This window comes from Syzygium oleosum, unplaced genomic scaffold (assembly GCF_021117445.2).
Source record: "Syzygium oleosum isolate NSW1041296 unplaced genomic scaffold, Sole_v2.1 Sole_v2.03, whole genome shotgun sequence".
Taxonomy (NCBI): Eukaryota; Viridiplantae; Streptophyta; class Magnoliopsida; order Myrtales; family Myrtaceae; genus Syzygium; species Syzygium oleosum.
Genome location: NW_026607487.1, coordinates 19,870,281 through 20,118,643, shown reverse-complemented (window position 1 = coordinate 20,118,643; position 248,363 = coordinate 19,870,281). Strand labels below are relative to the sequence as shown.

General features: G+C 41.7%; 38 protein-coding genes, 2 long non-coding RNA genes and 3 other non-coding genes across 68 annotated transcripts; 23 read left to right on the top strand and 20 right to left on the bottom strand.

Moving 5' to 3' along the window:
- Positions 1-7,941: 7,941 nt before the first annotated feature.
- On the top strand, positions 7,942-8,937 carry LOC115683770 (uncharacterized). Its single transcript, XM_030608377.2, has one exon. It carries the CDS (start codon positions 7,942-7,944, stop codon positions 8,935-8,937), a length of 996 nt encoding a protein of 331 aa, XP_030464237.2.
- Positions 8,938-17,847: 8,910 nt separating this feature from the next.
- Positions 17,848-33,256, top strand: LOC115683831 (uncharacterized). 6 transcript variants are annotated; one of them, XR_008816212.1, is made up of 10 exons: positions 17,848-18,050; positions 18,243-18,308; positions 20,676-20,926; positions 21,007-21,222; positions 21,306-24,860; positions 25,006-25,193; positions 25,296-25,386; positions 25,463-25,614; positions 31,143-31,203; positions 32,997-33,256. XR_008816212.1 is itself a non-coding variant. In XM_030608462.2 (8 exons), exons 3-8 carry the CDS (start codon positions 20,720-20,722, stop codon positions 25,487-25,489), a joined length of 4,284 nt encoding a protein of 1,427 aa, XP_030464322.2. In that variant the 5' UTR covers positions 17,848-18,050; positions 18,243-18,308; positions 20,676-20,719; the 3' UTR covers positions 25,490-25,717. The 6 variants fall into 6 exon arrangements, 1 of the variants encoding a protein (XP_030464322.2); XR_008816211.1 differs by having other exon boundaries at positions 32,915-33,256; XR_008816213.1 differs by adding an exon at positions 20,205-20,483 and having other exon boundaries at positions 31,143-33,256.
- A 1,105-nt stretch (positions 33,257-34,361) lies between these two features.
- On the top strand, positions 34,362-36,508 carry LOC115683832 (tubulin beta-9 chain). The gene is made up of 3 exons (XM_030608466.2): positions 34,362-34,865; positions 35,007-35,276; positions 35,565-36,508. Exons 1-3 carry the CDS (start codon positions 34,472-34,474, stop codon positions 36,245-36,247), a joined length of 1,347 nt encoding a protein of 448 aa, XP_030464326.1. The 5' UTR covers positions 34,362-34,471; the 3' UTR covers positions 36,248-36,508.
- A 136-nt stretch (positions 36,509-36,644) lies between these two features.
- LOC115683932 (uncharacterized) lies at positions 36,645-38,751 on the top strand. 2 transcript variants are annotated; one of them, XM_030608595.2, is made up of 3 exons: positions 36,645-37,850; positions 37,949-38,278; positions 38,379-38,751. In XM_030608595.2, the coding sequence occupies exons 1-3, from the start codon at positions 37,799-37,801 to the stop codon at positions 38,558-38,560; spliced, it is 564 nt and encodes a 187-aa protein (XP_030464455.1). In that variant the 5' UTR covers positions 36,645-37,798; the 3' UTR covers positions 38,561-38,751. The 2 variants fall into 2 exon arrangements, with proteins under 2 accessions (XP_030464455.1, XP_056165972.1); XM_056309997.1 differs by having other exon boundaries at positions 36,645-37,862.
- Positions 38,752-39,799: 1,048 nt separating this feature from the next.
- On the top strand, positions 39,800-42,811 carry LOC115683855 (mitochondrial import inner membrane translocase subunit TIM10). The gene is made up of 6 exons (XM_030608490.2): positions 39,800-40,003; positions 40,267-40,317; positions 40,467-40,519; positions 41,385-41,423; positions 41,618-41,687; positions 42,424-42,811. Exons 2-6 carry the CDS (start codon positions 40,273-40,275, stop codon positions 42,472-42,474), a joined length of 258 nt encoding a protein of 85 aa, XP_030464350.1. The 5' UTR covers positions 39,800-40,003; positions 40,267-40,272; the 3' UTR covers positions 42,475-42,811.
- Positions 42,812-43,481: 670 nt separating this feature from the next.
- On the top strand, positions 43,482-43,970 carry LOC115683769 (18.1 kDa class I heat shock protein-like). Its single transcript, XM_030608376.2, has one exon. The coding sequence runs from the start codon at positions 43,482-43,484 to the stop codon at positions 43,968-43,970; it is 489 nt and encodes a 162-aa protein (XP_030464236.2).
- Positions 43,971-44,301: 331 nt separating this feature from the next.
- Positions 44,302-46,458, bottom strand: LOC115683853 (UDP-glycosyltransferase 76E1-like). The gene is made up of 2 exons (XM_030608489.2): positions 45,416-46,458; positions 44,302-45,292 (listed from the first exon to the last, which is right to left on the bottom strand). Exons 1-2 carry the CDS (start codon positions 45,900-45,902, stop codon positions 44,421-44,423), a joined length of 1,359 nt encoding a protein of 452 aa, XP_030464349.2. The 5' UTR covers positions 45,903-46,458; the 3' UTR covers positions 44,302-44,420.
- Positions 46,459-46,603: 145 nt separating this feature from the next.
- On the bottom strand, positions 46,604-49,614 carry LOC115683852 (UDP-glucose iridoid glucosyltransferase-like). The gene is made up of 3 exons (XM_056309998.1): positions 49,222-49,614; positions 47,779-48,126; positions 46,604-47,680 (listed from the first exon to the last, which is right to left on the bottom strand). The coding sequence occupies exons 1-3, from the start codon at positions 49,376-49,378 to the stop codon at positions 46,776-46,778; spliced, it is 1,410 nt and encodes a 469-aa protein (XP_056165973.1). The 5' UTR covers positions 49,379-49,614; the 3' UTR covers positions 46,604-46,775.
- Positions 49,615-51,895: 2,281 nt separating this feature from the next.
- Positions 51,896-53,104, bottom strand: LOC115683804 (uncharacterized). Its single transcript, XM_030608418.2, has 3 exons — positions 52,945-53,104; positions 52,337-52,469; positions 51,896-52,160 (listed from the first exon to the last, which is right to left on the bottom strand). Exons 1-3 carry the CDS (start codon positions 53,015-53,017, stop codon positions 52,124-52,126), a joined length of 243 nt encoding a protein of 80 aa, XP_030464278.2. The 5' UTR covers positions 53,018-53,104; the 3' UTR covers positions 51,896-52,123.
- A 1,600-nt stretch (positions 53,105-54,704) lies between these two features.
- LOC115683803 (universal stress protein PHOS32-like) lies at positions 54,705-55,949 on the top strand. Its single transcript, XM_030608417.2, has 4 exons — positions 54,705-55,039; positions 55,154-55,263; positions 55,367-55,485; positions 55,668-55,949. The coding sequence occupies exons 1-4, from the start codon at positions 54,865-54,867 to the stop codon at positions 55,756-55,758; spliced, it is 495 nt and encodes a 164-aa protein (XP_030464277.1). The 5' UTR covers positions 54,705-54,864; the 3' UTR covers positions 55,759-55,949.
- Positions 55,950-57,613: 1,664 nt separating this feature from the next.
- On the top strand, positions 57,614-57,685 carry TRNAD-GUC (transfer RNA aspartic acid (anticodon GUC)). Its single transcript has one exon. It is a non-coding gene; the product is annotated as a tRNA-Asp (tRNA).
- A 103-nt stretch (positions 57,686-57,788) lies between these two features.
- On the top strand, positions 57,789-59,796 carry LOC115683796 (uncharacterized). Its single transcript, XM_030608403.2, has one exon. The coding sequence runs from the start codon at positions 58,168-58,170 to the stop codon at positions 59,641-59,643; it is 1,476 nt and encodes a 491-aa protein (XP_030464263.1). The 5' UTR covers positions 57,789-58,167; the 3' UTR covers positions 59,644-59,796.
- A 555-nt stretch (positions 59,797-60,351) lies between these two features.
- Positions 60,352-63,818, bottom strand: LOC115683805 (uncharacterized). Of its 3 annotated transcripts, none has more exons than XM_056309994.1 (6): positions 62,699-63,818; positions 62,400-62,610; positions 61,816-61,909; positions 61,353-61,513; positions 61,102-61,259; positions 60,352-60,764 (listed from the first exon to the last, which is right to left on the bottom strand). In XM_056309994.1, the coding sequence occupies exons 2-6, from the start codon at positions 62,523-62,525 to the stop codon at positions 60,716-60,718; spliced, it is 588 nt and encodes a 195-aa protein (XP_056165969.1). In that variant the 5' UTR covers positions 62,526-62,610; positions 62,699-63,818; the 3' UTR covers positions 60,352-60,715. The 3 variants fall into 3 exon arrangements, with proteins under 3 accessions (XP_056165969.1, XP_030464279.1, XP_056165971.1); XM_030608419.2 differs by lacking the exon at positions 62,699-63,818 and adding an exon at positions 61,039-61,101 and having other exon boundaries at positions 61,181-61,259; positions 62,400-62,692; XM_056309996.1 differs by lacking the exon at positions 62,699-63,818 and having other exon boundaries at positions 61,039-61,259; positions 62,400-62,692.
- A 271-nt stretch (positions 63,819-64,089) lies between these two features.
- On the bottom strand, positions 64,090-64,171 carry TRNAS-AGA (transfer RNA serine (anticodon AGA)). The gene has a single exon. It is a non-coding gene; the product is annotated as a tRNA-Ser (tRNA).
- Positions 64,172-64,663: 492 nt separating this feature from the next.
- On the bottom strand, positions 64,664-67,428 carry LOC115683801 (protein THYLAKOID ASSEMBLY 8-like, chloroplastic). 2 transcript variants are annotated; one of them, XR_008816216.1, is made up of 4 exons: positions 66,939-67,428; positions 65,806-66,196; positions 65,132-65,188; positions 64,664-65,043 (listed from the first exon to the last, which is right to left on the bottom strand). XR_008816216.1 is itself a non-coding variant. In XM_030608410.2 (3 exons), the coding sequence occupies exons 1-2, from the start codon at positions 67,314-67,316 to the stop codon at positions 65,807-65,809; spliced, it is 768 nt and encodes a 255-aa protein (XP_030464270.2). In that variant the 5' UTR covers positions 67,317-67,428; the 3' UTR covers positions 64,664-65,043; position 65,806. The 2 variants fall into 2 exon arrangements, 1 of the variants encoding a protein (XP_030464270.2); XM_030608410.2 differs by lacking the exon at positions 65,132-65,188.
- A 2,051-nt stretch (positions 67,429-69,479) lies between these two features.
- LOC115683802 (ras-related protein Rab2BV) lies at positions 69,480-72,265 on the top strand. Its single transcript, XM_030608413.2, has 3 exons — positions 69,480-69,785; positions 69,877-70,050; positions 71,567-72,265. The coding sequence occupies exons 2-3, from the start codon at positions 69,886-69,888 to the stop codon at positions 72,050-72,052; spliced, it is 651 nt and encodes a 216-aa protein (XP_030464273.1). The 5' UTR covers positions 69,480-69,785; positions 69,877-69,885; the 3' UTR covers positions 72,053-72,265.
- Positions 72,266-72,796: 531 nt separating this feature from the next.
- Positions 72,797-75,258, bottom strand: LOC115683799 (metal tolerance protein B). The gene is made up of 2 exons (XM_030608406.2): positions 75,066-75,258; positions 72,797-73,939 (listed from the first exon to the last, which is right to left on the bottom strand). Exon 2 carries the CDS (start codon positions 73,937-73,939, stop codon positions 72,806-72,808), a length of 1,134 nt encoding a protein of 377 aa, XP_030464266.2. The 5' UTR covers positions 75,066-75,258; the 3' UTR covers positions 72,797-72,805.
- Positions 75,259-80,044: 4,786 nt separating this feature from the next.
- On the top strand, positions 80,045-84,340 carry LOC115683800 (serine/threonine-protein phosphatase PP1 isozyme 2). The gene is made up of 4 exons (XM_030608408.2): positions 80,045-80,449; positions 81,171-81,730; positions 81,811-82,029; positions 83,942-84,340. The coding sequence occupies exons 1-3, from the start codon at positions 80,245-80,247 to the stop codon at positions 81,982-81,984; spliced, it is 939 nt and encodes a 312-aa protein (XP_030464268.1). The 5' UTR covers positions 80,045-80,244; the 3' UTR covers positions 81,985-82,029; positions 83,942-84,340.
- A 502-nt stretch (positions 84,341-84,842) lies between these two features.
- Positions 84,843-90,051, bottom strand: LOC115683797 (uncharacterized). Its single transcript, XM_030608404.2, has 15 exons — positions 89,893-90,051; positions 89,665-89,755; positions 89,517-89,563; positions 89,190-89,279; positions 89,019-89,072; positions 88,626-88,703; positions 88,472-88,540; positions 88,243-88,398; positions 88,030-88,156; positions 87,868-87,908; positions 87,568-87,657; positions 87,367-87,471; positions 85,742-85,930; positions 85,384-85,493; positions 84,843-85,257 (listed from the first exon to the last, which is right to left on the bottom strand). Exons 1-15 carry the CDS (start codon positions 89,941-89,943, stop codon positions 85,182-85,184), a joined length of 1,374 nt encoding a protein of 457 aa, XP_030464264.1. The 5' UTR covers positions 89,944-90,051; the 3' UTR covers positions 84,843-85,181.
- An 81-nt stretch (positions 90,052-90,132) lies between these two features.
- TRNAV-CAC (transfer RNA valine (anticodon CAC)) lies at positions 90,133-90,206 on the top strand. The gene has a single exon. It is a non-coding gene; the product is annotated as a tRNA-Val (tRNA).
- Positions 90,207-92,791: 2,585 nt separating this feature from the next.
- Positions 92,792-94,765, bottom strand: LOC115683935 (tropinone reductase homolog At5g06060-like). Of its 2 annotated transcripts, none has more exons than XM_030608602.2 (5): positions 94,388-94,765; positions 94,091-94,298; positions 93,618-93,915; positions 93,409-93,515; positions 92,792-93,174 (listed from the first exon to the last, which is right to left on the bottom strand). In XM_030608602.2, exons 1-5 carry the CDS (start codon positions 94,714-94,716, stop codon positions 92,986-92,988), a joined length of 1,131 nt encoding a protein of 376 aa, XP_030464462.1. In that variant the 5' UTR covers positions 94,717-94,765; the 3' UTR covers positions 92,792-92,985. The 2 variants fall into 2 exon arrangements, with proteins under 2 accessions (XP_030464462.1, XP_030464463.1); XM_030608603.2 differs by having other exon boundaries at positions 93,618-93,834; positions 94,388-94,759.
- A 2,804-nt stretch (positions 94,766-97,569) lies between these two features.
- LOC115683768 (transcriptional regulator TAC1-like) lies at positions 97,570-98,130 on the top strand. Its single transcript, XM_030608375.1, has one exon. It carries the CDS (start codon positions 97,570-97,572, stop codon positions 98,128-98,130), a length of 561 nt encoding a protein of 186 aa, XP_030464235.1.
- A 3,436-nt stretch (positions 98,131-101,566) lies between these two features.
- On the bottom strand, positions 101,567-104,538 carry LOC115683934 (protein PLASTID TRANSCRIPTIONALLY ACTIVE 16, chloroplastic). Its single transcript, XM_030608601.2, has 5 exons — positions 103,916-104,538; positions 103,163-103,612; positions 102,936-103,004; positions 102,695-102,753; positions 101,567-102,247 (listed from the first exon to the last, which is right to left on the bottom strand). The coding sequence occupies exons 1-5, from the start codon at positions 104,369-104,371 to the stop codon at positions 101,698-101,700; spliced, it is 1,584 nt and encodes a 527-aa protein (XP_030464461.1). The 5' UTR covers positions 104,372-104,538; the 3' UTR covers positions 101,567-101,697.
- Positions 104,539-105,936: 1,398 nt separating this feature from the next.
- On the bottom strand, positions 105,937-113,597 carry LOC115683933 (uncharacterized). Of its 4 annotated transcripts, none has more exons than XR_008816265.1 (16): positions 113,406-113,593; positions 113,174-113,263; positions 112,802-112,924; positions 112,384-112,551; positions 112,210-112,296; positions 111,943-112,073; positions 110,839-110,886; positions 110,680-110,736; positions 109,620-110,513; positions 109,093-109,152; positions 108,843-108,992; positions 108,451-108,651; positions 107,743-108,371; positions 107,505-107,577; positions 107,116-107,190; positions 105,937-106,297 (listed from the first exon to the last, which is right to left on the bottom strand). XR_008816265.1 is itself a non-coding variant. In XM_030608598.2 (13 exons), the coding sequence occupies exons 1-13, from the start codon at positions 113,424-113,426 to the stop codon at positions 107,735-107,737; spliced, it is 2,667 nt and encodes an 888-aa protein (XP_030464458.1). In that variant the 5' UTR covers positions 113,427-113,593; the 3' UTR covers positions 107,599-107,734. The 4 variants fall into 4 exon arrangements, 1 of the variants encoding a protein (XP_030464458.1); XR_008816266.1 differs by having other exon boundaries at positions 105,937-106,110; XR_008816267.1 differs by lacking the exon at positions 108,843-108,992 and having other exon boundaries at positions 113,406-113,597.
- A 4,697-nt stretch (positions 113,598-118,294) lies between these two features.
- Positions 118,295-122,313, top strand: LOC115683781 (D-xylose-proton symporter-like 3, chloroplastic). Its single transcript, XM_030608388.2, has 14 exons — positions 118,295-118,718; positions 118,851-118,951; positions 119,353-119,431; positions 119,549-119,608; positions 119,701-119,767; positions 119,857-119,981; positions 120,073-120,174; positions 120,251-120,628; positions 120,755-120,802; positions 120,890-120,952; positions 121,053-121,133; positions 121,259-121,357; positions 121,693-121,830; positions 121,916-122,313. Exons 1-14 carry the CDS (start codon positions 118,311-118,313, stop codon positions 122,048-122,050), a joined length of 1,884 nt encoding a protein of 627 aa, XP_030464248.2. The 5' UTR covers positions 118,295-118,310; the 3' UTR covers positions 122,051-122,313.
- Positions 122,314-123,130: 817 nt separating this feature from the next.
- LOC115683782 (ribulose bisphosphate carboxylase/oxygenase activase, chloroplastic) lies at positions 123,131-130,844 on the top strand. The gene is made up of 6 exons (XM_030608389.2): positions 123,131-123,298; positions 123,758-124,074; positions 124,202-124,307; positions 129,376-129,461; positions 129,579-130,051; positions 130,326-130,844. The coding sequence occupies exons 1-6, from the start codon at positions 123,260-123,262 to the stop codon at positions 130,610-130,612; spliced, it is 1,308 nt and encodes a 435-aa protein (XP_030464249.2). The 5' UTR covers positions 123,131-123,259; the 3' UTR covers positions 130,613-130,844.
- Positions 130,845-130,922: 78 nt separating this feature from the next.
- On the bottom strand, positions 130,923-133,301 carry LOC115683784 (uncharacterized). Its single transcript, XM_030608391.2, has 4 exons — positions 132,876-133,301; positions 132,473-132,730; positions 131,523-132,221; positions 130,923-131,167 (listed from the first exon to the last, which is right to left on the bottom strand). The coding sequence occupies exons 1-4, from the start codon at positions 132,970-132,972 to the stop codon at positions 131,124-131,126; spliced, it is 1,098 nt and encodes a 365-aa protein (XP_030464251.1). The 5' UTR covers positions 132,973-133,301; the 3' UTR covers positions 130,923-131,123.
- A 1,006-nt stretch (positions 133,302-134,307) lies between these two features.
- On the top strand, positions 134,308-138,516 carry LOC115683780 (protein TOC75-3, chloroplastic). Its single transcript, XM_056309724.1, has 7 exons — positions 134,308-135,598; positions 135,898-136,119; positions 136,203-136,310; positions 136,408-136,599; positions 136,699-136,947; positions 137,659-137,913; positions 138,018-138,516. Exons 1-7 carry the CDS (start codon positions 134,402-134,404, stop codon positions 138,255-138,257), a joined length of 2,463 nt encoding a protein of 820 aa, XP_056165699.1. The 5' UTR covers positions 134,308-134,401; the 3' UTR covers positions 138,258-138,516.
- Positions 138,517-143,517: 5,001 nt separating this feature from the next.
- On the bottom strand, positions 143,518-148,313 carry LOC115683936 (transcription factor BOA-like). Of its 5 annotated transcripts, none has more exons than XR_008816180.1 (3): positions 147,208-148,313; positions 145,168-145,594; positions 143,518-143,823 (listed from the first exon to the last, which is right to left on the bottom strand). XR_008816180.1 is itself a non-coding variant. In XM_056309914.1 (2 exons), the coding sequence occupies exon 1, from the start codon at positions 148,208-148,210 to the stop codon at positions 147,233-147,235; it is 978 nt and encodes a 325-aa protein (XP_056165889.1). In that variant the 5' UTR covers positions 148,211-148,312; the 3' UTR covers positions 143,518-143,823; positions 147,208-147,232. The 5 variants fall into 5 exon arrangements, 2 of the variants coding, with proteins under 2 accessions (XP_056165889.1, XP_030464465.2); XR_008816182.1 differs by lacking the exon at positions 147,208-148,313 and adding an exon at positions 146,723-147,195; XR_008816181.1 differs by lacking the exon at positions 143,518-143,823 and adding an exon at positions 143,953-144,487.
- Positions 148,314-149,413: 1,100 nt separating this feature from the next.
- LOC115683837 (pumilio homolog 2-like) lies at positions 149,414-156,438 on the bottom strand. Its single transcript, XM_030608474.2, has 9 exons — positions 155,259-156,438; positions 152,991-154,522; positions 152,755-152,896; positions 152,531-152,638; positions 151,962-152,174; positions 151,767-151,877; positions 151,040-151,234; positions 150,058-150,232; positions 149,414-149,911 (listed from the first exon to the last, which is right to left on the bottom strand). Exons 1-9 carry the CDS (start codon positions 155,862-155,864, stop codon positions 149,877-149,879), a joined length of 3,117 nt encoding a protein of 1,038 aa, XP_030464334.1. The 5' UTR covers positions 155,865-156,438; the 3' UTR covers positions 149,414-149,876.
- A 5,507-nt stretch (positions 156,439-161,945) lies between these two features.
- On the top strand, positions 161,946-163,837 carry LOC115683846 (zinc transporter 1). Its single transcript, XM_030608481.2, has 2 exons — positions 161,946-162,671; positions 163,214-163,837. The coding sequence occupies exons 1-2, from the start codon at positions 162,026-162,028 to the stop codon at positions 163,603-163,605; spliced, it is 1,038 nt and encodes a 345-aa protein (XP_030464341.2). The 5' UTR covers positions 161,946-162,025; the 3' UTR covers positions 163,606-163,837.
- Positions 163,838-167,586: 3,749 nt separating this feature from the next.
- Positions 167,587-170,282, top strand: LOC115683841 (laccase-17-like). The gene is made up of 6 exons (XM_030608478.2): positions 167,587-167,746; positions 167,878-168,029; positions 168,124-168,368; positions 168,497-168,622; positions 168,753-169,715; positions 169,809-170,282. Exons 1-6 carry the CDS (start codon positions 167,648-167,650, stop codon positions 169,937-169,939), a joined length of 1,716 nt encoding a protein of 571 aa, XP_030464338.2. The 5' UTR covers positions 167,587-167,647; the 3' UTR covers positions 169,940-170,282.
- Positions 170,283-172,945: 2,663 nt separating this feature from the next.
- Positions 172,946-173,695, bottom strand: LOC115683849 (small polypeptide DEVIL 13-like). 2 transcript variants are annotated; one of them, XM_056309952.1, is made up of 2 exons: positions 173,284-173,695; positions 172,946-173,215 (listed from the first exon to the last, which is right to left on the bottom strand). In XM_056309952.1, the coding sequence occupies exons 1-2, from the start codon at positions 173,613-173,615 to the stop codon at positions 173,185-173,187; spliced, it is 363 nt and encodes a 120-aa protein (XP_056165927.1). In that variant the 5' UTR covers positions 173,616-173,695; the 3' UTR covers positions 172,946-173,184. The 2 variants fall into 2 exon arrangements, with proteins under 2 accessions (XP_056165927.1, XP_056165926.1); XM_056309951.1 differs by having other exon boundaries at positions 172,946-172,987; positions 173,077-173,694.
- A 16,943-nt stretch (positions 173,696-190,638) lies between these two features.
- On the top strand, positions 190,639-195,773 carry LOC115683843 (abscisic acid 8'-hydroxylase 2). 2 transcript variants are annotated; one of them, XR_008816110.1, is made up of 9 exons: positions 190,639-191,072; positions 191,177-191,498; positions 191,678-191,827; positions 192,115-192,369; positions 192,858-192,947; positions 193,091-193,276; positions 193,457-193,713; positions 194,027-194,145; positions 195,375-195,441. XR_008816110.1 is itself a non-coding variant. In XM_030608479.2 (8 exons), the coding sequence occupies exons 1-8, from the start codon at positions 190,783-190,785 to the stop codon at positions 195,481-195,483; spliced, it is 1,521 nt and encodes a 506-aa protein (XP_030464339.1). In that variant the 5' UTR covers positions 190,646-190,782; the 3' UTR covers positions 195,484-195,773. The 2 variants fall into 2 exon arrangements, 1 of the variants encoding a protein (XP_030464339.1); XM_030608479.2 differs by lacking the exon at positions 193,457-193,713 and having other exon boundaries at positions 190,646-191,072; positions 195,375-195,773.
- A 3,051-nt stretch (positions 195,774-198,824) lies between these two features.
- On the bottom strand, positions 198,825-200,343 carry LOC115683845 (uncharacterized). The gene has a single exon (XM_030608480.2). It carries the CDS (start codon positions 200,139-200,141, stop codon positions 198,936-198,938), a length of 1,206 nt encoding a protein of 401 aa, XP_030464340.2. The 5' UTR covers positions 200,142-200,343; the 3' UTR covers positions 198,825-198,935.
- Positions 200,344-201,172: 829 nt separating this feature from the next.
- On the top strand, positions 201,173-206,537 carry LOC115683838 (ATP-dependent zinc metalloprotease FTSH 10, mitochondrial-like). The gene is made up of 8 exons (XM_030608475.2): positions 201,173-201,476; positions 201,578-201,821; positions 202,021-202,092; positions 203,132-203,256; positions 203,504-203,983; positions 204,107-204,874; positions 205,482-205,709; positions 205,887-206,537. Exons 1-8 carry the CDS (start codon positions 201,426-201,428, stop codon positions 206,364-206,366), a joined length of 2,448 nt encoding a protein of 815 aa, XP_030464335.2. The 5' UTR covers positions 201,173-201,425; the 3' UTR covers positions 206,367-206,537.
- Positions 206,538-207,807: 1,270 nt separating this feature from the next.
- On the top strand, positions 207,808-210,537 carry LOC115683847 (uncharacterized protein C24B11.05). 2 transcript variants are annotated; one of them, XM_030608482.2, is made up of 9 exons: positions 207,808-208,055; positions 208,606-208,693; positions 208,832-208,897; positions 208,989-209,086; positions 209,187-209,224; positions 209,328-209,415; positions 209,520-209,816; positions 210,032-210,097; positions 210,238-210,537. In XM_030608482.2, exons 2-9 carry the CDS (start codon positions 208,633-208,635, stop codon positions 210,391-210,393), a joined length of 870 nt encoding a protein of 289 aa, XP_030464342.1. In that variant the 5' UTR covers positions 207,808-208,055; positions 208,606-208,632; the 3' UTR covers positions 210,394-210,537. The 2 variants fall into 2 exon arrangements, with proteins under 2 accessions (XP_030464342.1, XP_030464344.1); XM_030608484.2 differs by lacking the exon at positions 207,808-208,055 and adding an exon at positions 208,070-208,200.
- Positions 210,112-211,984, bottom strand: LOC130137831 (uncharacterized). The gene is made up of 2 exons (XR_008816286.1): positions 211,882-211,984; positions 210,112-210,943 (listed from the first exon to the last, which is right to left on the bottom strand). It is a non-coding gene; the product is annotated as an uncharacterized LOC130137831 (long non-coding RNA).
- Positions 211,983-214,679, top strand: LOC115683848 (uncharacterized). The gene is made up of 5 exons (XM_030608485.2): positions 211,983-212,232; positions 212,363-212,463; positions 213,168-213,249; positions 213,337-213,422; positions 214,123-214,679. The coding sequence occupies exons 1-5, from the start codon at positions 212,191-212,193 to the stop codon at positions 214,373-214,375; spliced, it is 564 nt and encodes a 187-aa protein (XP_030464345.1). The 5' UTR covers positions 211,983-212,190; the 3' UTR covers positions 214,376-214,679.
- Positions 214,680-215,639: 960 nt separating this feature from the next.
- LOC115683840 (scarecrow-like protein 30) lies at positions 215,640-218,749 on the bottom strand. Its single transcript, XM_030608477.2, has 2 exons — positions 218,457-218,749; positions 215,640-218,151 (listed from the first exon to the last, which is right to left on the bottom strand). Exon 2 carries the CDS (start codon positions 217,987-217,989, stop codon positions 215,857-215,859), a length of 2,133 nt encoding a protein of 710 aa, XP_030464337.1. The 5' UTR covers positions 217,990-218,151; positions 218,457-218,749; the 3' UTR covers positions 215,640-215,856.
- Positions 218,750-221,518: 2,769 nt separating this feature from the next.
- On the bottom strand, positions 221,519-225,083 carry LOC115683765 (scarecrow-like protein 34). Of its 4 annotated transcripts, none has more exons than XM_056309979.1 (3): positions 224,948-225,083; positions 222,064-224,686; positions 221,519-221,933 (listed from the first exon to the last, which is right to left on the bottom strand). In XM_056309979.1, exon 2 carries the CDS (start codon positions 224,489-224,491, stop codon positions 222,131-222,133), a length of 2,361 nt encoding a protein of 786 aa, XP_056165954.1. In that variant the 5' UTR covers positions 224,492-224,686; positions 224,948-225,083; the 3' UTR covers positions 221,519-221,933; positions 222,064-222,130. The 4 variants fall into 4 exon arrangements, with proteins under 4 accessions (XP_056165954.1, XP_056165955.1, XP_056165956.1 ...); XM_056309980.1 differs by having other exon boundaries at positions 222,064-224,529; positions 224,948-225,046; XM_056309981.1 differs by lacking the exon at positions 224,948-225,083 and having other exon boundaries at positions 222,036-224,941.
- A 3,031-nt stretch (positions 225,084-228,114) lies between these two features.
- Positions 228,115-234,617, bottom strand: LOC115667968 (scarecrow-like protein 34). 3 transcript variants are annotated; one of them, XM_056309051.1, is made up of 3 exons: positions 234,324-234,617; positions 231,447-234,081; positions 228,115-228,538 (listed from the first exon to the last, which is right to left on the bottom strand). In XM_056309051.1, the coding sequence occupies exon 2, from the start codon at positions 233,900-233,902 to the stop codon at positions 231,542-231,544; it is 2,361 nt and encodes a 786-aa protein (XP_056165026.1). In that variant the 5' UTR covers positions 233,903-234,081; positions 234,324-234,617; the 3' UTR covers positions 228,115-228,538; positions 231,447-231,541. The 3 variants fall into 3 exon arrangements, with proteins under 3 accessions (XP_056165026.1, XP_056165027.1, XP_056165025.1); XM_056309052.1 differs by having other exon boundaries at positions 231,447-233,757; positions 233,938-234,615; XM_056309050.1 differs by having other exon boundaries at positions 231,447-234,617.
- Positions 234,618-241,475: 6,858 nt separating this feature from the next.
- Positions 241,476-242,194, top strand: LOC130137827 (uncharacterized). The gene is made up of 2 exons (XR_008816282.1): positions 241,476-241,952; positions 242,001-242,194. It is a non-coding gene; the product is annotated as an uncharacterized LOC130137827 (long non-coding RNA).
- The last annotated feature ends 6,169 nt before the right edge of the window (positions 242,195-248,363 follow it).

Here is a 248,363-nt window from a genome sequence, read left to right as displayed (position 1 = left end):
TAAGAGCCTGAAGTGACCATATCAGTCTCAAAAAATTGCCTAATCTCATCAGCTGGTCAATGACATATTCATCCTTGACTCTTTTTTTTTCTTTTTCTGTTTTTTATTTCCTTTTCGTTGGTGGCCAATCTCAAGTGATGGTTGGCAATACCCGAAGACGGCCGGGTGAGGCCGCCCTCAAAAGCCACAGGCGAGAACCAACTCACTTAGGTGACCCTTGCTAGATCCGTAAGGATCGCCTCATAGCCAACAAGGACTTGGGCAAGGCGACCCTCATTAGTGGCCGGTGAGGGCTTGCAGGCCCCTAAGTAACACTAACACTGACACACGACACAACACGACACGCCGATCGTCATTTCTCAAAAAATAAGAATTCCGACACATTGGAACATGTTGTATATTAAATTTATATTTTTATATATACATGATAAATTATCATTTTTATGATTATTGCAATCAAATTAATTTGATTCTAATCCACAAATAAATAAATAATAAAAAAAAGAGTGTCGGACGAGTGTCGGTGTCCGACACGTTCGACATGTGTCTGACACGACATGGAGGCCCCCGGAGAGTGTTCGTGCTTCCTAGGCAGTCCCTTGCCAAGGATCCAAATTCCGCTAACTTGGTCCAATTTGATTAATGGAAAATGCTAACGTGAGTTTTTTTTAAAATGCTAAAATGACGTCATTTTGATCCAAATACTAATTTTTACACAAAATCTTAATTAAATTAAGTTAAAAAATCTAAAAAATTTTCCATAAAAAGACAAAATAAAAAAAAGAAAAAAACTAAAGAAAAACACACGCACAAAAAAACCCAGGCGGGAAGGCTGGCTCATCGTGAGTGAGGCGTCGGCGAGGGCCGGAAAGTCTCGCAAATTCCACAAATACTCTTGCGCACTTCTAGTAATATATTCTGCAATAGATTCTATTTATGGAGGGACAATAAAAAAAAAGTAGAAAACATTGAAAAGTATAAAGGAAAAGGAATGGTTAATACCACGAAAAACCCCAAGCTGGTACACCTGTGACAATTTCACCCCAAACTAATTTTTTGACAACGAAAAACCTCAAACTGGTACATCTGTGATAAATTTACCCCAAACTAATTTTTTAACCACCAAAAATCCCGAACTGATACATTTGTGATAAATTTACCCTCCATTAGTTTCCATTAAATTGAATTAATATCACAAAAAATCATAAACTGGTACATCTGTGATAAACGGAGGGTAAAATATAAATTGGTACATCCGTCAATTGTCGCATGTCATTTAACAAAGCAATTTGATTGTAAAATTTAACAGAAATAAACTGAGGGTAAATTTATCACAGATGTACCAGTTTTGGGTTTTTCGTGGTCAAAAAATTAGTTTGGAGTAAAATCGTCACAGGCGTACCAGTTTTGGATTTTTCGCGGTATTAGCCAGAAAAAGAATAACAATATGCTGCATGACCGTTTTCGTATAAGCTTTTGCAAAAGTGAAAAAATAATTGTTTGTTTTCTTGTTAAAATTTAAAGTATTATCCAAATTTTAAGAAATTATGAAAACTATATATATATATTATAAATCAAAAATCATATGTCATGAAAGTCTCATGAGCAACGAATTAAACAAAAAGTAAAAATGCACGAGCTTTGGATGATTTGCCATCCAATGTTTCTGTTTTTCCTCATTAGATATAAATTATAATAATAACTACGAATTTTAGCAATCTAATGTCAGAGGAGATGGACCTACGTATGTTGTTCATGTGTATGATGTACAAGATTGTAGTGTACAATGCTGCTGAAAAGCATAACCATAAGCATATATCAAATGATTGCATAGTTGTTAGAAGCCGAGAACATTCAGATAAGCTTGACCACCTCATTAACAGTAACGACTTGAATTGTGTAGAACAACTTAGGATGGATAGACATACATATACTCTATAATGTGAGTAGGGACGCACAATTGTGATAGAGAAAAAAGGAACATTTTTTTCCTAATTTTTTCTTCAATTGAAGGCAGCTTTTTACATCTTGATCGATAACGGTTTTCTAATAATTAATATGCAAATTTTTTGAAGCGGTACGAATTTCAAATTTTTTTTTCCTCTTTCTTTGCTCGGGAGGTAATGATGACAAAATATGGTATTTTTCATGGGCAACATATAAGGACATATTTGTAAATGACATCGATACGTAGTAATCCTTGAATTTAATATATTATCTTATCGAGTCTTATCATGACTAGAAATTCAAATAACTAAAGATGGCCTATGGACACCATGGGAAGAAGTTGAAGAAATTTTGTAACTTACTTTAGTTAGCCACTCAAGATAACTTGGTGGTTAACTTTGATTATCACAGAACAATTAACTTAGGTGAAGATTATTAATGAGTCTCACCATCCTATCATCCGTCACCGTGTTCTTTATTGCCTCTGGAGTGGAATTATCAGTCGTCACGTACTTTTTGAGAAAGTAATTTCTGTGCGAATACGTTAATTAACTCGATGAAGTATGTACTTCTCAAAAACTCGATCGTTGCATTGCATGCAAGTATTGCTTGAGGAGGGAGACTCCCATACTCTGGGTGCCCTCTTTATGTTGGGGCAACAGAGAAATGTTAGCTTGGCAAAACGCTAATGAAATCTTATGGGAACTGTTCATATTCAGTTTATTCTTTAGAACCATATCACATCCCGGATGCGATGAAATATAATGAACTAAGACGGTGTTTTGTAAATACGTAATTAACTATTTTTAAATTTTTTATCGCCTGAAGGACCAAATAAACATCTTGTTCTTTGTTCTACAATTTCTTATCTCTAATTGACTTCGCATAAGGATTCAAACCCCTGTGAAATTCTAACCATCTGTTGGAGAAAAAAGAAAGAATGGCTGGCTCTTGTAGGATTCACGAGAAATTCTTCGATTTCTTCTGGATCATATGATTCTTCATTTCCTTCTCACGTTCCGCGGATAGCCGGGAAATTGAGGTATATCCAGAAAAAACATTTAGAGAATTGATTTGATTCTAATTCTATTAATTCCATTTGAAGAAATGAATGACCCCATAGAATCGATCTTTCTTTTAGTTGTTGAATTTCTCTTTGATTGATCAATATTTTTTGGGGTTAATGTTGATTCTCGAGAAACAATATTAACTTAGCGAAATTTGTATCCTTTAGCAAGTATCATCCGTGACCGTTGGTCCTTATTGCCTTAGGATTGGAATTGTCGGTTGTCACCCACTTTCAAAAGAGTAATTTATGTGCGTATATATTTATTAACTCGGTGAAGTATGTCCTTTTCAAAATATTGATCGTTGCATTGCATGCAAGTATTGCTTGAGGAGACGGACTTCCATGCCGTGGTTGCCTCCCGCGACGGCAACATGACCCCAAAGAAACGTTTGTTGAATATAAGGATTCAGTCGCAAATCTTTACTAAATACAACTTTTTACATAATTTCACCACGAGACACAAAAGGTTAAACGAAGAAGAGTTTCACTAATGCAATATTGAATGTGCGAGAATTAAGGACATCAAAGCACTACTCTATTTGAATCGAAAAATGTTAGGAGCACACGGTGCCTTTTGCTTGGGGAGATCACCAAGAGGGAGCTTAAGTCCGAGTCTATTAATATATCCAGTTGGATCCACCTTCACTCAAAAGTTTAAGCCAATGAGTTATGGGCCAACTGGAATATATTAACTGCTCTACATTACACCAAATCATCGATTTAGGATTTTCTTTAACGCAACTCATACGTGCATTCTAACAAAAAAATCATCAAAATGATCAAGAGTTAGACCTTACAACAAAGAAAATGATCATTGCATGCAAGCATTAATTCGGTTGCAATTCTCCACATAAAATACCCTTTTCTCGGTGCAAATTAATGAAATCTAGGAGAGAAGATACATCACCGTTCTTCTTCGTCACTGCATCACGCAATTACGTTCTTAAAATATCACAGGCCCATTTCAATTTTCATATTCATCGAAGTGATCAAGGAAACAATAATTTTAAATTACCGCGATCCAGAGTTGATTTTGAAGCTATTTCCGTAATGTCACGAGAAACAATTTTCACCAAAGGAAGGTAGGTTTCAATATTATGAGGGCCTCTGTGGCCTGTCCGCATCCTGTGGGGTAGGCTCCACGAATGCATTCTCTTTTTTAATGTGTTGGTGTCTGCATGTCTTGCACCCCCAATTTCCCATGTATTTTTGTTTTCTCCATCGAGAGGGAATACCTTTGGAAGTTTTATATCCCGATGATCCTGAGGTCCAGACGAGGATCGAGATTAGGGGTAAGCGGTTCCAGGTTTTGTATAGGTACTACCTAAAACCTAGAACGTACCCGTTGAAACATGTTCCTCATTTTTTGGAATCTAGAACCTACCCTGCATATCTTGAAACTTGGGACCTACCCTGTCACATGTTTTAAGGTCTACCTAAGTTCCACTTGTATTATTAATTGAACGATTGCAGTAGATTATCACATTTAATGACCCTCACTTACTGATACAATCCACTAACCGCAATTTATATTTAGACAGATGAAGAATATGAAACATTAACCAATTAAAGTCATAATCAATGGAAGCTCAGACTAGTGATTCCAGATTATGCACTTATTATCGGACACCATGGAATATTGCATGATCAAGTAAAGATATTGTGACATCCCGAAATTTCGTAATAATATGTATGTGACGTTGAAAATTTTCTATGTTCGATAATGATACTTAGATTATAAGCTAAGTATTATTTATTTTAGTATTTGTGCAGACGCGTAGAAAACATTGTTGGACCGTATATTGTGAGGCGCGGATGCGGGAACGTAATTGTTCCGAGCTCAACATAAACGTTGTTGTGTATGTTAATGGTAGTGCGGTATTCATTAAATTACCGTCATCTTAGTAATTAATGGGTAATATTATTAGATTAAACTTTGGCTAATTAATGATAATTATTATTTTCTAATTTGCCGTTAAAGGGGGGAAGATATTCTATTTTTCTTCTTAATTCCTCACCAAAATCTCTCTTCAGACACCTTACTCTCACGTGGCCTATAAAGGATTAAACATGTCACATGCCCTCTTAGGATAAGCTTCTTGTACTAGCTTGACACCTAGTCATAGATAATCATTTTCCTTAGCCATTATTCATTCCTAATAAACTTTAATTTCTTACACCTGGCCATGGATGGAATGAGGAAGTACCACCTGTGAGTGCAAGTACTTATCCATATCACAATCTACCCCTCTGTTTTATTTTCATCTAGGTAACACCGAAGGAAATTTTTATCCCAAAACGTAACTCTCTTCTTCACCGTCAATCTTCAAAGAGAATTTACTTCATCAACACTCGATCAAAAATCTACAAGCTAGTTTTGGGCGTTCAGATTTTAGGCGAGGTAAGTGAAGACTTTAGATTTAAGCTAAGTAAATCTACTTGACACTTTTTAACTTGGTTGCTTGAGAAATGCTATTCAGATGTGTGATAATAGTGAAGATATGGTGATGGTTGGATCTGCTTTGCTAGTTCTGTACATATTCAAATGGATGTGTTTTGTTTCTTTAAAGTGTGTTGAAAATCGGCAAGTGCAATGGTTAAATCTGAACGTGTAAATTTCATCTCTGTGGTGATTATGGAAATTGTCTTGCTGGTTTTATGTATGTTTTAAAAGGGTAGAAAATCGTTTTACTTAAAGCAGAGTATATTAGATGAGTGTAAATGATGATTATGTTTACTTCTGAGCTGAGCAGATTTTAACCTCAAATTCTAATTATGTTTACTTCTAAGTTGAACAGATTTTAACTTCAAATTCGAGTCGTTTATTTCTAAAATTGAAGACTTTATTGTCGAACTGACAAGCTCTGAACTTATTTTAAATGGACTTGTATTTTCCCGAGTAGACTTTATTTTCAAAGTGTGGACATATGTATTTTGAACCCGAGTAGACTTTATTTCCAAAGTCTGGACATATGTATTTTGAACCCGAGTAGACTTTATTTCCAAAGTCTGGACATATGTATTTTGAACCCGAGTAGACTTTATTTCCAATGTCTGGACATATGTATTTTGAACTCGAGTAGACTTTACTTTCAAAGTCTGGATAATTGTATTTTCTAAACCGAGGAAGTTTTATCTCAAAATCTGGATATGTGTACTTTCTGAACTTGAGTAGACTTTAGCCTTTTGAGTCTGAATCCATGTTGCTTCATACTTATTTGCTTGAATGATGCATCATTGCTTTAAAGAGCATGTGATGTACATAAGGTGAGTATATGCATACAAATACTTTGTTGTCATAGCTTGCGTGGGAATAATATAAATTCCGTCACCCGTAAAATTCAACGGTGACGATACCCCATGTGTCGGGATGCACCATTGGTCGGGATGCCCCAGAGGGTGTACCAGGATGCCTTGGAATTGGGATGGCCCATTAGTCGGGATGCCCCGGGAGTGTTCGGGACGAAGAAGTAATGAACCTAATGCATGAGCATGAATGATTTACATTACATACTTGCGTCTGAGTAAAAATATTGTGAAATGTTGAATTGCTCAGATTTTGTGGCATATCCAGATGGAAAGAGGTATAACATTTCTTCAAATTCTATGCATACTATTTGTTATGCATGCATGTTGTTTGTATCAGGTGAAGTGGTAAGCTGATTTTCCTAACTTAAAACTAGAGATTTCATTTACCGGGCCTCAGCTCATTCCTTTATTTTTCAAACATATAGGATGGATGTTCCACAGCCTCTACATTTTGGAGTTTCCGTATATCATGAAGCTATCTATGAAAATGTGTTTGTGCCTGAGTCTGAAGCAGTATATACTAAATGTAGCTCAACTGTCTGGATTGACGTGGATTTGGCAGAATGGGTTCCTTATCTTTTTATTGCATGGTACTTTAACTTTGATGGCGAGTTAGTTGGCCCGTTGAAGGGCTTCGACTTAGATGATGGTGGTTCCGCAACGAAGGGTGAAGTCATCGATCCATGACGTCACCAGACTTTTGTTCAGACAGACTTTTAGAGTAAAAATCTAGTATGGAGATAGGCAGACTAGACCTACCCAGTCTTTTGTTTTTTTGTACTTATATGATGTTTGTCTGGACTTGTAAATCTGATAAGTGATATTAGTAAGAAGCAAAAGTATTTTGACTAAACTTGTGTGATATTCATGTTTAGAACTTGTTCGATATTCATGTTTAAAACTTGTTCATACTTTGACTTCCGCTAGCTAAATTATTAATAATATTAAAAGACACGTGTCGCGCGTGACGTTATGGGGCATTACGGCCTGTTTGGTATCAGAGCAGGTTTTACCCATGGAGTAATAAGGTGCGCTTAAAATTTGAAGTAATAGACTTGACTTAGACAGCACGAGTGTAGAAAATCAAGTGTATGTATTTGCTCTTGATAAATTTTGTGCTACAAGTAACTTTTGTTACTCATTAGCTAGTGGCTAAGTTAAGCAATATGTGTAGGTATTGCAAGATGAGTTCGGATAGTAACTCAGAAAAGGATCCTCGAGTGGAAGGAATTATTCAAGTGCTTGCCAATGTAGGAAGCCTAATGGAGAAGCATGAATTACAACGAGCTGTCTCTAACTCGGGGAATGGCGAACGTCGTTTGCAAAATCTGATCGAGCAATTTTTGAAGCTGAAACCACCACGGTTTGCTCGAGTTGGAAATCCTAAAAAGGCAGAATCGTGGATCGACGAGGTGGAGAAGATATTCAATATGCTAGATTGTAATGACGTTGACAAAATAGCCCTAGCAGAATATCAACTCCAAGGAAATGCCAGACACTGGTGGAAGGCATTCAAGGAAACTGTGTTTCCAACTGGCACTAATGGAACTTAGGGCGTTTTTGTCAAGGCATTTTTCAGGAAATATTTCTTGGATTGTGCCCGGGATAAGAAGGTGATGGAGTTTATGCAATTGAAACAGAATGACCTGACTGTGGATCAGTATGAAGCCAAGTTTGTAGAACTTTCAAGATTCGCCCCCAGGTTGGTTAAAGACAAGGATGATAATGCTAAGAGACTTCGAGATGGCTTGAGGCTAAATATAAGAAGTAAGCTAGTGCCCTTGAATCTGAAAGATTATAATGAGTTGTACGAACACGCACAACTTGTGGAAAAAGATTTGGCGGAGTTAGCAGAGACAACACTAACTTTCCAGGCACGACCTAATCGCCAAACTTTCCAACCTAATTTTCGTCGTGACAAGAGGCCTATGCAAACTAGAAAGCGGCCAATTGTCCCAAATAAAAGGAACAATGTTGGAGGTTTTGGATTCACACAGAACAACCGACCGGCGATGCATACGCAATCTCCTAACAATGTCTATCACACTTGTGGCAAGCAACATGGAGGTACGCCATACTCGGTTTTAAAGGAGTGTTATTGGTGTGGACAGCGAGGTCACATATTAGGAGAGTGTCCAGTGATGAAGCAACAACGTATCACACCTCCACAACAACTGCAACAGTTATCACAAAACAAGGCCCCGCAACAGGGAAATTTCCAAAGACTACCAGCACAAGGTCGAGTTTATACAGTCACACATGAGGAAGCTGAAGCCTCCAAGACAGTTATATCAGGTATCATCTATGTGTGCAACAAGAATGCTTACGCATTATTTGATACGGGTGCTACACATTCATTCATATCTGCACGATTCGTGAAATTGATTAGATTAAGTCCTAGACCGCTTGAAATATCCCTTTGTGTTTCTACACCGCTAAGAGATACAATTACGTCTACACTGATATGTAAAGACTGTAAGATCACTATAAGTGGACATGATCAAATAGTAGATTTGATCGTACTGACTATGTACGACTTCGATGTTATTCTGGGAATGGATTGGCTTCGTAAGCAACGAGCCAACGTGGACTGCTATCGGAAGATAATCTAGTTCAATCCCCCTAATTGTCCTAGTTTCGAATTCTTCGAAAATGGAGCAAATCCTTCAATGCCGCTCATCTTTGCACTCGAGGCACATCGTCTTCTTGACAACGGTTGTCAAGGATACTTGGCGTTTGTAGCGGGATCAGTCAAGGGGAGAAATGAAGCTTGAAGAAATCCCCGTAGTTCAAGAATTTCCTGATGTATTCCCAGAAGAATTACCAGGGTTACCACCAAAGCGTGAAATCGAATTTGTCATTTAGCTAGCCCCTGGAACAGATCCTATTTCCAAAACTCCTTATCGAATGGCATTAATGGAGCTAAAGGAATTAAAAGTGCAGCTAAGAGAATTACTCGACAAAGGTTTTATTCAACCTAGTGCATCGCCTTGGGGTGCACCAGTATTGTTTGTAAAGAAGAAAGATGAGTCAATGTGCTTTTGCATTGATTATCGACAATTAAATCAAGTCACTATTAAGAATAAGTATCCGCTGCCTAGGATCGATGACTTATTTGATTAGCTGCAAGGGGCGTCAGTATTCTCCAAGATTGATTTAAGGTCGGGGTATCATCAATTGCGGATTAAGAAGGAAGATATTCCTAAGATGGCTTTTCAAACTCGATATGGACATTATGAGTTCTTAGTTATGCCTTTTGGTTTAACTAATGCACCAGAAGCATTCATGGATCCAATGAATAGAGTATTTAAGCTATTTCTGGATCAATTCGTGATAGTGTTCATCAATGATATCTTTATATACTCAAGGGAACGAGAGGAGCATGAGCAACATCTTAGACTTGTGCTTCAAACACTTCACGAACACAAGTTATATGCAAAGTTTAGCAAGTGTGAATTATGGCTGGATCGTGTAGTAATTTTGGGTCATGTAGTAACTGGTGAAGGGATATCTGTAGACCCATCGAAGGTTGAGTCGGTAATAAATTATCCAAGATCGACAACGATAACGGAGATTCGGAGTTTCTTGGGTCTAGCTGGATATTATCGAAGATTTGTCGAGGGATTTTCTCACCTTGCGGCTCCATTAACTCAATTGACGAGGAAGGAGGTGAAGTTTGAATGGTCAGAATAATGTGAGCAAAGTTTTCAAGAACTTAAAAGAAGATTGACTAAGGCTCCAATATTGACGATACCGGCAGGATCTGGAGGTTTTGTAATTTATAGTGACGCATCTCATAAGGGGCTTGGTTGTGTTTTGATGCAACATGAAATGATGGTTGCTTATGCATCAAGCCAGTTGAAGTCGTATGAGTTGAATTATCCGACCCACGACTTAGAACTTGCCGCAATTGTATTCGCTCTAAAGATATTGAGACATTATTTATATGGAGAGAAGTTTGAAATCTATACAGACCCCAAGAGTCTGAAATACCTATTCTCCCAAAAAGAATTGAATATGAGGTAGAGACGTTGGATAGAGTTGTTAAAGGATTTTGATTATGAGATTTTGTATAATCCCAAAAAGGCGAATAAAGTTGCGGATGCCCTCAGTCGAAAGTCTATCCAAATGGTTGCTCAGATGTTGGTCAAGGAATGGACCTTAGCGGCTCGAGATTTTGAATTTAGATTTGATAGAAGTAGTCTTTCAAATGTAATATCTACTCTTAGAATTGAACCGGAGATTATACAAAGAATCAAGATCCTACAACAAACAGATCTTGAAATTTCAAAAGTCCGGGAGGAGACTTTAGAAGGAAAAAGGCTAGACTTTTAGGTATAGAAGATGGAGTTCTCAAACTTCATGGATGACTTTGTGTGCCTAATGACATCGACTTAAGGAACGAATTTTGTCAGAAGCACATCGAAGTAATTACAGTGTACATCCAGGAAGCATGAAAATGTATCAGAATCTCCGTCAACATTATTGGTGGAATGGAATGAAGGTTGATATCGCTAAACATGTCTCAAAATGTTTGACATGTCAACAAGTGAAAGCAAAATATCGTAAGCCGGGTGGAATGTTGAAATCGTCAGAAATACTTGAGTGGATATGGGAGCACGTGACGATGGACTTTGTTCAAGGTTTGCCAAGGACATCGAAAAGCCACAATTCCATTTAGGTGATAGTTGATCGTCTGACTAAGTCTGCTCATTTCCTTGCGGTGCGAGTAGACTATACATTGGAGAAGTATGCGGAACTGTATGTCTAACAAATAGTTTGACTGTATGGAGTACCTGTAACTATCACGTCAGATTGAGACCCAAGGTTCACTGCGAACTTTTGACAAGTCTCCAAACTGCATTGGGAACTAAATCCAATATAGTATTGCCTTTCATCCTCAAACATATGGTCAATCAGAAAGAACTATTCAGACGTTGGAGGATATGCTGCGAGCTTGTATAATTGACTTTAAAGGCAGTTGAGATGAACACTTGCATTTGGTGGAGTTCGCATACAATAATAGTTTCTAGCAAAGTATTGGCATGGCTCCCTTCGAAGCATTGTATGGAAGAGCCTGCAGAACTCCTATCTGTTGGAGTGAAGTTGGCGAAAGGAAATTAATGGACCGGAGTTAGTACGAATTACTTCAGATGCTGTAAAAGTGATTCGGGATCGATTTAAAACTGCCCAAAGTCTACAAAAAAGTTATGCGGATAAACGTCGAAGACTATTGGAATTCAACGTTGGTGCCTTGTATTTTTTAAAGTATCACTGATGTAAGGTGTATCGCGATTTGGAAAGAAAGGCAAATATGAGTCCAAGGTTTATAGGGCCTTTTGAAATTCTTGAGAAGATTGGTAACTTGGCCTATCGATTGGCATTGCCACCTAGACTTTCCAATATTCACAATGTTTTTCATGTGTCTATGTTAAGGAAATATGAGCTAGACCCTACTGTATTGGATTTTGAGACGATCAAGGTAGACGAAAGAATAACTTTTGTGGAGAAACCAATACAGATTCTGAGTCGAAGGGAACAAGTCCTTAGAAACAAAACCATTCCGTTGGTCAAGATTTTGTGGCAATATCATGACGTGGAAGAAGCAACATGGGAGAGTGAAGAGGATATGAGACGCAAATATCCACATCTCTTTGAGTGATCATGCACTTTTGAATTTCGAGGACAAAATTTCTTAAGGGGGAAGAGTTGTGACATCCGGAAATTTTGTAATAATATATATGTGACATTGGAAATTTTCTATGTTCGATAATGATACTTAGATTATAAGCTCAGTATTATTTAGCTTAGTATTTGTGCGGACGCGTAGAAAACGTTGTTGGACCGTATATTGTGAGACATAAATGAGGGAACGAAATCGTTCCGAGCTCGATGTAAACGTTGTTGTGTATGTTAATGGTAGTGCGGTATTAATTAAATTACCTTTGTCTTAGTAATTAATGGGTAATATTAAACTTTGGATAATTAATGATAATCATTATTTTCTAATTTGCCGTTAAAGGGGGGGAGACATTATGTTTTTCTTCTTAATTCCTCTCCAAAATCACTCTTCAGACACCTTACTCTCACGTGGCCTATAAAGGATTAAACATGCCACATGCCCTCTTAGGATAAGCTTCTTGTACTAGGTTGACACCTAGTCATAGATAATCATTTTCCTTAGCCATTACTCATTCCTACTAAGCTTTGATTTCGTACACGTGGCCGTGGATGGAAAGAGGAAGTGCCACCTATGAGTGCATGTACTTATCCATATCACAATCTACCCTTCTGTTTCATTTTCATCTGGATAACACCGAAGGAAATTTTTACCCCAAATCGTAACTCTCTTCTTCACCGTCAATCTTCAAAGATAATTTACTTCGTCAACACCCAATCCAAAATCTTCAAAGCTGGTTTTGGGTGTTCAGATTTTAGGCGAGCTAAGTGAAGACTCTAGATTTAAGCTAAATAAATATACTTGACACTTTTTAATTTGGTTGCTTAAGAAATGCTATTATGATGTGTGATAATAGTGAAGATATGATGGTGGTTGGATCTGCTTTACCGGTTCTGTACATGTTCAAATGGATGTGTTTTGTTTCTTTAAAGTGGGTTGAAAATCGGCAAGTGCAATGGTTAAATCTGAACGTGTAAATGTCATCTTTGTGGTGATTGTGAAAATTGTCTTGCTGGTTTTCTGTACGTTTTAAAAGGGTAGAAAATCGTTTTACTCAAAGTGGAGTATATTAGATGAGTGTAAATGATGATTCTGTTTACTACGGAGCTGAGTAGATTTTAACCTCAAATTCTAATTCTGTTTACTTATGAGTTGAACAGATTTTAACTTCAAATTATGATTCTGTTTACTTTTGAAATTGAACAAACTTTATTATAAGAATTTGGACAAGGATATTTTTAAAACTGTCCATAATTTATTTTCAAAGTCTGGACATATGTATTTTGAACCCGAATAGACTTTATTTCCAAAGTTTGGACATATGTATTTTGAACCCGAGTAGACTTTATTTCCAAAGTCTCGATATATGTATTTTGAACCCAAGTAGACTTTATTTCCAAAGTCTTGACATATGTATTTTGAACTCGAGTAGACGTTTCTTTCAAAGTTTAGATAAATGTATTTTCTAAACCGAGAAAGTTTATCTTAAAATCTGGGGGTGAAGAACACTAGAAGTGCCAAAACTTGTGTACGGCGCTCACTTTAATGCCAAAAGTTTGTTTCGGATCAATTAAGTGTCACTTGTTTGAAAAAACGATCACTTAAGTGCCAACTCTAATTTGGGTCGCCGGAAATCTGACGTGGCCATATTTTATTAATTTCTCAATCCTACGTGGCACGTCCGCGCTGACGAGGACAATATTTAATAATATTTTAATAATTTTAAATTTTTTTCTGATTTTTTTTTTCTGTTTTTTCCTTTTTTCTTTTTTTCTTTTCTTTCTTCTTCTTCGTTTGGCCGGTGATCGAACACCGGCCACCGGCCATGGCCGGCCGCCTAGCCTCGCCTGGATGAGGCCGCCGTCGCCCGCCACGGGCGAGGTGAGGCCGCCGTGGCCTGGGCGAGGGCCGGCCTCGCCTCACCACCTGTAACTCTACATCTTCTGAGCATAAAGCTCCATCGCGAGGCAGTCCTGCAACCTGGCAACAACGCATTTCTCTCTCTAACTCGTCTCTTCTCTCTCTCTCTCTCTCTCTCTCTCTCTCTCTCTCTCTCTCTCTCTCTCTCTCTCTCTCTCTCTCTCTCTCTCTCTCTCTATTTCTGCAACTCTCCTCTTCTTCTTATTCCTCGTCTTCGTCGTCGTCACTCGAATCCTTACTTTTTTCTGCTTGCTCATCTTCATCTCTTTGTATCGTCTCTTCCCATCAATCGATTCCCGAAGCGGCCGGCGTGAAGCTCCTCGAATCCGATCGAAGACCCACGAAATCTGACGGCCCCCCCACTACAATGCGAAACCCCTGATTCCGAGCGAATGCATCGGCAGCGGCATTGATAGATTGAGTGCAGCTTCTTGCTCTTGTTCTTTCTGGGGAAGATGAAGGTGACCCAGAAGGATTTGGGAGCGATTGGCCTTCTGGGACCAGATGAGGGTGCCGCCGTCCGGAGTCCGACCGCCATGCCCGCATCGGCGGCTCGCAAGCTCCTGGCGCCGCCTAAGCCGATGGTGTGGCTCATCCTCTTCGTGTCCGTCACCTACGTCGTCTACACACCGAAGCTCGTCTCCTCCTCTCGTGCCTGCGGCGACGACGAGCCCTTCTCCACCTTCCACCACCTCACCTCCTCCTCCTCCTCCTCCTCCTCCTCCTCCTCCTCGTCGGCCACCACCACTGCCACCGCCGCCAACTTAACCCTCCCCTCCTCCTTGCTACTGGCTCGCAGCGACACGGCCCTCGCCGAATCGGAGCAGAGGACGGAGCTCCGGCACATCATGTTCGGAATCGCCCGAGGGAAGGCGACCCCCGGCGAGGCCGCCGTGGCCTGGGCGAGGGCCGGCCTCGCCTCCCCGGGGCTCGCCCTTGCCCGGGCGAGGCGAGCGGCCCTCGCCGAGGACCGGCTCGCCGGCGTCGCCGGGAAGGCCCCCGGCGCCGCGGGGCAGGGCGAGGCGGCCTCGCCTCGCGGGCCTCGCCCTTGCCGGGCAAGGCGAGGCCGACCCCGCCGGGGCTCGCCCGGGCGAAGGTCGGCCGGGCCTCGCCCGTGGAGGGCAACGGCGGCCTCGTCCGGGCGAGGCCAGGCGGCCGGCCATGGCCAGTGGCCAGTGTCCGGTCACCGGCCAAACAAAGAAGAAGAAGAAAAAAACGAAAAAGAAGGAAAAAATAGAAAAAAAAATCAAAAAAATAATTAAAAATTTGAAATTTACACATGAAAATGCCACGTAGGACTGAGAAATTCGAAATATGCACGTGGAAATGCCACGTAGATTAAAATTTTAAATAAAAAAGCCACGTATTAATTTGGCTGGAATTTCTCGCCGTTGGCACTTAAGTGATCGTTTTTCTCCGATTTTGGCACTTAAGTGATCCGAAACAAACTTTTGGCACTAAAGTGAGCGTCTTACACAAGTTTTGGCACTTCTAGTGCTCTTCACCCTAAAATCTGGATATGTGTAGTTTCTGAACTTGAGTAGACTTTAGCTTTTTGAGTCTGAACCCGTATTGCTTCTTACTTATTTGTTTGAATGATGCATTTCATTGCTTTAAAGAACGTGTGATATACAGAAGGTGAGTATATGCATGCAAATGCTTGGCTGTTATCGATCCATGACGTCACCAAACTTTTGTTGAGACAGACTTTTAGAGTAAAAATCTAGTATGGAGATAGGCAGACTAGACCTATCCAGTCTTTTGTTTTTTTGTACTTATAAGATGTTTGTTTGGACTTGTAAATCTGATAAGTGATATTAGTAAGAAGCAAAAGTATTTTGACTAAACTTGTGTGATATTCATGTTTTAAACTTGTTGAGACTTTGACTTCTGTTGGCCAAATTATTAATAATATTAAAAGACTCGTATCGCACGTGACGTTTTGGGGCATGGCAGATATAGAATAAGAAAACAACAAAAACTTGTTTAAGGTTCTAGTTTACCTACCCATAACCTGAAAACTACCCATCGAAATAGATTCTTCAATTTTGGGAACTTGGAATAGTTCGATTCCATCAGTCTAGTTCTCCGGTTCTAGCTTCTACCCTGAAACTACGCTCACCTTTAATCGAGATGGAGTTTTTTAAGGACCTGCTCATGTCCTCTTTCCGTAATGTCATGTCAAACAATTTTATCACCAAAAAAAAAAAGAAAGAACAGAAGAATAAGGGCCTATTTAGTAACATTTCTATTTCTCTATTTTTCTGTTCTTTTGTTCCCCGGAACAAAAGAAAAAATAGAAATTCGTTTAGTAATGTCAATTAGTTTTTTTATTCCCCGAAACAGAAAAGTGGTATGGGAATAGATTTGGAACAGAAATAAGAAGTAAAAAAATCTACTTTTCTGTTTTTGGAACAAAAAAAAAAGAAACAATAGAGAAACAACATCAGATCTCTCTTTTTCACAAGATATTCTCATACTAAACCCTAAAACCCTAAACCTTAACCCTCAAACCCTAAACCTCAAAATCCTAAACCTTAACTCTAAACCCCAAAACCTTAAATCTCAATACCCAAATCCTAAAACCCATAACACTAAAATGAAAAACCTGAAACCCTAAACTCTAAAACCATTAAAACCCAAATCCCTAAAACCCTAAACCTTCTAAACCCCAAATCCTAAACCCAAAAACCCAAATCCAAAACCTGAAACACTAAACTCCAAAACTGAAACCTTAAAACGTAAGCCCTAAAATCGTAATTCCAAACCCTAAATCCTAAAACGTTAAATCGCAAAACCCCGAATCCTAAATCATAAACCCAAAACCATAAATTGTAAACCCTAAACTCTATACCCAAAACCCTAATCCCTAAAACCATAAACCCTCAACCATTAAACCCCAAACCTTAATCCCAAACCCTGAAACCCGAAACCTGAAACGCTAAACTTAAAACCCCAAACCCAAAACTCTAAAACCTAAACCCCAAACCCAAAATCATAAAATCCAAAATCTAAAACCGAAAGCCGAAAACCTTAAACCTCAAAATCGAAATCCTAAAACCTTAACCCCTAACCCCAAATCCTAAAATCCTACTCCCTAAGTTGCAATTTCTTCTATGACCACTCAATATTTGATTTGTCTATAAGGAGTAATTTTCTTTATAATTGCATTAAGGTCATCCAATTCTATATCATAATATATTATTATTCTATTTCTAGTCTAATTTTATCCAAACATGAATTGTTAAGTCCCCTAAACTACAATTTCCTCGACTATCACTCGGTATTTGCTTTGTCTATAAGGAGTAAATTTCTTTATGGTTGCATTAAGGTCATCAAATTCTATATCATAATATATTATTATTCTATTTCTAGTTCAAGTTTATCCAAACATGAATTGTTAAGTCCCCTAAACTACAATTTCCTCGATCATCACCCGGTATTTGCTTTGTCTATAAGGAGTAATTTTCTTTATGATTGTATTAAGGTCATCAAATTCTATATCATAATATATTATTATTTTATTTCTAATCCAATTTTATCCAAACATGAATTGTTAAGTCTCCATCGATAATTTTATAACTAAATAAAAAAATTGGGAGTAAAAATTTTTTTTGTGTCCTACCAAACGCATTTTTGTTTCTTTTCTACTCCGGGAATATGAATTTTGTACGGTTACTAAACGCGTGTTTTTTACTCCGAAACTTGTGTAGGGAATAGAAATAGAAAAAATTATTTCTGAATAAAAATTATTTATAGGAACAGAAACGTTACTAAGCATATTCTAAATAGATCAATGGGGCTTGGCTAAGAAAATCGGATTGCATTAGAGGAAAAAAACGAAATCCAATTGAGACAGCAGTCCACTCCTTTTCAAACTCGGTTCTTCATCATCAGTATATAAGCCCCCTCTGGCGTTCAACGTCCGGTCGCTTGCTTGGGCACTAGGGCATTTCTCTCGCGTAGACGCCGTTTGTCACTTTGCTCGCAAATTCGGGGGGAAATCTGTTCCCCTTTTCACTGGCATTTACAGCGCTCGAGCTCGCTCGAGAAGCACCGATTCTCTGGCGTTCTTGCTTCGCTTCGGATTCCTCCGCCTGCCTCGATCATTTCCCCCTTGGAAGGGTATGGATCTCTGGTTCTCTACTGTTCGGTTTTGGCTTCGGTTTGCGATGATGATGGATCTTTCTTCTTGTTGAAACGCGAACCCTAGGTTCCTAGGCGTTTTTGTTTGATCTATCTGGTATCTGGGTAGCCCCTGCGGCCTCTATCTGCTTTGGTTTCCATTGATCGGGTCCGTGTTGTTGGTTTTTGCAGGTGCACCGAGTCAGGCTACAAGGTTTTTTGTCTGAAAATCGAGTTCGACGGCTTCCTTCTTGCGAGGTATGGGTTTGTGATCAGTAGCGGAAGGCGGAAATTTTCCTTCTTGTTTAGATATTTGAATTCTTGCATGTGGCTTTTCGTTGATGGGTTCCTTGTTTCCGAAGTTCCGACGTTAACTGTTGCATCGTGTCGGGCTATAGTTTTCTTTTCTCCCTGGAAAATCAAGCTTTGTCAGCTTCTTTTTCTTACGGATTCACTGTGTGCAGCTAAAAGGCGGAAACTTTCATGATCGTTTAGAACTTTGATACTTGGTTGGAGAGATTACTAGCGGCAATGGAAGTGGGTTTTAACATCATGCCTGTGGGTTTTAAAACTGAACGAGAAAAAAGAGTGGAAACAAGCACTGTTTTGACTTATCATAATGGTTGCTGAACTTAGGTTTTGTAAGTTAGCTTGTGTTTAGTGCTCTCTCACGATAAAGGATCTATTTTGTTCCCCTTGGACGTATTGTTTGAACTTGTTATTGTTCGGTTGGCGGATGTGGTCCTTTAGCCAGGCGTTTGTTCATATGTGCTTGCGTTGATTTGTTATCTTTATGGTATTTCGGGACTACTCACAATCCATAACCTCACCCTTCACGCACCTAGTGGCATGCTGATTTGTAAGTTGGTGACCCTTGAGGTCATCCTTTTATTTGCTCGTGCTTCGAAGGAGTTTGGTGTTGCATTCGTTGAACAATCTGGATTTTTTCTTGGTAGCATAGTGCTTTGACACAGTGGCTTCTTCGGTATTAACAGGTTTCGCTTTTATCATCATTCTCATGAGTTTGATTGCAAATATTTACTAATCCACTGCATGGATCGGCCTTTTGAATTGAAGCTGACGTGCATGGGGTGTAATATAGCGTTTTAAATTTACACGTGTGACTTGTGCCTATGATCGTCACTGTTTGAACACGTGTGATGGGTAAACCAAGTTTTCAATGGTTCTGCATTTAATTTGCGGCTTACTGTCTTAGGCGGAGAAATTGTTTTCTGATTGTGTGCATCATAATTATGACGGTTTCTCTTTATTAAGTAAGCACCAGGGGATGGTGCATCCGCATGTTTGAGAGACATAGATACGGAAAATAAAACCTGAATTAATTCCAGAACCACATGATGTGGAATATTACATCAATTGTCAAACCAAGATAAAATTGAGGCAAGTGAAATCTCAGATGGTGTTGACCACTCTGCAGTAAATTTCTGTGTGGAGCATGAAATTGGGTATGTGTTTTTGTATGTACATGTGCTATGTAATTCGCATGACAAAACCACGAGAAAGTACCAGATTAGTTTGCCATGCAGAGTGAAGTTTCTGGTGAATATATCTCATTTTAGATGCATTTTGTTCCTGGTTTTTGTCATGCAATATTAACCACGCAGATCAATCTCCAATTGTTTTCACCAGATCAGAATAAAGAATGGAATGCGTTCTGAAAGATGTCGCCATTTGGAAACTCTGCATTTAATTCATCCATGTAAATGGAATTATCTTTTCTCAAAGAATAATTGTGAAGAGATTTGCATCTATGAAGATTGTTTCTATACTTGAAAGGATTTATCTTGCTGGATAAGGTAGATAGCATTTGCTTTTCAATATGATGAAATGAAGTCTAGGACAATTGTACTTGGCTTTATAAGGTACTTTAACTTTCTTTACTGGTGGGAAAGATTTGCGTTTTGTTGATGTGCTTTTATTGGCGGAAGAAGTGGAATGATCTTTGTGAGTGGCTTAATCGTGTCCGATCACCAGATGAACTAGCGACACAATTCAATTTCCGACCTTTTAGAAGACAATATGTATCAATCCCTCTTGGTTTTCCTTTTGTATTAAGACTGTCCATCTTGCACTCACGAATCAGTGAAATCCTGATTGTCGGCTCATATTTTAATTTATGTGTAGATCTTGCAGCTGGACGGTGGGATGAATATGTCTTTCTCAGTGCATTTCTTTTCTTGAGTTTGCAGCCATACTTGCCATACTTGATGATGCCTTTTTCGTTTGGTTTAAGGGAAAGTATCTTAAGGAATCTTTGGATTTTCATTTATCATTGTAAACATTATGTCCGCTTAATTTGCTAAAAAGAGAACGATCGATTGAGAAAGGTAATGCAGTTTTGAATGAGCTGAGCTAGGTGGCAGAAGAGAGTATCAGTCTATTTGGTGGGGAGATCATTCTACATAAAATTAGGTAGCCAACTCTGTGCATTCTTGTTCAAAATTCTTTCGAAGAGTTCGATCTATTTTGTTTTCTAGTTTGGTTTGATTTGAGGTTATACTGTTCTTATGTGGCCTAATAAGCTTTTTGCTGTTTATAATAGCTATTACATGGGATTTCCCTATTCTTTTGCATTAACAGCTCCTTTATATTTTGTGCCTTCAGGCAGATTATGAAAATCTGACTGTAGGTTGATTACCTCAGTTAACATGGGGTTTGACAACGAATGCATTTTGAACATCCAATCTCTAGCTGGAGAGTACTTCTGCCCTGTTTGTCGTTTGCTTGTATACCCAAATGAAGCTCTGCAGTCACAGTGTACTCACCTGTACTGTAAACCATGTCTGGCATACATCGCCAGCAGTACTAAAGCTTGTCCTTATGATGGCTATCTGGTTACTGAGGCAGATTCAAAGGTTTGCATCCTGGTGTTGTATTAACAACCATTGTTTTTATATTTTAAGCTGGGATTTTTAGGGTTTTTCATTTGTTGCAGCTGCTCATAGATTCAAATAAAGCATTGGCTGAGACTATCAGCAAAATACCAGTGCATTGTCTCTATCACAGGAGTGGATGCACATGGCAAGGTCCACTTTCTGAGTGTGTCACTCATTGTGCTGGATGTGCTTTTGGCAATTCTCCTGTTGTGTGCAACAGGTGTGGAATTCAGATTGTGCATCGTCAAGTCCAGGAACATGCACAGAGTTGCCCTGTGAGTACCAGACATCCTTAAATTTTAGATAGTTATTGTAAATTAGGCATGAATTGTTTATGACCAATCAATTGTGATGGCAGGGTGTGCATCCTCAAGTGCAGCCAGCAGAGGGTTCTCAAGAGGCTCCTGGTACAAATACTACTACTGCTGGCCAGGGCCAGAGTACTAATCAGGCTGGGACCGCAAGTTCTCAGGCTTCTGAGGCTCAGACTTCTCAAACTGCTACACCTGCAACATCAGCACAACAGGTCCAAAGTGTCGATCAGGCTGCTATTCTGACTCCAGAGCAATGGTATCAGCACCAACAGCAACATTATAATCAGTATTATCAACAGTATATCGGATTTGATCCATATCAACAGCAGTATCAGCAGTACTATCCATATCAGCAGCCGGCCATCCTGCAACCCCAGCCGTATGCCCAGCCCCCGGCCCAGCCCCAGCCCCCACCCCAGCCCCAGTCCCAATCCCAACCACAGGCCCTGCCCCAACCGCAGGTCCAGCCCCAGCCCCAACCCCTACCTCAGCCTCATACACAGCCCAAGGGTCAGCCTCAGGCCCAAACTCAAGTCCAGCCTCAGGTCTATGGACAGCTGCAGCTGCAACTGCAACCACATGCCCAATCTGCTGCAGTTGCCCAATCTCAGAATCCGCAGCAGCAACTTCAACCAAACATGCCATTGCAATCACAAGTTCAGGCTCAGGTTCAGCCATCTCAGGCTTTGCTGTATCCTCAATCCCAATCCCAACCACAACCCCAATACCCCATTCTATCTCATTCACAGCCACATGCGCAGGTGCCTCAGCATCAGCAACCGCAAGTGCAGGCACAGTATCCCCATCCACAGACTCAACCTCAGGCGCCTCCCCAGCTCCAGCTTCAACATAGACCTGTTGCTCAAGTTCAACAGCATTTACCAACTCAACCTGGGTCACTGGTTCCACCTCCTTCCCAGGCTCACCCCCATCCTCAGGTAATTCAGGGGCAGTCTCAAACACAGCATCCATCGGTTCAGGCGGTAACTGGTTATCAGTCTTATCCACAAACTCAGCCTCTACCACAAGCTCCCCAGCAGCACATCATGAATGTTCGTCCTCACCAACAGGCTCAGCAGTTTAATCAAATGCAGGGTCAGTTTCCTCAACCTTCTCCCCATATGAATCCAGCTCCTCAAGTTGCAGCTCCAAACCAACAGCAACAACCAGCTCTGTTGCCTTCACCTGCTCAAAACTTGAGCATTCCTCCTGGTCAGCAGCAGCAGGGCATTTACTCCCATACTCAACAACCAGGACATCCAGTCCCACAGCGAGCAGTCATCCCACCGTTTCAACCGCTGATGCCTCAACAATATCCAACTCAGCAGCCTTCTTCTGGAGGACAACCTGGATCCGCACATCAAGGTACTTTTGTTCAGCAGCAGCAGGTGCAGTCGCACTTGCGCCCTCATGGTCCTCTTCATTCATTTCAACCACAGTTCCCAACCCATCCGCAGCCACAGCAGAGTGTTGGGAGGCCAACCTTTCCAAATCAGGGGATCCCATCACAATTCTATCCTCAGTCGGGTGTTCCAGACCAGGTTAAGTCAACACAGGCTGGTTTCAACCACAATAACTTGGTTAGTACCCATAATCAAGTGCAATTCTCTTTGGAGCAACAGCCTGGGGCAAGTGTGAGCGAGCAGCGACCTGATCTACTGCCTCGGACGGGTGGTAAAAAGGATGTAGTGTCATCTTCTGGAACTGATTCTAGTGAGATGAAGATGGTGAGATCTGAAACTGAGGCAAAGCATCTGGATAATGATCACAAGGCTATAGGGGAACCTGGTGAGTCTAACTATGCAGATACATCCACTCATGAGATTCTATCTGAAGCGCCAGCATCAAATGATGCAGAGCATTCTGTAAAGCGGAAGGTGAAGGGAGAAACCACAGAAAATATGATGGAGCCTTCCCATGGAAAAGGTGCGATTTTTGTGGGAGATCAGAAAGACGGTTCTGGTATTGGCTTCATATCAGGGGAGAATGTGGCACGAGAAGAAAAGGGAAATGTGGATAGCTCATCAAGGAGAAATTCTCTGGTGCAAGAAACTGGTTTGCAGAAGAACTCCAACTTGGTGCTACAACGTTCCGGCAGCGATGGAAAAATTGTACCACAGTCTGGTCTGCAAGACAGAAACTTGCCTCAGCCTCATGTTACTGCTTTTGCTCATGGGCATGATGGTCCTCGAGGTTTCCCTCCTCCTGGAAATGTTCAGACTGGCGGTAGTTTGCAGTCTTCTCATCCAAATCAGGTTGTTGATCAACGTAGGCATCAAGCTCCACTGCCCCCTCATGGATCATCCTTTCAACATAGGCCTTCTGCACCTCCGATGTTGCAACAGCCTCCACTTGGACCTCCACAACACCCACCAATGCCAGGGCACTCTGTATCTCATCATGGCCCTCCCAGCTTTGGTAATTTACCGCCTGGTCAAGGCCCTATAGCATCCTTTGGAAGAGGTCAAGGGCAATTTGGCGCCCAGTCAGTTCTTCCACAAGGTATTTATAATCAAGGCCCTCCTGGCTTTGGACCTGCAGGTGGAATAGCTCATAAGCAACCTAACAATTTACTTGAGGCTGAAAACTATCCAAACCAGAGGCCTGTCTTCATGGATGGTAGACAAACTGACAGTAATCTTCCGAGGAACATGGAACGTGTATTTGGACATCCTTCAGAAATCCAATCAAACTTGTCGAGAATGGGCCATCCTTCTGGATTTGACTCTGCATTGAAGTCCTTGCCTGATGAACGGTTCAATCCCCCATCTATGGATCCATCTCGTCGTGGTTTTGACCGTGGACCTTTTGAAGAAGATACTAGGGGATTTCGTGGACCATATCATCCGGATGCTGAGGCTGTGCAAAAATATGGGGGGCGCTTTTCCTCTGGAAGTCCTTTTAATAAAGATCCTCTTGACAAAGAATTTCATGGATTTAATCCTGACAATGCACCGAAGTATGCAGCTGCCTCATCAAGGAACTTCCAATCATATGATCGTACTGGTGTACTTGGTGAAAGAGCATTAGGTCATCCTGAAGATAACCCTGGGAGATTAGGTTCTTCTTTTGGTCGTGAAGTTTATGAATCACTGCCAAGTTACAGTCAACGTCATAAGGATGGTTTGACCCATCGAAGCCCCGGTGGAGAATATTCTGGCATCCCTTCACGTGGATTTGAAGGCCTTCCAGGTGTCCAACGAAATCCTCCTGATGACAATGGTAGAAGGGAGCCACGTTTATATGGTGCTGGCAGTTCATTCCCGGAAGGTAGGTTTCCAGCTTTGCCAAACCAGTTTCATAAGAGTCAGTTTGAGGACACAAGGAATCTAAGGATGGGCGAGCATTTGAGGAATGGCGGTCTGGGTGGTGATGATTTTATACGCAAAGGCGATACTTTTGGCTCTCATGACCTGCCTATGCAAATGCGGATGGGTGAGCCTGGTGGTTTGGGCACCTTCCACAGCCATACTCGTGTAGGAGAACCAGTTGGGCTTGAGTCAATTCGAGGCAGCAGGTTTGGTCATCCAAGATTTGGTGAGACTGGATTCAGAAGCAGCTTTCCCCTCCAAGGACACCCTAATGATGGAAAGTATACAGTTGAGTAGCGCTGATGTTTAAATGCATATTTTCATGAATTATTCCTTCTTCGATCATTCTCTTTTTTTGGTTAACATGTGGTATATTCTTTCTATCCCTGAGGACCAATTGTTCGTAATTTCCTTGTTGATATTTTGTATGAAGGGTGACTTGGAGTCTTTTGAAAACTCAAGAAAGAGAAAGGCAGCAAGTATGGGCTGGTGTCGGATTTGTAAAGTGGATTGTGAAACAGTTGAAGGTCTGGACCTGCATTCACAAACAAGGGAGCACCAGAAAATAGCTATGGACATGGTTCGAAGCATTAAGCAGCAGAATGCCAAGAAACAGAAAATGTGAACATTTATTTTAGTATCGTGGGTGTTTCCTTTTCTCTTATTTGATTCAAACCCTTTTGATTTGTTAGTTTTATCATGTCCTTTTTTGTGATTTCGTAGAAGTTCCAGTGATCGATCCTCAGTCGACGATTCAAGCAAGTTGAAGAATGCCAATATTGAGGGTCAAGAAAACAAGCATAAAAAAGAACATGTAAATATTTGTTTTAGTATTGTGACTGTTGATCTTTTTTTCCTTGTTTAATTTGATCTTTTTGTTGACTGTGCAGCCAATTCAGGGGACTAATTTCAGCTGAAGATGCTAGCAAGATGAAAAATGCTGGTTTTGAGGATGGAGAGAACAAGCATTAAATTTGGCTGTGCGCTGCACTGTTGATTGCCATGACCTGTTTTTCTTGGTATCTATGACTTAGAAATCTAGGTATTACCTTGCATGTCTCTTTTATGCTTTCGGGACAGTTTATGTTACTTTTACTAAGATTGTCAGCTATGATCCTGAACCTATATATTGTGTTTTTCCTGTACTCTTGTGTTGCTCCAACTCCAAACTTAGTAGCTTTCCTATTTTTTCTTTTATGGCTATCATCAATTGCTTTTCGTATGGATTGTTAGCTTCCGTCATTTAAGCTGAAAACGGGAAAAATCCATATGCAAAATACATTATTGACTTCTCCAAGAAATTATATTTTTCTCGAGATATTATGGAGACATTTCTCTCAGGTTTTGATGTTTATGCATGTTTTCTGTGGAGAAAAGAAAATATTGTGGTTGGGCAAGTAAAACAAGAATCCTCTCTAGGTTTTATCGTTGGGAGGCCCTCCCAAATATGGAATATTAGCCTAATTTTGAGAAGTTTCATTGTGTCTTTGCCGTGTCTTTACTGATGACTCTTCTGGGAGGAATGCAATTTTTCGCTGGGTGTAGCCAATGGCATTAGGGGTACTTTAAAGAAAATCCCTTTTAGAACTATTACTATGAGATCGAGACTTCAAGGTGCCTACGTATTTTATCCATTTGAAAGGCAAAAAGCCAGAAAATAGTTACGCCCTATTGCATGCAACTTCAAGTAGTTAATTATTTGAATTACATAGGTACGAGCTAGAGTGCTAGTCGACATATTATAATGCAAGATTCGCTTTAAGGCATCATTAAATGCTACTAAGTTCTGTGCCTACTTGCATGAGAAAGGATAGGATGGTAGTCATGTAATAGCGACCGGTATTTGGGAAAAAATTTTCAGTTGGCTCAGCAACAGTGGTCCATGATTTTCCCAGATACGCTCTATAGTTTGGACCTGATGAAAATAATTGTATACATGTTAGGCATATCTCATAGATACATGAGAGAGAGAGAGAGAGAGAGAGAGAGAGAGAGAGAGAGAGAGAGAGAGAGAGAGAGAGAGAGAGAGAGAGAGAGAGAGAGAGGGTAGCAGAATTTTAAAATGTTGTGGGCTGATGGAGAGGTAGGTTTTGTTACCTTGGAGGTGTTCAGATTCATGTTGTTATATTCCTTTGGAGAACCGTATCTACTCTACAAGTCAACTAGCTAGCTTTCTTACTGCCAAAACAAAAAACTGCATGACAACGTTTTAGATTATCTACTGGATCTGCTCCTGTTGCATCATGCAATCATACTAAGTTTTCTCGAGGATGATTCTTAGGTTTGATTTTTTTTTTTTGGGTTTCTGGTGAAATTCCTTCTTATAATAGATCTTTTCAATTCGACCTGTGTTTTTTCGGAGAAGCTGACAAAGAAAGGCCGAAACTTTGTGGAAAGGTTTACTGCACATATTTTGATGTGGTAAGATCGATATTGACGTAGATTTTTTCAGAAGTAAAATCTTTCAATATTCATGAGTAGGTCTTGTTTTGGTAATATTGTCATTGGCTTTCTCACTTTCAGAATTTTTTCACTTGTCCTAGTATGGCTTGTGTAAGATTGATCCAACCATGAAATTCAATATTGAAGATTGTGTATTTCCGAGTTCAAAAAATTTATTGATGTATCGTCAATAAGCATTATTATTTTAATCTATAGAAGTAATCGTGTAATGGAAGATGATAAATGGTTCTTAAATCACCTGATCAGATGCTATTGTCATCTCCTATCATTTCCTAGTAACAATTGTGTAGTAAAATTCTTTTGTTATATTGCGATTGGCATATTGTCACGTCCCAATAAATTAACAAGATCGTAGATATGAGAACATATAAATGTCCCAAATGGTTGGCAAACGAACACTAGGCCTATGTTTGGCAGTTGTTTGTTTGTAGTTATGGCTTGCCTAATTGGCTTTACTTAGTATTCGTAAAGTTACGTAAGATGTTTGGAAATACATTTATAACAGGGATGATACAAAAGGTAAAGAATTTTGGAAATACTATTTGAATATTAACTCAGATTGGTATGTTCTTTATCTTGCAAAATTCATTCATTGATAGTATTCATAAAGTTACGTAAGATGTTTGGAAACACATTTATAATGGGGGAAAATGACACAAACAGTCCCTGAACTTTGTCCCAATGTGCAATGTGGTCCCTGAATTTTTTGTTTGTTCAATGTAGTCTTTGAACTTTAGCCTAATGTTCAATGTGGTCCATGAGCTTTTAATTTGTTCAATGTGGTCCCTAGACTTTTGGTATATGATCAATGTAGTCCCTGAACTATATTAAAATATTCAATGTAGTCCCTGAACTTGAATTCAATTAATGGAAGGACTATATTAAGCATTTTCATATAACTCAGGGACTAAATTGAACATGTACCAAAAATTCAGGGATGACATTGAACAAATTAATAGTTCAGGGACCACATTGCCTATAGGGCCAAAGTTCAGGGACTGTTTGTGTCATTATCCCTTATAATGGAGATAATATAGAGGAGATTGGTATATGCTTCTTAGCTTGCAAAAGTCATACTTTGAGGGTAATGCATAGAATCCGAATGTGGAAAAAATAACGGTAAGGTAAGAGGGAGAAAAAAAAAATGAAGGGAAAATGTGATAGAAAAGAGAAGTGAGGAAGAGCTTGATATATGGAATTACCATATTGACTAACAAATTGCATTTTACACTGTGTGGTGGAATAGTTGAACTTTTTTGAATAGAAGTTGGAGGATGGCAAAGATGAAGCCTCGAGGGGCGACAATACTATATGGAATTAGGAAATTTGGAATGGTTGTTGCTGATCATTGGCCCGATTGGCCTGGTCATTCCATTTTTATATCCATGTTCATCTAACCCATGGCTTTCTTTCATACATCTTTTTAATGGTCATGATATGTCTTCCCACCTTGATCCATCCTTCAGGTCAACCTTACTAGATTTAATATTGTACAAGTGTTACAGTATTTAAGTGAATGTGCTGGAAAAGTTCCTATTTCTTGTTGGGTGATTAATAACTGTTAAAGGTTAAAATATGTGATTAAACTAGTTTCTCAAATCATCTTAATTAGCTTCTGCACCGAAAATGGACTAGTGGACTGGCTTTCAAAGTAAATAGTGGATCATCTGCACCTTTAAGTTGTAAAATCTTACATGGATTTTAAGGTGAGAGTAGTAAATAAATAGTGGTTCATTTTGAATTGGTTCTTCGTGGATGCACATAAAGAAGTTTTTGGAGATGTGGCAAAGATGGGGAATCACTGATATAGTGATGTAGTTAAGATCATAAATTCTTCCCATTTGTTAGACAGTTTTCATGGTTAGAATACATGGGCTGATGTAGCAAAAGTAGTTCGTTCTCTTGGTTGAGTTGGATTTGATAGGTGGGAAATAGAGAAGGGAAAGAAAATAATTAGTTAATATGATAATGACTATGCATTTTCAATTGTTAAAGGAAAGAAACGACAAGTAGTTGTTGTCACATTCACCTTATTTATGGTATGTATGTATGTTAACAATGGTGGGCAAGCTGAATGTCGTGGCTGTGCAATTAGTGTGAAGTAACATAGCTATGGATTGGACACATATAGTGATTTTGCTATTGGAGCAGTTTAATTAATGATCCAACTAATTATGAAATGGGGTTAGATAGGATTGGAGAGTTTACGCAGTCGGATTTTGCCATGTCAGCACTCAGCAGTGCATTAATCGAGTGACTTGAACCTTCATCACATCCCTTATATGATGTTTGTGATCTGGATTACGGGAGAATTCCAGTGTTTCCTACATGACTAAGCGTTACAAAAAACAATCAATTGTTAGTATGATAAAATAATTACTATGCATCTTCAATTGTTAAAGGAGAGAAACAACAAGTGGTAGGTGTCACATTCACCTTATTTATGGTATGTATTTATGTTAATAATGGTTGGCAAATTTGAATGTCGTGGCTGTGCAATTAGTGTGAAGTAACATAGCTATGGATTGGACACATATGATTTTGCTATTTGAGCAGTTTAATTAATGATCCAACTAAGTGTGAAATGAGGTTGGATATGTGGATTGGAGAGTTTACACAGTCAAATTTTGCTATGTGAGCAGTGCAATAAATGAGTGACTCGAACCTTTTTCTTATTTCTTATATGATATATGTGATCTGGGATAACGGAGAATTCAGGGATTTCCTACATGACTAAGCGTTACCAGAAACAATGAAAAGCAAAACCATAGCTCAAATTAGGATCTTGGACAAATGTAACGAGTTCCTTCCACTGTTACAATATACATTAAGCCAAATAAGCTGTTAAATAATTGTAGAATGATCCTACTATGGATCTTCCTATCCTATGGTTTATAGGAAAAATCGAAGTCTATACATGTCGCTCTAAGTCTAAGTAGAATATTGAATTATCAATTATGAATAATTGGAACAGCAATCGAATTTGTTTCAGAAGAATACTTACTTAACAAAGAATCTGTTGCGAGCACTTGTGTTGAATCTAATAAATGTGATGATATTAATATCTTATAAGTCTAACAAAACATTATAAGCTATAAGCTCTTAAAGAAAGTAAGTTCATAACATTCATCCTGCAAAACTACTAAAACAAATGTTTATGTGGTTTTAAGGCTATAGGCAAATGAGATATATGATAATTACAATGTGAGAGTGGGAATTCGACGTCATGAATGTCAATGATGCAAAAATTTTTTATACCTATGCATGATGCTACGCCTGATGCTTTATAAATAAACCTCCATTTGATTCATGTGCTACAAATAGAATTATGCATAATGAGGCATGGCAATGACATCCTTTTTTATGGTAAGTGGAAAAACTTACATCTTTCTTAAGGTCTACAAACTGCTGTGAGATATGTTATAAAAGTATTCAACTTGTTTGACAAGTGAAAAGGAAATCGATTGACATCAATTATGTCTTTTCTGAAAATGGATGAGCTCTCTATGTTGACTTATAGAATTTATGCTCATACCAAGTTATACTGTTTTAGTTTGATGAAGAAAAGTATATTGTGCTTTGCAAACCTGAGTTGGACCTACGGCTAAACCCCCATTTGATCAGTATCCATTAGAAATAGACGCATGAATTATGCAGCATGTTTGTTATCTTAAAAAAGTAATGTCAATTAATTTCTAAGATTCGTAAACTGCTCCGATATCTCACAGAAGTATTCGATTAGTTCTTTGAAAGCTGTTTGACTGTATATACTTGCTTGTCTGTTATATTGGAATTTTCTATTCGAATCAGCAGCTGCAAGCTTCTGATATATCGAGACTGACACATAGCAACATTCCTTTAAAAAAACAGAATTGTCAAGATTTCGTGAAGCCATGTGTGAGACTTTTATTGTATGCTTACAATGCTGAGTTAATTACTCATGATTGGTGCATTTGGAAAAAAACTATCATGTGTCCACAAAGCTCTGCTTGACTTGTAGTTGTGAATTATGAAACCCTCTTAAATTACTATACTTTGTATAGTCATTTGTAATTTTTTACTGACAAAGTTGTCCGTGTCTTCTTGATATGATTGGCTATGGGGCGGTTTTCTTTCTATGGGCTATTGTGGACTTGAAATTCTGCTTCTTCCTTGTGTTTTTGACCAGGTTCGTGTTTCCCCTGAATTTTGCAAGAACATTCTGATTATTCTTTTTTATATCAAATCTATATTTGCACTAGCCATTTCTTTTTATCATCTAAGTGTTTTGATATCGCTATAAACAAATAAATTTTCTTGCTGAGTGCTAACAGCTCACCAAATGGCATGCTTAGTCCATCCAGTAAGAGAGTGTCTTGTGATTGATAAGAACCATGTTAGCTCATAGATTTGGTTGTCATATCATTTTTGTACTGGACTGGAGGGCTCCTGAGTTTTCTTCATCTTGATGATTATTCTACCAATTAGTAGTTTAGAGGGCTATTAGGTGAGAGTTGGATTTGTTATTAAGCTAGGGGCGCACTTTTATGTGATAGTTTAATCATAGTGGTGGTACGCTTTAGAACTTTAGTGGACTTGGCCAAATATGTGAAATTATTTCCCGTGGTTTTTGTTGTTCAGATGTCTTTATGGTCGTTCTCAGTAAATTTAATTACCTTTTTAACTACTACTTGTATTGGCATTGTTGTTTTGCGCTGAGGATGCAATACCTGCAGCCATGTGTTAAGTGCTTATTTTTCTTGCTTTGGAAGAGTTGGTGCCATACACAATCTGGTGATTTCTGGTTTGATTAGAACTGAATGCTTTTAGAAATTCTGGGTCCATTCTGAGGGACAATCAAGGAAATTTTGGGGCTAGAATGCAACCGGCTAGGAAGTTGGAGGCACATGTCTGGCGCACCTATTAGTTCTTCGGACTTATTGGACTTTTATCGAGGGAAACTTGTCAAGGACCACTTTGTTATCTTGAGGTCTTTCTTTTGTTTACTGTAGTTCAATTTGTATTTGACCTTGGTATGCATGTATAGATTTTTTATTTGATATCCTTTTGCCTGAGCATTTCCTTGTGTGAAAAACTGTGGCTCTAGTTGAGGTGCGACTCAACTTTAAGCAATCCCGCCACCCTTTTTGATTTTTGTGAGCAAGAATAGGAAGATCATGGACTAAATTGAGGACTTAAACGCAGGTATCAGAATGTAGTTTTTTGTGGGTTCGGTATTATTGTAGAGTATAAAAGGATATCACTAATATGCAGTGGACTCGATCTATCTCCATTTGACAGCCTTAGATAAGCCATCTAGTCATCGTATATATGTATATTAGACATGGAGGAATGATTTGGCTGTGGAGGGAGAGTGCCAGTCATACTGCTTTCGGTTTCCTAAGGCATTGCTAAGGCACAGAGTGTGCAAAGTTTGGATTTTCCTTATCGTGTCTTGATTTTGGTTGAATCTTCCTCTTTTGGATGGTATTTCCTCACAAGAAGTTTTGGGCCCTTTCACGTGGATGGATTGGAAAGTAGTCCGAAATACGAAGAAAATTCACACCAAAGGATCTGACGTCTTTACATTGCTTGCATTTCTCAATTATCCTGACCCATGCTAAAAGAGACGCCTGAATTTCCTTTGTAGGTAGCTTATTTAACGTGAACATTATGCTCTCTTCTGTTTTCCCTAGCTGATGCGATCGTAAAGGTTTTCTACTTTTTCAAGGAATGCTTCTAAAATTTCGATGTTGAGCGAAAGCTTTTTACACCCTTTACTGTCTGTTAGGTTGGTTTTTCACTCTTGGATAATGATCCCCTTTTCGGTTTTGCATTAATTCTCTTTTTCTTTTGTTGATTGTCCTTTTCATTACTTTGGGTGTCATGTTGTGAAATAGATTCTGTCTTTACCCTTTCTATTGAGCTTGAGATGTTCTGAGGTTTCCATCCTGTGGCGATCTGCGCGTGACCCAAAGCCAGTCTCCACTGCCAAGGTGGGAGCAAGGAAAAGAAGATGATGAGCACCGACAGCGCGATGAAGGAAAGGAGGACAAGGAAGAAAGAATGTGAATTAAGGGAATAGTGTTACTTTCACTGTTGGGAATAGTGTTAATTTCACTGTTAAATCGTTCCATTGTTGAGCCCTATGAGCATGATAGACTGGACATGCCAAGGAATATTAAAATGTCGAATGCTTCGAGTTCGATACCAGTGTGAAGTGCTCAATGCTTTTTGTACCATTCGGTGTTTTGATTTGTTGATGTTGATAAGGCAGGCGTCGGTCCCGATCATTTAAGTTGACGGGGATGCGGGATCAAAGTAGGTTTCTTCCTGCTGGGTTAATTTGTGTGGAAACCATTCTGCATGTTTAGATGTTCAAAATGAACGTTTTGAAAGTGCTGGATGGCAATTTCAGTGCAAGGGAGAGGAGAGAATTTCAGAAGGCTGGGTGTATTTCTCTGGAAATTTAGCCCATGGGGTTAATTTTACACGAACCCAGTAAGATCAAAGGCACTGTAGACATGGAAGTATGTATGGCTTTAAGCGTTTCGTATCCGACCCTTAAATGATGAACATTTATTATCGAATTTGTCTTTATTCATTCAATACTTTTTGAAAAAAATTAGCTTTTTCACTTTTTATATGGGACCTTTTGAAATATGTGGCCTATCACTTTCTCCTTTTTCCTGTACCTCGTTCATCATAACTTGGTGCATCTTCTTGTCCGCATAGTGACTTTTACAACACGGCAGGTCCTTTCCGAAAGAGATTGTGAACTCGGATCTTCAAATGCCCTTCATATATATCTTCAATCCCCTTCGATTCTGATTGTACCCTAATCTTAAAACCTTCTTTGAGCACCCTTCATGAAATTGCTCACTTGGACAGCACAAGGCTTTGAAAATTTATTTTTTTCAACGGTAGAAATGAGAGCAAAATCGAATTTAAAAATGAAAATAAACGGCTAGACATCGCAATCTCCTCTCTCTCTCTCTCTCTCTTCATTTTGCCTCAAAAAAATGTCGAAGTGAAATTACGAGGGCGCCCCCTTCGGGAGACGAGACCGAGCCGTTCCACCGTTTCTCCCGCCCAAAGCTTCAAATTTGAATTTTCAAAAAGGCGGGCGTACACAGCGCACGACTCTCGTGTCAACCGTTGGATTTCTATCCGTTGAGGGGCCCTCGAAGTGGCGGCCACCTGGCCCATCGATTCTCCCCCACTCGTTTCTCCAACAAATTTTTTTAAAAGAAGAAAAACAAAAAAAAATCTCTCTCAACCGTTTGAATTTCGAAGCCCTAATTTCTCTCTCTCTCTCTCCATATAAATACGGACAAACCTCACCATCCTCCATTATTCCTCTCCTCCATTTCTCTCTCTCTCTCTCTCTCTAGATCTCATCTCGCCTTTCGAATCCTCCCTCCCTTTTCCCCCTTCGATCGTTCGAGAAGGCGAAGATGCGTGAGATCCTGCACATCCAGGGGGGCCAGTGCGGCAACCAGATCGGCGCCAAGTTCTGGGAGGTCGTCTGCGCCGAGCACGGCATCGATGCCACCGGTCGCTACCACGGCGACTCCGAGCTCCAGCTGGAGCGGGTCAACGTGTACTACAACGAGGCCAGCTGCGGTCGCTTCGTCCCCCGCGCCGTCCTCATGGACCTCGAGCCCGGCACCATGGACAGCCTCCGCTCCGGCCCCTACGGCCAGATCTTCCGCCCCGACAACTTCGTCTTCGGTCAGTCCGGCGCCGGCAACAACTGGGCGAAGGGCCACTACACGGAGGGCGCCGAGCTGATCGACTCGGTCCTCGACGTGGTCCGGAAGGAGGCGGAGAACTGCGACTGCCTGCAGGGTACGAGACGCGTTCTCTCTTCTCCTCCGGTCTCGATTTATGATGGTTTTCTAATTTTTTATATATTTTTTCTGCTTGCGATTAGGGTTTTTGGTTTCGCGCTTTGGAACTGATTTTTCCGCTTGTGAATTTCGAGGGCAGGGTTTCAGGTGTGCCATTCGTTGGGCGGAGGTACTGGTTCGGGGATGGGGACGCTGTTGATCTCGAAGATCAGGGAAGAGTATCCCGATAGGATGATGCTCACTTTCTCCGTCTTCCCGTCTCCCAAGGTGTCTGATACCGTTGTGGAACCCTACAACGCCACGCTCTCCGTGCACCAGCTCGTCGAGAATGCCGATGAGTGTATGGTTCTCGATAACGAGGCCTTGTACGACATTTGCTTCCGAACGCTCAAGCTCACCACTCCTAGCTGTGAGTTCCCTCTTTTCCTTCTCTTTTAACATTATGATGTGTTTGTTGGTGTGTAGTTCTGTTTAAAATAGATCGTTCTTTTTAGATAATAAGAACGCAAAAAAATCTGTTAGTGGATAGTTGAGTATAATGTTTATGTGATGGATCCAAATTGATTAGATGGTAGAATATATTTTGGGAGATCTACTGGCTGTGATTGCTGAAGAAATACTTGGGGCAGGTGTATTCTTGTCCTGCGTTTGGGCTTACTTGTGAACTGAGCAAATCATGTCTGTTCGGTTGTTGCAGTTGGAGATTTGAATCACTTGATATCTGCAACAATGTCCGGAGTTACCTGCTGCTTGAGGTTTCCGGGGCAACTCAACTCTGACCTAAGGAAACTTGCCGTGAACCTCATACCCTTTCCTCGTCTTCACTTCTTCATGGTGGGGTTTGCTCCGCTTACCTCTCGTGGGTCGCAGCAGTACAGTGCCCTCACGGTCCCCGAACTAACTCAACAAATGTGGGATGCCAAGAACATGATGTGCGCAGCGGACCCGCGTCACGGGCGTTATCTCACCGCATCTGCCATGTTCCGTGGGAAGATGAGCACCAAGGAAGTGGATGAGCAGATGCTCAATGTGCAGAATAAGAACTCTTCCTACTTTGTTGAGTGGATCCCCAACAACGTGAAGTCGACTGTATGTGACATTCCGCCCACTGGCCTCAAGATGGCGTCAACATTCATCGGTAACTCGACTTCAATTCAGGAAATGTTCAGGAGGGTGAGTGAGCAATTCACTGCCATGTTCAGGAGGAAGGCTTTCCTGCATTGGTATACTGGGGAAGGGATGGATGAGATGGAGTTTACTGAGGCTGAGAGCAACATGAACGACTTGGTCTCGGAATACCAGCAGTATCAGGATGCGACTGCCGATGATGAGGAGTACGAGGAAGAGGAGGGTGATTATCAGGAGGAGGAGGATATGTAGTGAGGGACATCTGATTGGTTGTTGAATTCAGATGGAGAAGTTGCTATCATGATCTAGCAGCCATTCTTTCTAACCTCAACTTCCAGTTGCTGGTTTGTAGGATGTGAAGTTGGTTGATGAGGGGGGGGAAAATTAAGGACAATATTTTAGATTTTTCTGTAACCTGCAGTTTTACTGCTATATGTTTAGACAAGATCCTTCAAATTCCTATTATCTTTTATAAACTGATATTGCATTCAGTAAGACTAGATTTTGTGGCAATTTTCATTTTCTTGATTCCCTAGCAAGTTCTCGATCCTTTGCTTGCTGAATTACGGTGAAGTTGTGAACGCCGTAATGTGAGTAGTTTCAGTGGGTCGCTCATCAACCTTTGAATTCCTGTCGTGTTGGCCGATAGGTGCTAATCTATGATTAGCATGCATATATATATAGATGGGGTATGTCGATTGTGCATAGATCACAAAAGTCAAGCCTCGAGTACAAGAATGTCTCCGAATGTATATGAATTTGTTTACAAGATGGTAAGTTTCGTGAATCCTGCAGTCTTTTTGTACTGTTTCACAATGTATGAGCTAATCTATGATTAGCATGCATAGATGGGGTATGTCGATGTGCATAGATCATGAAAGTCGAGACTTGAGATCAAGAATGGACTCGAGATCAAGAATGTCTCCGAACGTATATGAATTTGTTTACAAGATGGTAAGTTTTGCGAATCTTGTGCAGTCTTTATGTCGATTGTGCATACATCACAAAAGTCGAGCCTCGAGTACAAGAATGCCCCCGAATGTATATGAATTTGTTTACAAGATGGTAAGTTTCGTGAATCCTGCAGTCTTTTTGTGCTGTTTCACAATGTAGGAGCTAATCTATGTTTAGCATGCATAGATGGCTATGTCGATGTGCGTACATAGATCATGAAAGTCGAGACTCGAGATCAAGAATGTCTCCGGACGTATATGAATTTGTTTTACAAGATGGTAAGTTTTGCGAATCTTGCAGTCTTTATGTGCTGTTTCACAATGTACGAGGAGCCGCACATAGTGATCATGCCACTTGATAGCGAAAGTCTCGCTTTGAAAGGATCGCAGCTAGACGGGGGGGCTGCCAAAACATAAGTCCTAGGCTAAACGTCAAAATGGTTCTGAGATGCTTGAAGGCTCCGGCACCATCTTTTTTCAATCCAATCTCTTGAGAAGCTTCCATGTGGCACATTGGAGAGGCCGAAACGATCCAAAATTTGTTGATTTCGTTACCACTAAACTAGACTTCCCCTATGGTTGTCTCATGGAGGGTCATCGAATTACGGTACAGAAACGAGAAGCCCTTCGCTAGCTTGCACTTTTATATTCATACCGAAGGTTCTTCGTTACAACAGGGTCCTCAACACCTCGTGCTATATAAACTAGCATCCTCCAGAGAGATTCATCACCAGCAAAAGAGAAGTTGCTACAAACCAAAGCACAACAAGCAGGACACCGAGATCTCTCAATTGTGCTTTGGTTCGTAGCAACGTTGTCTGAGAAACAGGCTTCCTCTTCTTCTCCCAAAATGGCCTTGATCCTCTTCCTCGCCTTCTCGCTCTTCCTCCAAGGAGCTCTGGGTATAACCCATGGTTGTTCTTCGCCGCAGCGCAACTGTGACAAGCTATTTGATTTCTCGATTGACCCGTCTCTTTTAACTTGTGTTTTCCGTTGTCAGGTGACATTGTATGCGAGCAGTTGCCTACACATCTCTGCTCGTTCTCTATCGCGTCTAATGGAAGGCGGTGTGTCCTGGAGAACTACGTGAGCCCGATGGATAGGAAGACGGAATACGAATGCAAGACCTCTCAGGTGGCTGTGGATATCATGCAAGAGTGGATCGAGACCGATGATTGCATCCGTGCCTGTGGAGTGGATAGGCAGTCCGTTGGCATATCTTCAGATGCTCTCCTTCAGCCTCACTTCACTGCCAAGCTCTGCTCACCGGCATGTTACCACAACTGCCCCAACATTGTTGATCTTTACTTCAACTTGGCCCTCGGAGAAGGTAATTCCCGACCGCGAATCAATCCGTGCCATCTGCTTTGAAGCAACATTGTCCTCCTCAAATCTTCGCTATCACTGACTCTGCCATCGATCTTTAACAGGTGTCTATTTGTCGGATCTCTGTGATGTGCAACGGAGCAACCCGAAGCGGGCGATGAGAGAGTTTCGAAGCAACGGCGCAGCATCCGGTCCCATGGGCGCCGCGCCTATGGGGAGTCTCTCTGCTGGTGAACACTACTATGAGATTGGATATGCCCCTGCTGAAGCTCCCATGTATTACTAGGGGGTCATACTTACATATGTCTGTGTTTGCGGTTGTATCTGTCTAATTGCCTAATAGATATGAGAATTGTAAGGTGCTATGTCACCTAAAACTTGTATGGTACTGTGCTATTCTGGCAAATGAAGGAAGAACATTGTAAGGTATTTGGCAAATACAGATTTTGCCAAAGCAGTGACATGATCATTATACCATTAATGATTCTTGAACAAAACTAAAGTTCAGATATTAATTTGTGAAATAATTAAAAAAACTAGGAATCAACGAAGACATTGACCACAAAACATACATCTTAATCTCAAGCCCCCATCATCATCCTGATAATATATACTCATATTTCTCTATAACTCCTCAATGGTTGCCACCCTGTAATTGCTGTGAAAACTGCCACTCCACCATTGATGCTAACTCAAGGTGTATTTTGATGCTAACATGCACAATATTCGCTATTTGTATTTTGTTTTCTAAAAAAGAGTGCCCAATTGGGTTTGGGCCTAATCAGAGAAGTTGGAGGAAAATGGAATGAGTAAGTACTTGAGTGGCATCGTCGGTTAAAGTTTTAAATTTCGTGAACCAAGATATTGATCCATTGTAAAAATTTGAGTTTATGTGCTACACCTATTAAAGTGTTATCTCATATCTTACGATTATGAATGTGAGATTTCGTTAGATTATTATGACTACATATAATTTCCCTTTACATAATGAAATCGCACCTTAGACATGGGAATTAGAGTGGTGTTAAAGTGTTAATAGCATCGTTTGATTACGATGCCTGTTGCATTGTTTTATTTTGTTACGAAGATAAACTTTGGCATTATTAGCTATATCTCAATCAGAATTCTCAAAAAAATCGTACGATTTTTCTTTAAATAATACCGCCGCATGAAATTTCATGCGTATGCCTTGAAATAAAAAAGGTCAAGAGCAATTTTCAGTCTCATTTTTACTCATCAAAATTTCAAATTATTGAAACTCCATAAGAGTATCGTAAAATTCGACCCCAAAAAAATGAGTATTGTAAAACTTTGCGCAACTGTACGTGTGTGTGGTGGGTATATAAGTGCATTTTTTGAAGTTCTCGAGTTGGATGGTGTATTTTAATTTATATAACAAAAAGTTCCAAAAAATTGGAAAAGAAAGAGGGCAAAAAATAAAAGGAAAAAAATACGTGAATCAACATGGGGAAATTCTTTTTTTTTATTTTTCAATTTTTCCCGCAGCCACGTAAGTGCGGGGAAGACAGGGGCAGGCTAATGCTAAACTGCTCCTTCGGTCCCTAGGGTTTTGCAGGTGACTTCGAAATACAACCTTGCTCCTGCTTCAATCGAAGTCGATCTCCATCGCCACCGTCTCCTCCGCTTCACCCGAGCGCACGCTCGAGCACGCCGACTCCGCATCGTCTTCTTCACCGGCGACCAGCCAAAACCTCTCGCTCACGGCCAGGTACACTCTCTCTCTCTCTCTCTCTCTCTCTCTCTCTCTCGTCACGTGCATTTTCATCTAGCACAGGAACTTGCGAGACGGATTCTAGAGCTAGCGAACCTCCCTGCAGTTACTGGATTTCGTAGGATTGCAAATGCTTGTCGTGTTCTTTCGTCAATCTCTTCTACGCATCTTTCCTTCATTCGTCCTCCTCCTTTCTTTGCCTTCTTGATCGTCAGTTGCTGTTGAATTGGTTTGATTTTGGTCATTTTGTTGCTTTTCAGGTTGTCATGGCGGCCGCTAATAACGTTCCGACTGGTCTGGACAAGGAACAGGTGATTAGCTGTGTTTTCTTGGATGGTTGGGTTTTTTTTGGGGAAAGTGATTTGATGCCCTTGTTATGTTCAGTGGACTTAAGCAATTTTTTCAGCTTGTTGTTCTCGTTGAAATTGTGCATTGCACTTATGAGTCTTTGCTCCGGCAGATTTTTGGCATGGCAGAGAAGGAGATGGAATACCGGGTGGAACTTTTTAACAAGTGGGTCCTCTTGTCTGTATCTCCCATTGCTTATTTCACCAAAGCAATAATCTTTTCTTTGTCGGTATGGAGTAGCTCATGGATCATCGATGTGAACCAGATTATTGGTGTAGCCAGTGTCCTTTCTTGTAGTTTATTTTATATATGCGCTCCTGTTTTTCATCTCGGGCTTAAAGAGTATGCCTTCAATTCCTGTACCAATGCGTTGTGACTAGTGCCTTCCTTTCTGGGGAAGACGAGTCAAGGATGAATGTGCTTTTATAGCTTATGGACCATCAATAATAGGCTGTTTTTAACTTGCAGTTCAATGTCACTCTTTGCTCATATCATGTTGTTCATGATCCTGGTGGTGAGGTTAAGAGTGGCATGGGACGCGATTTTTACTCAAGCATCCTTGACGATAATGGCATTGAGGAACTTTTTTAAGATTTCTGAAAAGTGATCCTAGTGGAATGAATTTTCATAAAACCTCTGATCTAAAAGCCAATTTATGGATAGTTATTCTTAATTTTTCTCTTGTTCGTTCCCATCAATCTTAGGGGATGTTTTTAACAGAAAATGACTAATATTTGGGACAACCTGGGGATCTAATCCTTGGAACCCTCTTTTCTTAGTGAGAACAGAGAAAGGAGCGTTACAATGCTTGTGTCTGGCTTCTTCCAAGCTTAGCTCTCTTATTCATCATAATTTGTTGGGAAGTTTTTGTGATACTTTTCTTTGCCGAGCAGTCTGATCATGCGGAGTGTCATTGAATGGGACTGCAGTGTTCTTAGTTATTCAATCATAGAAATAATGGAGTACTTTCTGTTTCTAGCGGCCACTTTCCCTGTTATCACATCATCAATTCTTTCGTTCCTTGGTGCAGGCTTACGAACACATGTTTTAACAAGTGCGTCGAGAAAAAGTAAGTGAAGTCTTATGTTCCTGTACTTTTAGCACTAAGCTTTCCTTATACTTTTGGCTGTGGAAGAAGAACGTTCTAGCTGACCTTTATGATAATGAGCTGCATATTGGTGCATTTATCAATTACTCTTGAGACATTGTAAGAGATTTTAATTGATCATGCGCTTTTCTTAATGTTATTCCTTACTTTCTCAGGTATAAAGAATCGGAGCTAAATATGGGTGAAAATAGTTGCATTGATCGATGTGTTTCAAAGTATTGGCAGGTAAGGCTTGGAGTGATATATTTTTTCTCACTGAGCTCAGTGATTACGTCATGAACATAATTTTAACTTTGTGATATGCTTTCTAAACAGCTGCTGCAACTGTTCTTATCTTTGTGCTTGGAATTCCCAGTTATATTGATGTTTTCGTTTTTCAGAAGTTTAAACAATTTATCTTTTTCATGGGGAGCTCTTTTGGTCCATCTTTTTTTTCTTCACTTGATTAGAGTCATTACTTATGAAAAAGAACATTTACAGTCAATGTTTCTGCTGTCATATCTAATTTGGGTAGTTGTGCTATGTTGATCATTGTTATTACTAATGTATTTGCACACTGGAAAATTTTAGGCTGTATTATGTAATGAAAGGAGGTTTTCTTCATGAGTACACATGAATATGCATTGTTGGTCTTTTGTCCAACACAAAAATAGTTCTTCAAGTTTGTGTTGATGGGGTCAGCTAGTAGGCAAATTAGCTGTTCCAGTTTTCATTCTATTACGGAAAAGCTGTCAGACAAAGCATTCTTCATTTTTTAACTAACTAGTTCTTACTCTTGGAATTATCAATTTCCTCAACTGGTAAAAAGCAGCGAATTCCGAGAACTTACCGTACTTTATAGTTTTCTTTGGTAATCTTGAGGTGTATCTTCCTGTGTAGCTATATGATTGCATTAGCAGGACATTTGTTCGTTGGGATAATTTTTAAGTCTTCTTTTCTTTCTCTTAAAAACTTATCGCAGGTGAATAGTCTAATAGGCCAGTTGCTTGGATCTGGTCGTCCGCCAATGTAGAATATGCTGGTGCAGCTGATCCGTGTCATCCTAGAGTAGATGCCCAGTCGGATTTTTGAGGAAAGCCAGGAACTGCTGATATTATAGTCCTTTTTTTCTGTGTGTCTTATGAGTTTACGAGGTCCTCTGCTTATTGTTTAGTTTGGACTTTGTGGCAGTGGCAGCGGCGGTCCTGAATGCTCGCTGTCCACAGTTATTGGGAAGACTTGTATTCTTAAATAAATAGCAGCGTTAATCTCAGTTGAATTGGAATTCTGAGATGGGGTTCTTACTGAAGAGCAAAGCACGATCAGACACCTGGCTGTTGAATATTTTATGAAGTCTTGATTGTTGTTCACAGGTGTTTGATGAAATTATAAGGCCGGAGGGACGTGTGTGTTGCCATTGGAGAAGTTATTATATGGTCTCTTCACCATGCGGATCAATATCATTTTAACCATTAATTATGTAGGCCTTATCGTGTTTGTTGTAGTAGCACCGTCGTCATTACTATCATCGCTGAGTTAGTTCAAGTTTGTCAGGTATCATAAAAATTTCCATTTCCCAGAAATGGAAAACGGACTGCACGTTGCAAGTTACGGACAGTTTTCAGTGTCGGGAGTATTTTGTTCACCTTTGAGATTGAAGGTGTTCTCATCGTTGTCGGGTCAGGAATTAGGCCTAGGGAAAATGCGCCTATCCAATACTAACACTAGGTTCCATACTATTCATCATGGCTGGTGATTTGGGGGTGGGGTCGGGAGAGTATCAGGTCCCGGATTTGATCCTGACATGTTCATGGCAGGGTTCATCGTAGGGAGAAAAGAAACGTATCCGAGAAGGCTCGGGAACTTGGTGGATAAAGTTAACCCGACCCGATAGGTCCACCGGAGTCCACCGAATTTACTAGAAGCTCGGGGCAATTTCTGAAACGTGTGGATTCTCTTTCTGCCATCGTCATCACTTTCCCATATACACACTCGGTATTGCTGCAGCTGAACGCGAACTAGCTTAGCTCAGGGAGAAAAATGTCGATCATCCCGGTCACCGACCGACGGCGGGTCGCCGGCGACGACGACCCATTCTCCCCGGACGCCGTTTGGGACTCCTTGATGAACCTGAGAAACGACCTCTTCCCGTCCCTCGATCTCTGGGACCCGTTCGCCGCCTCCCCTTTCTCTTCCTCATCCCTCTCCTCTCGCTTCCCGGACTTCTTCGCCGGCGCCCTCGCGCCGGTCCGTACCCGGGTCGACTGGAGGGAGACCCGCGAAGCCCATCTCTTCAAGGGCTGTTTCCCGGGTCTCGGTAGCGACGACGTCGTCATCGAGGTCGGCGCCGATAGAGTGCTCAAGATCAGCGGACACGAGTGCTCGAGCAGCTTCGTGTTGCCGGGGGACGCGAGGTTGGACCTGGTCACGGCCGATATGAAGGATGGGTTTCTCGTCGTTACTGTTCCGAAGGTCGTGGAAGAAGCTCCGAGGCGAGACAATGTCAGGGTCGTTGAGATCACTGGCTGACCTAGTATGGTGCTTAAATTTGGCCGTTGGCCTTTGCTGTGTGCTTTTGGATTGTGTAGTAATAATTCAGGAGCAGTGTCCGTGTGTGTATGTGACACAGAGAGAGAGAGAGAGAGAGAGAATGGATGGGATTGTGGGATTTTGGGTGTGTGAGGAAGTGTTTGATGAAATGTCAGTGCTCGAGTTATCTGCTATCTTACTGCTGTAACAACTGGTTCTGACAATGATAACTTATTACGCTACATTGCCTCTGTTCTTGATCTGTTACCAAAGCTTGTGACGTAATCTTCGACTTCTCGACAGTAACGAGAGCCAAGCTAACCATTTCTCAGAACACACCAACAATTCTTTCCCATATAAGGAGCTTGTGGTTACATGGAGGTGGCTCAAGAAGAACTCAAAATGCTGGCGAAAAAATAGGAAACTATCAATTGCACCTTCACAAGTCATCTATAATGCGTTGATGTACTTGACCAGTTCGTGCAGGGAATTGTAAGAAGAGCCACCTTCTTTGATACTATGCATCACTTCGTGCTTCAAGTCCGTCATCCTCTGCCGCACGATCTCTCCTTCGTTGCTGGCCATAAGCTTCTTTATAGCTCTTTCGATCTCTCCTCTTTCCATGTCTTCCAGCGACAGGCCTACCCTCCAAACATGGCTCAGGTACCTGGCGTTCACTCTCTGGTCCCCGAAGCACGGTGTGCATATCATTGGGACTCCTTCGGAGATGCTCTCGAGGGACGAATTCCAGCCGCAATGGCTCCAAAACGCCCCGACCGACTCATGCGCCAAGACTTTCTGCTGTGGTGCCCATTTTATGACACGGCCCCTCTCGCCCACAATTTCTGCGAAGCCGTCGGGGAGCAGGTCAATCGCTTCCGACCCGTGAACCAACCCAGGACGTACGACCCACAGGAAGGGGTGCTCGCAGTTTGCGAGTCCCCAAGCCATTTCGATGAGCTCTTTCTCGTTAATGGACACTATGCTTCCCAGGCTCACATAGAGGGTTGAATTCTTGGCTTGCTTGTTCAGCCACGCGATGCAACTCTCGTCCTCTTCAATTAGGCTGCTGGAGAGAGGTGGAGCAATCTTGTTTAGAGGTCCTATGGTGAAAAAGGGAACCGGGTATTCCTGTCTAAGCTTCATCAATGGTGACTGTTCAAGGCATTCGATGGTGTTCAGGACGAATGCGACCGAAGTTCCTATTTCATTAGATCTCTTGAGCAGTAGTAACAATTTTTCGAGGCCTTCGAACTTGTATATGGGAAGATCCTTGAATCTGAGGGGATGAAGCCGTGGTACGAGCTCCAGTGGCTTTGAATCTGCAAAGTGATAAAGATGAATGCAAAGTTTATGCAGTTCAGGGGTATATTGTTCATGGTCAAATTAAGCTACGCCTGATGAGTGATGTCTAGTCTAGATATGTGGCATAGAGGTTTACTTACCAAGCAATGGAATGAAGCCTTCTTCCTGGAGTCGAGGGTACTCGTTGTAGGTCAAAGTATTGGCGGCGCTACAGGCGCGGAATATGATACATGGGACTTTCAGCTCTCGAGCTACTTCTTCTGCAAAATACATGAGTGAATCATAGATTATGCAGGCAATCTCGTCTTGGCAATCTGTTTGTTCTCTTAATCTCGTTAAGGATTGCTGGAACGAGGTCTTGCAGTTGAAATTGAGCTTCAAGATGGTTGATATAAAACTTCTAGAGGACGTGTCAGCATCGGATAAGCTGTCTGCTACGGGAAGAAAATCGAACTGAGGGTGGTTAGATTGGTTAGGGAAGTGGAACTCGGTGTGAGCTACTGTGACGGAAAAAGAGCCGGTCGATTGAAGAGCCGCTCCGAGCTGAAGCATCGGATTCAGGTGACCTTGGTAAGGACAAGGCACTAGCACCAAAAGGCGCTGCCTCCTATCTCCGGCCGTTGCCATTAGGTGCGAGGCCAAAACTCACTTGAGTGGTCTTTCATTATGCAATCTGTGGTCTATCATTAAGCAATCGGCGGTTCATTTCTTCATATTTAAAAGGGCATGAAAGGGACGGGCACAATCATTCAGTGATGGATACTCATTTGTTAAATGCTGCAGGACGGTCAAAAGAGCGAAGAGTTCTCTAAAGACGGCTCACATGATAATGACTGAGTCAGATAATTGTATTTGGGAGTTGGACACGGCGCGTTGGGGCCAATGCTGCAGAAATTAACAATAGGGTTGAAGTTGCTGAGCAGGTTCAGCACGACTCGCGTGCATCCTCTTTCATTGGTGCATCAAGTGTCAAATTATCCGTTGCATCCATCCACTAAATGGCAAGAAATCTTTTGGAGATATAAAACAAAGTAAAAGACACTATTGGAAAACAGTGTTCAGCCGGCACGCTTCTTTCCTCTACCGTATGAGACTGTTGGATAAAAAATTCCCATAAACAAATTGTACGAAATGCATTTCGTGTTTTTCTGCCAGAAATGCTTCTGCTCTGTGAGAAATCTTTTCCTGTCGGCCTCTGTTAACATTGTATTTAGAGTTACGTATGCCATTTTTGCGATCTTGGCTCTAGGTTACTCTTTGATTTTCATGCAACTGATCGTATTGAATCGCGCCTATGAAACTGTTTTAAAAGGGGGGAGAAACATACGTATGCGAAATTGTGAAATTGCAATACAAAAGTTTTGATATCGAAACACCCGAAAACTGAAATATGATGCTGATCTCCAATCTGCCGCTGGACTTTCTGGTGCGAGCAAAATGTCCACTCGATAAATGGTATTTGAGTGCATAAACAGATACTCCGGTGGCAGTTGGAAACGGTTAATCCGATGTTACGTGTTGAGGTTGGAATGACAGGATCAGTTCCACCAATTCATTCAATGCAGTGTTGGTGGAACCGCCCATGTCGAGACTCCGTTCAGCTCTCTCTTTGAATGCCTGGGCCTGTTGTCTAATCTCCTCCCCTTCTTCCTCTACCATTAGTCGTCTGATGGCTCCCGCAATCTTCCCTCGTTCTAGCTTCGCTTCCAACTCCAGTCCGATCTTCCATACGTGGCTTATATACTTCGCATCCAGACCTTGATCGCCAAACACCGGCCAGCAGAGCATGGGAACGCCTTCGCAGATGCTTTCCAGGGTCGAGTTCCATCCGCAGTGAGTCCAAAATCCTCCTACTGCACCATGAGCCAAAACTTCCTTCTGCGGTGCCCATTTCACAATACAACCTCTTTGTCCAATTATTTCTTGGAGTCCCTTTGGCAAGAGCTCGAGCCACTCCGTGCAGCCCACCGAACTGGGTCGTACCACCCACAAGAAAGGCCTCTCACTCATGGCCAATCCCATGGCAGTTTCGAGCAGTTGTTCCTCGTTCATGCTAGCCACGCTGCCGAAGCTCACGTACAAGACTGATCTGCTAGCTTGTTTGTCGAGCCATGAAATGCACCCGGTATCTTCCTTCAGTAATGAGCTAGAGGAAGAAGGGGCTAACTTGTGAAAAGGGCCAATGGCATATATCGGTGCATGGAAATATTCTTGAATCTTCGGGAGCATTTCTTCTTCGAGGAAATGTATTGTGTTCACGATGGCTGCACAAGAATTTCTCGTCGCACTAGTCGTGGCTGCCCGAAGCTCTAGAACGGTGTCCGAGGGATTCTCCCCCATGGTAATGAGAAGGTCCCTGATGTTGAGGGACTGCAACTTGAGGGATTCATCCTGAATTAAAGAATCTGCCAAATCAGAAGCAATTCTAGCATTAGTTTCTGATTTTGGATAGTAGATGTTCCATGTGTGAATCGTTTAGATAAACTTCCCAATTCAAACTTGCCTGTGAAAGTTATATAGCCTTGCTCGTTGGCCCGGGGAAGGGCGGCAAAAGCCAACATAGAAGCAGCTGCACTGGTTCGAACATTAATACTCGGCAGATTCAATTGAGCAGCCACCTCTTGAGCAAAGTGCATCAGCGCATCATAGATGATGCATGCAACCCGGCCCTGTGGATCATTCTGTTCCAACATCTGTTGAATAAATCTTCGAAGGGGTTCCCGGCAGTTCCTGTGAATAGCAAGCATCGTCGAGTGGAAGTCCTGAACAGTAAGGCTGCTTTTAGACAAGCCATCTGGTATTGGTAAGAAGGTGAAATTCGGATAGTTGGAAGGATTGGGCGAGTTGAATTTGATGTAGCTAGCAAGGATCACCTAGAGGGGGGTGAATAGGTGATCTAAAACAATTTTAGAAAATTTATGCGGAAACAAAGTAAATCACAGAAGAGTCTGAATAAAATTCAGATTCAAGACGAGATTATATAGACGCTGCTCTTGATGTGCGGTATGTAAAGTAAGAGTTAAGGGATAGAAAACTGCACACAAGTTTATAGTGGTTCGGCATAGCAAGCCTCGTCCACTCTCCCACGCTTACGGTCTCGGGTGGATTTCACTATGTAATCAAGAGGAATTACAACTTCGAGAGTCAATACTCTTGTGTATGATAGGACTCTCTATCTCACACAATCACTCTTACAAAGTATCCCTCAAGATCTTAATGTTTTGCTCGAACGACAAGAGAAATGATTGGAGTATGCTCGACTTTGGACTTGTTGATTCTTGATTCTGTTCTTCCTTACGCTGCTCGTTGATCTCCTTAAATACTCCTCTACTTCCAAACTAGCCGTTGGACGACTTTGAGAGGATCATCTTCCAATCTTCACCTTGGACAGATTTGTATAAGGATTGAGTAGCCGTTGGTTGACAGATTCTAAATCCCGCTGATTCTGCTCGCCCATACAATCAGAATCTTGGTTTCCATAAGTAGAGTTTTGTCCGTTGTAATGCATTCTTGTCGTGATGTTTGATTTGTCAATCAATCTGATTCAGATTGAGACAATCGAACATTCCTTCATGAAATCCATGCCGGATTACTAGCTGTTGTGATATGTTACGAATTCGCGTCGAAGAAATTCAAGCGTGCGCCTCGAAGAATTTCAGCGTCCGTCCGAAGAATTTCGTCCGAATAATTTCTTCGTCGCATTTGCATCGAAAAACTTCTACTATACGCATACGCATCGAATAACTTCAGCGTGCGAATCTCGGAACCTAGATTATGTGGGTCTTCAAAAACATACTTGACGGTTTGTAAAGTCTGAATAACTTTCTTCTAAGCTTCCAGAATATACAGACCTGGAATAAAATTGTTCAGAACAAGTATCAGATTTACAAAAATATAGAAGGTTTTGTCAACTTCAAAATCAATAGGAGTTTTCCTCAACAGAATTCAGGATGAGCAATAGTTATTGAGAAGCCCCTCGAGTTCAGTATGGTGGCTAGCTGAAGCATGGGATTAATGTGGCCCTGCGAGGGGAAGAGCACCAACACCAAGCGGCATGTTTCACTTTCAAGCATGGCGACGGGATGACCGATCTCGAACTCCATAACTCTGGAATCTGAAACTGAGACTGCACGAATGATTGCCGTATGAATAGCAACCCAGGTTAGTATTTAAGGACGTATAGGACCCTTTGAAGAGTCTGCGAAACCAGTGAGATACTTCTGCCCTGTTCAACTTCTGTTTTCAAAAGGAACCCACATGGAAACTTCACCGTTCTGACTAAAAATGCATTAATGAAGCAATTCAAACAAGCACCTGATATAGACTCAATAAAAGCCAAGTGAAATCTGTACTAGGCGAATCGTTTTTTTGGTGTCTTCGGCTGATTGAGTATTAAATTGTGGCGTTTCAAATGAGTCATATTTTATCCGACCAAAAAAAGAAAAAAACCGAGTCATACCAGTCAGAAGAGACATCCTGCACTGCATTGCCGAGGACTTTTTCAAAGTTCCAATTTCCCACTCTATGCAATTCAGGAAGACTCGTCTGATGTGATCAGGTGCCTTTGCGTTTTTACATCTACCAGTCTAACAGGACACGCAACATCCGATTTACCTAAATATCCTAATCCTAATTCTAGCGACGATTAAATGGACTATTATAATATGACCTAATTTTAATTACAGGCAAAAATCATTACTGAATTAATTTAATATGACACACAATTCCATGAACCTAATTAACATACGATTGCTAAATGACACGCAAGCAATGACGAATGAAAAGTTATGAACGACGTGGCAAGATGACATACAAGCGTGAAACAATTAATCTATATGACATGTTCATGTTTATTTTTAATTTTTGTAGTTTTTATGAAATCCGAAGTTAATTAAATTCCCTAATTTAAACATGCAATTTATCCTAAAAATAATCTACTTCAATTGTAGCTAATCTCTTTTTTGGATTTGTTTTTAAAAAAGCAGAATCAATTCAAATCAAACAAATACAGAAAGAAATCAAATCCACATCAAATACGACATCGAATCACAAGAAATATTATCTATATCCATTTAAATTTAGAAACAATAGATTTGCAAATCATATCTCAATTCTAAGGTATACAGGGTAGGTTTCAAGTTCAGGGTAGGTTCCAAATTCTAGGCAAGTAAGAACTTGGAACCTAAAATTTGAAACCTTAGTAGACAGTGTTCCATAATGTTAAATAATGAGTGTATAATCTGAAATCACTAGTCTGAGCTTTCATCTTGTGACTTGTTAATGTTTCATATTCTTCGTGTGTCTAAATATAAGTTGTGGTCAAAGGATCATAGAAGCAAGTGGTGGTCATAAATGTGATCAGATTCCAAAGTATGTAAAGTAAGTTTCAAGTTCCAAAAAATGAGGAATGGGTAGGTTTTAGGTTTGAGATGGAACCTGTGCAGAACCTGAAATCGCTCACTCCGACTTTCAATGAAAAGGCTAACATCTACTTTCCTTCTTGTAAAATCTAAATTTGGATTTGTAAAATCCAAATTCCCTTTGCTTCTCTCCCTCATTTGTTATTTTCTTTCCCTTTCTTTAATTTCACGTGTGCAAAAATCGATTTTCTTTCCTTCTCACCCCTTTTTAACCGAATATGATGGCTTCACAATCTTCCCATGTATCGCGGAAACGTGAATAAAAATAACTCACTTTCCTATTTTTCTTCCTTTGTTCCTCTGCCCACGAATCTACCCAAATCCACTTTGCTCTTTCCCTATACTAGTTCTTTCGAATAACCCATGTGACCAAAAGATTTTCATGACATTGTCTCAATATCCCGTAATTTGATGTATCGCATGCGCAATGCACGTGCCAATCTCGACCACTCTAGGGAATAACGGGTTTAACCGAATCTTTAATTCGCATGAGCTTGATCTAATTAATTCTGTTAAGTTCAAAATTTCTGCACTTGAGTCCATTAACTCCAGTCCAATTAAATTCTGTTAAGTCCGTCTGCCACCGATCCAATTAAATGCAATGGATAAACTATATGCTCCGAAAAACTATATGCGCAATTATATTATTTTTTGTTAGGGGCTAAGCTTTAGCCCCTAATTTTACTATACAATTATGAGTAGTCAGAATTTAGGTGTCAACAATTGTCAATGACTTTTTCAGAGTTCTAATTTCACACTTTTTGTTCTCAACAATTCAAGAAGACTTGTCTGATGTGATCACGTGCCTTTGCGATTTCACATCTACTAGTCATGAAATGTAGCAACTTAGCTCGGATTTGGTCCTATAGTAATGGATGGGCGTCATCAAATGTTTATTGCAAAATCTCACGCCTTTCAATGTCCTAGACTTTGGGATGTGACAATTGCGATGCCCCAAAATTAAGACTCCACCTGACAAGTCTTTAATCTATTCTTTCTTTGAATTACGGCGAAAAGCTTTCTTTATTCTTTTGCCAGACATCGCGGAATGTGTCAATGCCTTGGTAGATTCTCACAAAGTTTGATAAAGCAATAGGAATCGTCATCCGAGAGATTTCTTAGATACTTTTCAGACAAAATGAAAGACTAGATCAGATCGAGGAACCTAAAACATCCTTACATAACTAGTGTGCAGGGAAATAGACAAAAGGAAGGGCCAAAAAAGCTCTTTCCCGTGTCCTTTTATTCTCCAGTTAATTATATTTCTCTGTTTATTGTGCCATTACAGTAAATCATGGAAAGCTCAATGATTAGCAAAGCAAAAGCCGAAAATCAAAATTTGGGCAACAATTTATTCAGAAATTCAGAAGAGGATAAGGGCACAGCATACTCCTGAGGGAGACATGTCTCCCGAATCATGTAGTACTGCTACCATCTGGGTTTCGCGCTCTTGCCATCAGAGATTCTGCATACAAGTGGAACAAAGAGGTGCCATTCAATTCAACACAGAAATTGGCCAAAGAAGTGATCATCATCAAAAACATATATCAGTGCGATAACGAAACAAAGTCACTGGAGGTGGTGTGTGATTGGGAGTTAGTACGATGCTGCTTGTCTACTTAACATTCGGTTCGAGTTTACCTTTTTGGCAAGAAAATAGCTGGTTGCATAGGAAAACCACCGACGGCACCAGGATCAAACTGCGAGCTGATCCTGTCAAAGTGGAGTCTCAAGGCTTGTGCTACTCCTGCGGGTATAAGTACAGTCGAACACCCTGTGATCCAAAACCCCATAATTATCAAATTGAAACGACAAGTTCTATTCCAACTTACTGCCCATCTGGTTTCGAGGAGAAAGAGGAGAAAACTTCACCTGCACTAAACTAAACAGTACTCAAAGTGGATAGGGTATGCCCAAGCTTGTCTTGAACTGGGATTGAGCTTGAAAAATTAAATTTGAGCTCAACTCAGCAAAGTATTATACATACAAGCTTGTCTCAACTTGATTTGATGGCAGTTGGCCCAAAAAAGAAGAAGAACGTTGACTTGGTTATTGAAATGCGAACTTACATTATGATGAAAAGCTTTCATTATATAGTTTGACCCGGGATTTCGAAACAGACTATATATCAAAAGACCAGAGCAACTCGAACTCAATTAGAATGGCATACAGGTCGAGTATCGACTGGTTGACCTTCGAGTGAATTCACAAACATGAAAACTATTTCTACAATCGTAAGGGAGAAGTACCGGATTGATGGCCTGTTCCACAGGGCAAGAAAACGCCCGTCCCACCCGACCCGCCAAGGAAAAAGGCTTTCATGCCCGAACCAGCACCTTGATGGCGATGGACCTTTCTCGGCCGTGGCAGGGCACTAACCTGAGAAAGCTGCCTCTTCAGTACATCATGCTCTTGCTGCGGAGTGCGGAACCAAACACAAGTCAAACCAAAGCCAAGAAGCTTTTGTTCGATCATTTAAAAGCAGAGAGAGAAGAGCCTACAAAGGCAGCTTGGCCTCTCCGGACATCATCACCATCCTCTTCTCGGGCCATGATGTAGCGAGCACAGATACGAAGCAAGAGAAGAATGGATAAAGAAAATGAAGTCGAGCCCGCATGAAGGAATCTCCAATGCCAATCAGTGGAGGTCATACCAGACACAAATTTGCAAAACTCAGCATCTTCCCAAAGTGCTTAAACTTAAAGTATTCACAAGTGCGCGATAATAATCTGTCTGAAGAAAAGCATTAAACATATGAAAGTTAGCATCGAATTCGACGCTGAAAGAGGCCTGCCTTTTGCTTTCCTCTCTCTCTCTCTCTCTGAGGTTGTGGCTTTCATGGGCCAACAATAGCTTAGCTCCATGGTGAAGCTAAACATGTTGGATGAACGACAAAAAGCCCAAGCTCGGATCCATTCCCGGTACTCTGTACACAGCCTGATCACTGCTTACGAATCATGAAAACTGCACAGTTGACTTTTCCTTGACCCAATTATAGAGAGAGTACCCTTTTTTGGTTTACTCTCGGGTGTGGACGTGTGTCTTAACAAGAATCCAAGTAAAATAGCAAAATAAGGATGATACTCTAGAAACTCAGGATGCATTTAATATCAACCAAGAAGCTCCAAGTCCCGGAATCATCTACGTTATTGAAATATTTAATTTTAGTTATCATTTTTTTTGTGCTTATAGACTCATCACTCATTTATTGTAAAGTACTCTAATGAATTAGATAAGACACGATTCAAAAAATGATTCGGACATGTATTTTTGCATTTGTGAGGTGGAAAATTGCACCTATAGTATAGGTCCGGTTCAAACGCAAGATTTCCTTTGACGAGAGCGCGAATTTCTACTATAGAAGAAGCAATAAAGCATTTCTTTCGCAATTATGGTATTTGTGAACAGGGCCCAAGGACGCTTATCGACAAAGAACCTTTTAATTGAATTGGGGAAAAATTTTTATAACTGAGAAACTTTTATGGAGCAATATCTCTCTCTGTGTCGCTTCATGAGATTCATCTGTTTCTTCAGCTTTTCTTGCTCCTTGTTCTCCCGTCAAGTCAAACATTTGTCATCCAAATCCATTGACCAATCGTTATGACTGTTAGATATCTCTCTCTCTCTCTCTCTCTCTCTCACAGAAAAAATAATGGCAATCTAACCAAAATGCATAGACATAATAACGTTGTGGCCCGTACCTATAATCTATAGAATTGCCAAATGCCACTGATGTACGTTTCAGGCACTTTGACCCATTAAACCAGCTAACGAATCGCAATTAAAATAACTGCAAATCTCTCCTCTTATCCGCCTCCCTTCACTCGTATCCATCTCATTGAATTTGCCCACGATGTGAAGCTTCAAGACTAAGCAAAAAGTTGACCTTAATCTCCTCAGCTAAAAGCGACTGCAGACCCCGTTTTTTTCTTTTTTAAAATGACTTGGTTAGTTTGTGGTTTTGCATCATCGTCATCTCCATCGTAATAAAGCCTTATCAAAAGGTCACGAACCCTTCCATATATCACTTCGGTTTCTGCCTTATCTTTCTATCTCCTCCGGGTCCCACTCCTTCCTCTCCTAGTCCTCTCTAGAGAGACAGAGAGATCTTCGAAGCTGTTTCTTTCTTGCTCTTCTTTGATCGGGATCGAGTAGGAGGGTCGACCAGCATGACCAAGGACAGGAAGATCGGAGTGGCCGTCGACTTCTCCAGGGGAAGCAAACTGGCCCTGAAATGGGCCATCGATAACCTCATCGACAAAGGCGACACTCTCTACATGATCCACATCAAGCCCTTCGTCGGGGACGAGTCTCGCAACCTCCTCTGGTCCGCCACCGGCTCTCGTACGTCCCCTAAACAAGATCGATCGCTCTTGCCTATCTTGCTGAGTTTGAATTATTCTATAACTATGGTGATAATTGGTAGCACTAGCGTTCTGATTATTTCAATATATGCAGCTCTGATACCCCTATCGGAGTTCCGGGAGAAGGAGATCGCCCAGAAATACGATGTCGAGCTTGATCCCGAGGTCCTCGACATGCTCGACACCGGTTGCCGCCAGAAACATGTACTCTATTACTCTTCCTAGCATATACCCAAATTTTTTTCTGTCAGATTGTTTATTTAATTATTAATCGAAATAAACATGTGAATTGATCGATATGGATTAGGTGACTGTGGTGGTGAAGATATACTGGGGCGATGCAAGGGACAAGCTATGCGCGGCGGTCGGCGATCTCAAGCTCGATTGCTTGGTCATGGGTAGCAGAGGCCTCGGCACCATTCAAAGGTACATTAAATTCTTAAAATAGCGGATGTCCATCTTGAAGGAATCCGGGTTGTTTCAATTGGTTTGGTTCCCAAGAGCAGAAACTATAGAACGAATGAGATAATTACAAATTGGATCATGAATTATTGTTTCCCTAAGTTGGTCTTATTGGAGTGAATAAATGTGTTGTGATCTACAAACAGGGTGGTCCTTGGGAGCGTGACCAGTCATGTGATGGCGACCGCGACTTGTCCGGTGACCATTGTCAAGGATCCGGCTTCTCATGGTTTCTGATCGATCTGGACTTTGCCAAGGGACGACTGATTGTTTCGTTTATAGTGTTTGTACTTCCGATGTTGGAATGCGCTGCATAAGCTTTCGCTCTTTGTTTGCTGCTTTCTGTAACTGGAGTTTGATGGACTAGTTTGTATTTCAGCTCTTGCGGGTATCTCCCTAATTCTATTTCCTTATGGATGATTTGATTATCACTTATTGGACCACCCCATCAGAATTGACCCTTCAGTGGTAAGATACCGTGATGATTTTTTTATACTAGTTCAACTAAGTCTAAACCATAAGCCACGCCTTGGGAGGCGGAGGACATCGGCAACTCTCACAGCTAGACATAATGCTTCAAAGAGGCATATCTTGAATTATTTTCTGAGTAACATGGCACAACTTAAATGAATGTTTGGAACGGATTAAAATGTCTTGATACCCGTATGCTAGAATGTCTAGTAAATCAGAAGTTCGTTTGCCATTTCAATATACTCAGCATTATCCATCTTACCAAGAACAGATCAAGACTGTCACCGTCTTTCCTCCGGTAATATAATACTAGGTATATTTCAGATCAGAAAGCCCCACTGTCCCCTTTGTGAGAGCTCTGAGGAGACGCCTCTCCATCTAATTAGAGACTGGCCAGTAACTCGAGTAGTTTGGTGACAAACCTGTCGGGGTTTGGCTGTTCTTCGGTTCAGTGGTATGGATGTACATGGTGTACTCTCGGAGTTGCTATTCCCATCAACAGGTATCCATCCTTTTCGCTTTCGATGTGAGGTGGGCATGATACATTGGCGTCTCTAGGAATATCGAAACCAAATTGTGGACTCTCATGTCCAGATGGACGGCCAATTGGTCCTGTGACGCATTATGACATCCTTCCAAAAACTGTCGCGAGAAAGATTCGTCCCAGCAAAATCAACGCATTATAACATCCTCCCGCGCTTGGGTGTGTTAAAACTCAATGTCGATGCAGCGGTGAACACTACACAGGTCTCCATAGCTACACTGGCTCGAGAACGCAGAGATCATGTGCTCCACAACTCCTTATCGGGGAACTCACGCCCTCTCTGCTCTCGAAGCCGAAGGGGAAGCTCTAGAGCTCGGCACACAAGCCGCATCTTGACAAGGCTGGGATCGGGTGCTCTTTGAGAGTGACTCTGTGTCTCTGATAAGTGCTATAAACACTGAAAACAGCACCCATTGTTGGCAGATTTCGGGTTTGGTCCAAGATTGCTGTGCTTCTCTCAGGAACCGGTGGTGGAGTATTTCCTGGACACGGCGCTCGAACAATAGAGCTGCTCACAAGTTGGCCAAATTAGCATCGCGAATAGCCCTTCCTCGACCCTTTATATTTCACTGCTAACTGAACTCAATCCAGTCGATTTTGTAATATGTATCAGGTTCTGCTTATTAATAGATAAGTTTAATACTGATTTAAAAAAAAAAAATGGGAGAAATGCATTGGAAGTCCTAAAACTTGTTATGAAAGTGTAATGAAGTCCTAAAATTTTCAAAATAATGAAATCAAGTCCTATAACTTGTTGCAAAAGTACAATCAAATCCTAAAAATTTTAAAAAGTGCGATTAAGTCCTAAAAATTGTTACAAAAGTGTGATCGAGTCTTAAAAATTTCAAAAAGTGCAATCAACGAAATGACATAATTGGGCCAATTTGACAAGTTTGAAAATTTTAGGACCCGGTTGCATTTTTGTGATAAGTTTTAGGATTCTATTACATCCTCTTGAAATTTTTAGGATTCAATTGCACATTCACGATAAGTTTTAGGATTTCCAATGAAATTATTCCAAAAATAAAATTAATATTAACTCTAAAATTATTATTAAGAGCCATTAATCTCAACGAAGTCGTTGTAGTATAGTGGTGAGTATTCCCGCCTGTCACGCGGGTGACCCGGGTTCGATCCCCGGCAACGGCGATTCTTTTTGTTTTGGACCTTTTTGATTTATGGGTTCACTTATCAAACACGTAGAAAAACAATGAATCTGCTAGCATCCACTAAACATGGCACCATGCGCCCATCGAAATGACCTCTTCATCTTTCTTTCAGTCTGCAAATGGACAAATTTTTTTTAGGGAAATCCGCATCGGTAATGGCAAACGCTTGGAATTCTTAAATAGGTGCGGAAATTTGGTACCCAAGTCAACGGAGTTGTTGCTGCTTAGCTAAGCCTCACCCCATTAAACTTCGTAATAAAACTCTAAATGCTCACATCTCAAGCTGTGTTCCAATCCCAAATTTGTCAGTCCATGTGCAGCAGCCACTTCAAACATATGAGCTACCAGACAGCACTGTAGATTCATCAGTAAGTTTCATGTTCCATTGGATATTTTGTTTTTTTCTTTTCCTTCAGAATCATCTGTTTTTGATCTGGTTCAACCATTAGGACTTTAGTTTCAATGGCCAGGGATCACAAGTCTGTAGTCTTGAGCTTTCGTTGTCTATGCTCCATCATCTTCATCCTCTCCGGGTTTTCGATCGCTTCATTCCTCTGTTGGTTTCACTGCACCAGTACTAGTCCATGCCATAAGCAAACTCAAATACCAGGCCGCTATGAAGATCGACCTATCGACCTCCTCACATTTGCTTCTGCGTGGAACTACCTTGATTTCACCCCGGGGCGGCCTCCGAAACTCCTCAAGATTGCCGTCTTCGTCAAGAAATGGCCTCACAGATCTCACGCAGGCGGACTTGAGAGGCATGCCTCGACCCTTCACATAGCGCTCGCCAAAAGAGGCCACGAGCTCCACATATTCACAACTTCTCCTCCGAACTCGTCCTTCCCGAAATACCCGATAAGCAGTTTGTACTTTCATCTCTCTAAGCCAACCGCTGCCGGTTATCTGGACCAAGCACTGGTGTGGAAGCAGTTCCAATCTCAGAATTCCACCGGTAGACCATTCGATGTGATCCACACAGAGAGTGTCGGTCTGATGCACACTCGGTCGCGAAACATAACCAACGTAGCTGTAAGCTGGCATGGAATAGCTTATGAGACCATACATTCCGACGTCATTCAGGAACTTGTTCGTTCTCCTGATGAGCCGCAGTCGTACTCATTGACCGAAAGAGTGATGAGGGTGGTCGAAGAGGTGAAGTTTTTTCCGAGTTATGCTCACCACGTTGCCACCAGTGATCACGCTGGAGATGTACTGAAAAGAGTTTACATGATCCCTGAGGAACGAGTCCACGTGATCCTTAACGGCGTGGATGAAAATGTTTTCAGGCCAGATATCATCAGCGGTGGGGATTTTAGATTGAAGTTTGGGATTCCGGATTCTAAAAACCTGGTCATAGGATTGGCAGGTAGGTTGGTTAAAGATAAAGGACACCCGTTAGTGTTCGAAGCCCTAAAGCAGCTACTCAAGGAAAACAAAAAGTTCAGAGAAGACGTCCTTGTTCTGGTTGCCGGAGACGGTCCCTGGGGTACCAGATATAGAGATCTAGGTTCTAATGTTCTGGTTTTGGGGCCTCTAGAACAGGCTCAAATTGCAAGATTCTATAATGCAATTGATATCTTTGCAAACCCAACTCTTCGAGCTCAAGGATTGGATCATACTCTGTTAGAAGCAATGCTTTCTGGTAAGCCGGTCCTTGCCACGAGGCTTGCCAGTATAACTGGGTCTGTCATTGTTAATGCAGATGTGGGATACACATTTCCACCCACGGTGGAATCGCTAAAGAAAGCTCTCTACAAGGTTTGGGGTGATGGCAGAATCATTTTGGAGAAAAAAGGGCAAGTTGCCCGGCATAGAGGCTTGCATTTGTTTGCCGCCACCAAGATGGCTGCTGCCTATGAAAGGTTGTTTTTGTGTATGTCGAACGATTCGGCAAAAGGAGAAAATTTTTGTAAATACGAGGATCCACTACCCTAAAGCTTGCAAATGGTAACGAAGATTACCCAAGCAACTTGAGAGGTGCAGCGCTTTCTGAGGCTGAGAGGATTCCCAAGAACAAATGCGTTGTGAATAAATCAGCAGTGCTAGAGCGAGGTGTTTTGAGAACTGAGGAAACACGGACAGACTGGATACAGCCATCCATGCTTATAGTGGAAAGTTTTAGCAGAGACAAAGCATCATCCTTCGAACACTCTTGATATGCTGCTTTTCTGCAATGGGAAGACAAAGTAACTTCGGCTGGAGACCGAAGTTACTTCGTCGGCAGGAAGGGGTATTGCTGTTCCTGGACTATTAGCCGGTAGCTTTCAAGCCAAAATCGTTTTACTGCCTGCACAAGGGTGCAAGTATTTTATTCTAGCATGTCCTGTACTTCTCTTGACTCTCAAATGGTTTGCTTAATGTAGCAGTGGGCAGTTCGTGATGCTTCCTGTGCATGCAACTTGAAGATAATGCCTGGTTAGTGAATTTGTGAGGATGCATACGAATATGTAATCTTGGAAGTTAAACTCATAGATGCGGTTAGACTCATGGATGTGGTTTTATTGTGGCTTCTAACTGGATAATGGTCAACTTGAAAGTAAGCAGATTGTCCATCTGCTGCATGCTTTTTTTCTAGTATACCGAATTAGAATATTTCTGCAAATTGCTTTTATTCTATGAAAGAAGAAAAATTCCTTCTAGGGCACTTGAAAGAGATTCTGGGATTGAAATATCTAAGATGGTCTGGCTGGTCGACCAATAAAAGAGAGTTACAAGCAAAGCAATATAACTACATAGGTTGTAGACAATGAACTGTTATATAAAAACCTCACATTCTTAGAAGAGCAAAGAACTACATCACTTTTGACCCAAAAAAAAAAAAAAAAAGAACTACATCACTTTACCAAATCTATGGAGGTAAACCAGGCAGTGAGTGGGTTATCAAGACATTCTCGTAACAAGGCTAACAAATGCCTTGAAAAGGCTTACATGGAGGCAAGACTTTAGGTCATCTACTATTTACAGAAGGGAACATAACAAAATGCTTCTGATTCTTGTTACAGATAAACTAGTTATACAGCTGCCGCATCTCATTTACTGCCCAGGCTTCTGAATTCCTGCAAAACACACGTGATATTAAGAGCACTTGCAAGTGAGGTTATGACCCAACACCAAGCAGATAAATGAGGATGCTAGATAAAGGAAAACGTGAACATTGTGATTTTGTTGAGGCAGAGACTCAGGTAGGACAAGGCGGCGATTATCTTTGGAAAACAAGGAACAACTTGGGATTACTACTTGATAAGATGAGATTTGTGCAGCCCTTGTAATATATTATTCTGAAGTTAAGAAATAAAGCTCAAGCAAGAGAAACGGGTGATTGTACTTTACCTTTAAAATAGTCTTAAGAGTTCTCATGCCTTGAGAAGGCAAGATCCTAGTAATAAAGCGAACCTGCAGAAGTAAGAACCATTACTTGAGAGATGAGCAATTACAGCTTCTCTAGATTCAGCGTCTTCATTGACATTCATACCTTGCCACCAGTTCCCTCTAGAGGCACCACTGACAGAATTAGCTCCATTCTGGTCATCTTCTCCTCCATCTTTCTTTAACTGGAACATTGACACGGCAGACAAAGAGCAGTCAATTTCGTGCATCACTCACTTCCCTAGAAAGATATTCTCATGTTACTGGTAGAAACTCACTATTGGGTTGGAGGCAGAGGTTTGGGCACCAGGAGACAGGGAATAGACATCTCGCCCACCGTAATAAATTGATGAACTCAGATGGCACGGCTCTCCTCTTTCTTCTCGGAAGATCGAACCATCCTTGTTGGTTGTGTTGCAACTTGCACGTTCAGGACTCACTGTAATATATTGACAAAACACGTAGTTTGAGAATATAGTCCGCTACTTATTGAATTTTCAAATCTCATGTAACTGTAAACATGCGAATTTTCATGCGGGTGGCTATCACAGGCAATGAAACTATTGACTACGGCATGTTACAAAGCAATTCACTCGAGATCAAGTGCGCCTTTATTACTCCTCATAAGAAAACGAAAGTCCTTTTAGTATGAAGTGTAATAAATCCCCCATAAGCTTGAGATGAATTTTAAGATTGACGAGTGTGGAAATAAGTAGTCACCACACAATCGTGATCACCAACCTGGATTATCCTGTTTGCTGTTCCACACTTGATTTTCATTGTGGTGCTTCTGCCTATATCCTATGACCTCAGAGCTTGACTTACTCCCTACTACCTGAGATCATGAAGGAGGAGTATTTCAGTAAAACAGATTCGCCTTCATTAGAAACATATATGACGTAAATGGATTCAATCTAAGAAAACGAAAAATAGGATTGAGAGGTATGACTGGCCAATACCATTTTAGAACAGTGGAAAAAACAAAAGGAGATTTAACTTCTCTTCTCCTGAAACAAAGACCAGACTACAATTCACGGTTACGCTACAAGGTGGACTCATTACAGAAGTCAGGGACTCAGGGCTGTAAGTGAGAATTCTTAAGAGTTCTTGACATGTTATTACCACATAGTGATATCTTATATAAGCATAAAATTAGAATCTTAGTCGGATCCTTAAGAAATCCTGCATCAACACAATAAAGCTTCTCTCTTTCCTATGTAACACTTCTATCCACATCCTATGTCACGCAGGCCAGACTATCATGAGAAAAAAAAAACTGCTAATGAGCAAATCCACGCAGCACAGAAATCAGCGAATGTGCGTACCGACTGAGGTGGTGGGAAAATAGACGCGAACACTCCGGTTGAAGATGACGACGGAGGCAATTCCTTGTCTCCAAAAATGTCAGCCGTGAACGAGGAAGACGACCTGCCTTGCTTCTTGAACTCCATGATGATCTTTCTCTTTTCGGGTGCTCGAAAAAACAAAGCCGAACCCGAAACTTTTCGAGAAAAACTATCTGAACACTGGAATTCCCTGACAACTACCAGCCAAATGAAAACCGGAAAGCAGACAGTAACTCAGGAGCTCAGAGAGAGAGAGAGAGAGAGAGCGAAGATCTCACAACGTTTGAGCACAAGACTCAAAGACCTCTAGACCTCGAATTTATAGTCACATAAAGACGGCACTTGGCGTGCCGCCCATGTGCCATCAGGTACATAACAAAAGGAAAGAAAAGTGGTGATCCTGTGCTAATCTTAGATTCTAAATATGGCTAAAGATATATCTGCTCTCTTTCCCTCTATTTTAACCAAAGATTTGTAGAAGTTTCTCTTGGAGTTCCTCCCAACATGGGGCAGCAGTGCTATTCGATTCTCCGCCTCCAATATAATATCATCAAGCTCCAACGGATAAGTGTCGCGCAGGGTCCATGCTCGATCCAAGTGGACATACCGCCTGGCCCCACGTGCCCCTCACCGGATAATCACTCGCTCTCGGAACTCTGGAAGAGTTACTTCATCATGCTGATGATCCCTTGCTCACCCTGGTCACACACTCAAGATTGCATATGTTCCTGATGTTTATCTGACCCTTTGCTCTCTTCCCTGGCCAGTGACCTTTCCTGGGGGCCAGATTTCTCTAGGATGGGAGATAGCAGCACAAGTAGAAGAAAAAAAAAGAAAAGAAAAGAGAAGGAGATGACTCTAGAGAGGGAAAGGATCAGATTGTGAAGAAGATATCGTAAAACGTTGTGATTGCGACAAGAGGATAACAAGATAAGGTTGTCTTTTCTATTCGAATATGCCTAACAGTAAAATTTCACAGCACCACCAAACAACTTGGGCGTACTAAAGGCAGTTGACTCCCATTTTCGTGAGATATCTCGAAGCGTGCAGAGATGCTAAGATACCATGAATTGAACAAATCATCTACCATTTGGACTTTCGGTCAAACAACCAAATCGTTTTTGCAATACGTGGGTCTGTGGCTGGCATTGAAAAGACAATGATCGACAGAATAGCACAACCAGAAATCACTGCTGACCCACGTTCTTCACAGAGTTTTTTTACGAGGTAAACGAAAAGGGGTCGAAGAAAGTAACAGAAAAATGATGACTTTGTATGGCGAATCGATCCTGGAAGCTGAAAATCGATGCTGTGCGATGGAAGACCGTGAAACAGTGAACAGTAGCCATGGAGGGTCAATGGGAGGAGGGAGATAGGGGGGTGGCGGCTTTCGTTTTGGGTGGACCGAGCATCTGAAAGAACAAAGGAATATCATTTATTTTCAAGCCGGAAGAATACAAAAGGAAGGGCGGAATCAACGAATTATAGCGTCAGATAATGGGACAAAAAAATCAAATCAGAGAGAGAGAGAATCAGAAAACAGGAAAGGAGACGTGGGCCGACACGAACAGAATCCAAAGACTGGCTCACATTCACCCCCCAATTGAACTTTTGATTCTTCAAGGAAATGATTAACAATGATGAGAAAAAGAAAAAAGAGACAGAGAAGCGTGAGCGGCAGGATTCGAACCTGCGCGGGCAGAGCCCACATGATTTCTAGTCATGCCCGATAACCACTCCGGCACGCCCACCCGTTGGTCTTAAATTCACAACATAATAATATTTATACAACATAATTGAAGGACATACTAAAATGAATACGTATCACTCCTCTATAATTCTGACTAATCTTTTACGTGGCCGCTCCTGGTTTGTTCACCGTGAAACTAAAAACTTGTTCATTGCCCTATTAATAATTATATTAGATTGATGGTTATGATTCTCCAAAAATCGTAGCATGAGGGGAAAGCCCGAAAGCACATCCCCAATGGATGGAACGCTCCTCTCAATTTGATTGGACTGCCTCTCAACTGGTTCCTTTTATATTCTAAACGGCAAGCCTGAAGCCTCCCCTCTTTTCCCTTTCTTTGCGGACTCATCATTATGACGATATGATTCTAGCGCACGATCGTTAATCCTTCCATCCAACAGACAATGATGACAGGAAGGTTTCGGGCCCTCTCGATCAAATTTTAAAAAAAAATGAAACATGAAACAGAGAGAGAAGGAGAAGAGACAGACAATAATGCCAAATGCGATTTTTATCAATATCAACCACATCCCAGATCGACCCTCAGTGCTCAGGCAGCCACCAAGAAAAGTTCCTTTCCACTAATCATTAGAGACTCCACTAGTTGGAAGTTCAAACGAAGGCGGACTTGATAACACTAGTTTTACATCATAATTTCTGCAAAACATAAAGAGGCAGCATGGGAGATCTGGCACGAATGGCTTCACTGTTCTGTTCTCTGTAAATTTGTTCTGTTTTTATCCAGAGTCTTGCCGAAACACTTGTAATAACCGAATGCTACCTTGCCCAAAAATGCAGCAGTGAATATCGACATGCTGACAGCCCTTGCTCATATAATGTAGATTAAGAAACTACGCCATAAGTGAAGCGTTCCTGCATGAAGTGTAAAAGCAAAATTAATCCAAAAGGGGAAGACAAGAGAAGATGCTACTCATCATGCATTCGCCTCAATCTTAATTACTGAATCAGAGGACCAGGAGTAGCTAATTGCACATCGCCCGACACATTATGTTCACACCTATTCCAGAAAAAAATGGTTTGAACTTAAGCAGCATAATATCCAATAAGTATTAAGTATTAAGCAGCAGCCACCCATTCCACGGTAAATTTAACACAAGAATGCAAAAACACACTTCCCGACTTTGTCGGCAAAAACAAGTGTTAGAGATATACATAATTCCTCCAGCATGACAGTGGCTAGTACTAATATGCAGGTCCATTCTCTACTTTAACTTGGAAACTTTTACCGAGTGTTTCATGTAATGTATCTTCCCCAGTATCAAATATGCAAATTCAATCATCATCAATGTTATAAAAATACGATCTATTAACAGATTAAACATTCCAATTTGTTTTAGTTTTCGAAGTACTCTAACAATCAACATTATGAAAAAGAAGCAGCCAGAATCAATTCCATTTCTTGAACTTTTCTCAAATTCCTCACATCGTTTCTCTATATAAACTTGCATCGTACGTTGCTTTGTCCAATTTCCATCATTGACAGCTAAGAGAAATCCCATCTCATACTGAAGTACAAAATCTATATTTTCAGCCAGCACCTTCTAAACCAACGCTGAAGTTCATATGCTTCAGCCAGTAAAATGATATTGAGAAAGAACATAATCAGTGACTAACCTTAACGAACACCAAATATCTCTTCAGGAGGATCATAAACATGCCGCTCTGGAAAGAGCTCCTCAAAATCCTGCTTGACTCTGTTCCTCAAAAGGGGATGAGGTATGAGTCCCTTCAACATAATCCTGAATGGCAGCTCGTCCGGTGGATCTGGAGACAGCTTCATGTCCTCATATATATTCATTGCATCTGCTGGAGATCCATACCTCAAAAAGCCCCTGATGACTTCAGTGTACGTTTGAGAATCAGGGAATAACTCCTCCTTCCTCATAGTCTCCCACAATTGCATGGCCTCATCCATCTTTTTACATCTTGCCAATGCAATAATCAAGTCCTTATAAAGAAACACATCAGGCTTATACCAGTCTTGCTTCTGAATGACCCCAAACATCTGCAATTTGGACAAGGTGCTTTTGAGCCACGACAGATAAATGCCATAGTAGTGCTGGAAAGGTTGGAAAATCAAACAAACAATGGAAGTTTCTGACTATTGAGCTTCCCGTTCAAAAATTTATAAAATGAACCCATGCTGCAATTAGCAACCTGGCTACTCATTAAAGGAACCTGATTTCTAACAACTTCACAGGGAAGAGAAACAGTTAAACTCTAGGTACAGTATAAACTCATTGTCCTCTCAAACAGTTTCAGTTGAGGAAAACAAACCAACACGTAAAAAGAAAGAGTTATGTTTAGGCATATCAATCTTCAGCCTTTGGAGTGCAACAATAATCCCAATCACAAGCTTTAAGCATAAAGTATCAATATTTTATCAGTTATAAACCTTAAACATTGTCTAATCTCAGTTCCAGGAGAAATATATCATTCGAGAATTTCATCAACCATGTAATAGGCAACAGTCCCCGAACTTCTCCTCCTACATACCCTGCTTTTCTATACGGTTTGACAGTCTCTATATTGAAGAAAATCAAAGCTACTTGGGCAAAACATTTCGTTGCCCGAGTGCGAGAAGCATACAATGCAATCACTTAGCAATAGAAACAGCATCAACAAGAACTTACGGACCAAAAAACTTGTACGATGTAAGTGTAGCAGCTGATACAGAACATCCTGACCAAACCGAAATTACCAAAGAACCGAAGAGCGAACGCTCAAAGAGGAAAGTATGCCAAGACCTTAACAGCCAGAGAGACCTCCTCCTGGCGCTCGAGCTCGCTGAGAACGGCGATCATGTCTAGCTTCAAGAGCCTCGAGACGTGGGTCTTGATGAACTTCTCGAGCTTCTCTCCGTCGTCTTTGAACCGCTTCAATCCCGAGATTGCGAAAAGCGCCTCCTTCCCGATGAGCTTCTTGCCTCTCCAAAGGGGCCCCCTCGGCCTCCCGTCATGGAACCGCCTCGCCCAAGGAACGCCTTCGGCCGGACATTGCTCCAAGAATTGAGCTCGTGGCTTCAGAAGCAGGGAAGATTCCTGAAGAGCAGATGGGCTGACGTTTCGGAGGAGAGAAGAGACGAAAAATCGGAACTTTGATTTCGAGAACAGTCGACCCGCCATTGAAGTTCTAGCGAGAAGAAACGACAATGGTCCACCTTCAGCTGACCGTAGAGCAGATTTGACGAGCAGAAGGAAAGGGGGATTAGAAAACCACCAGCACTTGTCTAAACCCTCCCGCTCGCCAGAATCTAGTAAGTTTATCTCCACAAATGGTACACGAATTTTAATCTAATTTATAACGCGATCTCTGATCTAAAATTTATTCAATTTGATTCCTTGAACTATAGCAAAATACGCAATACGGTCTCTAAATTTTTAATCTATTCCATATAATCCTTGCACTTTTGGTATATATTCAATTTAATCTATGAATTATATAAAAATATTTAATATTGCTCCTGAACTTAAGTTGAATGGCAACATTAAATATTTTCATGTAGTTCACGAACTGAATTGAATATGTATCAAAAATTCAAGGATCACGTTGAACAAAATTACATTACACATTTTACCAAATTTTAAGAATCGTTTTTGTCATTGTCTCTTCCATCTTCCGTTTATTAGTGGGTTTTTATATATTGATGACGATCATACAGTGTCTTGAAAAGACTGGCTTCTCATGAATTTTTAATTTTTCGATCATTATTCGAAGTGGAGTTTTTAATTTGAAAGTATTGTGGGTCGTCCAAAGTGGACTTTGAGATTTAATTTGTTCCGGGGTTCCTAAAACCCGAAGGTTGTGAATTACATTGGAAAAAAGGTCGATATATCTATTTATATATTGTGCAATGTGGAAAGCAATATCTTGGATTTCATCGTTTTGTTCCTCATCTAACATCTAATTTGGTCTACCAAAAATATGAATATGTAGATATACTGCTGGACATGCTCAGCTTCCTGACGGCTTGCTCCTGTTGCGTTGGTCCAGATGTTTCGATGAGTGGGGATCTTTTGATACGTCAAATCAAAAAATCCTTTATCAATCGCACTTAACAAATGCAGTTCGAGCAACGAGGAAGGATACAGATAAATCTAGTCACGAGGATCCCACTGCTTCATACTGCACATGTTTCCTTATTCTTGGCGGACTTGATCTCATCGAGTGTTTCATATTATTGCGTCTCATATGCTCGAGAGGTGGACTGGTTGAGGTATGCGGAAGCTGGACCAAACATCACTTGACCTGCACAAAAAAGAAATATATCGCAAAATGTGATCCGAATTTTCCCATTCGAGTCATCATACGCCGAAAATGTGAAAAACATTCTTGTTGGTTGTTTCTATATTGGATTTACCCCATTTCAACTTGACTCGCATGCTCTTTATGTATATGTAGCGTCCCAATCAATCAATCAGTTGAGCTTGATCGAGCTTTTATGCAAAATTAGATGACCATTTAGTTATATCCAATATATTCGAAACTCTTTAAACATCCGACTAATCTCCCATCTCAAATAATCTGAATAACTATCAAATTCGCAAGCACGCATACCGGCACATGCGCTTTTAAAGATAGTTCTCATAAGGAATAATGACATAAACAGTCCCTGAACTTCTTGAACTTTGATTCAATGTACAATTTAGTCCCAAAACTTTTAATTAATGTTTAATGTGGTCCCTGAACTTTCAATTTATTCAATATGGTCCATGAACTTTATGTACATGTTCAATTTAGTCCATGAACTATATGAAAATGTACAATATAATCCCTAAACTTGAATTAATGGAAGGACTACATTGAACATTTTTATAAAGTTCAGGGACTATATTGAATATGTACCAAAAGTTCAGGGATCATATTGAACAAATTGAAAGCTCATGGACCACATTGAACATTGGGTTAAAGTTCATTGACTACATTAAACAAATTAAAAGTTCAGGGATCAAATTACACATTGAGTCAAAATTTAGAGACTGTTTAAGTCATTTTCCCTTCTCAGAAATTGCATGAGTGCGATGATTCGAATCCCGATTTTAAATGAGGAAAACGAATACGTTTCAAATCGAGTAATAAAATTGCATGGCGTGGCGAACACTAACCTTCCCCCCGGGCACCCACTTCGGCCAGCCGAGCCTGCCCCCGTCATTTCTCTCCAACCTCTCTCGCTCGTCACATGTTGATCACTCGATTGGTTGACGGATTCGAGTCCTCCCCCACCCCCCACAACGACGCCGTTCGCGCCCCCCCCCCTCCCTCCTTCCAGAAAGAAACTCCAAAGAAATCATACGAATCTCTCCCCGCATTTTGCCCTTGGCCCGTTTCAAAAAGCCCCGTCGTCATCGCCTCCTCCTTCTCCTCCTCCCACCCTCTTCCTCCGTCGTCGATCGGCGAACGCCCCCGTCCCCGATCCTCTGCTCCTCGAGCCTCGTCGAATCGCGCCTCCCCCTTCCCGCTCCCTCGCGTATCGAGCTCCCGCGGCGCAATCTCCGCCGCCCTCCTCTCGATCCGGAGCGAGCTCGTTCGATCCGATTCTCGGGGCCCGCCGATCTGTCGCCTTCCGGTCGCCGCTCGACTTTCATCTCCTCCGCGTATGTGTGCCTGGGTTTTGTTCGCGCGTCGGGATTTCGGTCGCGTTTGTTTGTTTCCGGTGTTGAATTCTGTTAGGTTTTTTTTTGGAAGGCGTCGGGAATGGCGAATCGAGTGGATCATGAGTACGATTACCTGTTTAAGATCGTCTTGATCGGGGACTCCGGCGTGGGCAAATCGAACATCCTCTCGAGGTTCACGAGGAACGAGTTCTGCCTGGAATCCAAGTCCACCATCGGCGTCGAGTTCGCGACGAGAACTCTGCAGGTGAACTTGTCGTCACGCTCTGATTTCCTACTCTCTCTGCTCTGGTCGTCGTCATATCATCCTGGCTAGCTGTGTTGTCCGATCATTTGGTTGACTTCCTTTGGCGCATTGAAAATAGATCTAGCTAATGCTTCTTCTTCTTCTTCTATTTGCACTACCTATTGATTTTAGTTCCTGCTTCGTTTTGATTGCCCTTTTGAATTATTAAATTAACAGTTAATAATTTATACGGAAGAAAATGGTTTCTTGCTATTATTAAATTAAATGGAAGTAATCTAAGCAGATTTATCTCGAGTATATAATTGTTTGCTGTCATTCTGTGAATTGCTGGCTATTGCAGCAATATTTAAGATCTTACTTGTGCTTGTATATCGATATAGCACCATGTGCTGGAGACATGGCTGAAATGTGAAATTTTTCGTGTTTACCAACTGAAGGAATTCTGCTTTTCCGGGTTTTTTATTCTAGATCTAGATCATGATGATTGGCAAACAAATTTTGGTCACCATTTATTTATCGAATTACTGCGACCTGAAATTTGTTGATTCCTCAGGCAGGGCTCGGGTGAAAAATTAGAAACTTTTCTTTTGGTGGGGGTGTGGTGGGGTAGTCTTGGGGTTATTTAATCTTATAACTTTTCTTTTTGGTTTTTTGTGTGTGTGTTGTTGTCTGAGGAAGGGGGGAGAGGCAAAAGGAGGTGGATGACTTTATATATATTGCGATAAAGTGTTATGGTATTTGGTTATTTAACAGGAACATTTCATTCCATTCCTTCAAGTTAACCTAAAACGTGTGGGCCTACCTGAGAATAGAAAGGTTATTTTCTGATTTGAAAATTAGGTTCTCTTTCTATATAGTTGAAGAAGAAATCTGGTTCTTCTCGTTACCCAATCTTGTTTGATTGATCTTGCGACTTAGAACTGGTGGGTGTGTCCTCGCCTTCTTTCTGTACGTGATGGCCAACTGTTGGGATCTGCAGTTATTGGGAACTTGGGAGTTACTATGTTGTACATGTTGGTAAAAGTTAGTTGATGTTTACTTCTAAAATTGTAGCGATGTTTCGAACTCCTCTTCTACCCTCCAGGTGTTGCTTTCAGATTTCTGTCATCTTGTTATGGCATTGAAGTTAATTAGCTGATTTTATATGAAAGAATTCACTTCTGTAGCTTTGATTGAGGGCTCTCTTGAATGTAAATGCATTTACGCTGCTGAACAACGTCTTAAGTGGGGTAGAAATATGTTTTGGATGAGGAGCAGGGTTAGTTGATGACTGGGTACTCTCTTTGTTTGGCAGTCACGGCTGCCGATCAGACTCTGTGTCAAATGGTAATGATTATAATTTGTAAGTAAAAAACGATTGCTTTATGTGTAGTTAATACTTACTGCCTCCGACACTGTACTTGATGGCCCTAAAAATAATCATCAATGTCAATATGGTTTTGTAAAGTGTGATGTATGAGCCTTGGATTGTCTATATAATTCTAGTGCAATAGATTAAGTATGCCTTTCAATTCAGGTAGAGGGAAAGACCGTCAAGGCACAAATATGGGACACTGCTGGTCAGGAGCGATATCGAGCCATTACCAGTGCCTACTACAGGGGAGCAGTGGGCGCTCTGCTAGTTTATGACATAACAAAGAGGCAAACCTTCGACAATGTCCAGAGGTGGCTTCGGGAACTGAGGGACCATGCAGATTCGAACATAGTCATTATGATGGCCGGGAACAAGTCTGATTTGAACCACCTAAGAGCTGTACAGGGGGATGATGGTCAATCCTTGGCTGAGAAGGAGGGTCTTTCATTTCTTGAGACTTCAGCATTGGACGCAACAAACATTGAGAAGGCGTTTCAGACAATTTTGACAGAGATCTACCACATCATAAGCAAAAAGGCATTGGCAGCTCAGGAAGCTGCTGCTACTACCCTTCCTGGTCAAGGAACCACAATCAATGTCGCTGATGCCTCGGGGAATGCCAACAAGAGAGGCTGCTGTTCTACTTAAGGCGACAGTGTGATACAGGAGACAAAATTCGAGTGGTAATTAACCCAAAGCAGCTTAGATATGAGCCCATTTCCTTTTGGGTCGACGAGACATTTGTAGAATATTTGTGTTGTTCTTTTCTCTTCCCCGATTTTTTTTCTTTTTACTTTGTTGAGGTGTGACCAGACCTGATGAACGGTATTTTTAGCTTCTGAAGAGGCGATACTTTGTTTATTCTTTTTGTCATTTTCAGTGAGACCAAAATACAGCAATATGGTTAGGTGGAGACTGTTTCCAACGGGGGGCACGACATAGAGTTGTTCGGACGTGATTATTGGTTATACATACTAGTGCGTCCCGTTCGGCCTCGTTGACTTTCTTCCGGGGTTTCAAATCTCCACAATAAAAGTGCTTCCACTCTCTTGCCATTCTCTATTTAAATTGCATTTATCAGCATCTGTCGTGTCATTATGGTCGGCTAAGTGTTCCACAACTTATTGGTGCTGATACTTCTATGGACAATAATTACGTTCACGTCCCTTTCTTGGAATAAAAGCAAAATCAAAGCAAGAAGGTAGGTTATTGCTGACGAGTAATGGCAATGACTTGCCATATACAGGTGAATTATTCAAGATCAAATGTCTTTCTTTCTGGGGCTTGAGGTCATAACTCTTCAATTATAGCGAACCAGGTGAATGATCAAAGTAAAACTCTCAACGGAGAAGATCGTATGACATATGAGAGAGAGAGAGAGAGAGAGAGATGTGGCAAATACTATTCCACCTGTACAGTGACATGATGAATACTGTAAGTTCTTTCACAGTACAACCTGATATTGTGAACTATCTCACCAGAGCTAACCCCAGACTCGGCCACAACATGGCAAGACAAGGCGACCTTGTCAAGTGTTATGGCCCAAACATGTAGGTCATGAACCTGATGAACTCCTTTCATACGCTTCAAACCATCTGCGAGACTCTCAACATCAATTCCCCCGGGCGTTCCCTCCATTAAAATACAAAATACATTCTTAAGCAAGGACAGAGTAGTGCTAAGAACAAGAACAGAGAAAATGAGAGTGGACATCAAATCCACCATGTACCATTGTGGTGCCACCCATATGATGGCTCCCGCGATCATCACCCCGACCGATTGAATGAGATCAGCCATGACGTGCAAGTAGGCCCCCTGAAGGTTTATATTGAGAATCTTGGCCTTTGCTGAGGGAGTGGAGACTGGAAGATTTGTTTCGTGGTCCTCTTTAGCAGTTAGTGCACACATTTCCTCTTCCTCGACCTCACCATCATGTTCATGATCATGATGAGCATGATCACATCCATGATGCGAATGATCATGTCCAATCCACGTGACCATGATAAAGTTTACTATAAATCCAAATGCTGCAATATAGAACATGAGCTTTCCATTCACCGTCTTAGGTTTGTGAATTCTGTCGACTGCTTCGTATAGTAGGAGACCAGACACCAGCCAGATAAGTTGCACCGAAAGAAGTGCACCCAAAACTTCTAGGCGGTTGAATGCAAAAGTATACTGTGATGTCGCCTTCCAATTAGACGCCCACACTGCAAAAAGAGAGACTGATAACCCGACGATATCAGTGAGGAGGTGACCTGCATCGGCGAGAACTGCAAGACTGTTGGCTTTGATGCCACCAACAACTTCGACTAACATAACTATCATGTATAGAATCATTAGCCCACAAAGTTTTGTTAATGACTTTGATCGGCGATTATATGCTTCTTCATCATTTTCTAGCTTGGAAAAGGCACAGACAAGATCACAAGGTCGCGGAGGAGTTGGATGGTCATGAACAGCTCCAGAAACATGTGAAATCTCAATTTCCACTTGGTTAGCATTTCCCTTGACAGGATCTGCCGGGTCCTCCATCTGCTTTTGTTAATCAAACCGTCATTACTTGAAGCACAGGGAAGATTTTAAAGAACTTTATACAAGAACGCGACAATGATCAGATGCAATTGAAGGAAATCATCTGCAAATTGTCGTGAGTTGCTATAAATTTTGGCGCTCATTTTATCCCATTGATCATTTACTCATAAAACCATGTAAATTGGAAAGAGGACAACTACAAGCACGCCCTTCTTCTGACCAGTTATTCACTGAACACATAAGCCAAGAACAGGGAAATGCGATCTAAGTGGACGGAATTTGTGACAGCACAGCAAAAGCTCCAATTCAATCAGATACCTCTGATGAACATGAGGCCAGCAAAGGCTATTACCAGTTATAATACACAAAATCTAAGAGATCATTTTCATATTCCACACCATACCATGGATTGCTCTTCCACACCACAAAGTTATGAATTTTTTTCTCCACTGCAATATCCCGAGTAATGTCACTAGCAGCCTCGCACAACAGAACGATGTCTGGTTTATTCCCCTCCACACGTTTCTCCAGACTCCATCGACCATCTTTGCAACAATTTCCACTCAATCTTCCCGTGTACCACATATCACAATCCAACAAACGCACAAAGTTTAACACCCTTCACATAGATATTCTGTCTCAAAGAGAGAGAGAGATACGCCAACGGTGGTAGACAAATCTGAGTCATTTCCAAAACCATATTAGACCCAAAGTCCTCTTCCACCATTTGCTTGTGCTCGATGCACTTAGCAACCAATTGACGCTATAAACACGCGGCCATGTCGCTAAAGTCGGCATCTTTCCGTGTCCGATTGTTAATGACTCGACCTCCACTCGACCCTCAAACGAGCCCACTCGAAATCCTAAACACCATCGGACCTAAATTTCACTGGGGCACGATGATCTCAGCAAATGGTCATCTTTGACCGGATCGAGACGAGCCTCTAGATACAGAGAATGCAGAATTGGAGCAAAAAAAAAAAAAACACAAAGAGGAAACAAGAGCGCAAGATCAACCCAATCAAGAGCTCCGAACAACACCGTACAGACAATCAAAAAGCGGAAGGACAGCGAAACGATCTGCAGTTTCAGCCAGGCGGTGACAAAGGGTGACGAAGAATTTGACCTGGTATAGATGCAGACGAAGAAGGAGGCGGCAGCGCGAATTGATTGCCTAGGGTTTTGGACGACACTTCTTCGCGATTCCAGATCATGTCAAAACGGGTCGCTATAAACACACGAACGACCAACGCGATGGCGACGTTATACATGGAAAGACGATGAATGCGTCGAACATTTCCATATCATGAACCCCGCCGAAAAGATTCCTGCACGGACAACTCAAAACATTTTTTAAAAAAATATTATTTCTCGAAAAATAATTACCTGTGCCGCTTAAGAAAAGTGAACGGAAAATATTTTTACCGCCCGGGAAAATAGTTGGGTGTAAATTATCGTTCGTGATGAAATTTTTTTTTTCCGTTGAATGGAACTGATAATCTTTTGGGAAATGCTTTTTTAAATCTTTAATTTTTCTTTTTCGTGAAATAAAGGCACCGTAAAGCATTTCGCTTTTTATGTGAGGAAAATATCCATCAAATGACTATTTGGTTCCCTATCACTACGAAAATGAAATTGAAAGAGATTTTCATAATTTTTAACGAAAAAGATCTACAACTTACCGAGAGGAGTTAGTATTATAAAAGATTAATACCACGAAAAATCCTAAACTTATACACTTAAGATAAATTTACTCAAAATTGATTTTTTAACCACCAAAAACCCCAAATTGGTACGACTGTGACAATATTATTCTTCGTTAGTTTCCGTTAAATTTTACGGTCAAATTTCTGAGTTGGATGACACGTGGCAGATGACGGGTATACCAGTTTGAGGTTTTACCCTCTGTTTATCATATGTGTACCGGTTTGTGATTTTTCGTGGTATTAATCCAATTTAACGGAGGGTAATTTGTCACAAATGTATTAGTTTTACATTTTTGGTAGTCAAAAAATTACTTTGAAGTAAAATTGTCACACATGTATAAATTTGAGATTTTTCATGATATTAATCCTATTATAAATTACTAGCTATCGGGACATGGACGGACTTGTATTTTTAAAGTAGTCCAATGTCTCTCTCTCAGCTTTCAAATTTGAATTCTAGTTCAAATATCTCTCTCGGCTTTATCGTTGGTTGGATTGAGTTTTTGCCAAGGATTTTGCATTTGTGCAAAGGACTTTCGTCGTAAAGGGATTTCATGAAAAGCAAATACTATTGTAAAATGCTTATTATAAAGCAACTTTTAACATAATAAAGAAAATGAGAACAGATAAGGTTTAGGCGACGGAGGACAGCTGAGGCGATGGAGGAAAGCTCAGACGACGGGCCACCGACGATGTCACACCATCTCGGGCGAGGACCCCACGCAAAGGTAACATTGGTGTCAGATCTAATCTAAGCTCAATTGCTTGTCTGATCTCATTAGCAACGTCGCCCAACGCGATCTGCATAGGAAAGTGGAATTGATGATTAATCTAGAATTTACGATGAGTGCAAAATTGGAAGGAAAAAAAAAATCACTAACCCCTATAGTAGCACTTCGAAAATGCTCAAATCCAAAGCTGGATGGGGGGGGTTGTCTTGAGTTTTAGGCATTTTTCAAAGTCAAACTTTGCATCAAAGAATCTCGAGATCATGTTATCAAATATCAAAACTTTGGTTCAAAGGTATCTGAAAGCCCAAAATTAATTGCAAAAGATGAATTCTATATTTTATATAAAAAAATTCGAAAAATGATCGTATATATTACTTACAAAAGTGAATGAATGAAAAGTATTTTTATTACCTGCGAAAATAGTTAGGCATAAATTATTGTAGATAATGAAAATATTTTCCGTTGACTAATTTTTTTAAGGGATATAATCAATCACTTTTTGGAACATGTCTTTGGAATCTCGAGCTTCCCACGAAACATAAGCACCCGTTCTTACACACTCTTATTCTTTTTCTCTATTGCCTTTTTGCGTGATGAGGTGGATATGCATAATGCTAAACCCGGGCAAGATAGGAATGGATCATGGCATCAAAGTCAAACCCGGGCACCCGGCCGAAAAAGAGAAAATTCCTTTCCATAACTTTACTTTGCTTAGATGATTCCATCGCCATAGTACAAAACACATACCAACTAAACGTGGCTGTTCTTCGTCATCAAGGAACGAGCGGGGATGATAGATTGGTCAGTCCGATGGCGTTCTTGGGTCAATTGCTGCACGAAGGAAGGAGACGGAGGAGGACCGAAAGAAAGAGTCTTTGGTTCTTTGATAACGAAGATGATGAGCACATCGTGGCGTGGCCGACCATTAGAAAAAGAAATGGATTTGCCATTGGCAGAAATCTCCAAAGAGTGGATTCACATCACATCACATCTCTCTCTATCTCTCTCTCTTTCTCTTGTGTGCATACATGTAATCCATGACTCATATCATCATAGATTGTGATAAATAGAACCATATTTGAAGCCTATAGGTGAATTTGATTTGATTCCAATAGGCCTTCTCTTCAAGTATGGGGCAAAAAAAAAAAAAAGCAGCTGAAAGCAATATTTGGCTCCCCAGAAAAGAAAATATCTCGAGCAATAAGCAAAGTCTTATTAAGAATCGATACTTTTATGACCGTAATGGTTGCCGGGAAAAAAATCGAACTTTTGCCAAGCGAAAATATATTGCCCTAGTGCGCGGAAATGCGAGCCCATTCACAACAATGAACTGGGGATTTGTAGATAAATTTAATTTTATAAAAACAAAATTATAGATGGATAGAAGTGATTCAGATATGGCGGTTCGAAAAATAGTAATGAATTGAGTATATAAAACTACGTGAGAACGCCTCTTGCTAAAAAGAATTATTTGAGCTATCGAACAAGCTAAATCTCATTAAGAGAATGAAGCTCAATTGGAGATACCAAACGAGTTATGAGCGTAATTTCAATATGTGGTGGGGGAGTGTGATTTTCTATATTACAACCTTTCTTTTTTATAATTTTTATGAAATCTAGGGTGCAAATGATAAACATTTTGTTTCTCTGTTTTTTTTATTTTTCTGTTACTGGGAATAGGATTGAAATAGAAATCCGTTTGGTAACACAATTTCGTTTTTTATTTCCGAGATAAATTTTTATGTCGGAAATAGGTTTGGATAAAAAATGAGGAGTATAAATTTTCTATTTTTCTATTTATGGAACAATAATAGAAATAACAATTTTTCTAAGAGCACGAATGATAACTATTCCGTTTCCCTATTTTTCTATTCTCGAGAACGGATTTGAAACAGAAATTCGTTTGGCAACACAACTTTATTTTTTTATTTTCGAGACAAATCTTTAGCCCAAAAACAGGTTTAAAACAGAAATGAGAAGTAGAATTTTTTTTACCTAGAAATAATAATTTTCTTATCGCTCGCCATTGCCGCCCGCCACCTGTCGTTGCCCCCCACCACCATCGACCAGCCCCCACCACCGCTTGCTAGTGGCCGCCCATTGCCGGCTGTCCGCCCACCCCCACCGTTGCTGCTCGCTTCGGCCTCTCGCCGTCAGCCCTCGCCGGTCGGTTGGTCGCTGCCTGACCATTGCCGGGAACAAAAATTTAAGAATAGCTTATCAAATGAATTTCTATTCCGGGAACAAATATTTTGTGTCGTTATCAAACCGTACTTTCTACTCTGAAATTTGTTAGAGGAATAGAAATAGGGTTTTTCTATATCTAGCCAGAAATAGGGCTGAGGAAGAGAATGATTTTCATTCGCGCCCTAAGAGCTCACTCTCGCCGCCCTCGCTTCCTGCGGCCATCGCCCGTCAGTAGGAGTGAACGGTTCCAAGTTTCTTATAGGTTCCACTAGAAACCTGTAACCAACCTTCGGATATAAATTCTTCATTTTTTTGAACCTGAAACTTGCCCATCCGAAACATGGAATCTACCCTGTCACAGGTTTCATGGTCGGTTTCAGGGTCTAACTAGGTTCCACACGTATTATTAATTGAACAATTGCAGTGAATCATCATCTTTAATGGCCACCACTTGTTGTTACAATCTATTGACCATAACTTATATTTAGACACATGAAGAATACGAAATATTAACAAGTCATAAAAATAAAAGCTCAAATTAGTGGTTCCAAATTATACACTCATTATCTAACGTCATTGAATATCGTAGAATCACGCGAAGATATAGATCAAGAAAAAACACAAAAAAACTTGTTTAAAGTTTCGGTTTCTAGGTTTCAAGTTCCATCTACCTAGAACGTGAAATCTACCTGTTTCAGGTTCCCCAATTTTTGGAATCAGGAACCTACCATGCATACCTTAGAACGTGGAACCTATAAGTTCCCATCAGTCAAGTTCTTAGATTCTAAGTTCTACCCTGGGACCATGCTCACCCATACCCCCGGTCGTCACTCGCTGCATATGAATTCTACATCGATCCTATCAAACAAATTTTTATTCTATGAATAGAAATTTTATGTCGTTATCAAACGTAGCTTTCTACTTAAAAACTTGTTTAGAGAATAGAAATAGAAAGATTTATTTTCTTGCTGGAAATTATTTTCGAGGACAGAACGGTCATATATTCGCTCCCCTGGTGTCCCGCGCATATAATTTGTTTTGGGGATTTGGAGCCTCCCAAAAGGCCGTTCACCAAAGTCCCCCCACAACCCACCCAAAAAAACAAAAACAAGAAGAAAAGGAAAGGAAATATAATCGAAATACAAAACAAAAAAGCAGCAACTATTAATGTTATCCACTCAATTCAGAATCACGCAACAACGGAGGTAGAGAGAGAGAGAGAGAGAGAGAGAGAGAGAGAGAGAGAGAGCGAGAGAGAGGTGGGAGGGAGGGGCAATTCCGAAATAAGACGCGAACTCGTAGGGCAATCTCCGAAGCAGAGTGCGGATTTATCGTCTCCAAACGAAAACAATTTTTCATAGGTATAGGGGCGTCCGCCGCATCGGAGTTGCAGAGGCCCTTCCCCTTTCTCTCTCTACTCCTCCTCCTCCTCCTCCTCCTCTCCTCTTCTTCTTCTTCTTCATCTTCATCTGCATCGTCTCTGTTCCTTTTCCCTAATCGGTAGCAATCGCGCGTCCCGTTCGGTAATCTGCGCAACCCTAATTGCGTCTCGTCTCTCCCTCTCTCTCCGTCCTTGGAAGGGGTCGCCTCGTGTTTTGCGCTCGCCGGCGATAGGTGCGACAGCGACGATAGAAAGGGAGCGAGGAGGGGGGAACCGCTGGGTTAGGGATTTGATAGTTGAATGGCAAAGCAAGGTCAAGGGGCGGGGTTGGAGATGGCGGCGTTGGACGACATCATAAAGAGGTTGTTGGATTTCAGGAACACCCGGGCGTGCAAGCAGGTCCAGCTCACCGAGCCCGAGATCCGCCAGCTCTGTACGGCCTCCCGCGACATCTTCCTCTCCCAGCCCAATCTTCTCGAGCTCGAAGCTCCCATCAAGATCTGCGGTAATCTATTAATGATCTTATCTTATCTATAATCTAATCTTTGTCCTTCTGTGCGTCTCTGGGATGTGGTGGCACGAAGCTCTTGATTTTGGATTTTGGATTTTGGCGGTGATTGGTTCGTCTGCGTTGTTGCTGTGGTGCTTTTGGTTTTGGTTGAAGTTTAGATTTTTTTTGCCGGAGGATTGTTTTTGGTGACCTGGACTATGAAAGTTTGGACCTTTTGATTGGTTTGAGGGATAATTAGGTCTTGAGATCCGCTCTTGGAACTCGCCGAGGGAACTTGAATGACGTTTGATTTGGATTTGGGTTAGCGGAGGTCTCTCCTTGATGGCTGATTAGAATGTGATGTGATGTTTGTCGAGTGAGACTTTTTTGTCAGAGAAGAAAAAATCTCTAATCCTTCTGCAACTTTAAGCTGATCGCCTTTCCCAATCGTTTCCCAATGTATGAGGTCTGCTGGGGATGGGGCATATAAAAGCTTCAATGGCAGCAACCTCAGGGTTAGCTATATATATTCATCTTTCTTTTTCCATATAAATAGAAACATTCACAATTTTTCAAGCCTTTTCTAACTGAAGTGAACAATGACTGTTGGATGAAGCTTTTATATTGTGCACGAGACGTTTTAATTCCGCATTATAATTCTGTCTCGCCAACCGTATTTCGCAAGTGTCTTTTTTGTCGATCGAGTCATTTACCTCGTACTCTCTTTTTTTTGCAGGTGACATTCATGGGCAGTATTCTGATCTTTTGAGGCTTTTTGAATATGGAGGTTTCCCTCCTCATGCCAACTATCTATTTCTAGGAGATTACGTGGATCGTGGGAAGCAAAGTCTGGAGACAATCTGCCTTCTGCTTGCCTACAAAATTAAGTACCCTGAGAATTTCTTCCTTTTACGAGGAAATCACGAGTGTGCATCTATTAATCGGATATATGGGTTTTATGATGAATGTAAACGCCGCTTCAATGTTAAACTTTGGAGGACGTTTACCGATTGTTTCAACTGTCTTCCAGTAGCCGCTCTTATAGACGACAAGATATTATGCATGCATGGTGGCCTTTCCCCCGATTTAACAAATTTAGATCAAATTAGAAACTTGCCACGCCCGACTGATGTTCCAGATTCGGGTCTACTCTGCGATTTGCTTTGGTCAGATCCTGATAGAGATGTCAAAGGCTGGGGAATGAATGATCGAGGCGTCTCATATACCTTTGGCCCAGATAGAGTGTCCGAATTCTTGACAAAGCATGATATGGACCTTGTTTGTCGTGCCCATCAGGTTAATGACGCGTTAATGCTTTCTTCTTTTGGTGCCTTTATCCTCAGAAACAGCAGCATTAATAATGCTGCTTGTGACAGGTTGTTGAGGATGGGTATGAATTCTTTGCTGATAGACAACTGGTGACCATATTCTCTGCTCCCAATTATTGTGGTGAATTTGACAACGCCGGTGCAATGATGAGCGTGGATGAAAGCTTAATGTGCTCATTTCAAATTCTTAAACCTGCCGATAAAAAAGCTAAATTCATCTGAACAATGGTGCAATGATTGCTGCTGGAGCACCTCCAAAATTGCAATGTAAGTGATGCTCTTTGTTTTTTCTCATTCACCATGTGTATGGGTTTGCAGTTTGCACTTACCCCCTTAGTCACCAATGAAAAGGACCAATTATGATATTACCAGAAGTCAACTATTCTTTGATATGCATCAGTTACTTCACTGCTTAGGCCCGTCTGAGATGGCATGAACACTTATGTATGATCCTTTTCGCCATTAACATTTTTGCCCATGTAACTTCAATCTCATCTTGGTTGTTATTATGGAAATTACCCGCTTGGTCTTTTTTGCAATTTTTTGGCTTATGTTCTCTTTCTCTCTTTGAAGATCTTATGAAGATCAAGATCTTCTGTAATATTACCAAAACTAAAAAAGATCTACAATTGGTCCCTTATTCTAATTTAACGATGCATATGAAACTTTGCGCTCATTCACATTTTTTTTTGCCTTCATTCACATTTTGTTTGACTTTTAGTTGCATCTCTGTTCGCAATGACGGTAGCTCTTTATGATGAGTTGGAGCAATTGACCCTAATCAACTTCAAAAGAGTTTTATTAATACTTGTACATATTTTAAGTTTTTATCTATTTGACATCATTGTTTTAAGCTTTCTCCACTCAATTCTTAAAACATACCCCTTATAGAAGTCAACAAGCCCAAACTTTGACAAAAAAGTTAAAACTTTAATCACACTCAACTATGTAATTGCTTAAACAGAAAAATGAAAATAGAGGTTTCTAGTGCATGTTGCCATTTTTGTTTGATAGTCTTTTAACTCCCATTTCCATCGATTTGTTCTTGGCCAAACATTTCCATTTAAGTACAATTGCCTTTCTGCATAGGACCTAAATCTCAAAGATAGTTTGGGTAACTATTTGGATTGTCAATATTGACTTTGTAATTATGTTGTGATTCGGTATTGTCAATAGCAAGAATTTTGCTATGATTTTTGCACAATTTCAACTTTCTAACACTTATTTGCGTTTTATATCCGTTACAAGAGGTCTTAATTGATTACTTGTGGACTTTTTTCTTTGATATTTTTTGACTGCGACTGGCTTAACTTGGTCAGTTGCAAGAATTGCGAGCTGTGTTTGATGAAAGCTTGATAATGGACCAATATTCCAAATAGAAGTCTAGGGTCGAATATCTCATTTTTTAAAGGTCGATGGCCAATTCGGAGCAGTTATTGACCCTCGATTTCATGGATGTAATTTTTGTTGCGTTAAAATAATTTTACCTTCTCTGTGTTGCCCCACTGGGATAAACTCCTGGCCTCGCCACTGTTTTCTCTCTGCCAGCAATTCAATAATTCATCATTTTCTGGTTTGTATACGTTCGGATTTCCCATTCCAATTGTGTCCTGACATAGCTAGTAATTGGCCAATCATTGGCATTCTGATACCAAATAATTGCAGTTTACTGATTGTTTCAAGAGGCGCAGTTAAAAAATGATCAAAATTACTATCCAGTTTTTTGTTCTTAACACCATAGTTTGCTTGTGGGCATATAATGCCTCCTATATTATATGGGGGATTTTACATAATAACATATGGACCCTTGCCTTCATTTTTCGGCTATACTTATAATAAAAATAAATTTTCCGTCTTCATACATCCGGTAGTAATGGTGGCAAGTATGTCAATTTGTTAAGGTTGTCACTGTGCAAAAAAGAAGGTTGTATCTATTATGATATATTCTTCATAGTGTAAGGTGTTTAAATGTGTCAAGTCCTGCCAGTTCCAAGTTGTGTTTGTCATGCAAAATCCAAATATCTAAATTTTGCTTGTTCCGTCTCGTGCTTCTATTTCATCTAATAGTGCCAACCCTACCTAGGTGTCTCTTTGATTCCATGAACTTACATGAATTATTTGTGAGAGTGCATGTGGCTAAATCTTTTGTGGTTTACTAAGCACAAACTTTACCTTGCAGAGCTCGCATCATTTGGTGACTTGGGCACGTAACTTGGAATTGGAGGATAGAAACGACTGCTGGTATTGAAGCTCCCGTGGCACATATCTTGTCTGTTTTATCATGATTTACGTTTGGGGTCTTCGAAATGGTGATCAAAAGGGGAGGAATGCTACGTGGGAGCTTTAGCTTGTTAGTGGCAGCATGAAAAAGATTTGAGTTTCCTTTTTGCGATTATAACTTACTGGATTGTGGTGCCCGATCTTAAAACGTGTGATTGTAAATGACATTACAATTGTAGATTGTGGACGCCTGTAGAAGAATTTTTCATCTCACTTCCTAGATGTAAACCTTTGTTTTGCTCATAAAAGGGCCAGGCAATTGTGATTTCTTTCTAGTCCTAATGGTTTGGATACAAAATACGTTGTTCTCTTTTCTGCTTTTCAATATTAGGTTGTGATTTTTATGCTGTAGTGTGATAAGCTGTTTGCTCATGGATGTTCAAGTGGCAATTTGTGTTTGTTTCGGAGACAGGATGATTCGTATTTAGGATGATTGCAGTAATCTGTGTCTGTGGGTTAAGAAGGACGTCAAGGTCAGGTTTGTCTTGCTGGTGCTCAATCTTTCAGCAGTAGAATCCGCGGTTCATTCGGATTTTAGCTGTCGTTTCCTTTTAAAGAAGCAACTGTCGGTCCTGAGTGAAGGACTTGGTTTTTAGCAGATTTTCTTGTTTCAATCTCAAGAAACACCAATTAAGAACGCGGTTCCATGTAATTTTGACGATTTGTTCGTCTTGCAGTTTAAGAATGAAAAATGTAGGCCGTTTTTTCGATTATAATAAAATGTCCAATTTCTGCGTTTTTAACTGGCATGCAATTGTGCACATCCTACCACCCATCCCAAGAGCCTTATCTCTCATGCGTACCACAAAAACGCAGTCGAATTTGCACATATACATTTCAATATGTTTGAAGGTTAGGTCACACTTCCGACCCAAATAAAAGAGGTTACGTCACACTGTTCTCAGAAGCAAAGCAGGAAACCAGCATAGAAGTCAAAGGAAAACAAATACCTAAAAACTAGACTCTTTCAGCTGCCGGGGTTCAAACTTCCACTCTTGGGAAGGGAAAAAAACTAGTCAATAAAGATATTAAAAAAAAAAAAAATGAAACCAATTACATGTAAGCTTGATCAATGAGCTGCTACTTGGCACTTTCAACAAAATTTGAACTTAAGTACACTGAATATTCGTTTTCGCTTCTCACTGCACAGTCACAGAGCCCTCTTGCTTCATTTTGATGAGGCCGCTCTCAATGTTCCGCAGGACTGGTTTATAGCTGCAATGATATTTTGAAAATCAGTCAACAACTTATCCGAGAATTAGGCGGGAAAAATGCATCATGTAGCTTGCAGAGTATAATGGCAAATGTGATTTCAAGAGAACAAGGGAGGGAAAATCTCACAGGCGTGCAAGACCATTGTATGCTTGTGTAGCTTGCTGAAGTCGTGCAGAGAGCTGCAAGATCTCCGCCGATAGTGCTTCTGCTCTTGTCTGCTCTTTTGCAAGTTGGCCCTAGGGAAATAGAATGACATTTCACTTATTAACAAGATGCTCCAAGGTAGTGTATTTAAAACTACGTGACAGAAGTCAAGGAAGTTATGCCTGAGCATGTTCATAAAACGCAAGTCTCAACTTCCAAGGCCATTGATTTACAAGAATAGTGAGCATCTTTAGTTAAATTGGAGAGTCCAACAAGTCACCAAGAGTTCAATTCTAGTCATGGCGGTGTACAATATACAAAACTATAGACAAGGACAAACCTTTAGAGAGAGAATTTCGGACATATATGCCGGTGGCTGCGAACTTATCTCATTGACCCTATCTCCATGAGATTCCGTGGTATATCTTAGCGCCTCCCTCTCATTAACAGACAGTAAACTAGCCTGATCTGCTCTTAATCTATCTATAACACCTCGGAGCTCCTCATTTTGCTTAAGACAATCTTTCACCTGCAAGTAAACTTATTAGGGGCACTTACAGATACAAAAGAAACATCAAAACAATATTACTATATGCAGTATCTCTGTCAGATTCCAGGAAAAAATATAGTATGTGGTAACTAGTAGCTAAGCAGATCTTTAGCCTGGGCTATAACTTCAATGGTGAAAATCCAATAAGCAGAGCCAATAACAGCCATAGGCAAAAAGCAGAAGGGCATCCAGGAGTTAGGAGACTTTACTGGAAATAAAAATATACACTACACAGTCACCTTGCAAATCCGCAACCATAGTTGTTAAATCAAGATTTGTATCGTAAATCATAATCTTATATTAGTGAATTGTGCATCGAGAATCGAATCAAATCGAATTGAAAGTTTCGGTGATGTACCGAAACATTTGTATTTCATGTCATTGGCATTTATAAACTATGTGCATAAAAATTAGAATATATGAAATATGGGTAAGATTTATGATACATAATAAAGAAATATTACTCAAGAATACTTATGTCGTATCCTAATAATAACGAGATATGATTTCCTTTTGTTTCATTGACACTTGGATTGCATTCAAACATAAGAAACAAATCTTTATACATCATTCTATTATTGCATTATATTTACTTTAACTATACTATAACTATCCAAATATCGTGTACATCATAGTATACTATGAACATTACATCATTTAATAGGCAAACATAAAAAAATTCAACCGCTTGAATTGGCACATACGTTTTGACCAAAAAAAAAAAAAATGGCACGTACGTATCGAATAGATTCGCTAGTGAATAGATAGCTTTACTTGGATTTAAGAGATCACTGATTCAGATTAGGTACGTATCTCTTGGACCCAAATCGATTCAACGGATTCTGATAATTACATTCGCAACATCTTTAAAATCCAAATTCTCTATATTGTAATTGTAAAATGATACGCATCACTAACAGTCGGGATAAACTTTGACTTATCAAAAGCAAAAAGAAAAATAAAAGACTATCTTGCAACAAAACATGCCAAAATAATTGCAGATCAAGCAATAAAAACTTGAACACGTTGAACTTCATATTGCATTTAAAATTATTGCACATCAGGCAATAAGAACTTGAACACGTGGAACTTCATATCGCATTTGCCATGACCAAGTGGTGCATGAAATCCAATAACTCCAAGGAGAGAGAAAATTGGTCGTTCATGACAACGTAGTAAGACATAGCTCCATCGTGACTTCTTGATGAAGAGATGACTCATTAAGATCAAGTAATACAGCTAATAACTCCTCGTCCACTCAGCAAACAAACATACAGAAAAAAAGAGACACAAAGATCATAGCTGCATAACATTTGAGAAAATCACATCCCACTAATTTGGAAATCTAGAATAACTCCTCTTTGCCACATTCCAAATCAGTATTTCCCTTTTAGGCAAAATCTATTAATAATTACCTGACTTTCCCAGAGCACTACTGCACTCATTGCCTCTTGATAAGACGAGGTAAGATTGGAATTCTCCTCAAAGAGTCTTTCTATCTCTGAAGATTGGGAATCAATCTGCACCAAAATTTATGGAGAAACCGTGTATTAAGCCATCAAGTGCCAAAATATACCCAATGATGATTTGGGAGAAAGAAACAGAAGCAAGCTTACCTCTAATAGAAGTTTCTGCCTACTATTTTCCAGCCTCTCAACTGCCACAGCCATATTGTGCAACTGCTTTTCTAATTTCTCTTTATCCTCCTGCAAAATATACCGAACAAGGAATAAAATCCCTGTTATATGACGCGATGATCAACTTATATAGTCACCTGTTGCCGACCATAAAAAAGTTGCAAAACAAATACCAGCAAGCACTTTAAAATCAACAGCAAATGCCATTCAAATTCAGATTCCATGAAGGACAACATATCAGAAAACATTTAAACAAAATTATCTGGCAGAAATTATTACCACTGACAGTGCTTCACGAACCACGTTCTCTGGAGCTTTCTCTGAAATGCAGTGCCAGGACAAATGGTGAGAAAAAAGTTCAAGCTTTTAATTGTTAAAGACAGCATAAGGCAGCAAAATTACTTTTTGTCCCCACCAGACACTATTATAAAAATCTCATACCAGAAGGTCCTTTGGACAGAGCAGCCAATCTCTCTTCTAAAGCTTGCTTTTCAGACAGGAGCGCAGAAGTTCGAGCTTGCTCATCCACGAATCTTTGCCTCTCTAATTGCCTCAATGTAGATTCTTGCTATGTACATAAGCCCAACACAAACTAGTAAAAAGAACGGACGAAACAGAGGGGTGTGACCAAATATTACTATACAAAGAACCAACCTGGAGTTCATCTTTTAGCCTACTCAGCTCCTTTTCCAAGGCCTGCAACTGGTTAAAAGAGTTGTCCATAAAGGCTATTCCACCAAACTGATCCCCATTTGCTTGTTGCTGTATTGAGTTGAGTTCTGCTCTCAAAGCTGCTGCATCTTCCTCCGCCTATGGCAACAGACAGATAAAGATAGGAAATTCGAAATGCTTTCACATATTCAAAAACAATTTGTCTGCTTACTCGATACTGCTCTTCTTCGGCTTCCTTCAGACGTTTCTTAAGCGTGCGAAGCTGGGTTGAAAGATCCTCCTACACTAGATCACAATTGAAACATGAAAAATATAGACAGCAAAAGACGCAATTTGTAGAATGAAGAGATAGCAAGTTAAAATACCCGTGCAACAACTGCTGCATCCTTCTCCATAGCGACATCCCTGAGAGCTTTTCTCAAAGAAGGTACTGTGTTCTGTTCCTGAAAATTTTTGAAAAGATGCGCGAAAGGATCAGACATGAATCTTTGCGAATATTTGGCATTAAGGGCAGACGGAGGATAGTGAAAACTTCGAAAGAAAAGCATATAGTATTACGAAAAGATTTTTGGGGTGAAAGTTTTGTGGTTCACAATGTTCTAAAAAATGCAAACTTTTTACATGTCAATGAGCGTAGTCACTTCAGGTAGAGAAGATAGAAGCAGTACAGCTCAGATGACCAACTTCACATCAAAATGTAAATCAAATTTGCAGGCATTGTTAGCTAACACAAAAACCAGGTAATGTCTACTTCTTACCAGATCATTTAGACGCTTAAGCAGCGTAGTGTTCTCAACTTCCTTTGCTTGAAGCTGGGAAGAAAAACACAGAAATAAAAACAACACTCGCGTCAGAATTCGAGTTACCCTCCTCTTTTGCTCACATTAAGGGTCAAGCAATCACCAAGGAAAAGAACAGGATTAGCGCACCTGCGACGCCAATCTTCTGTTTTCTTCCTCCAATTCTAGATTCATTTTCTGAAAGTCGTTCAGCTGAGAAACTAAGCTGCTAACGTCGGACTGCCCTTGCAGTTTACAATAAACATGAGGTCTTTCAGTAATAGCAAACCCAAACATATAGAACCACTCGAATTTATCCTAACTGGTACAAAAACAAAAGTGCCCAATTTCGCTTTACATCTCATAATTTCAAAGCTCAATCATTCGCCAAAGCAAAAGGCGTTGAGCGGACTCGATATGCAAATGGGACTTTAAAGAAACGATAAAAGACCTAGAAAGCAGTGATAATAGCCTGACCTCCGAGAGTCGATTACCACTCTCCGATTTCCTCATCCCTTCAGTACCTACGGCAGATAGAACACACGGATTAGATCACCGCCAAGCAAGCGATCGATCCGCGATTGGAAAAAAAGGGCGGAAAACGAAGAACGATCGATCAACCAACCATTGGAGCCGGAAGAAGCTTTGGCGAGATCCGGACCCGAGGGAGCCCTGCTCAATCTCTCCGCCGCTCGTTTCTGGCGAATCTCCTCCAGCTGCGACGATCCCGAGTTCGAAAACGCAACGATTAGGAAGGTAATCAGGTCACCATACCAAACGGAAAACATCGAAACGAAGGAAACGGAATTGTCAGGACAGGACGGCGGGGGGAGGGAATCCGAGGATGCCGTACCGTTCGTCGGCCGAGAGAAGCATGGCGCGCGTCCGTGTTGGAGGAAGACATTCGACTCCTAGTAGCTCGAACTGCAGAATTGCCCCCCTTCGTGCTTCCTCTGCTACCGCGATGGATCGACGCGAGCGATTTTGAATTCGAAATTCAGAAGAAGAGAGAAGCTAAAGAAGAAACGATGTGACATTGAATGGCGGTGGCATGAATTATAAGATTAGAAGGTGGCAAAAATGGGACATGAACGTCTGGGTGGTGTAGTCGGTTATCACGCTAGTCTCACACACTAGAGGTCCCCGGTTCGAACCCGGGCTCAGACATTTTTTTCTGTCTCTCTCTGACTTGATGTGATTCCTGAACTTTTAATTTGTTTAATGTGGTCCCTGAACTCCATCTCAATATGCAATGCGGTATCTGAACTTTTAATTTGTTCAATATGGTCCAAAGACTTTTGATATATGTTTAGTTTAGTCCATACACTTTATGAAAATATTCAATATTGTCCTTTCATTAAACATGTATCAATATGGTCCAAAGACTTTTGATACATGTTTAGTTTAGTCCATGCACTTTATGAAAATATTCAATATTGTCCTTTCATTAAACATGTATTGTGCTCCCTGAACTCCACCTCAATGTGCAATGTGGTCTTTGAATTTTTAATTTGCTCAATATGGTCCAAAGACTTTTGATACATGTTCAATTTAGTCCCTGCAACTTATGAAAATGTTCAATGTTGTCCTTCCATTAAACGTGTACCAAAAGCTCATTGACCAAATTGAACAAATTAAAAATTCAAGGACCATTGCACATTGAGGTAGTTCAAGAATCACATAGCACATTGAGATAGAATTTAGGGAACACATTGAACAAATTAAACGTTCAGGGATCACATTGCACATTGGGCCAAAATTCGGAAACTATTTCTATCATTATCCCTTTTATTTTAACTTATCTCCATCTTCCTTCTTTTTTATCAGGAAAAAAAGGAAAAATTCCAAAAAAGGGCCCGAAGTGGAGTTATTTTTTCAAATAACAGCTTGAAGTGGATATTATTCAAATAAAGGCCTAAAGTGGCCAAATCGTCTCAAATAAGGGCCTTTGGTCGATCGGTGATTATTCCGTCACTGGAGAAGGGGTATTTTAGTAAAAAAATTATAAGTATATATATTTTTATTTCTTTTCCTTTTTCTTTTTTCTTCTTCCCTCCCCAACCGTCGTTGCGCCTAGCCAACAACCTCTGCTGGCGTCGGGCGAGGGTCGCCTCGCTTGGGCTGGGTGGGCGAGGGGCGGCCCTCGCCCGGCACCGGCGAGGGCGGCCACCTTTGCCGGACCAGGCAATGGCCGGCAGGGGAAGAGAGGAAAAAAAAAAGAAAAGGAAAAGAAAAAAATAGAAAATGGAAAACAGAAAGAAAAAAATTTAAAAAATTCGAAAAAGTAAAAGACAAAAAAATACCCTTTGATAGGTGAGGTCAGGTCTTTATTTGAGATTGATATGGCCAATTCAGGCCCTTATTTGAGATAAGATTCACTTTAGCCTCTTATTTGAGACAATGACAACTTCAGACCCTTATTTGAAAAAATGACTCCACTTCGAGCCATTTTTTGGAATTTTTAAAAAAAAAATTTCTCTTTTTGATGTCTTTATGGCAAAAATAAAAGGTTTGGGGTGAAAGTTGCTGACTGTAACACGGGAATCCTCCCCCGTGATTCATGCGATTTTTCTTGTCGTCTCATTGATTGATTTATCATAATCATGCGACACTTGACTGGTGTTGTAATGTGACCACTTTCTTTCGTAGGAAGGAATCGCCCTCGAGGAAAAAGCCAGTTCCATTACTCCTCCCTCCGCCTGTTCCTGCCTTTCGATCGCACCTTTTCAGTAAAGAAAACGTGTGAAGGGGATTATGAAAAGGTTTAAGGAACGAGGCACAATAATTGGAGCAGAACAGAATCCACCCTTTTTTTCTTACCTATTAAGACGGCTTGCCAGACCCAATGGAGGTGGGAGAGCAAGGCTAAGTCCCAAGGCCAAAGAGCACAGGCATTAGGCCACTGTCATCTTCTTTTGCTTTTGATGAGGTTGAGGAAACTGTGTTTCTGCATAGCAGATCCTAGGGATGGAGAGGACGGGCACGGGGAGTCGCGCGACAAGCCTCTCCGTCCAAAGGCTTGCCGTGGAGTTAAAAGCCGAGGGCTTGCCAATAAGGCACCTAATGAGCAGGGTGCCCATGGCCATGGATCCAGCACCAATGACGGCGGCACCAATGACGGCGGCGGGGCCGCTTTGATGGTGGGTGTGGCCTATGCCTCCTCGACCTTGGTCAGTAGTGAAGGCAGCAGTTCTCACGGTCATGGAGGTGACGGTGGCGGCGATGGCGGCGATGGCGGCGGATGACAGGCTTTAGTGTGTGACTTGGTTGTTTCCGCATGATCTCTACGGTTGTCTACTCATTTCCAGAGAATTTGGGAGTTCGGATGCACTCACTTGCCAAGACTCCATTAGTACGATAATGGCAAGTTGTGCATTTCACTTGTCTATACTTGGGTATTGTTTTTCACTTTTGTCTCTGTGAGCCGTCTATCAGGACTTTTATCATCACTAAGGATTGTTGGTATTGCCTTTCCTCCTTCGTTATTATTGTATTGATGCTCGATACTTTGTGCTCTCCTTCGAATTGCCATCCTTTCGCCCTATACTACCGTTATTTAACTGGCGGTATCATTATCAAAATGTTGAGAGCCCGGTTCTTTCAGCGAGTTTCCATATCTGATACAATTGGGTTTTTCCTACACCGGTTCGACCAGCTTGTATGTCCAAATTGTCATAATCATCAGTTAATGGTGTCTAGTTCTAGTACATATATCTGATTTAAGAGCTGTGAACAGATGATAACATGAAAGAGGCAATTGAATCAACGATCTATCATAGGCAAAACCTCAAGCTTGGCTCTAAGACTAATGAAGCTCATCAGATCACTTCTAAACAAAGGATTGTAAGTTTTTGGTGGGTGGAGTAAGCGCACACGTTAAAAAAGAGGAGTAACTGAGACAGAGGACGATAACTGTCACACAGCACGACATGTGAACTCTTTGGATCTACTCGTGTCTTGGGTAGAATCCGTTCACAGACATCCCCCCGTCCACGCAAATAATCTGGCCGGTAATGTATGACGATGCAGGCAAGCAAAGAAATGCCACCAGAGATGACACGTCCTTTGGATCTCCCAGGCGACGGAGTGGTGTACAAGAGTACACCTCTTCCAGATAATCCTTATTGCTGAGCACCTTCCACAAATAAAAGCCGAATCCAATCAAGAAATACTATAGTATAGTGCAGAAGCTGTGTTCTAACTACAACATTGGAGCATTGATGTAGAGATCTCAATTTATGCATATGCACAAGACAACTGGATCCTAGCTTTCAACCATAATTACAATTTGCAAGACAAAAAATAGCACAATCTTTAGTGGAGGTACGCGATAGGTGAATCAAAGGAATAACAGAGAAAGAGATCTTACTTGCTCCACCATAGAAGTTTTGATGTACCAAGGTGCAACAGCATTGCTCCTTATGTTGTCTACAGCCCACTCACAAGCCAGACTTTTGGTAAGTTGATTAATAGCCCCTGAAAGTGCACAGCATGTATCATTGCATAAAAGCCACAATAAACTTCATGGTCGCAACTTGAGATGAAAAACGCTCTAAATTCAAGCTGTGGCGTGGTAACCTTTCGTTGCCCCATGAACAGACATGGATTTCAAAGAAACGAACCCAGAAACAGAGGACGTGAAGACAACACTACCCAGCCCCGATGCCTTTAGCAATGGATGAGCAAGTTGGCACATATGGAACATGGACTCAAAATTCGTAGCCATCAGAAGAGAAAATTCTTCAGTCGTGAAGTCCACAGCTGGTTTCCTTATGTTGGTGCCCACATTGTTTACCTGTAAACCTCCATCAAGAGCACAAACTTCAATATTTTCAGTGGCATCGCCAAATCTTGATAATTCAGTGAATCTCAGCATCTTAAACTGACTCAAGTTTCTGGACTGGAAACTTTCGCTCGTTCTAAACAAGCTTCAGTTGCAAAAGACTTAAAACATTCAAAGCAATCTTGAAGCTTTCAAATGAATTTTAAATGCGGAGCGAATTATGAGAAGAAAAGGAACAAGAATCGGAACAACGGGGAAAGACGATTACAAGAATGTTGAGCTTCCCGTCAAACACAGAAGAGACCGTGCCCATCAGTTTCTCCCTCTCTTCCCTGACGGACACATCGCGAACCGACCCAGTAACTTCATACCCACCGTCGACCCACTCTTCCAAGCGTCTCTCGAGCTCATCCCCGTCTCGAGAACAAGTGTGCACTCTCGCCCCAAAGCCCACCAGTTCCGTCACAACCGCATTCCTGAACATCCAAATTCCCGTTCGAATTTCAAACCAGAAAACTCGTCGAAACGTTTCGAAATGTATCGCCATTCAAAAGCAAAAACTTACCCAATACCGCGAGTCCCGCCGGTCACGAGGGCGGTCATTCCTCGAAGAGACCATCTGTCGTCGTGTCCCGGGCCAGTGGTGGTATCGGCGCCGGGGAGCGAGTTAGCTATGGAGCGAGCTTTACGGGAACGACCCAGCGAGCTTATGTGGACGGTGGTTTGAGGGGGAAACAGAGTGGGTTTGAGAGAGAGTTGGGGTTGGGGACAGAGAGGGAGTGAAGGAGGAGGAGAGTGTCGACCAAGTGTTTGAAACATGTCCGAGCTGAGTCCAAGATGGATATGCTCACTGCTCTCGCTTGCGTGGATTCTCATTGAGCTTTCTACTTGCATGGGACAGACACCGTTAGCCTTATGAAGAGCGCTGTGGCCTCAGGCGACGCTTAGGTCACGCGACCCGGGTCTCTGCCTAAGCTCGCCAGTTGCTTACACCTTCGCATGCAAGTTAGGGTTTCGAGGATATTTCCGAAATTATGAAAGTTGAGAAAGGGCAAAGTTGGAAAGAAAAAAAGAGTTTATTTACATTTCGAGAATTCTACTTTTCAAAAAGTAACTCAAGACTTGCCTTGGGATAAATGTCTTTGTTGCATTTCCCCAAAATTCTCTTGAACAAGAACCAAACTCATTTACATTTGGCCAAGAGTCTTTAAAACCCCAAAACCCATTCTAAATGCTACACCAAACGAAGCATTAGACCAAAACTTTTTGATAATTTACCAATGTAGTCATTCTAGAAAAAAATCGTTGACGTGGACGTTGCAATTCCTATGTGGCACGGTCAGCACTCGTCTTCAACGCTGACTTGAATAATTTTTACAATTTTTTTTTAATTTTCTGAATTTTTTATATTAAAATTTAAAATTTATTAATTTTCTCTTTTCACTTCTTTCTTTTCTTTTTTACTGTTAAGGGCAAGCAGGGGCCCGAGGCCCATGACCCATGCCATTGCAACCCTCGCTCAAATCAACCCTCATCCATTGCTAGCGAGGGCTCATAGGCCCTTGCTTAGTTGTCGACTGGGATTGCTGGGCCTCGGCTATTAGTAGGGGTGTGCAAAACGGACCGCTAAAATCGAGAACCGCCCGTACCGGATCGGATCGACTACATATACTTTTTTTTTGTGATTATGTGTAGTCTACATGGGAAATACAATTTCAATTTTAGAACATATGTGTAGTCGGCACAGGGAACACAATTCGTCATCGCATTGGCTCGAATTGCATGCTTATTTTTGTGATTATATGCAGTTGGTATGGGGAACACAATTCTAGTTTCAAAATATATGGCATCAAGTAGTGGGAAAAAAGGGTGACAGATTCTATTGGATCGGACCGGGAACCGATCACCTCTAGCTAGTAGCCGGCCCTTAATCAATAAAAAAAGAAATAAAAGAAAATAAGAAAAAAGATTACAGATAAAAATAAAATAATTAATTAAAAAATTTAGAAAATTCAAAAAAAAAATTGTCCACTTAGGACAGACGGTGCTACGCAAGACAGCTGGCGTCTATATTAGCGATTCTTGGTTAATATTGGCCTAAAGGACTATATTAACAAATTGTCAAAAAATTCAAGACTAAGTTGGGACAATCGAAAAATGTTGGACTGAATTGATTGCCATACAATAGGTTTATAACTTTTTGAAACATTTTCCCCGTCTAGATTCATCCAACACAAACTCGAAATTCTTGCTTTGATTTACGAAAACCAATTAATGGTAAGATACAAAGTGCAAAGCGGTGATAGAAGGAGAGCCAATCAATTAGAAATAATTTATCGTTACGGTCAACCTAAAAGCTTAATCTCATAGTTCTATTTGATTCAATACCGGCAATGACTAATTTAATGTGCTTAAGGTTCGTATTCATCTTATCTTTAGAGGAGAACATATGTAAACAAACCCTAGCTATAGGGAATCAAGCTCATTTATGCGCATTACATGTTGGTGATTTATATCCATAAGTGTGTGAATAATGCATATGCAGTCCATCGTCAATCTCTATATGGTTAAGTAGTTTAATATGATGCAGATAGTTATAGGGTCTATTTTTGGGAGATGTTTCTTGACCTTCCATTTGGAAAAGGGCCCGTGCCTCTTGTGCTTCATGAGGAAACGGATTAACCTTGCCAGCTTCGATTATTTTATAATATATTACGTAATAAAGCTTAGGATTATATACATAAAATAATCCTATGACTTGGTCTGTGACATAGTGTTTACAGCGTTAATCCAGGTAAAAAGGCCATTAATGGGTTGTGCGGGTGTGCTAATGCGGGGATCATTTCATGGGGGGGTACAGCTAATAAGGACGGCCGATCAACCGTGACCATAGGACTTTGATTTTCCCTTTCATTTTATTCTTCTCTTTCTGGAAGGACGAATGTTCTAATTTCGTCTTATTTCTTGTTTTGCCTCGGAAATCACTTCGGAAAATATGCCACATCTTGTCTATGAATAGAAATTTTAGGGTTCCTGGTTTTACTCCCCATTGTCCTTGCACTGAACCCATGTTGTGTACTAAATCCATGAGTTCGAGCATATGTGTTATGCCGAATGATCGAGCTAGTATCTTTCCAAGTGGATTAAGCAACAACCATAGGATCATGGAAAAGTCGAAGTTAGATTTGATATGTTCTAAACTTATCGAACTTGTGATTATGTATTCATACTAATAGCATACTCATCATAGCATTTCGCTTTAAAACACAAATAACTCTATGTAAATTATTATGTACGAGTTTCCTAAACATTCCATGATCCAACTCATTCTGAACTTAGATGTTTCCAAATTCTAACACTTGCCCATCAGCGCAAGAGAACAGTTGTTCTTGGCCTGTACCCACAAGTTCTAGAAATTAGGCATGGTGCTTGATTAATTCCTAATAGAAAAAGGTATAATAAGCTAGTCAGTCCAGAACTACCTTGGACCTTTTTCCTCAGTGTTACCCTACCAAGACTATATAAAAGATAACAATCCTTTAGCATTGATTTAATTACTTCTAAGGCATCAAAAGATCGCTCTCCAAAAAGCCCAGAAAAAAAAAAACGAAAAGATCAAACCTTGATCCTCTCACTCCTCAAGAACAACAACGATTACACAATTTCTCTCTCTCTCTGTCTCTCTTTCTCTCTCTGTAGCAGCCTGCAGTTGACCACCCTCTTCTCTCTCTCTCTCTCTCTGATACTATGGACAGTGATCACCATGAGCCTACACAAGAAGATTCTGAGAAAGCGATTTCCAAGAACACAGAACAGCAAGGCCCGAGCCAAGTTAGATCGTATGAGTGCATATTCTGCAAGAGGGGCTTCTCAAATGCTCAAGCCCTAGGAGGTCACATGAACATCCACCGAAAAGACAAAGCCAAGCTCAAGCAATCCTCCACAACTTCGTCGTACTCTGCGAGTTCAACTGTCCGGCCACTGCCGCAGACACCATATTTGGATGCTAAGTTCACTGGGAGTTCAGATACGAGCAAAGTATCTTGGCCTTGGATTCTTCGGCAAGAAGGCGTGGAGGAGAGTAACAAGAAGGATGATTATTCCCATGTTGGTGGAGTTAGGCAATTACCCTTGTTTTCCGAAATACCGTCCTCGACAAAGGATCATGATCAAGAACAAAATATTCAAACTTCGAAGAAGGGTAAACCGATCAGTGATAGCTCCTCCAGGTCTACTTCAGAACTAGACCTCGAGCTCAGGCTGGGACCAGAACCTCAAGAACCAAAGGGTACTAAGAAGTTCTTTTGAATAATCAGATACTAAGATTAATTGCGAAGTCCTTTTTATCCTCCTTCATCTTGAATCTGATTGTGTTTTACGTGATTTCCTTGATTTTGAATATCGTGTAACGTAGCCAGCTGTATATGCAGACTTCTACTGATTGTTTTACCACTATTGTCGGTGATCGAATTTCGTTAGAACCTTATGCGACTTGGTGTTTCATTTAGTGTGAACGAGAAATATTCTTTAATTGGTTTATATTTCTTTTGGGCTTCTTCCATAAACCGTTTCTCTTTGCATGCACTCTCCATTCTATCTTCTTCGATGGTTTTATTTTCTGGCTTGAAATGTTTTAGATGATCAGGATTAATTTTCTTCCAGCCAACCTAGTGAAACTAATCATTAACAAGAAATATTTCTTAATTCTTTCCATTCCAATAATAACAAGGAGTTTAATATCGAAAGTGCTTTCTCTGCTGTATGAAGACAAACTTGTTCTTAGGGTTTATCAACGTGCCATGTAAACATAGAAAATCATGCATTGCTTTTGGCTCCGATGGTATTTCAAATCAATGATGCAAAATTGGCCACCTAGTGTGTACTCCTTTGAGTTTTACTGATTAGATACCTGAGCATGACTTTTTTTTTTGGTTGAATTGTATATCTTATTTGAACTTAGATTATTCGTCATTTATCAAGAAGTATTGCCATTCTAGTAGTTTCCTTTGTAAGACTAATTGTTCCAAAATCATAGTAATCATCATTCCCCTCACACACAGAAGAAGCACATGCATGAATTGGCCTGCATTGTCGTGCAATAATTATTCGACATCCAATTATCTGATTCTCCTATCTTGAAGATCAAAAAAATGTTGGCTGTATCTTTGAAGTCTTTCTTTAGGTAATGTCATACTTTCGAAATTGAGTCCAATTAAGTTTGAACGATTTCTTTTGCTTATAGTAACTGGCTTTTAAGTTTTCATGATTGAAAAAAGAATAGCAAAGATTCATTTGAAATGCATATTTCATTTAAAATGAGAGTATAATAGATACGACTCTCTAAATTATACAAAGTTACTTTTCGCCGAATGGTACAAAGAAGAATGAGAGGTAGTGACTTGATGAGATCTATATATACAGTTGATTTATTTTTCCTTATTGTAACCTTTTCATTCATTGAAATTCATCATGTCAATAAGAAAACTCCCTATTGATTACACATTCAACTTGAATATATCATAGCGCGATTACTTGTTTTGGTGTTTATGTGTTTTCTTACATTCTACAAGCATGCGTGTATCGGATGATGTGATTTATTTGAACATTCAAAATGAATATGAAAGCAATGATAAGAAAGAAATAGCCAACCTCATTGATCTAAAGGAAATGTTTTGTTCTTGCACATTTTAAGTATGTTTTTAGGGAAGTTTCTCTAAAGCTTTATCTGTATGTATGTGTTAAGATATGTTATGTAGTCCTAGTATCACATGAACTTCCTCCCTTTCTCTACTTATCAGGTAATTATCAGTTGTAAACCATGCTTTAAATCCCAACCATTTGCTTTGAGATCATAGTTTTCTTGTATTATTTTGCTTCTAGTCACCAAAAAAAGAAGCGGAGATGTCATTATGTTGAATGGCTTTCCTAATGTATCAATAGCCAATGACTGATTTTTCACATCAGAAACATGATGAAGATGTGTGTTTATATTTAGCATAATTATTTATCTCCAACATTTTTCCTTCAACTCCTCTCTTTTGGCCAAGCACGATTTTTCTCAGCCTTAAACATATGAGAATGAGGGTTGTTACCGTGAAGTATAGCATAATTTAATTAATTTGTTTTAGCTCACAATGAATGGAAATCATTAGCAATGTATACAGTTTAACAGCTGTAATAGTAAATTCCATTAATAACTCTTCCTGTGGAACCTTGATTTTTAATGGTAGTGTACGGAGTAGAGGTCCAAACTCAACTCCACAATGTTTTAAATACATTCATATATATTCAAGTTGTACAACATGAATCTTCTTTTGTTTTTTCACAGCATTATTAGCATTATTTCCTATCGATGAAAGAGTGTAATCGTGGCGAAAAGGCTTACTAATTCATGTCGGAGATTTTGAACTCATGGACATTATTTGCTTTAGCCCAGGCTCACGTGAGGTCAACCAACTAAAATGTCTTTTTAAATAGATTGCACTCAACAAGCCTTTTAGATTCTTATACTTATAAGTTCATCAGGTCAGTTCAAAATACATTACATTATTGATCTTACACGAACTATCAGATTAAAAACTGAGAAGCACCATGAGTCCATTACAATGTGATTGCATTTTTGTGTGACGATCTCGTCAATCTAGCTTTGTTGCTTAGAATGGTTGAGTCTCTTCAGTTAGCTCCCTCTCATGAGTTCAGTGTGCTTATTACTGCCTCTGTGCAATTCGACATGGAAAAGGAAAGAACCCGAAATGAACGAGAAAGAAACATATAGTTGATTTAAGAAATCAAATCATCGTTCTATAAATAAACCACCACTTATGAGAAAGGATGCTGTGAAGAAGTATCTGGTAGTTTTGTTGGATCTCAGCACTATCAACAAAAGTTCCGCTTTTGACAACGTAACTGTCTCTAGTCAAAATCTGTCTGAGATAAAATTATGCTCCAACTCGTGCGAGAATTTGATTGAAGAAAGGACGTGAAAGATTACCTTCGCATCCGACATAGAAAAATTTCCAAGATGCAGACACAGAAACTTGATTTAAATTTTTCTGAAGAAAGTGACAGAAATCGATGAGTCACGCATATATACAGTTGATGAGTGTGCGGTGGTGCGTATCGTTTGTCTCCTTATTTGATGTACACTGAACTTCTGATCAAGATTTCGCGGGAAGAGAAGACGAAAATTCTTATTTCCCTTAGCATATTATTTCCTGGAACCATGCGAAAAATCATACTAGGGTTTCAAGTGGTAATTACGGTTAACTTATGCCCAGTTTGATAGACTCATGGCACCTTACTGACAGTTTGGAAATTCAGAAGACGTCCGACACTTAAGCCCACGCATAGAGTTAGAGCATAAATTCATATGTTCATTTGACTGTTCTTCGTTGAGCCTGTGAAGTCCACTGGACGGTTTACCCGATTTCCTATTTCCCCTGGACTTTTGCCACGACTGTGAGGTTGATCTTTCATCCGTTTGTCGTTTTCTTCATGGAGGTATTCGTTTGTTCTTGTCCATCTCTCTCTCATTCAAGATTTGACCCTGCAATAGACTATTAGTGTTGGTTTTGCAGTCATGTATAATAGAAAATCGGTCCAATTGGCAAATGATTGGGTCCATATTCATGAATATATATACAGAGAAGAGTCTCCTTTTCCAATGAAAATGTAGGTTGTTACCGGCTATTGCGGGGACGTTATTTAACTTCCATGAGCATGTGAAAAATATTGCGTCGAAGCATTCCACAAAATACTACTTTGTTTTATTCAACTCATGAATCTCTTAATTACACGTTCAAATTCAACCGCGATAAACAAATGCTAGATAACGACATACTATACGCAAAACCAATAAGACCGATCTTCTTTTTCTCAGTCATCATCGATGTAGATGGTCTCTTGCTGAAACAGTCCACCAAACACCTTCCTCACTTCCTTCTTAGTCTCGGCCTGCTGTTTCGGCTCCTCCTTTGCCACTTTTGGACTCGAAGCAGGAGCAGGCTTCGGTTTCGGGGTGGGACGAGGCTGCTTGATCAGCGCTTTCTGTGGAGTTAAGATCCGAGCCCTGGCCTGCCCTCTCACTGTAGCAATCTGCACATTCGGCTTCTCCACCGAACTCTGCATAGAGTTCGCAAGGTCAGAGCCAAGCTTGTCAAAGTTTAGACCCGCTCTGAAGTCCTTGGCTTTGCCGAGTAGGCCGTCCATCGAAATCCCAGCAGCCTCCGCCTTCTCTTTGGCTTCTTCTGCGAGACTCGCGGCCTTGGCCTCCTGCTCCGAGAGCTTCTTCACTTCTACCTCGAGCTTCTTTGCAGCCTCAGCCGCTTCCTGGGCTTTCTCAGCAGCTATTTGGGCCTCTTCCTCGGCTTTTGCTTTCGCAAGCACCGCTTTGTACTCTTTCCTTCTTCCATCCTCAGGAATGGCACTAGAACAAATCCGACGTGCAAAAATCAGGTTTATCTCGGGTGGAAGGCATCTATGTGTAATATACAAGAAATTGGAACTAGTCCGTGTATCTCTTTAAGGTCACTAAATTTAGTATATCCATGAGAGTAGCAGCATTCTCAAGCTAGAAAATATCGAGGACGAAAGTGACAACCTATGCAAAAGTTAGGCGGAGAACGACAAAAGGGACAGAGGAAATGCAAAGGAAAATGTCTATATTGTCTATGTTCTTCGTCTATATTGCCCAGGTTAAGGGAACATCTTACCTGTTACATGACAGACATGTTCAAACAAGAACTATGTATACTCACGATGAAAGAGATGTGCAAGTTTCTCTTTTTGTATATATTCTGTCTGGTGATCACTACACGTGTTCGCTTGCACATATGCTTTGATCACAGGGGCTCTTGCGAAAAGAAATTATTACCTGAAGAGCTCATCTATAGGCCGTGAAGGAGCTGATGGATCCGTCGAAACTTCCACCACCTGCATTTGATTAACTTATATGGTTCACTTACTATGCATAATTAAGCATGAATGCGACAACCTTCCATTGGAAAAATGCATGAATGTGACAACATTCCATCAGAAAAGCAACACAAGAAAGAAGCGGAAATCCATCATAACAGTGTAAATAAGTGGAGTACATAACTACATATGCATACTACCTTGTTCTCTGCCACAGCTGTGTTGGAGAAAACACCGGCGACCAGCACTGCTATCTGAGACTTTGCAACCTAATGAAAGAGATTCGAAGTTCGTAGATTTATTTGTTAATATGCAGTTATGATAATGTCAAGGTTGATGATTAATGTAATAAGACAGCAAATATAAGTGAATGGTGATGGGAGAAATGGGAACAACGGAAAAGATTCTATTGCATACATTACATTACTTTGTAGTTGTTTGCACCACCTCTTCTCTCTTCCGCCACCACAATGCTATAGGAACTCTCCGGTGAGTAATCCTCGGTCAAACTCGTCTTGATGAGCGTGAAGCTCACGTCGACTTCCGCTAGCTTCTGTAAGAACTCGGGCATCGTCAGCGGCTGCGACCGTGAGAAGAAGCTGTTGAAGAACGAGGAGATGCCGTCCAGCACATTGTATGTGGACGTGGCCGTGTTCCCGTCGTAGACGATCGCCACGTGACCGACTCCCGCCAACTTGGCAGCTTGGACCACCTGCAAGGCATCCACGGTGGTGACTTCCGTGGTGGGGCCATACTCGGCGGGTCCGATGGTGACCACCACTTTGCTCGCATTTCCAATGGCTTTCGCGATCGATTCCGCGTCTTGGAAGGTGGATTCAACAGCGTTCAGGCGTTTCAATTCTTCATTTGATATTATCTGACCATACGTTGATGCAAATTATCAGTCCCGGCTAAATGACTACATTTACTAACTTCTCGTGAATATAAGAAACTTTGTCTTTAATATCATGTTTTAAACACCATTCTTGTTTCAAAGAATCTATCAAATATAATCACATGAATTATCATGTCATTTTTAAGCAAGGATCAAACAATTAATGCATCTACCATTCTAAGCAACTCATAATCAGACAGTGTTAGAATGATAAATATCGCCGAGAGATTTTTCATATGTTAAGTGAGTACGTTCCTCAAAGTGATTGTATTGCTGAGTGCCAACCTTGTATTGGGCGGCCAGGCGAGCCAACTCCTGGGCAGCGCCGAGCTCTGGCACACCTGCCCTCACGCTGAAACCTTCCCTCAGCAACTGCTGCGCAATGCGGATACCAGCTTGGCCCGTTGCCCCCGCCACAAACACCATCCCAGGGTCCTTCCTCCTGGTGTTCCCAAACGACAACCCCGAAGACTTGTTGCTCACGACGGGGACCGGCGACTTCACATCCGGGATCTTCGCGAAGTTGAACCGGAACGGATTGAAATTGGCCGGACCATCGTCCCCATTCTCCCTGGACGTCGGTTCTTCCGCCTCCAAGGCCTTGCCGAGCCGAAACGGAGGGAACGGACCGGGACCGGACTTCTTGGCAAAGACGGTGAGCCTGGAATTCTTGAGGGGGTTGAGCTTAGAGCGTGGAGGAGTTGTGAGGAGGAATGAGTTGGAGGTGAGAGTGGGAGCCATGGGGAGACCGACCCTCCCTTCTTTTTTCCCTGGTGAATCAACAAGAGAAGGGCTTTACTCAATGTCCATGGCTTCGTTGAGCGGACGCATTGAGAATCAGATATTGTTCGGTCATATGGCCGATGGATGTGGTCGCTCGAAATGATACCGATACCAATGTTTCTTGATCTTTTTCGAGGATTATCTAGATCGAATGGTGCGCCGTGCGGCATACTGAGCAAATGGGAGGAGCCCACGTGGAACTCGTTTTATCTGCTCACCCAATGTTGGACACCAGACGTTTTTTGGATAGGAAGAGAGAAAGGTAAGTTGATGAAAAAGCCCGTCAAGCCACTATCAAAGCGAAAGACGGGACCTCTTCCCGATTGCCGTTCATGGAACCCGATTTGACATCGGCAGAGCCGCAGAGACTCCGCTCAGAAGCGCTAAGAACTTTAGATGTCGATTGCCGGCCTAGAAGAGTTCAATATTATGACCCTAATTATAAAACCGAATTTGAATAGGAGGAATTGAATATTGACCGTCACTAGATTATTTTTCCTACGGTAAGACTTACATCAGTACGAGGCATGAGAATTCTGCAACCAAGGACCAAACCAACCAAACAATATCGAGTAAATCAGTTCAACTAGGCATTTTTTTATCCCTCGAGCTTTGCTTCAAGAAAGAGTCTACTCTAGGCTCAATTTCAAAGAGGCTGCAGCAAATTTAGTTTGTGCTTAGGAGCTTGTCACGTTAATGGACTCGTAATCTCACAATGAAGAGAAGTCATGACACTCCGAATGATACTCGTTGTTGAAGGCCATCGCTATCAAAGTCGGCAGCTACTTCTCGAGCTTATTATCTATAGGGAGTCTCTCTCTTTCAGACTTTCAGAGTTCAACACCGAAAGCAACGCCAATCGTGTCCATACAAGCAATTAACTCCCCCCAAGGTTAACCAGCGAGGATATCTCGCATGCAGCTTTTCTGTTGAACCCACACCAAACATATTTTGCAGCCATTTGACAATGCAATTAGATATTTCAATGCCACAATGGATCAGGGTCGATGGATAGCAATAGAAAGTCCCGTCTGGGGTTTAACCTGGACGGTTTTGAGGCTAGTCGGACACCCCACATAAAGAACCTGGACAGTCTCAAGGCTAGTCCGACACCCCACATAAAGCCACTTCGAGTGCACATTGGAAAGCAGTTCATCTACAAATTTGTTGCTAGGGCGATATTTGGACGCGAGAGACATCAATGGCCTCCTACAGATCAGTTCAGCTCAAGTTGTCCCCATTATCGGTCTGAGGCTAATGCCCTCAGCCAGTACAAAGTCAACCTGACCCTCAAATCTTCCTAAGGATCAATGCGTTGGTAAGCTAATGAAGATACGAGTTAACCAAAGAGAGCGAAATACGAGTATACAAACGATGGTAACCCTCCCAAACACAGAGCGATGATGATAGGGGCAGATCTGTGAGACTTAAGGGTATAAAATATAGAGAAGTATGGATGCTGGGCGAAAGCACTTTCGGACTTTTTCTGAAGGAGCATTTACCATAAGGACGAGCTGGCAAACACGAAACTTTTGGCCACGTATAAATGCTTTTAGCCAATTTTGATCAGTATATATGGGAAGAAACAGAAGGGGAACCACAATCCGACACTCACAATAGCCCCTTGACTGCACCAATACCATCTAAAGCAACAAGGCCAGGTACAGTTACACTCGAGACCAAGTAGCAATTCGCATCTGCGATGGGGCTCAAAGCATTACGATAGTCATGTGTTTGCCATCTAGGGTAATATATGCAGAAAGCTCAATAAGTACAAAAAGAGCGGAAAAAAGAAACCCCCCTTTTTCTATAAGAAATCGCCAAGACTACGGTAACGCAAAGACAAATCTGGATTTGTGAACATCCCATCGTCAAAGATAAAACCTGAAGCAAAACTCCACGAATGAGATCCAGAACACTAATAGAAGTAAGGAAAAAGAGAAGGTTCATCCTAGCTGCAAAAGGGCACTCATCCATTGTTTACTGAACTCTATTTCAATCTACTAAATATCCACCCAGAAAAAATGATAGAACCCACATTACAAATCATTACCTCCATTTACACATAGCTAAAGGGAGCGAAGGTAGTAAGGCATACCAATATTGTTGCACTAGATTATGTAAGCTGCTTCTACAAACTTTAAACGAAATGCTTCAGAGTCGCCATGAATGGATGCCCACATCCAAGCTCATGAAGAAATGAAATAAGACCAAGTAGTTAATAGTTTGATAACTTGATATGGAATTGTCGCAACACTAATTGCAATATTAACACAATTTCTCCTTTCATACACCTCCGAGAACAATAATTTTATCAAGAGCACAGTTCGACACTTACAGACTATATTATGACCAACGAGAACAGTAAAACTTTTTGTATCGGTAGAAAACTGCTTGAAATATATGTCAGGTTTTAAGAACTTAGCATATCCTCGGTTAATTGGGGTATCTCCAGACTCAACACCTTCCTATTGTAGGCCACACCAAAGAAAAAAACAGAGTTCTCAGGTACCTAGACATCCTAGATGGCATGATGTGGATCTATCATCCAATATCCACCTCAATACAGGCAGGTGGATAAGAAACATAATCTACAAAAAACTCTCCACCAACCATAAGAGAAGTGGGCATCTAAATATATGAACTTCTCAGTGTCGAAAGAAACATCCTAAATGAACCCGAGAAAGATGTAAATACATCACCTGAGTTGATGTTTAGAATGATGATCTGCGCAATGTTCTGCTCAACCAAGTCATCAAAGTTGATTTTTTTTTCATCTACCAATTGATGAGAAATCCAATTTAGCACCAACTTCAAGTTAGCAGAACCGACAAAAAACCTTTACTTGATCTAGTCTCCAAAACACATTAAGCAGCCATCACTAGAAGCTACATGCATCGTTATTTGAATATTTCATACCATATTTCATTCGGAATAGAATAAGAAGAAGACAAACTAATCCTGGCAATTACAATGGAATCACAATCACATGAATAAGCATGCATGAAGGCAAGGAGTTGTCCTCTCCAATCTATGATAACCTGTAAAGCAATTAATTCTACATTCCCTACGAGGGGAAAACAATGATTACCAGAAAATCTAGCAGCAATGCCTGATTAAAGTCGCATCAACAGAATAGCTGAGGAACCTCATTTATCGATTAACTGCCAGCAATAAAGACAGACTAATTAAATATCTATCAACATATCAAAATATTTAAATCACAACACGAAATTCAAAGCAATTTCAATGAAAGTGAGATGCTCATCAATATGATAAAACAAGCCAAAATAGTTCACAATTCCGACACTAGAAGCAAATTCAGTGACCTATGCCCTTCTTTGCCTTAAACGACTCGAGAGCCTTCATTCGTAGCTCAATCTCCAGTTTCTTTTGCTTAGTTTCCGCTTCTTCATCATACGAACGATACTCCTTTCTGTCCACATCTTCATCGTCCAAGGAGGATGCATCTCTGGAATGCTTTCCATAATCAGGTGAGACAATATCCTCTTTCTTTGTTCTCATCTTTTCTGCACGCCGTTCTTCCCGTCTGCGGCGTCTCTCCTCTCGACGTCGACGTCTCTCCTCCTTCCTCATTTTCTTCTCTTCTTTCCGCCTCCTTTTGGTCTCCTTCCGATCCTCTATCTCAGAATCAGAGCTATTATCATCTGAATCTTTTCCTCGCTTATCTAATCTTTTGTGCCTTTTCTTCTCCTTGCGTTCATTAATGTGCTTATCACTTTCCTCAGAACCCGTTTCAGACAAGCTGCTGTGTTTACTATGATCAACCTTCTCCACAGATCTTTGTGTGACTTCAGATCTATGCCGTCGAATACCATCTCGAGAACGATTCTTATCATCAGATTTTCTACCTTCAACGGAGTGAGATGTCTGTAGCTTCTCACCAGATTCTTTGTTCAGTGAGGGTGACAACACTCCCTTTCCAGAGGGCTTTTCCCTGCCAATGACGACATTACACTATTAGACAGCATGAAATACAAAAAAGTAGCTGGAGAAATTCTAGGGAGAGCCCACACCTCATTCTCTCCTGGTTTTTGTTTCGAACATCCAAGCCATCAGAACGGCCCTTAGAGCCAATAGAACGATCTCCACCTGCTCTCTCAGGAGGAGAAATGTCCTTATCATGCACCTTCATTGGCGAGTCTCCCTGTTTACTGAAAGAAGATGAGTTCATAGATCTTTTATCTCTAGGCTTGAGAGCACGATCCCTACTTTCCCTACAAACAATAAGATTAACAGAAATTAAAACCTTTTAGAAGATTTGACAATTCTACCTCACCTACAAACAACCAAACAAATAGAATCAAACCTCTCAGAATATTTGACTATTCATTTTACAATACTAGCCAATGAGAGAGAGAGAGAGAGAGAGAGAGAGAACCAATTATCTAGAGATTTGGAATCTAACCGAGTGTTGTTATTGATTCCCCTCTCATCACTTTTATCTGGGCTTTCTTGATGCGACCTACGTTCTCTCAATTGCAGTGAAGTAGAACCGTCGTCATTATTCACCAGATTATTAACTTGCTTTAATGGACTCCTGTGTGGGCTAGATGACCTTTCAGCAGCAAAACAGACAATCAACAGGATAAACAAAATGACAAAAAAAGATACTAGATATGTTATCAACTTAATCAAGGAAGGGACTCGGGGTATACCTGCTTCGTCTCCGGACATTCCTAGCTTGCTTTACAGGACTCTCATATGGGCTCGGTGACCTTGTATCAGAAGACACACGCATGCATAAGTCCCCATGAATTGCATGTAGTTTGAGGGTAAAGTGAGTATGAACTCGATCTGCAAATCCTACTTTCAATACTATTTATCTCTTCAAACTTGAGAGAGCGAGAGAGAGGATATTTTGCCAATGTGATCAATAATGCTAAGCAACTCCCTAGAGGAGTCAGACCGACACATTGTATTTTGTGTAAGTATAAATGTGCCCCAGTTAACAATTTCTGTAAGCTCACAAATAAACGTATGCATAGGAAGAAACAACCATCATGGCCAATATATCATTTTGAAAAGGAAAGAACAGGCCGATGATTTGATAAACAAAACTCATTCCTCTCCTTGCTAGAATGTGGATCAATCATATACGAACAGCATCCTCAGCAAACAAAAAGAAAACACCAATACTAAATGAACCTAGAACGTGTAAACAAGTCATCTATGAAGGATATACCTCATTCTTTCCCTAGAAGATCCAGCAGGTGATCTTCCATATGGAGGAGATCTCTTCCGCAAGGGTGAAGATCTACGACCAATCGGAGATGCAGAGTTTGACTCATGAGATGTCCTCCGGGGTAGAGGGGTTGTTGATTTCCTGCGGACAGATAAGGGCGATCTTCGTCGCCATGGAGATGAAGACCTTTGCCCTGAAATTGATTGAGATCTCCGTAGCTGCTCTTGTACAGGGGATGGGGTCCCATGGCGTACAGGAGATGATGATTTGGGCTGCATAGGTGAAGTTGATAAATGACGGACAGGTGATGATGACCTGCGAGACACGGGTGAAGGTGATATACGATGCCTGGGAGATGGAAATCTGTGTCGTTTTGGAAATGGCGACCTCCTTCGAACAGGAGAGGGTGACCTCCTCCGTGCAGGAGAGGGTGGCCTCCTCCTCGCAGGAGAGGGTGACCTCCTTCGTACTGGAGAGGGTGATCTGCGTCGGACAAGGGAAGATCTACGTCGCACCGGAGGCGGTGATCGTCGTCTCTCAAAAGGGGAGCCACGCCGAACAGGAGATGGAGATCTACGACGCCGGACAGGAGACGGAGATCTTCGACGGCGTACAGGGGTCAGTGATCTACGCTTAATTGGAGAGCGTGATCTATGTCGAGCAGGCGAATGCAACCTACGCCTTACAGGAGATGGTGATCTGCGATGCGGAGGAGATATAGATCTTCGCCTGTAATAAGGTGCTCCTCGTCTTGGAGATCGGGATCTCCTAGGAGAATACCTCCGACGAGGTGTCACAGACCTTCTTTGAGGAGAACGATGCCCCTTACCAGAAGAAATTGAACGGCTTCGTCTTTCTCGTGATGCGGAGATACTCCTGGACCTGCTTCTTTCACTAAAGGACATATGTCAACAATATAAATAATCTTAGAACTATTGAGGTACAGCAAAAAAGAACTAACAGGATAAACAATTGTATTGTTTGCCTCAATCCCAAAACAATTTAAGAGCTGTATTAATGCCAAATAATCTACTGTAGCAGGAGAAGTATGGTTACATACTCTGAATGACTCCTGGATTTAGAAAATGACTTGCTGATTGACCTAGAAGGTGAAGCTCTGAACAATAATTCACATATACTTCTTAGGACATCATCCAACAAATAAAGATCAACCGATAAGTCAAAATTCAAATCACACAAAACTTCAGTAGATGCTCACCGAGGGGGTGAGGAGGAATGGTCCGCTGATCGAGGAGATCTAGAAACTCTGCAGGAGATAAGTAAGTCAGTATTTAAGAGTCAAATTGGCAGCTTGCAGAAATCTCAAATAATCATTTGCCATATCCTACAATCATGCTTGCACAAAATTTTCAAAGATATACAAATAAAAGCTGGATGCTGACTTTTTTTCCAAAGGACAGAAGTATCCAAATAAACTCTAGAATCCAACAAAGGGAGACTAGGAATGTCAAGCCCAAACCCAACCAAATAAGAAGGAAGAAGATATGAAGCAGGAAGATAGATCAAACAATATCAAAAGATCGGGTATAAAAAGACAAATACAATGGCCGGTGTCTGGGGAACGAAGCTGTTCCTTACTACTTCACCATTACAGAACCATGAGTGAAATAAAAGTGAAAAAAACTAAAATAAAATCAGGCATATTTCTTTACCATCTTATGCATTCTCAAGGAAAACCTATTAACTAAGCATTTCAGAAGTTATATCTTAATAAGACCATAGACGTGATGCTTTAGCCAATATAAGGAAGTATCAAGCAAAGAATAAGGTACCATATGCACATAGTTAGTGATTTCTGGATGATTTCCACAAATTGTAACATCCAAAATAAAAGTGGCAAAATAAGAGGAGAAAAGGCAACAGCAAAAGAAAAAAAAAAATCCTTGTTGATCATATAAGTTCTGTTATGCTACTTTACTAAATGATAGAGAAATTTTCCAGGGTTTTAGGTAGTTTACTGTAATCCCAATCAACTTTTAAAAGTTCAATGATAATATCACCCTACAATAACATATTAAACAAAATATACGCGTCTATGTCATGCCAATTCCCCAAGGAAACTTGAAGATAAATCTGAACACTATCTCAGCCTTCAAAGGTGAAGAGAAGCTTCTTTAATCCAAATAGGGAGATGTCTCTTTCGCTGTTAGAATCGAATGTCTAATGCATCTTGACCTCATATCCGAATAGCTTAAATCAACTATGCAAGGTAAGTGCAACAGCAGATACATGATCTAGATGTTTAAAATACTCAAAGGATTGAAAAGAATGCAGATGACAGGCATCACATATAATCCCTTACTCATGGCTTCTTCTCGAAGCACTCCTCCTTCCATTATCATTTTTATCATCCCGACGTGCATTTGAGGCCCTTGAAGATATGAAGTCCTTCTCTAGGGCATCATTTGAAGCCTTCGTCTCTACCACACCATCCTACAGTAGTTTGAGGTAAAGGACATGAACCCAAATAATTGCAGAAGCTAGCTGAATGCATAGAAACACAAACAAAAGTTAAAAGTGCAACGCAGCTTTAGTCAACATAACTCCAGCCTGAACAAAATAGTATTACCATCCTCTTCGATTTCTCCTGTTCGAATTCTCTACTTTCCTCGTCTCTTTTCTTCCGAATTTCGTCAGCAACACGGTCGGCTTCAACCTGAATAATCATGAAAAAGAAAAATCGCTTAGAACGTACAATCCGATATTCAGTCACAAGCTCATCGCAGAATGATAGAAATAAGACCTTCTTCTTCCGAGTTTCTTCCTCTTTGGCATCTAAGAACTGCTGAGGTACGCCGCTTGCATTTTTCTGCGCACTGAGAAGAAGAGTCCAGAGTTCTTTCATAAACTTGCCAGTATTTTTCTCCATAAATCCTGTGAGTTGTATCTGAACTTCCTTTCCATTAATCTCCTGCACCACAAAAACAAAACACGGCTTGACTTTTGTAGGTGATTTGCAAAGAGTTTGCATACCGAAAACAGCCGCAGCAGGCAATTCAGCATTCATAAAAAAAAACCAAGCAGTCTACGACGCGCCCCTCGAAACATCCTCATGTGACTTGAACCCAAGAGAGGTACAAATGAAGTTGCAAGCGAATACCCAATAAAACACTGACCCGAGAACTTCTTTCCCGAGAATCTAGAAAGACAGAGCACGATACCTTCCCATCCAGAAGACCGTATATGAAGTTGATGAGAACTTCATCTTCAAACCCTAGAAGCTCGGTCACCCGCGTGGCAATCCAAGGTTTCATGACATCCATCTTCACTTTCGTCATGTCCACCTGAAACACGAAACTCGTACGGTCAAGACATTTCCTTAGACACGTCAAGCAATAACCTCTTCCCATCAAGTCATCTCCGACTGCGACTGTAACATCGGAACGCGTGTACTTAGATTGTCTCGGCAGCTTTCCTACACTCACGACACACTCAATCAGCAGTTCTACAGGCATTCGAGCACGGAGCCAAAACCTAAGGACGCGTCAAAGCGAGAAAAGAAATCTCGACCAGCTCGGAGCGAAGAATCTAACCAGGTACTCCAGCTCCGCGGCGAACTTCTGCGTCTTGAGGAGCTTCGCCTGCTTGTTCGAGAACCGCGTGTCCTGATCCGCCGAGGTGCCCTGAAAAAACGACGCGCGCGCGAGATCGCGCATCGCGCCCGCGACCGTGTTCAGAACCGACGGGACAGAAAGAGGGAGATCGAGATGGAAAACCACAGCGCAGAAAGCGAACAGATCCCGACGGATTCGAGCAGGAGCTTACTCGGAAGAACCCTCCCGACATTGCTAGGGTTTTGGGAGCGGAGCGGAGCGGGGCGGAGGAGGATGGGATTTTGTTCCTAGGCGAGGGTGGAAGAGGATAGGAGGAGGAGGAGGAGGAGGAGGAGAAAGAGAATTCGCTGTCGCTGCTGGGGCGCGCGAGATAGATAGAGGGAGGAGGGGAGGGACGGGGCGTGCTGGTCGGTGCCCTTCGGCTTTTGGATCGGATCCAAGAGACCTTGTTGATTCGGCCCAAATCAAGAAGGAATCCGGGTCAGCCCTAGTCCCTCAATCTCATGCGCATTTGAATTTGGTGGGATTTGAAGTTGAGGAGGAGGAAGAAGAAGATAGTTGTAGGAGAGGGGTAGAAGGGGAGAGAGGGGGAAGAGAGAGACCAAAAAAAAAAAAAAAATCCATGTCAGTGCATTCCGCCATTAGACCGATCCATCCAAGGATGATCGACGTCAGCCACACTGTTTACAAAGCAGGAGAGGGGGAAAAGAGAGACGAGAAAATTTCATGTCAGCGTAATCCGCCATTAAATTGATCCAAGAATGATCGGCGCCGGCAGCACTGTTTGCAGAGTAGATCGACGGTTTTGAACCAAAAATAGTAAAGGGACGGTTTTGATTTTTGGGTAAAAGTATAAAGACTACCGGTGACGTCAATCCTAAAGAGGCAAAGTAGCGATACTTGCATATTTAAGAAGTATGCGCTTTAATTTTGTTCTCGTCCGATTGCTCGAAAATGCCTTTCATGACCAAAATGAAGACGATATTCATTTTCGATTGAGCCGAAGTTGGAATACTTTTGAATCACGAAAATTAGATATACAAAACGAAGAACGGACAACGGCATAAAAAATTGTGCATCACTTTGATTAAACTACCCTATAATGAGAGAATCATTAAAAGCCGAAATGTCTAACATATTTGGTAATTCTGGTAATCGCAAAAGAAACTGCATGAGAAAATACATCTAACGTTGGAGATGCTCAAAACAAATTGTGCTCTATCCGGGATGTATTAGTGTGTTTTGAAACGAGAAAGTGAAGGGAAATTTATGAAAATATAAGAGTATATTTGTTTCGCAAAAAATAAATAATTTGGAAAGTATTATTCTAAAATAATCGCATGTATCACTTTAAAATTTGTGCAAATAAAAAATATTTTTATCATCCATGAAAAAGTTTAAACATGATCTGCTGTCGATGATGAAAATATTTTTCATCAACTAGTTATTTCAAGCGATCACTTTTAAGATAACGTTTTTCAAATCATTTTCTCTACCTCATCGGCCGCTAGTGAGCTCGACCTCGCCGGCAACTAGCGTTTTGTCATTATTTGGGCGAAAGTTTACAAAGAATACGATGTGTGTATTTAAAACCCACTTAAAGCATTTACTCACAAATAAACGGTCATCAAGTTCGAATCTATCAATAATTTAATTACAGTTATTGACAAGCACTTTCCAAGATTTTAGGCACGATCCTTCGTGCTTTGATAATCATTATATAAAAGGAGAGAGAACTTTCGAGACTATCGAGATAACCAACAACAATCAAGTATGTAATCAATCCATACTCTTTGTCTTCGAGTACTTAGCAAAATTCGTAATAACCAGCTATCGATGAACTTTGTCGAATTGGTAAAAGGTTTTGTCAATAACTTCTATTATATATGATGTCCATGACTTCATTGATGAGTTATCGACTCTCTTCAAGTTAATTGTCTCGTTCATTAATGACTTCTTCAACCAACTAGGTTCTTGTCAATCGAGCTCGCTACTTATCGGTAATAAAAGTTAGTCATTTTTTTTATTTTAATTGTAATACTTCTTTTACACATTGGTAGAGCATGCCATGTTATTCTTAACATTATAATAATTTGTGGTGGTCCCGGTGATTGATGGGTTAATTGGGAAAATTGTGCAAAAAGTTCGAAATCTACTTTTATCAATTAAGTCCTAAACCTCTTAATTTTGTCAATTGAGTCTTAAACTTTTTTACGTTTTGCCAATTGAGTTGGCCGAAAATCGTTGATGTGGATGCCAACCGTGCCACGTACGACAGCCACGGCCATTGCTGATGTGAATAATTTTTAATAATATTTTAATAATTTAGGTTAATACCACAGAAAACCCTAAACTGGTACACCTGTGACAAATTTACCTTAAACTAATTTTTTGACCACTAAAAGCCCCAAACTGGTACATTTGTGTCAAATTTACTCTCCGTTAAATTGGATTAGTACCACAAAAAATCATAAACTAGTACACATGTGACAAACAGAGGGTAAAACTTTAAACTGGTACACCCGTCAACTGTCACGTGTCATCTAACTCAGAAATTTGACAATAAAATTTAATGAAAACTAATGGAGGGTAAAATAGTTATAGGTGTATCAGTTTGGAGTTTTTTGTGATCAAAAAATTTATTCGAGGTAAATTTGTCATATATGTACAAGTTTGAGGTTTTTCATAGTACTAACCCTAATATTTTTTCTCTTTTCCTTCTTTTCTTTTTATTTTCTTTGCTTTTCCTTTCTTCTTCTTTCTTTTGTTTTTCTTTTTCCCTTTTTCCTTCAGCCGGCCACCGCCGGGCCTCGTCAATGGCCAGCGACCCGACAGTGGCCAGCAAAGGGAAAAGGGAAAAAAGAAAAGAAAAGAAGAGAAAAGAAGAAAAGCAAAGAAAAGAAGGAAAATAGAAGAAAAGAAAAAAATAAAAGAAAAATAATAAAATATACAATATTATTAAAAATTATCAACGCAAGCACCTCAATTTCACGTAGGACGACCGATGTCCACGTTATCGATTTCTGATTAAAATTGATCGGATGGACTCAATTAGTAAATTATTAAAAGGTTCATGGCTCAATTAGCAAAATTGAAAAGTTTAGAACTGATTTGGCGAAAATGTAATGGATATTGGATTTTTGGACAATCTTTCCCAAGATGATTGGGTTCTGATTTTTTGACCACCTCCGTTTTTTTTTTTTGGCACCTTCTGAGAATCACACACGTGGGAGTCAAAAGAGGATATATGCAAACAAAGTGTAATTCTAGGTTGGGTGGACAGATCCGTCGTTTCCAATCCAAGTAACCTGTCTCGTTTTTACACGATAGCGACAAAAGGGTCATTGCAAACAAGTGTAATTCTTTCACTCGAATTTTACATGATAGCGATCACAAGATTTAAGATCAGACATTTGAAAAGGGTTTAGGACCTGCAATTAATCTCGCAAAGGAAGTAACCCGTCTCGATTCCGATCTCGCCCGTTCCGATTCATCGATCGCCATTTTCAACACAGATTCATGGATGATCATTCTGAGCTTGCGAGATTGGAATTCACGGAACTTGCTAGAGAAACCCACGTCTTCTACTTCATTGATAGCTTTATTTATGGAAGGCTTTACACTCGCACTTCCTTACATGATGCAGAAGAACAGAACACTCGACCATCATGCATCTACAGAAGGTCAATAATCTAATCCAACGGACTTCGCGATGCCGAAACAACTGCGCTCCTAACTCGCCTTAGCCGACTTTGTGCGTGCATCGGCGCGACATCTCTAAAGAACGCATCGTGATTGGAAGATGGCGCGCAAGGGAGGGGTCGCCATTCTGGTTGGAGAGGCTGGTGCTCCTCGGCTAGCTCTCTTGCCGTCTTTATCGTTGGTCGGGCGTGGCAATGGAAAGTCCTCGCTCCCGGGCAATGGAGGCGCGCATATAATCACCGGCGACAGCAATGGGATCACCGCGGGCTTAAAGGGTCCCGCCATCGCGTCCTCGCCATTGACGATGCGATCGAGTCGAAGAGACGTGGGGGCGCGCTCTTGGAGCCGGGTTTGGCGCTTCTTCTTTCCCTCGGCTCGGGAACTGAAGCCTTTCTCCATCGTCGAGCGACGAAAAGGGTCGATCCCGCCGACGGCTCTTTTATCGTTTTCGTGAAGGAGGAAGGGGAGAAACGCGAGAGGGAAGCGTCTGGCGGTGCATGATGCCTTAAGGCTTGAAGAGCCGGGGATTCAAAGTTGGCGAGCACTTGGTGTTGCGAAGAAGTCGAGACGGAAATGATGGATCGAGGTTGCCTTTTGGGCGAGCAGAGAGAGACGCCATTTTGAGTGAATTTTCCGAGAATTGACGAGAGATTTTGCCCGCAAATTCCATGGCCGATAGCATTTCGAGGAGCTCCTAGTCAAATACCATTTTAAATTTCCCCTGTAAGAAGCCGACTTTTTTGGGACAAAAAAAAAACCCATTTTTTCTCCTAAAATAATGGTTGGACATATTTGGCGAATTATTCTTTTTGTAATTTGAAGTGATATTTAGTGTATAATCACGTTCCCGAAACACGTGTTAGAGTCCCACACGGACATGGTGCTAGAAAGCTGTTTATTTACCAACGTGGTATGGTCATAATTGTGTCTCCCCTCGTTCTGATGGTCATGAATCTGTTCCTCTCAATTTGCAAATTTTTTCGTGAATGGCATAACATGCTAGAAAGGGCCCAATCAAGGGAGAATTTCGCATGGACTCGCGACAAATTTCATGAACCCGATTTGTATGAATATAGTTTCAGCCGAGTGATCGATTTCAGGGTAGATTGATTTCCATGCTAAAATCTAAAATCGGACTGGGTATGGTCGGTTGCTAATTTATGGAACCCGGCCCACCCAATTTCGGAATTGATGATTTTTTTTTGTTCTTCTTTTTTGGTTTCTTCTATTTTCTACGAGTAGGAGTTTCCTAACATTTAAAGAAAAAATGATTTTACTAATTAGCCTCGGGCCGATTGATCCCGAGAGCTAGACCGATCTCCTCTGAAAACCAACCAAAATTGGCAGATTGGGTCCGATTCGGTCCGGTTCCCGGATGGGACCGGGACCGATGCACGCCGACAGCTCCAGCTGAATGGTTCCCCAATCAAGGGTCCACGCCGAGCCACGTGGCGAAATAGAAAAGTCAACCGAATATCATCCGAAGGAGACCGCAGAAATGCCAGCCGAACGCGACGGAGAGGATAGAATAATAAAAAGCGGGAAGAATCAATCGAAGCTCTGTCCGATCTTCTTCTCGATGGCTGGCACTTGCAGTTGCGGCATCTTGGCTCAGCAACCCCTGTTCGAGCTCAAGCTCTCGCGAGCCCGCCCTCCTCCGTTCCCTCGACCCAAGATGCAGCAGCGCCACATTTCGGCGCGCACCCATCGCCACGTTCAACGTCCCTGCCAGAATTTGAGCCTCCCCAAGGGCCGTCTCGAATCCGGGAATGCCGAGTTTCCTAGTCTGCCCATGTTGCCAAGTTCGAAGCTCGAGTTCACTGTGAGGGATCAGTGGCTGATATGGCTTCTTTGACTTTTTTTCTTTGGGGGGGTGTTCCTCCACTTTGGATTTTGGTATTCTGAGAAGTGAGTTTCTTTTGGTTTTCTCGTGGTCGTGATTTTTTCTGGGCAGGTTGGTGCACGGAGGGAGTATGGTTCTACAGCTGGAGATGCTGAGTCGCTCATCTCCGACCCAAACAAAGAGGAGTTTTCTTGGTCTTCCGTTATTCTTCCGTACGATTTCTCTCTCTCTCTCTCTCTCTCTCTGTTTTGCACTGCTCTTGTTTTTGTCCTTCGAATGGCTACCTTGTTCATGGGGGACTGATGGGCATTGTTTGTAATTCCACACAATTCAGCATTCCATGCGACAGTGCTTCGGATCGAGGAAACGTGAGATTAACATCAAATTTGAGACCTGCATTGGTCTCCTTTCCTCTCTTTTGGAGAGCATTTTTTTATCACAATGTGCTAATTGCGAGAAACTATATGTCAATCGCTAGGTATAGAAGTCACGGGAGTAAATAAATCGTCTAAGAGCATGCTGTATACCGTCTTTCGGATGTCTATATGGTCTGTTGGTATTAGATAGCCAGGAAATTACTGCCTTCAATAAATCTAAGGAATGAATCTTCCAGGTTCTTGTTCCCAGCACTCGGGGGATTGTTATTTGGTTATGATATTGGTGCCACTTCGGGTGCAACCATCTCGTTGCAGGTGAAAAGACACAATCATGTTTTATTATTTTCTGTTGATCAAATTTAAGTATGGGAAGATCCCGTGAAAGTGGTCTATTGTTTGACACTTGAGTTTGTCATTTTGCCACGCTTTCAGTCTCCTCTGCTTAGTGGCACTACTTGGTACGACCTCTCAGCTGTTCAGCTTGGTCTTGTGGTATGGTTCACATATCAAATCTCATATTCATAGCATTTTCATTTCTGTACAATGTGTGCACCAATTGAAATATCTGTTTCGATTGATCATAGGTTAGCGGTTCTCTTTATGGAGCTCTTCTAGGTTCCCTTCTTGTGTATCCAATTGCAGATTTTCTTGGTACTCTCTTCGTTTTCATTTGTCTTTTCTTTTATAATTCAAATAGCCGGCTTCTTAGACACTCTAAATTTTTTTTTTTGACTTTAAAGGGAGGAGGCGAGAACTTATTACAGCAGCTGTACTCTATCTCTTCGGTTGTGTTATCACATCTTTTGCCCCTGGTCTTGGTGTTCTCTTATTAGGAAGACTACTCTATGGCCTAGGCATTGGGCTGGTAAGCTAATTGAACACTTGCACACTCTTTGTTGTTCTCGTGAATTCTCATCTTGTTCTTGGCCATATGCTTCAATACACGATTTCCACAGGCTATGCGTGGAGCTCCTCTATATATTGCGGAAACGTGCCCGTCTCAGATTCGTGGAACCCTGATATCTTTGAAGGAACTCTTCATAGTTCTTGGGATTCTGGTAATTCTTAGAAAATGCGTATCTCTGAGAAAGCATGCATTACTTTTCTTGAAAACAAAAATGATCCTTTTGGCAGTTGGGTTATTTTGTGGGAAGCTTTCAGATTGGAGTCGTTGGGGGGTGGCGATACATGTATGGAGTGGGTGCCCCTATTGCATTAGTAATGGGACTGGGCATGTGGAGTCTTCCTCCATCTCCTCGCTGGTTGCTTCTAAGGGCTGTCCAAGGTAAAGGGCCTTTACAAGACTACAAAGAAAAAGCAGTTGCTGCCCTGAGCAGATTAAGGGGACGGCCCGCTGGTGACAAGGTGTCTGAAAGACAGATAGAAGACACTCTCGTCCCCCTGAAATCTGCCTATGCAGACGAGGGACCCGAAGGAAGTTTTCTGGAGGTATTCCAGGGGCCTAGCCTAAAAGCCTTCATCATCGCTGGCGGTTTAGTCCTTTTCCAACAGGTAAATTTACTGATATGCCAAAAGTGGCATATTCTTTTCTTGCTCCTTTCTTCTATCATATGGCATTTACTGGAGATGGGTAAAGGCCATGGCTGGTTAAGCAATTTGGCACCTGGTTTTTGGCAGATCACTGGGCAGCCGAGTGTTCTCTATTATGCAGGCCCAATTCTCCAGGTACATGACAGCTTCCAGCACTTCTATCATTTCAAGTTCAATCAATAATGACTCCACCTGATCAAACTTTTGTTGTTGATGCTCAAGAGTGCTGGCTTCTCTGCTGCTGCTGATGCTACCCGAGTTTCAGTTGTAATTGGCCTTTTCAAGGTATGATTAATTCTTTATAACAGCCTATCACGTGTTTTTCTGTTCCTTAGGCTTCCCTTCTTCAGTGACCAAATTTTCCTTTCCAATGATACTTCTTCAGTTACTGGTGACATGGATAGCTGTTCTAAAAGTTGATGACCTTGGAAGAAGACCCCTGCTGATTGGAGGTGTTGCTGGGATTGTATGTATCTTGTCCTGCTTTTCTTTCCACCGAAAAATCTTCCCACTCTCTCCATTACTCTCTAATGTCAAGGATGTCCCAGAAAATTATAATGGACTGTTTCATTCTCCTTTTTATGTGTTCAGGTTATCTCTTTACTCCTCCTCTCTTCTTATTACAAATTTCTCGGAGGATTCCCTCTCGTTGCTGTTGCTTCTTTGCTCCTCTATGTGGGTTGCTATCAGGTGACTAATATGTCTTCCACAAACGGCCATTCCTGGCTTCTTCATTTTCTGCTGTTCAACTCAAAAATTCAATTGAAATAATCTATCATAATTTGAATGCAATCTAATAATTTTTTTTCCATTCTACCTCTCTCAAAATTCTATAGTTATTTTTCTGCCTCAAAATTGAAATTAACACTAGAAATCATCATTGGATTCTTGCAAATTGATGTTATATGCATAATTAGCCCGTCATTTTTAACATTTCTATTTACACACATGCCCTCGTTACTTATTGCCTAATACGTGAGTAGTGAACCATTGTTAAGAGCATAGTTCTTCGTGGTGGTTGTCAGATATCATTTGGACCCATCAGCTGGCTCATGGTGTCAGAAATATTTCCACTGCGCACCCGAGGGCGGGGAATCAGTCTTGCAGTACTGACAAACTTTGGATCAAATGCCATTGTGACCTTCGCCTTCGCGCCTTTAAAGGTAGTCAATCTTAAGTGATCTGGATCTGCTTGTCCTGTATTTTACTTCTTTAGGGTGATTGAAAACAGTGTCTTTTGTTTTGCAGGAGTTGCTAGGAGCTGAAAATGTTTTCCTCCTTTTTGGGGCTATTGCTTTGCTATCGCTCTTGTTTGTAGTCCTCCTTGTCCCAGAGACCAAAGGTTTGAGCTTGGAAGAAATCGAGTCCAAAATACTCAAGTGAAGGCAGTCACACCATATCAATTTGTTGAAAGCTCTACAACAAGAAGAACCTTGACGAACCTGCTGATGCATGTCTCTTCCCAGCTGTGCAAATTAGCAGGACTACTCAAATGCTCCTTTTCACTCCCAAGTCCTAATACTGTTAACAGAACAAGCAAGTACTCTCAGTTGATGACATTTGCACAGTGATATCCTTGTGGTTGATACGACAATTTGCAAAATTGACCTGATCAAGAGATGCAATGGAAATCGAACATTTTGCCAGATGATCATGTCTGCACAAGTGACTGTTGTGAAGCTGTAGAGCTACTTGTTTCTCATGTATATGTAAGAACTCGGATGTAGACTCTTGTACATGTAAATTGTCTCAGTGAAGCCGATGCACGTTTAGTCACTTAAGCTTTTTCGCAGTATCATCTGAGCTCTCCTATTTCTTTATTCACCTTTTAGCTGCGAACCGGAAGAAGCTGGCTCTTGATTAGCATCCTGTGGCTGTCGAAGCAGAAGAAGAGCTCTAAAAGCGCACGGCATTAGTCTGGTACTTCCCACAATTTTCCTATGGTCGTAAATCGACTTTCATCAACAGAGGCCATGAAAAATTTCAGGACATCTTTTATTAGGAAAAAATTGCAGGCTCATTTCTTATTGGAGGATAGGGTGTTGAACACGAGCCACTAATATGGAAGAACTCTAGTAGCTTCCTGTAAGGGAACTAAAGCACCACTCCACCTCAGAAATCAATTCTAATTTGTCGCGTACAGAGATTTTTTTTGGAGTCGATTGGGCTTTATCCACATGTTATCGCCATTTCAAACCTATCACCATTCGCAAAATTTCTACTGTTGGTTTTTTCCAGAATAAAAGAGAATAATAGGAAAAAAAGAAAAGCGCACCAGTTTTTTTAGTGGTGAAGAGAAGAGCAATGACCTCAGCCTCAATTGTCACTCCGATTCAGGAAAACTGAAACACCCTACCTTGTCCTACATGGCAAACGGTGGCCTCGAGTTGGTGCCACGTGTCGGCCGAGCGATCCGGATGGTCTGGCCACTGAGTGCTTATAAAACCCCGCCGGTCCTCTTATTTCTCTGCGCTTAGGGGCATGTTCGCTTGTTCAAACCAAGTCACACAGACACACTACACACACAAGCTTCAAGCACTTGTCTAAGTAAGTAGCTTGTCGTTTGATCAAGTCCCAAGTAGACATTAGCCCATGGCTGCCACAGTTTCAACCGTTGGAACTGTTAACCCGGTAATTTCCCGCCATTTTTCCAACTCGATGATCTCGTAATTTTGTGTCGATTCTGGAAGCAAGTGGGTGTGTGTGCTTATAATGTTCGACAGTTTACACTATGCTGTCACTAAGAAAGTGACTATATGCTATTTTCATTCATGCATTGGTTTGAAGTTCACCTTTTTTATTTCCGTGGGAAGTTCGAAATTTTCCTGTAGCTTATGGAGGGGTCATGCACGAGATCAAGTGTACTTGATCATGTTCTTGATTTTGCCTTTCGGGTTTTCTAGATTTTGGAAGATTGAACTAAAACTTGTACTTGATTTCTGTTCTTCACCCATTCAGGTAATGGGTCAAAACTAAAAACCATGCTTCTCTAAACGTTCCAACCACGTTCATTTTAGTTTGTTTACATACTGTTTAACGCTTTAATCACAATGACTGCATGCTCATCAAAAGAATCTTGTGTTGATCCAGTTGAGCTTGAACAACTCGAGCTCTGGAGGCTCAGTCCCCAGTTCGGTCTTCATGGGAAGCAGCCTAAAGAAGGTGAACTCCAGATTCGCCTCCCTGAAGGTTTCATCCAGAAGCTTCAAGGTTGTCGCTGAAGTTGATGAGGATCAGCAGACCAACAAGGACAAATGGAGAGGCCTTGCCTTCGATACTTCTGATGACCAACAGGACATCACCAGAGGAAAGGGGATGGTTGATTCGCTCTTCCAGGCTCCCATGGGGACCGGAACTCATTATGCCGTCATGAGCTCATACGAATACCTTAGTACTGGCCTTCGCCAGTAAGTGTAAACATATTGACCAGTAAGTGTAAACATATTGATCATCCGAGACAAGTGCTTGCGATTTCCTATTACGAGATGGTCGATGTGACTAGTGCTCATACTGCAAATTCGTCTTGTGTTTCAGATACAACCTGGACAACAACATGGATGGTTTCTACATTGCTCCTGCTTTCATGGACAAGCTTGTAGTTCACATCACCAAGAACTTCATGACCCTGCCTAACATCAAGGTGAGTAGCTGAACTTCCCGATTCTGATGAGGCCGAGGAGTAATTTGCTTTTCGATGTTTGATCTTGTTAAAGGGTAGTTTAGTCTTTTCATTGTTAGTGAGCCCTAATACTCGCACTATATATATTGATGTAATCCGTAATTATAATATAGATTGAACTTTTTCCTTTTCACATGGTATCAGAGCGGGTTTTTAACCCTAGTTGAAGAAGCGACGACTCGCCGCCATCGACCCCTTGCCGGAATAGCTTGCCTGTCTCTTCCTCTCGTGCATCGCCTCTCTCGCGTCTTCCTCGCGCGGGTCGCGCACCCTCTTTGCGCGAGTCCCGCCTCATGCTAGGTCGCATCAAAACTGTCGTACTTGATATGCACATCCAATGGTAAAGTTCTCTTTCTTGCATTAGAGTGTATTGTTTGTGTTAATTGTGATCCAAGGCCGTAGGAATTGACTTGGTAGTCAATGGGGAGAGAGAGCAGATTCTGAATTGAAGCTGATTTTGGAAATTGGAGAAGGAATCGAAGTTGCTTTTGGGAAAATAGGCAGATTTCGAATTCTCGAGGAAAATTCATGGGCGTTGTTGTCTTCTGCAATTCGTAGGGAATTCTCGAGGCAAATTCGTTGGCATTGTTCCGTTTTGTTGGTGGAGTTCTGTTCAGTTGTTTTTAGATTAAATGGGAAACTTCGTGATTTTGGAAAAAGAGTCAGACAAAGGTTGTCACTAGACCCCGAAATACACGCACTAACCTTTAAATCTCTCTGGCCCTTCGAACATCGACATGCTATCAAGCTCTTTCTTTGTCCTGAGTGAATATGGTGCAGACGTGCAACAGTCGGCTAGGATCTCTTCCTGACATGCATCTGCGAATTTGATGGTCTGGTGTATTAGTGCCCCACTCATGCACAGCCACATATATATGATAGTGTTTTCAATTTTCCACTAAATTTTCGCATGGCTAGAAACCCCGAATCAAATATGAGTATGGATACCAGTCTTACTAATCAAGTTGAGTTCTGTCAAGCTAGATGGGACCAATTACCCTTCTTGGTCTATGGCGGTTGAGACGTATTTGTTGGCTACCAAGCGTTAAGTTATCCGACTTCACCTCCACCTTCGGATAAAGCAAAGCGGATGATTGGCGCTCGGCGATGCTGCCATTCGGACATTATTGTGGAATACTATGGATTCCAAGATTAGTCCTCGTTATGCGATGTACATCACCAAAGCCATTTGGGACAAGTGTGCTCTTATGTTTTCGGAAGAGATAACATGACCCGTGTTTGTGATGTCTGGGAGGAGTTATTTGATCTACTTGCAGGGGATATGTCTATACCCGATTACTATTCAAGGTTTACCACTCTTTGCGAGAGACTAGACACTTATTTCTGGTTTTTCTCCGGTCGTGGCCGAGATGGTGGTAGAGTACCGGAAGTTCACGTTATTGCAACCATTGTCAACGAGCTGGCCATACCGAGAATTATTGCTACACTCTACATCCCGAACTTCGTCCACAAGCCGCTTATGCTGATGTAGGTGAGTCTCCAAAGCAAAAGGTTCCCGATCACCACGAAACCGCCTAACACCATTATGTTGTCTCGTGCCGAGTATGAGTCCTTAGTACGTTCCCACCAGGTGGAGGATTCCTCGCCTCCTACTCTACTTTGGCACGTACTTCTTCAGTAGTTCGTCTTGTTTACTCTCTTCCGCGCCACTTCATGGGTCGTAGACTCAGTGCTACAAATCATATGACCGGTAATTCTAACTTATTATCCGGTATCACCTCTATGTCACTTAGTTCTCGTTACACTTGCCGATGGTTCACAATCCCACATTACCGGCCAAGGGAATGTAACCTTGGGTCCCTCTCTTTCTTTTCATCCGTTTACCATTTACCAACTTTTCCATATAACTTGCTTTCCGTTAGTTCCCTTACCAAAGATTTGAATTGCTCTGTGACATTTACCTCCACCGGTTGTGTCTTTCAGATCTCGAGGACCTGGACGGATGATTGGTGGAGGGCATGAGTCCAATGGGCTGTACTACCTAAACAAAGATCTTATTGCTTCCAAAAGAGTACCACTATTCGAAGAGTACCGCCTCGACTTCTTTAAGATGCATTGTCGTATGGGTCATCCACCGCCCGACATACTTCGTCATTTTTCTAATGTTTCATCGTTTAGAGTCCTATCCAGTGTGATGCTTGTCAATTTGGCAAACATCATCGAGTATCTTTCCCTTCCCGTGTCCGTAGTCGTGTGTCAAGTCCTTTTGAGTTGGTCCATTCGATGTTTGGGGACCATGTCGTGTCGTTGATATATCCGGTTATAAGTATTTTGTTACATTCGTAGATGATTATTCTCGTGTAACATGGTTATATTTAATAAAAGATCGAACTCAAGTTTTTTCTAGTTTTCGTATGTTTTACTTTGAAATTCTCAATCAGTATCATGTTTCGTTAAATGTTTGCGCTCCGATAATGCCAAAGAATATATGGTCTGTTTCCTCCGGTTTTCAACCATTTCTTACATCTCATGGAATTCTCGCATCGACCTCTTGTCCCTATACTCCCCAGCGAATGGGGTGGCGAACGAAAAATCGCCATCTCTTGGATGTTGCTCGCTGTCTACTTTTTCATATGAACCTCCCAAAATGTTCGGGGGCATGCTATTCTTACATCATGCTATCTCATAAATCGTCTCCCATCCTCTCGTGCTTCGTGGAGGGATACCTTTCTCTACTCTCCATCCCGTGAGTCCACTTTTTCTTTACCGCTACGTGTGTTTGGTTGTGTTTGTTTTGTGCATCATCTTGCTCCCGGTCATGATAAGCTCGATCCACGGGCTGACACAAGTGTGTATTTCTTGGATACTCTCGAACTCGAAAAGGGTACAAGTGTTATAATCCGGTTAGTCGGCGGTTGTATGTCTCGGCAGATGTAACCTTTTTTGAGGATCAATCATATTACTCTTCTTCTACTCAACCGATGTCTCCTTATGAAGATACATTGTCCTCGGACATAGTCCCCCTACCACCTATCCCCTTGTCTAGCATACCTAGAACGTCGCCAGATTTTCGCCTTGCCGACAAGACTTATCAACGGCGTCGCATCTTCAACGTGAGGTAGTACACATCGCCCGCCTTGGATATGCATGATTCTCCACCAATTTATGCCTCGGCCTCCGATCCGCCGTTTCTTCCGAGCCTAATCCTACTACCGATATTCCTATTGCATTGCGCAAAGGTACGCGTTCTTGTGTTGGTCAACCTAATTCCCGGTTTGCCCCTATACTCGGTTTGTCTTGTCATACACATACTCGTCACCCTCTTTCTCAGGTTTTATCCTACGATTATCTTTCTCCTACATATTCCTCTTTCGTTGCTTCTTTATCTCGAAGTGTCTGTGCCAAGTATCATTGCAGAGGCTCTTGCTCATCCAGGTTGGCGGCTATGGAGGATGAAATGCAAGCGCTACAAAGATAATGGGACATGGCATCTTACACCGTTACCGCCGGCAAACAAAGTTGTAGGGTGTCGTTGGGTTTTCACAAGGAAGTTTCAACCGGATGGTTCTATTGAGCGTCCGAAGGCCCGTTTGGTGCCAAAGGTTACACTCGACTTATGGAATTGATTATGATGACACGTTTTCTCCCGTTGCAAAGATACCTTCCGTTCGTGTTTTCATTTCTCTTGCTGTCCGATATGGCTGGACTCTCCATCGCTTGATGTCAAGAATGCCTTTCTTCATGGCGACTTGGCGAGAGGAGGTATATGGAGCAACCTCCGGGTTTGTTGCTCAGGGGGAGTCTACTAGTGTTTGTCGCCTACGCAAGGCATTATATGGGTTGAAACAGTCTCCTCGTGCTTGGTTTGGTCGTTTCAGATGCGTTATTCGGTTTGGTTTGCGGCGTTGCACTCGTGGATCATTCTGTGTTTAGTTCCACTTCTTCCCGGGGTGTGTTCTCCTAGTTGTGTATGTGGACGATATTATCATCACCGGTAGTGATTCTCTAGGCATACAAAAGTTGAAACAGTTTTTACAGGCAGAGTTCAATACAAAAGATATGGGTTGTCTACGGTATTTCTTGGGCATTGAGGTGGCCTACTCACGTGATGGTATCTCATTATCACAAATAAAATATGTTCGGATATCCTCAGTGAAGTTGGTTTTCGGGAGCTAAGCCTGTCGATACTCCAATGGATCCTAATGTGAAACTTGATGCAGAACATGGGGACCTTCTTCATGACCCCAGTAGGTATCGAAGGTTAGTGGGTAAGCTCAACTATTTAACTGTCACTCGACCAGATATTTCTTTTGCCGTTAGCGTGATTAGTCAATTTATGAGTGCTCCTCGTACTACACATTGGGAGGCAGTGCTACGTGTTGTTAAGTACTTAAAGGGAGCACCAGGTAAAGGGATCCTGTTCAAGAATCATGGACATCTCAATGTTACTGGCTACTCTGATGCTGATTGGGCCGGATGTCCTACTGATAGGAGATCAACTTCTGGCTATTGTGTGTTCTTGGGAGGCAATCTTGTGAGTTGGAAAAGTAAGAAGCAACAGGTAGTGTCTCGATCAAGTGCAGAGGCAGAATATCGGGCCATGGCTCATGTAACTAGTGAGTTGCTTTGGTTGAGGATGTTGTTATCCGAACTTAGCATGCCATCTTCAACTTCCTCAATTCTCGTGTTGTGATAATCAATCGCTATGCATATCGCTTCAAATCCAGTTTTCATGAGCGCACGAAGCACATCGAAGTGGATTGCCATTTTGTGCGAGAAAAGATTCCGAACAAGGACATAACACTTCAATACACACCTGGACCAAGACCAACTTGCCGATCTTTTCACTAAGTCATTGCGGGGTAGTAGAGTGATTACTTTATGTAACAAGTTGGGGCTCTTTGATATTTATGCCCCAACTTGAGGGGGAGTGTTAAAGGGTAGTTTAGTCTTTTCATTGTTAGTGAGCCCTAATACTCGCACTATATATATTGATGTAATCCGTAATTATAATATAGATTGAACTTTTTCCTTTTCACAGATCTTTGTCGTGGTCTTTCCGTTTCAGGTTCCTCTGATTTTGGGTATCTGGGGAGGCAAAGGTCAGGGCAAATCCTTCCCGTGTGAACTTGTCTTTGCCAAGATGGGAATCAAGTGAGTTCTTCATGAACTAATGAGAAGTTTTTGGAAGGATTAAAAGGGAAATCTAACCTATAAAAAGAACACATGCTTATGCTTTTATCATCTAATTGGTTGATCGTGCAATATCAGCCCCATTATGATGAGTGCTGGAGAACTGGAAAGTGGAAACGCTGGTGAGCCCGCAAAATTGATCAGGCAAAGGTATCGTGAGGCGGCCGATATCATCAAGAAGGGCAAGATGTGCTGCCTCTTCATCAATGATCTCGATGCCGGTGCCGGTAGACTTGGTGGGACCACTCAATACACCGTGAACAACCAGATGGTGAACGCTACCCTCATGAACATCGCTGATAACCCGACCAATGTCCTGCTCCCTGGTATGTACAACAAGGAGGAGAACCCCCGAGTCCCCATCATCGTCACTGGTAACGACTTCTCCACATTGTATGCCCCTCTTATCCGTGACGGTCGTATGGAGAAATTCTACTGGGCACCAACTCGCGAAGACCGCATTGGTGTTTGCAAAGGTATCTTTAGGTCCGACAATGTCCCCGACGAAAACATTGTCAAACTCGTCGACAACTTCCCTGGCCAATCTATTGGTAAGTATAAACATAGAATTTTCTGTTGGCAATTGTTCTCTCCAAATTTTCCAAAGGGGATCATGTTTCAAATACCTCTATGAATGATTGTAATAATTGCAATTAATACGGTGGTTATGGATAAAATCTCCTTTGAGAATGCGGGAGTTCAAAAATGGAATCCAAAAACCAACTTGAGAATCAATGTAAATCGAGTGAGAAAGTTTTAGTAGAATTCCAACAACCATTTTGAGGAGATGTCGTCATTCATGAGCTTGCTTGCTCCTGCTTGCAGACTTCTTTGGTGCCCTGCGTGCTCGTGTCTACGATGATGAAGTGAGGAAGTGGATCTCCGGTGTTGGAGTTGAGAGCGTTGGAAAGAAGCTCGTGAACTCGAAGGAGGGTCCCCCGACTTTCGAGCAGCCCAAGATGACCCTTGAGAAGCTCCTTGAGTACGGAGGCATGCTTGTGCAGGAACAGGAGAATGTGAAGAGAGTCCAGTTGGCTGACAAGTACTTGAGCGATGCTGCTCTCGGTGATGCCAACAAGGATGCCATCGAGAGTGGAACCTTCTTCAACTAGAATGCTCGCTCTGGAAGTTTGATGGTTTGGTGTGTTCATCTGTTAGTGGTAGTAAAATGAGGAGTCGTAAGCTCATAGTAATGAATGCAAGCAAGCAACGGATTCCTTTCTCATGATAAGACTTCGTTGCAACTGCCAGAATTGAGAGCTGTAGTTGCAATCACCGAGACATACTGTCTTTGTTGTTTCTTGTTTGTACTATATCAAAAAAGTTTTGTTGATGTTTGGCCAATCCTTTCAGTCTCGCACTTGCTTCAATGTTTGCAGAGAACAAAAGCACAACCTAATGCTGATCCTAGTGAAGTCAATATGCTGAATAGTAGTCGGTTGTAATTTACAGTAAAATATCCTTTTTATTTCTTGTACATACTACATATTTCGCTGCAGAAAACGATTGCTGCACTGATACAACATAATTAACATTTGTTAATCCACAATATACATGACAAATCGAGAAAAACAAAATTCTATTATCGACAGCGGAGGGGATGTCCGTTCCACTTTCAGTCTTTCAGTTGGTTTGGAGTATTCTCCCATAATTCTCTTCTTCCATGGCTACAATGCAAGAGAAAGCACGCAGTAAGATTCGCAGAAGATAGAAGCCTTGGGACAATGCTCAATGCAGTTGTACACATGGATTCTCATGGTTACTCTAATTTCCTCAATACTACTGTGACTCGTCTCTATCCACCATTTTCACTACACCCTTCAAAAGGCTAAACAACATACTTTACCAGGGGTTTGCGAAAAAACCTCCCATGAAATTTTACTTCCTGGTCTACTAGAATGGTTTGTCCTTGTTCTCGGTCTCTGATTTGCAGTTGCTAATCAACTAAAACTAGTGCATTTATTTGTTTTAATCTCAGAAAGAATGTTACAATTGGCATGGAATGGAAAAATCGGAATTTACCTGCATAGGCATTGGTTGATACCGGGATATGCGTAGAAGAATTTGTAGCAGAATGAAAAGCAGTAGTGGACGATGCCTCTTGGTTTCGAAGCAAATTACTGACGGCCTCCCTGACCTTCTCAACCACACCTGCATCAGCAGGACCTTTCCGAGGACTTATTGCCTCGGATATCACTTGAGACAGTGCCCTGTCATCTTCCCCGGGTTCAAACTTTTGCATTATATATTCCTTCACCGACACTCCCTTATCCAACTTCTGCTCGGCAGGAGTATCCCGCTCGTGCCCGCTAACGGCAGTTTTAGCAGGCCCGCCAGCTGCCAAACCTGCTGCCGGAGAACCGACCGAAAGGTTCTGGATCTTTGAAGCAACAGCATGAGTTGCATCTGTCGCATAAGCCGGCGCATTCTGAATCTTTGAAGCGATAACATAAGTTGCATCAGTTGCATAAGCAGGCGCGTTTTGGATTTTGGAAGTGATCGCCAGAGTTGCATCAGAGACCATGGCATATGCCGGTGCCAGTTTCTCCGTCATGGTTTCAGTCATTGTCTTGTTAGGACTTAGAGGGTTTCCTTTACTGAGTTCGGTTTCATGATTGATACTGTTTGGCAAAAGATGCTTCTCCGATATGACCGGGTTTGCTCTCGGATGCTGCCTCGCATTCTCCTTGCAGTCTTCAGGTGCCAGCTCCGACTCATACACTGAAAAGCGAAAAACAGAAAATGATTCCTCAAAGCTTTATATCTCCAGGGTCACATTTCTAACGATTTGATTCCAACTAGAAGATTATTCCTTGGGAAACTCCATGCTTACGCCGAGCTCGGTACAGAATGCTTTCCTTTTTTCCAGAGGAAATTGCAGAAAGAGAAGTCGGGAAGTGATCCAATATCTTCTCTGTATAGACTTTTCGGTACTACTAAACAGTAGAGCATGAAAAAGGGGATGACATTACTTGGGGCTCCGAGGTATTCAGCGTCTTCTTCAGCATCATCTTCATCCAGGCTGACCCCCCACGACGGTGTGGTGTTACCATCATCGGCATTTCTTTTCTTGCCGAGGCCGAGGCGCCATCTTCTAGCCCTTTCTTTCACTTTGGCAAGAACAGACTTCTTGTTGTTGGGGTACGTGTGGAAGTGGTCGTCTTCCAGATCGTGGCCCCTCATAAACGTCGGGGAGCTCGAGGACCACCTGGAACTTTCGCCTGGTCCGTCTGCGATGCAGTTAGAATACAAAGAGCATGTGACTCACATGGCCATTGGGCATCGGTGTTTAATCATACCAACAAGAATGAACCAGAACGAGCGACGATTGAGGAATGCCAATGCGCCGTAGGTGTTTCAGTGTCCATCTCATACCATAAAGGAGCTGCTCGACCGTCGGGGTGGTCGGGGTTCGAGGACTCGGGGAGTTGCTGTTGCTGTATCTCTGCCTCCCATCGAATCGCTGAGCCATCTAGTTTCACCGGACTATTCGACAGATCTCAAAACAATCCCTTGACGTGCTTTCTGTTTCTCTGCGGCCTTCCCTTCTTCAAGATCACTTTCAAGAGGCCATCATCCCAAAGGGTCCCAGAGCTTTAACAAACTGGGGAGCGACGGTCGCGCATCGTTTTGCGGGGCGAAAGCGCGGACGAAGGAATGCGGGAGATCAGTACCATCGGATTGGAAGGGACTATATAAAGCTTGTGGGCGTATGAGATTACACTTGTCCGAAAAGAAATGGGAGAATATTCGTGCATGGCACAAGCAATTCAGATGCCTTAAAATCCCATATCCTCGGAACCCAACAGCCAGCTGTTTTTATCCCTGAACAGCCGCTGATGATCTGGAGATACAAGCGCAAAGCCGGTGGCTTGTGTTGACCCCTAGGAATCAGGAGAGCATTGTCACGGATAATGTCATTGATTCCTGAAACTCACGGCGTAATTCTTGAACTTTAAATTCGTTTAACGTGGACCCTGAACTTTAGCTCGATGTCCAATGTGGTCCGTGAACTTTTAATTCGTTCGATGTGAAAGCCTGGACTTCTGGTACAGGTTTAATTTAGTCCCCATACTGTGTGAAAATTTTCAATATTACCTTTCCATTAATTCAAGTTCAGGGATAATATTGAACATTTTCATACAATTCAGAGATTAAATTAAACATGAAACAAAAGTTCGGGGACCACATTGATACACATTAGGCTAAAGTTTAGAATAGGGAAACTGACACAAATAGTTGTTGAAGTTTGGCCCAATGTACAATGTGGTTCATGAGCTTTTTATTTTATTCAATATAATCCATAAACCGTAACCCAATATGCAACGTGATCCTTGAATTTTCAATTTGTTCAGTGTGATTATTAGACTTTTGGAAAATGTTCAGTTTGGTCCTTGTACTAAGTAAAACTATTTAATATTGTCCCTGAACTTGAATCAATGGAAAGACAACATTGAATATTTCTGTATAGTTTAGGGACTAAGTTGAACATCTACCAAAACTCCATGGACCCCATGAACAAATTGAAAGTTCAGGGACAACATTGTACATTGAGTTAAATTTCAGGGATCATATTAGATAAATTAAAAATTCACGAATCACGTTACATATCGGGTCAAAGTTTAAATCTGTCATCCTTTTGGGATAAATAATGATTTGATTACATCTGGCTTAGGATAGTCCGCAAAAACCCTCCCGAAAACTCATGAGTTGAAGCCCAAAGAAAACAAAAAGCCCAACAACACCAAACGCTCCCCGAAGTGTAGTTCTTCTCCTTCTACTGCAACAAACAAAGCGCAAAAACCCTCTCTCTCTTCTCTCTCCCTCCTTATCCGTCCTCCTCCTCCTCCTCCGCCTGCTCCTCCGTCGTCGTCTTCGAGGCCGAGAGGAGGGAAGCCGCCATGCCCGCATTCGCCGCTTCCGGCCACCTCCTCAACCCGACCCTCACCCACTCCCTCTCCTCCCGCCGCAAATTCCGCTCTTCCTCCTCCCAAAACCCTAAACCCCTCCCTTCCCTCAAATGCCACCCCTCCTCCTCCTCCCCTGCTTCCGACCCTCCCGCCTCCGATTCCCGCTCCGTCAAATCCCTCAGCCCTAGCCCTAGCCCTAGCCCTAGCCCCCTCCTCGATTCCTTCCCCAGGCCCCTCGCCTCCGCTGCCGCCGCCGCGGCCGCCTCCTTCGCCATTCTCCTCCGCTTCTCCCCCATCGGCGGCGGCGGCGGCGGCGGCAACGGGTTCGGCGGCGGTGGAGGTGGCGGCGGCGGCGGTGATGGAAGCGGCGGCGGCGGTTTCTGGGGGCGGCTGTTCTCTGCCCCGGCCGCGATTGCCGACGAGCAGCAGAATCAGGAGTGGGACTCCCACGGCTTGCCTGCCAACATTGTGGTCCAGCTCAACAAGCTCAGCGGCTTCAAGAAGTACAAGCTCTCGGAGATCTTGTTCTTCGATAGGAGAAGATGGACCACCGTGGGAACCGAGGATTCGTTCTTCGAGATGGTCTCCCTGAGGCCTGGCGGCATCTACACTAAAGCGCAGCTGCAGAAGGAGCTGGAGACTTTGGCCACTTGTGGGATGTTTGAAAAAGTTGACATGGAAGGGAAGACCAAGGCGGATGGGACCTTGAGTTTGACCATTTCTTTTACCGAGAGCACATGGCAATCTGCTGATAAGTTTAGGTGCATCAATGTGGGGCTGATGCCGCAGTCCAAACCGATCGAGATGGACCCGGATATGACCGATAAGGAGAAGTTGGAGTACTACAGGAGCCAAGAGAAGGATTATAGGAGGAGAATCGACAGGGCCAGGCCGTGTATGTTGCCGATGCTGGTGCATAGGGAGATTCTGCAGATGTTGAGAGATCAGGGTAAGGTGAGCGCTCGTCTGCTGCAGAAGATTAGGGATAGAGTGCAGAAATGGTACCATGATGAAGGCTATGCGTGTGCTCAAGTGGTTAACTTTGGGAATTTGAATACCAAGGAGGTGGTTTGTGAGGTTGTGGAAGGAGATATCACTCAGCTTGTGATCCAGTTCCAAGATAAGCTGGGCAATGTGGTTGAAGGGAATACCCAGAATCCTGTCATTAGAAGGGAGTTGCCTAAGCAGGTATATCCCACATGTGATGTGTTTGTGAGCTTTAATCTCTTTTTTCTCTTTTTAACTTTTGATGCTGCCAATGTGAATACTGAAGTCTTAGAGCACTGAAACTTGTGATAAGAATGGTTATGTGTAGTTGATCTTCTATTTACGGCCAATTATCCCAGTCTGATTAAGATTTCCAAGTGCTTCACCTTCTGACGATTGTAGCTTGTTGTTTCTAGTTGTTACACATCTCTAAGCCCGGTTATAATGTTCTCTGAGGGTTTGTCTCTCATGATTGCTTTTATGTTTGAACAATTTTACAGCTTCGCCAAAGCCATGTTTTCAACATAGAAGCGGGAAAACAAGCGCTTAGAAACATCAATTCTCTAGCTCTATTTTCGAATATCGAAGTAAACCCTCGTCCTGATGAGAAGAATGAAGGGGGCATCATCGTAGAGATTAAGCTTAAAGAACTAGAGCAAAAGCAGGCTGAAGTCAGCACCGAGTGGAGCATTGTACCTGGTCGAGGAGGTCGTCCCACATTGGTACGATCCTGTACAGTTTGACATCATTCATGATAATATTTTTTTTTTATTAGATCTTCACTTTTTCTTCATTGCTTGTTTAGGCTTCGCTCCAGCCCGGTGGAACTGTTTCTTTTGAGCATAGAAATATCAAGGGCCTCAACAGGTCAATTCTTGGTTCAGTAACAACCAGCAACTTCTTAAATCCTCAGGTAGTTTTTGCATTGATAATTCCCTTTACTTGATTACAACCCTTGGATTGTCGAAGTATTGTTGATTCTATTATCTTTGGGGCAATCCCTACCGTAGGATGATCTCGCTTTCAAGCTTGAGTATGTGCACCCATATCTGGATGGAGTGACTAATCCACGCAATCGAACCCTCCGTGCCAGCTGCTTTAACAGCCGGAAGTTGAGTCCTGTGTTCACCGGTGGTCCTGGAGTGGATGAAGTCCCCCCTATATGGGTCGATCGTGCTGGCCTTAAGGCCAACATTACTGAGGTGACTTAATATGTCCAGTCCACTGATTATATCAGGCATTTGGCATCAGTTTAAGTTTTGTAAAATTTAAGTCATCCTGATAATCCTGAGTATCATCAGAATTTCACTCGGCAAAGCAAATTCACTTATGGACTCGTGATGGAAGAAGTAACAACTCGGGATGAAAGCAGTCATATCTCCCCGAATGGCCAAAGAATCTTGCCAAGTGGAGGAATCAGTGCAGATGGACCTCCAACAACCCTTAGTGGAACTGGTATTGACAGATTGGCATTCTTACAGGCAAATATCACACGTGACAACACAAAGTATGTTAATGGAGCTATTGTTGGCCAAAGGAATGTATTTCAGGTGTGTCATGGTTCACCACATTTATCAATACTCCTGGAAGAATGATGTCTTTTCAGCAAGCATTCTTATCAGATGTTTGCGTTATTTTTTAAGTAAGTTAAATGCTGGGAAACAATCTTGTTAAATGACGCTGAAGACAGGATGCATGCTATATAGCCTCTTATAGGATGAAGTGAGGATCAGGAAAAATACCAAGAGTCTGCTGGATGTTCTCTATGGGGAGGTGACTCGAACTTTATAAGACTAATAGCACTGCAGAATGAGTTCTCTGTTGCTCAATGTGTTATGCCTAGGACTTCTGCGCAGTTTGCGTTTCCATTCATTAATCTTGAGATGCTTAACTATTTTGTCATGTTGATTATGTTTCCATGTTTTCCTGTTTAAAATTTATGTCGTCCATCGAATGAGAGGGTTATATCTTACAGTTCTTTAAGTGCATGTGTTACTGCCTCCGCGCTCATTACACTGTTTAGAACTTCTTCTGGGGTTTGATGGAGATGGATGAAATTCTCTTGTTTGCTCGAGGGTCATGTATAAGCTGCTGAAGAGCTGCATCATTGGCGCTTGTCCCTCTTTTCATTTAGCCTTAGACCGGTTGTTGTAACAGCTCAAATTTCAAAGTTACTGTTTTGTCTGACCGACTTCATGTTTAAGATGTTGATCTTACGCCAACATAATGGTTTTTTTTTTTTGTCTATGACAAACTTGCAGCTGGATCAAGGTCTTGGAGTTGGCAGCAATTTCCCATTCTTCAATCGCCATCAGCTAACATGTACAGGATTTATTCAGTTGAAACAAGTGGAGGAAGGTGCTGGTAAGCCGCCACCACCTGTTCTAGTTCTACATGGCCATTACGGCGGTTGTGTGGGAGACCTTGCAAGCTATGATGCATTCACTCTTGGTGGGCCATACTCCGTTAGAGGTTACAACATGGGCGAGCTAGGTGCAGCAAGAAATATCCTCGAGGTAGGAATTCATAGCGTAACCTTTCTTTTTCCGTGTGCTATGTAATGCGAAATCATGAGAGCTTTTGATGGAATGAACAAGTAACTGTAGTTCGATTTACGCAGCTTGCAGCTGAGCTACGGATACCAGTGAAGAATACACACATGTATGTATTTGCAGAACATGGCAATGATTTGGGAAGTTCGAAACTTGTCAAAGGGAATCCAACAGAGGTCTACAGGCGTATGGGTCATGGCTCATCCTATGGGCTCGGTGCTAAGTTTGGTCTAGTACGTGCAGAATATGCTGTCGATCATAATTCGGGCACCGGGTCCTTATTCCTCCGGTTTGGAGAGAGGTTTTGATATGTTTTGACCATTGTTGTCTTGCATATTATTTTGGACGCCGAGTTGTTCAGAAAATGACAGAGGATCAGTTGTTTCCATCCCGCGAGATCTTTTTAAGGTGGTTAGGAACCAGATATAGTTTTTGCTTGAGTCCGTGCTTATTCCTTTTCAATTAGCGGTGGAAGCTTTAGTCTGTAGCGATACATTGTCATGAATGGACTAAATTCAAGACATGTAATAATCAATGGATGCATCACGTCCCTCGTCTCTTTGCATACTTCCGCAGGTGAACTCTGATTTTACTCGCCCAGCTTCATTTATGCAGGCCTCCTTCTTACCGTTGCCATTGGTACGATGTTGGTGCCCGATGGCGATCTCAAGATTCTTACCAACGCGAAGACAACCGTTTGTACATTTTCAGCATTACTTTTTTTCGGTCTGTTCTCTGCTTTAGACAGAAAAAAGGCCGAAAAGAGGGAAATAATTAGGAAGTGATCAGATCGACTTGGCTGGTAGGAAGTTACAGATAGTAAATTAAAAAGCAAGATAATTTGTGGATATAATTTTTGGATTAATTCATCTGTCGTCTCAGGTTGCGTTCGTTTGCCCCATCATATTGATAAGCCTTTAAAGAATTGCAGGTTATGTCTACATTATGCTGCTTTTTTTATGGTTCCTTTCTGATAATCGCTGGATGCTCATGTCCATAGCTCAAATATTCTGGAAACTCGTGTCAACGTGTTCCTGTGTCTTCAAGATTATTAAATTCTGAACGGAGAGACTAACGGCGCGAATGACAACTATTCTGTTTCAGAAATTAATTTCTGGCTAGAAATAAATTTTTTTATTTATATTTTATGGACGAGTTTCTGAGCAAAAATACGTGTTCAACAACGACACAAAAATGCTATTCCCAAAATAAAAATTTGTTTGATAACGGCATAAAATTTCTCTCTTGGACGACCGGCGGGTGGGCGGCGGACGATGAGAGGTGGCGGCGGACGGCGGCGCAGCTAATGCGAAGGACAGCAACAAGAGGTGGCCGATGTCGAGCAACGGCAGGAGGCAGGCGACAGCCGGCGGTGGGAGGCGGGTGGTGGCTAGAATAGGGCGACGGGAGGTGGCGGCTGACAGTGGGAGGCGGGCGGGCGGCAGCCCATGGCGGTTGGCGGCGGGGGACGAAGGCTGGAGGCGGCGAACGACAGGCGATGACGGCGGGAGGCGAGCAGCAGCCCACTGCGGTCAATGGTAGAGGACGACGACCGGCGAATGGTGGGAGGCAACAAACAAGAGGTGGCCGGCGGCAGGAGGCGGCCCACAACAGTCGGCAGTGGAGGACGACGGCCGGCGGATGGTCGAAGGTGGCGAACAGCAAGTGGGTGGTGACGGGAGACGGCCGATGGCGGGAGGTAAGCGGCAGCCCACGGCGGTCGGTGGCAGGGGACGACGGCCGGCGCATGGCGGGAGGCTGGTGGCGGCGAGAGGAGGGCGACGGCGGGAGGCGGCGGCCGGTAGACGATGCAAGGCGGCGGACGGCGAGTGGACGATCGGCTAGTAGCGAGGGCGAGCGATTAGAAGAATTTTTATTTCTCATTTTTTTTCAGAAATAGAAAAGTACAAAATTTTTACTTTTTATTTCTGTTCCAAATCTATTTCTGAAATGAAAATTTGTTCCAAAAATAGAAAAATGAAATTGCATTATCAAACAAATTTCTGTTCCAAATTTGTTCTCAGGAACAGAAAAATAGAAAAATAGAGAAACAGAATTGTTATTATTCGCAACCTAATGTACCATTCACCGAGAGTGCTGATGTGATAAAACTATGACGTTCTCACTAGAGATTTTCTCTGGTTCCAGTCAGCCAAATGAAAGATCCGATCTAAAGATTCAAACAGGCATGAAGCTTCTTTATGGCCAAAGAAAAATTATAAGGCTCCGTTCGTTTCACAGAAAATGTGACATTTTTAAAAAATATTTTTCCGGAAGTAATTTTTCAGGAAAATGACAATATTTTTCGGTGTTCGGCTAAAATGTGAAAAAGACCAGAAAAATATATTCCGCTGTTCAACAAGGAAAATATTTTCCAGACTTCACCACCTGGGCATGCACTTGCCTGTAAGGCCACAAGGCAAACTTGCTTGGCATCTCTGTTCCCTCACCATCGCCAAACATCCATCCCTTCCTCACTGGATTTTGAACAACTCTTGCAAAGCTGCAATCTTGAACAAATGATCTTGATAGTATACGATTTCAACAATTATGCATAAATAGGAAAGATATCATAACACTATCAATTTTACCAAAATGAGGTATTGGACATTCTTCATAAGCCAAAATTTCATTAGCTAGAAATGAGGAAAGGAGAAAGTTCACAACTTTAGAGTCAATAAACAACATAGAATCACTTCAGAACAAAGGTTAAGCATTTTTTAAGTTGAAATGCAAAGTCCACACTGAAATCACTAGTCATAGAAAGGCCAATACAGACCAATCTTACATCATACTTCATCTCTCGGAGTACTAACACTAACAATATAAAAAAAAGAACACATGAGTCCTTGGACAACAAAGCTCTATAAAATATGTCACTGTTCTCCTTTGGTTATAAATTTATCAATCCACACTTTCTTAAAATTCACACTCTTCACCATGAATGCTTTTCCAATTTTTTTCATGTTCAACTAGGTAGTCAAAAACCGATCCAAGGGAAACTTCATCATATCCATCCACCTTCATCATCTCATTGTACAGTTGAGAGTAATCAATGCCGCTTTGACCCAATGATTTAATCGCCGATGCCATCTCTTCAAGTTGTTTTGAAAATGGAGCATATTTATCATCATTGTCGAAACATCTTCGTTTTTTGTGGGACCTCTTTGCCAAAGGCACTGTAGATGAAGATGTTTATGATCTCTTCATCAACTCATCAAAGTCATCGCCTAAATCAATGGGTGAGGATTCAACTTCCGTCGCATCAACATCTCTAAGTTGCTTAGCAAAGCTTCCGGTGGCCATATCTCTCCCAACCACCAAAGACATCTCATCATACATATCAATCATTTATTTAGATACTTCTCATGAGAAGGATGGATATGCCAATTCAATGTAAATAATCTATAAAAAGTCAAATGAAACAATTTAGATCGTCGTAATATGCACATTACTCATTCAGTTATTATAAGTGGCATTGCATGAAGCTGCTGTAAATACCAACACTGCAACTTAATCTAAACTCTCCTCAGTACTGGAGTTAAAAAGTTCAGCTGATAATTTCAGAATTTCCAGTAAAGAAAAGAAACCCCAACAGCTTTCCATCTCTATTCCATAAAAAGTAGGCAACACAGGTCGCCAGAAAGTATTAATCATTACAGTGGCAAAGCTAATATGCTTACAAAACTAGTTCAAACTAGAGGACTTCACCAAGGAATAAAAAGCACAAAAGCCTTCATAAGCTAACACTGCTTGACAGTTCAGATATATCAATAGAGAAACCAAGACGTTGCCACTATAAAGGACATAAAGCACTTCCAGCTGAATCGGGAAATCAACACAATCCATAAGCAAAAATTATCTCTGCCCTGAATCCTAAATCTTACAAGCACTAGTGTCCAAACACGTGAATTAAAGAGAATTTGAGCTATTTTGAATAGGCAAATAGAACAGAGATTCAGTTTGGCCCACCACCGAGCTTCTTATGCCACAATTATTCAAACAGATGAAAAGTGATGAGAAAAATTACCGAAACATATTCATCAAATTCCTTTTTTCTAGCTATGATCATCTTCAAATTGTCATTCCAATTGAATCCACTCTTGCCACGTATCATTTGAATCGTCTTCCAATTGCTTTTGATTGTCTTCAAATGGTTCTCAACATGTTCGGGCTCACAATGAACGCCAAACCTCTTACTTATTGTATTGACAACTCGAGCAATTGAAGAGGGTGTGAATGCGCTCGAAGGCTTGTTTCCTTTATTAGCTTCATTGGCAAGAATTTCAAGTAGAACACGTTCCATAGGCTTAGACCATCTAAATTACTTGATTTTCTCATCATTTGCCTTACTTTTACCCATCATGATAACTACGTAACAACGTTAAATAGCAAAATAAGAAAAAATACGATGAAGAGAGACGTGTAGTAACTATTTAAAGATGATTAACATTAAGGAAATTGAAACCACATGTTCTAAATGAAACACTAAAAAAAATACAAAAGGAAAACTATTGACTTCTTCGAATATTCTGATAACTAATCTACATTGCATGCGCAATCCTATCCCTTTTTTATGCACATATTCTATTTTCCTCCCTTTCCTCTCCTTGCGAAAGTAGGATTCTTGGATTTTCTCTTTGAGATTCCATTTGTCTATTAATCTCTTCCATGATAGAGTCAGTAGGATCAAATCCCATGATAAAATTGTGATATACAACAAGCTAAAGACAACATTGACTTGTATTTCAAATGACCAAAAAGGTTCAGAATCCAATACTCGAAAACGCTTCTTTAAAACTCTAAAGACTCTTTCAAGAGTAGTTCTTAAAGATGAATGGTGGAGATTGAAAAGTTCCTTCTCATTTTCAGGTGGGCAATCACTAAACTCCTTCAAATGGTATCTAACACCGCGATAGGGAGAGATGATGCCATTTTGGATTCCATAACCAGCATCAACAAGATAATATTTTCCTTCAAATTATAAATAAGTTTATTACTAAGATACTAACCTCAATTCAAACATTGTGTATAAATTCCATTATCTTACCTCTACGAATGTTCAATCCATCCGGCTTTGAAAGTGCATCAGATAAAATACATGAATCATGTGCAGTGCCCTCCCAACTAGCTAAGACATAAGAAAATCGTAAGTCAAATGTAACAGCAGCTAAAACATTTTGTGTTGTTCCATCCTTCCGACCATGAAATCTTACTTGAATTTCAAGAGGAACTTATGCACGTACATGAGTTCCATCTATTGCTCCGATACAATCCTAAAATAATCAATATAGTTACTAACCAAATACTAATGAAACTTCTCAATCAATGTATAAAGACTTTTTCTTCCAAATTTCATACCTTAAAATATGGATAAAACCTTCGACTGTTACTTATCTCAGGAGGAGTGGAATTGCTTAGTTCTTTCACCACATGCTTGTATAATTTCAAAATCGCTTGCAGGATGATTTTAAAATACCTATGCACGGTGTCTATTGATCTATGAAATCTTCTCCGAATGACTCTAAACCTCACATTATGTCCAATGATATGGCAAAATACCAAAACTTACTCCATAATAGCAACATTTACTGTAGAACGCAACAAGTTACTTGCACCGAGTACCTTACAAAGCTCTAAAAAAGCATTTGGCGTCATCCGTATTTGATTTATACAATGAGTATCACCACTATATAACACACGATTCATATACAACTCTCTCTCGTAATCTCGGTTCACATGAGGCTCTCTCGGTACGTGGTTCTCAAAATGATTATAATAATCCATAATTAGTGTGATAACTGTCATAACCGCTGCACCCGCACCCGTTACCGCCACTTGGATTTTGTTATCATCCATCTCTATTGGAGCACACTGATCATAAAACATAAAATGCAGGTGAAATACTAGAAGGGCGATGCTAGAAGAGCCAAAACCGCATGGAACAATACAAGCTGCTTCAAAGACAGCACAAGCTGCTTTTCTATGTATGCAAATCCCCAATGCAGTAAATATTATGAAGTTCATTGACAATCACTAACAAAAACAGCATTGTTTATACAAGCAAAATGAAACTGAGGCTTCTTTTATCTGCCCTGAACCAAAAGGATCGCCAAAAAGCAAACTCAATCATGTCAACTCAACAACAGAACAAACACCTAAAGATCTAACGAACTCCACAATCAATCCGACCATTCAGCCGTCCCCAACCCCAGAACACAACCTTCCCCTCAGACCCATCAGCAATAAATCGACGACGCGCTCAATTAACCAACAACCCGAACGGACAAATAGACAAAGACCCAACTGCTAATAGCGCCAATGCTATTAGACTAAACTTGAAGAGTTGGTTTATGCACTTTCCTTTGAATCGACGACTGAGCAAAGAGATTGATTTACAAAAATGAGAGCAAACGACAGTGATTACCTTGGAATTGCGTCTCTGTGAAACGAGAAGAGGGACCAGACAAAGCGCGAGCCAGCAACGAAGAAGAAGCAGATCTGGAGATAAGGGACCAGACGAAGCATGAGCCAGCACCTGGAGATGAGGGACGAGACGAAGCACGAGCTAGCAATGAGAAGGAGCGGATCCGGAGATGAGGGACGAGATGAAGTGCGAGCCAGCAACAAAGAAGGAGCAAATCTAGAGATGAGAGACAAGACGAAGAAGGCCCGAGAAAAATGGGAAAACATAGAGCACTCTGAAGAGAGGAGAGGGTGCGTGAGAAGAGTGGAAAACGAAGAGAGGAGGCGAGGGCGACGCAAGGAGGTGAGGGCGATGCTAGGGCAACAGGGCGAGATAGTGACGCGAGGAGGTGAGGGCGTTGCGAGGGCAACAGGGCGTGAGGGCAATGCGAGGGCAAGCGAGAAAGATTAGAAAATGATTTCCTCTATAGAAAGAAAGGAAAGCATTTTCTTCAGTTTTAAGAAGGATATTTTTCATTCACTAGAAAACATTTTCCTTGATTACCTATTTTTCGCCCCCGAACACCGGAAATTATGGAAAATGTTTTCCTGGAAAACATTTTTCGTCAAACGAACAGAGCCTAAGTTTGACACAGTTTTTCTTCCCAAACATTAACTAGCAGGACACATGAAAGAGGGACGCGGTAACACAGCCAATAGTTCTCAGCCGACTTGCTTGTCAAAAGGAATAAATTTCAACCTAAAGCAACTCTAGGAAGAATAAAAATTCTTTTGGTCAGATCTTCCCATCACCTTATAATCTCCACAAGCATGTTTCTCCGCATGCGCTCTCTTTCCTGGTTGTCGTGTGACTATGAGTATGAGCCTCCAGGAAATTGTCAAAACCTTATTGCTCCATCTCTACTGGTTTGTCCCATCCCGGCTACTGCCAAATCCAGCCGCAGATGCAATGCATGTATTGAGGAGAAAGTCTCCTGCAAAAAGTGGCCCTAGCTTCTTTCTCTTTGGTCTTTCCGTGTTTTCAAGAATCCAAGTCCAAGGAATTAAGTGATCAAAAAGAGCTTAAATCTCAAAGCTTGGGTCTAGACTTCTGTGGTTTACCAGTCTGGAATGACAATCCTTATGCAGAACTCTCTGACACAGTACAGCTGGAGAAGTTGTCGAGGTGACCAGAGACTTCGAGCTAAACCCATCGAAGAAGCAAGAAATCCGAGAAGAACTAGCGAGCACGGTACAAGACATAAGTCATAAACTTAAGAGGCTTATGAAACTCAGAATCTAGCTTCAAAAGAGGATCTCAAAGGAAAACACCGAACGAACATTAACCAGAGACAGAGATGGCAAAATAATGGCAAACGTGTGCTTCCATTTCCATCTCATATCTAAATTAAAGTCAGTTTCCGAGGCGGTACAACTCAATCATGCTTAAATTGTCCCAGAACAATAAGAATTCTAGATATGCAATTCATCCAGACGAAATCCCGTAATTGCAACCATGACCCAAATGCACTCAATAGCAGAGAATTGCTGCAGAGTGAACATACAAGAAATTCCAGGCACTTAATCACTGGGAAGACTCTTGGAGCAGAATCTTTCAAACGTCAACATGGCCACAATCACAGGCAAGCAATATGAAAGGGGATTTCAATCTCATGTATGAGCTAATGCAGTTTATGTTACAAAAGTTACAAAAGCAAATAGACTAAACAGCCATGAACTCAGCGAGATTAATCTTTCAAGTAAACTAAAGGAGTATTCAGGTCCTCTAGGAAAATTTACTCGATTTAAGCTTTAAATTAACACAAGCATCTTTGGCCCCTCAAAAGTTGAAGAAAAGAACAAAAATAGATCAAAACAAGGAGAAAAATCAATTGCTATGTAAAACTAGAAATCCATAAGTTAAAGACTATCACCACAAGTTCAACTTATTCTAACACAGAAAAGGGTCAAGTAGAAAGATGCATGCATGGATGGCTTTAAACGCATTTTTTTGCAACATCTGCGGCAGCTGAAATTGACCTAAAACTTTTTTAGCTAAAAGAGAAGGAAGGAACATATTGACCTAATTATAACTTCAATGAACCGCACTAACTGAAGCATAGACCAACACTAACAAGACACAAGCCAATTCTCCTAAATATGCAGTTATCAAGATATGCAAAGCCATAAAAAGTCAGCTATGACGTTAGCTTTCTTTTTTAAAAAGTTAAGGCATGAATAGTAACGGAAGGAAAGGAGTAATTAACCAAAACGAAATCACCGTACATTCAACTTCTGAATTTCCAAAAGGGATGAATCAACCTGCAAGACATGGTTCAGAACATTCAATGATTATTTCTCCATAAACCTTTATCCATGACGGAACATTACACAGACCATGGCCAATATTTCTACTTCTGGTTTTAGACCTTTGGCAGGTTTCTGAACTATGGCCCCAGTACCCCCTGCCCAGTATCTTCAGAAGGGATATGTGATATATCCATTCAAGTGGATCACCCCCTCCAATTGTTGACCAGAATATAAAATTTCGAAAACTTGTCTTAGATCCTTCTGTTGATAAAGGGTAGGACAGCAGTATGAAAACACCCGTTGGCTAGGACTATTTTGAGCAGTTAAAGTTTCTGCTAAGGATGCCTCCAGGACTGGGAGGCACAATATTTTGCTCAGCTTATACTTGCAGATCAACAATAAATATAGAAACGAGGATCTGACACTGTCGTAAGGGCAGCAAAAGTCACCCACCCGTAAAAGGCAAATTAGGTTACCGAATCCACCACAATGTCTGAAGGAACTGTCGACAAATGAATCATTATGAAGAGTATTTTAGTTAACCTTTCTTCATCGTCAATAAACTCCACTAGAGTCGTTTCTCATTCGCAGTGGGCTGTGGAAAGGAAGCAACCGAACCATACCGATTACTGGACCAATCTCTCTGTTGCATTGCGTATTGATTTGACTCAAACCCAGATAAATTACCAATTTGCATTTTCATGTGTACATAACCATGCCCCATTGCATAAACCGGCATCGGCATCACAGGCAGCTGTGCTCCGTAAGGCATTGGTATCGGCATCGGCATTTGCCCATCCCCATGACCACTATTGCCTGCAACATCGTTCAAGCTATGCGGTACCGTTGTCGAGGCAAACAATTGATCAGACGACGAAGGTCCTTCACATGACATCCCATGCATCCTCTTCAAGTAAAGCCTATACTTCTGCAGATGACTCGCCACATTTTCCCTCGTCAATCCCTCAACATTCATCAACTGCATAATAGTCTTCGGCACCGCATTCTTTATCCCTAAACGGGCAACCACGTCGACAAACCTCTTGTGCAATTGAGGCGTCCAAACCAGCCGTGGCCTCTTTAACGTACTCCCCGACGGATCTTCCGGCGAATTGTCCATCCTCGGAGTGGAATCCACTTCTTCGGCCATCTCAATCCTCCTCGATTTCCTCGAATCCGATTCATCGGCACCGTCCTCCTCCTCCTCCACCTCCATGCTCTGATGATTATCAACGAAGGACTTGAAATTATCGCTGGTGGAAAAACCCTGCGAAGCCGCGCCGCTGCCGCGCAACCCAGTCAGCGTGCTCCGCGACGCGCGATTGACGTCGACGGCGGTCCTCGAAGGCTCCAGCGCGATGCTGAACGCGGACGCCAGCTCGGGCGGGATCAACGCCTGACACAGCGGCGCCAGATCGTCGCAACTCGGGAGGCCGAACTCCCACTCGACGACCCGGTCCTCGCCGTCCGATTCGCCATCTCCGCCGCCGCCGCCGCCGCTTCCGCCGGGGTCGCCATGTTGGCCCATCTTCGCTTCCTCGCCCATCTCTCCGCCGGTAGGGTTTGGCTTTCGTGAGAAGAGAAGCGACGGTGACGGAAGGAAACGATCCTGGGACCTGCTTTCGGTCCGTGGAAAATGGAAAAGGAAAATGCCTCTGCGATTTTCTTTTCCGGGAAAAGATAAAAAAAAAAAAAAGTGAGACGAGAGCGGTGGTGAGGCGAACTGCTGACGTGGACGACTTACCCAGCCAGCCAGAGTAAGATATTTTTTGATTGTGATGGGTGGGTGGGGATTCTCTGACCAAAATATCTTCCGCTCCCCCGCGACGGAACTGATACCGTGCGCTGCGGCTTTTGCTGCGCTCGCTCTCCGATTGGGACACGTCAGCGTCGCCAGAGATGAGGAAGCGGATGAGAAGCTGCCACGATGCGTTCGTAGAGCGACGAGCTTTAACTAATCACGTTTTTTTTTCACTGTGCAACCCCCTTTGGCCCCTTCCGTGGATTCAGCGGGAAGATAGAGCGCAAGATGCGACTCACCATATTACTGTTTTAATCAAATACAGACTCCAAATTTATATATAAATATATATATTGATTAATAATTACGGGAAAATTTGTCCAAAAAAGGCTAAATATTTTTTTATCGATTCAATTATAAAATTTTTAATTTTACTAATTAAATTTTATCATTTTTTACATTTTACCAATTGAGATCCATTATTTTAAAAGACCAATTTCTGACGAATTTCCTCGTTGAGTCACGTCGGATGCCGATCAATCGAATCGTTTGCCACCCGTGTTGCTCCAGAGGTCTACTACGGACGATGGAACTCCTTATAACAAAGGAACTAGTCTGAAAAATCCCTCGTCATAAGGTTTAACCAATCACCTGATGGAGCCTTAAAAAGGTACAAAAGATATTTAATTGCTCCTATTTGAGGAGCCAAACCCACTCTAGCAATTCAACGGGGATGTTAGCCGGAAGCTAACAAAGGTACCCGAAAACATAACACAGATGTACCGGTTTAAATTTTTTAGTGATAATAACTCTTTTTTAATAACCTCTATTTCTTGATTGTTTCTGTCCCTGATAAAATAACTAGCACGAGAATTTGGAGACCCATTTCGTAAAGCAATATTAAGAACTTAATCAAATGATGAATTGGGCAAGTTTTTAACTATTTAAGGGAGAAGCAGACTAAACATAATTAATAATCATAATCCATCCACAATATAAACAAAACCCTGAGCCAAAACAAAGGGGGGGAAATGAATAAACAAAGTCAAATACATTTCATTTAGGGAAAATTCTGGCCTCATCTAAAAAACATTAACAGCTCTCACAGATAAGTGAAATTCTTTGTACATTCCACCTCCCACCACCACCACATTGATCCAAATTTTTTTACACTCTTTCAGGAAAACTTGTACAGTCATTTACCTTATCAGGAACTTCATCAGCTGTGCTCCCCACACATCTGCAACCTCGGTTTGCTAGATTTCGCGCGTATAAAACTTGAAGAAAAAGCTACATAATTTACAGTTTTCTTTAGCAGTACAGGCATCAACTTTATTTTTTTTCAGTTGGCTCACACTTCTTTCCCTAAAAAGATACGCAGCGCCACGAGCTCTAGAAACAAAGAAATGGAAGAGGAAGCTCACACACTAGCGTCGGTTAGCTATACAAACTGGCTTTTGCGCTGTGCAGCCTAGGCAGGGTGTGGAGATTGCGCCATTCTCCTCTCTGCAAATGATTGACCAGATAAGTCATTTGTGCAGAGAGAGAGAGAGAGAGAACAAAACAAAGTTCTCCGAATGAAGGAGTAAATCAAGAACTCCTCACTACAGTAGAGGAAACATCTAAGAATTTGAAAGAGAAAGAAAACGCACCCCCAGCAGCGACAAGCTTTTCTATTCGCGCCACGATATGCTTTCCGTATGTGTACTTCTTCAGGGCATTCAGATGAACTTTGACTCGCGAAAGAATTAACTCACGTTGTTGGTCGTCGCATGTCTCCAGCACTTTTTGTACGACATAATTGGCAAACTGATCTTTCATCATTGCCTGGATGAAGATAGACGACAGAAAGAACAGAGATGCCCAAGATTAAAAGAAGGATACGCAAGAAAGAATGATACGAAAACATCAGGCTAAATACAGTATTAAGAGATGTGTAAGTAAATGAGATTTCAGTATCTAGAACATAAAGTCTGACACAAGTATTCATCCCTACAAAGAGCCATCCATGCAACTTCAAGTGGTTTCCCACCATGGGATCTAAGAAATAAATAAGAACATGAAACCATTAAAAACGGTCGTGCAATTCCTTAGTCAATGGTCAACCAAAGTGAATTTGCTGAAATAGGCATGATCACCATTTAATTGAACTTCATTATGATCCAGGCATCTTAAGAGAGAAACAAGACTCCAGAAGCCTCACCGAACAAACATGCCGACCTAGTCCACGGGTTATACGAGCAGCAAAGCAGGTAATTCAGTGGGTCACAACAACGCTTAACATCATCTCGAGCATTGATCAGCCCTAAATACCATTTAAGAGTTTTTAATTTAATGATGAAATTCAGCTTCAGAAGTTAGTTTCTATTCCGTCTGATCAGATAGATTCACTCTCCAATCTGCCCCACCATATGGGGAGGCTGTCCGACTTACCACATTGAACAGAAAACACTGGATATATGACTGCTGCATTTTCTAAAACCAAGATTGACAGGAAAAATGTGTTTGCCAAAACTTCCAAAAGAAGTTTTACTCCATCTTATGGACCAAACACAAAATATTCTTCATTTAAACTCACAGGAAGTACATTATGTATTCTTTCAATTCTGGTAAGTTATAACAGGGAGCCCACACCTGAAGAGGTTCATTCTCATCAGTAGTGCCAAGCATCTCATCCACCATCAACTGGCGTTCCGAAGGATCACCAAATGTCAAACACTTCTCCACAACATTAGAAGCAAATTTCTGCTGACTCATCTCAACTATTTTCCCTGTTAATTCCTTAATAATAGCAGAACGCTCATGAGGTTTTCCATGCTCCAAGACATGCTGTACAAAACAAAGAAAAGAAAAGTAAATGGGCTATAATTCTCGGAAACAAGCTTTAACAAATAAACCAACAAGTAAAGCCCGCAGCTCAAGGTCTAGAATCATAATGGTCCGAAGGAAACCGCCGCAAAAGAAATTCACGGTACCATATCCGCAATTTTATGAGACATGAATACAGAAAAACAAAATGCCAATCAATCTAATATTTATTGATGATTTAGACTGAAACTTTTGGGTGAGATGAATCTCACATGATAGCTTCTTTGTTGGACCCAATTAACAGTCAGCCGACACATATGAAGACAGGGACTGAAGACAGTCAAAGTACACGGAAACTTTCCCATAAAAAACAAATCTTGCATAACACCTTACTCAAGATAGTGAAAATGTGCTAAGGGATTATCATGCAAGGCAATTAACAAGGACGGCATTAAACATGGAACAGTGAACAAGAATGAATACGATATCGTCCAATCAACAATAGCAGCATACAAAAGGGAGACAAAGGAGTTATTAGGATATATTTAGACACCTGAACCACATAATTGCCGTACTGATCCTGTGCCAGCATGCTGACAGATCCTAAAATTTCATCCATAACTTTGCTCTGCGTCTTAGGGTCCTCGCAGTGCTCTAATACTCTCTGCCACATGAACAGGCAAGATCTCAGGAACTATATATTTAAGGCCTTGAAAAACGGTCTCAAGTGATATGAGAGTTCATCGACCTGTATTACACGGCAACCATAAGGATGGGTTGAAAGGGTCACTACTTGATCAAAGAATGTCGAGACAATAAAATGTATAGCATCTTCTGGGACACATTCAATACACTTCTGGACAACATGATTCCCATTCTGATCACGAACACAGCGCATGACATGACCATCAAGCTCTTCAACCATTTTAATCTTCTGATCAAGATCAACAACCTCAATAGCCTGACAACACAAAGCTTCTATTAGCAAGCTTACCCACAAAATCCAGCTCAAATTACAATCAAATTTGCTATGGAGCAATGGAATATCTTAACAAGTTAGACTCTGCCGAAAAATGATCAAGGCTATGGAGATAACTGGAGCAAAACATCAAAAGCTAAGTCAACACGTGAATCAGGGAATCCAGATGGCAATCCATTGCCCCATTAGATCTCAAAGTATGATGTCCAACCATATAGTGTCTACGAGAAATGGCTTTAAAAAAACAACTGGGAGTATTAAAGGTGCATCGAATCGAACAATATGGTAGTAGCAAATGATTGCTCAAAAACACTGTACCATAAATTATCTAATAGTACCTTCTGAATTACGCGGCAGCCATACATTTGAAGACTGAGATTTAACACATGTCCAAAAAGCTTGTTGGCCAATTCTCTACGCTGGGACACAAGTCCATGCTCAAAAAACTGCACATGGAAGTTATTAAAATAAATCCCACAAGAACATCGAGTTGCGAAAACAATCACGCCAGAACACTGAGTTACGAAAAACGATTGCAGTATCATAACAAAGGCATATGTACCTTTTGAATAACATAATTACCAAACACATCCGTCATTAAAGCAAGAGCATGGGGCATAATTTCCCCATACACCATGTTTTTCTCATCGGTAGTTGCTGTTTCGAGTTTTTGTTGTATAAACCGACTCCCATATTGGTCCGCACTGAAAAACAAAATTACATGAAGCAAGAGGTCAAAAACAGAAGAGTAGGCAGTGAGCCGAAAAGAAGGGCACCAATGACTAGGCTGGATGCTACCTGAACTCAACCACATGACCAGCTATCTCTGACAGCTCGAAACACTTGGTCTTATTACCCTTAAATTCTTCCAGTAGAGAGGATCCAAAGTTTTCATTCATGCCTCCATCCAAGTGCCAGGGTCCCATGACTCCCCCAGATAAGTTTCTCATCCCCGAAGGCAGACGCATGGAGTCATTCTGCCTCATGGGACTAACAGGTCCAACTGGGGAATTCGGAATGACTGCATTTGCCAAGGGACTTCCAGGATAAGACATTCCGAGGCCAAAAGCATGGTTACCATAGTACCCATGATGGTTGGAACCACCAGATTTACCGCCAACCCCATACAGTGATTTCTGAGGTGATAACAATGCTCCAAGATAGGCTTTCTGGATTTCAAGTAAATTCATGTAAGAGCTTCCTAAGTAGTTCCTGTCAACAGGGTCGTTAAGAGCAGCTAGCTGAGTAGCATACTCAGATGACCTCAAATATTGAAGATACAAGGGATCCACAAAAGGTGCCTGCACAGCACCACCTGACATTTGATTTGCCATCCTACTGAGACTTTGTTCAGAGGCAGCAGCCGTCAGATTTGATCCAGCACCCAAACCTCCTCCCAGCACCCTTGATTCAGTTCCAGGCATTCCAATGGCCGAGGCCGCAGCTGCATTCTCATATAAGGGCGGCAGACTGCCCATTCCAAGTTGACCACCCATTACTGATGCTAATGCTGGATCTAAAGAGAACCCACTTAAGCCGTAGTTAGCGAATGATGAATTCGGACTATCTAGATGCTGATATTGGGAAGCTAAGTTGCCCCCACCATTAAGAGGGGAGGTCGGTGAGGCTCTCAAGTAGGGGCCTCTGGAAACAGCAGGAGACTTCTGCAGTTCAACATGTCTGTCAGCTAACAGTGCTGCACTAATATCAGGTCCACCCCCATTGCTTTTCACCGGATCAGATGAACTAAGACCAGAAGGTAAATGTAGATGCCCAGACTCTGACTTCTTTAGAAACATATTCTGACCACTTTGTAGGCCAAAGAGATAGTCCTGGTGGTTATCAGCATCCTGTTCCATCTTTGGGGCCAAACGTTTCTGTTCATCGATTGTACCATTTCTTGACAGGTTCATTTCAGAAAAAGCACCCACCAAGTCCCCAGGCTTGTTATTGTTTGAAGAGGCGCTATGTAAAGAGTGAGGAGCACCAACTGCTCTTGTTTCGGCAGCACCAGCTCTCCCTGATCCAATGGGAGTGAGGCATGGACTAGGAGCCCTGACGACAAGCTGTGGATCAGGGGTGCTGCTTCTTGACAATGAAGAACCAAGAGCTGCAGCATACGAATATGAAGAAGGATGACCAATATTCTGCACTGTAGATGAACCACCATTTGCACCAGGTCTCGAAGTATCAGCAGATGCCAACTCATTGCGCAAGTAAGCAAGCTCAGCTTCGGCAGAAGCAACCAACTCGATATCTTCATCAAATGCATTACGGCTTGCCGGACGAGAAGGGTGCCCTGTGATCGGTGTTGCCTGTCCCAAATCGTCCTGTAGGAGCAATAAGCAAAAACAAGCCAAATCAAGAAAGAGAAGTGGTCATTAGGACTTATAACATTATTTTGATTTTGTAATTAAAATATTGTGAGATCACTGAAATTGCTTTTAGCTTCAGGCTAAAGATTGGACCAATGTATTGCCAGCTTATATTGCTATCTTACTTCGTCATTACATCCAACTACTCTTCCTCGGCACTAGCAACCAGCAGCATATAGATGCAGTGCTCTGAAATATGAAGAGCACTGCATTATCAGTTTTGATATTTGTTAAAAAGCAGAAAATGCAAGTAGATATATATATTGGTTGGAAGGTGAAGGACTATAAGAACGTGTTTTAACTCGATTTACAATGATCCATAGATGAGATAAATGATTGCTTTGGGAAAATTTGATCCCTTGGAGATTTAATCCTACGTAAAGATTTCCTCAGACAAACACTTATTTTTTGTACCGCGCGAGAGGTTAGAACCTTTCCATTGATATGCATCTGAAACGATCCAATTCACAGTAAGACAAAATGAAGCACGGTACTGAAGTAAAATATAGCGCCGCGATACAAAAGGTCCGTTTAAAGACCTGTCAAATGTGGGAACATTTTCAAGCGTCAAGTGCTCGGCTCTGAGAGAATGACTTTGATATAAACGTCACAAGAGACTGAATACATAACTCAGATTCACTGAAATCGAGACTAAAGAACTTAATTAGAAGCACAATTAAAGAGAGATCACCTGAAAAATTTCAGCAAGGCTCTTTTTCTTATTCCCTAAGCCTAATCCAGACAATCCAATTAAACCGTCGCCTCCCCACTCAGCTGACCCATGCACCTTCTCCGAGTCAGCTTCGATCCCTTGTTTTCTGGAACTAAACCCGGGCGGCATAGAAAACAAAGACCTAGTTCCACCATTTTCAGGCCTACTCACTTTCCGTTTATCTCCGATACCACCTAAGGCTGAGCCGCTACCCTTCAGCCTCTGAGCAAACCTCCAGTCCTCTTTGGAAAGTAACGGGGGTGGAAGTCGTGGGTTCAGATTCACATTAGAGTAATAGTAAGAATGGTATGCAGGATCAGACCGCAACTCCTCTTCGGATGCAAACCCATTACCGTTCTTAACCCCAGCAAAGTCTGGAAACACAGAATTGCCACCAACACCGCCTCCAAACATCCCTCCGACTGCACTTAATGAACCCTCAACCGTTGGGGGAGCAGAGCCGCTTCTGAAAATATTGAGCTCCCGCTCCCGATCGTCGGCCTCTGCCCGTCGCTGCTCCCGAAGCAGCAGCCCAATCTCCTTCTCCAACTCATCTCCAAACGATCCTTCGCCACTTCCCAACATCGGTCCGCTACGGCGATCGATAGAAGGAATCCTCGAAAACTCAAGCCTGATTCCTAACTCGCGACCGAACCGACGATCATCACACCTTACCCATCAACAGCTCGTCCGATCAAAACCCATGACCAAGAAACCAATCCCAAGCTCGAACCCAGCATAAAAATCGAAACTTTGACGGAAAAAACACCTAATTTCCATATAAACACCCACAAAACCGCCTACCTCAAGCTGATCAAGCTCCTAATCACCAAAGCCAGGAATGTCAAACAGTTATCCCTCGACCTATACGGTACTCAGCTGTATCTACATATAATATGCACAGAAGACCCAACTATGCACTCATGAAATGGGGTCCGGGGGAATTCGCACGCGGTTGCAAATTCCAGCAACGAGTTCCCATGTAACGGCAAAACAAGAAGAGCCGATACCGATACCGATACCGATAGACAATTCAAGGGAAGCAGAGTGCTGCTGCTGCCCAAAGAACGAAGCGAGGAGCCAGAAGAACAAAAAGACACGAGCTTGGATTCCTTAAGAAGAATGAAGAGGGGGAAGGAAGGAGGGGAAGGGAGAGAGAGAACTGACGGCCCAGATCAATCCGGCGGCGATCGGTTCTTACAAGAACCCTTTAGGGTTTTGTTACATTCGAACGGGGGAGGCGAGATTAACATGCGGCGAAGTTAAAAAGGAGGGGAAAATCTCAGGCAGGGGGAGGGTTTCTTTTTTTGTCATAATTTTTCCCCCTCTATTCTCAAAAAAAAAAAAGATTGAACAAATATATATATATATTTTTAAAAAGGCAAATCTCATTAATCGTTTTTTCCTAAATTGGAGGGGGTAAATTGACCAAGCGATAACCGACTGATGTTAGCAGCAGCAGCTGCAGCAAAAAAGAAAAATTAAAAATCAAAAATTAAAAAATTTACAGAGAGAGAGAGAGAAGACATGCTTTTGAGTTTCATGAGGAAGAATCTAGGAGCGACACGTCAGCCGCGTAGATTCGCCGGTCCGAACCCGAGGGGGGGCCTTCCCTTTCCTCGTTGGGCTTGGGGGGGACCTTTTGCTGCGTGGAAATAGCGAGGGCCAGTACGGTCATTCCGGTTACCTCTTTTTTACCCGAAGTAAATATATTCCTATTTGGAGAAATGCCACAAATAGTCCCTGAATTTTGACCCAATTTGCATTTTGATCCCTAAACTTTTAATTTATTCAATGTAGTCCCTAAACTTTAATCTAATGTGCAATGTGGTCCCTGAACTTTTAATTCGTTCGATATCATCTCTAAACTTTTGGTACATGTTCAATTCAGTTCATGAATTATATTATAATGTTCAATGCAGTCCTTTCCATTAATTCAAGTTCAGGGATTACATTGAACATTTTCACATAGTTCAGGGACCGAATTGAACATGTACCAAAAGTTCAGGGATGACATCGAACAAATTAAAAGTTTAGGGATCATATTGAACATTAGCTTAAAGTTCAGGAACTGAATTGAACATGTACCAAAAGTTCATGGATGAAATCGAACAAATTAAAAGTTCAGGGACCATATTGAACATTAACTTAAAGTTCAGGGACTAAATTGAACAAATTAAAAGTTCATGGATCAAATTACACATTGAGCTAAAGTTCAGGGACTGTTTGTATCATTATCCCTCCCTATTTCGTTCGTGTTTTTTTTTATGGGACATTTCCTTTATTTTCTCTTTGGCAATCCGCCATAGATAGTTCCTCCCTTTGATTTTCCTTTTTGGCCTTTGCCTCGTGCCCGGGATATTCGTTGCATCGATTGCCATCTTTCCTTCTTTTTCTTTTTTTTTTTTTTATTTCCTTTTGCTAGTAAGGACAGATGTGTATCTTTTGGAGCTCCACAGTTCGTCTCGTCCGCAAGTCAGCGCGGGGATTTGTGATGCTCGAGTTTTTTGTGGATCGTGCTGGTGAGTCGGGCTATGAAATTTGGGAGTGTGGTGACTTCATTTCGTTCCTCCGGCATATTGCTTTGTTCCTCGTTTATGGATTGGGATCTGTGTTTTCAGTTGTTCCCCTTGACCGCGAGTGAATTGTGCATCGACGATAACACGGTTGCGGGTCACCGAAATTAATCGTGAATGACGGAACGCAATCGTCTGTGCTAAAGGGTATCGTGTTCGCACCATGTAATCGCAACATTTGATAATCACCTCTGACCCAAAAGTCAAAAGGGGAGAAAAAGAAATTCCTCCGCATCGTAGCACATCCACTTTGGTATAGGGAGATTTCAAATTTCCGCACCGCAAGCCAAATGATGATAAGGACATACGGTTCCCCTCCGAGAGTCAGCTCCCCATTTTCATTACTACCGTAGCTTACAACCCAATACGGTAACGACGGAGATTTGTCAAATGCATTCATACGATGTTTTAAACCTCAGTGTTTGTGTAGGCGATGGGAAAAGAGAAAACACAAGATGACGTGTTAGGTTTCTCCCTCGAGATATCCCTCCAAAATAATTGGAGTTTTTTTTACCTCTCCTCATTAACCTATTGATTTAACGCAACGTGGACATGGAAACCCTCTAGAGAGAGAGAGAGAGAGAGAGAGAGAGAGAGAGAGAGAGATTGGGCTGGGAGCATGTTCCGCCTCTTTTGGTTAGTGGACCGCCTCCTATGCGGGCACTAAATCCCAAGCCCGTGGTGATCGAAGGAGGCCCACCGCACCGCACCGCACCGCCTCACCCCTTCCGCCTCTTTTCTCGTCCCACGCACCTAAACTTTTTATCATTTCAACATGGACTTTTCCCCCTTCACTTATTATATTCCTTCCGAATCCGGAACGAACATGTTTTTATTGCATACCCCGTCATTCGGCAAGTACAGAGAAACAACACATTTTCGGTAATTTATGAACGAGATATGGAAAATTGTCCCCGAAGGTCCTAGATCTATTGCACTTTGAGCAATTCATTTTTAAACTTTTCAATTTTACTAATCGAGTCCTAAATTTTTTTTCATGTTTTGTCAATTCAGTCCATCCGGCTAATTTTAGCCGGAAATCGCTGATGCGGACGATAGCTGTCCTACGTGGCATGGCCAACACCGGTGTCGACGTACGTATACAAATTTTATAATTTCTTTTAAAAAAACTGAATTCTTTTTTTTTTCTTTTTTTCTTCTTCTTTCTTCCTTTTCTATTTTTTCTTGCTTTCTGTTTCCTTTTTTTTCTTCCAAGCACGGCAAGGGCCACTAGCCACAGGCGAGGGCTTCGCGACCACCGCCCAGTGGCCGATGATGGCTAATGAGGGTCACCAACCCTCATATGTGACCAGCAAGGGTTGGACGGCGACCCTCATTGGACTTGGTAGAAAAAAAGAAAAAGAAAAGAAAGAAAGTAAAAGAAAAATAAAAATAAAATCAAAACTTTTAAAAAATAAGAAAAAAATTGTCCACATCAGCGCCAATCGTCCTACGTGGCACTATTACCAGCATCCACGTCTCTAATTTCCAGTTAAAATTGACCGGATGGACTCAATTGGCAAAACATGAAAAAAGTTTAAGACTCAATTGGCAAAATTGAAAGGTATGAGACTGGATAGGCCAAAGTCCAATGGGTTTCATGACATTTTCGACAACTTTCCCATTGAAGATATGTAATTTGTCCGTTCCTTTGCCAATCGCTATCCGATCATTTCTCCCTTATTTTGTTTATGCTCCGGGGATTGCTCTTGCCGGTTGATTATTAACAAAATACTAATGAATTCAGTTTCTATCCAGCATCGTCTCGCGAAGTTAGCAAAGAGTGGTCCACCACCGATAAATTAAGTGGAGACGCATGGCCGTACGTATGCATAAGCATCATTTGCCGGCTAACTCATTTGAGTTTGCGATCATGCGCCGCAGACTCCATTCGAGCTTAGGTCATCTAGGTTTTCCTTCTCCGGTGATCAAAGAATTTAAATTAATTGAGGATGTGTTGATGTTCCAAAGTAAGGGAATGAATTGAAGTCACTATCGCTATTGCCTCCGTCGCCATAAGATTCAACCGTCGCCATAAGATTCAACCATACTACGCCCGAAGGGAACGATATCGGCATTCCTTAGGTTGTGTTGATAATATCCACGTAATTAACCGTATAGATATTAAGTGTTGATTAATAGGTATCGAGTTTGAGCCCATGAAAGAAATCCGTTGATTTTCTAATTTATGTAGGTGTTCTAAACGAAGTTTCCTATTTTGGACATATAAGAGGTGGGTGTTGGTTTTTGCACCTATTAGTGAACGGAGGAGTTTTTTGTTGTCACAATCGATAGTGGAGCATGCCCGCGAATTACATCTTGAAGAAATAGCGAGTGCTTTGAAGTCAATAAATCTTGTGTTATGATTTTTGAAATCCTTTTGTGAGCTTGAAAGATTGTTTCGCGAGAAACAAAGAGTGTTGAACACTGTTTATGCCGTCAATTGCTTTTCCTGTCTCCTCCCTAGGTTTTTCTCCTCTCCCTCTCATCTTCACAAAAAAAAAATTTCTTCAACCTCCATGGAGGAGAGGGTTTGAGCTAGATCTCTCCCTTCCCTCCCTTTTTCCTTTTTCTTTGGCTAATTTGGTTTTCTAATTCTTTTTTTCTTGCTTTCCTCCTGTTTTGCGAAGCTTTTCTCTTCTAATTTAGTCAAGATTTGAAGGTTTTTGTGTGTATGATCTCATCGTTTCTCTTTGCTCGAGTTTTGATGATATACAAATCCAATTTCAAAGAAGATCAAATGAGCTTTGTGAAGGTTTCACTCTTACATGTGTCAGATTTATACTTGTTCAACATTATTACTCTGAACGACGATGGTGTTGGGAATGCTGAACCAGTCATGCACCGTGATAAGGCAAAACTGTAGCAACAGATGGAGATCTCTATATGTGTTTATTACTGAAGATAGATTCGGTGATTGACTGCCGATTTTGATTTGAAGAAATCATAAATTTACTCTTTGAGCAGGCGACACCTAACTTTATTCTGATGATTCATCTTGTTATATAAAGCTTATTTTGTTTCAATTCTTGTTTTGTAGTTGGATTGGATGTTCTTTTTCTATTGTATTTACGTGGAAATGAATGATATGTTACTTTGACAAAAAAAGAGGAAGATAATACTTATGCTATTGGGTGAGATTGAGGTATGCAAAACAACTTGAGTTATTTGTGTGTGATTATAGTCACCGTTATATTACTTAATTTATAATGGAATCCCATCCTTCTGCTCCCATTAAGAAGTTATACCAACCAAACCATGGTGTTTTTTTTTACCTTATTTTATTTGTTGTTGTGTTATATTGCTTTTCCCGCATTAATTGTACACATGAAATATTGCTAGAAATCTAGAGATTGGTTCATGAAATGACATGAAAAGCTTTGATATATCTAAATAAGTGAAACCATCAACGATTATCATTGTCAAATCAAATTTTGTGAATTAATGTGTGTTCAATATCAGGTAAAATCGTACTTGTATCGCCTTCTCCGTAAACGAGAACCCCAACATATATCGACCATTGAATAATATGGGGAAAAGAATACCACTTTCATTCGGTGCTCACTCAAGTGCCATAATTTTTTTTTCGATCACTGAATGCTATAAATTATGTGCGGCACTCACTTGGGTATAATAACTTTTTCCCAATTACTTACGTATCATTTAACTTTTCAAGTCACTTGAGCGACATAACTTTTTCAAAATGTTCACTATAAGTGCTATGCCACATCAGACTTTCGGCACTTTGGTGAACATTTTTTAAAAAAATTGACACTTAAATAATCGATTGGAAATTATGGTACTCAAGTAAACACTTAAGTGATCGAAAAAAAAGTCACGGCACTCAAGTGCCATGACACACGAAAATTATGACACTTGTAATGTTGTTGTCTCGACAACGTATCATTTAATAATCGGGGGCTATTTAGGGTTCGGATGCCCCGAGATTATGCAGCAATGACGAACGAAGCCATCCGGAGCAAGCCGGCCATCGGGAATGAGCTGGTTTTATTGTGCAGTACAAAGCCGCAAAGTCAAACCTGTACTACCACCATGAATTTTGGGAAGCTCGAGTCATACAAAACACTTCCCCAAATCAGTTCTCTTCTCGTCAATCACCTGTATACATCCACACAAGCCGCATTTTGATCAAAACCCAATAAGTTTGTGATGAAATTAACCTCTTCACCCATGGCTTCTCCCCCATCTCTAGCAACTCTCAAGTCAACCCTCTTCTTCTTCGCCGTCCACCTCTTCCTGCACTTCCCCCTCTCCACTGGCCACGGCGGCAGCGACGGGTCCCCCGGCACCGGCGCCACCCCGGACTTGCACGCGAGGGGCCTGATCCTGGTCAAAGTATGGTGCCTCGTCATCATGCTGGTCACCACCTTCGCCGGAGGCGTGTCCCCCTACTTCTTCCGGTGGAACGAGGCGTTCTTGCTGCTGGGGACGCAGTTCGCGGGCGGGGTCTTCCTCGGGACCTCGCTGATGCACTTCCTGAGCGATTCGACCTCGACGTTCGGCACTCTGACGGACAAGAGCTACCCGTTCTCGTTCATGCTGGCGTCGGCCGGGTACTTGCTGACGATGCTCGGGGATTGCGTGATCGTGTACCTCACCAGGAAAGTCGCCGCCGTAGATTCAGCTAACAAAGTCGGAGTCGCAGAAGAAGGAAGGTTGGATGAGGGTAATCAGAGAGGGAAGGAGGATGTGAATCCCATGTTCTTGCAAACGACCTCTCTCGGGGACACGATCCTGCTCATCTCGGCTCTCTGCATTCACTCCATCTTCGAGGGCATTGCAGTCGGAGTTTCGGGTAATTAAGTTCAATGAGTTCGCTGTATAATACTTTTTTGCACGGCTAATTACTAGCTAATATAATGCTTAGTATGCGTATCATAGTCTACCTTTGGTGAACATTCTGCATTAGAAAGCAGCTAAATACGAGGACGGGACTAAGCTATTCGTAGCTAAATGTATCATTTTATAAACACACATATAAGCTTCGCCAAGCCTTCGGGAGCCCAGCCCAAGGCTTGATTTTGACATCATCAAAGATGTAAATACTAGGCATCAGGTGCATCTAGTTCATTTAACCTAGTAAGATCACATCAAATTATAATTAGGTGAAATATAGGGTAGAAATTAATTAGGGTTTGCAGCATTCAGCTTTTGTTGGTTTTGATTGCTTGTGGATTGTATGTGTTCAATAGCCAAGAAAAAAAGTGCTCCCTTCTAAAGTATAAACCATAACAATTGATGCATTTCGAATTATTAATTAATATGGTATCACGGAACTTTTCTTGACACAACTTTATCATCGTAATTAATTCGCATCTTCTGTCTTTGGAACGAAAGAGACCAAGAGTGAGGCATGGAGGAACCTGTGGACGATATCGTTGCACAAGATTTTCGCGGCCATCTCGATGGGAATCGCCCTCCTCAAGATGCTACCGAAGAGGCCGTTCCTAACAACCGCAGGGTATTCCTTTGCGTTCGCCATCTCCAGCCCCATCGGGGTTGGAATCGGGATTGCCATCGACGCGTCGACGGAAGGCCAGGTCGCCGATTGGATCTACGCCATCTCCATGGGCCTCGCCTGCGGGGTGTTCGTCTACGTCGCCATCAACCATCTCATCGCCAAAGGGTTCAAGCCTGAAAACAAGTGCGTCTTCGACACTCCTTTCTACAAGTTCCTTGCAGTGCTTCTTGGGGTGGCCATTATAGCTGTTGTCATGACTTGGGATTAAAACGCCTCTGCCTTTCATTTGCGTGAGCTTTTATTTTGTTTGTTGAATATTGTCCAGAAAAAGGGCAAAAAAATCACCAAAAAGTACGTTCCTCTTTTTCTTGTGTATTTGTGTGCGATCGATATTCTTGTCATATGTACAACTTCTGGGATCACTTCCGATTTCATGTGTGATCAGACTATTTGGTTGGATTACGTGTTTGGGAATAAAACTTGAGGAGTGATCAACTGTACCTTTTGTTAGTCTTCCATTAGAAGATGAAATTCTTGTAAGAGAAGAGCTAAATTAAGTTTCGAGTTTGAGCTTATCAAGGAACTCCGATCCAAGTAGGAATTCTAAATCCCAATAGGATATGTGATTTGACGTTCGAACAAGCTAGATGGAAATAATTTCTATATTGAAATTGGATTTCTACTTAGAGTCGACATGTCATATAATAACATATAAAAACAAAACTCTACTAAGTTATTACACACTAAGGCAAACAAGAGGAGTCTTAGAGTTTTTTCTCTGTAAGTTTTTTAAGCAAGTTATCCATGAGAGAATGTGATATAACATTTGTGGGTTTGCTTTGGGTGTATTCTACGACTATGAAACACTTCAACGATTGAGCGATTATAGCTTTGTAGTTTGCCGGATTTGTAATGGATTTCTTTGCAGTTAGCTGTCCTCGTAGAATAGGTATTGATACTCGGATCAAATCAAATTTCCAGCATCCTTATCATTCATCATTGATTTTTCCAGTGATTTTTTCTTCTCGCACTAGACTGGAATTGCAAAATTCGTTAATTTCCACATTACTTCACAACAATTAGTGATAAAGCTAATGTTAGGGTTTCTAGAGTTAATTTGGAACATTTGCTTGTCTGATCACTATCTAGAAACGTTATGTTTGGAATTATCTAGAGTCATGAGAAGACAACATAGCTTACGATATAGCACAAGATTTGGTTAGTGGGGTAGTGATGAATGCAGAGGGTTTGGAGATAGCAGATGGATGAGTCGTTCCAAATCGAGATCCAACGTTCGGAACCGTTGATGTTATCATTACAATGAGGTAGAGCACTATAGAAAAGATTGTCAAAATTATAAGAGTAAAGAAGTTAAGATGAAGTCTGCAGGCAACAATGACAACAATGAGTAATATGACTAGGCTACAAACGTCGACTCAAGGTTGAAAATTGTAAATTATATCTCGAGATTGAGCTAATCAAAGAAATCCAATCAAAGTAGTAATTCCAAATATGAATAGGACTTGTGGTTTTACGTCTGAACAAGCAAAGAAATAATTGCAATACGTTCCCAGTTTGAGTCTACATATTGCTGGAAAACATATAAAAGAAAATCCTAGTCAGTTATTTCACACTAGAGCAAATAACCTATGCATGTGTTTTCTAAGTGTACACACTAGATTATGAGATAACACTTGTTGATTTCACATTGAGTGCATTTTAGGGCAAGGAACATTTGAGTGATGGAGCGATTGTAACTTTGTAATCCTTCAAATTCATAGAGAAATAACAGTGGCTTTCCCCAAGGAGTGGATACTAACATTGGGATTGAATCACATAAATCTCTAGTATTCTTGTCGTTACTCGTTGATTTCTCTTATAATTACTTCTTATCATATTAGACTTAGATTGCAAGATTCGTTGGCTTCCATGTTACTTCAAGACAACAAGAATGATTAATAATTTTATCAAATGTATGTATGTTTTTATATACATATTTATGTTGCAAAATAGATGAAGACGCATTAATGAACCTTTGGAGTGATGAACCATATTTTGTTTAAGATCACTCATACTCGCACTGGAGAAAGTTTGGACCAGTTGGGGGCTTTTCCTCATGCTGTTGACCTATAAAAACTCTCCAACTAAATAGTCCTTTGACATCAAGATCCTGATATACAAACGAACACTTCAGCTAGAAGAGGAATTACATGAAATCATCAACTACTCTAATAATGTGCACTTTTGCATATTGATATTTCATGAAACTACGTCTTACGGCTTTGTGAAATTTTAGGGTGCGAAGTCTAGAAACAAAAAACTAGGGGATGCAAAGTCTTGATTTTAAAAGTAGAGAATGCAAATTGTCACTAGCTAGCAAAAAGAATCTAATAGAGAATTCTTGTAATGTACCTAATTTATTAACCAAAAGAAGCTTAACCTATACTTTCTAGTGTAAGCTAAGGGATAGTATTGGAGTGAGCTTTCTAATGTTTCTTACTGTAGATCATGTGTGGGTATCATGTGTGGGCAAGTTGAAACTATACTTCACGTTCTTAGAAAGGCTACCGATCAAATACGACATTGGATTGTACCGGCTAACTTGTGGAGGACATTAAGGAGTTGAACTTATTTGTGCACCTAATCCGTACACTTGTTCTCGTACCTCACTTGTTTAGACAATTCCCAGAATCTTAAGTTGAGTTATTGTTACTTAGACTCGTTTTGCTAAATCAAGTTAATCACATGTCAAGAAAAAAAATGAGAACTACATTATAAAATTCTGAAAAGGTACAAATAAATTTTTATGAAGTATTCCATTCGCGATGATTGATTCTTTTCACCACGTTATTCGTAGAACTATTATAACGCATCTTTCAAACTTCTATTACAGCCCAGATCATAACCAAATTACTAGGGAAGCAAGCCTTCTTTCTAAAACATATACTTCAACATCTACACACCTATAAACTTCTGTAATCTTATCTTACAGTCGATGAAAAGATGTCAACTTTGCATGTATCTTACTTCAAGAAACTAAGGGAGCAGTGTATCAGTGTCCGTAAAAGAGCCACAAGTTGACCGGCGCAATTTGCGCAGCAAGTATCCGACGGCAAGATCAAAAACAGTACACAACAAGAACTGTAGTGGGTGCAACTACGCAATCTCTGTCGCTGTATATGACAAACTTACACTCACCTTAACCGATGAAGCAGAACCTCGAGCAAGCCCATCCTAAGGAAAATGCAAATTTTCTTCCTATCAGGTGTTCTAGCTTCCCAGTGAAGCTTGCGAGATTGATTAGTTCGGTCGTTAATTTTTTCAGTGTGAGAACGAACCGACGAGAGAGGCGCTACCTAACCGCCCACCCTATCATTGCATTCCATTCTGTTGCTTGAAAGAAAGGTGGGTCAAACGTCCTCTTCTCATGGCTAATTTTCTATCGAACGGATGCAACGACTTTGGAAGCCTCCGGTTGTAGACCAGGCCAGGTTAGGGTTTTGTGTCTGTTGTTTGCTTGGTTAAGAAAGACGCATGCACCAACCCATTGGCGTTACAATCTTCCATGTTGTCCCAAAGGGTGTTGTTAACATGGACGGAATGATGATTAACATGAACGTTAAAGTGACTTAACAAGATGGATTGACCCGACGACGATAGGAGTAGGAGATTTGGTGGAGGTAGACCCCAAAGCTTCGAGAGTTTGTCTTCTTCATCAAGGCTTAACGGTTCAACAAGGAAGTCGTTCTTGGCATATATAGCCAGCTAAAACACAGCTGATGATAGAGACTGGCGTACCTCCACGAGATTCCACATTTCTATTTACTTATGCAATATGAATTTTCGAATATTAACTTGCTTATTGGACCTACAATATCTCCGATACCATGTAAGTGATGGATCTGTTCATGAACTCTCCATTGCCTTCAATAATGGTAAGAAGAACCCCAACAATCGTAACACCGAATTATAGAAACAAGAATGGTAAAGCATGTAATAACGGTAAATTCTGTCAAAAATCTTTTTGACAAGTAATGCTTTTCTGCAGATAGGGGTTGGCGGTCGTAGGGAAGACCAAAGCTAAGATATTATCTAATATAATGAATTACTCGACTTAGTAAACACTCTATAGTGATCATGTGGACCGACAGTAGGTAATCCTTTCTTTCTCACATCCGAAACCCAAATGAGCCAAACCAAACTCTCCACTATTCTCTCTCTTTCTCCTATATATACATAAGAACACCTTGTTGCCTCTCACAATCCACTGACGAGAGCCAAGCTCAAGAGTGAATTTGAGTTTCATAAACATGAGTTCTTCATTTCTCTTAGCTCTTCTTCTTGCAGTGATGAGCTGCTTTCTTCCCGAGGTTGCCCATGCAGGCATCACGAGGCAGTACAAGTTCAATGTACGTTGCATTCATTCATACACTCACGATTTTAACGTTCTCTCTATACCTAACTGTGTTTGAAGGGCATCGTTATGTACTCTCCATCTGTGAGTTCATTAGAGCATGATGATTCTCTTAATGTGGTGCAGATAGAGATGAAGAATGTGACCCGGTTGTGCCACACAAAGAGTATGGTGACCGTCAACGGGAAATTCCCCGGGCCTCGCATCATTGCCAGAGAAGGGGACCAGGTACTGATCAAGGTGATCAACCGTGTTTCCAACAACATCAGCATCCACTGGTAATTAGGAGTTGATAATCACTACTAACATATATATGATTAAAATCTCTCATGGCAACAACATTAAATTTGATGAGCAAATTGACGAGCACAGGCATGGAATAAGACAGCTTCGAAGTGGATGGGCAGACGGGCCGTCATACATTACGCAGTGTCCGATTCAGACCAACCAAAGTTACGTTTACAACTTCACAATCACAGGCCAAAGAGGCACCCTCTTTTATCATGCTCACATCTCATGGCTCAGAGCGACCGTCTATGGACCGCTCATCATCCTCCCAAAGCTGGGCGTTCCTTATCCCTTTGCTAAACCCCACAAAGAAGTCCCGATCATCTTAGGTAAATAAATACCATCGAGTTCTTTAGCTTTTTCAATCAAGAGAACTCTGTTCAGTGAACGCATGAGATAATCTTGATAAGCACCAAATTATATCATTGAACTTTTTTCCGGGGAATACGAATTGCAGGAGAGTGGTTTAATGTCGATCCGGAGGCCATCATTAGACAGGCGCTCCAGACCGGAGGTGGCCCAAACGTCTCTGATGCTTACACTATCAATGGAAAGCCCGGGCCGCTATACAACTGTTCATCAGGCAATGGCAATTATAACAAACTTTATTAAACAAGTCCATTAACTTTTCAAGTGGAAAGAATAGAGTATCCCTATAACGTCGTTAACTAAATTTGATAAATCGACTGTTTTATTTGCTTGCACGCATGCAGATACATTCAAGCTAAAGGTGAAGCCAGGGCAGACATATCTCCTCCGTGTGATCAACGCTGCGCTCAATGACGAGCTCTTCTTCCGCATAGCCAACCATTCGTTTACCGTTGTTGAAGCCGATGCAGTCTACATCAAGCCCTTCAAGACCGACATCCTGGTCATCGGTCCGGGCCAGACCACCAATGTCCTCCTCAAGACTAAGCTGAACCCTCACAAGGGCACGTACCTAATGGCGGCCCGGCCCTACTTCACAGGTCAGGGCACTATCGACAATTCGACCACCGCTGGATTTCTCGAGTACTTCGAGTCCTCTCCAAATAATACTATTCCAAAGAACCTTACCCTATCTTTACCGACGCTACCTGCGATAAACGCGACCAACGTCGTCGCCAATTTCAGCCAAATGTTCCGCCATTTGAATAGCCGTCAATACCCCGCCCAAGTTCCCCAGACCGTCCAAAAGAGGTTTTTCTTCACAGTCGGCCTTGGAAACAGCCCCTGCCCAAAGAACCAAACTTGCCAAGGACCCAACGGGACCAAATTTGAGGCGTCGGTGAACAATGTCTCTTTCATCCTCCCTACGACCGCGATCCTACAGTCTCACTTCTTCGGAAACTCCAATGGCATCTACACCACTGACTTCCCGGTCACCCCCTTAATGCCGTTCAACTACACCGGAACGCCGCCGAACAACACATTCGTCAGCAACGGGACTAAGGCGGTGGTGCTCCCATACAACACAAGCGTCGAGCTCGTGATGCAAGGCACGAGCATTTTGGGCGCGGAGAGCCACCCTCTTCATCTGCACGGGTTCAACTTCTTCGTCGTCGGGCAGGGATTCGGGAACTTCAACCAGAGTAAGGACCCGGCCAAGTTCAATCTGGTCGACCCCGTGGAGAGGAACACCGTTGGCGTGCCGTCTGGCGGTTGGGTGGCTATCCGTTTCCTGGCCGATAACCCAGGTTTGTGTCATCAAAATTCTAATACTTTGAATATTGAATTCCTCTTACTCAAACTGATTTAAGCTGCTGCTGGTCTTGAATGAAAAAAAACAGGTGTTTGGTTCATGCACTGTCACTTCGAGGTCCATTTGAGCTGGGGCTTGAAGATGGCGTGGATCGTGCAGGATGGGAAGCTCCCCAACCAGAAGCTCCCTCCCCCACCGTCCGATCTTCCAATGTGTTGACCCTCCTTTGACCCCTTCTTCCCCCATCGGCAGTTCTCGGTTTCGTCCCCTGTTTCAATTTCAAACACTCCATCCAGCGCTTCCGCCCTAACTTATTTGTCGCTGTTCCTGCTCGGTGTCCAAGGTCGAATTCGGCATTTGAGGAATACATGTCTGTCTCTCTTTGCTTTCTTCTTCATGTCTGTTTTCCTTCGTGGGGTCCGATGAATTTTTGTTCCTTTACCACGGGATAGAGTGAAACGTAGATTTTGAGGGAATTTTGTATTTAGCCACAGGATGTGTCGATGCTTTGGTTGGAGCCTCAGCATTCAGCAATAAGCAATAATATTCCTCTTCATCTCTCTCTCTCTCTCTTGTAATATTTGTTTTGTTGGTTATTCCTAATCTCCAGCTACAAGCTATACCCACCGAAAATATTAGGTTGCAAGGTTTCCAAACTGGAATTTCAAGGACCCAGAACCGGGCCAGGCTTGGCTCAGTTCGAACGGGCTGGATCTTACTACTAAGAATGAATCTATTTTTTTCGCATGTAGTATTGGCCCAAAAAATGCATTAGACATTTCATTAGTAACTTCAAGGAAAATTATTCAAAAGTCGTAAACGTATTGCACTTTTATCAATCCAGTCATAAACCTTTTAATTGTGCTAATACAATCCTAAATATGTTTACGTTTTTTCAATTGAGTCTATTCGGCCAAATCGCTGATGTGGACGTCGGCCGTCCTATGTGGCACGGTTGACGCTGACAATTTTTAATATATTTTTTTTGGATGAGTGTACTGGAAGTTCTAAGACTTGTCGTGAAAGTGCAATTGAGTTCTAAAACTTTTAAAAAGTGCAATCAAGTCCTAAAACTTGTCAAATTGGTGTAATCAAGTCTTTCCGTTAACACCATCAATTAGTCTAACGGAAAATACTGACATGGCATTTTTAAATTAATTTATCTCCCATACGTGGCATTCATTTTTTTTCTTGAAATCATATTTAAATTAGATTAAAAATATAAAAAAGCTTAAATTTTATTATAAACAAAACTGGAAAAAAAAAAAGGAATGGCAGGGCCTACTGGTGGGCCACTGCTGCCTCGTCGGAGGGCCTGTGGAGGTCGCCTGCCTTGGGGGACAGTGGCCGCCCCTTACCAACACCAAGAGAGGCCTCGCCAGCCCAAGTAAGGGCCGATGAGGCTTGCCCAGATTTGGGTGACGTTGGTCCTCACCTGGGGCCAATGACTACCTTGGGCGACACCAGCCCTCACTTGAGGTCGACGAGGGCTGGCGAGGTCGTGGTCCCCAAGCGAGAGCCAGCGTCGCCCAGATCTGGGTGAGCCTCGCTCGGGGCAGGTGATGGTCGACCACCCTTGCCTTAGGGCTGGTGACCTTCGTCGGCCTCTTTAGTAATGGGTGGGGGCGACAGTGCCCCACCAGTGAAGCCCTCACCTAGCCCCTTGCCTGTGCCTGGTGATGGTTGGCCAGCAATCTCACTAGTTAGAGTTATAAAAAAAATAAAGAAAAGAAAAGAATATTAAAATATTATTAAAAATTATTCAAGTCAGCGTTGATCATGCCGTGTAGTATGACGGGCGTCCACATCAATGATTTTCGATCAAAATTGGTCGGATGGACTCAATTGGCAAAATATGAAAAGTTTTAGGATTGAATTAACACAATTAAAATATTCAGGACTTGATTGGAAAAAGTGAAGTATGTTTAGAACTTTTTGGACAATTTTCTCGTAACTTAATGAACTTTTGGTCGATTGGTATTTAGTAACTTCATATTTGGGCTAATTTCACTTTGGTCACACTAACATAACTTTTTACTAGCTAGTACAAAGTGATAAATAACCTAAGTACATAATGTCGAAAAGGATGAATGATGGCATGAGTCCTAAAACTTTATCTTGGTACTCTCAAGTTCTAAAGCCTACACGCTTCGTCCACTTTACGACGTCCTATGTAATTATCTTTTTCCTTTTAAATGACAAAAAAAAATGTCACGCAAATTTCCGTCCAGAAAAAAAAAAAAAACAAACGTATCAAACGGAAGGACTAAAATGTCAAATTTGAATAAGTTTTAAGACTAAATTGCAAGAAGATAAAGTTTTAAAACTAAAGCCGAGCCCCACACCGTTTTCCGAAAACGCAGCGTTGTTATCTTAAAAAGAAAAAACAAGAAGAAGAAGAGGAGGACCCGCTCGATCTGTATGGAATGTGCAAAAATATATTTACTTGAAAATCCGTTTTGTGAATTACGACTCGTCCCTGTCCAGGAACTCAAGAAGTGGACCACAACAGGAGCTCATCTTGGTGTGGGGGCCTACCTGTGTTCGCGCATGAGAACGACGCGTCGTTTACTTCGGCGATGCCACTACTCCTGTTTCCCTTTGTACTCCGCGAGAAACATCAATGCCTTAGAAACACACACAGTACACCACAGCCTCCCCCCCCTTATCTCCCCGAACAAATAATAAATACATTAATCACAGTAGATACATCGAATCATTCCATTCCAGTTGTACCAATAATGCAGCAGCAGCAGCATGTACAGCTGAGTAAATATTGCCCCTATGTTCAAACTTTGTCCACCCGTCTCGGCTCGGCTCGACTAGATCCGTCGGGCTAGTCGTAGAGGGCGTCGATTCGCGGTCGAACGCGTTCTTGATACATTGCTGCACAATCCCCACATCCTCTTCTACATCAATGTACGTAGCTTTCAGGCTCTTCCCAATGTGCATCCAAATAATCAAAATTGTCTTCTTTACTGTGGTAGTTCCAACATCTGAAAAAGGAATCTACCCTCTCTCTTTCTCTCTCTCTCTCTGATTTCCACATTATATATAAGAAAGAAAACAAAAGGGGAAAGGAAAAGGAAAAGAAAGAGCAAGAAAACACAAACAGTGGAAGAGATAACATGTAGTACGCACCGACCAGCTCCGACCATCTCTGAAACTCACAGCTCAATGATTTCACATGGGGCGAGCGAGCGCAAGAGAGAGAGAAAGAGAGAAAGAGAGAAAGAGATTGTTGATTTCGTCAATATCCTCAAAACCCTGACCCCAGATGCGTAACCCAAAAAGGACATTACATTGACGTACTTATACGTATCGTAATTCGCGTTTCTTGTCATCTCTCTACGTACCTACGTGACGGGCTCGTAGCGGACGGATCGAATTTAGCGATCTCTAGGGCCGAGTTCCTTCGCCAGATCTTTTACGAGAGCGAATGCCGGGTGTCCTTCGGATAAACTCTAAAATATGCTTCGGGAGCAATCGCGCGACCTGTCAAATCTCAAATGAAGCCGGATCAGTCGCCGTGCTTGTGCCAGCAGACGAGCATGGCGACGCACCGGCGCATGATGTAGAACCGGGCCTTCTGCTCCTTGGCGAGGTTGCTGTACTTGCGGGTCAGGTTCGACCCGCTCGCGCTCTTGGAGGACGAGCTCCTCGAGAGAGACGAGCCGTTGTTGTTACTGCTGCTGCTGCTGCCGTGGTGGTGGTTGTGGTTGGAGGAGGAGGAGGAGGAGGACGCGGTGTTCTTGAGCGAGTGGCTTCGCGGGAGCGAGGACTTGGAGGAGGAGGTGATCTTCTGAGAGAAGCTTCTGAGGAGACGAGGTTTCGAAGATGAAGACGATGAAACGCCTGTTTCTTTCTTGGAGATCTTGTTCCACCGTTCGTCCATGCTCGAGCTCGAGTGACTCTGTGAAGTGAAGAGAGAGAGAGAGAGACAGACAGACAGACAGAGAGTGTGTGTGTGTGTGTGTGAACGAGGGAGTGTGTTCTTAAGGAGCGATGCCTGTTCAAATGTCTTCCTTTGGGGCTATTTTCGCTTGGACTTTTATTAGATTCACCGGCACCGTAAAATACGGAGAGAGTATTATTGCATTTTTGTCTCTTTAATAACATGCAAACCAAAAGCTCATTTGCACTTTGAATTACATGTATTCTAGAGCATGCAATCACTTATTCTGCATTCAAAGAAAGATACGAACGGGATCATTTTACACGACAATCATTGAAGGGAAGCCGGTCGAAATCAATTTTTACCCCGACGGTACACCTTCAGTCTTCTTTATTAAGACAGGAAGTCGTCAAAGAACGGCCAAATCACAGCTCAGCACGCTAAATTTTGAGCAGTAATGAGTTTGAGTATGGTAACCCTAGCTGCATTCATTTTTTAAATGCAGCTAGATTTGGTGTTCGGATCTTAGCTATTTAAGGGTCCACATTAGAAAAAGGAGAGATTGATGAGAGATGATGGTGCTAATTTTAATTTACTAAAAAAGAGAAAAAGAAAACAGAGGGATGGGAGGGGCTTTTGGGAATAATTATTGAGTTTTTTTTGGCTAAAGGAATAATTATTGAGTTGATTCTTATCGACAATGTCCCTACTGCTTTCTTTGAGAAGTGGTGTTCAAATAGTAAGTAGAATGCTAGCAAAAAAGGGCATCTTCGTTTACAATGTTCAGTTTGAAATACATTCTTTTTGTATCTTATCACTTTCCATAGATTCAATCTCCATGTATTTTGGACTGCTTTAAGAGCACCAACTGCCATTTTTTTATTAGATTTTGGGTTTCTTTTTTCTTTATGGAGATGTTGGTACCTAAAAATGGGCAAAATAGATATTGACCATTTTGAGAAGAAAACATTGATTTTGTAAGAAATCGACCATATTAAGGAAGATATCAACATTACAATTGTAAAACGTGCAAGTCATGACAACCAAATTATGATTAGTATAGGTTTGGCCAACAGGAGGATTGATGAATGAGAACTGGCATTAGCCAATGTTGGCACCAAAATTCGACAAATTTTGGCATGAATTAATGGCGGGTATCAAAGAGGGGAATGAAGATTGGTACGTTAAGAGTTGTCGACATACACGTGGCACAAGTAGTCAGCAAACACTTCGCACAATGGGTTGGTAGACACGTGGCAAAAACAATTGGCATACACTTTGGCATAGGCGACTCACATACACGTGGAAGAAGTGGTTAGCATGATGCTAAACCGGTTAAAAGTATGAGAAAACTATGAAAATGGTTATTTTCTTGTCAAACGTTATTTCTAAAACATATGAGTGGTGGAGATCATGGTCAAACACTTGACGTGAAACGGTTGGCATGAACACCAAATTGTAACTAGATTTTGATACAAGTTGCATCCAAAACATGAGAACACTTCCAGTACGGGGGACACGTTTAGTCATGAGGACACATCCAAAACCCATACTAGCGCTTGGGGCTTCACATTCAGAATTTGGGGAACAAAGTCTTTAAACATAGAAGGGAGATCTCAAAGGCTCATGACTATAAAAAAAAAAAATAAAGTCCGCACACTCAACCAAATTGAAAGATTTTACCTATTTTATCCAAGTTTCCATTCATTTTCTTTTACTTTGTCAAACTCTTGCTTTCGTGAGTTTATTTGAGCTTTTGTTGTAGGTCTTTAGCTTTGAATCACTCATAAAGATAAACTTCGTTCAAGCTCCTTTCTAAGCTGTAAATCATTTAATCTTATCATAATACAAAAAAACTATGTATTTTCATATTTGCGGTTTAGTCTTCGTTGAGGAATCTTCCTTGAAGGGGCTAACACTTATTTGACGAATTCTGATAGAAATGGGAACACCGCAATGCAAACTTCTTTGTACATAATTATGCTTATCAAGCCACATGTTGCATGATGATTACCTATCATCAACTAAATGCATACGTGTCAATTAGATTAGCACCCTTTTTATGCTGATATTTTTCCAATCAGGATAATTTCCAAAAAAGTCATAAACCCTATTGTACTTATGTCAGTTCAGTCATAAACCTTTTAGTTGTGCCAATTGAGTCATAAACCTTTTTATATTTTGCCAATTGAATCCATCCAGCTAATTTTGATCGGAAAACACTAATGTGGCAGTCCAGTCAGTGCTATTTGTCGTATGTGATGTACCGGCGCTAACTTTAACAGCTTTTTAAAAATTTTCAAAATGTTTTTTTTCTTCTTCTTCTTCTGTTTTTTCTTTCCTTTTTGCCGATAGCCAGTCTCAGGGAATGGCCGGATGTGATCTCGTATTCGAAAAGAAACAGAAGGAAATGCAAGCAATCGAATTTTTACGGGAATATATAGTTTAATTTTTTACATCGACATTGGACCTAATAAATATGCAAATTTCAAATTTGATAAACTTTTTGCGACCTTTTTGATCTATTTAGCAGGCGAGTGGGTGGTTTAACATTTTCTTCGTCTCATGGGTCTCGATTCACGACGAACATCCTTCCTAGATCGGCCAAACCTTTTGTCAAAGGGAAAAAGCCCGATGGAGAAAAGGAAGAGAGCCAAACACAAACCTAACCCTAAAGGAAAAAACGTGACCTAACTTGAAACTTGAAAAATCAGAGAGTTCGTAAAATGTAGAGTCATATGGTTCGAGGGTTAACCGGGCTGGTAAAAGATGACGACAGACACCAAATTTTATAATGATGACGACAGACACCAAATTTTATCTTTCGTCGACGTAAATCATCTAAGTTGATGAGGACGGAAAAGAAAACACCCCTAAAATCTCCTCGAACTAAAATCGATAGACATTTTATCCGACTCGAAATTTCAATAGACATTGAGCGATCATAGGCACAGACCGATCCTGAGTTTTTCATGTTAACCTAATTAACACATTAGGTCAAGCGTGTATCTTATCTTGGATTAGTTGAGTCGTACATATATATTCGCCAGAACACACCACCACACGACAAGGAGGAAAGAAAAAATTGTACCAGTAAATAAAAACACGTACAGCTTTGGAAAGAAGGTGGCCATGGCCCCCAGGAATGCAATTTTTTTTTGGAATCTCTTGTATTAAGTTCTATGAGCATGGATTTGACCGGTCAAAAAAGCTCACATGCATTCGCACTGGTACAAACAACCTTAGCGTTCCCGATAGATACGGCTTTGCATTAGGACAAAAGCCATCTCGATTAGGATCACGCACTAGACAGTCCAGTTCATCAACCCCACGAGTTTGTTTAATAAAAGGGGTTCGCGCACGAGCGGACATGTTCGGCCGCTCGGGTACTCACTGGCTATTTAGTCAAACTTAGCTCTTTTCACTAGGAGAGGCCAATAAATATGTGTTTTTTTCTTACTTTTTTCCTACTTTCCCGCAAGGTTAAAAATTTGCATAAAGTGATCTATGTCGTAAGCACAGTCAATTTGCTAGCCCCAGAGTATCTCCTGGTAAAAACATTCTTTCGTGGGAGTTACGCCAACTGTTCTCAACTCTTTATTAAGTTGTCACATGGAAGCGTGACTAAATATTTTAAGAAAATTCTAAATAAGAATTTGGAATGGATTTTATTTCTAATATAAGCTCGAAGTGGCCATGGCAGTTTTAAATAAGGGTCTGACATTATCAGCCAACTAAATATTCCGGCCAGTCAAGGGTATTTTTATCCAAAGACAATATCAAGCTAAATTTGAATAAATTAGATTAATTATTAAGAATTCTAAAAGATTTTTAAAAAAGAAAAAAAAATACAGGCGCCCTCCCACTTGTGGCCGCCGTCCCATCGCTAGTGGGGCGCCAGCCATGGCCGGCGACCCTCGCCGACCAAAGGCGAGGGCCAGGGAGAGGGCCGCGACCCTCTCTCAAATCTTTATTTATATTATTAAAAAAGAGAGTAAATGACGAAAATGCCATTGACTAGCCGATTGAGATCGATCCCTTCTTTGAGATTGACATGGCAATTTCAGTCCCTTATTCAAAACAAAATCCATTTCATGCCATTATTTGATATTTTCTCAAATATCTAAGTATTGCGGATGTTCTCAAGCCGCGTGAGATAAACGGTAAATTACATTGAAACGATTTACCATAGTTCTTGTCAATACCCGTGTCGCGTCTCGTCGCGTCGCGTCGCGTCATGTCACTAGTCCAATGCCATGCTTTCCTCGGGCCGACGGTACTTTAATAAGATTCCCACATCAAAACCCGCATCGTCATCGATGAGGCATATACTATGGTCTTTAGGAACCATTTACCTCGGCGAAGGTGGATCATTCAGCGTACTGCTTTTTAACCGGTCTGTGTTCGAGGAAGTACTGCATGCCCACGTGGGTTAAAAGAACACCAGCAATCCCCCTAAAGGTCCACATGCGAACATGTGATCGAAACAAATGGGGGCATCCATCCCTCGTCAAGCCCTCGGTCCCCATGTAGTAAGACCTCTGCATCTCCAGATTCGTTCATATCTAATCGAAGATCGCCCGTGGGAGCGAAACAGTAGCTTCTGCATCTTCCTCTAGAAGAAACAGGGCGTTTAACAAGATTATATAATGTTGACCCTGGGATCACCTCGTTGGCCCCTTGAAGCGGAAGAAGCTTTGCATTTCGATATATGCTCGTGAACATCATCAGCGTGACTTGGTGACGAAGCATTAGGAGTGGAGGATGGTCGCTGTTGTCGACTGTTGGCTAGTCCTGGTGGTTGTACCAAGATTGGAATTGAACGTGCGCATACGTGAATGAAGGCCTGCACGTTTCCCATCTTCTTGTCTTCATGTGTTGGGCTCGATTTCGGTAAAAAATTGATTGCAGATTCGGATCTAGATATTGGACTTTCGTGTTATGGGAAACGGGTTTTTGGAATACAAAAAACTCGTGATTCTGAAATTGTAAATGAACAAGGATGATAGATTTATAATCATTCTCCGACAAAAAAACAGTAGGTTAAAAAGCAAGCTAGTGATTCACGAATTTTTATTCATATGAATTTAAGTTTGAAGTGAATTTTTTCACGCTTTTTAGATATCCCACTGTTACCATTGCACCAATAAATTTTTAAAAAAAATTATTCTGTATATCTTTGATAACTATCCACCACATTTTCTTTTTGGTCAAACTATCCCCTACATTCAGTAAGGTAAATAATCGCTCAATTTCCCTTTATACATAACTCATCCATCATCACCCGCGTTAGTCAACACTAACTATTATCTGTTATCGTCAAACAAGAAGAAGGACATCTCACCCTCTATTACTTAACACATCAGCAATAATCAATCTCAGGGTCCAGAGTAAGCCACGCTACGATACCCTCGCATACACATCTCTCTCTCTCTCTCTCTCTACCCTATCAACCAGATCCTCCAAAGCGCTCGTCATCCGGTCGTCATCGTCCACGTTAGCGCCTGTCATTATCTTTTTGTCTCTGTGAAGTCGCATGTGGGGGAACTCGTGATGCTTAGGCGACCTTTGACCAGCCGCGCGTCGCCTGAGCCCAGCAGGGAGCTTCACTCACATTTCGCGACCTCGCAGAGAGATAGAGGTGGGGCGGGGAGGCTGCGACAGTGAAAGTGGCGGCCGGAGTCGCATATGCGACGATCGGTGGCGATGGAGCTTCCTATGCTCAACGGCGGATACATCAAGGGATGGGCAGAGTTGTAGGTGAGCAGGGGGGCTGGGAAAGGAGGAGAAGAGGAAGAGAGAATAGAGGAAGAAAATTAATAGATTTCAAACATAAAAAACAATCGTGGTGATGTGTCAAGTGTCTAAGTAATATAAATATAAGATGCAATTTTAATCCCCTATTTATGAGTATAAAAAAGGGTATAAGTTTTACATAACTCAAGTTAAGAAATAGTTTCGTTTGGCAGTGGGTCACGTATCTTCTCTTTTCGGATCTATCTCGTCCTTGTAAATTGTTTTGTGATTATCGGAATAAAAGATTTAAACAATATTTCCTTCCAAGAAACGTCAAATTCAAAAGAACAACTATCTATGAAGGGCTGTATACGGGTGATGTTCAATTCTAACTTTACTTTCGCAAATTTTTACATCATTCACATAATGACTTATTATAAATGAAAAATCCATAATCTATTAAAATTTTGAAATTTTGACAATTAAGATCGTATTTAATTTGTCTCGACTTTTCCAATTTTCAATTATGTCTCCTTTTCAAATTTTGGAAAGAGAGTCAAATTTAATAAGCAGCCAAGGACTTGCACCAGACCTAACAAAGCTGTGTTGTGGCAATATATATTATAAATATCTATAAAAAAATCAGTCACGATTAATTTTCATTCACTATTAATTTTCAGGTCTACCTCTGTGATAACAATAATATAGAATCTTGATATTAATTTCTGAAGCATTAACTAATTATATTTTTGTACTGAATGCGAATGTAATGATTACAGTCCCAAATAGCCCACCCGTGTGAATGATTACATTAGTAGAGTTTCGAATGATGACTATATATTTGGCATCTTTGGAAGTAAATAAATTCAACAAGAGAGTCGACATTTTTAGTATGACTCATGTAACCTAAGTGCTTATTTTTAGTGGAGATTCATTCGTGGATGTCTCAATAATTTCTGGGACCCGCCTCTAATTATCACAAATATGAACAATATCCACGTTTAGATTTAGATAAATTTACGCATCGATTATGTTCTTGACTTGTAAACGGCCTCTTATTTGCACTGTCAAAGCACACTTCCTCCAACGTAGCCCGTAACTCCATCTCTTCTGCACAGTAAGTAACTAAGTATGCTAATCTAGTCTCACGTGGAGTGCTTGGCCTTGGTAGGAAGGAAACCCTTGTTTTTCCTCTGCTTTTTCTACACCAGAAAAGGCCGCACAATCAAAAGTCTCTATACGTGTGAGTGGGATTAGCTAAACTCGCACTAATCATGGTTTAATAAGCTATTTTAATTGTCCACTACCTGTTGAAAAAAGACGCGCAGACATTGGAATTTGGAAATGCTAGTTCATCGCTTTCGGTAGCTTTCTTCGTTTAGATCGAAAAAGGATTATAAAAATTAGGGTTTCGGATGGGAGACAGTCGGATGACTTAGCTGATGGCTTGCATCACAATCCTTATACGAATGAGATTCGACCATTATGAGAACTGCACGACTTCCTTGTATCCACATGTTGATGTTAGTCGATTTCGCCTGTACAACACACCTGCCTGTCAATAACCCGAGTCTTGCTGATGAGGGAGAATAACATGAATCAATGACCGTGGCCCTGTCTTATACCATATAGCTAATCGTAACAAGATAACCCCAGAGTTTTTCATGATTGTTGGGAAATAACTCTAAAATATCTTGAAGGCAAATTATCAAAAAAAGTCCTAAATTCATTACGCTTGTGCTCATTCAGCCTTAAATCTTTTAATTTAGCCCCGATTTGCCAATTTAGTTGTTTCGGCCAATTTTGGCCGGGAATCACTGATGTGGACGCAGACAGTGCTATATAGGACGGCTGGTGCTAAAAATGACAAATTTTATAATTTTTTTAAAAATTTTATGAATTTTTTTATGTTTTTTTATTCTTTCTTTCTTTTTCTTTTTATTCTTCTTAGCCCGACGAGGGTCGTCAACTAGGGCTTAGTGGCCCTCACCTGTGGTTGGCCAACGACCCTTGTTGGGCTTAGAAGAAGAAAAAGGAAAAGAAAAAAGAAAGAAAATAATTTTTTTAAAATTTCAAAAATTTATAAAATTTGTCCACGTTAGCATTAGCCGTGTCATATAAAACGGTCGACATTCATTTCAGCAATTTGGGTCGTAAGGACTAAATTGATAAATCGTCAAAAGGTTTAGGATTAAATTGGCAAAATCAAAAGATTCGAAACTGAAGTGGCACGAGCATAATAGGTTTAGAACTTTTTTGGTAATCTCCCAAAATTTTTGATGATATAGAAACTTAGTACAACTATTTTAATGAAGTTAGTTAGGTGTGCAAAGCTTTAAATTAAACCTTATAGGGGCAAAATTCTTATTTTATAAGCATTTGAGCCAAATTTTACCGAGTCTGGAAATCTACAGAAAGGTGTAAAAGTTGAATGCTTTCCATATATTGATTTGAGGACCGTGGAGTTTCAAAATTGAAAACTCAACTCATTGCATTGAAGTATGATGCTATAATATTGTCCATGGACTAATTTGCTAAAGAGATTTATGTGATGTGTGATCAAAACTTGCCATTAATAAAAGATAACCTGCCACCAATTGAAAATTTGATTGATAGTCTAGATTGAGGGAAGAGTCTGCGCATGTTTCCCGAGAAATTTGCCGAAATCTTTTATAGAGAATTAGATGGATATGACGGCTATACAATCCAATGCAATTTGGAGTTTTATATAACGGAGAAAACTGGGGCAAAAGTAACAAAATCGAAAAGGGCCAAAATAAGAAACATTTACAATTCTGATTGGTTCTTTGAGTCTGTATCTTTTATAAATATCCATTTGAGAACTATTCCAAGACTTAGCACGCGAGTGACAAACCTATTGGCAAACACGCAAGACAAATGATTGTACTTAAAGAGGAGAAACAGTACGTAGAGGACTCCCTTGATTTGTAATTCGAAAAAAGAACTATTTGAAGGGTTCAATAGTCACTTTAAGCGTACAACGAAGGTAGCAGTAGGTGGAGTCATTCGCATGGCAGCAAATTCTACACTTGTGACAAGGCAATCTCTGTACTTTAGACATGATTAGTGAAATTTAGCCTACTTGAATTACAATTGAAAGAGAAGATTAGGCACACTCAATCGGAAATTTGTACACTAACCAAACCTCGAAACGCCATAAATCCATAGACACAGCCAAACCGAAACTCTATAAATCCCATTTGTAATCTCTCTTTCCTAAACTCATTAGTTTCTGCTACTTATATTATTAATTCACGCCGCATTGCATGGAGAAGTGATATTCTCCGCATTGTGGGAGTTGATCCTTCTTCTTTTCATCAAAAATGCAAACATGGCGTGTGCACCAGTCGAACACGAACGTAATTATCAATAAGCAGAATTTACAAAATAAAGCCGCTCCCAGAATAATTACATTATAAGCATTGGCACCGCTGCGTAGTACACATTATAAAAACAAACCAAAAACTCTTCTTCTTCGCTCTCTCGCCAAGAAGAAAAAATATGGCCAACGGGCGACCAAAACACATCGAGCGACCAGCATTCGTTCATGTCGTATATACTTCAAGAGCAAGCTTGCCGTTTACCGGCAGCGAAGAGAAGCTCCAGATCGTCCGGAGCCTGGAAATATCCGTTCTTGGGAGGACCCCTCTTCTTGCCGCCGCCGCACATCGGCTTCTTCCTCGGCGGCGGGGGCGGCGCCGACGCCGCCCGTATCCTGAACTCGCCGCGCGTCGGCGTCGCGCAGCCGTCCTCCTCCATTGTCATCACCGCCGCCTCGCAGGGCATCTCGTCCTCGCTCCCCATCTCCTCCTCGATCAATCAAACCAGAGCGAGACAGTATACAACCAAAAAAGAAACACGAAAAGGAAGCTACAAAAACAGAATGTCGGCGAAGTAGCGAAAGGATTGGCGATGAAAATGCGTTGCGTTTTCTGAGAAACTGAGGTGAGCTCGGGGAGTTTAAGAAACTGAGGAAAAGGAGTAGTGCGGAAGGTTTAAGAAAGAGGAGAGAGGGGTGCGTGGCGTGTTCTGGAAGTTGGTGAGGGGTTCGGTCGTGCGTGTGGTGGATAAGGCGACAGCTCAGCAGGGTGTGGGGCTAACGTGTTCGTCCCCGGAGCGACGTGGGCGGGACACGTGGCGGCTCGGAGGCGCCCCGCGCCAAAAAATTCGTAGGGGAGGCCGGTGGCGGGAAGGGCGGGAAAAAGCCCTGCCCTCCCTTGCGGGTTTGAATCTCGGCCTCTAGTTTTTCGAAAATATAAACGGAGGTATGATTTTATGGTGAGCCGTATTAGTCCTCCCACTTTTGAAGTGTGAGGCGAAATATTGCGTAACTTACTAATCCTCGAAAAAAGATATGCGCACCGGAAATTTTAAAATTTATCACGAAAGTACGATTGAGCCCTAACACTTGCAAAGAATGCAATTAAGTTATAAAACTCGTTGAATTGGTGCGATTGAGTCATTCTGTTAACTTCATCCAACTTGATTAACAGAAAATGCTGACGTGATTTTTTTTAAAAATATTTTCTCTCTCCTATGTGGCGATGGCGTAGTTAAAACATAAAACATAAGACCGTTTTGATCCATACAATTTTTTTTAGTACAAAATTTTTTTAAATTAAATTTAAAAAATAATCTAAAAAAGAAGAAAAAAAAAGGACAGTTAGACCAGGCGGAGAGGGCCACAAGACCCTTACCGCTAGGTGTATACAAAACGGATCGATCGAACTGAGAACCGCCCGAATCAGCCGGCTGTTCTCGAAGGCGTCGGTCCGGTTCTCGATTCCATAAAATTAGAACCGGTGATTTTCGGTCCAGTCCCCGATTCCAAGAAGGAACCAGATCGCCCAGACTGGACAAATTATATCTTATTTATTTATTTATTGTAAATTTCGCGCATGCTCTCCTCTTTCTCTATTGGTGAGGGACAATAGAGAGAAAGCAGGGGGAGACTCCATAAGCGATTTTCTCGGGAGTGTTTTCTCTCAAAAGTCATTTGCAGAATCGGCCATTGAACACTACTCCCGCACCTACCATTGATAAGCCTCCACACTACTGGTTCAGCTCCTCACCCACCCATTCATGCACATGTTGGATTTAAATGATCTGATGTTGTTGACTGCGAACATTCCTTAATGATTTTTTTCAACTCCGGATGTGAGTTTGAGTCCCGAAATGGTTAATATTCCCTCCTTAAACCATTGCACACCATGTGTTCGACAAAAGTCCTGAACATACGTGTCTTCGATTTTGCACTATTCTGAGTATATGCAAATATGGGTCATATGATAGAGAGATTCTTTCGATGGCCAAGTTTGATTTCGGTTAGATTTCTTTGTCACGAGACTAAATCTGCCCACATTCCTTTTGTTCTTTGTTTTTACTCTATTTTGGCATGTTCCCATGACCGTCAATTATTATAAACTCACCGTTCCATTGGACTGACTGGTCCGGTCTTCTGTTCCAAAAACTATAAACCGATTCTTCTAGTCCAGTTGGAACCGAACCAGACCGGGAACCAATCACCCCTACTTACCAGCTTATAGTCCTCTCCATCGCTGCTCCACCGTTATCGGGAATGGCTACACTTTAGGACTTGATTGCATTTCGTAGCAAGTTTCAGGACTTCTAGTGAACATATCCTTGAAAAAACGTGAAATTTTAAATGCTACAAATTAATGTGAATTTTTTTATCTTAAGTTTTGATAAAGCCATATAGCTTCTTGAGAAATCAAACTTAACGTGTCATGTATAAAATGAAATTCTATCGAATTGAGATATTTGCATATATATGTCTTTACATGAAAAGATCAAATTTATCGGGGCATAAAGTGGCAAATTTTTACTATGCGAAATCGTTTTCTAGTTGCTCCCGCCTTTGTTCTTAAAGCAAGGTTCTAGTGCTAACGAAAAGATGATGGACCCGCACCACAAATAATGCCAAGTAAAACCACATTATTTGGAACAAGATTCGAAGCGCGACACAAAGTCACGAAGTTGTCTTGAAACGAAGCTTGGGATTGACATTACTCTTCGAATATAAGGGTCTTTGCCAATTGGCCCATATCTGGCCCATCTGCCAAATTATGGGCTTGTCTAGTTCGTGATTTTGTTGGTAGGAATGAATCGTGGCCCATTGTGTTGAACCATTTTTTGGGTGTGGCTAAGAGATGTGTTAAAACAATGTGGCCTGCTAGTCTTGGCACTGTACAATGAAGAGATGCTTCCCATATAATGTAATGATTCTATATGATTTTTTTGGCTAGCCCAGCACCAACTCTTCGATATATTTATTACTGGAAACATCTCTGATTCCTTCGGCGAAATATACATGTTTGTGAAGATGCGGACAACTCGAAGCACAAGTCTAGCATATTGATACGTTCAAGAAAAAAACCACTTTAAATAGAGTTGATTTTTTTTATAGACAAAAACTCGTGCTCGGAAATAGATAGTACGTTATTATTGTTTTCTTTATTGAGTATGGGTTTCTTTAGTCCAAGTGTATCTTGTATTTACCAAGAATTATTTTCCTTGGTGGTAAACCACCCATCGGATAGACTAGACCTCGAAGACTGCAAAGTAGATGCCATAGTAACCAACACAATAAAAGATAGAAGCATTTGAATTGTTTTTATTTAGTTATGTCTTTTTTATCTTGTATCTATTTATGAAATAAACAAAAAATAGGATCTTTGTATTTGGCTCAATCCTTTTAGTAAAAGATTAGGCCGAGTTTAATTACAATTCAATTTGAGAAAATGAACTGTAATTATTAGATTACCTCCGCCCACAAGCCAAAAACAGCAACCGGGTCTCTACCCTTTAAGAGATGGAGGGGCAAAAGTTTTAAGAATTCAAGAGAAGATCACAGCAAGACGAGCCATTTGTCGTTACGATAAGTGTCAAATGGAAGTGAGGCAATGTATGCAGTTTAGGCATCCTATTAGATCGGTAGATTTGAAACTTGTTCCTCCCCGACCCAATCAATTTGATCAGGTATTCGCCATCTATTTTCATCGTTTGACTCGTTGACAACACGAAAAAACTAAAAGCCTCGCCCTTCGGATAGATTTCTCGAAATCAAGGAAAGAAAAGAAGAACCGCGATAGGAGTTAATAGTTAGAATCAAAGAGAAGGTTTAGATGAGATCTCTCGAAACAATACTTAGGGTTTCGTTTGGATCATCGTTGCTGATATTACTCAATTACAAAATATACACGAGTAAGCTGGCGGAAGAAGGCGAGACTTTAGCAACTTCGAACTTTCAAACGCATGAGAGTGGGCTGCCCAATATGACGTTGGACTTCTTGAAAAAATAAAATATGATGTTGGACTCAACATGAGGTCTGGAACCCTAATACTTTCTCTGTTTCGCTTGAAGTCATGCAAAAGATATACGATCGGATCGGATCGGATCGAATCGAAACGAGGAGAGATCTGACAAAAACCTCTCCAAGGATACGTGAAGGCTCTCGCCAAAGTCGAAAGAATCACTACGCCGCCCTCGGGTGGCGGAGATCCAAATCCCAACTCGAACTCTTCTGAATATACAATTTATAAATCGCAAATATCTTCTTGATAGGAAGCCAAAAGAATACAAAAATGATTTCCGTGTGGCTAAGCTGACAATCATATCTTCGCCTGCCAAAAACATATCTTCCTCGGTTCCTTTGCGTCTCCCTTCAGTTCGGCCAGGCCAAAAACAAAGTCAGAAAAATCGAAAAAAATCCGTGAAATAACACCAAGTTCGTTCCCCCCCCGTATCCACACGTGTCGTTCGTCTTTTCAAAGAACAGATGCGAGCGCGACTTTCTGCGCTTGACCGTGTGTGGTTGTGGTTGTGGTTGTGGCTGTGGTTGTGGAGGAGAGTTCATGTTACCCCCCCAAAGGCCTCATCAAGACGCGATGAACGGGGGGGCACGTCGCGGTTGAGACCTCGGTATCATTGACGAGATCCATCGATGTGTCGGGCGTGAAGTCCTATTATTGATTACGCGAGTTTAAACCAGGCAAAGAAAGGGTTTCCAACTTCCGCGAGGAACTGTGGAGCCGACGGCTAAAGGAGAGAAGAAAAGGAAGGGAGAAAGACTCCAAAGATAGATATTGCTGGCGAAGCCCGACGGTGATGGCGAAGGAATTTTCAAAAAGGGCACCGTCCCCCGCGATCGCCACGTACGGCCCGTTGACAACTGGAGCGAATCCGGCGCGCCCCATTCCCCTTGATCCGCCCGGCCACTGGGCGCCTCACACGTACGCACCCCCCCCCCCCCCCGGCCGCCCGACCGCAATCAAAGCGTATCGGCCATCCCGAGGAGCGCGCGGCCACGCGGCGCGATCGGGGCCGTCGCCGTGTCCCCGAATGCCCACTGGCCCCGGAGATACGACGCATCGCCGGGGGTTGGGGGGATCTGATTGCGGCCCGCGCCCGCCGCGTTCCCGGGTCGGGGCTTACACGTGAGCACGTGCGGGGGGCTACAGGTGTGTGGTACGGACGCCTCCCTGGGCGCACGCGCGGCACGTGCGGACAGAGAGGAGGAGAACTCGAATTTGGGTTGCAGAGGGAGGGGACGGCTCCCCCGCCGAGCTAAGTGGCGACACCGCACTGCACCACTTGAGCTGTGGGTGCCGCGGTGAACGTGGAGGAGCGTCTCGCCGTACATAAATTCGTGTTATTTTGGTTATTAATGAGAATTATCTCCCTCCCATAAGTGTTTTGATGAAAAGTCTTGCCATTTTAATTAAAATCGGGTCATCCATTTAATATCTGGCATTTCCGACATATACTGAGGTTCATATCATTCCGACTCAAGTAAATTATCGTGTCGGATTTACCTTATCCAACATCAAATGCGAGATGGATTCACAATAACAAGTCACGATCAACAACAAATTAAATTTTCTTCATTTACTAACTGTGACTATTTGTTTTCATAATTTTCTTTTTCAATCAAATCTTTTTTTTAATACATTAATGAGCAACATTTAGTAAAGAATTGCATGGATGACGCCGTAATGGCCTGTGCTAAAAAAACGTTATCCATCCAAAGACTTGCCATGATAAGGAAGATGGGGGGAACTTCATAATATGAGATGTCGAACTTTTGGACCGACGAATTTTCATTATATGCATGCAAAATTTTTGTCTAGGGGGAAATTAGTATTAAGAGCTACATAACATTTAAAGATGGAAACCATAATGGTCAACTGCATTGGGCATTGAACTCCATATTTATATAGCTCTAATGCCATGTTAAAATCGAGTACGCAACCATAGCTATCAGTAGAAATAATGCAGCTTACATCTTATATGTAAACAATTACAACACATGGATCTAACTTAGAAAGTGCATGGTTTGCCCTTTTTTCTTTTAATGTCCAGGTAGATCGTCGATGAAGAAAGGACCCTGAATTCTCAAGAGTTCTTCAGGAATCGTACCCCTACTCGACGGCCCATTCAATCAATTATATCATAACACTTTCCTTTGAAGGGAAATAAAAAAGTTTATTTACAGCACTCGACATTTAGAAATTAGTCGAGCGGACACAAAAGAAGGTGCTCCGGGAAAATCTAATAGAAATTGCTTCAATTGTCTATGGATCAAGTTCATATCACTATAGAACAAGAAATGCCATGAAGCGCACCCCCATGGTATAACCAATCACTATTTCTTAGTTTCGTGGACTCAATTCAATTTCGTAGAATCTTTCATTCACATTTTTTTTCCACCAAAAACGTTTTATAAAATTCTTGAACCCTCGAATGTGGAATATCCTACTTTACGCAGTTCACAAAGCTCCATGGTGTTTTCCCAACGGGAGCTCAAAAACAGTGAAGGGCCCGACAAGATCAGTTACGTAAGAGAAGCGCAAGCTCAATCGTCACTATTTTCTTCATCAGTACTTATCATGAGGTACCCTCGATCGACGCACCAATTTTTTTGCCCAAAAAGGCCCCATAAATGGTAAAAGTATGTAGGTCCAAGGATGAACCAGAATATGTGTAAGGCGCGAAACTAGGTAAGGCGACACCTAACCCGGTCATTACGAATGTGAGGCTGAAATCGAATCGAGTCGAGTCGAGTCGGCACGCGGGAGTTGAAGCCAGAAGAGTCCATGTTCGTTGGTCAGGGTGGGCTGTGCTGACCGGCGAAGGCGAAGGCGAAGGTGAAGGTAAAGGTGGGGAGGTTGTGGAAAATCACAACCATGCAATGTCCTTTTCTTTTATTTGTGGTTGGTGAAATTTCAGATTCGTTTTCTCCCTCTAGTTTCACGAATTAGGCAACAAAATCGCGATTGCTCGGGCTGAACTAGTAAGATTTCGCATCGACTTTTAGATGAATCGATCATTCACATGGTTCCCACTTGTTTAAGCACCTCATTCGAGCTTGCCAAATCACCTGAGAAGCATATTTTATTGATATGTTAATATCACACTGGAGAATTTATTTCTTCGTATGATAATTTAATTTAAATATCGATGCTCTTGTTTTGTGGGCAAATTCTGTATGTCCCTACAACGCTAGTATTGTTCACAACATTCCTATAGTCTATTGATTTTAGTTCCATGTGAGCCAAATGGCTTCTTGTCCCGGTATCAGATGGGAAAATGACACAAATAATTTATAAACTTTGGCTTAATATGTGATGTGGTCTCTAAACCTTAACCCAATATGCAATGTGATCCATGAACTTTTAATTTGTTCAATATGATCTATAATCTTTTGGTACATGTTCAAACTAGTCTTCGAACTATACGAAAATGTTTAATGTTGTTATTTCATTATATGTCAATCAAGGATCTTGCCGTTTGAGTTCAATCACACCTTGATTCGTCTAGTCGGATTCTACTTCAGCCCTTCTAAACCCTCGAGTTTGTGACAAATTTTTGCCTCCACATCGCTTACTAATCGGAGTCTTACGAAAAAATGCGTCCCAAGAAAATCAACACTTAATAGTCGCAGGCGCGGGATATGATACACACAACCCGAAAAAGATGATGCGATGGACGAAATCAATTCCATAAAAAAGATAATATTAAAAACTTAGCCTTCTATGCAATCAATCGTAGCTTACATATGGCCCAACAAAAAAAATCTCGTTTCGTATTTTTTTTTCTCAGAACGCCATTGGAATGATCTAATAAAGCGAGCTTGGAAAATTATAGGGAATAATGAGAGAGAGAGACCTTCCAAAGGGCAAAAGAAAGATGTGTTGTCATTGCGCTGGTGACGCCTGTCCCAGAAACTCCTCCAACTCTATATAAATCCAACCCCCACCTCTCTCCACATACTCTCTCTCCCTTCCTCCTCTTTCTCTCTCTCTCGCTAGCGCTCTCTGTCTCTCCGATCAAATCCGTTCGAGTGACAACTCGCTATCTATTGCGCGCAGTCTCCCTCACTCAGTGACCATGCAGCTTCTCTCACCCCCTTCCTTCTTCTATTCTTCTTCTTCTTCTTCTTCTTCTTGGTCGTCCGTGACCTCATCATTCTCTGCAACGTCGTCGCCTTCTCTCCTCCTCGTTCCTTTCGTGCTCTCCTATCTCCTCCTCCTCGTGCTCCTCCAATGGCGTCTCCACCAGAAGGGCGACGGCAAGCGCCGCCTCCTCCCGCCGGGCTCCATGGGCTGGCCTTACATTGGAGAGACCCTCAAGCTCTACACCCAGAACCCCAACGCCTTCTTCTCCATCCGCCAGAAACGGTACCCGCCCGTGCAACGCGTATGCTTCTTCTTCTTCTTGTTTCCTTTCCTGGGAGGAAACTCTTATGTTGTCAGGTTTGTGCATGTGTGTGTTCGTGTGTCAGGTACGGGGACGTGTTCAAGACGCACATACTGGGGTGCCCGTGCGTGATGGTGACCAGCCCGGAGGCGGCGAGGGTGGTGCTGGTGAGCCAGGCGCACCTGTTCAAGCCGACGTATCCCGCGAGCAAAGAGCGGATGATCGGACCGGACGCTATCTTCTTTCACCAAGGGGCTTATCACTCCCGGCTCAAGAAGCTCATTCAGGCCTCGTTCCTTCCTTCTTCCATTAAAGGGTCTGTCTCCGAGATCGAGCGCATCGTCCTCGCGCTCTTGCACGCTTGGAGAGATCGCTCCGTCATCAACACGTTGCACGAAATGAAGATGGTACGTCACGCAACTTACGTGTGTCGTCTTCTTGTTTTTGTTTGTTTTTTTTTAGTTCTCTGCGTCTCTTGGAGGTATTGTAGACGACGATGACGAAGAAGAATCTCTTCAAAGCTTTTCACTAGTTTTTTGTCTGAATCCGTTTTCATTTATTTATTTTCCATCTCGGGTTGTGCCAGTTTGCTTTCGATGTGGCAATGATTTCGGTCTTCGGAGGCGAAGTGGAGCTCGAATTGAAGAGCATCAAACACCTGTATCAACGCCTCACGGACGGTTACAATTCCATGCCTTTGGATCTTCCCGGCACTCCCTTTCGTAAAGCCATGAAGGTGAATCAAAATAACAACACCAAAAAGAAAAAAAATTGACCCGCATTATTCTTCTAGGAGAAAGAAAATAGAACGGAGCGCTTTCTTTCACGTAACAATTTTCCTGAATCTGCGAGACGCGTGTGGAACCGTCGCTAATACGTGTTGATATACTTGGTCTTTTAAGTTTCACTGTCCAGTGGACTGAATGATACGTGGTGACAACGGGAGATATCAATCAGCTGGCGAGAGTATGCTGATGGTTACAAGAGTTTTTTGACACTTACAGATTCTGGGCTTGCTTGCAGGCAAGAAGTCTCTTGAACGAGACATTGAGGGGGCTGATAGAGAAGAGAAGAAGAGAGAGCGACAAGGGTGATAGTGGAGGCTTGTTGGAGGTCTTGCTGAGGGCTAAGGACCCCAAAATGGACCAGCTCACCGATTCGCAGATTGCCGACAACGTGATCGGCGTCATATTCGCGGCTCACGACACCACCGCGAGTGTGTTGACGTGGGTGCTCAAGTACTTGCACGATAACAGCCATGTGCTCGAAGCTGTGACCGTGAGTTCCCACTCCATTTTCCTCCACCTACTACTGTTGTTCGTCCAGTCATTCTCGTGTTAGGAGGTGGAAAGAAAACAAAAGTAGCTCTTGAAATCTCACACCTCACAATTTTTGTTAGACACCCAAGGTGATGTTAGGTCACGTAATCGTTCTGCTTATGTACACCATATGTTCGGTTGATTTTTCATGTCGTTTTGAGATTTTTTTGGCATGATTTTCATCCTTTGGACCATGAGAATTCAGCATATTATTCTTAAAAAAAGAAATATATTTCTGAGCTTCCGCACTATTTTTTTTTTGGCATCTGTTTCTCTTTCCACTATTATGGTTCCTATCAAATTATTTCAATAAGAAGGATCCGCCCTGTATAGTGATGTATCAGTTCCTAAGATAACACACAGAATGGGATGCTTATTGTTGCGTTCTTTTGAAACATATATATTGTACTCAAGTATATGAACAAATGTACCAACATATGTTTTCAGAGGGAGCAAGAGGGTATTCGACGCAAATTGGTCGAGTCAAGCCGCAGTCTTACCTGGGACGACACTAGACGGATGCCATTGACAAGCCGGGTATATATCTGTCCGAACTTGAGGATATTTACTTAAGAGACACCAGCTCAGTCAAATATTTATCACGGAAAGTAGTCAATACTACACTTGAGTGTCGTGCCTATAGTTTCAACGATGCTGTAAGATTAACATGGTATGATCAGGTGATTCAAGAGACATTAAGGACGGCAAGTATACTGTCGTTCACATTTAGAGAAGCAGTGGAGGATGTGGAGCTCGAAGGATATGTGATCCCAAAAGGTTGGAAGGTCCTCCCTCTATTCCGAAGCATCCACCATTGCGAAGATTTCTTCCCTCAGCCCGACAAGTTTGACCCTTCGAGATTTGAGGTGATTAATCTCTCACTGCATTTAACACGAAAACAAATTTATTCTATCCCTTTCTTTTCCTGCTATACTACATTGTCTAGCAAGTAATTTATAGATTCATGTCGTGTCAAGAACCGCCTCCCCTAATAAATTTTTCCTGTGTGAATTCGGTACGGATGTATCTACTCGATGGAGTCGTAGCGGTATGAGAAGATACGGCCGAACAAGATACTGTCTATCACGAATGTCATCAAGATTCTTCAGTTGGGTCAGAGCATATGAATCATCCTTCAGTGTCTCTTCTTCCGGCAAGGCTCATTAGCCTCGGAGTTGTCCCTTTCATCAATATCTGTTTTTACATATGTGTGGATCATATGCATATATATGCTATTTCAAGGGATGTTGCTCGTGAAACCTATGAAGTATCCCAGTCCCACCACGTGAGTCGCTTTTGTAAGGTAGCAAACCTTGCAGTGAAGATACTTCCAATTGGAAGGATGTCTGTGTCATGTCCCCCCTATTGTCTACATTAAGACACTAGTACTAATTTTGGGTCATAAGGGATCGATCGCTCGAGTCTCGTCATGCACTAGACTAAATTTCTTATTCCTCGACACCAGTTGATCATGGTAGCGCACCAACTTAATGCTCTTGGACAAGTACTGAACACTGCACTCTTTGGATATCAAGCATGCGAATGATATACAACATTTGGGGGTCACGGATTGATTTGAATACATATTACGTCTCTTAATGTGTGATTTGGCGCAGGTGCCCCCAAGGCCGAACACGTACATGCCGTTCGGCAACGGAGTGCACTCTTGTCCTGGCAGCGAGCTGGCAAAGCTGGAAATGCTCGTCCTCCTTCACCACCTTACCATCTCCCACAGGTTCTTATCTTATCCCTTATCTTAACTTGGAAGCATTTTACACGATCGACCAAAATACGGACGACATACATACGTATCGCGGCGTCAAGTACGATACAAGTTCAAATCTCATACGTTAACGAGTTAAAAAAGTTAAATAACAAGGGATAAGTTAAAGGTCATGGATGCTGTGTGGAGATATGAACGACGAGGTGATTCATTCTGTGTTTTACGATTTACGGTCCCTCGATTTTTTCAAACATATTTAGTTTGGGTTAACGTTACGAGTTTAGGCAAATGATGGTGGAGAAACGGTCGCATGGGGGAACCATACACGTGTCCTTCATGCACGACGCAATAGTCAAACGCAATCCTCGTCTCTTTGCATGGGATCCAAAGTCCGCCTTAACTTCGAGACCTTGAAAACCTAGCGATGATGTTTCTGTCACGTTATGCCCCTCTTTCTTTCTTTCTTTCTTTCTCTTATCTTTTTTTTTTTGTCTTTTATTTTCTCTAATTCTAGTTTTTTCCGTTGCCAAGCAAACCTCAAAACTTAAAAAATCACTTTTGTTTTCTTTGTTAAAGACCAAACGATTGCCGTCCTCAATTTTTCAATCACATGCTTGGTCAAATACCCACCATAGCCATCGAGGTCCATTGTCATATTACAGCCAACGTTCGATTTTCTCAAATGGTCACAAGTGCACAAGTGACAAAGCGGCTCATATCGGGTGCAAAATCTGCGAACCCTGTCGTACGACATGCGACTTTAATTGAGCGGGACCATTCGGCCTCTGGTCGAACCGGAGGTTGAACCTAGTCCCCCTTTCGATGTCCCCCCAATCTCTTTCGTTTTTCTTCTTTTTGTTCCTTTTATCACCATCATCATCATCATTTGCAGATTCCGACGTGGATTCATCTCCTTCATCTCCATAGCCGTCGCAATCGCTTCCGAGTCCCCGAAAAATTTTCAGATTTTATCGCATCGAAAAATCTTAGATTTTCTGATCTTCACCGGACCAATCGCATGTTGGTTTTTAGTATGAGGGATAAAGATGGACAGGCTGGGGTACGGGGGTTTTGTAAGCGCATTGTTGTTCTAAACTCCACCACACTTGAGATCCCGACAAAAGAGAAGTGGGCGATAAAAATAAAATCTTTAAGCCACGTAGATTTCATCTACCACCTTCTCTTCACCATATATTTTGTCCGACGTAGGAACTCATCGTGCTGGTCTTGTTCGGCTGCAGGTGGGAAACTGTGGGAGAGGATGATGGTATACAGTATGGGCCTTTCCCAGTACCCAAAGGAGGCCTACCCATTAGAGTCCGGCCATGGAGGAGGGACCGGATCATCTGATGAAACACATGTTTTTAAAGGGTTCTAAGTCATGATTCTATCTTTAGTCCAGACCAGAACCTATGCTATCCCCCCCAATCTTAGCTTTCATTTCATATCTTTTTCGGTTTATTGGTGGAATTGGCCGCCATTGTGAAGTTTAGGAGGATCACTCTCCATTCTCTTTTTTCGATTTGTGTAAAGCGCGGAGTTTGTGAAGACAAGGTGGGAACGACAACGAATGTTGTCGAACCTCTCCAAATGCTCGACGACGGTTAATGAAAAGGATGCTCTACTCATCTTGTGATCTCTTTTTCTGTGGTCTTCCTTTTTCCTATGGCTCTAACATGATGTAACGGTGTGTGCTCGGACAACGATTTCTGGTGTCTGACTCAGAGTCGTATATCCAAATGAATTCGCCCAAAGCATCTCCATGTACCTGGGATGTAGACTGGGGGCGAATCATCCACGTAAGCGCACTGTCCAAGCAGTCATATTAGCCTACGTGGACGACTATCCATGCCTAGTTGGAGATGTAGTTGGAGATGTTGGTTCTGAATGCTCGCTAGAGCTATCCGAAAAGACGCAATTCATAAAAGATCAGTAGGAGACCGAGACAAAAAATGCGGCAAGGCAACCACGAAAGAGACTAGTATTGCGGCCTGTAATGCAACTACCAATCAGTTTAATGATCAGCATCAGCAACTCAATGTCAAGCGAGAAGATTTCTTTCTAAACGAGAGGACCCGTTTATACTTTCATGACCAAGAATAGTTCTTGCATGTCAATTCTGTGTTAAGAAAGACGCAAAATTGTCTCTCTACTCATTACCTTGCCCCCCACTATTGCTCCTAACACGGAGGCTAGGTTGTGAAAAATCAGGAGAACCGCACTGAGTTGGAAAACTCTCTCTGTCACTCCACACAATTGCAGATGGGGTGTTATATTCCACCACCAATTCCTAACCATTTCACAGCTCAATATCAAATCCAGAGTTGCCCTAAAGAAAATTTAACGACTGCTTTTTTATCCTTGATCTACAGAATCCTTGATAGCAAAACAATAGGCAAGTTATCTTATATACGATTACATTCCTCAACAATGAATTTTCCATCGGATCCAATAAACGTAAAATCGGATCCAAGTGCATCAAGTGACCCGTACCAATATGCAGTATGTACATCATACACGAGTAAGTGGTTACACACACACCCCTCTTAAGTGCTTTCAACTGTTGATTCGATCAAGGCCGGAGGAGATATCAACCAACTGCGTGACCGCGACGCTCATAATACTAGATAAGGAGTCACTTATAGGTCAAGGATCCTAGCCTGAAAAATGATATGAGAAAAAGAAAAAAAGGATGTACACACGGAATGACCTGGTCCTAAGAGATATGCTGGATTCATATGATCCCATGCAGAGATGTTCGCTGAGAATTGTTTCCACATTGTCTATAGAGATGTTCATTGGACTTGATTTATGAGGTTACTAGTGTAGTGCTGCTCTAGGTACTCTAAAATGCATATGTTGAATAATCACGAGGACACTCTCGAACACATTGCTTCTTTCACAGTGCAAAGCAAAGAGAGATATCTCAGAGGCAGTTTGGTTTGGAAAGGGATCGATTCAGCAATTACTCGCAAAGGGTGTACTCTGGTCGTTAGTTATGCATTGAGACCATCATACAGTCTCCACACCAGATAGTGCTTATACAAGTACACATAGTTGGAAGAAAAATAGTTTCAAGTAAGCAATCTACATACCTAAGGACTTTGTGTTTTCTAAATCATGAAGGCCTTAATATTCTGTCTTATTCGGCAGGGTAAACCGAAAAGCATTATAGAAAACTTAAACTATCCAAGATATTTGCGCTAAAGAATACTAAGCCAACAAACAAAGGGGATAACTCCCAAAGAATCAGAAGAGCACAGCACTGCCTCCTGGACTCCATGGATGAGCCATCCCCTGATTTTGTTTCTAACCCAACATTCAATCATAATGGGCAAAATGCAAGATGATGCCAGTCACATAATGTCACATACCAAAGGAAAATTTATAATAGACCCAAAAGAAATATAAGAAAAACAATGCAAACAACTTCCTTGGAAATTTGATCGAACAAATTATGTTAAAGACCGTTACTATTTTGGTGGAGTGCCAAAGATATAACACACAAGAGTGACCTCTTTCTGGTATCCGCTGAAAGATCTTTTGTGCACCAATGCTTGCATATACAAGGATATTGGCATAGTATTGTTTTCATCTTGATCACTAAGTAAACACATGCACCTGGAGTAAGCTCTTTTCTGGTTTTCACCTATATATTCTTCTTCAAGAAGTAGAATCCCACAGTACTAGTGAAAATCTATTTCCAGTTTATGCCAAGCCACGTCAAAGTCCAACATCAATAGTCAGTCCCTCCTCCTCAAGCCTCTGACATCGGTGTCAGCTGTTTTCCATGTGTCCAGTCCACTACCATTCTCTACTTACCGAAGCTTCTATACTCACAGGATGTACTTCTCTAGCAAACAAGTAAACACCCATTTCATCTTCACCAACCAACTTTTACCGGCATTAATAAAGATAAAAACAACTCTTATCTGTTCCCATGTCTCAACTTCCGTATCTCTAAACATTGCAAGTCTGCAACTAGTATTTTGCCAAATAAATTTTTCCAGTCAATTTCCAACTAGCAAAAAAAAGTGCATTCCCCATTGCCAGTTCCTTCTTCTTCTTATTTTCATCCTTTCATACAAAGGCTTTTCCTTCTCGCCACCTCATGTCAATGACCAGTACCCCCTCCCATAGATCCTTTACTCCTTAAAGTGATTTGTCAAACCTATGTAGCTCTAGTTTTTGAGATAAGAAGGGAAGATACTGGCTTTTCCTATTACTCTGCAACTTTGACTCGAGAATAATCACCTTCATTAAGTCTAGTGGCTTCTATGCCAAGAGTGATGCCAAGCAACACAGTTTCTCACACAATCATATTTCATCAAATTGAGATGGAACAACTGAACATGCAGAATAATCACATATCAACAGAAAATATAAAGTTGAAGTCAACATCAGCACTTACAATGCCATCGGGCTGTTCAAGCCCTTCCCAGATGTGATATGTGGATAAGAATGTAAAATCAAGTCTACAAAACTTACGGTATTCATAGGCTCTATGACTGTGAACTAGGCCTCGTGACTAAAGTGAATAACTCTCCTTAAAATCTTGCTGAAATCGGGATAACCGACGATGTGTGACAAAAATGTAATATAAGTCAAAGGCATTAACCTTGTAAAAGAACTAAGTAGAAGCGGCAAGAGAAGTCGCAACACAAACGGTTATGTAGAATTGGCAAGAGAAGTTGCAACAGAGACAATTATGATAATTATAATAACTTCCACCTCAAGGTCATAAAATAGATTTCAATACCTAAATAATTCACAAGAGATAACTGCAGCATACCCATGACACCCTAGTATACCAAAGGAATGAATTTGTACTTGACTCTACCAGCATACTCCAAATATCCTTCCCCGAACGTCTCAACCATCACCGCCTCCTCCAGTTTTGCCTTCTGCTGATAATACAACAAGCATACAGCAACAACAAACAGCAAGCTCAAAGGAGCCCGAAGTGCAATACAATATGTGGCAAACAGAAGTATTGTAGATGCGTAAATGGGATGACGAACCCACCGATATGGTCCAAACTGGACAACTGCAGTCGGCACGACCACCTTCTCTGAATATTTCGCGAGATACAATGTGGAATTGTAATGCATCGAGATAGTTATCAATATCAAGACCCACACCCCTACATTGCTCCATCCACCTGGGATGCGGTGGAGCTCCGGCCCTTCAAAGGCGGCAAGCCAGTGACCAACCATGACTCCAGCACAAAATAAGAGGCGCAGCCATTTAGGTGGGTCAATATCCCACTTGGGATCATGTGGGCGAGCATAGTAATCGCCATATAGTCTTCTTCTCACACTGACATTGAAGAAAAAGAAATAATGGTACACGAAGAAAAAAACAAAAGGCCAACCTTCGAGATAACCATTGAAGTGAGCGGGAGGGACAAGGGTGAGCCAAGTAAACGCTGAAGTGACCACAGCAAGCTGCTCAAAGATTTTAGCTTCGCCCTGTAAATGCTTACGGAGACAATATAATCCATAAATCGCCGAAGCTATGGCTACAGTCCAGGGCCAAAACAACCAACTCCAGCTAAAATACATCCAGAAGAAAGGGTTCAACAGCGAACGGGCCGTCCACTTCGCCGTCGCAATTGAAATGGACAGAATCCCAGACAGCTTGACGACATCTATAGGCGTTAACTGAACAAGCTTTTCTTTCACCGCATCGAGCGACGAGTTCTTGAAGAGTTTCGTAATGGGGTTTCGAGATTCTGCAGCTGCATTGCTTGAGTATGAGCATTTGAGAGGAGGCAACAGATGGGTTCTCGCCGTCTTTGCCGATGATAACGAAACACTCGACACCTTCGGATAAAGGAACGAGCTTTGGGAGGAATTATTGACGGTCCGGTCGAGGCGAAAACCGCTCTCGCGTTCGCCGCACTGCGGGTGTTTGATGAAATGCCCGCGAGAGCGCGCCCTTTGCAGGTTGAAACCCAACCCGACCGGGACAGTTCTCGAGTGAAGAAGCATCCAGGTGGTCTCCATGTGTTCTCCTGAGAGGCAAGACTTGCCAGCTTCACGGCGAGCTCAACATCGATCCGACGAAACCCATCGGGCAGGTGGTGGGAACGAAGGGGATGATTGCAGGTAACTACTGATCAGTCAGCGAGGGAACCGAGAAGGTAAAATGGGCTTTGGCTTGTGGGGATGTGGATCGAGCCCTCCTCCTCGAGCTGTCCTCATCTTTGAGAAAACGAAAAGCTATACGATAAAGCTCATTGGTCTTATCTTTGGGCCCAATGAAGATCTATGATCAGCTAACAAACTCTAAGTTTATGGGTTGGATACCTCTTTACCATAAGGGATGATATCATGACATAAATAATTATTGAATTTTAACTTAATGTGCAATATACTCTATGAATTTTTAGTTGTCCAATATAGTTCATGAACTTTATCCCAATACGTAATGTGGTCCCCGAACTTTTAATTTGTTCGACGTGGTTCTTGAACTTTTGGTAAATATTCAATTTTAATCTATGAATAAAATGAAAATATTCAATATTGTCTTTCTATTAATTCAAGTTCGTGGATAATATTGAATATTTTCATATAATCCAGGGATTAAATTGAACATGCATCAAAATTTCAAGGATCACATCAAACAATTTAATAGTTCAAAAACGACATTGTACATTATGTTGAACTTTAGGGATTGCATTTGACAGATTAAAAGTTCAGAGAACAAATTACATATTTGATCAAAGTTTAGAGATAGATCGTGTCATTTTGCCGAGGAGAGAGAATTGCTTAAGATGGGAACTATTTGCATTCACGGGGTTAGTTTCTCGTTATTTCCAACTTCCATTGCAGAGCATGACACGGTTAAGTGGTGGCCTTGGCAAAACCATGGGCTTCGCCTGAGGGATTGTCTTGTTCACCAAGCAAGGCAAAAAGTTTCAACCTACGCCTGCGCTGACGACGGTCGATACGTGCCCCTAACCAGAGTCACAGAGAACCGCGACGCTGGACATCAAACGCCTCCAGCCCCAAACACTCCCCTCCTCTATCTCTTCTCTACCAGTCTCTGTTCCATCCCCCCGCCACGCGAAAAAAGCGAACAGCTTGTCCTCGTTCATGGAGTCGTTAATGTCCAGCTTCGACTCGACGTCAAACCCTAATTAACTTCCCCGAGACACACCAACCCTCAGCTGCTTTTCTTGCTCGTCGTCTGGTTTTCCGACAAATAGGGACGGGCGATTCTCTCCGGAGTGGCCGCCTTGTCAGATCTGCTGAAGCAAAGTCCCGCCCTTTCCGGGTGCCCTAGCGATGATTTTTTCCAGGATTGGCCGTTCGCTGTCGAGATCTTCCCGCTCGAGGGTTTGTTCATCGTTGCTTTGATTCCTTTCTCCTTTCTTTCTTTTCGAGTGGGACTCATTGTTTTCGCGTATTGATTGGTTTCGTTTGTCCTTTGATTGTAGAATGCATTGTGCCGTGGTGGCGGACGATCGGGTGGTCTGTTGAGTGGCGCGTCATTGGAAACGCCGCGCTTGGATGGCGGGCTAGGCGGATTGGATGGAAAGTTAGGGTTTTTTAGGGAATACTTAGCTTCTGCTGGGGTTCTCAAGGGGTTTTCTGCTAAATCTTATTTGTCCGATCTAAACTACGTTCTTGCTAATCCCAGAGTCCACCGGTTTTTCTCCAGCGAAGCCCCGAAAAAGAAGAGTAAGTGCACATTCGTCGTATTGAATCGTTCAATCTCTGCCGAAACAAAGCCGGTGTCTTTCTTTGGCAGTTGCAGTTGAGAAGTTATTGGTGTTTGCACGTGTGGTCTTTGAGAGCTTTTTGGCTTTTGAGCTCTGCAAAAATAACTATCTAAGTGGGTTTTATTGTGATCTCTCATATATCTGATGCTATTTCGCAGATTATGAGAACTTCTATCCAAAGGGGAGGAAGGAAATCCCAAAAGGAAATGACCAAAAATCAGAGTCCAAAGGTAGATTTTTTTCTCCATGGTACAAATTTCTATGGGTGCATTGAAATCTCTGTCTTGGTCTGCCTTTTTGTCTTGTCTCCTTTTTATTGAATTGAATTGTTGAGTGGTTTCATTCCGTCAATCAGGTATATTATATTGTACATTGGAGATGACCACTTGCTGTCGATATTTGCTGCATCATGTGTTGTTTGATGAACAGTCGCCTGGCACTTAACTAGATTATGAGGTCGTGCTGGATTGTTTACGTATAAGCTGTATATTGTAGTTTCTAGTTGGTCTTTCTGTCTGGTATTGAAGTCCACAACATTGGAATTGTTTCTTTATATCGTATACATATGTTGTGTGTGAAGTTTTCGTCTCACTTGTGAATCTCCAGGGTGTTGATGGGAAAGTTTAGGGGATTAGTTCTAGCTTGTCAAAACTTAACAAACTGTGTAATGAGTGTGCTAAAGACATAATGTTGGTGGCTGCTCGCTTTCTAGGAGTTGTTCTGCTAGACCATTATTTTAGTTGGACAATTCCCTCCCTGCTTGTACCGTGTTCAGACACTGTGATGGGAAAGTACCCATATTATGGGTAGAAATTGAGGCTCTCTTGGTTGAATTAGTTGAGATTGAGTTGTTGTTCTGAGATGGACCCGAAGAATGGTAAGTTCTCGTTGTAACCTGTAAATGATCTGTGGATGGATGTATTTCACAATAGTATTCTGTGGAGTAGCTGTGGGAATACTGTATTATTGAATGAACAGAAGTAATTGCAGTAAGATGAAATTTGGTTGAGTGAAGGAATGAACGGAAGTAATTTCGAACCAGATCTTTCCTTCTTGTCTGAAATAGGAAATGCTTGTTTGTTGTTTGCTCTTCATTTGGTTATCCTTGCAATACTAACCTAAACTTTAGCTTAGATGCAGATATGGATATATGGATTGCAAAGTGACTTATATGCACACTTTTAAGCACTGCATTGTAGTTCTTTCCAGCTTTCCACTTAAATTAATCAATGTAAAGCAGTTCCCTTAAAGTTTTTACCCAATTTTCAGGGGATTCGAATGCAGACGACAATCAGGATACTTTCATGAAGCAGTTCCAGAATTTGATCACGCCCTTGGTAGTGATTGGACTGTTCCTTTCCTCCTTTTCTTTTGGTCCTCGTGAACAACAGCAGGTAGATCTGCTAATGAGCATGCTGAAGGTTTTATTTTTATTTTTACTTTTTTGCCCATAATGAGCATGCTTAGGTTCAGGCAGGCCATTTGGTCTTTTTTTCTTTTGCTGTTCATGTTCATATTATGCATTATGCTGGTTGAACTGTGATCTTTTTCTGATTGGGGTCACGTATGCAATCTTCGTCTAAAGACTGAAGATTTAGTCTGTTTTCTTATTCTCGTGCTTGTTGAAAATGTAAATTACAGATTAGCTTTCAAGAGTTCAAAAACAAGCTTCTGGAACCAGGCTTGGTGGACCATATAGTTATTTCTAACAAATCTGTGGCAAAAGTGTATGTAAGAAATTCACCACCAAATCAAACAATCGATGAGGTCAGCGAAGGACCCAAGAGTGGCAATGTTGCAAGAGGACATGGAGGTCAGTATAAGTACTACTTCAATATCGGAAGTGTTGAATCTTTTGAAGAGAAATTGGAGGAAGCTCAAGAAGCATTAGGCGTTGACCCCCATGATTATGTTCCTGTTACTTATGTCTCTGAGATGCTTTGGTACCAAGAGATATTGAGATTTGCACCGACTCTTCTGCTTTTGGGATCCCTCTTGTACATGGGACGGAGAATGCAAGGTGGCCTAGGTGTTGGTGGCAGTAGTGGGAGGGGTGCTCGGGGTATATTTAACATTGGAAAGGCTCATGTTACTAAAGTGGATAAAAATGCCAAGAACAAGGTCAGTTGAATGAAATAGTTCCCTTGTTTTTGTGCTGTATCCTTTTCCTCTTTTTCCATTTTGTCGTGGGAGGTTTAAAATGTTTAAACCAGAAAATTTGTATCCTGTTTCAATTCTGACTAGGTATTCTTTAAAGACGTCGCTGGCTGTGATGAAGCGAAGCAAGAAATTATGGAGTTTGTGCATTTTCTCAAGAATCCGAAGAAATATGAAGAATTGGGAGCAAAGATTCCGAAAGGTGCTCTTCTTGTTGGTCCTCCAGGTACAGGGAAGACTCTTTTAGCAAAAGCAACTGCTGGAGAGTCTGGTGTGCCGTTCCTATCTATATCAGGTTCCGATTTCATGGAGATGTTTGTTGGTGTTGGGCCTTCAAGAGTGAGAAACTTATTTCAAGAAGCAAGACAGTGTGCTCCCAGCATAATATTTATTGATGAAATTGATGCAATTGGTCGAGCGAGAGGACGTGGAGGTTTTTCTGGTGCCAATGATGAGCGTGAGAGCACACTTAACCAGTTGCTCGTAGAAATGGACGGCTTTGGTACCACCTCGGGGATAGTCGTGCTTGCTGGCACTAACAGGCCTGACATCTTAGACAAAGCCTTGTTGAGGCCTGGTCGATTCGATAGGCAAATCTCCATCGATAAACCTGATATCAAAGGCCGTGAACAAATATTCCAGATATACCTGAAAAAGATTAAGCTTGATCATGAACCTTTGTATTATTCACAAAGGCTTGCAGCCCTTACACCTGGATTTGCTGGTGCGGACATAGCTAACGTTTGTAATGAAGCTGCTCTCATTGCTGCCAGGAACGAGTCAACTGAGGTCACCATGGAACATTTTGAGGCAGCTATAGATAGGATTATAGGTGGTTTGGAGAAGAAGAACAGGGTAATGTGGCTTTTCTCTCTTCCACTCCATCATGCTGGTTCTTGGTCTTTTCTTATTTTTTTAAATTTCAGCAACTCTGTTCTCTTGTAAACATGTTATATTTTTCTAGGATCCTCTCTCACAATGACCCGACTAAGAAGTTTATTGTGTCTTTGTGGCTGCTAAGCTTACTGCTTATTGAATGGAAACCATCATAGCTTTTCTTTACTAATGATAGAGATGGTCAGTAGGTGGTTCCAACTGATGGCTTTTGGTCTTAGCTTTTTTGTGTTCGTTTTTACTCATCTTCTTATGGGGTTATTGGTTGAAAGTAAAGCTAGAAATTATTTTGATAAGCGTCACCGGACAGTGAGCTTGTGCTTCAGTTATTGTTGCTTGTCTTCACACCTGATTTTTGGGCTGTTCACAATCTTGCCATTTAGTATTATGAACAGTGAGAAGTCTTTCTCTTGGCAAATACTTTGATGTTTGATCTTATGGGTTGATCTCATAACTGGTTTTGTTGCTTTTGGCACGGATTGATGTAAAGATGATGTCAAATAGTGACTTTCTAATTTGGACCTGTATAAAGAGAGATAAATCAATCTAACCTTTGGTTTTTGAGCAGGTGATAAGCAAACTAGAACGTCGCACCGTTGCGTATCATGAGTCAGGTCATGCTGTGGCTGGTTGGTTCTTGGAGCATACGGAGCCTTTACTGAAAGTGACAATAGTCCCTCGTGGCACAGCTGCTCTAGGATTTGCCCAATATGTGCCTAATGAGAATCTCCTCATGACCAAGGAACAGCTTTTCGACATGACATGTATGACCCTTGGCGGACGAGCAGCCGAACAGGTGATTTACGGAAATCTTATTTGACCTTCACTTTGTGGATAGCAGAAGTGCAGAAAATGTTTTCTTTCATCTTTGCCCATTGATTTGAAGAAAGATCAATGAGGCAAATAAGTTCCCGTGAGGTTACAATCTTTAAACCTCGATGCTGATGAGTTGAATATTCATGTAAATTTGCAGGTTTTGTTGGGTAAAATATCAACGGGAGCTCAAAATGACTTGGAGAAGGTGACGAAAATGACCTATGCCCAGGTAGCAATATATGGCTTTAGCGACAAAGTGGGACTCCTCTCTTTTCCTCAAAGAGAGGATGGATTTGAGATGACCAAGCCCTACAGCAGCAAGACTGCTGCAATTATTGATGGCGAGGTGCGTGAGTGGGTAAATAAGGCATATGAGCGTACGGTGGAGTTAATAACGGAGCACAAAGAGCATGTTGCTCAGATCGCTGAGCTGTTGCTCGAAAAGGAGGTTCTTCATCAGGACGATTTGCTCCGTGTTTTAGGTGAGCGACCATTTAAGTCGAGTGAGATGACCAATTATGACATATATAAGCTAGGGTTTCAAGTGGAAGAGAAGAGTGCAGAGACTCCGGAGACTGGTGCAGTGGAGGACGACGAATCGCCTCCTCCTTTGGATCCACAGGTAGTCCCGACTTAGTTCTCAGGAATTCTAGCTGAGACTTTTTTTGTAAATGATCTGGATTGTTTCCCGAAGTCTTTGCCGGAGCCCAAAAAAAAGAAGCTGTACATTGCATTACAGTGTTCTATATTTATCTTCTGAAATAATTCCGAGAGAAATCTGAGATTGCAGTTCCATATTGTTGTGGTATTGAATTCTTCCATCGTCATTACATGCACCAAGCGCGTTATTATCTCACATGTAATTCAGTTCAACGAATCAAAGTCCATGTGACATGACAGAGAAGAAGGCAAACTATTTCGCTTCATGAAAAGTTGATACTGCATGATGCTGTCAGGGAAAGGAAGTGTCTTTACCAATTCCTTCGTTTTGATAAAAGATGCCGATGGTGTCCTCTGCTTAATTTGATTATGATGACCCTTGATGTGGTTGTCAGGTTGCATGATGTGAAATGCTTTTTGAAATTTTCGCATAGGTGAAGGAAGGGAAAGAGATATTGGCCCACACGCTGTAGCACCCTTATTTCATCTTCCACTTAAACGAAATCCTTCTGAGAAACGCGAGATTGCATTTTGTCGGTGTAATCCCTGGCAGATTTCTGACGCAGTAAAATTTGACTAAGGCAGGAAGGTGATAAACGATTCTTCAACCTCTGCCTTTCCATGAAAAGGCACGAGGAAAGAGTCCGACACAGCGATGTATACGTCCGGGCGTCGACCTAATCGCAGCAGCGAATGAATTGCACTTTTGTACTCCGTTTTCGATTGGAAGCATAAGGGTACATCGTCGCATGGCATGATTTGCTTGTATGCCGTGCAACGACTTGCTTGTATGTACAGTAGCGCCTATGCCAATTGCTTAAGGAGAAGGAAATTGCTGGTGCATCCTCAAGTACATTCAATGGATTTCACATATTGTAAGGATAATACAAATTCAGAAGCCAGTAAAGCCGGTAGGTTCTCTTCGGGTTGGGCCCTGAGAGTCAACAACTAATTATCAGACATACCATAAGACCAAGGAAAGAAACATATTTTGATGTGCATGTTCAGATGGAAGGTTATCTGCGTTCCACACTGGTCAACTATATTAAACCCATAATGACGCGTACGTAACTGATGATGTAGGTGTGGCCTGGATGTTGTCAACTAATCTTTTTGAAACAAAGGGTATTTGGTGAGTATCCCGGGAGAAAAAGTTTTCAAATCATATCGTATCACAGAAATCAAGAGCACCTTTGAAAAAAATCTAAAATTTTCTGTTTGGTTGCCCGATAAATGTTTCAAAGGTACTCGTTGATAAGATACATCGAAAAAAATACTTCGTTTGAGATTGAGCTGTGACATAACTAGACCCATTTCGTGGCTCATGGTGAAAGTGTTTCTTCGTTGCTAGACTACGTACGTGCGTACGCTGAGAAACGTGCGTGGCGATGTCTCTTCCTCCCAGGATACATCCACGATGATCCATCCCCCGACAGGGACACGTAGCTTTCCAGGATCCTTCCTTGTTTATTGGGTCATTACCTTCTGGTTCCTTTTGGCCAAGCGTCACGTCTCGTCTATTTATACGACTTCTCTGCGCTCTGTCCCCTAGTCATTTCGTCAATTAAAGCCCTCTGCTTTCTTCTTGTGGTCCAAGTTACGTCTCTCTCCCTCTCTGGGTTTCTCCGTTCAGAGCATCCTTCGCGTTTTCTGCAGTTTTTCTGAGGTAATAACGCTTGCTTCCGGATGCATTGTGTGGCTTTCTGGTTGCTTTTTCGTGAACTCTTGCGTATGATTTCGTGCTTTCGGGTTGCGATGGACTAGATCTGTTGTTTTTGGCGGTTACATTATGCTCGCTTGTCGCGGTTCTGGTGAGAGGCTCTCTGGATTTAGATCTGCTGTTGATAGTGATGGTCAAGACTGCAGTTCAGTGATCAGTTCGCTGTCATGCTAAAAATTTTGTGTTCTGTTGCGCTTGTCCTCCTTTTACATTGTCTGTTAGCCTTCAGCTTGCCTCTGTCCGCCGGGGATGTTTTAAAGGTCGAAACTTTGAGCTTTCTTTCTTTTTGGGGGTAATCTTCACGGCAAAAATGGACGATCTTGTGAGCTTTTAATTATTCTTTTTTTTTGGGGTGGTTTTGAATATATCTATGCAGAAGTAATAATCTCATGGAGTGTCCAATTTAAACATTACAACCAGTCTTTGCCTTTCTGCAGTTTCCTAAACTTTGATAGCGCGTTGTCTGATTCAGTTTTAATGCGTGGGTTCTGTTCAGGTTTTCATCCTTTAGTATCTTCAGAACATGGATTACGAAAACAATTACCAGCAGGCTCCAGAGCCCAAATACGAGTGCTTGTTATTTGGTAAGGTTTTCTTTTATCAAGGTCGATGCCTTCTTCCTTAAATTCTATCTCATTCTGTCTTTGATTTGCTTCTAGCCAAGTTACGATGACTTGACCGATGTCATGAATCTAACGTGCTGTTGATTACTCAAATTGCAGATTTAGATGACACTTTGTATCCGCTTAGTTCTGGACTGTCAGTGCAGATTACCAAGAACATTCAAGGTAACGCATTCAGCGATCAAAATTCTTGATTTTGCTTTGAGTTAGCATGCGTTCCTCACAAATGTCTTTCCTTAAATTCTCTTGTCCGTAGAATATATGGTGCACAAGCTTCATATCGAGGAGAGTAAAGTTCCCGAATTGTGTCTATCACTTTACAAGAATTATGGGACGACTATGGCTGGTCTGAAGGTTTGCACTGGACCTTTTAGTTTCATCAAGCGGTCATCTTTGTGTACTATTTAGTGAATTATGCTAACGAGTGATTTATTCTGGCTTTAATTGATTACAGGCACTTGGATATAATTTTGACTACGATGACTTTCATGGGTACTTGCTTTTCCCTTTTCTTTGTTTTGTCTTGGGCTGCCTTTTAGCTGTATCTCTTTGTTGTTTTAGGCGGTAAAGTCCTTATATTATGCACTTTTCACAGTTTTGTTCACGGGACATTGCCATACAATCTATTGAAGCCTGACCCTGTATTAAGACATCTTCTACATAGCCTTCCAATCCGCAAGTTTGTAAGTTCTGTGCTCTCGTACTAAATTCTTTAGGTAGGAGGATTCTATTACTGGGTTGTTTGCTGATCAGAGCCTTTTCCTTGTGAATCTGGTTGTTTCATCAGATTTTTACCAATGGAGACAAAGCTCACGCAGCTAGAGCTCTTGCCAGGCTTGGTTTGGAGGACTGCTTTGATGGGATTATATGCTTTGAGACTCTAAATCCTACTAACAAAAGTAGTGCTTCACCTGATGAGAAAGACAATAATTTGAGATGCCCGCAAATGGGGCCTGTTTCCCGCGATGAAGCTGCTGGTGTTAATGCGGATGCGATGCTTCGTAAAAGTCTGGTTGTTTGCAAGCCATTTGAGGAAGCATTTGAACAAGCATTTAAGATACTTAACATAAACTCTCAGAGAACGGTAAGGGACATGACTTTACCTTCTAGAACAACTCATTTCACTTTTGACTCCCTTGTCAAATGTGGTCTATATTTATAAGTCTGGGTAATTCAGATCTGTTATTCTCATTTTGAATTTTGGATGAAAGCCTCCGACCAGGTCTGATTCACTGTGATTTGCTCAATTACGAACCTTACACAATCGTTTATGACGTTGTAGTTTGTTTCTCATTTCAGGTGTTCTTTGATGATAGTGTCCGTAACTTACAGACCGGGAAACAAATGGGGCTACATACTGTGCTGGTAGGCTATCGATGGAAAATCTGAATTACTGCTTGTCATTCTTTATTTGATAGCATAAAGATTGATGCTTGGAATAGGCATTGATGATTGCTATAAAGAAAAATCCTGAAATTTTTCGGTCACGACATCGATGTATGTAGGTTGGCACTGCTCACCGAACTAAGGGGGTCGACCATGCATTAGAGAGCATCCATAATATCCGCGAGGCACTGCCCGAACTCTGGGAAGCTGACAAGAAGTCGGAAAGCGTTCAGTATCCAGGGGAGGTTGCTATCGAGACACCAGTGAAAGCCTAGCTGTTACAAGATGATCGTTAGGCGATAATAAGACCTGTGTCCGAACTCTGTATCCCTCCCTTACATGCAGATGTACTGTGATTGCATCTCTCTAACCACTCCGTCTTTGTAAGGGAAATAAAAGAGAGTCGAATTTTCTACTCCCATCATTCGAGATAACTGTTGTTGACCCTGTCCAATCAATTATAACATGGAAATGAAAGCTCAAGGAGGACGGAATGAACCAAAACCTCGACATGGCTGAGGACGGGGAAGCTCTCGATGGACTCGTAATAATCGACAATGAAATCGACCATCCTGAGTGCATTCTGTCGGTTGATCTGCATACGTCGGCCTCACCCTTCCTCCCTGCATTCTGCAACATCCAAAGCAAAGAAACGAAGGACTGGATTAGCGTCACCGACGCACGCGCACACTCTTTGTTATACAAACGAACTCGAATTGCGCATACTCCTGGGTATGTACTAAGCGGTGTGATGGTGACTCGCATGATCATGAGCCTCTTTTCCTGTTCAAGCTCTCCATTGCAAATTTCAGAAGGTAAATTTTCCTAATTCCTCAAATCGGGGTATACCTAATTTTGCCCAATTCGTTAATTTAGGACAAATAGATCTACCACTTATTTATTGCTTTCATTTTGTTGGCGAGCCATGGCAAAAGGTTTATATTAAATTAATGTCACATCGGTTTTCCTGGCCAAACATTTTGTTGATGGCACTCAAGTGAAGGATTTTTAAACAAAGTGGAATTCAAGTGATCGAAAGAAAAATGTATGTTACTCAAGTGAGTGTCGTACATAAATTATGGATGCTTGTGGTGGCCTTATCTTGAGATTAATGTGCGAGAGGTTTACAGAAATTTTTTCAGTCTGATGATGGACACACTTAACGAGCATCTTCAAATAAATTGCTCAATCATAATGTGGTTGACATGCATTGGGCAAGCCGGCAATTGAAAGAATTTCTTAAGCTCACCAACGAATTCACAGTGGGATCAGATGATGCCCAATGGCCTAGGGGCTGTGTGGCATCACCTTTACGCTGGACAAGTTTTAGTCCTTACCAGTTGCATATGAGCTGGATTAGAGGTGATCAAGGGACCAGCCGTCTTTTGCAGCAAATTAGACCTAACTTGCCTTGCCAAACCCGAGATGCAAATGGACAGGCCTAGAAATGCCCTATTTTCTTCTAGGGCTCCGCTTTCCCAATTAAGCTTGACATTTCTCAATCATAGGCGGGCCTAATCCTAACTGGAACCCGCCCTCGATCCGTTAAATACCGGACGTTAAGAAAATCGATTTTTCTCGTGACGTGGCAATCTTCGAACAAGCGAAATGGGTCGTATTCGAACACCCAATAAATTTTTTTTTTTGTTGGGTCTGTACCCAATTAAAAAAGTTAACAAATCACTTTGTATACCGAATTTGTAAGATAGTCTTGGTTATAATTTGCCCTGATTCAATAAACGCAAATTGCAGAAAACTGATACTAAATAAGGGGCCCCCTCTTGGGTTGGGCCGTGAATAAATGGGCCAAGCCCACACCAAACCAAAGCCCAGTCACTCTGCACAACCAGCCGCCAGCTAGGGTTCGGCGCTCGCGCTTCGTCTTCTCTGCGACTCTCGAGTCCCCGACTCCTGAAGGAGACCGAAGGCTTGATCGTCCGTTGTTCCGACAAGATCTTGATCGAGTCATCACGACCTCGCTGGAGAAGAAACTCTTCGCAGCGCCGCTTCGGCATCTCGCGTTTTCTTGGCTCTTTTTCGCGAGCGAATCCGAGCAAGCTTCGTAGCTGGTAATGGCGAAGCGCGAGCTCTCGAGCACCTTGAGGAATTTGAAGGTGACGACCCGAGCTCGAGCTCTCGAGCGTGAGGCTCATTCCGGGAAAACCCAGTCAGGGTTATGGCCGTGCGGTTGGCTTGACTGATAAATTTCGATTCTTGTTGTTTGTGGGTTCGTTTCTTGGGCAGTTCATGCAAAGGGCGGCTGCGAGGGAGGAGAAGCCCAAGAAGGAGGATGAAGCGAAAGCTAATGGGGATTTCCTTTCCTCTGCTTCGGTTCGTAAGAAATGGTGCGTCTGAGAAACTGTTCTGATTGATTGATTGATGACGTTTTAGTGGATGGATTGGCTTATTTGATTGCAGTCGTCCATTCATCTGTTGGAATGTTTGTTATGCTTGTTTGCACTGCTTGATTGTTAAGAGGATGACTGCAAGGACAACCGAGAAATTCGTGAACCATGTATACCTGCTTTTAAGAGGGGTTAATGTCTCACCTCGTATTTTGTGCGGTATCCGTAAGACTTTCGGTCACTGACTCATCCGTATGTTTTCTTCAGCACTTCAGAATTATTATGAAGATAACTTCGACTAGATTGTAAGGCAGATCCCTCGATTTGTTACTTTCCTGGCTATAGGTAGATCTACACCTATCAAATCTACTTATCTGTGTGCATCAGGACAGCCTCAGACATATATGGTGTTTATCATGAAAATGTCTATCGCAATTTATTATTCTTTCGATATGCTATGATAATTTTTTTCTTAGTATAACTGCAGGCATTTGAAAGGTTGCGAATGGAATTGTGTGGGTGCACTGTGGCCTTTCTGTTTCTGATCATCTCTCTATATTTAGGATTGTTCTAGAGATGTGATGCAAATAAGGTGTGCAATCACATTAGGTCTATTGAGCACCTCTTCCTTGCTGTGACAATGAATTATATCTTTACTCCTTTGTTTACTTGCTTAATCGTTCTGGTTCTTATACTTGGTGCAGCGTTGTCATAATGGAAGGTGATCCTCATCCTGGAGCAGTCATCGGACGGATGTCTTTCCAGTGTTTTAATCCTTCTATAGATGTAAGTAGTGAATCCTAGTAGCCTGATGATAACAGTTGTAGTTCTGGTCCTGGGTTTCCCGTTCATGTCAAAGTGTCTTGTCCTTAGAAAATGAATGAAGAGGCGGTAAATCTTCGTCAGCCAGATGCTCCAGCGACATCTTCTGGTACTCAAAGTGAAGGATCTTCTTTCAGGTATGAGGATAGTGTACTAGATCTGGAAATTGTTGGTCCTTTTCTCTCTGTTAATTCTTCACAAAGTTGTCCAGCAAAAAAATCAGAGAATTCTTCTGCATGTTTTGTAGTTTTTTCATGAGGTTGCTTTGTCATTCCTGCTGCTATTACACAGCACGTGAATCCAACCTAGTGCATGTTCTGAAATTCAAATTTGGGTGTATTCTGTGAATGAGCTGAAACATGACCGTCTTAGGATTTCAAACTAGACTGATGATCTAAGGCACAATCCAAGAAAGGAGATTTGTTGCAGTATACATAAACTGCTTAGTGAAAAATTTGATTTCCCCTGCTCCTGTTATTCTTTTTTCCCTGTCCATAGTGCAAATTATGCAAACTTTAGTTTGAGAGAGCTTTGCCCCCTTCCCCCTTTTCTCTCTAGATCTGATACTGATGGTTCTTATCTCATCAAGAAGTACTGGCTTTGTGGATGACCAAAACAGCACTTCCAATGCAGACTATATAAGGGGGATACTTGGGTTTGAATTTGTCTTTAAAGTTGATTTGTTAGCAGGATGCAATTTGGTGATGCTACTTGGTTGCGAGTTACAGAATACTTGTATTGGGGAAATTGCTGTCTCAGAATCAAGAGTAATGTTTGTGATTGAGAAGATATTGTAGAATGTACATTGACATCCAATGTCTCTTCTAAATGCCACAGGGATAATGGATCTGCAATGAATGGAGAAGAACCTGTTAGCTTTGATAAGCAGAATTCCGAAGGGAATGGAGAACTTAAAAGAAAGCAATCTGAAGTTGAAGCAGAAACTCCGTATCCCAGGAAATCGCCAAAAACAATGCAAAGTGATCAACAGTCATTGCCTTCTGGCAGTCGAACTTTTTACAAGCAACCAAAACGGGAAAAGCTAGATTGGAATATTCTGAGACCATCGAAGGGTCAACAAGAAAAATAAGAACATATGACGTACCGTCTTAGGATGCTCATTGATATCGTTGTTCCACCGTATCTGTTAGACATTTAATTGATAGAATTATAGTGCTTGTTTTGTTGTCATAATAGCAAGCATTGTGAAACCAAAAAGAAGCAAATGTTCTTAGCCACTCTCTATCTCTCACCCACACACAAACACACACTAGATGCTGTTGAACAGAACCCTCTGTGTGGCCAAAAGAGAAATTGAGAACCCTTTCGTTCTTGTTTGCGCAGGATGTTATGCCAAATCTCGATTCTCTACTACATAGAATTTCTTTGCCCAATTGCTCTGTGCTTCCATCATGGTTTTCAGAAACAGGGAGAGATAGAGAGGTCAATCAAATGCAGAGAATTAAGCATCTCTGTCTTTGGTCAAATTGTGGATATTGGTTAGACTATTGAGCTTATTTGAGCTGTTGGTATGTCGACGAAAATAGGGCATGTGTACGCCTGTCCATTTGCATCTCGGGTTTGGCAAGCCAGATTAGATCTAATTCGCTACAAAACACGACTGGTCCCTTGATCACCTCTAATCCAGCTCAAATGTAACTGGTAAGGACTAAAACATGTCCGGCGTAAAGGTGATGCCACATAGCCCCCAGGCTGTTGGGCATCATCTGATCCCACTGTGAGTTCGTTAGTGAGATTAGAAATTCTTTCAGTTTGCCGGCTTGACCAATGCATGTCAACTACATTATGATTGAGCAATTTATTTGTAGGTGCTGATTACTATGCCCATCAGATTTAAAAAATGGTTACTCCTGCTTACAATTACAATTGCCTTTGCACTTGGAACATTTGCTGGTTACTGTAAAACCAGTTCAGCTTATCTCTTGAGGCTCATTTGCTTTCAATCATATGTTGACGACTTGTAACATGAAGCAGTGGGCTTTCGAGCAAACCAGTCGCAAGCTCATACTCTAATTTCAAAAAATTTCCACGACAGTGTCGACCGTGCTATGTAGGACGGCCAACGTCTACGTCATCAATTTCCGATCAAAATTGGCCGTTTGAACTGCATTGCCAAATTGTCAAAAGGTTTATAACTAAATTAGTCAAAATAAAAACTTTAAGATTGAAGTGGCACAAGTGCAATAAATTTAAGACTTTTTTGATAATTTTCTTGCTCTTGAATGACCCATCCTATCTTTCTTTCCGTCTGTTATACTGTCTAGGTGAGCTATTTCATGTCAATGCGAAAAAACCGACAAATACCAGCCGTGAAATAACTCCACCATAACATGTTAGGAGAACAAAAGATCATGATAGTCCTGTCCTAAGCTTGAAATGAAAATGAAGAAGCTCTTTACATTACATTAGCTCAGAGGCCAAACATTCTGCAGTAGGCTCAGCAATATGGAACTAAGCTATACATGGCATCAGTTTTTCGTAGCAAAACACTATCTATAAAGAATAGATACAAATATACTCCGAAAGCGCACACAATTCTTAGCCAAATCCCTAAGCGGGTACCCAGCACGAGAGTGCATGGATCACTCTTCCTTTCCATCCCTGGAGCATCCAATATCCATCCTGATTTATGATGAAATCCTTGTGGTAGTCTGCCTTTACCGTTCTCTTCACTTTCCTAAATATCTCTTCATCCAACGGAATCTGCCTAAAGCCTGCTCTCATATTTCTGATCTGCCATTGCTTATATGTCTCGGGCCTCTCGACCCTGGCGAAACCTTCACATGCGACGGCATTCATTGCATCTCTGGCAAACACCTCTTTCTCAAAGACCATCCTCTGGGGATCCTCCCGAGTTAAATTCACGTCATACATATCAAACAGCGAAGAGAAATGAAACAACGCTTCTCGGAACCTTGTGACAAAGAAAGGAGCATTATAGGAGCCGTTGACCACCCCGTGAACGAATATATCCGGATTAATCCTTCTTATCAGATTCAAAACGGCATCCCTCGGACTGTTCATCGACACTGATTCGTCAGCCAGGTTCTTCAACCTGTGCAAGCAGTTGACCGCAATCATCTCGTCTCCTTCGAGGTTCAGATCCTCTAACTGGATGGTTTCCCACTTTTTTGCAATCACATGGTACTCGAAGTCCACGTTGAATCTCTTGGCATACTTCTCTAACCGTCGCCCAGTTTCCTCGACCCTCTCCGAGGGCCTAAACCCAGGTTGTGGGAACTCAATACCCGTCATGCGGACCTTGGGAGGGCCACCTTGTCTTCTCGAGATACGTTGAATGAGGCAGGGCCATTGGAAGCCATAGAGAATGCCAAAATCAATAATGTGAAGCCTTTGTGCTTCCTCAGCCCTTTTCATGATTGTTCTGTTTGCAAAGAAATTCGACATCCTCTTAAAGGGGCACGCTTGGACGTAGACCTGGTAGGATTTGAGGATTTCAGCAGCAGATGCGCCATTACCTATGAGCATCGAATAGGATGGCGTCTCTGTGCCTACCAAACGTGCTTCAAGGCCATTGGCGAAATAATAGGCCAGCCTCTGGGTGCCATCGCCATAGGCAGAAGAATGCTGTCTGATTTGTTTGAGCAGTTCATGTGAACTTCGATGATCATTGCTTGCCACGGATTGTGCACATTGAGTCAAAAGGGTCCACAGATCCACCATATCCCCTTCACTTCCCTTTTTCCTCCTGCGTGATGTTCTGCCACTGCTGTTGCCGCTGCTGCTGCTGCTACTGGATCCTTTTGCCAGCACATTCTGCTGCAACTCTTCATTTTCTAACTTTTCTGGGTTATCGTAAAGAGGGCATAATTGGTCATCTCTTCCACCTTGACAAAGCAAGACCTTGTCAAACAAAGCTGTTTGTTCATCAAACTCTTCTTCCACGAAAATAGCCGACTGCTTGTTACTTCGTCCTCCTTGTTGGTACTCTCCATCTTCCCGTCCGTGACTTTTCTTTCCCCTGTTCGGAGAACACTGACTTCCCTCACCCTCTGACCCAGCGTGATCAATTACTTCTTTTGGTTCTGGAAACACTGTCCGGTTACCCCCAACACCAAGTATATCAGTAGTTCCACTTAAAAGGGGCTCATTAGCTGCTTGTATTCCACTATATGAGTCAAGATCCAGATAGGAGCTAAAAGGAGAATCAATCACAGCAGCACGAGAGCCATTGCAATTACTCTGCTCGCAAGCTCCATTGAACTTAAAATGGTTCGATACAGTCGCACAGTTGTAACAACCATCAGAATTGCTATTTTCAGGGGAATAATGATCATATCTACTCTCGAAGTTTTGATTAACAGAAGGCGATGAATGATCTAATGAAGGGGTATCCTTCTGGTAGAGGACATCATGCCAATTTTTTTCTTCAGCCTGGAGGGCGGTTAAGCAATCCTGCAACATGCAGTTTTTCTCCTCCAACTCCTCCTCCATGAGCATCTCGCTTATGAACTTGAGAATTGAATTGGAGGTATCACTATCTTCTGGAGATTCCACCTCCAAGCTACTGGAAGCCGGCGATGCACTGGTACTGGGGTTATTGGGTTCAGCATCGTGTTTGAACCCATTAATGAGATTACGATTTGGGTGGATCGAAATCGATCCAAGGTCAAACTTCAACCCATTCAAGGAACTAGAATATTCTGTGAGTAGGGATTCCATGAAAACCTAACCCACAAAAACCCAGAAGACAGTTGTTTGCAAAAGATTGAGAAAAAGAAGAAGGGCAAGAACAAAGTGAATAGAAGGCCCCCCTTTTTTTCTTTCTCTCTCCTTTCAATCAACCGTCCAAATTTTCGGGTGTCGGCTTTGCAAAATCTTCCCCTGGATGTTTGGGTAAAACAAGGGAAAAACTCAGTATCCACACGGAAGCAAAAATAAAGTACTTGAAATCCAAGTCAACAACGCCTCCACCAACACTGATCAAAAGGGCAAGAGCAGAAAAATTCAAGCAAACCAAGTGATTCAGATATCACATAATACTCCCAACATGCTACAGAAAACCCGCAGATTCAGATCAACCCCCCGTAAAAGAAAGAAAGTAGAGGAACAGGAACAAGAAAACATTTATCAAAGGACCAAAAAACAGAGAGAGAGAGAGAGAGAGAGAAAGAGAGAGAGAGGAATACCTTGAGCTAGCAAGAGAATATACCGTGCCGAAAAGACGGACTGCAGCCTATTGACTAATGTGAAAGGTTGATTCTTGAGTTATCTCTCACACAGGGCAGAGGAAAGAGAGAGACAATAACAACAGAGAGCCACCCAAAGGTGCACAGAAACTTCAAGGAAACATCTAAAAAAAGGAGACAAAGAAAGCCGCCCCCTCTCGATCCTCAGAGGTTGCCTTTGGCGATAAAAACCAGTCAGTGTTTGGTGATGCTGATGTTTTTGTGTGGAGCATATGAATAAAAACAATTTGACTTTTTGGGGGCGCTGTTTTTGAAATTTTCCATGTATTGGGTGCAACATACCTGCAAGTGCGACCAAGAAAGATTGTAAATGTTCCTTGCCGATCAAGATATTTGACCAATTATTGGGCGAGTGTGAACGCACCTTGAGATGCTCTAGAAACTTCGGTTAGTAGAATAGAGATTACAGGTAGATACCCAAAAATTCATTGATTCCCCTGTTACTAGTCCATAATTTTCATGCCTTTCCTTTTCACCCACTTGCTTAGTCACATCTCAATTATGATTAAATTAATCTGAAACTTAATGAGCAAGACTGGATGAGCCTGAGACTTTTGGACCCAATTCAGAGAACTTTGAGATAGTGGGGGGTAATTCATGCTGACAACTTACCAAGCAGATCTATGCCTTTTCGCCCTTTATTTAATTATGTCTGTGTTGGACCTTTCCTCTTGGTCTTTGATGACCCAGGAGCATCTTTCTTGATTCTACCTTCACATGCGCTCCCGGTCAGACAGATTTCTCTTGATCTCCCCACCCTTGTTTTTTTCTCACCCGAAATTGAAATGTCAAAAAGTTGTTTGTCTTTCAACCATCAATTAGGGTTGTAGTCTCATGATCTTGCTATATGACCGATCTTTCTGGACCAGTCCTATGCGCCTGCTATTCTCGTCTTTTGTGAAGAGTAACCGGAAGCCGCCGGTGTCAAGTTAATAGTTTCCATCTACGTTGTCGCAAAGAGCAAGCTCTTGCGTCACTTTCGGAACTGGAATAATAAATATCCAATCAGACATCAGCTAATACCAATTATTGCTCTTTATTTTTTGGCCGGTCAATTATTGCTCCTTGTTTCTAAAGTGAGAAATGGCTCAGCAGCTTCTGAGTTTGTCACAACGTGGAATGGCAACATCTTTTTCTGGCATTTTTGCGTAGTTGATGGAGGGCCAACCAGGATTTCAAAATGCCTCTTCCGTAATCTGTTTTTGCATTAACAGGAAATGACATATGCCTGCCTTTTATTAAGGAAAGACGTTAACCTATGTGCTCAGCTCCGTCATTCAAAACTTTGTCCCAGCTCATTTCCCTGATCAATAACTTTATAGCGGTGGTCGTAAATTTCAAGACATGTCAATAATTCCATGTTAGTAAATTCCATTATTTTGTTAGTAACTAACTGCCTAAATGTATTAGTAAAGTAGGGATTTGAAAAATTTGACAGCAAGTTGATCCCTAATGTTGGTATCAAGTGAGGAGACTATCTGCATAAACAGATGCACCACATTTAGACCATATCGGATGTGGAACCATTGTGGTTACTAGTGTTTGTTCGATAATAGCCTCCAAAGAGGAAAATTTTCTGAATGGATAATTTTTCCCAATTCAGTGAATGGCTGCTATTTGATGTCAAAAAGGTTTTTGTAAGTCAATACACTAGTTGATATGGCAACAAGAATTGTCCACCCATACTCGAATGGTCCATGGGACTTCAGAAAAGCCAAAAGCTAGTCCCAGATGTTGGAAAGTCTCAGTTTTAGATAAGATTCATCCTTTCTAAATTGAATGTTCACTTGCAGTACATTTTATGCTTGCTAAATTGCCTTCATATCAGACCAAAAACAAAAAAAAGTTGCCTTCATGTATCATTCTTGATGTTTTTTCTGATGTTTAACGCTTGTGATTCTCAAAACCAGCAATAACCGGAGGGGGAAGTGGAAAAGAAATTGTGCCTGCAAGATAAGATTGATGTTGTTGAACAATCAGTAGAAATTGCAAATCTTGCTGCACACTTAACTGGATCTAAGAAAGTCTTATCTGCACAAAATCTTGGGACTTGGCAACTAGAAAATAATCATTTTGGCTGAATGTCTCTTATTTAGTTTACCAAATGTGGGCCTCGTTGTGATAGTTACTGCGTTGAACTTATTGAGATGTTCTTGATACTTGCGAGAAGCCTCAACTTCTTGGATTTTACCAGTGCCGTCACTTGTGACATTTCATTTGGAAATCTTGTTGGCCCTTATTAGAATTGGCATTTTTAGGGGTCGTTTGCAGTGCATCCATATATCAGAAGTAGTTACGACCAACATACCTTCATTGCCATGGAGACTGCAAACTTCATAAATTTAGTCCATGAGAAACAGATCAGCACTTCAAGAATTCTGAAACGGCATTGATTCTTGCAAAAGTATAGACTTCTCCCTCACTGATCGAATCTCAGTTTTCAGGGTGGGGCTTCGGGTAGTGACACTGAATGACCCTATCCCGTTATGGTCAAATCATGGATTCGCAGCCTACATACACTGGAACTTGACTAGGTGGATCTAAGCATATGACGTCACATTTCCCGTTAGTTAATCAGATATAAGGACTGACTATAGGTCGAAGCTCCATTATCTCGCATTGGTACTTGGACTTGGTAAAGATGATTGCTTCTGAGTTTCTGTGAGGATGATGATTGGAAGCGTTTGCTCACTTAAGGATGGACAAGGACATGTGGTAATCGGACTCAAGGGCAGCTGTGAAATGTGTATTTCTTGAAACCCAACGAGTGGAAAGACACGTTGAACCAGTAAAAGGTTCGCTCCAGTTGCAAGAATCGGTGGAAATGATTTAAACTTGGAGGAGATGAAGTATATGATACGTAGAGTTCCAACAAAAGGCTGCCCAAAATAATAGGTCAGGCTGTGAAAGTAAATCAAAGACTTACATCGTACTTTAAGCTAAGGCAATCACGTCAGCCTAGAAAATGAAACGGCTGAACTCATAGCAAAGATACATAACAGACAAATAAAACTAGCAAATATAATCGAAGTTGTTTAATCTAAGGCCAATGCTATGCTACGGAAGAGCCAAGAAACAATTCCATTCGTTCAGAGAAGTAATGCAACATTTCGCATGAAACTTCTTTCGCCCAAACCACAAGCAAGAAGCAGAGGTTCTATGCCTCTGCAAGATATAAACTTATGGAGTTGGCAATGCACTACATGTATAACACACACTAATAAAGATGTCTTCCACACAACTACCCCAAATCTATGATTGAAATCCTCCTGCAAGTTAAGTGTCGTCTGTCATATTTCTGCCCAAAACGGCATTGGGCTGAGATCCTTTTCTGTAACATCTTCTTTGAGATGATTTACAGCAATTATACTTGACTTCAAAAGATTTGACTATATTGTGTTGGCTTCTTTTTATGATCTGCAAGGAAGAATCAAATGACTATCCAAAGAGAAGCTAACTAGTTGATACACAGAAATGTAAAGCAAGCATATATAGATGATATAGGAAAATGAGCAGCACCTCAGCATCTCTCACACATGATGCTCACCTGGCAATTCTGGAAGAACCTCTCTCGTCTTGGCTTATTATGAAAGAAAACATGCTTTCGGAATAATCTATGCTGATAACCAACAGGTGCAACCGGAAATTATCCGGCCCCTCCAACCAAGAAGCATCCAGTTGTTTTCTTCATCAAGCACGAAATCCTTGTGGTAATCTCCACTCAACTTAGCCCTAGCCTTCTTTATGAACTCCTGATCCAGAGGAAGCTGCTGGAAACCAACCCTGGTAAGACGAACTTGCCACTGCTTATATGTTTCGGGCCTCTCAACCCTCTCCATACCTTCACATGCCACAATATTCATAATCTCTCGCCCAAGGAAATCTCTCTCCAGAACCAACCTCTGTACATTGTCATGAACTACGGTAGTGTCAAATATATTATAAATCGTAGAGAGGTGAAAAAGGGCCTCGCGGAATCTTGTTATGAAAAATGGTGCGTTGTGGGATCCGTTTCTTATACCATGAATAAAGACATGAGGTTTCATACTCCTGATGAGGTTTAAGACCATATCTCGCTGACAGTTCATCTCAACTGTCTCGTCATAGAGATACTCCAATCGAGAAAGACAATTCACGGCAACCACCTCGTCACTTCGAATGTTGAGATCTGCAACTTTGATACATTCCCAGCTTGCTGAAGCTACCGCTTGGAATTCGAAAGGTACATTAAAGCGCTCACAATACTTGGTCAAACGGCGACCTGTTTCCTCAATTCTTTCGGCAGGACGAAATCCAGGTTGTGGAAGCTCTATTCCTGTGATTCGCAGCTTTGGAACCCCTCCGGTTTTCTTTGAGAGCTCCTGGATAAGGATTGGCCATTGGAAACCAAAATTAATACCAAAGTCTATGATATGAAGCACTTTTGCTGTTTCTGCTGCTTTCAAAATCATGTAGTTTGAGAAGAGGATTTGGAATTTCGGGAATGGACAGGCCGAATAATGAAGTTGGTATGCTTTCAACTTATCAGCTACCGATCTCTTCTGGACAACGGAATAGTAAAAAGCTTGACTTCTACCAGCACTGCCTGCAAGGCGTGCTTCCAGAGCATTGGCAAAGTAATGGGCTACCCTTCGGGAACCATCACTGGAGGGGGATGAATCTTGTCTTATTTGCCTCAGCAGTTCACGAGCGGTCTTGAAGTCATTAGTAGAGACAGCTTGTGCACAGAGAATCAGAAGACTCCTCAAGTCTGATGTGCCCTTGTTTTCCTCCTTCTTACTATGAAACCCAATACCATTAGGATCATGAAGATCCTTGATTTCACTTGACTTCTGCGATTTGCACTCTAACGATAGAAGCCCCCCATTTTTGTTGCTGAGCAACAACTTTTCAAGCAAATCTGAAAGCTCAGAGTCTTCACTGTACGAAGCCAATTGCTTGTTGGCCCGCCCTTCTTCGAACCTGGCATAATGCCTTTCATGATTCTTTTTCCCCCTTGACCCATTCTCTGACTGATTGCTACCATCGATGCCAATTTCTGCTTTCTCTCTGATGGTTGGAGCCACTCCATCTTTCTCCTGATTGATAGTTATATGAATGCTACTAGGGATGAACTTGCTGGCCTCCTCTAACCCTTTATTAAATTGCAGGACAGACTCATTGCTGTTGAAGATATGCCTAATTAGTAGCTCACTTGGAACTGTGTAACAAAACTTATCCCCATACTTAGGCAAGCTGTTTACAGAATTGATGGAGGATTGAAATTTGCGATCCACGTTTGACTGCAAGACCACATCACCAGGACTTTTGGCATGAATGGAAACATAATCATTTCCTTCCAGATCATCATGTGAATTAGGATCCAGAGGATGGCAAGAGTTGGAGCTGGTACTGGTAGTGCCATTACTGCCTTGATCACCGCTGCTTCCCCACGGATTCCAACTTGACCTGTTAATGACCTGATTGGTATCAACCCGTTCGGTTTGCTCAGGGGAATCTGGGTATTTCTTGCCAAGTGCATCATACAAGGACTTTTCGGTGTGTCGTAAAGCCATGATGTTGGGAACGACCCAGGGTTGCTCCTCCATATTCTCTTCCATAAGCATTTGATTTATGTATTTGAGAACAGGATCTGTTGAATTGCTGTGATCTGAGAGGGAAAGTGACTCCCCCCCTTTATTTGGGCTGTCACTGGAGCTAGTCGAATGGTGAAGCATCCCTAAATTGGGTCTTGTATCTGTTGATGGAAGATTCACGTCTCCATCGAGGTTAATGGGAACAGATGGTACATAATATATGGGTTCGGGTTGATGCGGGAGAGAGGTCATATCTGCAGAGTTGGAAATAACAGGAGGTTCATTGATTATGACCGCATTACAGAGATTTCGGGAATGATATGAAATGGCTGGGTGAGTGAGGCTATCATCCTTGAAACCGTCAACAGGGGAAGTGAATTCAGGGAAGTTGCACTCCATTGTGATTACTGTCTCAAAATCCTACGAAAGTTCACCGCCTGAAACGAGTGTCTGATGTAGAGAATCAAGCAACTGCTCGTTCGAAGCCTAGCTTTGAACTTTAACCGTCATGTAAGACAATCTGATCTGCATATAATTCACTTTTTCCCTAGACAGTCGAATCCCCTAACAGTCTAAGATGCTTCAAGTCTATTCCTACAGAGATACGGGGACGTACAAACGAAAAACGGAGGAATCATCTTATGGCATCCACTCATCCAGTTCAAGAAGCATGAACAGAGTGAGACGCGAAAATTTGAATCGTTCATGCGAATGTGATCTAGCTTCTCTAGACTTTGGAAAGCAAAGCAAAGAATCAGTGGAAGGAAACCTAGAACTACCGGAACAAATTGTTCCGAAGAGTAATCAAAAGCTGCAATCACAATAGCAAACAGATGAAAACTGCAAGTAGCGTACCAAAGGAAGAATTGTGGAGCTCTAAGGAGGTTTCAATGGAATGAAGCCCACGAGTTGCGAACACCCTGAACTTTGAGTGATTCTCTTTTGGTAGACACAGAATAAGGCAATGACATCTTTTCACCTCCTTTTGATGGTAAAACACATTTGCCCATAATCTCTAGTCTACCTCACCTACACTAATTATTTTATGTTTATGGTCTACCAACGTTGTTTGACTTATATGTCCCCAGTGTTGGTGTGAAGGCAGTATCATTACCATAAAACAATTGCAACACCTGTGGACCCGATCAGAATTCACCCATCATATGGGACTCTTGTAGTCATTAATAAATGTTTAATATTACCCTCTAAGGAGAACAATTTGTTGAAAGGATGACGTTTTCTGGTACAGTGAATGGCTGCTGTTGTTGAGAATGAGGTTTCCATTAGTCAAAGAGACGTATTTGCCCAAATTTGAATGGCACGTGAGATTAATAGGCTTGCCCTAGATAATTGCAGTTCTAGAATCAGATAAAGTTTCGTCCAATCTGGATTGTCTCTTACATTGCACAAATATTTTTTCTATTGGTTTTTCATGAATAGTTTGTACTAAGCTTTCTTATCAGATACTCCCTAGATTTCAGTTATTTAATCCTTGTGACTTATGAAACTAACATAATCAGAAGGAAGAAAAAGGGAAGGAATTTGCGACATTTCAAGTATTGAACGTTATTGGTCCTTGCTAGAATTTGTATTATGATCCCTTTAGAATCCATATACCACAAGAATCAGTGTTCCTTTATCGACATGACAGCAAACTAGATACATAAAGTCGATAATCAAAATGCACTTTGAGGAGTTCAAAAGGAAGATGGGTGTGCTTGGACTTGCACACTCCATTCACAGGTCCAGCTTCGTTCAAACATGGATGAGAGCCCACTTTCACACTCGACAGGTAGTCACATTCACTATATACCAAATTAGATATGAGGACCTAAACAACAGCTTAAAGCTCTATCCCGTTGACCATTGGAAGAGATGATTGAGTTTACTAAGTCAATGTGAGGGTTATCAAGAGAGAATTTGCTTACTTCAGTTTAGATGAGGACATGTTTTAAACTGACTTAAAGTGATTGTACCTGAACAACTGGACAGGAATATTAAAGCAAATGTGCAGGATCAATTATATTGTTCCTATAGCTCCATAAGGAAACTGATTAATTTTTCAAAACTTCAGGTGATGTTAAGATAGAACACTAGCTAATTGAATCATCTCCAACTAGAAAAGAAATGACTAAATTGTTAAACAAACATACATGGAAATAACAATGCAAAATCGCTAATATCAATATCATTGCTACAGAAAAGCTAACAGACAATTCCACCCGTTGAGAGAAATAAAGCAAGAAGTGCCGGCACATCAGCCAATATCATAACAGAGCCCCATATATTGAAATGAACTAACAAACATAAGACACCGTTATGCTTAAAGTACACGATGTTATTAACAAAAAGACTTATCACGTTGGCTCTGCACTACATAGACAACCCTCCTCTATCGACCACCCGAAACGGTGTCTTCCAACAACGGGCACTAAATTTAATTGAGATCTTCCTTCTGCTAAAAATGGTGCATTTGGGTGAGATCCTGCACTAGTTCTGCCCAAAAGTGACTTGCTTGAGATCCTTCCACCAATATCAGTTGATGAAATGATTTGCAGGCATTTATTCGACCCTTGACCCATTTCACAAGAGTGTATTTAATTCACCAATTTATCTGCAAAGGAAGAATCACATGATTATCTAAAAAGAAGATGACCAGCCAGTAAATGCGCACATAATGCCATCATACCTTCTCTTTGCTAGGCATAATGCAAGCATGCTTAAGTGAAACCTGAGAATGAACATTCTTTCTCTGAGCCTCTCTTGCATATATTCGTCGCCTATTGAGGGTTGTCATGTTAGACAAATATGCTTTAAAATGCGTAGTAGTTATGGCCCAATCAAAACATTCTGAAACGGGTATTTGTTCCTTATGGTAACGTTTAAAGAGAGTCGCTAGTATTGTTTGTCATCCCCCACCCCTACTGCCCTTTTCTTTGTGAAAAGGAAGCGATGTTGGTAACCCAACAGGTGCAACCACAAATCATGTGGCCTCTCCAACCAAGCATCATTCAGTTGCTTTCTTCGTTAAGCATGAAATCATTGTGGTAACAGCCACTAAACTTAGCCCTGGCTTTATTCATGAGCTTCTAATCTAGAGGAAGCTAGCTGAAACCAGCACGGGTAAGACCAGCTTGCCACTTCCTATGCGTTTCAGGCCTTTCAATCCTCTGTAAACCTTCGCATGCCGCGACATTCACAATCTCACCCATAGAGTTCCCTCTCCAAAACCACCCTCTGTTCGTCATCACTAGCAATGGTAGCATAGAACATATCCTTCATATAGAAAGGTCAAAAAGAACTCGCGGGATCTAGTTATGAAAAAGGGCGCATTGTAGGATCCACAAGAACAAAGACATTCGGTTTCATACATCAGATTAGCCTTAAGACAGCATCTCGCTGACAGTTCACCTCAACTGTCTTTTCAAAGAGATGCTTAAATGAAGAAAGACAATTCATTGCAACCATCTCGCCTCTTAAAATCGTGAGATCATAACTCTGATACATTCCCAGCTCCCTGTGCTACGGCATGGAATTCGAAGGGAATAAGAAAGCACTCAGAATAGTATGCCAAACGGTGTCCTATTTTATCAAGTCTCTCAGCTGGACGCAATCCAGAGTGTGGAAGCTCTATTAGTGTGATTCGTAGCTCAGGCGCTCTTGCAGTTCTCCACGAGAGCTCCTGGATAAGGATTGGCCATTGAAAACCAAAATTGATACCAAAGTCTAATATGTGAAGCACCTCCGCTGTCGCTGCTAATTTCAAAATCATGAAGTTTGCAGACATGATTAAGAATTTTGTAAGTGGACAGGCCAAATTATGGAGTTGGTATGCTTTCAGCTTTTTAGCTATCAATCTATTCTTGACTTAAAGACATAAAGCTCGACTTAGATTGACACTGCCAGCAAGGTGTGCTTCCAGCGCAATGGCAAAATAAATCAAAGACTTACATTGTACTTCAAGATAAAAGCAATCGCGTCAGCCTAAAAAATGAAACGGCTGAGCTCATAGCAAAGATACATTACAGACAAATAAAACTAGCAAGTATAATTTAAGTTGTTTAATCTAAGGCCAATGCTCTGCTACGGAAGAGCCAAGAAACAATTCCATTCGTTCGGAGAAGTAATGCAACATTTCGCATGAAACTTCTTTCGCCCAAACCACAAACAAGAAGCAGAGGCTCTATGCCTCCGCAAGAAACAAACTTGTGGAGTTGGCAATGCACTACATGTATAACACACACTAATAAAGATGTCTTCCACACAATAATCCAAAATCTTTGATTGAAATCCTCCTACTAAATAAGTTTTGTCTATCGTAGTTCTGCCCAAAACGGCATTGGGCTGAGATCCTTCTCCTGTAACATCTTCTGTTGAGATGATTTACAGCAATTATGCTTGACCTTTATAAGATTTGACTATATTGTGTTGGCTTCTTCTTATGATCTGCAAGGAAGAATCAAATTGATGCACCTAGGGGACCGGCGGACCCGTTATGCGACTGGACGAACCGGCGGGCTTGAAGTCAACGATGTCGGATTGAATTCAAATTTGGTCGGCTGAAGCGAAACGGCGTGCTGATCAATACTTGTAGCCAAAGGCTACAATTAACGATGAATTTTCGCGATTTGGGATCGTTTAGATGGTTTTTTTAATTATTTTAGTAATTTTCGAATTAAGGGTATTTTTGTAATTTTACGTTTTGATGTTTACTAATCCTAGTAGGGTTAGGTTTGGGGCTATATAAGCTTATTTTAGGGTTTCGTTTGAGGAGACTTTGAATATTTTTGATTTGATAATCATATTTGGAGGACGAATTGTTCTTCTGTCGAATTTTCTTGTTCAGTCAAATTTTCTATCGCGTTTCGGCATCAATTGGTATCAGAGCACAGGTTGCTTGAATCAATGGCTGAACAGAATCGCGGTCGTGGACGGCGGGCTCGTGGTGGCCGGGGGCGTGGAGGCGTTCCGGAAACAGACGACCAACCGCGTCTAAGAGATCTGCGAGACGTAGAAATTGAAGAACAGAGAAGACGAATCCAGGATTTAGAGCAACAACTTGCGGAGGCGAGGTTGGGCGTTCAATCCGAAGAAGGAGCGGAATCTGAGGATCCATCCGATGATGAAGAGGAGGACGTAAACCCTTTCGGGGTTCTGAATCAGGGGCGGAATCGACGAGTACGACCTGGAAATCAACGCTCTTATCAAAATTTCGGAATGAAGATCGAGATTCCCGAGTTTAATGGTAAGGCTCATCTTGATGAGTTTATTGATTGGTTGCATACGGTAGAACGGATTTTTTTATCTTAAAGACCTAACTGAGGGGCAAAAAGTGAAGTTAGTGGCTATTAGGCTGCGAAAACATGCTTCGATTTGGTGGGAACACGTGAAAAAGCAACGCGCTAGAGAGGGGAAGCCGAAGGTGGATCGCTGGGATAAGATGAAAAAGTTATTGCAGAATTTTTTTTTTTCTACCCATTATAGGCAAGAGGCGTTTATCGAGTATCATAACGTCAAGCAAGGTGATAAAACAGTTGAGGAATTTACAGAAGAATTTGATCGCTTGCGGATGCGTTGTGATGTGGCGGAGGAAGACGAGCAGACGATTGCACGATATCTGGCAGGGCTGCGATATGAGATCTCTGATGTTGTCCAATTACAGCAGTATTGGACATATGAGGATGTGTGCAGATTAGCCCTAAAGGTGGAGGGGCAGTTTAAAAGAAAGAGTAGTAATTCTAAGTGGTCAGGCAGCAGTTCCAAGTGGTCAAATAAAAGAATCCCAAGGAAAAGCGGGAACATCTGCAGTAAATTCGACACCAGTCGCAGTTAAGGATGCGATTTCTAAACCTGCATCCAAGGAGGGGCAGAGTAGTGCTGGAACTAGCAGGGGAGGAACTGCAGCCAAGCGGTGTTTCAAGTGTCAGGGATTCGCGCATTTTGCTGCTGATTGTCCGAACCGACAGATTGTGACGCTTGTTGATAATCCAGTCTTTGATGAAGGTCCAGTTTATGATGAATCTGAAGGCGAAGAAGAGGATGCGGATGCGGAACAGGAAGAGATTATCTATGCTGATTCTGGTGAGTCCCTAGTCGTTAGAAGAATATTGAATGTTGTTGTAGCAGATGATGAGTCGTGGCTTAGACATAATATTTTTCATACTAAGTGCACTAGTAGAGGAAAAGTATGCAGCATGATAATAGATAGTGGGAGTTGCGAGAATGTGGTGTCTACGACTATGGTGGAAAAGTTGGGGTTAAAAACAGAAGATCATCCTCAACCATACAAGCTGTCGTGGCTTAGAAAAGGGAACGAGGTGAAGGTGAGCAAAAGGTGTCTTGTGCAATTTTCGATTGGAAAAAATTACATCGATGAGGTATGGTGTGATGTAGTCCCAATGGATGCTTGCCATATTTTATTGGGGAGGCCGTGGCAGTTTGACAGAAAGACACAGCATGATGATTTCAGAAATACCTATGCCTTCAAGAAGGATGGCCGAACCATTACCGTAGGTCCTTCAGATTTCAGAAAGGAAGTGAAGAATAATCTGCTGTCCAAGTCAGAATTTCAAGAAGAGGCAGTGAACACGCCTAAGCTTTTTGCCATTGTGGTGATGGAGCGGAATTCTGACAGTCTCGAAATTCCTACCCAAGTTCTGCCCTTGCTTGAGGAGTTAGCTGATGTCGTACCGGAAGAGTTACCACCTGGGTTGCCGGGTGAGCACAATGTTTCTGGAACTTTTAATGTAGCAGATTTGTCACCTTACTATACTGAAGAGGAAGAAGACCCTGAAGAGATTGATAACAATGAGGACGAAGCAGATTCGAGGACGAATCTTTCCCTAGCAGGGGAGGATGATGCACCTAGGGGACCGGCGGACCTGTTATGCGACTGGACGAACTGGAGGGTTTGAAGTCAACGATGTCGGATTGAGTTCAAATTTGGTCGGTTGAAGCGAAACGGCGTGCTGATCAATACTTGTAGCCTATGGCTACGACTAACGATGAATTTTCGCGATTCGGGATCGTTTAGATGGTTTTTTTTAATTATTTTAGTAATTTTCGAATTAAGGGTATTTTTGTAATTTTACGTTTTGATGTTTACTAATCCTAGTAGGGTTAGGTTTGGGGCTATATAAGCTTATTTTAGGGTTTCGTTTGAGAAGACTTTGAATATTTTTGATTTGATAATCATATTTGGAGAACGAATTGTTCTTCTGTCGAATTTTCTTGTTCAGTCAAATTTTCTATCGCGTTTCGGCATCACAAATGATTATCCAAAGAGAAGCAAACTAGCTGATACATGGTAATGTAAAGCAAGCGTACATAGATGAGATAGGAAAATGAGCAGCACCTCAGCGTCTCTTGCACATGATACTCATCTGGCAATTCAGGAAGAATTTCTCAAGTCGTGGCTTATTATGATAGAAAACATACTTTCGGAATGAACTACGCTAATGACCAACAGGTGCAACCGGAAATTATCCGACCCCTCCAACCAATAAGCATCCAGTTGTTTTCTTCATCAAGCATGAAATCCTTGTGGTAATCTCCACTCAACTTAGCCCTAGCCTTCTTTATGAACTCCTGATCCAGAGGAAGCTGCTGGAAACCAACTCTGGTAAGACGAACTTGCCACTGCTTATATGTTTCGGGCCTCTCAACCCTCTCCATTCCTTCACATGCCACAATATTCATAATCTCTCGCCCAAAGAAATCTCTCTCCAGAACCAACCTCTGTACATTGTCATGTACTACGGTAGTGTCAAACATATCATAAATCGTAGAGAAGTGAAAAAGAGCCTCACGGAATCTTGTTACGAAAAATGGAGCGTTGTGGGATCCGTTTCTTATACCATGAATAAAGACATGAGGTTTCATACTCCTGATGAGGTTTAAGACCATATCTCGCTGACAGTTCACCTCAACTGTCTCTTCATAGAGATGCTCAAATCGAGCAAGACAATTCACGGCAACCACCTCGTCACTACGAATGTTGAGATCTGCAACTTTGATACATTCCCAGCTTGCTGAAGCTACCGCTTGGAATTCGAAAGGTACATGAAAGCGCTCACAATACTTGGTCAAACGGCAACCTGTTTCATCAATTCTTTCATAAGGACGAAATCCAGGTTGTGGAAGCTCTATTCCTGTGATTCGCAGCTTCGGAACCCCTCCGGTTCTCTTTGAGAGCTGTTGGATAAGGATTGGCCATTGGAAACCAAAATTAATACCAAAGTCTATGATATGAAGCACTGTTGCTGTTTCTGCTGCTTTCAAAATCATGTAGTTTGAGAAGAGGATTGAGAATTTCGGGAATGCACAGGCTGAATGATGAAGTTGGTATGCTCTCAACTTATCAGCTACCGATCTCTTCTGGATAACGGAATAGTAAAAAGCTCGACTTCTACCAGCACTGCCTGCAAGGCGTGCTTCCAGAGCATTGGCAAAGTAGTGGGCTACCCTTCGGGAACCATCACTGGAGGGGGATGAATCTTGTCTTATTTGCCTTAGCAGTTCACGAGCGGTCTTGAAGTCATTAGTAGAGACAGCTTGTGCACAGAGAGTCAGAAGATTCCCGAAGTCCGATGCGCTCTCGTTTCCCTTCTTCTTACTACGAAATCCAATACCATTAGGATCATGACGATCCTTGATTTCACTTGACTTCTCCGATTTGCACTCTAATGATAGGAGCCCCCCATTTTTGTTGCTGAGCAACAACTTTTCAAGCAAATCTGAAAGCTCAGAGTCTTCACTGTACGAAGCCAATTGCTTGTTGGCCCGCCCTTCTTCGAACCTGGCATAATGCCTTTCATGATTCTTTCTCCCCCTTGACCCAATCTCTGACTGATTGCTACCATCGATGCCAATTTCTTCCTTCTCTCTGATCGTTGGAGCCAATCCATCTTTCTCCTGATTGATAGTTCTATGAATGCTACTAGGGATGAACTTCCTGGCCTCCTCTAACCCTTTATTAAATTCCAGGACAGACTCATTGCTGTTGAAGACATGCCTAATTAGTAGCTCCCTTGGAACCGAGTAACAAAACTTATCCCCATAATTAGGCAAGCTGTTTACGGAATTGATGTAGGACTGAATATTGCGATCCATGTTTGGCTGCAAGACTACGTCACCAGGACTGTTGGCATGAATGGAAGCATCATCATTTCCTTCCGGATCATCATGTGAATTGGGATCCAGAGGATGGAAAGAGTTAAAGCTGGTGCTGGTAGTGCCCTTACTTCCTTGATCACCGCTGCTTCCCCAAGGATTACAACTTGAGCTGTTAATGACCTGATTGGTATCAGCCTGTTCGGTTTGCTCGGGGGAATCTGGGTATTTCTTGCCGAGTGCATCATACAAGGACTTTTCTGTATGCCGTAGAGCCACGATGTTGGGAACGAACCAGGGTTGCTCCTCCATATTCTCTTCCATAAGCATTTGATTTATGTATTTGAGAACAGGATCCGTTGAATTGCTGTGATCTGAGAGGGAAAGTGACTCCCCCCCTTTATTTGGGCTGTCACTGGAGCTAGTCGAATGTTGAAGCATCCCTAAATTGGGTCTTGTATCTGTTGATGGAAGATTCAGGTCTCCATCGAGGTTAATGGGAACAGATGGTACATAATATATGGGTTCGGGTTGGTGCGGGAGAGAAATCATTTCTGCAGAGTTGGAAATAACAGGAGGTTCATTGATTATGACTGCATTACAGAGATTTCGGGAATGATAGGAAATGGCTGGGTGAGTGAGGCTATCATCCTTGAAACCGTCAACAGGGGAAGTGAATTCAGGGAATTTGGACTCCATTGTGATCAATGTCTCAAAATCCTATGAAAGCTCACCGCCTGAAACGGGTGTCTGATGTAGAGAATCAAGCAACTGCTCCTCAGAAGCCTAGCTTTGAACTTTAACCGTCATGCAAGATAATTTGATCTGCATATAATTCACCTTTTTCCTAGACAGTCGAAGATGAATCAAGTCTATTCCTACAGAGATTCGGGGATGTATGAGTGAAAAACAAAGGAATCATCTAATGGCATCCAGTTCAAAAAAGTACGAACAGAGTGAGACACATAAAGCGAATGTGATCTATAGCTTCTCTAGACGTCGGAAAGCAAAGCAAAGAATTAGTGGAAGGAAACGTAGAACTACTGCAACAAATTGTTCGGAAGAGTAATCAAGAGCTGCAATCACAATAGCAAACAAATGAAAACTGCAAGTAGCGTACCGAAGGAAGAAATGTGGAGCTCTTAGGAGGACTCGATGGAATGAAGCTCACCAGTTGCAAACGCCCCTGAACTTTGAGTGGTTCTCTTTTTATAGAGACAGAATAAGGCAATGACGTCTTTTCACCTCCCTTTGATGGTAAAACACATTTACTCATAATCTCAAGTCAAGTTCTCCTACACTAATTATTTTATGTTTTTGGTCTAGCAACGTTGTTCGACTTATAGTCCCCAGTATTGGATTGAAGGCAGTATCATTACCATTAAAACAATTACAAAATTTTAAATAAGGGCTTGAAGTGGAGTTATTTTCTCAAATAAGAGCTCATAGTGGACATTGTCTCAAATAAGGACCTAAAGTGACAAATTAGTCTTAAATTAGTCTCAAATAAGGATCTGAACTCATAGACCGGCCAAATCTTCGCCAGCCGGCGGTCATGTGATTGTTCCGGTCACCGAAGAAGGGTCATTTTTGTCCAAAAAATTCTGGGTTGATTTTCTTTTTTTATCTTTTTCTTTCTTGTGTTGCGATGATTTGGCTCTCTGAAACAAGGCAAGCAGACCAAAAGCAAGAAGCAGAACAAGGAAGAAATTTCTTGTATCGTCTCTCCCTCTCTTTCTAGTTCGACTGTGCCAGCTCAAAAAATCATGCCTTCCATTCGCATCGTCCCAGATTCGTGATCCGAAACTCACACCTGTGAGCTCAGAGGCTTTACCGAGACAATTGGAGAAAGACGATGGACCGGAGAGGAAGGTCCAGAGGGATGATTCTGCTCCTCGCGCTCCACGATCTGAGCGAGTGCTACAGGGTTGAGAGGAAGCCACCGGTCAGCGCCGGCTTCCTCGCCACCAACACGCTGGCTTACTTGAGGCCCGGCGTGCTCGATTCACTTCTCCCATCCATCGATCAAAGTCCGGTTCAATTGATAATACCTTATTTTTTTTTATTGTTGTTTCCGTTGATCATTTCAACGAAAATGTTATTGTGGATGGATGAAGATGCAACTTTCGGAATTCATAACGTAATATATGGGTTTTGACCCAATCAAAGGAGAAAAGCAAAAAAAAAAAAAAAGTGTTGACTCAGTCAACAAAGTAGTAATTGGGAACGTGGTTAAAAGGGAGACCGGGAGCTCTTAAGCGCGCGTGATGAACAGTGTGTGACAGTAGATTTCCATGCCTATTTTCGTTGCCTTTAACCCGCTTTTGGGTCAGCCAAGCCGGGGTTCTTGTAGTGCTATGAATGGGCTTTCTTTTGATTATAAGCTCACTTGGAACGGAGTTTGGTGGAAAAAGTTATGACGCAACCAAGTTTCGCGTTCAAGCTCCGCGTTGCAGACAGCTTTGAGTAATCGCTTTGGGTGAGCGATTTGTGGGCACCTTTTAGTCATTATGTTAGCGTCTAAGTTTAGTTTAGCAGAGTCGTAGTTGAGGTATCGTTTTACTCGATGTTAACGTTGTTTCTTGCTTATTTGTTAGAATTGCGAGTTTGACGGATCGAGTAATCTTTGTCGTTTGATTGTAGGCATTCTCAGGTGAGTAGTACTATCTCTTCTTTGAGTTTATAAACTCATGTTTTGAAGGTGATAAGGATTTGAGCAATCGTACGAGTTAATAAAGTATGTTTGTTGCATAAAATCCTGGATCAGGCAATTACCACCTTTTGATATTTGAGAAAGATTTGAGAATGGGTTTAAGAAAAATATTGTTAACGGATATATGTGTATTATGTTGCGAATTGATTCATGAAACAAGTTTTAAGATGATTTGAGAAACATTTTATGGAAGATATCATTAAATGTTATACATATCGTTTTGTGAATTATGTTTATGTAATGATATGAGAAACGCTTTACGAAAAAGAATTTCTATCGGATGAATTGAGTTACGAAAGGTTATGTGATTAGTTTGGGAAATGTATTGTGATTTATGAAATGGATTATGAAATGATTTTGGAACTATATTGTGATTTATGAAATGGGTTATGAAATGATTTCTGGATTTGGCATTATGGAGGATATTGTTGAAGATAAGTCTTTGATGCTTAATGTCTCTGTAAACCAATGAAGGTTTGTGGGTATGCCCATACTAGTCTAGGATATCCTTGTGGGCCGAGCCATCAGCTTATAGTAGGTGGAGACCTTGCCAAGGGGGAATCTTAGTCGCCTTTTCACGGGGCGTTATTCCGTGATCATAGTTAGATTTCTGAGTATAAGATTGACCAATGGAATGGACCATTGGCGTGTGTTTTTCGATGAGATTGCCAATGGAATGGACCATTAGCGTGTATTTGTCGATGAGATTAGCCAATAGAATGGATCATTGGTGTGTGTTTTTTGACGAGATTGGCCAATGGAATGGACCATTGATTTCTGCTTTGATATTATTGATTTAAAATGAGCATTCCTATTGTGAAAGTGTTATGTTAAAGTAGTATAGAACGTATTTTGACCTTGGTGTTTATTATATGCTGGAGTTGGGTTAAATAAGCTTTGGTTTGGTTTTACAACTGTATGTATAGTGGTTGTTCGATCTGCTTAGAAGAGATAGACACTACTTACTAAGCTGTGATTGCTCACCCCTTTCTTCAGGTTATTTGGTTGATAGCCAATAGAGCGAGAGTGATGTCGTGGGGACTTTTGGGTGATTTGAGGCTACGTCCTTCGGGTGGAAGGATGGCCGTGTCATTCTCCATCATGATAGGTTTCGGGGTGTGACACGTAATGGGGTGAATGCGAGTTAGGGTTTTGATTCAGAAATTGGGCAAATGTGTTGCGGTGAAGTTTCGGGATAGGGTTCTTCTGAATTGTTAATTCAGTAATTCAGAATAAAGCTTCGAAGCTCGATTTGTTCAAAGTCACAGCGTCTTCTCTCGGTTGCCGGGTGAAGTCACATTTGGAGCGAATTCTAGGGTTCGTCGTGCTCGATTCAGTCTCGCACTATAATGCTTGGTTCAGTTGCTGAAGCGTTATTTAATGTAGTCAATTTGTTACTGCTTGATTTGCTTATTGTTTTTCAATCGTAGTTAATTGGTGAAGCTTTTACCGAAGATTTCACTATGTAAAGTTACTCAGTTTCGAGATGATATTTGTTATCGAATATTAGTGAGCTGGTTCTTGTGAAATGCTGTTACTGACGATTCCAAAATGGAGTATACTGATGCTTTAATATTTCTTTTCTCCTTTTTCAATCTCTTTATAGCACAGAGATAATAAGGAAGGACTCGGTGTGGCAGCCACTACAAAGACTAATGGAACAACGACATAGTGCTGTAACGGCTGTGCTGTGATCATTGGAGTTGTTTACCGATTTCTCTCTTTTCTATCGTTTGAACCATGTACCAACACGGATGTTAATGTCCAGTTAGTTTTTTTCAGTTGTAATCATCCACGTTGGTTGTAATTTCCTCTTTTTTCAGTTCTCAGCACCATATACTAACTTGGTTGGTAATGACCAGTTGGTTTTCTGTGTTGTAATCATCCAAGTTCTAATGGAAGAGAGGTTTTTAGACCTTGTTTGAAGCACTTATATTGTACAACTTCCCATGAATGTTCTTATGGAAACTCTGTTAATGCACTTACAACTTGTAACAATTTGTATAAGAGAAAGATAAAAACTTCTAAAGATATGCAATGAAGATGAGAGGCTCCTTCTTCAGGTGTAATTTAAATCAATTGGGATAGAGAATTCTTGTCCCGGGATACTTGGCCTGTTTGGGGGGAAATTGTCAAATCAGTCCTAAACCTATTGTACGGCGGCCAATTCAGTCCTAAACCTTTTAATTTTGCCAATTCAGTCCTAAACCTTTCTAATTCTTGCCAATTCAGTCCTTCCGACCAATTTTTGGTGGCCGGCGTCGCGTGGCCTCCGCCGGCAGCCAGCCCGTCCGTCTAACTGTGACGTGGTAATTTTTTATTATTATTTTTTTTCAATTTTTTAATCTTTTTTTTTCTGGGCGAGGCGAGGCCCAGCAGCGGCGAGGCCAACCTCGCCGTCGCGAACCAGGCGACGACGAGGCGAGGCCCAACAGCGGCAAGGCCGACCTCGCCGTCGCGACCCAGTTGTCGGCGAGGTCAGCCTCAAATAATAATCAATAGGTTTAGGACTGATTTGACAATTTTCTCCCTGTTTGGTGACTAGCCAAACAGTGCCCGATTCTATTCTTTTGTTCCCGAAAACAAAAAAAGAACAGAAATCCGTTTGGTAAATTTTTTGTTCCCGAGAAAAAATTTGTTCCCAGAAATAATTTTGGAACAGAATCAAGAATAAAAAAAAAAGTTGATTCTTCATTCCGGGAACAAGAATCAAAAACATAAGAGGATTTTTTTTTTCTTTTTCTTTCTTGGCCTGTGGCCGGCGACCGGCCACGGATCTAGCGAGGGCTGGACCCTCACAGCCTAGGCGAGGGAGGCCCTCGCTCAGGCCGTGAGGGTCGAGCCCTCACCCTTGCCCGCGAGGGTGGCCCTGGCCTGTGGCCAGTGAGGGTCGCGACGCCCTCGCCAGCCCTGGCTTGTGGCCGGTCGCAGGCCATGGGCCAAGGAAGGAGAAGAAGAAAAAAAAGAAAAGAAAAAAAAAGGAAAAAAGAAAGAAAGAAATATTAAAAAATTTAAAATATTATTAATAAAAAGAAATTTTGTGTAGTTAGCAAATGCATTTCTGTTTTTAGTCTATTCCAAAAATAGAAATTTTGGGCGGTTACCAAACGCCTTCATATGCTTAGAAATTGTTTCCGGGAATAGAATAAAAAAAATCATTTCTGAGCAAAAATTATTTTCGAAAATAAAATAGTTACCAAATACATCTGAAGCAGTTGATGGAGTAGTACCTAGAAATAGCAATGGAACTTATAGGAGGTTTGGGTAAGACATTTCAGTCCACGAGTGTAGGAATTGCTCGGCTCACGCCGTTCTAGGGGGTACGAAACTTGCCCAAGCCAACAAATGGGGATTAGTTTGTTACTAAATCCGCTGCGCAAAGTGTAATCAACGACGTGTGGGCTGATGCAAAATCAAGGAATTGGGAACCTTGGCATAGATGTGTTGATACTAAATTTTGGCTCACCATTTAAAAATAATTGCATAAAAATTAGGGATCAATCATAGTCCCTAGACAAAAAAAAATTAGTTAAATTGCATATAGATTAGAAGCATTTGAATTAGTATTTAGGCCTATATAATTGCATTTGCATTAGATCGGTGGCGGATGGACTTAACAGAATTTAATTGAACTGGAGTAAATGGACTCATGTAAAGAGATTCTGAACTCAATGGAATTAATTAGATCAAGCCCGTGTGAATTAAAAATTCAGCCAAACCCGTTATTCTCTCAAGTGGTCAAGATTGATATGTGCGTTGCGCGTGTGGCACAACGGATTAGGAGATATTGAGAAAATATCATGAAAATCTTTTGGTCACATGGTTATTTGAAAGAATAAGGGTTAATATCACGAAAACCCTAAACCGGACATAATTGTGACACATTTACCCCAAACTATTTTTTGACCATAAAAACCCAAACCGGCACACCCGTGACAATTTTATCTCGAACTATTTTTTTGACCATGTGCACCAAAATCAAAGTCAGATACACGTGACAATTTTACTGAACTTACACAAAAATCCTAAATTGGTATATATGTGACAATTTTACCCCAATTAAAATTTTAATATTTTTATTTTTATTTTTTCGAATTTTTATTCTTTTCTTTTTTTTTCATTTTCAAACTGCCGGCCGGCCCGGCTGACCGGCTGAGGCGGAAGCCGGCGAGGCGACCTCGCCGCTTGGGCGAAGGCCGCCCTCGCCCAGACGCCGCAAGGGTCGTCCGAGCGGACCGGCGAGGCGACCTCGCTGCTCGGGCGAGGGCCGCCTCGCCCGAGTCGGGCGAGGTCGCCCTTGCCCCGGGCGAGATGGCCTCGCCCAACCAGTGCGAGGTCGCCCTCGCCAAATCCGGCGAGGGCGACCCTCACTTGCGCGGCGGGGCCGCCTCGCTCGAGCCGGCGAGGGGTCGCCCTTGCCTTGGCAAAGTGGAGACGGCCTCGCCCGACGCAGCGAGGCCGCCCGACGCCGGTGAGGGCGGCCGCTCGCCATCCGGCGAGGCACCGCCCGATATCGGCGAGGTCGCCTCGCCGGATCCGACGAGGGCGGTCCTCACCCGACACCGGCAAGGGCGGCCCTCTGCCTGCAGATATGCCGCCTGGACCGCGACCGGCCAAAGGTTGAAAATGAAGGAAAAAAAAAGAAAAATTCAAAAAAAAAAAAATAATATTAAAAATTAATTCGGGTAAAATTGTCATATGTTACAATTTGGGTTTTTGTGGTATTTTCGTAAAATTGTCACAAATAGCTTGAGGTTTTTTTATGGTCAAAAAAATAATTTGGGGTAAATGTGTCACAAGTGTACCAGTTTAGGGTTTTTGGTCACATATTAACCCAAAGAATAAATATGGAAGAAGAGCAAAGTTGATTTGGGTAGATTCATTCGGCATGGGCAGAGGAAAAAAGGAAGAAAAATTAGAAAGTGAGTGATTTTATCCTTGGCCATATTATTCATGGAAAGATTGCGAAGCCACGATTAAAAGGGGGTGAGAAGGAAATAAAATCGATTTTTGCACATGTGAAGTTAGAGAAAGGGAAAGATGATAACAAAAGAGGGAAAGAAGCGAAGGGAATTTGGTCAGCATGGGGCATATATTGAGTAATATATTGGACACTATCAAGAAGGCCTTTACGTCTTCGGTGGCGTGAACAGAAAGAAAAAGTCGCAAGAAAGGGAAAGAATTGAAATGTAATATATTCTAAACAATCATAGGAGGAAAGCAGATTTATTCTCTTTCCTCGAAAATCTAGGACCTCCCTACCTATAAAAGGGTCACGTACAGACAAGAGAAGGGGGAGCTCCGATAATTCTCAGAAGACAATAGATACACGTGAGGAAATAGCGAGATTAAAGAGCAAGAGTGAGAAAGCGCCGCCTCATGCCCGTGCCGCCTCACCGTCGTGCCCGCACCGCCTCGTGCCCGTGCCACCTCAACGTCGTGCCCGCGCCGCTTGCTCACAGCCAGACCTGTGGCTGTGAGTAGCTTGCTGCCGCCGTTGCTTCCGCGCCGATCTCCGCCTACCGCCGTTGCTGTCCCCGCGCCAACGAGCCCAATACTGCCGCTGCGCGCTGCTGCTTCCAGTCGCTGCATCGTCGGGCTCTCACACCGCCACGCTCCCTAATGTTGACGTCGCTGCTACCGTGACCGAGACCATCGAATCGAGCACTCTCCACCGTGGACACCCCACATCCAAAGCTCCTCAGCCGAGTCCCAGTCAAGTCCAGTAGATTCCCTGCCATTGAATTTACAGTGCGCTCGGCAATTCTGTACCGAGTCCAGTGAATCTTTGCTGCCACCATCGTGCCTATGTGACGTTCAGTTTGCTAGCACTTGGTCTTGCTTTCTTGTTCAGTGGGTCCAACGAAGTCAATAGAATTCGTTGGATCCAACTTGAATTATCTGCAAGTTTCTTTGGTCTTGCTGGGAAGTCCGATAAATCTCCTTGCCGGTTATTGTGATTCCCTTTGATGACGAAGCCATGAAGTAGCAGCTCGGCGCCTAACTCCGCCGAGATCTCCGTGAGCATCCCTCACCGTGAGCATCCACATTGCTAGCCAGCCTTGGCCGTGGACCACCATCGAGACGAGCCGCTCGTGATCCATCACCAGTCCACCCCATCCCGATCCACTAGTCCAATCCCGAGACATTCAAACTTGGAAAGCAAATATTCAAATTCGGTAAAAAGCTCATAAAATTTGACTTTTGAGTATATTGTTTCCTTATTTGAAATGTTGCAATTCTGTGTGAATCTTTGAATGATATTATCATATCTATTACGTTCCCGAATAGCTTTTAAATTAGGAATTATTTCCTAATTTCACAACGTGTACATGATCGACAGTCCGATTTCATGCTCGAAATATGACTCGCGATCGCACGGAAAATCGTCAATCCGATCTCCCGCCCGAGATATGATTCGCGATTGTGCGGAAGATTGGCCAATCCGATCCTCATTGCCGAGATATGATTTGTCAATCTATTGTTTCTAAATTTAAATGGATATGGATAATATTTCTTGGGATTGGGTGTCGTGTTCACTGCTATTTTTTTCGTCTTTTGTTTGAATTGAATTGATTGTCTTTCCATAAAAAACAAATTACAAAAAGATTAGGTAAAATTTGAGTAGATAACATATTGCATGTTTAGGATAAATTTTGATTATTTTCTTAAAATAGATTATATTCTTTTCTTAGATATTATTATTGTATGTTTAAATTAGGTTAGTTATTTATTCCGAATTTAAACTAAAAAATATAACAAATACCATGTGCATGTCATATAGATTAATTGCATCATGCTTGCATGTCATCTTGCCACATCATTCATACCTTGCCATGTGCCATTGCTCGCGTGTCATTAGAAATCGTACGTCTAGGTTCATTTGCGTGCCACATTACAGATAGTGCATTTAATTGTTGTTAGAATTTGAACATTTAAATAAATCGTATGTCGCACGTCATATTAGACGTAGAATGTATTGCATAAAGTTTAGTTTTCGTTAAATGAGAGAAAACCCTAAAAAATATTTGAGTGAAATTGCGTTTTAATTAGAAATCGTACTAGGATTGTCAATGTGATTTTCTAACTAACATTACAGATGCTTTCATTGCTTTGAGGTGAGTCCTTATCTTGTAATTTATTTATTGCTTTGCATTATTGAGTGTTTTACTTGATCACCTTGGATGTTAATTGATAGTTTAAGGTTAATCACCCAAATGTCACCTTGTAATTTTACTGGATACCTTTTTTACCACCAAAATCCCAATTCATAATTTTACCTCAACATACCACAAAAAACCCCAAAGGTTTGTGACAATTTTAAATATACCAAAAAAATCCCAACCGACAATGTGACAATTTTACCATGAACTAAAATTTTAATTTTATTTTTATTTTTCGAATTTTTATTAATTTTTTTTTCTTTTCTTTTTTTTTCTTCATCTTCAACCTCCATCGCGGCCTCTTTGTTTGTAGGAGTCGGCGCTTCTCCGATACCGCTATTTGGGCGCCGACATCGGGCGAGGCACCAAAAAAATACCCCACGCGTCGGCATGGGACCCGCTGGGTAGGGCATCGGGCGAGCAGACCCTGTCTGGCGGCGGCGAGGCGCCTTGTCGGCGGGCGAGGCAACCTCGCCTTAGTCCGCGAGGACAAACCTCGCCCTACGCCGGCGAGCCGTCGGATCTCGGCGAGGCGGTCCTCGCGGCGTCGGCGAGGCTGCCCGCCCAGCTAGGCGGCGACCTCGCCCGAGCGGCGGGCGCTCTCTCGAGTCGGGCGAGGCCGACCTCGCGGCGGAGAGGAACCTCACCCGACGCGGCGGGCCGCCCTCACCGATCCGAGGATTAGCCAAGGGCGGCCTCGCCCCGGCGAGGTCGAGCTCCCCGGCCGCCGGGGCGGCGAGCCTGCCGGCGGCTCCGTCACGGCTCCGTCCAGCCACCGGGGTTAAGATGAAGGAAAAAAAAAGAAAAGAAAAGAAAAGAAAAAATAAAAAATTAATAAAAAATTCGAAAGAATAATATTAAAAAATTATTAGTTCGGTAAATTGTCAAAGTGTACCGGTTGGGGTTTTTCGTGGTCAAAAAATAGTTTAGGTAAATTTGTCACGTTTACTGTTTGGAGTAAAATTGTCACATGTGTACTAATTTGGGGTTTTTGGTGGTAAAAAAGTTTGGGGTAAAATTGTCCTGAGTACTTGATTGGGGTTTTTATGGTAAAAAAAAGTTTGGGGTAAAATTGTCACACGCGTACTGGTTGGGGTTTTTGGTGTATTAACCCTAAGTTTAAAATCAATCCAAGCCCTGCAAATATTTTTGAAATAAAAGAAAAAGGTACAACGGCATTAAAGTAATCTAGTGTAACTAAGTCCCCGAATCCATAATCTCTAGTTCGTAGGAGTAAAAAGTAATTCTTCCGATACTTTACTTGGGTTTTTAATGGACCACCAAAAAAATAGATTAGTGACGACTCCGATTAAACGATTTGACAATGAACTTAAACTTGCTAAAGTCGCGAATTGGTAAGGAGTTGGGAGAGCCGAGTTAGGCCTAACTTAATAATCCATTAGCAACTCCTAGGTGGTGCACCCGAGGTTAGGTCGCGACAAGTTGTAAGTAAAGTAGACATATATTACTTGAGATATTAGATACATTTTTTGATCAGTAAATATACATTTTATTGCGGAAGCTGTGGAATAAAACGTAGGGGGACTCCCATACAAGTCAATTACAACATTATGTCTCGCACATACTTCTTTCCATGTAACGACACCACACACCAAAGGACAACATTACATCAGTGTCCCACATCTACATCTACACTACCAGTATCAACAGCAATACACTACCCAGAAAAACAAGATGCGAACTCAAAACCTGCCACCAGATTACAGCAAAGTTTGTCAACATGAACTCGTCAATTTCTCTGCAAACACATAACCCCAGTAAGTTCATCCTTCCAGTCACTTGCAGATCTAGGACATGAAAATAGCTGTAAAACTTGTTCCCAAATCTGCTTTATGAACACACCCTTGAAGAACAACTGAACAAGTGCATTCGTGATTCTTCTTGTTGTCTGCATAGCACATAATGCTATCGATGTCGCACAAGTTTTCATCCTGTCCAATGTGTGCAACCTATTACGAATCCCCAGCCAAGTTGTAAAGCCATATTTTGGCACATTAGGCTGAAACCATACGAGCTTATGCGAAGTCACTTTGTTCCCACGTTTCCTCCTTAGCTTCCAACCCTGCTTTACAGCGAAAGAGTCACTAGATAATCCAATTAGTACCACTTTGTCTAGCCTCACAAAGCACCCTGTATTTCAAGCAGATCATCAGACCTTACTGGAGGCCATCTCCACTCATTTGCCTTTATAACATCTGCACCCGTGGCTTTACATGTGGTTTCAATGAATGCCACAGTTTCAGCATTTTCCTTCCATGCATATATGCTGTCTGATCTCTCCTTGGCCTGCGACAAACTAGACCCCTTCAGCAAAATAGATTCAATGGACGCAACCCAAAAAGAGTCTGATTTGAGAAGAAAATGGCAGATTCCTTAAGAGCACAAGCAGTATTCGCTTAGCAAGATTCGTAAGACCAAGGCCACCAGCACGATTGGGAATGCATACATCAGACTAGGCCACCAGCAAGATTCCCCAGAGTTCACCGCAATACATTTGCCCAATTTCTGAATCAAAACCCTAACTCGCATTCACCCCATCATGAATTCCAAAAGTTGCATCTCCATCCATCCACAATAACATTTCCGTTGAAATGATCAGCGGAAACGACAACAAAAAAGAGAGGGTATTATCAATTAAACCAGACTTTGATCGGTGGATGGGAGAAGTGAATTCGAGCACGCCGGGCCACAAGTAAGCCAGCGTGTTGGTGGCAAGGAGGCCGGCGGTGACCGGTAGCTTGTAGTACTCTCTTAGACCGTAGAACGCGATGAACAGAATCATCCCTCTAGACCTTCCTCTCCGGTCCGTTGTTCTCCAAATGTCCCGGTAAAGCCTTTGAGCTCGCAGATGTGAGATTTGGGTGTCAAGTCTGAGAGCTTTTGAGGATGCAAATAGAAGACGTGATTGATTTTTCGGGCACAATCGAACTAGAAAGAGAGGGAGAGAGGATTCACGAAATTTCTTCCTTTGTTCTGCTTGCGTTTCTACGCACGGCTGAATCATCGTCATACAAGAGAGAGAGAAAAAAAAAAAAACCAACCCAGAATTTTTGGACAAAAATGTCCCTTCTCCGGTGACCGGAACAATCACAAGACCGCCGGCCGATGAACATTTGGCCGGCCGGTGACTTCAGGTCCTTATTTGAGACTGATTTGCCACTCCAGGCTCTTATTTGAGACAAGATCAACTTCGGATTCTTATTTGAGAAAAACAATCCACTTCGGGTCCTTATTTGGGAAAAACACTCCACTTCGAGTCCTTCTTTGAAATTTTCCCTAAAACAATTGCAAAACCTGTGGACCCGATCAGAATTCAGACATCAAATGGGACTCTTGTAAATGTTTAATTTTACCCTCCAAGGAGAAAAATTAGGTGAAAGGATTTTGTGATACAGTGAACGGCTGCTAATGTTGAGAACGTGGTTTTCATGAGTCAAAGAGACATATCCGGCCAAATTTGAATGGCAAATGAGACTGAGGGTTTGTACCAGATAATTGCAGTTCTAGAATCACATAAAGTTTCGTCCAATCTGGCTTTTCTCTTACATTGCACAAATAATTTTTCTATTGGTTTTTCATGAATAGTTAATACTAAGCTTTCTTATCAGATTTTCTCTGGATTTCAGTTATTTAATCCTTGTGACTTCTGAAGCTAACATAATCTGAAGGGAGAAAAAACGAAAGAATTTGCGACATTTCAGTGTCGAATGTTATTGGCCCTTGTTAGAATTGGTATTCTGATCACTTTCCAATCCATATACCACAAGAACCAGAGTTCCTTTATTGCCATGACGGCAAACTACATACATAAAGTCGATAATCAAACTGCACTTTGAGGAGTTCAAAAGGAAGAAGGGCGTGCTTGGACTTGCACACTCCATTCACAGGTCCAGCTTTGTTCAAACATGGATTAGAGCTCACTTTCACACTCGACAGACAGTTACATTCACCATATACGAAATTAGATATGAGGACCTAAACAATAGCTTAAAGCTCCATCCTGTTAACCATTGGTAGAGATGATTGAGTTTACTAAGTCAATGTGAGGGTTATCAAGAGAGAATTTGCTTACTTCAGTTTAGATGAGGACACGTGTTAAACTCACTTAAAGTGATTGTACCTGAACAACTAGACAGGAATATTAAAGTAAATGCGCAGGATCAATTATATTGTTCTTAGAGCTCCATAAGGAAATTGATTAAGTTTTCAAAACTTCAGGTGATGTTAAGATAGAACACTAACTAATTGAATCATCTCCAACTAGAAAAGAAATGACAAAATTGTTAAACAAACATACATGGAAATAATATTGCAAAATCGCTAATATCAATATCACTGCTACAGAAAAGCTAGCGGACAATTCCACCCGTTGAGAGAAATAAAGCAAGAAGTGCCGGCACATCAGCCAATATCACAACAGAGCCCCATATATTGAAATGAACTAACAAACATAAGACACCGTCATGCTTAAAGTACACGATATTACTAACAAAAAGACTTATCACGTTGGCCCTGCACTACATAGATAACCCTCCTCTATCAAACACCGGTGTCTTCCAACAATGGGGCCTAATATTTTATTGAGATTTTCCTTATGCTAAAAAGGGTTTTATTCTGCACCAGTTCTGCCCAAAAGTGACTTGCTTGAGATCCTTTCACCAATATCAGTTGATGAAATAATTTGTAGGCATTTACTCGACCTTGACACATTTCACAAGAGTGTATTTGATTCCCCAATTTATCTGCAAAGGAAGAATCACGCGATTATCTAAGCTGACCAGCCTGTAAATGCGCATATAATGCCATCATACCTTCTCTTTGCTAGGCATAATGCAAGCATACTTAAGTGAAACCTGAGAACGAACATTACCTCGGCCTCTCTTGTACATGTTCGTCGCCTATTGAGGGTCGTCATGTTAGACAAACATGCTTTAAAATGCGTAGTAGTTATGGCACAATCAAAACATTCTGAAACGGGTATGAGTTCCACGTTTAGAGGGAGTCGCTAGTATTGTCTGTCATCCCCCACCCCTACTGCCCTTTTACTTGTGAAAAGGAAGCTATGTTGGTAAACCAACAGATGCAACCAAAAATCATGTGGCCTCTCCAACCAAGCATCATCCGGTTGCTTTCTTCGTTAAGCATGAAATCATTGTGGTAACAGCCACTAAACTTATCCCTGGCTTTATTCATGAGCTTCTAATCTAGAGGAAGCTAGCTGAAACCAACACCGGTAAGACCAGCTTGCCACTTCCTATGCGTT

What these genes read in the sequence shown, in the direction of transcription:
- LOC115683770 (XM_030608377.2), top strand. Translation starts at nt 7,942, where the DNA reads ATGGAGTTTATGCAATTGAAACAGAATGACCTGACTGTGGATCAGTAT.
- LOC115683831 (XM_030608462.2), top strand. Translation starts at nt 20,720, where the DNA reads ATGGGGTTTGACAACGAATGCATTTTGAACATCCAATCTCTAGCTGGA. An exon ending in AACATGCACAGAGTTGCCCT is followed by an intron (nt 21,223 to 21,305) that starts GTGAGTACCAGA and finishes TTGTGATGGCAG; the next exon opens with GGTGTGCATCCTCAAGTGCA. An exon ending in CTAATGATGGAAAGTATACA is followed by an intron (nt 24,861 to 25,005) that starts GTTGAGTAGCGC and finishes TTTTGTATGAAG; the next exon opens with GGTGACTTGGAGTCTTTTGA.
- LOC115683832 (XM_030608466.2), top strand. Translation starts at nt 34,472, where the DNA reads ATGCGTGAGATCCTGCACATCCAGGGGGGCCAGTGCGGCAACCAGATC. An exon ending in GAACTGCGACTGCCTGCAGG is followed by an intron (nt 34,866 to 35,006) that starts GTACGAGACGCG and finishes TTTCGAGGGCAG; the next exon opens with GGTTTCAGGTGTGCCATTCG. An exon ending in CAAGCTCACCACTCCTAGCT is followed by an intron (nt 35,277 to 35,564) that starts GTGAGTTCCCTC and finishes CGGTTGTTGCAG; the next exon opens with TTGGAGATTTGAATCACTTG.
- LOC115683932 (XM_056309997.1), top strand. Translation starts at nt 37,799, where the DNA reads ATGGCCTTGATCCTCTTCCTCGCCTTCTCGCTCTTCCTCCAAGGAGCT. An exon ending in AGCTCTGGGTATAACCCATG is followed by an intron (nt 37,863 to 37,948) that starts GTTGTTCTTCGC and finishes TTCCGTTGTCAG; the next exon opens with GTGACATTGTATGCGAGCAG. An exon ending in CAACTTGGCCCTCGGAGAAG is followed by an intron (nt 38,279 to 38,378) that starts GTAATTCCCGAC and finishes GATCTTTAACAG; the next exon opens with GTGTCTATTTGTCGGATCTC.
- LOC115683855 (XM_030608490.2), top strand. Translation starts at nt 40,273, where the DNA reads ATGGCGGCCGCTAATAACGTTCCGACTGGTCTGGACAAGGAACAG. An exon ending in CGGGTGGAACTTTTTAACAA is followed by an intron (nt 40,520 to 41,384) that starts GTGGGTCCTCTT and finishes TCCTTGGTGCAG; the next exon opens with GCTTACGAACACATGTTTTA. An exon ending in AACAAGTGCGTCGAGAAAAA is followed by an intron (nt 41,424 to 41,617) that starts GTAAGTGAAGTC and finishes TTACTTTCTCAG; the next exon opens with GTATAAAGAATCGGAGCTAA.
- LOC115683769 (XM_030608376.2), top strand. Translation starts at nt 43,482, where the DNA reads ATGTCGATCATCCCGGTCACCGACCGACGGCGGGTCGCCGGCGACGAC.
- LOC115683853 (XM_030608489.2), bottom strand. Translation starts at nt 45,902, where the DNA reads ATGGCAACGGCCGGAGATAGGAGGCAGCGCCTTTTGGTGCTAGTGCCT. An exon ending in AGGCTTCATTCCATTGCTTG is followed by an intron (nt 45,293 to 45,415) that starts GTAAGTAAACCT and finishes ATCACTTTGCAG; the next exon opens with ATTCAAAGCCACTGGAGCTC.
- LOC115683852 (XM_056309998.1), bottom strand. Translation starts at nt 49,378, where the DNA reads ATGGAGTTCGAGATCGGTCATCCCGTCGCCATGCTTGAAAGTGAAACA. An exon ending in AATAACTATTGCTCATCCTG is followed by an intron (nt 48,127 to 49,221) that starts AATTCTGTTGAG and finishes CTAGCTACATCA; the next exon opens with AATTCAACTCGCCCAATCCT. An exon ending in AGGCTATATAACTTTCACAG is followed by an intron (nt 47,681 to 47,778) that starts GCAAGTTTGAAT and finishes CTGATTTGGCAG; the next exon opens with ATTCTTTAATTCAGGATGAA.
- LOC115683804 (XM_030608418.2), bottom strand. Translation starts at nt 53,017, where the DNA reads ATGAAAGCCTTTTTCCTTGGCGGGTCGGGTGGGACGGGCGTTTTCTTG. An exon ending in TGGAACAGGCCATCAATCCG is followed by an intron (nt 52,470 to 52,944) that starts GTACTTCTCCCT and finishes TTTGGATCACAG; the next exon opens with GGTGTTCGACTGTACTTATA. An exon ending in GCTATTTTCTTGCCAAAAAG is followed by an intron (nt 52,161 to 52,336) that starts GTAAACTCGAAC and finishes ACTTGTATGCAG; the next exon opens with AATCTCTGATGGCAAGAGCG.
- LOC115683803 (XM_030608417.2), top strand. Translation starts at nt 54,865, where the DNA reads ATGACCAAGGACAGGAAGATCGGAGTGGCCGTCGACTTCTCCAGGGGA. An exon ending in CCGGTTGCCGCCAGAAACAT is followed by an intron (nt 55,264 to 55,366) that starts GTACTCTATTAC and finishes GATATGGATTAG; the next exon opens with GTGACTGTGGTGGTGAAGAT. An exon ending in GGCCTCGGCACCATTCAAAG is followed by an intron (nt 55,486 to 55,667) that starts GTACATTAAATT and finishes ATCTACAAACAG; the next exon opens with GGTGGTCCTTGGGAGCGTGA.
- LOC115683796 (XM_030608403.2), top strand. Translation starts at nt 58,168, where the DNA reads ATGGCCAGGGATCACAAGTCTGTAGTCTTGAGCTTTCGTTGTCTATGC.
- LOC115683805 (XM_056309994.1), bottom strand. Translation starts at nt 62,525, where the DNA reads ATGGAGTTCAAGAAGCAAGGCAGGTCGTCTTCCTCGTTCACGGCTGAC. An exon ending in CCTCTGCCTCCAACCCAATA is followed by an intron (nt 61,260 to 61,352) that starts GTGAGTTTCTAC and finishes TCAATGTTCCAG; the next exon opens with TTAAAGAAAGATGGAGGAGA. An exon ending in AATGGTTCTTACTTCTGCAG is followed by an intron (nt 60,765 to 61,101) that starts GTTCGCTTTATT and finishes TGTGTTTTGCAG; the next exon opens with GAATTCAGAAGCCTGGGCAG.
- LOC115683801 (XM_030608410.2), bottom strand. Translation starts at nt 67,316, where the DNA reads ATGGCGGGTCGACTGTTCTCGAAATCAAAGTTCCGATTTTTCGTCTCT. An exon ending in AGGTCTCTCTGGCTGTTAAG is followed by an intron (nt 66,197 to 66,938) that starts GTCTTGGCATAC and finishes TCCAAATTGCAG; the next exon opens with ATGTTTGGGGTCATTCAGAA.
- LOC115683802 (XM_030608413.2), top strand. Translation starts at nt 69,886, where the DNA reads ATGGCGAATCGAGTGGATCATGAGTACGATTACCTGTTTAAGATCGTC. An exon ending in TCGCGACGAGAACTCTGCAG is followed by an intron (nt 70,051 to 71,566) that starts GTGAACTTGTCG and finishes CTTTCAATTCAG; the next exon opens with GTAGAGGGAAAGACCGTCAA.
- LOC115683799 (XM_030608406.2), bottom strand. Translation starts at nt 73,939, where the DNA reads ATGGAGGACCCGGCAGATCCTGTCAAGGGAAATGCTAACCAAGTGGAA.
- LOC115683800 (XM_030608408.2), top strand. Translation starts at nt 80,245, where the DNA reads ATGGCAAAGCAAGGTCAAGGGGCGGGGTTGGAGATGGCGGCGTTGGAC. An exon ending in AGCTCCCATCAAGATCTGCG is followed by an intron (nt 80,450 to 81,170) that starts GTAATCTATTAA and finishes TTTTTTTTGCAG; the next exon opens with GTGACATTCATGGGCAGTAT. An exon ending in TTGTTTGTCGTGCCCATCAG is followed by an intron (nt 81,731 to 81,810) that starts GTTAATGACGCG and finishes TGCTTGTGACAG; the next exon opens with GTTGTTGAGGATGGGTATGA.
- LOC115683797 (XM_030608404.2), bottom strand. Translation starts at nt 89,943, where the DNA reads ATGTCTTCCTCCAACACGGACGCGCGCCATGCTTCTCTCGGCCGACGA. An exon ending in ACAGAAGATTGGCGTCGCAG is followed by an intron (nt 89,073 to 89,189) that starts GTGCGCTAATCC and finishes TTTTCTTCCCAG; the next exon opens with CTTCAAGCAAAGGAAGTTGA. An exon ending in TACAATGGTCTTGCACGCCT is followed by an intron (nt 85,258 to 85,383) that starts GTGAGATTTTCC and finishes ATATCATTGCAG; the next exon opens with CTATAAACCAGTCCTGCGGA.
- LOC115683935 (XM_030608602.2), bottom strand. Translation starts at nt 94,716, where the DNA reads ATGCAAGTAGAAAGCTCAATGAGAATCCACGCAAGCGAGAGCAGTGAG. An exon ending in GGCGGGACTCGCGGTATTGG is followed by an intron (nt 94,299 to 94,387) that starts GTAAGTTTTTGC and finishes TTGGATGTTCAG; the next exon opens with GAATGCGGTTGTGACGGAAC. An exon ending in ACGGGAAGCTCAACATTCTT is followed by an intron (nt 93,916 to 94,090) that starts GTAATCGTCTTT and finishes AGTCAGTTTAAG; the next exon opens with ATGCTGAGATTCACTGAATT.
- LOC115683768 (XM_030608375.1), top strand. Translation starts at nt 97,570, where the DNA reads ATGGACAGTGATCACCATGAGCCTACACAAGAAGATTCTGAGAAAGCG.
- LOC115683934 (XM_030608601.2), bottom strand. Translation starts at nt 104,371, where the DNA reads ATGGCTCCCACTCTCACCTCCAACTCATTCCTCCTCACAACTCCTCCA. An exon ending in GCCTGGCCGCCCAATACAAG is followed by an intron (nt 103,613 to 103,915) that starts GTTGGCACTCAG and finishes ACGTATGGTCAG; the next exon opens with ATAATATCAAATGAAGAATT. An exon ending in GTGGTGCAAACAACTACAAA is followed by an intron (nt 103,005 to 103,162) that starts GTAATGTAATGT and finishes CTCTTTCATTAG; the next exon opens with GTTGCAAAGTCTCAGATAGC.
- LOC115683933 (XM_030608598.2), bottom strand. Translation starts at nt 113,426, where the DNA reads ATGTCGGGAGGGTTCTTCCGA. An exon ending in ACGGTCTTCTGGATGGGAAG is followed by an intron (nt 112,552 to 112,801) that starts GTATCGTGCTCT and finishes TTTGTGGTGCAG; the next exon opens with GAGATTAATGGAAAGGAAGT. An exon ending in AGGAGAAATCGAAGAGGATG is followed by an intron (nt 112,074 to 112,209) that starts GTAATACTATTT and finishes AAACTACTGTAG; the next exon opens with GATGGTGTGGTAGAGACGAA.
- LOC115683781 (XM_030608388.2), top strand. Translation starts at nt 118,311, where the DNA reads ATGGTTCCCCAATCAAGGGTCCACGCCGAGCCACGTGGCGAAATAGAA. An exon ending in TCCAATTGCAGATTTTCTTG is followed by an intron (nt 119,768 to 119,856) that starts GTACTCTCTTCG and finishes TTGACTTTAAAG; the next exon opens with GGAGGAGGCGAGAACTTATT. An exon ending in TTGTAATTGGCCTTTTCAAG is followed by an intron (nt 120,953 to 121,052) that starts GTATGATTAATT and finishes ATACTTCTTCAG; the next exon opens with TTACTGGTGACATGGATAGC.
- LOC115683782 (XM_030608389.2), top strand. Translation starts at nt 123,260, where the DNA reads ATGGCTGCCACAGTTTCAACCGTTGGAACTGTTAACCCG. An exon ending in TGACCCTGCCTAACATCAAG is followed by an intron (nt 124,308 to 129,375) that starts GTGAGTAGCTGA and finishes TTTCCGTTTCAG; the next exon opens with GTTCCTCTGATTTTGGGTAT. An exon ending in CTTCCCTGGCCAATCTATTG is followed by an intron (nt 130,052 to 130,325) that starts GTAAGTATAAAC and finishes TCCTGCTTGCAG; the next exon opens with ACTTCTTTGGTGCCCTGCGT.
- LOC115683784 (XM_030608391.2), bottom strand. Translation starts at nt 132,972, where the DNA reads ATGGCTCAGCGATTCGATGGGAGGCAGAGATACAGCAACAGCAACTCC. An exon ending in GGTCGAGCAGCTCCTTTATG is followed by an intron (nt 132,731 to 132,875) that starts GTATGAGATGGA and finishes ACTGCATCGCAG; the next exon opens with ACGGACCAGGCGAAAGTTCC. An exon ending in ATCAACCAATGCCTATGCAG is followed by an intron (nt 131,168 to 131,522) that starts GTAAATTCCGAT and finishes CTTGCATTGTAG; the next exon opens with CCATGGAAGAAGAGAATTAT.
- LOC115683780 (XM_056309724.1), top strand. Translation starts at nt 134,402, where the DNA reads ATGCCCGCATTCGCCGCTTCCGGCCACCTCCTCAACCCGACCCTCACC. An exon ending in GAAGGGAGTTGCCTAAGCAG is followed by an intron (nt 135,599 to 135,897) that starts GTATATCCCACA and finishes ACAATTTTACAG; the next exon opens with CTTCGCCAAAGCCATGTTTT. An exon ending in GCAACTTCTTAAATCCTCAG is followed by an intron (nt 136,311 to 136,407) that starts GTAGTTTTTGCA and finishes TCCCTACCGTAG; the next exon opens with GATGATCTCGCTTTCAAGCT.
- LOC115683936 (XM_030608605.2), bottom strand. Translation starts at nt 148,210, where the DNA reads ATGGGCGAGGAAGCGAAGATGGGCCAACATGGCGACCCCGGCGGAAGC.
- LOC115683837 (XM_030608474.2), bottom strand. Translation starts at nt 155,864, where the DNA reads ATGTTGGGAAGTGGCGAAGGATCGTTTGGAGATGAGTTGGAGAAGGAG. An exon ending in GGTCATGTGGTTGAGTTCAG is followed by an intron (nt 152,897 to 152,990) that starts GTAGCATCCAGC and finishes TTTGTTTTTCAG; the next exon opens with TGCGGACCAATATGGGAGTC. An exon ending in GCTGCCGCGTAATTCAGAAG is followed by an intron (nt 152,175 to 152,530) that starts GTACTATTAGAT and finishes TTGTGTTGTCAG; the next exon opens with GCTATTGAGGTTGTTGATCT.
- LOC115683846 (XM_030608481.2), top strand. Translation starts at nt 162,026, where the DNA reads ATGAAATTAACCTCTTCACCCATGGCTTCTCCCCCATCTCTAGCAACT. An exon ending in CATTGCAGTCGGAGTTTCGG is followed by an intron (nt 162,672 to 163,213) that starts GTAATTAAGTTC and finishes TTGGAACGAAAG; the next exon opens with AGACCAAGAGTGAGGCATGG.
- LOC115683841 (XM_030608478.2), top strand. Translation starts at nt 167,648, where the DNA reads ATGAGTTCTTCATTTCTCTTAGCTCTTCTTCTTGCAGTGATGAGCTGC. An exon ending in CGAGGCAGTACAAGTTCAAT is followed by an intron (nt 167,747 to 167,877) that starts GTACGTTGCATT and finishes AATGTGGTGCAG; the next exon opens with ATAGAGATGAAGAATGTGAC. An exon ending in GCTATACAACTGTTCATCAG is followed by an intron (nt 168,623 to 168,752) that starts GCAATGGCAATT and finishes GCACGCATGCAG; the next exon opens with ATACATTCAAGCTAAAGGTG.
- LOC115683849 (XM_056309951.1), bottom strand. Translation starts at nt 173,615, where the DNA reads ATGGACGAACGGTGGAACAAGATCTCCAAGAAAGAAACAGGCGTTTCA.
- LOC115683843 (XM_030608479.2), top strand. Translation starts at nt 190,783, where the DNA reads ATGCAGCTTCTCTCACCCCCTTCCTTCTTCTATTCTTCTTCTTCTTCT. An exon ending in CGTTGCACGAAATGAAGATG is followed by an intron (nt 191,499 to 191,677) that starts GTACGTCACGCA and finishes GGGTTGTGCCAG; the next exon opens with TTTGCTTTCGATGTGGCAAT. An exon ending in TTGACCCTTCGAGATTTGAG is followed by an intron (nt 193,277 to 194,026) that starts GTGATTAATCTC and finishes GATTTGGCGCAG; the next exon opens with GTGCCCCCAAGGCCGAACAC.
- LOC115683845 (XM_030608480.2), bottom strand. Translation starts at nt 200,141, where the DNA reads ATGGAGACCACCTGGATGCTTCTTCACTCGAGAACTGTCCCGGTCGGG.
- LOC115683838 (XM_030608475.2), top strand. Translation starts at nt 201,426, where the DNA reads ATGATTTTTTCCAGGATTGGCCGTTCGCTGTCGAGATCTTCCCGCTCG. An exon ending in ATAAAAATGCCAAGAACAAG is followed by an intron (nt 203,984 to 204,106) that starts GTCAGTTGAATG and finishes AATTCTGACTAG; the next exon opens with GTATTCTTTAAAGACGTCGC. An exon ending in GCGGACGAGCAGCCGAACAG is followed by an intron (nt 205,710 to 205,886) that starts GTGATTTACGGA and finishes GTAAATTTGCAG; the next exon opens with GTTTTGTTGGGTAAAATATC.
- LOC115683847 (XM_030608482.2), top strand. Translation starts at nt 208,633, where the DNA reads ATGGATTACGAAAACAATTACCAGCAGGCTCCAGAGCCCAAATACGAG. An exon ending in CGACTATGGCTGGTCTGAAG is followed by an intron (nt 209,087 to 209,186) that starts GTTTGCACTGGA and finishes AATTGATTACAG; the next exon opens with GCACTTGGATATAATTTTGA. An exon ending in ACATAAACTCTCAGAGAACG is followed by an intron (nt 209,817 to 210,031) that starts GTAAGGGACATG and finishes TTCTCATTTCAG; the next exon opens with GTGTTCTTTGATGATAGTGT.
- LOC115683848 (XM_030608485.2), top strand. Translation starts at nt 212,191, where the DNA reads ATGGCGAAGCGCGAGCTCTCGAGCACCTTGAGGAATTTGAAG. An exon ending in GTTTTAATCCTTCTATAGAT is followed by an intron (nt 213,250 to 213,336) that starts GTAAGTAGTGAA and finishes TCTTGTCCTTAG; the next exon opens with AAAATGAATGAAGAGGCGGT. An exon ending in AGTGAAGGATCTTCTTTCAG is followed by an intron (nt 213,423 to 214,122) that starts GTATGAGGATAG and finishes TAAATGCCACAG; the next exon opens with GGATAATGGATCTGCAATGA.
- LOC115683840 (XM_030608477.2), bottom strand. Translation starts at nt 217,989, where the DNA reads ATGGAATCCCTACTCACAGAATATTCTAGTTCCTTGAATGGGTTGAAG.
- LOC115683765 (XM_056309979.1), bottom strand. Translation starts at nt 224,491, where the DNA reads ATGGAGTGCAACTTCCCTGAATTCACTTCCCCTGTTGACGGTTTCAAG.
- LOC115667968 (XM_056309050.1), bottom strand. Translation starts at nt 233,902, where the DNA reads ATGGAGTCCAAATTCCCTGAATTCACTTCCCCTGTTGACGGTTTCAAG.